General features: G+C 41.1%; 5 protein-coding genes across 17 annotated transcripts; 3 read left to right on the top strand and 2 right to left on the bottom strand.

Moving 5' to 3' along the window:
- Positions 1-4,864: 4,864 nt before the first annotated feature.
- Positions 4,865-35,238, bottom strand: LOC114547719 (myosin-16). The gene is made up of 19 exons (XM_028567059.1): positions 35,208-35,238; positions 28,154-28,212; positions 20,779-20,835; positions 15,760-15,846; positions 14,942-15,187; positions 14,700-14,817; positions 13,810-13,937; positions 13,470-13,666; positions 13,254-13,386; positions 12,960-13,176; positions 12,733-12,869; positions 12,501-12,604; positions 8,564-8,756; positions 8,281-8,484; positions 8,063-8,188; positions 7,804-7,974; positions 6,331-6,531; positions 5,888-6,034; positions 4,865-5,096 (listed from the first exon to the last, which is right to left on the bottom strand). The coding sequence occupies exons 1-19, from the start codon at positions 35,236-35,238 to the stop codon at positions 4,947-4,949; spliced, it is 2,706 nt and encodes a 901-aa protein (XP_028422860.1). The 3' UTR covers positions 4,865-4,946.
- Positions 35,239-52,682: 17,444 nt separating this feature from the next.
- slc16a3b (solute carrier family 16 member 3b) lies at positions 52,683-60,848 on the bottom strand. Its single transcript, XM_028567303.1, has 6 exons — positions 60,764-60,848; positions 56,758-57,013; positions 56,503-56,646; positions 55,190-55,797; positions 54,410-54,590; positions 52,683-53,944 (listed from the first exon to the last, which is right to left on the bottom strand). The coding sequence occupies exons 2-6, from the start codon at positions 56,978-56,980 to the stop codon at positions 53,622-53,624; spliced, it is 1,479 nt and encodes a 492-aa protein (XP_028423104.1). The 5' UTR covers positions 56,981-57,013; positions 60,764-60,848; the 3' UTR covers positions 52,683-53,621.
- On the top strand, positions 60,608-147,442 carry ccdc57 (coiled-coil domain containing 57). 8 transcript variants are annotated; one of them, XM_028567301.1, is made up of 19 exons: positions 60,608-61,115; positions 65,895-66,014; positions 83,419-83,541; positions 103,544-103,687; positions 108,415-108,454; positions 109,907-109,921; positions 111,022-111,123; positions 111,452-111,609; positions 111,793-111,867; positions 115,864-116,064; positions 116,289-116,451; positions 120,631-120,723; positions 131,957-132,239; positions 132,897-132,991; positions 133,315-133,549; positions 137,097-137,197; positions 139,431-139,553; positions 139,723-139,879; positions 146,427-147,442. In XM_028567301.1, the coding sequence occupies exons 1-19, from the start codon at positions 61,048-61,050 to the stop codon at positions 146,642-146,644; spliced, it is 2,514 nt and encodes an 837-aa protein (XP_028423102.1). In that variant the 5' UTR covers positions 60,608-61,047; the 3' UTR covers positions 146,645-147,442. The 8 variants fall into 8 exon arrangements, with proteins under 8 accessions (XP_028423102.1, XP_028423100.1, XP_028423097.1 ...); XM_028567299.1 differs by having other exon boundaries at positions 108,346-108,454; XM_028567296.1 differs by having other exon boundaries at positions 108,346-108,454; positions 109,811-109,921; positions 137,100-137,197.
- Positions 147,443-148,119: 677 nt separating this feature from the next.
- On the top strand, positions 148,120-254,404 carry fasn (fatty acid synthase). Of its 3 annotated transcripts, none has more exons than XM_028567291.1 (43): positions 148,120-148,196; positions 148,763-149,136; positions 163,631-163,766; positions 179,107-179,259; positions 179,528-179,701; positions 180,822-181,022; positions 181,525-181,647; positions 183,693-183,808; positions 183,979-184,113; positions 184,610-185,072; positions 189,768-189,955; positions 190,335-190,524; positions 197,966-198,060; positions 199,373-199,507; positions 200,007-200,210; positions 202,336-202,451; positions 202,866-203,041; positions 203,197-203,388; positions 203,507-203,587; positions 210,023-210,208; positions 210,374-210,553; positions 212,445-212,648; positions 219,636-219,952; positions 220,290-220,691; positions 220,962-221,126; positions 221,313-221,428; positions 222,864-222,997; positions 223,891-224,094; positions 224,271-224,421; positions 224,821-224,999; positions 225,309-225,428; positions 225,700-225,822; positions 227,937-228,160; positions 228,461-228,662; positions 231,044-231,195; positions 232,408-232,499; positions 232,607-233,001; positions 242,263-242,454; positions 242,613-242,840; positions 243,692-243,903; positions 244,272-244,370; positions 246,181-246,432; positions 251,921-254,404. In XM_028567291.1, exons 3-43 carry the CDS (start codon positions 163,640-163,642, stop codon positions 252,056-252,058), a joined length of 7,536 nt encoding a protein of 2,511 aa, XP_028423092.1. In that variant the 5' UTR covers positions 148,120-148,196; positions 148,763-149,136; positions 163,631-163,639; the 3' UTR covers positions 252,059-254,404. The 3 variants fall into 3 exon arrangements, with proteins under 3 accessions (XP_028423092.1, XP_028423095.1, XP_028423094.1); XM_028567294.1 differs by having other exon boundaries at positions 148,132-148,196; positions 148,928-149,136; XM_028567293.1 differs by lacking the exon at positions 148,120-148,196 and having other exon boundaries at positions 148,583-149,136.
- A 14,323-nt stretch (positions 254,405-268,727) lies between these two features.
- Positions 268,728-273,896, top strand: LOC114548438 (G2/M phase-specific E3 ubiquitin-protein ligase-like). 4 transcript variants are annotated; one of them, XM_028568398.1, is made up of 7 exons: positions 268,728-268,883; positions 269,098-269,408; positions 269,560-269,738; positions 269,830-270,002; positions 270,087-270,137; positions 270,474-270,686; positions 273,852-273,896. In XM_028568398.1, exons 2-6 carry the CDS (start codon positions 269,168-269,170, stop codon positions 270,616-270,618), a joined length of 789 nt encoding a protein of 262 aa, XP_028424199.1. In that variant the 5' UTR covers positions 268,728-268,883; positions 269,098-269,167; the 3' UTR covers positions 270,619-270,686; positions 273,852-273,896. The 4 variants fall into 4 exon arrangements, with proteins under 4 accessions (XP_028424199.1, XP_028424198.1, XP_028424200.1 ...); XM_028568397.1 differs by lacking the exon at positions 273,852-273,896 and adding an exon at positions 270,813-271,143; XM_028568399.1 differs by lacking the exons at positions 268,728-268,883; positions 270,087-270,137; positions 273,852-273,896 and adding an exon at positions 270,813-271,143.
- The last annotated feature ends 14,462 nt before the right edge of the window (positions 273,897-288,358 follow it).

Below are 288,358 nucleotides of genomic sequence, written 5' to 3'. Positions count from 1 at the left end.
TCCTCTCTTACTTTTTGTAAGAAATCGTCTTTCCGTCCGCTCTCTGTAGGTAATGAGGAGCTGCAGAGCTACAATCGTTTGTTCCTCCATTTCTGATTCAATGTCAGGACCTCAGGGCGATCTAAACACTGATTGGCTTTAACATCACACAAAGTTCAAATATTTCAACTCGTGCAAATTTTCGGCGTTGGCGCTAATTCTGCATCATTCTCGCAGCGCCAATCGTGTCATGTACATTTGCGTCTTTGCATTGACTTTGTGTGTACTCACGCCGACGAATTATGGCACACCCTTTTAACTGTGTTTACTCCAGCTGCTAGCTAACGGTAGGCTAACGTTAGCTGCTGTCGCGTGTAGTGTTAACTAGCGTCCCATGCGGCGATGTTTCAGTTCCCTCTAACGTCCGTTTTCGGAGCATCAGAGAGAAGCACAGGCATTTAAGTGGCACCTAAATAAGGCACCGAAATCCACATTGCTATTCGGTCCAGTAGATAACGGTCGTTAAGACACCGGTGCTGTATTAGCACCGGGTCTGTGCAGGCGCGATGGGTCGCGTACAAACCAATAGGGTGTCGGAATGGTATAGGTTTATGTGTGTGTGTGTGTTCTTTTGAACGATGACAAGCCGGAATGAAAACAAGCCGAACTGAAATAGGAGTAACAAGGCTATTTTTAAAATGTAAGGTGTGGAAAGTCCAGATAATTGCTTGAAAATGTAAGGAGTAGAAGTAAAAAGTCTGCTGTAAAATAATTACTCCAGTAAAGTATAGATACCCAAAATTTCGACTTAAGTAAGGTGTCACCTCTGCTAACAAGTCCCACCAAAAGTTAGCATCCTCCCTAGCTGGTGATTCATGAAGAAGCCATGGAAATAAAGAAACAACATTGTTTGTTTTGAAGGGTAGAGCTAGTTAACCCTAGTATAATAATTCAAAATGCAATTCAAATGGTATTTGATCTAATATAACTTTGGTTTGGATGCTTACTATAGAAATTCTTTTAACAATATGCTTCACTTTCATGAGAGAAGAGGATGACAAATAATCTGAGTTCAGCAAATGTAACACTATCGAACAGGTTTAGCTGGACTTTCGCTACCTTTCCAAAACATATAAAGAGCAGGACATGGCCACAAACGTTCCCTTTAATCTCTGAAATGGCCCCATCGGCCCCCAACCCAGTGGATGTTCAAGTCTTGAGCAGGTTTCTTTCTCATGTAACCTGTAAAATCAAATAATATAATTATCTAATGACATGCCCATTGTCTTTTGTAATTTTGCCAAGTTACTATTGAAGGTCATAAAGCAAACATTAGCTAGTACAGGCTAACATTTGCAGCCTACTTTAGAGCACATAAACCATTCATTACAATTTTGCTCTTTTGGGTTTTTGGTTCTTGAAAAAAGACTCCACCCTTCAAGGGGTTTTGATACTATTGTATTTGGTAGTATTGTTTTTTTTTAGTATATGCGTGTTTGCGAAACCCGAAGCTTGGCAGGCCTGCCCCACCTAGCTACGGTTGCTAAGCTTCATTGTTCTCCGCCGAGGTTTAGCAAACGTTTCTTTCTCTTGGGGCAGGGACACGTGTAATGTTTTAATACTTGATTTCCACCTGTGTTTTACTTCATTCCTAATAAGAATTAGGAATCAGCCAATTGCACTTTATACCCAAATGATTTTTAGAAGATATACTGTAAGTTACTGTTCATATGAAAAGTATTCTAAAGAGAACTTACCCATTTTATTACTAAAGTGTAAATACATGGGATGTGGGATTTGATTTGCAATGAAAGGAGGCTCTACTGCCTGAGACTTTTGGTACTGAAAATATATGGAACATACAGTGTTTTTATGCAATACAACAGCCCTCTTATGTTTTGAAAATATAAGTCAATTGCTTCAGTTGTATTCAGTGTCAGTGCTGCTGTCTGCCAAAGCTAAATGTTGAACAAAATGCTCTTTTACACCCATGTCTTGTCCAGTATTAGTGCTTAGTATTACTTCACTGAGAGAAGAGGACTCAGATGATTTTGTACATTAACAGCTAAAGGTTGACATTTTTCATCAATAAAAGCAAAATATGTATCTTATGTCATAACATGCTTCTCTCCGTGTTGGTTTTTGCTTTGTGTGTGATGTTTTTGTATGATTACAAAGTTGGAAAAGGCATATAGAATTGAAAAAAAAGAATTTTATTTCCTTAAAAAACACATTTTCATATTCAACAATAAAATGGTTTGACTAAGCCATGTTACAGATTTAGGCAGCGATAATAAAGATGTGGTTACAAGTTCAGACAAAGAGATATACTGGACTTCATCAGATTTGTTACAGTTTAGGGAAATAAAAAAAAAAAAAAGTCTTATTACCTAAAATAACTCATGTATTAATAGCATTGTGTTGCATATCTTCTTTGGTAATACTAAAGTATTATTTAGCATTATAAATAATGATTTGCTAAATAAATATAAGCCATTAGTTAATGAAGAGCTAATCATTTATGTTTGTCTTTTGTTGATACACCACAGCACACTACACAGTACTGTTGTACTTCAACAGTTAGAACCGGTGGAAAGGTTTTTATATATCTCTCTGGCAGGGAGGAAGTATTGGCTTAATACAGTATTTAGCACATAGACCTGTACATTATAGCTTGAAATGTTTAACATTGTGTTCTTCAGATTAGCACTATAAGGAATCAACAAAAGCTTGCCAGCCGAGACTTCTGGGCTTAACATGCTAGCCTAGTCTTGTATTTGTCTAGCCTCACTCTTCTGCTGTACTAGCTAGTAGAACGTGTTATAAAAGTTACTAGTTAGCAATTTAAATTTACAGAATATGGTGCTGTCTTTGTAAAATAGACCGTAAAAAATACCGGACGAAGCTTTAAGGTCTAAGGCCGGTTACACACTGTACGCGTCGCGCGAGCGTGTCAGCCGCGTGGCGCGTCAGTTTATATTTCGGCTCCCATGTTAACAGGTTAGAGCTTACACACTACCGGCGTGAGACGCGCCTGAGACGCGTGCCTGCTAGAAATAGAACCGACGCCTATTTTTCACGTGAGACGCGAGCGTGTTGGAAGCGTTTCCAGGCAAAATAGAATAGGAAAATATGTGTATATGTCATTTAGACACGAATGCACATTAATAAATGACATCTTGATGTTTGAAAGTCTAGGTTTTGACATCAATGTAGATATAAATGTAATACAAAATTTCAGAGAAAATATTTTCAAATATTGCACCTGTCATACAGAACGAAATATTCTGTAACATATTTTGCAGTCAATACTGCCGACGTTGTCTTGCTTTAATCAAATCAATAGGCTACATATAAATGATAGGATAGGCTACGATAACAACATAGTGTGTGTTCTGAGTGACGGTCCAACATCAGATAGGCTATATAGGCTCTTTACAGCTACACAAAGTTGTTATAAACAGATTTTTCAGAGTTTGAATCTGTCTGCACTATGTCCCGAGATCAGCCCTCCCTGTATCTAGCAGTAGGAGCAGCGCCGCGTCAGACACGCTTCTGGTGTGTAGGATGCAGAAAAATCCACGCAGCTGAGACGCAACAGAAACGCCACGCTCGCGCGACGCGTGCAGTGTGTAACCGGCCTTTAAGAAGTGAAGCCAAAGCTGAAGCTCCTTAAAGCTGCATTCTCTCTAACTTCCAGCAGGGGGAGACTCCAATGGCTCCTGTTTCTACAGAAGTCTGTGAGAAAATGAGTCTACTTCTCTCTTGATTTATTACCTTAGTAAACATTTTCATAATGAGTTTATGGTCTCAATCGCTACTTGTAAGTCTTCTTCAACACAATGTGATGTTCATTTAGTTAATGATGCTCCCATTTATTTTAAAATACACGATAAAGCAGGGGATGCTTTAGGACCTGTCAATCAGGAAAGAGGCTTAGCAATGCTAACCATGCTAACACTGGAATTAAAATAAACCTCAACATGTTTTTGGCTGATATGCATGTTTTTCATCTTAAACTTTTACCAACATTTAGGTTGCCTAGAAATGTCTTGTTTAGCGTTCACTAGCCAACTCCACTGGATGACTCACTTCAGAAGTTTTCCTCTTTATATTTAGCTTAGCGTTTAGCTTAGCACTTAGTCAGCATCTCCAACGCCACCCACTTGTCCAAATATGGTCAGATCTGATTTCAAAATACTAAGATGGCGACGGCCAAATGGCCAAGATCGAGGCTTCATAAGTCAGCAGTCCACAACCCAACGGTTGCTGCTACGTTGGCTATTATTACAGTCTCTGCTTCGTGCCCTCCCCCCAGACCCTAGCAGTTGGGAAACTTAACTAGCTTACAGATAAATTAAGGTTGCATTCACTGCAGTTTTAGATTTTCCATCATCTAGGGAAGCCGAGGCAGTATTGAATATATTGTTTCATTTTTGTGAGAAGAGACAACATTAAGTGGACAGTTTACCACAGTACACCATTTATAAATGGTGAATAGTTTATACTTCAGATTATATGGATTACTTCTTGTAATAAACACCTTTTGGTATTTTAGAACAAAATTACAGTACAGTTAACATATTCAATCAGTTTTTAACATACACATATAACATTATGAATCGTATAGTGTATACAAAAGTGTGTTGGAAGCTATGATCTTACAGACTGCAGTCCTTACAAAGAGAGGAAGGAATGAGTACATTATAGAAAAGTTCAATGGGAACGTAGAGTATACACACACACACAGGTGACACACATTGAAAGGTTTGTTAACGACCTGTATGTGTTGAGACATCTCAAACCATTCAATGTGTGTCACCTGTGTGTGTGTATACTCTACGTTCCCATTGAACTTTTCTATAATGTACTTGTTCCTTCCTCTCTTTGTCCAGTCAGATTGTGAATGCCGTAGCAGCTGGAGACATTTGGAGCTCTGACATTCTACCATTCTACCCGCTGGGTTTCTAATCCACCATGAGCTTCTTGAGCGAGTCGAGATACGCTGGGATGAGGGAGCTGACAGACTCGTCATCGTTGAGGATCTTCTCCCCTCTGCCCTCTGACCCCACGGAGCTGGGGGAGCAGACCAGGCCAGGGTATGGGGTACTGTAACCCTAGGGGAGCACACATGGCTCACATTCATATTTAGACAAAGCCCGCCACAATTACACATTGTTTTTAGCACTACCACAAAAGATTTTTAAGGAAAAAGTCAATCAAACTATTTTCCTAAAGTAGGAGTAATCACATGCAAACATTTCTGCACACAGACCGTAACAAGATGTATGAAAGGTAACACAGGCCATTACTGGCCTTTGATAATAGACACAACATTTATGTTTTAGGCATTACGGTAACACTTTATAATAACCATCACTAATAAATGGTAAACTTGGTTTAACTTGAGTTAATAGTAATTTTACTATGAACAAACAATGAAATTATAATTAATGATTACTATTTAATAATTTAATTAAATGTTGCATACATCAAAAAAATATATATTAATGATTACTAAATGATTTTAGGATGGTTATTATATAGCTGATGATTAGAATACATTGTTAATGGTTAAGAAATACTTTGTAAATCATCTATAAACATAATTTATCAGGGCAGAAATAATCAATAATAATATATTTTATACATCACTAAAAAAGATTTAATGACACCACTTATTAATCATTAGCTAATTATTAGCATTAGTTTGTGTATTTGTAACGGAGGGTGGGGGATCATAACCGTCATACAATATTATATTATCATAAAATTAGCATTAAATTCGAACTCTGAATAACAACAAAATCTAGTACACACCACATTTGTCAGAACACAATCCTAAAAACCCTTAACGCAGAGGACGCCTATCACCTGGCTGCTGCAGAAGGAAACAGGAAGTACTTACAGAGGAGTAGCCCTGTCCCAAGCTGCCTCTTCTCTTGGTCCTGATCTTGGTGAGTGCTGACTCAGCAATGTCCGCTCGCTCCTCAGCGTCATCCAGTTCATGGACCGTCTTCCTGTACTTCGCCAGGTTCAAGGTAGCTTGTTCCTCCTGCAATGACAGACAGAATATCAGCACAGTGACATGCACTGCAGGTCACATGTCAGGGCACGCAGAGCCCTATTTATTTTAGTTTTCCTGCTCTCCTGTGATTCCCCTCAAGCCCATCACCCCCACCCATCCATCCTACTATATCTCAGATTGATCACGTAGCCACACACACACACCCAACACAACCATCTGACTGTGTGATGTTTCTTGTTTGTGTTTTTTGCTGTTCTTTTAATGTTGTGTGTTCTGTCTTGCAATAAAAAGATAAAATAAAAAAAGGGCTCTGCGTGACGTACTGCCTCTTCCACTTGTCTCTTGTAGGCCCTCATCTTGTTCTGCAGCCTCTCCACCAGCTCCTGCATCCTCTGCTGGTTCTTCTGCTCCTCCTCGGACTCAAACAGCAGCTCCTTCATCCGACGCTCGTTCTTCCGCAGAGTCTTCACCGTCTCAGCGTGCCGCTTCTGCTCCGAGTCCAACTCCAGCTCCATCTCCTTCACCTGCACACAGACATGCAACAGTGACTTCACTCCAAGTTTTCAGCAAGTTTTCCAGCTGACCTAGTTGGTACTCAAAGGGTAAACTGTATTTACCAAAGTTGTAGTTAACCTGAAAGTGAGAACAACTGTAATGTTGCTAATAATCCCTCATTGCACAGGAAAACTGTGTCCTCAACTAAAGAAAGTACGCTTGATTACAAAGTCTGTAGTGTGTGAAGGACAGTTTTACTTGTACTATTTGCCTTTGCTGTCTCTCCTAAACTGTCTCATTGTCTCACGGCTCGTGTTTCTTGCCTCATCTGATCTATTTTGGTGATGTTTCTGCATTTCCGGATCCCAGCAATAACTAGGTAATTTTAACATAACATACAGTAGAGATGGCCAGAACTCAGTCTGCAAAAAAAAAAATTTTTCTGAATGGGGTTAGTGTGTTTAGGCTGCGGTGGAGGTTGCCACAGGGGGAACACGGAAAACAAATACAGCAGGCCTGCAGCAAAAAGTTGAGAACAATGGTTGGGTTTTAAAGGCGGTGTGAGAGTCCCGTACAGGAAACAGGAAACTTCACTGCCCCTGTCGCTGCCACAAGAAAGTTTATAAACATCAAACACAAGTTCTGAACTGCCCGGGAGTTTGTGGAACAGCTGACTGTTTCCTACGTCCCTCCATCTCTTTTCTTCCTCTGGGAAATGAAGCTGCCTTCAAGTGCGCTTGGAAACGGCCACATCTATAAATGACTTGGCAGAAAACAGGAACTGTGAAATATAAAGTCTACTTGTGCTACATTGGGGGGGGGGGTTAAAGAACACAAAATGACGTCACGCACATGGACCATTTCATTGACACTGCCACACCACAAGGGCGAAGATTACTGGATCGCTTTTTTTATCTGAATGGGCCTTAAGGACACAAAGAAAAGAGGGGGTCACTAGGGGTCCCAAAATTTGTGGCCTGGGGCCCCGAGCAGGTTAATCTGGCCCTGGAACATACTTTTTTCTTCCCAATGGATGTTGATGCTCAATATACTAGTTGTTTTCTCAAAATAAATTACAACAAGAAATTGTTGCTTTACAAGCGTTCCTTTTCCCACATTATTATATTGTTTGTGTACAAGTAGAAATGTTGGCCTAACAGTGGTGCTACAGGAAAGGTCAGAGGGGTCCAACACATCATCCTGTAGGAGTCATGAATATTCATCACAGCTTTCACAGTCAGTAGATGTCAAAATGTCTTGTCCAAAGTCCTAACACAGAGGACTGTCACGTGACTGCGTACCTTTCCCTCTAACTTCTGGATGATCTTCTTGCCTCCTTTCAGAGCCATCTGCTCGGCCTGGTCCAGCCTGCTGCTCATGTCTCTGACCTGAGCCTCCAGGCCTTTCTTCACTCTCTCCTGGTGGAGCGTGTGCTCCTGCTCTAGACGCAGCTCCTCCCCCACTCGCTCCAACTGAAACAAATACACCCACACACATTTCAATTAAACTCCAAATAACTGAACATGTGGCCAGTCTCTGCTGCCGTAATATGTGTTGTACCTCGCAGCTGGCCTTCTTGGCCTTGTCTGTGGATGCTCTCAGCTCTGCATGCAGCTCCTCGTGCTCCTGCTGCAGAGTCTGGAGATCCCCCTCCAGCTTCCTTCTCCCACTCACAGCCAACTGGAACTGAACACACAAGAGAAAAGATTGAGTAAGTCATTAGTCTACGGCAGTTAGAACTTTAGCTGCAGCCTCTGCAGGACCCCGTCAGTTATCACCTGGTTGTTGAGGTGGCTGTGCTTCTCGCTGGCCTCCTGCAGCTTCGTCTCACAGACCCGTCGGGCCCGCTCGGCGCTCTCCAGGGCTGCAAGGGTCTCCTCGACCTCGCTGACCAACAGCATGCAGCGTCGTTCCACGGCACCCTGGTCCTCCCTGCATTCCTCGTGGCTCCGGACCTCCTCCTCCAGCTGGGCCTGCAGCTCCTGGGACGGGGCAGTTATTCTGTCAGTAAGCCTCGGAGGACAGCAGAGTAAAAAAACACACTGTCTCCGGTGATCACACCTTAATCTGCTGCTGCATCTTCTTGCTGCTCTTGCTTAGCTCAGCATTGTTCTTGGTGAGCAGGTCCACCTGCAGCTCCAGCTCGCTAATGGCCGCCTCCAGTTTCTTCTTCAGCTTTAGCCCCTCTATTTTGCCTTTGACCTCCACATCCAGACTGGCCTGCAGGGTCTCCAGTGCCCTCTGGTGGCTTTTTCTGACAGAGGGGGGGAGGGATGGTTGTAAAGAAGAGGGTGAACTATGCATGTATCACTGCAGAGCCAGTCAGATGGGTTAAGTGGGACAGGCCTCACCTCCAAAGACAATCTACCATCACATTGTTGAAGGAATAAGGGGAGACAAAGGACAGGATGAATACAGTTAGAGTTAGAGAACTACAGAGCATTAGTGCCATAAGGTAATAATGATAGAGTACTTTCCAGGCAAGACACAAAATGGTTTCCAGAAGTAGGAAAGTAAGATAATGAGGCATACGCAGCAGTAAACCATGCAACCAATATTAAAGTCACAATTAGGATTTCTTTCAATCATTTTATGTACAGGGAGAAACATACAAGAAACAACTTATTAATTATTGAGCAGTAGAGGTGTTTAAAGATAAAATGTCAAATTTGGCAAAAAGCAAATATACATATTTTCCAAAATGTCATATTATTCCTTTAAGACAAGATTTCAAAGCAGAGACAGTTTTAGCTGACCTCATGCTAAGAGGTTTTAAAGTTGGACTCAGGAACACTAAATAGACTCAACGTTGTTAGGATATAAGGCATTCATAATCATCTCTGTGTTTCTACAATGACAGCATTGATCTTGGATTTTTTTTTATTGGAGATATTCCTCAGTTGATAATAACAGGATGTGTACAAGATACAGTTAGGGAAAAAAGTATTTGAACCCCTGCTGATTTTGTACATTTGCCCACAGACTATAATTTTAATGGTAGGTTCATTTGAACAGTGAGAAAAAATCCAGACAAAGGCATGTCAAACACGTTATAAATTGATTTGCATTTTAATAAAAGGAAATAAATATTTGACCCCTCTGCAAAACATGACTTAGTACTTGGTGGCCAAACCCTTGTTGGCAATCACAGAGGTCAGACATTACTTGTAGTTGGCCACCAGGTTTGCACACATCTCAGGAGGGATTTTGTCCCACTCCTCTTTGCAGATGTTCTCTAAGTCATTAAGGTTTCGAGGCTGACGTTTGGCAACTCAAACCTTCAACTCCCTCCACAGATTTTCTATGGGATTAAGGTCTGGAGACTGGCTAGGCCACTCCAGAACATTAATGGGCTTCTTTTTGAGCCACTCCTTTGTTGCCTTGGCTGTGTGTTTTGGGTCATTGTCATGCTGGAATACCCATCCACGACCCATTTTCAGTGCCCTGGTTTAGGGAAGGAGGTTGTCACCCAAGATTTGATGGTTTATTTAGAAGATTGTCCCTTTGATGCGGTGAAGTTGTCCTGTCTCCTTAGCAGAAAAACACCCCCAAAGCATAAGGTTTCCACCTCCATGTTTGACGGTGGGGATGGTGGTCTTGGGGTCACAGGCAGCATTCCTCCTCCTCCAAACACAGCAAGTTGAGTTGATACCAAAGAGCTTGATTTTGGTCTCATCTGACCACAACACTTTCACCCAGTTCTACTCTGAATCATTTATATGTTCATTGGCAAACTTCAGACAGGCATGTACATGTTGTGCTTTCTTGAGCAGAGGGAGCTTGCGGGCGCTGCAGGATTTCAGCCCTTCACGGCGTAGTGTAGTACCAATTGTTTTCTTGGTGACTATGGTGCCAGCTGCCTTGAGATCATTGACAAGATCCTCCCATGTAGTTCTGGACAGCCCTTTGGTCTTCACCATGGTGGAGAGTTTGGAATCTGATTGATTGCTTGCCTCTGTGGACAGGTGTCTTTTATACAGGTAACAAGCTGAGATCAGGAGCACTCTCTTTACGAGTCCTAATCTCAGCTTGTTACCTGTAGAAAAGACACCTGGGAGCCAGAAATCTTTCTGATTGAGAGGGGTCAAATACAGTGGGGGAAATAAGTATTTGACCCCTTGCGGATTTTGCAGGTTTGCCCACTTACAAAGAATGCAAAAATCTACAATTTTAATCATATGTACATTCTAACAGTGAAAGACAGAATCCCAAAGAAAATTCCAGAAAATCACATCATATGAATTTATTAAAATTGATAACCATCTGATGAGGAAAAACAAGTATTTGACCCCCTGGACAAACAGCAAGTATTCTGGCTCCTACAAGCCAGTTAGTCTTTCTTTAAGACACAGCCCCAATCCGAACCAATTATCTACATCAAATACACCTGCCTCACCTCGTTACCTGTATAAAAGACACCTGTCAACACCCAAACAACCAGCATCCAACATCACCACCATGGGCAAGACCAAAGAGCTTTTTACGGACATCAGGGACAAGATTGTTTATCTGCACAAGGCTGGGACGGGCTACAAGAGAATCGGAAAGCAACTTGGAGAGAAAAGATCAACTGTCGGTGCAGTTATCAGGAAATGGAAGAAGCACCACACCACCGCCAACCTCCCTCGGTCTGGGCTTCCACACAAGATCTTGCCTCGTGGGGTGTCCCTGATCATGCGAACGGTGAGAAATCATCCCAAAACCACAAAGGGGGAACTGATGAATCAACTGAAGGCAGCTGGGACCACAGTTACAAAAGAAACGGTTGGTAACACAACACGCCGTCATGGATTGAAATCCTGCAGCGCACGCAAGGTCCCCCTGCTCAAGAAGAAACATGTACAGGCCCGCATGAAGTTCGCCATTCACCACCTGGAGGACTCAGAAGAGGCCTGGAAGAAGGTGATGTGGTCAGATGAGACCAAAATAGAACTTTTTGGCCTCAACTCAACTCGTCGTGTTTGGAGGGCAAAGAACACAGAGTACAACCCAAAGAACACCATCCCCCACCGTCAAGCATGATGGTGGCAACATCATGCTTTGGGGGTGCTTTTCAGCCAAGGGGACGGGACAACTCCATCGTATTGAGGGGAGGATGGACGGGGCCATGTATCGTGGAATTCTGGACCGACATCTCCTTCCCTCAGTGAGAGAGCTGAAGATGGGTCGAGGATGGGTGTTTCAGCACGACAACGACCCTAAGCACACCGCCAAAGCAACAAAAGAGTGGCTGAAGAAGAAGCACATCAAGGTTCTGGAGTGGCCTAGCCAGTCTCCAGACCTGAATCCGATTGAAAATCTTTGGAGGGAGCTTAAAATTGAGTTGCCAGGCGACAACCTCGGAACCTGAATGATTTGGAGGCTGTCTGCAGGGAGGAGGGCCAACATTCCTGCCGAAATGTGCACAAACCTTGTCACCAACTATAAAAACCGTTTGACATCTGTGCTGGCCAATAATGGCTTTTCTACAAAATATTAACATGCTGTTTGTCCAGGGGGTCAAATACTTGTTTTTCCTCATCAGATGGTTATCAATTTTAATAAATTCATATGATGTGATTTTCTGGAATTTTCTTGGGATTCTGTCTTTCACTGTTAGAATGTACATATGATTAAAATTGTAGATTTTTGCATTCTTTGTAAGTGGGCAAACCTGCAAAATCAGCAAGGGGTCAAATACTTATTTCCCCCACTGTATGTATTTCTCTCATTGAAATGCAAATCAGTTTATAATGTTTTTGACATGCGTTTATCTGGATTTTTGTGTGGTTATTCTGTCTCTCACTGTTCAAATGAACCTACCATTAAAATTATAGACTGATAATTTCTTTGTCAGTGGGCAAACGTACAAAATGATTTTGTACGTTGGGGATCAAATACTTTCTTCCCTCACTGTATGCAATGATGTGTGTTAGAATTACAGGTATGTCTGCATAGCACTAGAAAGGCATGTGGAGGAAGATGATAAAAATGAAGGCTTGAAAGAAAGCTGAGCTACCTAGCAGCTTCCATCTCTTCCTCCTTCTCCTGAAGTCTGCGCTCCAGCTCCCCTCTAGCCTGAGACACATCCAGCTGCAGCCTCAGCACCTTGGTCTCCTCGGCCTGGGGGGGAGAAGCAGAGAAAGAAAGAAAGAAAGAAAGAAAGAAGAGTAAGCATGTAGCAGACACTGACACACAGCAGGAGCTGCAGATAGCCTGCTAACAGCTTACAGCTAACTGCAGCTCTGTACCTCCAAAGCTGCTTCCGACTCTTCTAGTGAGCCCTGTAGCTCTTCTTTCTCCATCTCAATCTTCTTCTTTGCCTTCTGAAGCTCATGGACACTTTTGCCTCCATCTGAGAGCTGCTCTGTGAGGTCCGCTACCTCCTCTGTCAGACAAAGACATTCATTCATGAAACCATGGTTACTATTCAACTATTCCTTCAAACCTGCAAGAGGCATGGAGTGTACTCTCCAACCCTGATAGGCCTTGTTGTCCCTGCGCAGGGCCTCAAGCTGCTCCACAGACTCTTCATGGGCCGACCTGACTTTGGAAAGCTCGCTGGCGTGTTGCCTGCCCTCCTTCTGGCAGCCTTCCACCTCCGCCACTAGCTCCTCACACTTGTGCTTGCAGTCTATGAGGTACTTCTCCAGTACGCGCTGCTTTTTATCCAGAGCCTGAGCACAGCTTCTGGCCTGGGACAGGGAACACATGCTCAAAGACACTCAGAAACAAATTCATTGCACTGCAGCACTCCCGTGTCCTCTCCTACCTTGTCCAGGTCCATGCAGAGTTCCTCCACCTCTCCCTGCAGCCTTTGTTTGCTTTTCTCCAGCGAGGAACATTTGGCCTGGGTGGCTTCTACAGCCTCCTCGGCCTCTTGAAGCCTGGTGGCCAGCTTCTTCCTGTGACACACATGTTATGGACCTTTAAGGTACATTCAGAGCGCAAAATGTGACGGATGACCGCTGGTATCAACACAACGAACCTGGTGTCCTCCAGCTCGTCGGCGTGCTGGATGGTGTCCGCCTCGTGTTTGCTCCTCCAGTGTGTCACCTCGCTGTTGAGTTTGGAGACAAGCCGATGCAGCTCCTGCTTGCTCTCCTGCTCCTCCTCCAGCTGCTCCCTTAGCGCCTCGCACTCCTGCTGCACCAAGCTCAGACTGCTGTTGACCGCCTGCTTACACTGGCCGCCACGTCACACAGACAGTTGGGAACGTTTTTTTAAATGTATTTGCATAGTGGATGTTTTATTTTTCAGACTTCCATTCTGAGTTCTACACACACACACACACACACACACACACACACACACACACACACACACACCTTGACCTCCTCGTCCAGTTGTTTCTTCACTTCTTCCAGCTGCGATGTGAGCAGAGTCTTGGAGCGGCTCAGCTGGCTGGCTCTGCTCTCTGCCTCTTCCATCTGTCGATTCACGTCTGCATTATCAGCTGACAGGACACACAGGAACACACAGGGACACACAGTGACACACGGGAGGACACAGGGACACTGATTATTATACAGTAGCTTACAGAAGGCGTACATATGCCAGCTTCTGTAGCCATACATAAATTAGGTAGCAAGGATGAAATGGAGCATCAATAGAAAGCAGCACTAATATCTGTGTCTGAGCTCTGTGGGTAATAAATTAACACATTTGCATGCAATTGTAAACAATGTAAAGTCATGTTCTTCTGTTAAAGGGGCACACCACTCATTTTATATTAGCCATTGAATGCAGTTGCCTTGCCTGATCTAGAAGAGCTAGAAAATACTGGGACACCCACTTGAATAATCTTGGTTTATACTTAGAGTTTTAAAGAATTGGGCAATGTAAACATGTTAACATGACACTATTGAGTTGCATTATGCGTAGTGTAGAGAACGGAGTATTGATTGTGACCCTTCTCTTTTACATCTGTCACTGCAAGTCAAAAAATAAATCTTGTTGTTCTTTAGAGGTGTCCTGGTTATGAAACTGTACGTGAATGTGTGATGATCTTAAAGCAACACTAAAGAACTTTTCCCGTTTTGGTCCCCCAAGCGGAATTGTCCATTACATTACCTTATGCAAGTTTTCCAGATCGGGTAACGGATCTGTAGTTCGAATGAACTGGACAAGTAGGGGGACCAAAGCGGAAAAAGTTCATGAGTGTTCCTTTAAGGGCAACTGAGGAGACGTGTCATGACATGTCAGAGGTGTGTAGCACCTGAGAGTCTGTTCCTGGCCACACTGAGCTCGACCTGGGCCCTCTGCAGGTCCTCGGCTTTCCTGTTGGCTTCTGACAGCTGCTCCTCCAGCTTCTTCATCTGGCTTTCTGAGGACGTCTGCAGCACACAGGTTACACTCACAAGTTAAACATGTTCAAAATTGTCAACCTCAAAACATGTGAGCTAATGTCCTGAGGGCTAACGTCCTGAGGGCTAACGTCCTGAGGGCTAACGTCCAGACCTTGGCTTTCTGCAGACTGTCCAGGGAAGCAGCCAGCTCGTCTACCTCCATCCTCAGGTTCTGCTTGTCCTTCTCCAGTTTGGCTCGGCTCCGCTGCAGAGCCTCACACTGCTCGCTCAGCTCTGCCATGGCATCACTGTGACGTTTCCTCAGAGACGCAGCCAGCGCTTCTGACTGGACAGAGGTCTCATCCAAGTCTCGCCTCAGGCGCTGCAGCTCAGCTTCTCGCTTCTTGTTCACCTCCATCTGTTATCACACACAGGCTGCATGTCAATATCTGTATTTCGACTTGTATCCTCCACAAATTGTAATGTATGTATTTCCTTTCTTTGGATTTGTAAATTCAACAGAAATGAATATTGCTAGCTTTTTGAAAACCAAAATGATGGTAATGCCCCAATTCCCTCACACACGCAAGCTGGACACATTTGACTAGATATTATTATAGGAATGGTCCATGGGCCCAGTCCAGACAGAAAGTCTTCACCAGCTTCACAGATTCAATAATTAATATAATGCACATATATATATGCTCATGTTATTTCTTGCTGAGAGATAAACTCTGTGTGGTACATATGAAGCTAGAGCCAGGAGACAGTTAGCTTAGCTTAGCATAAAGACCGCAAAGAGGTTCAAAGGTGCTGGTTAGTGGGTTTTGTACACTTTGTTAGCTGTTTCTCCCGTCTTAATTCTTTATGCTCAGCTGAGAATGCTATACATCTTGCTATCTAACTTTTTTGGGGAAAGCAAGCAGTGTATAATCCTAATTTGTGCAGTTTTAAAACCAGTAACGGTCCAAAGTGTGTCATGTAGTTTACCTGTGAGGCGGTCACGCCTCCTGCTTCCTCCAGCCGGTCAGTGAGATCCTCCAGCTCTCTGCTTAGATCTGCTCTCTGCTTTTCCACCTGCCAACAAACAGAGCAGTCACTCACATTTCATTAGGATTCTATATTACACCATTTTATTATAGCATTGTAATAAGTCCTTTCTGTCCTGGTTGATGAACAGCTCCACTGTATTAAAGCTCAGGCAGAAGACTTCCACTGTTCTGCCTTGCAGCAGGACAGGATATTCAGCCAGCAGGGGATCAGGATGATTGACAGCCTATACAGGGAAGTGAACTTTCACAGGTCAGAAGGATCCAATCAGAGCAATACGTCCAAGTCTTATCTGTGAACTCCTCTGACAGCTGCCTTCATTGACTTGTTTTACTAGTGGAGGCAGCTTCACAAGCTGTTAACACCACATGATATCACCTTATAAGGTTGTTATTGTTAACTATTCTAGCAAACAGTTTCCTACTCTACATGAAGCAGACACTATTATGAATGCATCTTTGTGTCCTTCTCTTTTTTAGCTGTTTTTTGTCTCTACCAGCTCCTGAGAAACATATGTCTCCTCAGTTCAGTTGCTGAATGCTCCACCAGCTAGCTGAGCAGATGAGAGCATTGAGAATGAAAAACTATGGCTGAAAGATGCCACAGCGCTCTTTCACAGTACACATGGGCAAATCCATTGTTAATATGAAAACAATAGTGCAGCTTTAAATATGTGCCATATTTTTGTATGCATATTATTAGCCTCACTTTAAGTGACTGTAACAATGTAACAATGTAGGCAAAGTTTCAATATTTCATAAATATAATAAATAAATAAATAAAAACTGAAAAATCAGCAGCGTCAAAGACATCTGGGTCACACGCAGAATCCACACTGGCTGACATAGTATCACACAGTATAATATTATGCAGAATAATAAAACGTGATGCATTCAAAAGAATTACAAACAAAGAACAAATAAAATATATTAAACTTCAGAAATGTTGAATGATAAACTCCCTTCTCACGCTCTGACATGGAGACAGTATATATCACAGCCACACCAGCAGTTCCAGCTCTTTAAAGACAGCATAGATGTTAGGACTGAGGTCCGTTTCAGAAAGCAGGTTTAGTGAAAACTCTGAGTTTGTTAACCCTGAGATGAGGGAAACTCTAGGTTTTTTGTTTCAGAAAGGGAGGTAAGAGGGGTAACTCCAGCCCGTTTCAGAAAGAGAGGTAACTTAACCTCAGAGTCAGTTACTATGGTAACTGAGCCTGTGAACCTAACCTGGTCAGGAGCAGGTTTTCTTCAATAAACCTTGAGTTTCTCTCAGTCTCCTCCCTCTGACACAGCACTCTTTCATTTCCTCATTCATTCATTCAGTCTGTATCAGGAGCATTTTAAGTGCAGTTTATCTGCATGAATAAAAAACAGGGTTTTGTCGACGATCCTGTTGATGAAGAACATTTTCAGAAACAGTTAAACATAGGCTACGTGGGAGATGATATTGAGGCCCAACTATAGATGCATTTTCATTTCCAGATACTAGCCTACCTGTTTGAGCGGTATTGTTTTTCTTCCCAGTCTATTAGTTATGTAGCCTACATAACCTTATCCGTTCTCCTATCACTAACGTCACCCATGCTCTTACATCCCAGTGTAATGGGAAAATTACATTTAAGCACAATTCCTTATATTTTTATGTTTAATTCGTACTTTACTTCTCTTACAAATGCTGAAAGAGTTTATCTCATTTCCCACATGCAGATTTTGATTCTAACTTTGTGAGACACCCAGTCTGGAACATTATGTGAGCACTGTTAGCCTGAACCGATAAAGGTACTGTACAAGGTCACCCTAAAACTATCTCTTGTTTTCCCATGCCAGTTAAGATGTAACGGAGGGGTGAAAGTCATACAGGGAGGAGGAGGTGAGATGACTCCAAGATGTCTCTTGTATTTCTCTGATTGTCTTCACGTGTATCAGATTTTCTGTCAAAATTGTAGCGTCATACTAAGCCAAGTGCGTGTGTGTTGTCACTCTGAAGATGCATAAAAGCCTGGTGTTTCTGTTCACTCATTTGAGAAACTGACTCCACACTGGGCTGCGGCCTTTTGTGAAATCATGTTGATCATATATTTGCAAATATATCTTTTTTAATAAAATACAAAAACCCAATTTGGTTTTAGTCTCAGTCTGTCTTATTTGTTTAAATTTACTAAACTCTGAAAACTCTTCCCCCTGCTGCAAAGGAAACTTCCACGACACCAGCACATTCTTTGTGTCACATTAAGTTTTTCTTTTTACAACATTGGTGATGCGGAGCATATAAGTAAAGCCACTATAGAAAAGGGCCATCAGAAGAATGTAACTCGCTCTGAAACTTTTTTTAAACGAGTTCACTGGACACAAACCAGTGAGCGTCATTAAAAAAAATTATTATAAATGTAAATTCTGTTTATGACATGGTGCTGCAACCTCAGAATGGGATTAGCTTACTTTTTTGCCCGCAGAATTGCACTTAAATGAAATTATAGGTGTAATACCATTCCAGTTTTCACCAGTAATATTATACCTGTGATTAAATATGAAATTAATATACTATATTGGAATTTACGCATTGACTCTAGCAGCAATTTTCTCCCACACCAATTACATGTTCAAACTTGCTGTATGTGGTGAATTGTTGTATCATGGCTCCATTCATGCTGCCTTTTTATAGTGGTTGTGCACACGCTTAACTCTGAGTGAACCTACTCTGAGTTGAGTGAACCAACTCAAATCAGCTGTTCTGGAACCAAAAACTTTGAGATTCTGACTGTGAAGAAAAACAGAAAAATTCAAAGTATCTTGTCTTAAAATATCACAGCCCAAAATGAATTAGTTTCCCATCTCAGGGTAAATCAACTCAGAGTTCAGGGTTAGACTCAGAGTTTGTTAAACCTCCTTCCTGAAACCTCAGGCCTCCCTGATAGCAGCAACCACCAATTGGCAATCTTCAAACAAACCATACTATGCTAGGAGAATCTCTCTGGCGATATGTAGTCAGACAGCTCTGCTGATTCTCAGAGCAACCTGGACATTGCTTCCCAACAAACTTTTCAAATAAAATGGCATTCATCTTTATCGAACAGGGGGGGAGCGAGGCATCGCAGTCACGCAAAAAAAACAACTATCTGCATCACCATACTCTTGTAGTAAGGTTATTTTTTTATTTTTTTTTTATTAATCTGTTTTAAAGGAGGCTTAATGACAACATTTCACTCTGGGGTGAATCCTCCCGATAGCGAACGGTTAGCAAACAGTTGGCTGTTTCATCAGTAGACAGAAAGCAACATTAGCAAGCAATCAGAGTTGTGTTAGTGTCTGCCTGATGAATGGCAGTCCAACATCGTCTCTCTCTTAGCTCTCCAGTAGCTTCTGAGGGAAAGGTCTGTCTCTTCGCTAACTAGATGCTCCACTTCACTTTATCCAAGCCTTCCCAGCTAGTTGCTAACTTTGTCTACTGTCTCCTGGCCAGATGCTTTAAAAGAGACTGTTGGCTTAGAATACTGTAGCTGCTGTTGAAAACCATGCTAAAGAGACTATCCAAAGAGTTCAGTTTCAGCTGAAAATTCAAAATAATGAGCAAAGAAGCTAAAGAAGCTCAGAAGAGCTGAGTGATCATTCTCTGTGGGATGTCACTGCTACGATCCTTGTCACATGGCTCATAGAATACTAGATGTATGCCCACTGCTCCTGATAGGGTGGGGATTCTCACTGCAGAGCAAACATGCTTGTGACAATGAAATAATTAAATTAAAGAATACATACTGTGTGTGTGTGTGTGTGTGTGTGTGTGTGTGTGTGTGTGTGTGTGTGTGTGTGTGTGTGTGTGTGTGTGTGTGTGTGTGTGTGTGTGTGTGTGTGTGTGTGTGTGAGCGGCTGATGCTATCTCCCCTGTGCAAGCCAAGCAGTCGAGTCTAACAACAGCGTGCCTGTCTGCAGCAGAGGTATGTTGTATTGAAGAAGCAGGGATAAGATAAAGACCTGCATGTCTCTGCCTGCCTTTTTCATTGCTCTGTGGCTCTGGAGACTCCTGGGGTGGGGGGAGACCCAGCTAGCACCATTAGGAATGCCACCCAGAGTGGGAAGAAGTGTGCAAAACACACCCTCGGGGCCCGCTGTCACTCTATTCAACACTCAGGCTGAAATATGTACCTTTGCATTTCTGCCTTCACCTATACTGTAACAGGGACACTGCAGGCAGGTCTTAAGAGGGGCAGATACATACACAGCGTTTTAAGAGCGTCTGGTTTGAAAACAACAAGCACTTAAAGCGCCCACCTTGGTAGATTAGCTTCATATGAACCAGGCATACTTTTATGGAACAGAAAGCGACATTTTGACAAACATTTGACTGGGAAACTTTACTGTGATGGAAAAAAATCCTGTTCTTCTGATTTGATTTGAGGAGCAAGGATGTGTGTGTGTGTGTGTGTGTGAATGTGTGTGTGTGACTGTGTGTGTATGTGTGTGTGTGTGGCATAGAGAATGAGTGAAAAAATGGCAGAGTTAAAGCGTAACTCTCGCCAAAATGCAACCTAGGGTCTTTTTGAGCATTGAGAACAATCCTCGAGTTGATGTGTAGAGCCCCTGGTGATACTTCGAGCAAAGTTTCATGTTGTGTTGAGCCTTCTTAGTGTTTTAAAAATAGTGATTTTGACATAGTAGTGCCCCTACCTTTCAAAAGGCCATTTGACCGAAAACAAGAATACAGTAAATCTTAAAAGTGGCATTTAAAACGCTTTAAAAGGATGTTGGGGTGCCCCCCCCCGCTCCGGTTTATTATCACAGGTGCAGATAGTTTGGGGTGACCTGAGTTGCAGCAGCAGCACATCGGCTGCCATCAGATCAGCAGTCTTTTTTTCTTTTTTCCTCTCTCTCCTGACTTACAGCAGAGCAGCTTGTCACTTCTCTGACAGACAGCTTGTGCTCTTTATTTCATTTAGCTTTTATAGCTTTTATAGCACCATACCTTGGCTCTGATGGCTCGCTCTGCTTCCAGCTCCTCCTCCAGCTCCTCAATGCGAGCCTACAGACAGAAAAAGCTGATGTTAAAATGGATTTCAGAGAAATGGTTGAATATGGTTTCTCAATGGCTGTAAGATTATGACAGAGAAGCAATGGGGTAGCACCTCTCAGATTGTTTGCTTTTTCAGGGCAGCACTTTTAGACAGCCTGCTTTCTCTGGGGATTCAGCACGCCTCTGGCTTTTTCCTCAAGTAGCAATTTAGAGCAAGAATGATCTGCATTGTGAGCCAAGGCTGGCTCTGCTGTATCCACTCAGAGAGACCAAAATGCATCATGCCATTTTCATGACATTCCAGGAATTTGTGTTATGTTTGTGCTTTCTCTTGGTTTCACAGAGCAGGCTGAAAGTCACAGATGTTTTTCTCAAGCAGCATCAGGCATTACATATTTTGAATGTTCTATGTGGTGTTGCTAACATGGCCACTCCTGTAAAAGATTCTGAAGCTCAGCGAGGGCCTACTGTATCCTAAAGCTGTTCCAATCAGCTACTAATGTGTTAATCACTGTTTATACACAATTAAAGATCTTTCACAGTCAGAGTTGTTGAAAAATACATCCATGCAACCCTCGTCATAGCATTATATAAAGCATGAATAAATATAATATGACAGATCATATTTCTGTAAATCAAATGAGAAAGCCATTATTTTCAAAAACCCAACAGAATATAAAGTAGTTAAATATAATCAGAATACAATACATAGTAACTAGGGCTGTCCTCGACTAAAGAAATTCTTAGTCGACTAACACTTATACAATTTTGTCGACTAATCGATTAGTTGATTTAATTGACAGAGCTGTGCGCTTTGAGAGGTGGTTAAGACTAGAAAAGCACAATATAAATGTAGTTAATTAACCATCTGTAAAACTGAGTTTCTCCACAATTAATCCTGCAAAAGCACCACTTTAAATCTTGTGTTTACCATAAATGTGCTTATAAGTTTCTTGGAAATGAGTAATTAAGCATGAATAAGCATAAATAATTACTAATCGACTAAAGAAATCTTAGTCGACTAAGACGAAAACGACCGATTAGTCGACTAATCGACTAATAGGTGGCAGCCCTTATAGTAACATAAAAAGCTGCTTAAACATTAGTAATGGTAAGAATAATGGAACATATTAGTACTCTGTAACTAACATGCAGGACTTTGACTTATATTGGAGTATATTTAGCAGTACTTTTACTTTAAAGTCATTGAAGTGAATACTGCAGTAGTCATCTGTTTAATGCTCCTAATATACTAACAGCCACAACTACAAGAATGATCTGAGATGAATATATCAGTACATTTCTGTTCCACTAATGGGGTGTCAAAGCTGCGGTTCGTACTGCTAATAAAAATGTACTGCTAGTGTCCCAACATGGGTGCATCCTTCCAAGTTGTGTCATGTTCTGCTCTATCTCCAGCGTCTATCAATGTCTCAGTGTCAGGAAGTGTGTCTGACATGGCATGTAGCCCAAAGCCACACAGCCATAACTCACTGATGTGGTGATCATGGCTTCACGGCTAACAAAGCTTCCAAACATGTTTAAATGAACATGTAATTGATTCATTATTGATGCACTTTGTCTAAATTTTCTCCAAAATTTCCCAAAAGTGTGTTCAGGCATGCCATAGCCTAATACTAAAAATAACACATAACTTCATACTTGATCCACAGTCATTTTAAAGAGAAAAACTAAAAAGGGAAATAAAAACTCACATGCCAGCGTAGGACCTCTGCAGAGAGAACAGCCATGGTGAGGCAGCAGCAGCCAACTGATTGACTGACTGATTGTCTCACACACACACACACACACACACACACACACACACACACACACACACACACACACACACACCCTTCAGCACTTCACTGTCCACACCCCCTTTTTCTGTCTCTCTCAGCTCCCACTCACAGATATGTTTCTTGTTAAATTCCTACTTTGCTAAGCCTTAAACCAGCCTCTAAATAAATACTGTGGCTCTAATACAATTGAGGAAAACATAGTATAAGAGTGTTAAGATGCCTGAGCCAGGCTGCATGGATAAACTACTTCTCTATGGTAGAAAGACATTGATTTTGTGCAGTTTTCTAAATGAAATGTATTCTAAATGATCACACCTATTGTCTCTACTGAGAAGCGCTCTTGGAGTCATGTAGGGAAATGAATAAATTAGCCCATCATTGCTGAGACTGGTTGCACGGTTCAATCTCCATAATTGTATGTGCTTAAGTTTTAGCTTTCTTTTTCCCCTGCACCCTGAAACCATAATAATTGTTCTTAAATTGCAATCAGATGTGGCCTCATGTCTCCTTGCTTTAGTCTGAGGGGATTTTCAGCAGTGTGGGCAGTTCTATCCTGTGAGATCCCCTCAGGTCAGTTAGAAGAGTTACAGGTACCGCCTCTGCACAGACACAGCGTTATAGACCCCCTGCTGACGTCAGTCTGTCCACACATGATCACATCATTGAGATGGCAGTGCTCAGCCTCCAAATGTTAAAGCCATGGCTGTTTGATTGGCTGGGTGCTGATGACAGATCCTGTTGACCAGGTCCAAGCCTGGATGACACAGGTCATCAGGGGTATTAAACATGACGTGACAGGTGCTCATTGTACAAGAGGGATAAAAACCTTTGAATGAGAAACATGTGACCCTGCAATATGATCTGGGTCCTTTTATATAGACTATATTATAGGAATTCAAGTTTTCAAAACTCTTTCAGGCAAACGGCAGGAAATATATCAATACGATACACTCCCTGATTTTTGACGGATCCCAGTGCTGTCGCCAAAGTTTCCTCCCAGCTCACGGTAACACTTTATAATAACCATAATTAATAGATGGTAAATTGATAGTTAATAGATAGTAATAATTCTTCCTTACTTTGTATCTCCTCCCCTGACCTCAACCCTATTGAGAACCTTTGGAGCAACCTCAAGCAAAAGATCTATGAGGTTGGGAGGCAGTTTCGTAAAACGGCCCATATTTGAGCTTTATATAGTTGATTTCTCGCTAAAAGAAGTCTCAGAAGTGAATTTAATAACAAAATAGCCCGATAAACAATGTATAACTTTGCAGTTTCTGAAATATGAGACCTGCTGTCGAGTCCCCCATGTGTTTTTATGTAGTTTGCTCAAACCAATCAGCACGTAGCTCATTCTGAATATTCATGAGCATACCATATTTGGAAGAAAAGCTCTTGTTCCAAATAGAGCCATATTCACAGGGTAGTTAAGGGCCTAATAAAATAGCATTTGGGCTATTTTCAGCCCAACCAATGTTACAGACCTTAAGGAACAGTGTAAAATACCCTATATAATCATTCTATCACACCTTTAACATGTAACTTGCACTGTTTTCAAACTGTGTTTGATTGAAATAGCTTTTGATTTCAGTAAATATGACCTCCTAATGCTGCTTTTTATTTTTTTTTAAAATACTGTTTTCATTGGGTGGTTTGTTCAATGAAATTCAACTTAACGGTTGGTGACTTAAAAGTTATACTGACTGTCATTTGCATTGACTATTTAGGAAGATCAGAGTAAAATATCATTTGCATTAATTTGGATCATGGTGTACACATATATATACAAATAAATATACATATAATATATATATATATATATATTTACATATATATATATATATATATATTTACACATATATATATATATATATATATACACACATATATACACATATATACACACATATACAGTATACACACATATGTATGTGTGTATATATATGTGTATACATATGTACAGTACAGGCCAAAAGTTTGGACACACCTTCTCATTCAATGCGTTTCCTTTATTTTCATGACTATTTACATTTTAGATTCTCACTGAAGGCATCAAAACTATGAATGAACACATGTGGAATTATGTACTTAACAAAAAAGTGTGAAATAACTGAAAACATGTCTTATATTTTAGATTCCTCAAAGTAGCCACCCTTTGCTTTTTTGATAGCGCTGCAAACCCTGGGTGTTCTCTCAATGAGCTTCATGAGGTAGTCACCTGTTCATGGTGACATGTACTGTATGGTGGCATGTACATTATAGAGGTTACTTTTCCAAAAAAGACTTAAAAGAGGAGGGAAGAGTAGTACATGTGTACTGACTCAGCAGAGACAACACCAAAGTCATCCCTGCTACATATACAGGATACATATTTAATAGTAATACAGAACGCCTGAGAGCTTTTCTGCATTTGAGTTGTCACCTGCCGCCTGAATTTAGTGTTTTCCTTTAAATAAATAAAGACATTTCTAACATAAGTTGGTGCAATAAAAATAACCAGAATGCAGGAAATTAAGTCGTTTACATTACATATATAACATACTGTGTATCACAAGATCATGTGATATGAAAATCACAAAAAAATCCATCCTGTCAGGCTTGTATTAGTGTTTGTGTCCTTACTGAACCAATCAGGGCCCGGGAAGGAGCTATGGCAGCTACAACCAAAAATGTGCTGTTCACTGAATAAATTGTCATCTCGTGTACAAAAGAAGAACAGAATGGATTTTGTTTACTGCAATACATGTTAATGTTAGTTTTGTGTTGTGTTTGAAGCTTGTGCTAATCCCAAATATTAAAAAAGTAATGAATGTAGATTTAACAAATCAGGTCATCCAAATTACAAACAATTAAAACATATTGACGCCGTGGATTATGCAAGACAAATGGAGCTGTTGAATATATTGCTGTGAGTAGCTGTTATGGTTTTGGTGTTTTGTCTTATTTTGATAGTCTGTTTTCTGTGTTGTATTTTGCTTGGTTTCCTGTTTTATTTTGAAGTCCCTGGTTTTCTGTCTTGTCTTGTCTATTTTACTTCCTGTCTTGTGTTTTCCCACCTTTTTTGATTGCTCTGCCCAGCCTAATGTGTTTCACCGGTTTCCCAGCCCTTGTGTCACCTGTCTTGTGTTATCTCATTACCCTCTGTATTTAGTTTTCGTGTTCCCCTTGTCCAGTGTCAGATCATTTTGTGTGTCTTGTAGCCAGCTTTGTATCCCAGTGTGTCTTTTCTCCAGTTTGTATTCCAGTTTTGTTTGTCTTCCGGTTCGTATCTGTTTTACTTGGACTTGTAGCCTGCTTGTTTCCTGGACTCTTTTGGTTTTTGTGCTTCTTTTTGAGTTAATTAAATCATCAAAACTATCCTCAGTTTCCGCCTCTGCGTTTTGGGTCCGCAATTCTCCAGCCATCCGTAACATAATGATCTGACCACTTGGACTCAGCAGAGAGGCGCCTTTTTCCGGTGGGTTCCCAGTTTTTTGTACGGTTTGCTTCTCTACACCTACCTGGACAATGGATCCTGCTCATACTACATCAGATGAACTTTATGAGTTGATTTGTGACCTGGTGGAACTAAATACGATGTAGTAATAATACGAGAAAGTCTGACAGTGATTGCCAGAAGGAGGCAATTCTGTCTTTTGCTTGTGTAAAGTTGTCAGAAAAGCCCTGGTTAGAGGACTCAATTCCTGCCTGGGATACACGCTTCATTTCCTTTCCACCTTATTCATCAGGGGTTTGTGCCAGCTACATCCACCAATGCTCCTCATCTCTCTCCCGGCCTAACCCTGTGCCAGCAAACACCCACCAGCCTGTCTGTTAGCTGTCAGCTACCCGTTCAGCAGACATCCACAACAACAAGCAGTTTTTCGAAGGGACTCGTGGAGGCCGAAGACGGAGGAAGGGACGACATGACCCTCAGCGCCATGTCCCTAATCAACCTCTCGTCGGACCTGAGCCCGAGCTGCCCAGCGGACTTGTTCCCGAGCTGCCCAGCGGACCTGTTCCCGAGCTGCCCAGTGTCCCTGAGTTGACCAGTGTCCCATCACTGCCCAGTGTCTCTGAGTTGACCAGTGTCCTAGCACTACCCAGTGTCCCAGCTCTGCCCAGTGTCGCAGCACTGCCCAGTGTCCCCAAGCTCTCTAGTGCCCCCGAGCTCTCTAGTGCCCCTGAGCTCTCTTGCGTCCCCGAGCTGGCTAGCAGCCTCTCAGAATCCCGGCTGGCTAGCAGCCTCTCAGAATCCCAGCTGGCTAGCAGCCTCTCCGAACCCGGCGGCTGGCTAGCAGCCTCTCCGAACCCGGCGGCTGGCTAGCAGCCTCTTAGATCCCTGGCTGTCTAGCAGCATCCCTGGTTTCCAGCTGGCTAGCAGCCTCACAGATCCCTGGCTGGCTAGCAGCCCTCCAGAACCTCGGCCGGCTAGCGGCCTCTCTGTACCCCGGCTGGCTAACGGCGTCCCTGGTTCCCGGCTGGCTAGCAGCCTCACAGATCCCTGGCTGGCTAGCAGCCCTCCAGAACCTTGGCCGGCTAGCGGCCGCCCAGAACCGCCGCTGACGTGCAGCCGCCCGGACCCGCCGCTGATGTGCAGCCACCCAGAATCGCCGCTAACGTGCAGCCTTCGAGAGCTAACGTCTCTTCAAGAGTCTGGGACTGACCTCCCAGAGTCTGCGTCGACCGCTCTCCACGGGTCTATGTCGACTGCTCTCACGAGTCTATGTCGACAGCTCTCCCAGAGTATTCACTTACGGGCCAATCAGTGACTTTGCCGGTCTCCGGCGTCCTAGAGACTGCCCCCTGTGTCACCTGTCTTGTGTTATCTCATTACCCTCTGTATTTAGTTTTGGTGTTCCCCTTGTCCAGTGTCAGATCATTTTGTGTGTCTTGTAGCCAGCTTTGTATCCCAGTGTGTCTTTTCTCCTGTTTGTATTCCAGTTTTGTTTGTCTTCCCGGTTCAGGTTAGAGTGTCTGTTTGTTTTACTTGGACTTTATTTTTGGATTTGCGTTTTTGCCTGCTTGTTTCCTGGACTCTTTTGGTTTTTGTGCTTCTTTTTGAGTTAATTAAATCATCAAAACTATCCTCAGTTTCCGCCTCTGCGTTTTGGGTCCGCAATTCTCCAGCCATCCGTAACAGTAGCAGCACAGGGCTGTTTTAATAAATCTGCGAGCCCCATTACACCTACTTCAAGCCAACTGCTTTACAGCACACTAGAGAGGCTTCTTCATTGAAGTTAGACAAAGCTATCTCTTTGATTCCACTCAGGTTTGTGGACATATTCATGTAACCTTTTACACCACAAGCAGACGTGAGTGACAGAAGAGAGGCTGTGCAGTCAGCTGGGCTGCCTGTCCACCTGCAGAAAAGCGCAAAACATCCAGGCACACAGAGAGGCACATATAATGGCCTCGTTGTGAGGTAGGGAGAATGCCAAAGCAACAGTAAATGGGGAAAAAATGCCTACCCTCAAAGACACCCGGATCACCTTTCAGCCCTTCAATCATAGACAAAGGGTCTCTTCATCTGTCCTCTTACAAACCTCTGGAGGATACTGTACATCAGGCTCCCAGAGGCATCGGCAGGGTGAAGAAGCAGCCCCTGAATTGTGACATCACTGTCTCTCGCTCACTCTCACTCCCAGGAGCCTTTTTTACTGGCTAGATTCTATCTGGAAGACACAATAAGAGTCACAGAAAAAGCCTCAGGACTAAATTCACTGTCTTTTCAGGTCTCTGTGCACATAAATAGTGGTCTGAAACCTGAAATAATGCTGTCCTAATCTGAATTGCATTATGTGCTTATTTCCTTTTTTAAAGTGATTGTATACAAAATCTAATCACATTTATGAATTATTTTCTTTCTAAATATTCTGTATTCAATTGTCATCAGTAACGTTGTTGTTTCATTCCATGTACTGTATATCAAAATGATTAATTGTATGGGTAATTTCCTTAATGTGCTGTATATGCTTTAGTAACATTATTTTGTTGTTGATCAATCATGTAACATAACATGAAGTCTGAGTTTGGAGCTGAATCAAACTGAGTGACAGACTTCATATTCTCTCCCAATATGGAGTGTTTGGGAAAAAAACACAGCACCTTAGCAACAAGGTGACTCACTTACTGTACAGAGAAAGAGGCTCATGCAAATATTGATGCCAAAGAGAACAAGTTTTAACTTCATATTGGAGATTGTGTTGTTCAGGGAGCAGTGTGTGTGTGTGTGTGTGTGTGTGTGTGTTGGTTCTTGTCTTTAGAGGATTGTTGCTTCAAGCTAAAGTACAGTAAATGATTCCATTTGCTCTCATATTACTGAGGGCAGATAGCAACATGCTTGGATGTTTTGGAGTGCCTGAGAATGTCTATGTTCGTATTTTTTCCTTATGATCACTGACTGAAGGGTATGGTTTTATCACTTCATGACATGACTACAAGTTACAGATAATTTCAACAAACTAACGAGAAGAAAAAAAGACATCCTGTTATGTAGCTCAGTAAACTGTACACTGTGTGCGCATGCTTTCAAAAACAATCTTTTATCATTAAATAGGAAAGAATATGAAAGAGAAAAGGGAGAAAAGAGAAAAAAGAGAAAAAAAAAGTCCAAAGCAATGCTAACAGCTTGGTGAGGCTTTAGTGGAACAGCAGTGTTTTGAGGTAAATGCTGACATCTACATGCTAACAGTACATTGACCACACTAACTGCTGACATTAACAGGTTAAATGTTTACATGGTCAATTTAGCAGCATTGAATGCTAATATTTGCAAATTATGATGATGGTGCTGCATAGACCAGATCAACAGAAATATATTGCCAGGATAATACTGACATTGGCTAGTTTTGATAGGGGGGTTGTAACCTAGTAGTCTGGAGTTTGATTCCCCAGTGAGGTGATTTTATTTTGGATTGGATAATTTGCGTGCACTTGCGCAAGTCAGGGCCTGCGAACGCGAAATGTTTTTGGCAGGGCGGTAGGGGAAGACTCATGAATATGCCTGCTCTGGTTGGGTTGGTTAGGTTTAGGCAAGAGGAGTGGGATTGGTTATGGTTAGGGTAAGAATGTCAGGGCGATAATATTCCAAAAAGGTGTAATACGTGAGTAGTATGGATAACTGTGTAAATATATGCCAAGGTACTGTAAATACACAGGGGTGCAAATAGCATACATTGATATTTGTACCAGACAGGGTATTAATAGAACACATTGCTCTGTGCACTGGCAGGGTACAAATAGCATTCATTTATAATTGCACCAGGGTACGAATAGCATACACTGCTAATTGTACCAGGGGTGCAAATAGCCTCACCCTATATTGAATTAACTTCAATCTACTATTAATAGTCAAAGTTTATGCTTGACATGCCTTTTCCCATTCTAGCTCCCATGTCTGAAAATCATCCATCCAGGCATTCTCTTGTAGTCTGAGGACTCTCTTGATGACTTAAGCAATTTACTCAATACTTTTGAGATTGTCCCTTTAGCATGGGGATTTGGTGTTACCAGTTCTTCAATACCATTTAAAGCAGGAGGTTGATATGATTGGTTCTTAGAATGAACAAAACTCTGTATTTGAAAATATTTAAACAAATGATTCCTAGGAATCTCAAAATGATCTTTCAGATAATCAAAAGGCATGAGGGTGTTGTCTTTAAAGGGATCTGAAATCTTCTGTAAACCAAGCTGTGCCCAAAGCTGAAAACCTGGGTCTGAATACCTGGTGTAACTCTTGCATTACCCCAGATGGGAGAAAAATGTGATATATCCCTTGGTTTTCCAACCATCTCTTGCTGTAATTGTGGTTTTAACAAATTGATTGATTGTATTCTGCTTAAGCATTTTAAGAGTGTTGGAGTATAGGTATCTGTCCAAAGATAGCCTTTTCGTCTTTTGTTCCTCTATCTGGACCCATAGTGGATTTGAAGGATTAGAGCAGTGGTTCTCAACCGGTGGGGCCCGCCCCCCTGGGGGGGCGCGGACACTCTCCCGGGGGGGCGCGAGTAGGCTACAGGATGGGAAAAAAAAAAAAAAAGATTTCAGAAAAAGAATTTCCCCCATGTTGAAATGCAAGTGGTTGGACTGTAACACACAAACAAATCATCCTCCTGGCGACTTTTTTGTCAAAAACTAATCTAGCGACTTTTACTGGTGTTATTGGAGACTTTTGTGGTGTTTGGAGACTCGAAAGCACGTATCACTCTGCAGCTACTGTGCTCAACGAGCAGTGGGTGTTGCCGTGAGCCCCTCCCCGACCAAAAGCACTCACAGGCGGTCAGTCTCTCAGTAGCCTCACGCAGCAGTCCCAGCCTGCAGCCGGACCAGAGAGGAGACACACACTCCTCATATAAACTCAGATTTTGCTCCTTGCAGACAGAGTGGATGCATTCACACAAAAACTTGACCTATGGCATGGCCGCATCAGTCGAGGGAACTGCGACATGGTACCCAGCCTTGCAGACTTTATTTTATTTATTTCAATCAGCGTCTGAGCACCTGTCAGCAATGAGGAAACAGCCACTGACCAAGTGGGAGTGAGAACGGGTCAAATTAATTTCCTTGTTTCTGTTATGAAGACGATCGTGTGTGTGACTCGAACATCTCACATTTACCAACAAAACATACAGCGAAAGACCATGCAAAACATTTCAGACCGTCCTGCCAACGTGTATACATTTTAACGTCAATGTACGCTGTAACGATTTTTCATTATATAGTGACTGAAGCAGCTGCTGTTTCAGTACTGAAATGGGCTGCTGCTCCATTTCCCCCGCGACTGACGCGCATGCGCACGCACACACGCACGCACGCGCGCACACACACACACCCAATAAGTACTTTATCAAACCGTATGAATGCGTGTGTGTGTGTGTGTGTGTATGTGTGTTTGTGTGTTTGGCCAGGATAGGACATTAACTAACAATGTGATCAACAAGCCACTGACAGTGACAGATATGTTCATATTTGATTCATTCAATAAATTATTATTTTTGTCTTAAATCCACCAGCCATTTTCCTATTATACCAACATTTGCAGCATCCTGAGCCTTTTAAAGTTCCCTAGGAAATCTCAGCCCAGAGTAATTAATTAATAGTACTAATTATTATTCTCCCCAAAAGTTTATTTTTTATTTTTAAAGAACTATAAAAAAAAATTGCAACTTTCTTTGCACCTTTCACTGTCTTCTGCAACTTCATTGCAACACACATACAAAAGACACCACAACTTTTATCGCAATTTTTAACAAAAGCTCCCGTGAAATCAGGCATTTTGGGCCGCAAAAATCTCAAAAAAAGGCTGTGAAATCCTGGAGGGACTGCCCTTGTGTGTTTTTGCATGTGTTATGGTCAACATTCACCAGTGTTTTTTTGTTGTGGTGCGCGTAGGCTACTCCTGATTTTGTCTGTCATCTCATCTCTTATATGCTGTGTCTCTATGATCCTATCCTGTCCTATTCATGGTAGCCTACTCATGGACATTGCGCCGTCATCACGTGCTGTAGTAGGGGGGGGGGCCCGCCTTGATAATCCTGCTTAGGGGCCCGGTGTTGGCTAGTTATGCCTCTGACTTCTTGCCCTCTTTCGTCATTCTGGGCAGCATTGATGCAGGAATACTCTGAACTCTGTGATGTCACCTAAAGATTCTCCTCAGTTTAGCGTCGGCATATTTGTGTGAGGCAGGATTCTCAGAAATGACTGCAATCAAAACGAAATACCGCAATCGTGCACAAATCGAGGATGATTTGAGGCTACGTTTATCAGACATTTCGCCAAGAAATTGGAGGGGGGGCCCAACTGCAATGGACCAGCTTTGGGGGGGCACAGCTTGCAAAAGGTTGAGAACCCCTGGATTAGAGAAACAAAAAAGTAGGGATCTAATTTGGGCTGCTCTGAAGTACCATAGTAGGTTGGGTAACTGCAAACCTCCCCTATCATAAGGTAGATATAATAAGGTTAAGCAAAGTCTTGGTCGTTTTTTATTCCAGATGAAATTTGTGAATGTTTTCATCATGGTAGAGAAAAAGGCTGGCGGAGGTGAAAGAGGAATTGACTGAAACAAATATAGAAATTTTGGGAGAATATTCATCTTAATGGCATTGATTCTGCCTATTAATGTATCTATTCAAAGTATCGTTTACTGGGGTGGTGGTCTGGTGGATGTGTTCCAGAGGACAGGTCATGCCTCTGCGGCAAAAAATTGTAAACTTAGCACAAAAAGTAAGTAAATTTGGTCTGGTAGATTATTTCTCTGTGGTAACAAAGCTTTTTGGCAATGAATCTTATACCGTTGAAAAGCCTGTTTAGTTCCCTTTCAAATGGTGCCCCATTTGTAAGGAACATGCTTTTGTGGGATGAGCAGCAGCGCTGAGTATGTGGGTTGCGCCCATGAAAAATTTGTCAAATCTTCTCTGCCATTGCCAAACAGCTTATTCTGCCATTGACTCGTTTGGTGGATTAGATGATTCTGCTTACGGCAGTTGGATCGTAGGGTCAAAGTCTGGAGAAGACGCAAAGAATGCTATGCTGATTTCTGCACTGATAGAGTAACACTTTTTGGTGGAGGCAGTGTGATGGTGTGGGGCGGCATCTCCCGCACTGGAAAAACAAGGCTTGTCATCATTGGAGGCAATCTCAATACAGAGAGATATAGAGATGAAATTCCGCAACCAGCGGCAATCCCATATCTCCACAGTCTGGGACCAAACTCTATCTTACAAGATGACAACGCTCGAAGGGAGGGGAGGGTTTATCAGAGACTACCTCCAGAATGTGGGAGCGGAGAGGATGGAATGGCCTTCCAGCAGTCCTGACCTCAACCCCATTGAACACTTGTGGGATCAGCTTGGGCGTGCTGTTCATGCCAGAGTGACCAACACAACCACGTTGGCTGACTTGCGGCAAATGCTGGATGAAGAATGGGATGCCATCCCACAACAGTGTGTGACCAGGCTGGTGACCAGCAAGAGAAGGAGGTGCCAGGCTGTTGTGGCTGTGTATGGTTCTTCCACACGCTACTGAGGCTCCTGTTTGTGAAATGAATAAATTGTTAAATTGCCAATAGGTCTTGTTTCTTCAAACTTCAATCATTCAATCCACCAAACACCAAACGAATCAATGGCAGAATAAGCTCAAATTTTTCATGGCCACAACCCACATACTCAGCGCTGCTGCTCATCCCACAAATGCATGTTCCTTACAAATGGGGCACCATTTGAAAGGGAACTAAACAGGCTTTCCAACGGTATAAGATTTATTGCCAAAAAGCATTGTTACCACAGAGAAATAATCTACCAAACACAAATTTCCTTACTTTTTTTGTGCAAAATTTAGTTTATTTCCCCTTCAAAAATAGGTAATTGAGCATTGAAGTGGTTACAGGGGCGGATTAGCCATCTGGCAATTCTGGCAAATGCCAGAAGGGCCGGACCATTTTTTTTAAAATGTGGTCCAGTCAGATTAGTTTTTTTAATATAGAAATAAATTGTCTGTACAGGCCGACAGCACATAGGACGGGTTTTTATCGCTTGCACGATTTCACTATGGGTATAATAATAATTATTATATTAATAATAATAAATATTAAGCATTTGGCCAGTCGGCAACGGCCGGCCTGGTCCTGTGATGGGCCGACCGACCCAATCAGAGGTTACTCAAATTGGGACGTTCAGTCAAAATCAAGCACGTCACCTTCAAACGGGATCTGTTTGCAGGGTTCAAGCTGTACCGGACCCTCCTGTTGATCATGCTGCTCTGGGGGACTGGCTGCTGATGGGCGCAGAGCTTTGGAGGAGCTCCGACTGCTGTCTGTCCGCGCGGCCGTCTGATGGCATCAGTATTAAATTGAGACAGTTTCATTACCGGTTAAAAACATCACGTTGTCGCGTTAAATACTAGTCTAATTCAGTGTTTTGGTACGGTTGGTTTTAACGCCTGATGCAAAGTGTAGGCCTATAGGAGTACACATGAAAACCCTGAACAAGCAGCATCGCTCTGCTCCGTCTTTCTGTTCTGCCCCATTCAAGTAAATGTAAATGGACTGTTTTTATATATGCCACCTGCTCATCACATAAACACTCACACACTTACACAACGGTGGCGCAGCATCAGGGGCAACTCGGGGTTCAGTGTCTTGCCCAAGGACACTTCGACATGGGACTGTAGAGTCCCATGTCGTGCAAGAGTTGTTGTATCCAGCCCATGTCCGAGATGTGAAAGCCCCCTTACTGGACTACTGAAAATAATAATATTCCATTATATTTTGTATAATGCTTTATGTGTTCCCCCAAAGGCCAATTCTGAGCAAAGAAAAACCCTGAAACCCTTTGTTTGTTTCCCGCCGTTTTTGATGCTTGTCTCCACCCTAATGTGATTCACCTGTGTGTAGTTGTCTTCCCATTCCCGTGTATATATACCACCCTTATTTCACTTTTTCCCTGCCAGATTGTTGTTACTTCTCGTGTCTCACTCTCCAGCGTTTCCTAGTTTTTGGTTTCCAGTGTTTCCAGATCTTTCGTTTGTATTTTTGACCACATCTTCAGCCTATTGGATTTGTACCGTTGCCTGGATTGTTTATTTATTAATAAACAAACGTACTTTCGTTGAGTCGAACATTTGAGTCCGACATTGTACCCCTGACCGTACAATCTGGCCAAGATGGACTCAGCCGACTCCGCTATGTATCCAGCAAAGACTGTTTTGGATTAACTTTGTGATCTTGTTTGTGACTTGGTGGAGCTGAAGTCCAGGTGGAGGGAGGCTAGCAGTGAGTACGTGAAGGAAGCTATTCTGTCATTAGCCCGTGAGAAAGTTTTGAGGAAACCGTGGTTAAAGGATTCTGTTCCTCCCTGGGCAATAAGTTTCATTTCCACTTTCACTCCTCCAACTGCTAATGGACTGAATTCATGTAAGCCAGTTAGCTCCACCAATGCTCATCTTCAGATCCCCAGACTATCTCAGTGCCAGCAAGCACCCACCAGCCTGCCTATTGCTCTGCCTGCTAGCATGTTGGCTACTGGTGCTTTTTTTCATCAACCAGCCTGCTCCTGTTTCTACATCTCCTAGTCGTGTCCCTCTTCAGCCTGAACGAGAGCCAGAAACTTTTGTGACCTTATTTCAGTATGCTGCTATGTGTGTTAAAAGGACTGAGGAGGCCAAAGCAGTCAGCCTTCTAGCTGGAGGGGAAAGGTCCAGCACAGCTACTAACCGCTCCCCTGAACTTCTGTCTGTCGACTCTACTGCTACCTGTTCTGCGGGAAACCCCTACAATAAGCAGCCTTTTGTAAGGACCCGCCTGGCTATATTCCCTAGAACTCGTGGAGGCCATAGACGGAGTAAGGGTCAACATGGCTTCCGATGCCATGTCCAGCGTCAACCTCTCTCCAGTCCAGAGTCCTCGCTTTCCAGCGACCCCAAGCCTGTGGTGTACAGCAGCCCCGAGTCCACAATGTGCAGGCTTCCAGAACTTCAGCGGACCCGTGTGGCTATATTTCCTGGGAACCGTGGAGGCCACAAGAGAGGACGTGGTCGAGATGGGTCCCGAGAGCCCGTGCTGTTCAACGGACCTGAGCCCGTGTTGTCCAGTGGACTGGAGCCCGTGTTGTCCAGTGGATCAGAGCACATGTTGTCCAGAGGACCTGAGCCCGTGCTGTCCAGCGGCCTAGAGCCCATGCTGTCCAGCTTCCCAGAGTCCAAGCTGATGTGCAGCCTTCCAGAACCTCCGCTGACGTGCAGCCTTCCAGAACCTCCGCTGATGTGCAGCCTTCCAGAACCTTCGCTGACGTCCAGCCGTCCAGGGTCTACATCGACTGACCTCCCAGGGTCTGCGTCGCTTACTGTTCTCCCAGAGTCTGCGTCACTGACTGTTCTCCCAGAGTCTGCGCTGACCAGTCTTCGAGAGCCTCAGCTGACAAGTCTCCCAGTGCCTTCGTTGACCGCAGCCCCTGTTGTCCTTTTGTCCTTCCTGTGCCCTTCTTGGGTTGTTTTGTGGTCATTCCTCCTCCGGACCCCCTCCGCCCTCCCTGGACTGCCCTGTTTTGGACGTGTTTTTGTTTTGAGGGCCGTCTGGTAGCGGTCCCTTGAGGGAGGGGTACTGTCACGTCCAGTTCCGCTCTTATTGTGTTTTTTGTTTGTTTCTTGGACTTCTTGTTTTATTTTGACATTGACTGTTTTGTCTTCATTCACTTCACTTGTCTTCCTGCCTTTGTTTGTTTCCTGTCATTTTTGATTGCTTGTCTGTCTGTCATGACTATTTACATTGTAGATTCTCACTGATGGCATCAAAACTATGAATGAACACATGTGGAATTATGTACTTAACAAAAAAGTGTGAAATAACATAATAATAGTAACCACCCTTTGCTCCGATTACTGCTTTGCACACTCTTGGCATTCTCTTGATGAGCATCAAGAGGTAGTCACCTGAAATGGTTTTCCAACAGTCTTGAAGGAGTTCCCAGAGATGCTCAGCCCTTCTTGGCCCTTTTGCCTTCACTCTGCGGTCCAGCTCACCCCAAACCATCTTGATTGGGTTCAGGTCCGGTGACTGTGGAGGCCAGGTCATCTGGCGTAGCACTCCATCACACTTGTTCTTGGTCAAATAGCCCTTACACAGCCTGGAGGTGTTTTTGGGGTCATTGTCCTGTTGAAAAATAAATGATGGTCCAACTAAACGCAAACCGGATGGGATGGCATGTCGCTGCAGGATACTGTGGTAGCCATGCTGGTTCAGTATGCCTTCAATTTTGCATAAATCCCCAACAGTGTAAGTAGCAAAGCACCCCCACACCATCACACCTCCTCCTCCATGTTTAACAGTGGGAACCAGGCATGTAGAATCCATCCGTTCACTTTTTCTTCGTCGCACAAAGACATGGCGGTTGGAACCAAAGATCTCAAATTTGGACTCATCAGACCAAAGCACAGATTTCCACTGGTCTCATGTCCATTCCTTGTGTTTCTTGGCCCAAACAAATATCTTCTGCTTGTTGCCTCTCCTTAGCAGTGGTTTCTTAGCAGCTACTCTCCTCTTAACAGTTGTTCTACAGTGGGCGAAATAAGTATTTGACCCCTTGCTGATTTTGCAGGTTTGCCCACTTACAAAGAATGCAAAAATCTACAATTTTAATCATATGTACATTCTAACAGAAAGACAGAATCCCAAAGAAAATTCCAGAAAATCACATCATATGAATTTATTAAAATTGATAACCATCTGATGAGGAAAAACAAGTATTTGACCCCCTGGACAAACAGCATGTTAATATTTTGTAGAAAAGCCATTATTGGCCAGCACAGATGTCAAACGGTTTTTATAGTTGGTGACAAGGTTTGTGCACATTTCGGCAGGGATGTTGGCCCACTCCTCCCTGCAGACAGCCTCCAAATCATTCAGGTTCGAGGTTGTCGCCTGGCAACTCAATTTCAAGCTCCCTCCAAAGATTTTCAATCGGATTCAGGTCTGGAGACTGGCTAGGCCACTCCAGAACCTTGATGTGCTTCTTCTTCAGCCACTCTTTTGTTGCTTTGGCGGTGTGCTTAGGGTCGTTGTCGTGCTGAAACACCCATCCTCGACCCATCTTCAGCTCTCTCACTGAGGGAAGGAGACGTCGTTCCAGAATTCCACGATACATGGCCCCGTCCATCCTCCCCTCAATACGATGGAGTTGTCCCGTCCCCTTGGCTGAAAAGCACCCCCAAAGCATGATGCTTGACGGTGGGGATGGTGTTCTTTGGGTTGTACTCGGTGTTCTTTGCCCTCCAAACACGACGAGTTGAGTTGAGGCCAAAAAGTTCTATTTTGGTCTCATCTGACCACATCACCTTCTTCCAGGCCTCTTCTGAGTCGTCCAGGTGGTGAATGGCGAACTTCATGCGGGCCTGTACATGTTTCTTCTTGAGCAGGGGGACCTTGCGTGCGCTGCAGGATTTCAATCCATGACGGCGTAGTGTGTTACCAACCGTTTCTTTTGTAACTGTGGTCCCAGCTGCCTTCAGTTGATTCATCAGTTCCCCCCCTTGTGGTTTTGGGATGATTCCTCACCGTTCACATAATTAGGGACACCCCACGAGGCAAGATCTTGTGTGGAGGCCCAGACCGAGGGAGGTTGGCGGTGGTGTGGTGCTTCTTCCATTTCCTGATAACTGCACCGACAGTTGATCTTTTCTCTCCAAGTTGCTTTCCGATTCTCTTGTAGCCCATCCCAGCCTTGTGCAGATCAACAATCTTGTCCCTGATGTCCGTAGAAAGCTCTTTGGTCTTGCCCATGGTGGTGATGTTAGATGCTGGTTGTTTGGGTGTTGACAGGTGTCTTTTATACAGGTAACGAGGTGAGGCAGGTGTATTTGATGTAGATAATTGGTTCGGATTGGGGCTGTGTCTTAAAGAAAGACTAACTGGCTTGTAGGAGCCAGAATACTTGCTGTTTGTCCAGGGGGTCAAATACTTGTTTTTCCTCATCAGATGGTTATCAATTTTAATAAATTCATATGATGTGATTTTCTGGAATTTTCTTTGGGATTCTGTCTTTCACTGTTAGAATGTACATATGATTACAATTGTAGATTTTTGCATTCTTTGTAAGTGGGCAAACCTGCAAAATCAGCAAGGGGTCAAATACTTATTTCCCCCACTGTAGAGATGTGTCTGCTGCTAGAACTCTGTGTGGCATTCATCTGGTCTCTAATCTGAGCTGCTGTTAACTTGCGATTTCTGAGGCTGGTGACTCGGATTAATTTATCCTCAGCAGCAGAGGTGACTCTTGGTCTTCCTTTCCTGGGCCGGTCCTCATGTGAACCAGTTTCGTTGTAGCGCTTGATGGTTTTTGCGACATCACTTGGGGACACATTCAAAGTTTTCGCAATTTTCCGGACTGACTGACCTTCATTTGTTAAAGTAATGATGGCCACTCGTTTCTCTTTACTTAGCTGATTAGTTCAACACAACTTCTGCACAACACAACTGATGGTCCCAATCCCATTAATAAGTGAAAAAATTCCACTAATTAACCCTGACAAGGCACACCTGTGAAGTGAAAACCATTTCAGGTGACTACCTCATGAAGCTCATTGAGCGAACACCAAGGGTTTGCAGCACTATCAAAAAAGCAAAGGATGGCTACTTTGAGGAATCTAAAATATAAGACATGTTTTCAGTTATTTCACACTTTTTTGTTAAGTACATAATTCCATATGTGTTCATTCATAGTTTTGATGCCTTGAGAATCTACCATGTAAATCGTCATGAAGATAAAGAAAACGCATTGAATAAGAAGGTGTGTCCAAACTTTTGGCCTGTACTGTCTGTGTGTGTATGTGTGTGTGTGTGTATATATATATATATATATATATATATATATATATATATATATATATATATATATATATATATATATATAACCCTAGAAATATTTTGCCTGACCCAGGGCCTCAAGTGCGTCCTCAATTCTGAGGGGGAATGCATCTCTGGTGCTACAAGAATTTAACCTCCTGTAATCAACACATATCCTCATCGACCCATTATTCTTTGTCACAACCACAATGGGAGAGGCATAAGGACTCTTGCTGGGGCGGATTACGTCAGATTCCTCCATATCCTTCAGAAGGTTACAAACATCCTGCCACTGGGAAGGTGGTAATTTCCGGTAAGGAAGGCGGAAAGGTTTGGGATCAATCAGGGGAATTTCATGTTGCACAGTGTTGTGAGAAAATGTCTGCATTCCTCTCCACCAGCTGCCTGAGTCGGACTCTTTGCTCCTCTTCCTCGACAGCCGCTTCACTGAGATCCACACAACCAGGTAGGGCGTGTCCAACTGGATTTGGGCGGACAACCTGGTCATGGCTTTGACACACTTCAGGCTCTGCACACTGTACATTTTGTTCCTCATCCGGCTGTTCATTACCTTGTGAGCGCTGATTGTCCCCATTCCACTGCAACACATCCTGCAAGAGGAATGCATCTGCCAGATGAACATGTGGCTTGATCAGTACTGGTCGTGCAGATAAGTTCATTACTCTGACGGGGACCCGGCCCTTTTTCACATAGGCGAGAACCCTGCCCACAACAAGGCCCTCCGGCAGAAGGGAACCTGCCTGGCTTTCGACAAGAGCAGTGTATGTCTTTTTTCTTGGACCCCCTGCCACTTTGCACATCACATTCACTTCCTTGCCTGCTGGCACGTGTAGTTTGCGTCCAGCATAGTATGCAGGGCCTACCCGACCATCATGACTCCCAAGCTCAGCGTCCCCCACCTCCAACAGGGCAGTGTACCATTCAGGGTGTTTCTCTTTTACCACAACAAGAAACTGCCGTCCGTATGTTGCTTCAAGGTGGGATCTGGAGGCACGTATAACATTGGTCCCCACTAGCAATGGAACTTCTGACCGGTACTCCGTTATAGGAACAAGTGCAGGCACATTGGTGAACTCTTTACCCAGAACTTTAAGGTTGATGTAGAGTGTGCCATATTGGGGTATAGCATGACCACCAGCTCCTTCTATTGGGATATTGGACCTCTGTAACTCATGTCTACACAGTTCAGGATGTGAGCGCCAGAACACCTCGGTGACAGTGGTTACTTGGGAGCAAGAGTCAATAAGTGCCCTACAGCTTGTGCCATTTACGTCCACCTGACCCTCATTTAAGGGCCCGACCAAAGGGTTGTAGGGCTCTCTTGGGGCTCTCTGTTCCTGCTTTTCCTGTTGGGGACCTTGATGTGTGCCCATGGTTGCCCCAGTAACCACAGGCCTTAGGAGTTTAAAGTCTGCCTGGCTGCTGCAGCATTTTCATTTGGCACACCAGCAGCAGAAGATCCAGGGGCATGCGTCAGTTCACTGTCCGGCAACACAGCTCTGCAAACCCTCGCTGCATGCCCAGGCTTGCCAACGGTAGCACACAAACGCTCACGTTACCTGTTCCTTGGCGAGACCTGGGGGGAGCTGGGACTGGAGTGGTGTTAAGCCTGGACTCCAATTGTGCAAGTCTTCTACCTTGTTCTTCCTGATTAAGAGCTATGTCTTTGACAAGGGCTGTCAGCTCAGAAAGCCCAGAGTTGTGCTTCCCTGTATCAGCTCTGTCGGTTGGTCCACTTTGAATTTTACCACCAACAACTTGGACCTGGCTTAACGCCTTCTTCTGTTTATGTTGAAGATTAAATCTCTTTGTTTCTCTGGCAAGGCTTCTGAGCTCAATTTGCAGTTCCCGGAAACTTAGTAGCCTTGGCTTCATGGGTGCAATTCTCCTATACACTTCCTCGTCTGTCAGCCCTCTCATGAACTGCCTAGCCAATTTAGCATCCCGATCTGGAAAAGGCTTGCCACCATTCTGAACCTCTTCCACATCTCTCAGTGTTGCTTTCAAGGCAATGGCATAGGAACATGCTGACTCCCCCGTGCATTGGCTCCTCTCATAAAAGTCAGCTAAGGGGTCCAGGGATCTCTGCATGTCACCATATTCGGCTCTCAGCTCTTCAAAAGCTCTAACAGGACTTTGTTCAGGTGGGGGGAGATTTAAGACTAGCCTCCTAGCTTCACCACTTGGGTGCCGCACAATGGTTGCAAAACTGAGATGTGATGGTAGCCCACCAACGTTAAGAAGATACTGCATATCTCGGATCCAGTCGTCACGGCACCAAAGATGTAAATGACTCTGCGTTGTGCATATTTAGGATGTTGGAGATACCAGGGCGCGTGGCAGGGACAGGAAAACAGGAGACCAAATGGTGGTTGAGACAAGCAAAACTCCTCTCATTTATTGAGCCTTTTGGGAAACAAAAGAGAATATCTCATACAACCAGTTAAGAACAACAATCTGTCCCATAATAAACCATAGTATAAAATAAACCTTAGCTGCCCCTCTTAGCATTAAGCACTACTCAGCTAGCTCCATGTGTCTGCTTAACATGAAGAACATAAATGCTGGATTAAGCTAGCTTGCCTCATACACACACTTAGCTAGCCACTAGCATTAGCTGTGGGTTTCTTAAACATTGGCTCACTGCCCACATATTCTGTTCAACCATCTACACAGTGCAACTTCAAACAGGTGTAATATACAAAATTGTTGCACCAAACAACTTATTTATGATTTAAATCAACGTTTCAATGTTAAAGTGCTCTGATACATGGCTTACCTTTTGGGAAACAAAAGAGAATATGACCTATGGTGGCCGCGGAGGGTCATAAAGACTCTGTGCTAGTCAAGCCAAACAGAAAAGGAGCACTCAAATTAAAACAAAGGCGCCATCTGCTGGCCAATACAGAACACTTCCTTACATACATATATATATATATATATATATATATATATATATATATATATATATATATATATATACACATATACACATATATATACACACACCTACCACCCTTGTTTCACTTGTTCCCTGCCAGATTGTTGTTAACTCCTCGTGTGTCTCACTCTCCAGCATTTCCTAGTGTTTGGTTTCCAGATATTTTGTTTGTATTTTCGACCATGTCTTCTGCCTATTGGATTTGTACCGTTGCCTGGATTGTTTATTTATTAATAAACAAACTTACCTTCTACTCCGAGTTGAGTCGAGCATTTGAGTCCGACATTGTACCTGTGCCAGTCTGGCTACAGTGCCAGGGCTGAAGTTTTGTAGTCTTTTGAGTAGTCTATTCTGATTCTTTCTTCCAGACACAATGTGCTACCCTACTTTTAACTACATTTAAAGAGCAGTAGTCCATGCTGATAGATATATCCCACCTGACAGAATGAGCTATCATACTTTTAACTACATTTATAAGAAAGCAGTCAATTTTGATATAAATCTCCTACCTGGCTGATTGAGCTACCGTACTTTTACAACATTTATAGAGGAAGCAGTCAATTTTGATATAAATCTCCTACCTGGCTGATTGAGCTACTGTACTTTTACCAACATTTATAGAGGAAGAAGTCCATGATAGATATTTCCTACCTGACAGAATGAGCTACCATACTTTTACCTACAAATACCCAATTCCAATGAAGATGGGATGTTGTTTAAAACGTAAATAAAAACAAAATATGACTTTTTTTTAAATCCTTTTCAATCTATTTTCAATTTAATACACTACAAAGACAAATATTCACTCATTTCAAAGTATGGCCTGCAACACATTCCGAAAAAGCTGGTACAGGGACAACAGTTGCCTAGTAACGGGGACGCTGGCGAGATTGACGCCGCTTTATCTGGCTTGTTTACTTTCAGTAATTTTACTCTTTTTTTGCAAATGCATTGATCATTTTCATACTCCTTTCATTAGCAAAGTTCAATATATATATATATATATATATATATATATATATATATATATATATATATATATATATATATACTGTATATATATATATATATATGGATGGATGGATGGATTTACCGGTTGTGCTCCCGCAAAGTTAAAATTTCAGACAAATACTCAGGGGCCAGACCATTTAAGGCCTTGAAAGCAAACAATAAAATATTAAAATCTATTCTAAAATGCACAGGGAGCCAATGTAGGGTGTAAAGAACGGGAGTGATGTGTGCACATCTAGATGTATTTGTTAAAAAGCGAGCAGCAGCATTTTGCCTTTTTTATGAATTGCCTTTTCTAGATCATGCCTGTTCTGGAAAGGCTTAACTTTAGCCAGGAGACGAAGCTGGAAAAAGCTCATTCTAACAACATTACTGATCTGCTTGTCAAATTTCATGCTGCAATCAAAAGTAAGTAAGTTTTTGACAGCTGACCTAGTGTAGGATGCCAGAGCTCCCAAATTCAAAGCTGGACCATTTTGCGTGCCTGAAGTACTGAAAATAATACACTCTGTTTTATCTTTATTCAAATTACCCATGGCATGGGTAACTTGCAAAGCTGTGAAGGCACCATTAATGCTGAAAGGTAAATACATGTTTTAGATCAACATATGCTGCCATCCAAGCAACGTCTTTTTCAGAGATCTCCGCTTATTTCAGCAAGACAATGCAAAGCCACATTCTGCATGTGGTGTTACAACAGCGTGGCTTCGTAGTAAAAGAGTGTGGGTACTAGACTGGCCTGCCTGCAGTCCAGACCTGTCTCCCATTGAAAATGTGTGGTGCCTTATAAAGTGCAAAATAAGACAACGGAGACTCCGGACTGTTGAGCTCCAAGTGTCCTGCTGCATGCACAACGTTTAAAGCCTCTCCTTGTTCAGGTTCAAACAGGGGGTTGAAATACTGCGTTTCTGCTACCAGCCATATTGGTTATTTTCACCGGCTACGAGAGAAACTCTCCCCGTCACCATTGTATCAACGAGCTGGAAAGCCACAACCAGTTCTGGAGTGGGCGTGTTGAGCAGCAGCTCAATTGGATTTAAAGCTACAGACACATAAACATCAGAATGGACTACTTCCTCTATAAATCTAGTTAAAGGGCCCATATTATAAAAAAAATCACTTTTTCTGGGATTTGGTGTTATTTTGTATCTCTGGTGCTTCCACACGCATACAAACTTTGAACAAAATCCATCCATGCTGTTTTGAGTGAGATACGGGTTTCTGAATGTGTCCTGCCTTCAGTCTGCGGGTCAGCTGGTCAAAATCTGCACGGCTTTCTACGTCACTAGCCAAAACGAGCTGGCTAACCGCAACCGTTAGCATGCTACCTTGTTCTCAATGGCAAAGCACTGCTACAACACACACAAGTTCACCACAATCTACAAAAGAACTACTTACATGTGCGCCCTCGTTTAGAAGTCTCCCAGCTAATCCTGCCTTGTAACTGACCGAAGTTGGAGAAAGCCTTTCTTTTACTGTCTATGGAGCAGTGTTGGGAGTAACGGCGTTTAAGTATAACAGCATTACTAACGGCGTTATTTTTTCAGTAACGGAGTAATCTAATTAATTACTTTTCCCATTGTTGCAATGCCGTTATCGTTACTGAGAATGTAAAGTGGCACGTTACTACAATTTGGTTGAATGAAGAGCGAGGTGTCAGGCTTTGGCTACACATCAGCTGCCTGGAGAGAGCAGGGGTGGGGATGATGACACCGTTGCAAATGCGATGATGATTGGCTGGGTGGGCGGATGCCCTGCTCATGCTGTCTCACTGCACACTCTGACTACCACTAAACACAAGACAGCGACAATGGCGACGAGCCAGGGAAATTCAAAGGTAGCGTTCTCGAACTGGAAGTACCAGCACTACTTCTCGCTCATTGAAATTAAAGGCAAGAATGTTTATGTAACATGCACGCTATCCAGGAAAAAAGACTTTATCCACGTCTGCCTCAAGCAACTCGAATCTTATGAAGCCCCTCACATCAACACATGCTAACACGACACTTGTTGCTGCTACTAACCCAACCCCAAGCCCAATTGCAGCTAGCGTGAGCTCCAGCGAAGGAGACAGAGCCACTCTGTTAAAACAAGCAATGCTCAATTTTTATTTCAGGTCAGCAATAGGTGACCAAGGCCGAGTTGAACACATTGATTGCAAGGTATGTTGTTGAAAACATGCTACCCCTGTCCACTGTGGAGCCTGAGTCATTAAGAGCTATCCTGGCTAAAATACCAATACGAGGAGGAGGGTACTGAATATTTAAGAGTTGGATAGTGTTCTGTTTATTGTGCAGTAGGCCTAATATACAGTTACAGAGATTTGCACTACTTAATGGCTAGATTTTCCTTTGTTTCTTTTTACCCAAGTTTACATTTGTGTGTCTTAATTTTGCACTTGAATTTTAGTTTCAATATTTATTTTTTATATGTTTTTATTTTGTATGCATATCATATGGCAGGCTGCAATCTATTGAGTTCAAATAAATACCAAATGTTCTAAAAAACTGTATATAGTGTTTTTATTCTTCAATCAATATTAATATATACATCTTTGACGTTAAAGATGTTGTAGAACGTAATAGCGTTATACTTTTTGGGAGAAGTAATTTGCAACTGTAACTAATTACTTTTTTTAAGTAAGATGACCAAAACTGCTATGGAGCTGGCTGACATGATCTACGATCTGAGCTACTGCGCATGTGCGAGTGCAATCAAAGATAGTACAGAAGAAAAGATGTCTCACTCTGTAGCTAAAACAGAGACCTGAACACAAGGTGAAAAGAGGAGCTGCAGCAGTGAGAGAGAGCTGTGCAGTACAACAAAAATATGGTGTTTTTTGAAAATTAAACTATGTAAACCTATTCTGGTACAACCTTAAAATACTATTATGAACGTGAAAATGAGCATAATATGGGCGCTGTAAAGTAGAGTAGCTCATTCTGTCAGGTGGTATGTATCTATCAGAATTGATTGGTACTATTGGTAGAATGGTGGTAATGGTACAAATCTCACTATCACTAATGTTATGCACATTCATATTTATTTATTATTATTTTCAAATTATAAAAAAGCCTGAAAGTCTGCAGTAAGAATGGAAGTACAAAGAGTAGATGATACACCCATTGGTGGAAACTGGCAGCTTTCAGAACGCTGCAGACCTAGATACTAAGTCATTTTTCTGATATATAATAACTCAAGGTTTGTCAAGAGTCTGGTTCATGTTGGTTTCTGGCACATTTATGAGCAGAAATTGTCTATGAGACACAGAGGAAAGAGTTTAAATGTGACAGTTATTTAAAGTTGGCCTCTCTGAGCTGCAAGGTTTTAAAGTTTAGATTAATAGTGAGAACATTTATTATGTTGAGATACTAATGCATTATTCTGAGATAATAAGTCATTATTTTGAAATAGTCAATATTTTGAGTTTGACAGTTTAAATGTGGTCAGCCCTATATCAGAGTCTTGTTTGTTTGCTTACTGTTTGCACACATTCATATAAAAAATATAACAATACAACATAAATTGCAACATATCTCTTTCATATATGAGAAAAAGTGTGTGCTGGAGAGGTCAGAAACCCGTGGGGGGCTTATTGCAAAACCTCACCAGGTCACTAGAACCTAATTTACAGGAAATATAATAAAAACAAAGACATAGGACATGAAATAAACTAAATATGGCGAAATTTGAATAAGAAAAAGAAGTACAGAAATAATTACAGTTGGGTAAAAATAAAATGATAATAAAAGGAGCAAAATATCAAGACAATGGCAAGGCAATTTGAATAATAAAAACCAAAGAAGAGTTAAAAAAGTTGATAAATAATTTAAATAGCTGCCAATCAGGAGGTTAGAAATCCACTGAGTACAATGTTCCTTTTAGTTTTCTTTGATATACAGGTAGGGAGGATGAGCTGCATGTGATGTATGTACCTAAATACAGAGGGGTTTAACAATGGAATCATTATTAAACCCCTCTGTATTTTATAAAGTGCTGCCCTCTGGTGGTATGAGAAGGAGGAATGTACAGCAGGCTTGATTGTCTCGTAGACAGTGACTGAATATTTGCACTATTATAAGCAAATTGTTGGAAATGGTCTGGTATAGTGTGGCCTTGATATTTGACCCTATAGATAAAAACATGTTTGCAGAATGTTTATGTTATAGATAGTTAGTATTTTAAGCTTAAAGAATAATAAAAAGGATGGATCCCTGAGCTTTGAATTTGTAGACATTCTAACGAATTGTTTGTGGAATATGTACTGGCCCATACAACATTACAATATGTAATATAAGGATAAATTAAACTATCATACAATGTCAATCGGCATGATCTATTAAGAAGTGGACTATTTTTCCTATAGATTACCACAGACTTTGATATTTTTTTGACAGATAATATGTTCTCTCCTATGGAATGCCATTTTATTAAATATTAAATATGAATAAATACATAAATACATTTGTAAATACATGGAAAAAAATATGACTTTGAGATACATCAGGAAATAAATAAATGAGGCAATAAATACATAAATAATAAAATAAATGTAAATATTCATATATAAATGAATCAATTGGTTAAATAAATATATTAAAAGGTTTTACTTTTACTTATTGCATGGTACTTTTATTTCATAAGTCAATGTTTATTTATTTCAAGAGAGTTGTATTTCCTAAATCCACAAGGTGAATGGGACTTCTTTGGGACTATTTATGTGGACGTTTCTGTCCTCATTCATCTCGTTTCCTTGTTGCACAGCCGCTGCAGTTGACACCTCTGTAAACACAATGTTATATAAAATAAAAAATAAATACAGAAACGTCCACATAAATAGTCCCAAAGAAGTCCCATTCACCTTGTCTCACTTCATCATCAACGGAAATGTTAAATTTAATGTGAATTAGAGCAGTCGATTGCCCGCTAACTCACTTAACTACGCCTCAACAGTAATTAAAACAGCAGCTGGGTTAATGAATTTGTCCACCTATAGCTAGCGATAGCACCAGCACCCCATAACAGCCCAACCCATACAATATACGGCTACTACCACAGCCCGTAAGGGGGGGTATAATGCGGCCTGTATTATAAATGTTTTTGCCCACCATAGCCTACTCTTTAGCTAAGTAAGTAAGTTAACTCACCTAAGGCCTTCTTCGGCCAATCTCCTCTGAATCGTGCTGGATGATAGCCTGACAAGCTAGACCCACATCAAGATGAGGGATAAACGGTTGTCTTTCAAATTCCCTCTGCACACAGAGGATAGCGCTACAACCAGGCAGAGCAACGAAGAAGGAAGAGAAGCTAGTCGATAGATTAAACTTTTGCCGTATCCGGTCGGCAAAACTCTGAAACCATCTTTCTTTTTTAAGAATGATTTCTGTGTGTGAACAGGTGCAGGTGTTTTGGAATAAAACAACATCAATAATATCTGATGTGATAGGATGTCGAATTCCTACTGACCCGATTGTTTTGTTACTTAATGATGACTCTAAATTACATCTGCTTGGGAGAGAGGAAGATTTGGCTAGCCGGCTCAACCGCAACCAAAATAATTATAGTTCAGCGCTGCGGTAACGTTGACGATGCGGTAACGTTAAGATGTCTTGGACTTGGACATCTTCCACACGAACACGGTGCTCAATCAGTCAAACAATTTAAAACTTTGTTGTCTTTGTATATTTCTTGAAGAGCAATTATCTGCCCTAGTATTTCCAAAAATTCTTCAGTATGTGCCAAAATAGTATCTGCTGATAAACCATGTTGATCAATTTGATTTGCTAATGATAGCATGCTATTTCGGAGCCCACCGATGTCTTCCATTATGTCTGCACTCTCACTTCGCCAGCCTTTTTTTGCTTTGTTCTGAATGTGAGAGACAGCCACGCTCCATGATTAGCATATAAGAACTGGAAATAGATAGAGAGGGAAATCAATAAATGTGGCATTAGGAAATGAAAGTCCACGGAAATAAATCAACCTGGATTTATGAAATAAAAGTACCGTGGAATAAGTAAAAGTAAAACCTTTAAATATATTTATTTAACTAATTGATTCATTTTTATGTGAAAATTTACATTTATTTAATTATTTATGTATTTATTGCCTCATTTATTTATTTCATGATATATTTCAAAGGCATATTTATTTTTTTATTCATGATCAGTGGTTCTTTACAGTGTATCATGGCAATAACCCAGTGGAAGATAAAGACAAGGAAGGGTTGTTTCTGGACACTGAAATTGAGATGCTAGTGGTGGAGGTGGAGGTTAGAAACCATATTGTTGGGTTGCCATACCAGCGGGGTCACAAACAAAAGATATTGCGAGTGGCAACATGTTGCTCCTGCGGCTAATGGGTTACACTCAAGCTGCTGGAAACCCGAGTGTTGCAGCTACCGCAGTGTCTCCATGTGCTCTGTACGCATGACAGCGGTCGAGTTCACTGCAGATTTTGAACACAAACTATATGAAAACTGAAATTGTACTTGGTGATATATGCACAGTATTAAAAGATATTATTACACAGCTTGGCGACGGTGTCATGCATTACATGGTCTTTCACCAGAAGGAATGCCCAATGTGCAGGGTTTGGAAAGTTCACTTTCTACATGAACTAGTTCAAAGTTCAGCTCAGATATATATATATATATATATATATATATATATATATATATATATATATATATATATGTATGTGTGTGTGTATGTGTGTATTTATACATATATATATATATATATATATATATATATATATATATATATATATATATATATATATGTATAAATACACATGTGTTTATGGGTAGTTGTTGGGGTATAATGTTTTTCACTGCTATTTGTTTTAAATTCCTCCTCCCACCAATAACTTTTTCTGTTTTAATTATCACCACCACCCTTGATGGCTCTCTTCAGTAAGTATATAGTAATTTGTATTAACTAAAAAAGTACATTGCATTTTTTAAAGGTGATCCTTAGCATTAACTTTGAAGGCTTTAGTGCTAGTTGAACCCATGAATACATACCAAAAATATGCTTTGGTATCTTGGGTGTAGGAAGTTTGGTATTCCTGTAGTGGAAGTTTCTTTTGCAGCAGGAGTGAATTTTAGAGAGTTAAAGAGTGAAACAAAATAAAGACAATTGCAAAAGTTAGGTTTTTGTATTTTATCAAAAAGAAGAACATAAATTTCACAACAGACAGCAGCCCAATGTGGAAAAGTTTCTTCAATGAGTGAACAGGAACACTGAGCTTAAATACATCTTCAGAGTGACAGCACACACACACACACACACACACACACACACACACTCGGCTTATCATGACTCTGCATTTCTCACAGGCAATCAATCTGATATACATGAAGTCAATCTAAAAACACAGGAGACATCTCGGAACCATTTCGCCTGTATGACTTTAACCCCCCCAGTTACATCTCAACTGGCATGGGAAAACTAGAGATAGTTTTAGGGTGACCTTGTAGCCCCTAACTGTTCAGACAAACACTGCTCACATTATGTTCCAGACAGTGATTCTCACTTAGTTAGAATCAGAATGTACATGTGGGAATGAGATAAACTCCCTTTCAGCATTGTGCGAAAAACTTAAACAGAAATAAGACAAAAATATAAAGAATCATGCTTAAATGTAAATTTGCCATTACATTCCCCTGTTAGCTGGCAAGGTGTTCTGTCTGTTCACCTCCAGGCTATGGTGTACTGTCCAGTGAGCCCTGTTCCCTTTCAAATGTTCTGAACAAAAGAAGTGTACTTTACAGTATGTAGGGGGCTAGGGCATCATCTGACATATTTTACTTGATGTCCATTCAATGGGGACGTATAAATGTTAAAATTTTTCATATTTGTATAATTTTGAAGCTGTGAATTACTTGTAATATTGATTATATGTTTGCTCATATGTAGGTATGGCTTCTAGGCTTGGTCCAGGAACTGGGCTCCCATAAATTAGTCTGCCCCCTTCAGAGCCGTGGAGTTATTACAGAAAGCAGTGCAGTGGGCAGAGATGTTGCACTGAATGTGAAAGACATTTTGCGTGACATGCTTTGTTGTCACAGCTATTGCCCTTAATGAACTGGCACCAATGTGTCAAACTGCAATATTGCCATGGGTACTGAAAATGCATTCTTGTCGATCCTTATTGAAATGATTCTTTGTTGAGAGGAAACTGAACTTTGTCCTTTAACACACTTCTCAAACACATCAGCTGTGTTTTGGTTTCTTACATTTTTTTAAATAACACAACTTGTCTGACACTAAAGGCTTTGAGGAATAACTCTGCCATAGATTTCTGTTGCAAGTTGTGCTTGCTCTCAGTGTAAAGCAAAAGATTGAACAGATACACGGAGGGCATAGAGTACATGGATAACAGCATCTGGCATCATACAGACACATTACACAGCAGATCCCAGTGTTATAGCATTAGGCAGGCAGACCATTACAGAGTAGTGATGTCAACAAAGGACATGTTTCATCAGCTGAGTTTACAACGACGATGCATTGCAGTGATCCTGACAATTCAAGTTTGTTCAAGTATTCTACAGAAAAATGGGTCTGACAGCAACTGGCTGAAGTCTCAAAAAGTAGCTCACAGCAGTCACAACAAAACAGACTTTTAAATTACAGCAATAAGTGAACAGCTACAGTATGAAACTCTGTCCATGTTGAGTGCCCTAAATATTAAATAGTTTACTTTACTAATTTTTAACCAATTTTCAAATGTGAGTTGTCGATCTGTTGATACATAAAATGCATTGTCATTCTTGATTATATTTTGACAATATATTCTTAACACAATGTCCACCTACTAGGTTTTTCCAGAGCTTTGCTGAGTGGTCATCACGTGACCTAAGCATTTCAATTCTGTCACTAAGTGTTCTTGGAGGGTGATTCTAACCCCTTTTATCTGTAACAACCAGGAGAATCACAGGGGACTCCCTTACCTGTCAGAACATCTAGGTAGACTGTTTTTTTAAGTCACAAGGAGTCAGCACTTAGCCTGCCACTTAATATCTCTGCTGGTACACCCTAAAGACAGGACATCCCTTGTTAAAGTAGATCACATGATGACAACCAAGCAAACCCCATCTGGTTACAAAGGCTGTGAGATTTGGTTGAAGGCTCAAGAAAAAGCCAGTAAGTGGATCTTAACTGGTGTTTTTTTATCAACGTATTTGTAATCATTAGGAAATGGAAAGTGGAATAGTCCTGAATGGTGAAAACTGAATGATTGTAAAAAATGGTGCTGAGTAAAGGTAAGCAAACTGGAATAAAATTTCTTTGTTCTAAAATGTATTGTGGGTCTGAGTTGACAGCAGTAAATAACACCTTATTTTATCCAGAAAAGCTGGTAATTGTTGACAGTAAAGTGAGACATTTTCATGCCCGAAGGGATAGTTGCATTTTAAACTAGAGGGTAACTTTTTAACTGATCAAACATAATGTACAGCCTCTGATCAAAATGTTGCATTAGAACAATTCAGACAAACCCAGTTCTTGCTCATGAATTGTATCCATTACATCAAACTGTGATTTTCATTATATATAACAGCCCTCTTTTCTTACCCTACTTTGTTCATCCTCCCTCACTTTCTGTGTGGCTACTATTTCTCTGTGTCACACATCATCCTCAGTCCTTTTTATATCCTTTTGGTGCACAGTTTCTTTTTTCTCAACACTAGTCTTTTTCTTCATCATAATGTGTCTTCTCCCCCATTCTCCCCCATCTCCTTAACCATAATCACCTCTTCCACTGCTTTCAAGGCATTGTCATTTCCATTCACTTTTTCCTTTGGGTCCTCTTCACCTTCATGATCTTCCTCGCTTTCCTTCCCAAAGTTCAGCCCCTCCTTCTCTGCATCAGTCACAGCCATTTCTATATTAACCTCTGGATCTTCCTTTTTCTTGCTAATGCAAAAGAAGTTACCTATGGCGATGACAAAGGCGGACAGTGTGACCTCACAGCCTGCCAACAGGAAGACGTACATGTACTGATGGGTGGCATCCAAGAGGCGACCTGGTGGAGAATACAAGAATATTAGCATGACTGTTACTGGTTTTCATCAAGCTGAACTCAATTAAGTGAAACACTTTTACTTGACCAGATACTACAAGGAGAATATTGAAAAGACTGAGAAGCAACGTCAGTAGTTTCAAAACTACATTGTTTTCTGGACTAGAACCTTTCTACTGTAACCACTGCATCCCCAGTTTAAATTTAGCTGGGGAACTTTGTTGCATCTACATATATCTCCATTTTTTGTCATCTCTCAATTATCACTATATAGTCATTAAATGGACAAAAAATAAAAAATCTTCTGGCAAAATGCAACAAGGTGTGGATGCTCTGGCACATTAAGTCTAGATGAGAATGAGTTTAAAGCTCCTTTTGTTCAAAATTGCCAAAAACTGAAAATGATGAGTCTTACTGTAAGCATAACACGGTCACAAACATTCACATGCATTCCTTCCATGCTCTGACCTGCTCCAGGAGGTCCCACTAGTACAGCAAAGGCTTCCATCAGCAACACCAGGCCTATGGCACTGGAGAACTTCTCTGTCCCTACAATAGACATGAGGACCTCGAACTGTAGCGCTCCCACCATGCCATACGAGATACCAAAGAAGATACAGAAGACCACCAGACCTCCATAGTTAGTTGCCTGCAAGTAGAGAAACCAGAGATTTCTGAATATGACAACTGGTTTATGGAGAAAATACAGGTGATAAAATAAGCCTTGTTGAACAGGAGAGACTAAAGGTACCAACATACAGTAACCTAGCCTAACTATACAATCAGTCTAATCTACAGTATTCATTTTTTTATGTTAATGAACTGACATCTATGGAACTTTTTTACCAGCCTGATTGTTATATACTGTACATAAGATGACAGAATCTCTTCATTTTTAATTCCATGTTGTTTCTCCTTTCCAATATTTTCCCCATTAAGAGCTGGACATTGGACATCTTTATCAGACTACAACGAGGACCACAATGGAAATAAGTTTGTAACTTTCTTGTGTTATCCTCGACAGTTCTGTTAAATGTGCAATTTCACTGTGATGGCATCTTGTTATGCATTTATTTCTGTTACTGTCTAATAAATCAAATTAAAAAAAAGAGCTAGGTCGGTCAAGTTCTTTGACCTGTAACAGCAACAGATGTGGTTTCTAGCTAATTTGTGCAGTAACTGCATATCATCTATACAGACACGTTCCTCTCAATTCTCCTTGTCATATAGAACTCAATGCATTGTTACCTGTGATCCTATAAGGTCAGTGCAGCCGTTGAAGATCATAGCAAAGCTGAACAGGTAGACAGTTCTGGGCCGTACCCACTTCATGCCTGCTATGAGTCCTGAGGCAGGCCGAGCAAACATATCAACAAATCCCAAGATGGTGAGCAGCAATGAAGACTTTGTGTCTTCATAGCCGAGGCCTTTAGCATAGCTGACCACAAACACAGGGGGCACAAACAAGCCCAGCACCATAATAGATGCTGCAACGGTATAGATGAGAAAACCTCTGTCCTTGAACACGCTGAAATCCAAAAGTTTTTTTTTTGGCTGGGGCTTTTTCTCTTCTGCAGCTGTGGGAGTGCTTTCTTCAAGATACTGCGGCTTCTTAGGGGGCAACAGGGGCCTCATGAGGGCACCACAAGCACAACAGTTGAGCAGAATGCCTCCTAGTATGAGGAACCCTCCCCTCCAGCCATACTGGTACTGGAGAATCTGTCCCAGTGGGGAGAGACAGCACAGTGCCACAGGGCTGCCCGCTGCTGCTAAGCCATTGGCTAAAGGACGTTTCTCACTAAAGTAGCGATTCAGCATTATCAGAGACGGCTGGAAGTTCAACGCCAGACCCAGACCTGAGGAGAGACATACAGGCAATGTTACAGAAATAATAAATTTTTGCAAAACACAATTTGCTATGTAAAGATAAAGTGGACCATGGCATCCTGAGCAGAGAATGAAACCAGACTCCCTATGTGTGTGTTGTAATCTGATCTTCTATGTTCTTTGTTTTTAAGCCAGTCCGGCCGCAACGGTATGTGAGTGCATGTGACTGCCTTATGCATTGGTATTTGGTATCTCTCAGAGTGCTCAGGTTCTTCTCCTGAAGAGCATGTCAGTTTGGATATTTCTTGTGCACCAATGATTTTGCCCAGATGATGGCACTAAAGGAAAGCCCAGGAGTAAAAAATATCCAGATTCGCCTCTGTGGAGCAAGAATATCCATAGCAAATTTGAATGGCCACTTGTCAAGATATGCTGCTGTGGACCACAGTCTTTGATTGTGACTGACAAAATAGTTACAGGGTTGAAAATACAAATGTTGCAAACTACTAGGACTACTATTACTACATTTAGTGTTAGGAACTGGTTGAAATTTAGGTACCTTGTTTATTGATATATTTTGTGAGGACTCATCAATATTGTTGCCGTGTATTAAATGAGCAATAAAAAAGAAGCAGCTAATCTGCATCTGATTTAACATAATGGATATGGATGATGCACGTGTTGTTATTAAATGTTTGTGTTTTCCAATATGTGCACGTATGTTGTGACTCTACCTGTAATAACTCCGATGCAGAGGTAGATGTGTATGATACTGGTGGCAAAGGAGGCCAGAATCATTCCCAGTGAGGCAAAGAGCCCTCCAACCATCATTACTGGTCGGCAGCCAAACCTGTTCACCAACACACTGCACAGAGGTCCTAAAAAAACCCAAATCAATACATAAGTACACAGTATAAATGTGAAGTATGGTATTTAGCATGTTGATGCTAACAGTTCATCACTATCACATGTGTATTATCCTTGTCTACCTGTGCCATACAGCATGGCAAGCAGTATTGATGAGATCCAGGCAGTGTCACTGTAGCCAACATCAAACTCTCGGATCAGCTCCTTGAAGAAGACACTGACAGCCTTAGGGAAAGCGTAGGAAAAGCCAGTAATGACGAAGCAGCCGGCCAACACTGCCCAACCCCAGCCACCATCTGGGGCCTTCACCCCAGGAGGTCCATCGTCAACCACTGCTCCTCCCATGATGCTCTCTAACTGCTATGTTGAGATCGGTGGCTGTAAACAAGTGGTAAAAACACACATGTATCCTTTTACTTGTTCTCATATAATTTCATATCATATCATATGGCTGTCAAATGTCCTGAAACATTACAAAAACTTAAGTTATTTTTTATTTTTATATATTTATTGTTTATTTATCAGGGACAGTACCTATAACATTATCGCAACCAAATGTAAGAGATGAAAGGTATTTTAGGACGTAAAGAATCTCAGAGTTATCTCTGATCAGGAAACATCCTTTAACGCCCACATAAAACAAACATAAAACATCCTGTCTCAAAACGATGAGGAATATATGGGAGATTCACACTACTCCCAATAGATCACCGTCCATTGTGCAGCAGCAACATAAACCAGAAGGAATCTGTAGTGCAGGGACAAGGGTGAGAGGTACCGCTATGCAAACATAAAGCACATGCTCATATAGAGACACAGAGACACAGAGATTAGTATGGCACCTTCTTTGAATTCCCATTGTCCAAACAACATCACCGAGACCTTCCATGACCCCAGTGTGACCCATGCAGCACTTTGTCAGGAGTGACAAGTATCAACACCCATACTAAAATAAGACCCTTGAATTCCGCCTGCTTACACACACACACACACACACACACACACACACACACACACACACACACACACACACACACACACACACACACACACACACGGTCAGTAAAAATAGAAGAGTGTCTTACATATATCTATAATGAATGCAACACTATGCCAAGAGATTAAACTCTTTACTACTAAACTATATTTATTTCTCTGTAGTTGTTGTATTTAAATCCTCTTGAAGATGCCAAAGTGATCTTGCTGTATATACCTACCTTTGTGTAACCAATCAGTAGGTATCGCAACTGAAGCAACAAGGACACAACAAGAACACAACAAAGAACTCTTGAAAACTTTACCATTACAAACACAGCAAACTGTTTTTACTGAAACAAACAACAAAGCCAGAGATACCACTATCATGAACCCAAGGGAGAAAATATTATTTTGTAAAGATCCAAATTTCTCCTAAACAGCAAGAAGTACAGAGCTGTTTACATTGTCAAATAGCAATTTTAGCTGCTTTAAGAAAAAGACTTAAAGTAGCTATAATAAATATTTGTAGAACTAGAAAAGTGCACTCAGGAGAGTGCAGATTTGTGATTTAGTGGAAAATAACATCGGGTATGGAGATGCCAGAGACCAAACATGTTTTGCTGCTGTAAAGTTGGGCATTTTAACATTGAGGTCTATAAGGATTGACTCGCTTTTTTTAAATACACAAAGCATAGTTAATTTTAAAGCACAGCACACAGGTACTGTAGTATCAGAAAAACACACTTCTACTCTACATTATAGTATAATAACATTATAGGCCTACTTTAAGTACAAGCCTTTTTGATGCTTAAATTGTGATAGAACTTAACTATAAATAAATTTGTATTAATACCATTATAATAGCACAATTTAAAAGTATGCCAAATACAGACAGGAAGTGCATTTGAAATAAATTTGAAATATAATAGAGGCATGCTAGAATAACAGTAATGAGTATGATAAAAGTGTGTCCCAAATACACTTCAACACTAATACCAAATGAACTCTAATGCTTTTTTAAAGTATATATTCAACACACTGGCGATATAATATTGTACATCAAGTGTATTTTAAATGCTCATAAATCATGATTTTCACTGGTATATTTCAGTAGGCTACACTTAAAGTTTGTGAAGGGTTGTGCCAATTTAGCATAACCACCACCACTTAAGTAAAGGCTACCCCCAAGGAGAAGCACAAAGTAGCCTACAGTAACAAACTAGTAGGACTTTCTTTACAAAGTATAAATGAAGTAGGCTATTAGGCTTATAGCTTTTAGTAAGGGTAAAATTAAATCTAACAGTCGATCTCTCTATCTCTCTCCGCAATTAATTAACATATGCTACATGATGCGTTATTATAGAACCTAAGTAACTGCTTGGCAAGTCCCGCCCTACGAAGCAGCTCTATGGCTCGATAGGTCGGGATTAGGCATTGACCTCGAGTGGTTAAATTTAGGATAGCCTGTTGGTCAGGGGATAGGACCTGAACAAATCGGATTACAGTATTACCTTGCGTAAGCGTGGACGCCTGGCCAATAGTAGTGTGTGAATGCTATTGAAGGGCGGGTCTTGCCTAGACAACATCGGCAGTATTGACGGCAAAATAGGCAATAGAATATTTCGTTCTGTATTGACAGGTGCAATATTTGAAAATCGATAATTATTTATTATTTTTAAAATTACATTTATCTGCATTTATATCAAAACCTAGAGACCTTCAAACATCAAATGTCATTTATGAAATGTATTTGTGTCAAAATGACATATAAACATCTTTTCCTATTATATTTTGAATGGAAACGCTTCCAACACGCTTGCGTGTTGCGTGAAAAATAGGCGTCGGTCCTATTTCTAGCATGCACGCGTTTTCGCCGCGCCTGAGACGTGCGTGTCACGCAGGCAGTGTGCAAGCTCTAATTGGGAGCCGAAATAAAAACGGACAAGCCACGCATCCAGTATGTGCCGGCCTGAGACTTGAGTGAAACGCGTATAAAAAGCTTGTGGTCGAGACACCGGGGCATACTGTACAACTGTCGTGGGTAAATAATTAGCTATAGATGTAAAAAGTGTTGTAATTAGTTTGCTACCAGATGCGCTATAGTCGCCTTCCACAGCATAGGCGTTTCTGTTTCACCGAGACTACTGTAGGCTACCAGTTAAACCGTCAAGGCAAACAGTAGAATAGGCATATGTCTACTATTAACTTCTTTAATTAAAAGGCCCATCCAAAAGTGACTTGATGAGCGGACTCATCCGTTTTACTTAAGATTTAGTAAGACTGAGAAGTGATGATGTCAGCCTCAGGTATGCAGCCGAGCGCACGTAGGCAGTCCGGGTACTTCTGCATCACATTCTGACTGTATCACCCAGGAAACGACGATTTAAACGCTCTCTGTAGGAAATAACTTCCGGATCTACGCTAACTTTTCTTTTTGGACTTTCTGGTCGCAGTTTGTCTTGTTAGTTGGTTAGATGGATGACAAAAGACTATTTCAGGATACTGTGTCGGTATTATTTTGCATTTATAGCCTAGCCTTTCTATCTCTCACAGAGCAGTTTCTGAAACGTGCACATACTGAGCGTATAGCCTACAAAATATATGTCAATTTTATTAAGCAACCATCACTCTGGTTGAGTAGCCTACAAGTCATAGATTTAGACTGAGTCAGCTTCCTTTTGGGGTGTTGTGTAGTGGATGAGGCTGCTCATTCTATTAACATGCGACAGACAAATGTGGATCACGGTGCGTACGGACAGACCCCGGTAGCCTACGTGAGGATGGAAGCGTAGTGATATTTCTGAACTGTGCATCCCCGGGCCAGATGCCTGATCTGAAAAGTTTTAGTTTGAATGACTATCAGGCGACATGAACAATAATAACATGTTATAACAACTTACACAGTCCAGAGGCTAAGCATATCTAACACAATTATAATAGGTAATGCAAATACTAATCGTTATAACGATTAGTATTTGCATTACCTATTATAAAAGGAGGATATATCCTCTTTTACTCGCCTGACATTCAGCCTTTATGTCCAGATCTGTTACTCTGGCGTTTCGCCACAGAGTATCGCATAACACAGGGAATATATACAACACGAACATAAACCATTGATTAAAAAACAAAAAACTTATCACACGATACCTGCTGATGCTGTCTCCCACCTTCAGAAGCGCTTCTACATTAACTGCGTGAGCGCGTTTCCGTCACTGGCTTTATCATACGGCGGCGTGCGGGAACTATTGTCTATCCTTGTAGCTGGGGAACAATTTGACAGACGTACCGTTGCCAAGGAAACTGTTTCCTTCACAAAGGAAAAGTTTTAGTTGACTAATTTGTCTCGTTAAATTATATTATTAGCTAACGTTAAATAGTCTTGTGTTTGAATGCTACATAGTGTTGACTGTGAAGTAGGCATTTGAAGACCTATGAGCCCATCATTTTGTAGATACCCGCTGAGTGCTACAAAAGCTAACGTTAAAGCTACTGTATTGTGGTAAGTTAAACATACTAAGTGTGTGTGTGTGTGTGTGTGTGTGTGTGTGTGTGTGTGTATGTGCGTTATTTGCACCTGTTATTTTGTGTAAACCAAACATTTTACCTAGAACTCGGATGCTTCGTTCTTTGCCAGATGACTTGCTAACATGATCACAACTTTACTGACCGAGACCTCAGACAATCCATTTTAATTTACTCAGAAAGGGTCACATCCTCCTGTTATTTGCTAATTGTTATTATGAGATTGAACCACAAACGTGTTTTGTGTGATCTTTTTTCATTCACTACTTAACTCACATTTAATATCCATTTTTATGGCAAATTGTTTAAATGGCATGATGTTTAAATGTCTGATCTGGAATGAGGGACTGCTTGATCACAAATATAGATTATAAATCATGTATATAAATTAAAACCGTTAAACCAATCCACTAACTTCATCATGATGTGACAAGTGTAAAAGTTTAGGTCCAAAATGTGATTTTTGGCTTCAAGTATTGTGTTTTTTTAAGGTACAAAGAGTTTTTAAAAACAACCACCCACAAGCTTTGATGCTTGGCGTGGTATAGGCACCGCCTTTTTAATGCCCGACGTGAAAGGGCCCATGAGGCTCCGGAAAAAGAAAGACAGAACAAAAAAATCATGCTTGACTTTGTGGTACTCCCGACTGTTGTGTGGGTGTGGGGAGCCCCGTCTTTATTGTCCAATGAATGAGTTGCTGATCTATGGTGGCAGTTTCGTCTTTTAAGTGGAAATTTGAAATAAATATGAAAGTGGAGTTAAAAAACGCAAAAATCAAAGAGCAATGGGAGTCACATCTATAGCAAAAATCAGAGCTAACTATATATTTCGAAGCTGCAAGCCCCGAGGTTGAGACAACCGAAAACCCTCCAGCAGCATTACCATTTGCTTCCACAGGTTATCTATCACAGTCAAACTACCAGATTTCATTTGCGTTCCTCTGGACTGCAGTGTTGGGGGGTATACAAAGGAAAACACTTTTTTTAGGTTGTTGGTTTGGGGCAGAAGGAGAGAGTGGTACTTTTTGTGTTTTTTGCAATTGGTTGCTTGTAAAGTTTAAGAAATGCACTTACTCTACTGCACTTATATTTATCGCTCTTGGAAGAGGCATATGCTAAATGCTCAGTCTTATTGCCATCTGAAAGACTGTAAATTTCGATGTAGTTTTGCGGGTTGCCATTTTTTTAATCTGGGTTAAGTGAATACAAAAGATATCGGGTCACTATTGGCGGTACATTCCAATCAATGGTCTGCATTGTTTTAACTTCATATTTTAGTATTGGCTCAATTAGCTCAACCGAGGTGGTAATCAAAGTTCCAAGTACTATCCATAACATTTGTTAATGGAAACGTGAATGTGTAACAAACTGAACTGAAATGCGTCATAAATGCCTCAAATGTGATTATCAGTTTGTATAGAATCAAATTACAAATTACTGGTATTTTAACATTTTCTCATACTAGTATTTTGTATTTTGATACATCTGATGATCAAGTATCAAGTATTGTAACAAGATACCTCTGATGTAGGTGGCTTGTAGTAGTAGTGGTAGTAGTAATCTATATCCTTGACGTTCCACTTCCAGGATTGTCCCGGTGCCGCAGGAAATTCCGCCGGATGCATGAATTTTCCATTTCCTACTGCTTTCTTTGTGTTGGAATTTTAAATTCAGTGAATTTATGAGGACTATTTTTGACAGCTCCTCAGATCTCTGCAGGGTAAATTGAGAGAGCTAGCTAGACTATCCGTCCAATCTGAGTTTTCTCTTGCACGACTATTTTGCAGCGGCTGTGTGCAGAGCTTAGTGCCGCCCATGACGATTCTGAGTGGTTTAAAGAAATGCCATTAAACCAGAGCATGTTTTCCTCTTATCCCCGAATGCTATGTGAAGTAGCCAGACCCTCCTCCACGGACATAAGTATTAACTATTAAATATCATAGCCATCCTGACGTGAGCGGATAACAAGTACATTGTGGTGTCCCAGAACAGTCCATCTGAACCTGAACCTGATTGCACAGTGCAGTATATAAACTATAGCACATCAAAGGAACAAAGAACTTGTTAATTTCAAAAGAAAAGCATGTATTTTGCGATCCTTCCCTCCCTAGTGGTAGGAAAATACCCAGCAACTGGTTTTCCACTTTTACTAGAATTGTCAAACATTGAGCGCATATGTAAACAACTTCCTCTGTCGGTTTCGTTAACCTATCAATTTACATCAAGTCATTAGACTGTCAGAGAGTGTGGCCCAGAGTTAGCACGTTTTCGAATCGTACATGGAAATCTAAAGGTAACCGAGATCTTCATCATTATAACTTAAATTACGATAAGGCACATTGTTAACTGAGATCTTGATTTGTATTATATAACTAATAGCAAGATCTTTGTAAAGCTCAACTCAAGCTGGAAAGTATAGTGTTGCTGTAATTCTAATAACTAAAATGATTAGTGCTGTCAATTAAATGCGTTATTAACAGCGTTAATGCCCATTTTAATGGCGTCAATTTTTTTATTGCCAGATTAACATTGTTTTTGGCCTAGCAAACTTTGTAGTTTTTTTTCACATGCTGTTGCAACAACTAGTAACATTAGAACAACTACAACACCATGCCGGATCTAGCTAGACTGGAAACAAAACAACAGGCACACACTTGTTTAGGCTTGCAAGCCGGCCAAAGAGTAGTAGGCTAACGTTACATTTTGAGTGGATGGCCAGTGCAAGACGCCGAAATGGATGCCAATAAGATTCTGAATGGAAAGTTTACTCTTAAAAAGTTGCCAAATGGTTCCATTGACAAGACCAAAGTGATCTGTGTGTTTTGTCATTGTGAACTGAGTTATAATTGCAGCACATCCAGTCTGAAATACCACTTGATGGCCAAGCACACAGCTGATGCAAATTCTCCGCCCCCTCGTCAAAGCCAGGCGACAAAAGCACAAAGCAAGCCAATCCACTTTTCCATGTTGATTAGAGCATTAAAATGAGAAAAAATAATGGGACAAAAAGAAATCAAGGGACATTTAGAATAGATAAAAATGTGCGATTAATTGCGAGTTAACTATGACATTAATGCGATTAAATATTGTAATCGTTTGACAACACAAAAATTATACCTCTGTGTAACCAGGTGCCTCTTCCCAAACGTGATATACCCACACAATCTTCATTTGATTGTATAATGTTCATTATTCATCTGAACAACACTAGTCTCTTCAATCCCTCTGATTTTATCACTGCAGATCCTGCAGAACTCTGTGAGCCTCTCTTTTAAGTCTGATTTGTGAGAAATTCTTTATTAGGAATAACCCCTTGAGATGTAGCATCTCGTTTTCAAGGGGGTCCTATGGTTCTGTGGAGGCTCCACAAAGAGCTTTTGCCATAGCCTACGTAAGTTTATACTTATGCGTTGATGTGTGCACACGTCGATCTCTTTAAGAGAATAGCAGGGCCGGCATGTGTGTGTTCCTGGGGAGTGTATGGTAGAGCGAGTACTGACTCTAGAGGCATCGTGAGAGAAACAAAAGCTGTGTTTCATTAGTGTTTCAACATGCCCTCCTTCAGTCCCCTAACGTAACAGCACCCGTCGCACGTAGGCAAAGTGGGGGATTGAAATGGAACCACTTTCAGCCAAAACTATAAGGATCGACCGCCACTGACAGCTACTGCTGTGTTATCTTATTTCCATTAATTATGGCATTCAATCCCCGTTTTTTTTGTTCATTCTATCTGTTTTTTCTTATTATACAGTAGGCCTATTTCTTGTATGAAAGGCGCTATACAAATATTTATAAAAAGTATTATTACTGCTTTTTGCACATACACACCTGCAGACTCATTTCAATGAGGCTTGGTAATCAGCTGCATGAGTTTCTGATTTAGAGAGTGTTTGGTCTGCATCATGATTTGTCATGTTAATGCTTAGGCTATAGCCAGCAAAAACTGAATTTCTTCCATGCATTTACAGATAATGTTGGAAAGAAATCACACAGACAATATGAAGTTTATATTATATATATGTATATATATGTATATATGTATATATATGTATGTGTGTGTATGTATATATATATATATATATATATATATATATATATATATATATATATATATATATATATATATATATATATATATATATATATATATATATGTGTGTGTGTGTGTATAACATATGTTATAATAGCCTTCATGTTTCAGTAAAATATCAAGCTAACAATGAGGAAACTAATAGTTCTTTCACCAAATGCATAACTGCAATGCATTTTGGGTGATATCCACCTCTAAGGTGACCATCTCTGCTCACATTGCTCCCTGAGCTCTCTGAGGGTCGATCTCACCAAGTTCACTTCAGTTTTTCAAACAAATGGAACAACACTTTTGATGGCGGTGGGGATTCCCCGAGGGCAAAGTGAACAAGGACATGTTGAAACCACTAATGAAAGGTAGATGTGCATCGTCGTGACGTGTAGTTACATTTTTTGAGAGGTGCACGCCAGGCTACGGCAGATATTTTCCGTGTCTCTACGTGCCTACGTACATACCAACGGCGTTGATTTAATGCAGAAGCATGAATTAGCCTTTACACTTTGGGTTGTGCTGTCAGATGTGTTGACACGTTTCCATGGCAAGTATCCAAATGTAAGTACTTGTACTTGATCTTAAAAAAAGTGGTCTTGATGCATCCCTAATTAGAATGAGTACTATGTGTTGCAATGCATGATGACCTATATTGTTGATGCTATGTGTATTCCAGTTCTACCATGCTGTCAGATGGGGACAGTGGACTTGGAGACCTTGAGACCCAGCTGGCTGCAAGAGTTCATAAACTGGAGGGTTCCCTTAAAAAGGCTCAGGAGGAGTACTCCTCCCTCAGGTACCTTGTCTACGTCCACCTCACATCAGGATAACAGTAAATGTGAAATTCCACTTTGCACTTCAGCTTTTAGCTGGAAATATTTTACTTTAGAATACTTTAGAAATGTAGGATTTGCCAATGGACCCCATTCTCTGACTTTCACAAGACACAAGGAAATACATGTAGCTGTTTGGTTTGTTGTCAGGTTGCAGCACAATTATTTTTACTTTCACTTATTTGTTGATTGTTGATTATTTCAGTTATTTGTGCATCTTTTAAATTGTGATACATCAAAAAATGTTGTCTATCACAATTTTCCAGAGCCTCAGGGAACATCTTCAAATTCAGTTTTTTTTATTTGACCATTCATTTGACCAACTCCCATTGAGAAGTGACTGCCTATTGTCCTACACCTGGAGACACAGAATGGGAGCGGAGAAATGTATTTAAACCCGTCTTTATTTGTCATTTGAGATACTCTTGATGAAGGTCCGGAGGGACCGAAACGTTAGTTTTTCTAAATAAAAGGTGATGCTATAGCAAGAGCAGAGTGCAGGTTTTTTCCATTGTTTCGTAGGCATTTTTATAATAAAGGCATAAAATAATTAAGAGTAATCGATTATCAAATGCATTTTCTGCCATTTAACCAACCCATTAGGCGTTGAAGTCCTAGTTTGCTGTCAAACATGGCCTAAGCCATGTTCAGGCTTCTGATTAATTATGTATGTATGTTGTGTCCACCATATGTCTGTGGAATGAGTCTTTGGGTGGATCGTGTTTGTTTCTTGAATTTGTCTAAAGCACACTGAGTTTAATTGCAATTGCATGTTAACAAATACAATTTCCTCACCTGCTTAAGTGTGAAAAATTTGATTAATCAAGTCTCCAGTAAACTGTTGTTGTAAATTTTTTTGTTCAGTATGTTTATTAAGTGTTTTACAAGTAGTATAATACAAAGGGACAAAGATTAGAAGTAAAAAGAATATGCCAAAATGAAAAGGAAAGGGGAAAGAAAAAGAGGAAGTATTACTCAAGACAATGAAATGTACTGTTGCATCACTGGTACTCTAAATTAAAACAGAATTTATCAAAGAAGAGGCGAGTGGTCTATTGTGAATCTCACAACTGTTCAAGGTCTCTGTCAAATTGAGCAAGATGGTGTAAGAATGGCTGCCAAATCTTGTAGATTTTTTTAAGATTGTCCATCATGCGATATTGGATTTTCTCCATATGTAACAGACAGAGGTAATTTCTGTTAGCCACGTCTTGAAGAGTGGCACTGCTTCTGACTTCCAAAGCCTTAAAATCGGTCTCTTTGCAATTAACATTCCATACATAATGGTGTGCTGACTATGAGTCAATAGAGACAGGGAGTAGCCAAATAGTGCCACCTCTGGCTCAGGCATGAACACACAGTTGTACATTTCAGAAAAATATCGGAATACTCCACACCAGAGGACATAAAATTTTGGACATGTCCAGAAGAGGTGGGTTAAGGAACTGTCAGCTGACTTACATCGATCACACAAAGGGGAAACAGTAGGATATATTCTATGTAGTTTAGTTTTTGAATAATGAAGTCTAAGCATGACCTTAAACTGGATTAAGTGATGTCTGACATTAATAGAACAATATTGGATTCTACTGAGGCTCTCCTCCCGAACAATATCATGAATCTGGAGACTAGGGCTGGGCGGTATGGAGAATATCAGATATCACGATATTTTTGACCAAATACTTCCATATCGAAATTGCGGCAATATTCTAGGGTTGACAATTGGTGCTTTAACAGCTAGTACAGTCTGGTAGGTTCAGAAAAGTACATCACTTTACTGTAATGCAGCCTTTAAAACCAGTAAAAGACAACACTTATGTCATATCATGATATTACGATATCCAAAATCTAAGACGATATCTAGTCTCATATCACGATATCGATATAATATCGATATATTGCCCAGCCCTACTGGAGACCCAATTCCTCTTCCTAAACTTTCTTCAAAGAGTGGGTGGCATAGTTCACCTGTTCAGAAAATACCTTGACAAAATCTGAGATCAAGTGTTTTGAATCCAGCGGGCCAAGCAAAAGACTATAAACCCTGCTTTCCTCAGGGAGGGATTCAAAATTAGGAAGGTTTTGGTGGACATAGTTCCTAACTTGTAGGTATCTAAAAAGTGTGTTGATGGGACAGAAAACTTTTAAAATCTTTTAAAACTACTATGCCTTTTAACCTCCAACTATAAAAAGGGGCTTCTAAGAGTGAACGGGGAAATTCATGTTTATGACACACTGGAGCGTAGATAAAGGTTCTAGGCAACTTGCAGCACTTCTTAATTTGCTGCTACACAATTAAAAACTATTTGGTTATTCACTAACATTTGAACTCTTAAAGGGGTTAAGCCAAGGAACAAAACCTATTTCCTCACCTACCTGTAATGCATGCAGATAGCTTTGGTTTATTTGCACCGGTTTTGTAATATGTGTCAAAGATATCTGCTTCCAACCCAACACAATGGAGGTCTGTGGATTATCAAGAGTAACCAGGACATTGTATCTGGAAAGACACACTGCTATTTTATGGTACTGAAATGTTTAAACGTCATTATTTGAATGCCGTCAGACCCAAACACTAAATTCTAACCACCTTCATTGTATTGGGGTGGAGGCAGAAATCTAAGAAATTTCACATATACAAACTTAATATCTGAATAGAAAGATACCTACCACATATAAAATAAGTCAAAGGTAAATAAGTGACATAACATGTTTCTTTAAATTTGAGTTAACCAACCCTTTTGAGTTAATCGGCTAGAATTAGAATCAGCTCTATTGGTATGTTTAAACATACAAGGAATTTACATTTACAAAAACAATTTAGAAAGGTGCTCAAGAAGACGGGAGGGATGGCGCAGTGGAGTTTGACACATGCAGTTTGACACATGCCTTTGGTGCAGGAGACCAGGGTTCAAATCCCACTGTGAAACATCAACCAATGTGTCCCTGAACAAGACACTTAACCCCTAGTCTCTCCAGAGGCTTGCGACTTCTGACATATATAGCAATTGTAAGTTGCTTTGGATAAAAGCGTCAGCTAAATGACATATAATGTAATGTGTTGTGATAAATATATTATCCCAGTGTGGTGTCTCTCTCTAAACACATATTTAAGGCTGTTTGACTCCCTGTGATAGATAGATAGATAGATAGATAGATAGATAGATAGATAGATTTTTATTTATCCCAAAACATTGGAAATAACGGTGTTGCAGCAGCAAAATATCAGGCACGCACCACACATACAGAGTATACATTAAATAATAGGAAACAATATACATGAAATAATAATTGAATACTACACAAGCGATATTTAAAATATATACAATTTGGAAATAAAATGTAAAACTGTTTCAATAGATATAGGTAAACTTAATGTGCAAGTTGGGGAGCAAAAATGTACAACTGTTTCACTAGTAATAATAGGATGTAGATAAACCTATTGTGCAAGGTTGTACAAGGTACATTCAGTGCAGGTGTGATGTATATTAGTCTTATCTCACACTCAATGATGAAGTGTTAAAAAGTTTAATTGCCTGTGGTAGGAATGATTTCCTGTAGTGGTCCGTGCAACATCGAAGCTGTCGGAGCCTCTTAAAGAAGGTGCTCCTCTGTTGGACCAGTGTGGGGTGGAGAGTGTGGTCGGGGTTATCCATAATAGATAACAGTTTGTTCAGATGTACATGGAGAATAACACAGATGTTCGTACAGATGAACCTGTTCTTCCCAGCCGACCGTGTTGAACTGAAAGAGCAGTGCGTGCAGTGGGCGCTTAGTTTTTTTATTTCTTTTTATATCCTTATTTTTGTATTGATTTTAAACAACCAACAGTCTTTCAACATATGTTTTTAAATACATCAAAAAGATATGCTTCTTGCCAACCTCCCAACAACCCACTCACAAACTTGAGCCATCTGTTAATAGAAAAAACAATAGTAATAGTATGTATATAAGCCTTTCAATCGCTATACATGAGGATAGTTCATTAATCCATAGGGTTATAGATGGACAACAAACACCTTTCCACTGTCTAGCAATAAGACGTTTTGCGTGTAGCAAGCAGAGGTTGACCAGTTTGTTTTCATATGTTCTAAAGGATAATGCCTCCGGGATGAGGCCAAGGATACAGATATCTAGGCGTACAGGAATTTCTTTCTGAATGATGTGGGAAATAAGCTCCATTATGCCATTCCAAAAATTTTTAATATGTTTACATGTACAGATACAATGAAACAAAGTTTCTCGGTCATACATTTTATACAAGTGTCCAGAATGTTAGGGTTAAATTTATGGAGTTTTTCAGGAGTTATATATGTTTTCATGAGCCAGTTATATTGAATTAACCTCAGTTTGTGCTTGACAACATGCCTTTTCCCATTCTAGCTCTGTAATGACTGTCTGAAAATCTTCCATCCAGGCCATTCTCTTATAGTCTGAGGACTCTCTTGATGACTTAAGCAATTTACTGTATACTTTTGAGATTGTCCCTCAGTTCTTCAATACCATATAAAGCAGGGGGTTGGTATGATTGGTTCTTAGAATGAACAAAAAAACTCTGTATTTGAAAATATTTAAACAAATGATTCCTAGGAATCTCAAAATGATCTTTCAGATATTCAAAAGGCACGAGGGTGTTGTCTTTAAAGAGATCTGAAATCCTCTGTAAACCAAACTGTGCCCAAACCTGGGTTGGAAGTACCTTATGTAAATCTTGCATTACCCCAGATAGGAGAAAAATGTGATATATCCCTTGCCTCTCCAACCATCTCTTGCGACTCATACCAAGCTGTAATTGTGGTTTTAACAAATGGAGTGTTGGAGTATAGGTATCTGTGTCCAAAGATAGCCCTTTCACCTTTTGTTCCTTTATCTGGACCCATGGCAGATTTAAAGGATTAGAAAACCAAAAAGCGAGGATCTAACTTGGGCTGCTCTGAAGTACCATAGTAGATTAGTAGAACTGTAAACCTCCCCTATCATAAGGTAGATATAATAAGGTTAAGCGAAGTCTTGGTCGTCTTTTATTCCAGATGAAGTTTGTGAATGTTTTCCTCATGGTAGAGAAAAAGGCTGGTGGGGGTGAAAGAGGAATTGATTGAAACAAATATAGACATTTTGGGAGAATGTTCATCTTAATGGCATTGATTCTGCCTATTACTGTGAGGGGGAGAGACATCCATCTAGTATCAAAGTATCATTCACATGTGAAACAATGGGGCATAGTTATGGGGACTATGTTTTTTATTTGAGGAGTGAGAATAATCCCCAAATATTAAAACCCAGTTTTAGATACTGTGAAAGGGTGTTGGATTACTGGATTATTTCTTTCTTTTTCATTGAGGAAGAGTATTGAACATTTGGATTGGTTGACCTTATATCCTGAGAATGTTCCAAAATGATTAATCATATTGATCAGAGTAGGAATTTTATTTTTTAGATCTGCAAGGTATAATAATATATCATCTGCAAATAATGAAATATGATGTTCTTGACCTGAAATATCAATTCCCTTTATCCCTGGATGATTATGTATGGCTATTGCCAGGGGTTCAATAGACCTCACGAATAGTAGGGGGGACAGTGGACAACCCTGCCACGTACCACTCGATAGATTAAAGGGTTCTGAAATGAAGTTGTTTGTAACAATTTGAGCTAATGGTTCACAATACAATAATTTTATCTATTGACAAAGTTTAGATCCACAGCCATATCGGCAGAGCATATCAAATAAAAAAGGCCATTCGACTCTGTCGAATGCCTTTTTGGCATCCAGAGACAGTATGCAGTTGTTTTTAGCATCTGTCTTTTTGTGGATGATATTCAAAGCTCGGCGTATATTATGAAAGGCCTGCCTGTTTTTTACAAATCCATTTTGGTCATTATGAATTACTGTTGGTAGATAAACTTCTAGTCTCAAAGCTAGTGATTCTGGCTAGTATTTTAGCATCAGTGTTAATCAAAGAGATCGGTCTATATGATTCACAATTGTGTTGGGGTTTATCTGGCTTTGGTAAGAGTGTAATTAAGGCCTTTCTTAGTGACAGGGGCAGAATTCCAGCTTCTAGAGATTCCTCAAACATTTCTAATAGAAGGCAAATTAATTTACCTTTTGAAAGCTTTATATATCTATGGGGAGACTATCTGGTCCAGCTGTTTTCCCATTTTATCTATAGCCTTCTGTAATTCCTCTATAGACAAAGGTGAATAAAATTTCTGTTTCACTTCATCTGAGAAGGCAGGTATTTGGAGACCATCTAAAAAGCTAGTTTGTTGGACGGTAACTCCAGGAGATTCTGATTTGTATAGTGATTTGAAGAAATGGGTAAAAGCTTCATTGATCTCCTGTGGATCCAACGAGAGAGTCCCTGAGATTTTTCACCCTGCTCATAGAATGTTTGTTTCAGGCAAAATAGGCTGTTTTCCGTTTTAGATAGTGATAGTTTGTTGTGTCATGCTCTAAGGAGGAGTAATTATTTTTGCTGTATGCGTGTCATCTTCATAGGTTTCTTTTTCTAGCTTCTTGATTTCTTCATCAAGTGATCTCAATTTTAAATTAACTTTATTGTTTATAGAGCTTGTATAGCTAATCATCTGTCCTCTAATGTAGGCTTTGAAAGCCTCCCATTTTACAGAAGCACTTGTTTCATTTGAATTTATATTGAAATATACAGTACAGGCCAAAAGTTTGGACACACCTTCTCATTCAATGTGTTTCTTTATTTTCATGACTATTTACATTGTAGATTCTCACTGAAGGCATCAAAACTATGAATGAACACATATGGAATTATGTACTTAACAAAAAAGTGTGAAATAACTGAAAACATGTCTTATATTTTAGATTCTTCAAAGTAGCCACCCTTTGCTTTTTTGATAACTCTGCAAACCCTTGGTGTCCTCTCAATGAGCTTCATGAGGTAGTCACCTGAAATGGTTTTCACTTCACAGGTGTGCTTTGTCAGGATTAATTAGTGACATTTTTTCCCTTATTAATAAAAAAGCAAAGGGTGGCTACTTTAAAGAATCTAAAATATAAGACATGTTTTCAGTTATTTCACACTTTTTTGTTAAGGACATAATTCCATATGTGTTCATTCATAGTTTTGATGCCTTCAGTGAGAATCTACAATGTAAATAGTCATGAAAATAAAAAGGAAACGCATTGAATCAGAAGGTGTGTCCAAACTTTTGGCCTGTACTGTACATCAATGTTAGTACCCACAAATTCTAAGAAGTTTGTATCACGTAACCATTTTGGATGTAACCTCCATCTATAAGGACCGCTAATGATCTTGGTCATGTCATATATAAGTGAAACAGGGCCATGATCACAATAGTCTCATACCTAATGTCATATATTTGTGGGAATAATTGATTTGAAACCAAGAAATAATCTATGCGGGAATATGAGTTTGATGATGGGGTAAAGCATGAGAATTCTGATTTGTTTGGATATTGTCTTCTCCATGGATCACACAAGTCTAATTCCTGCATAAAACTCTGTAATATTTTCCTACTTTGCACATGAGTGTTATCTATACTCTTGAGTCTATCAAGGTTGTATTGAAATCTCCTCCAATCAGGAGTTGGCCCGACATAGGAACTAAAAGTAAAAATAAGTTTAAGTGGGCTATCTGAATTTGGCCCATATGGATTTACAAGATTTATCTTCTTGTCAGTGAGTAGCCCTTGAATAATTAAATACCTGCCTGACATGTCAGATATGACATTCAGTACTTGAAATGGAACAGACTTGTGAATCAATGTTATTACTCTTGCATTGGATGCGTATGATGATGCAAATACCTGTCCAGCCCACCTTGTAATTTCTGTAGTTCACTAGATAGTAAATGTGTTTCTTGTAAGAATACAATAGTTGCTTTGAGTTGTTTTAAGTCTATGCATGACCTGTTTTACTTTAGATAATTTACCTAATTGTGACAAAAGTGACAAAATAACGCCAACATGTTCCTATTTACATGTTCCATCCATCCATCCATCTTCGTCCGCTTATCGGGTGTTGGGTCGCGGGGGGAGCAGCTCCAGCAGGGGACCCCAAACTTCCCTTTCCCGAGCAACATTAACCAGCTCCGACTGGGGGATCCCGAGGCGTTCCCAGGCCAAGTTGGAGATATAATCCCTCCACCTAGTCCTTTGAACATTGTCCACTCGGGTTCAATGCCCCCAGCCTCCACAGGGATGCACGAAAAGCTCCGCCAGAGGTGTGAGTTGAAAGTCTGTCGGACAGGGGCCTCCTCCAGACGTTCCCAATTTACCCGCACTACACGTTTGGGCTTACCAGGTCTGTCCAGAGTCCTCCCCCACCCCCTGACCCAACTCACCACCAGATGGTGATCGGTTGACAGCTCTGCCCCTCTCTTCACCCGAGTGTCCAAAACATACGGCCTCAGATCAGATGAAACGATTATGAAATCGATCATTGACCTTCGGCCTAGGGTGCTCTGGTACCAGGTACACTTATGAGCATCCCTATGTTCGAACATGGTGTTCGTTATACACAATCCATGACTAGCACAGAAGTCCAACAACAAACAACCACTCTGGTTTAGATCAGGGAGGCCGTTCCTCCCAATCACGCCTCTCCAGGTGTCTCCATCATTGCCCACGTGTGCGTTGAAGTCCCCCAGCAGAACAATGGAGTCCCCCACTGGAGCCCCATGCAGGACTCCAGTCAAGGTCTCCAAGAAGGCCGACTACTCCGAACTCTGTTTGGTGCATATGCACAAACAACAGTCAGAGTTTTCCCCCCCACAACCCGCAGGCGTAGGGAGGCGACCCTCTCGTCCACCGGGGTAAACTCCAACACAGCGGCGCTCAGCCGGGGGCTTGTGAGTATCCCCACACCCGCCCGGCGCCTCACACCCTGGGCAGCTCCGGAGAAGAAAAGAGTCCAACCCCTATCCAGGAGTATGGTTCCAGAACCAAGACTGTGCGTAGAGGTAAGCCCCACCAGATCTAACCGGTAGCGCTCCACCTCCCGCACCAGTTCCGGCTCCTTCCCCCACAGAGAGGTGACGTTCCACGTCCCCAGAGCCAGCGTCTGCTGCCTGGGTCTGGTCCGTCGAGGCCCCTGACCTTCACTGCCACCCATGTGGCATCGCACCCGACCCCAGCGGTTCCTCCCACAGGTGGTGGGCCCATGGGCTGGAGAGATGGGAGCCACGTAGCTTGTTCGGGCTGTGCCCGGCCGGGCTCCGTGGCAAACCCGGCCACCAGGCGCTCGCCGACGAGCCCGCCGTCTGGGCCTGGCTCCAGACGGGGGCCCCGGGCTTCCTCCGGGCAGGGTCACTCCATCTCTACCTCGTTTATTCATTGGGCGTTTTGAACCATTCTTTGTCTGGCCCCTCACCTGAGACCACTTTGCCTTGGGAGACCCTACCAGGAGCACAAAGCTCCAGACAACACAGCCCTCAGGTTTACAGAGACACACAAACCTCTCCACCACGATAAGGTGATGTTCACGGAGAATTTACATGTTGTGATTTGTATAGTCACAGCGTGTACAAAAAACAACGTAACATGAGACACAGCCATCTTCTAACAGTAAACAAACCGGGAACTATATTCTCAGACAGGCTTGCTGCGAGCATATCACTCCGCCCAAGTACTATATTCTTCCGCCTGAGAATATAGTTCCCGGTTTGTTTACAGTTAGAAGACGGCTGTGTCTCATGTTACGTTGTTTTTTGTACACGCTGTGACTCTATAAATCACAACATGTAAATAGGAATGTTGGAGTTATTTTGTCACTTATTCGGAGCAGTAGGATTGCTGGAACCATTCACCTGCATGTTCTGTGCTGGCCTAATGCCGCTGGAGCCGTCAGACAGCATTACAGCACGCACAGAGATGAGAAGGATATGTATCGACTTGTCTAACTCTGGGGGTTACGGTGAATAAGCTAAATTCCCAATAAGTTGGCGTGTTCCTTTAAGTGAGAGACCATACCCGTTGTAAAAGCAGACACTAACATAAGTTCAACAAGAAAAAACCTCCCCTGTCTTTTTCTCTTATAGGTAGAATAAATTCAATTAAAATGGTATTACTCCCAAAGTATATATACTATACCTTTTCCAATGTCTCCCCATTTTTCTCCCCAAATCCTTTTTTCAGGCCCTGGACTCTTTAATGATTAATTATATTTGGAATGGTAAACACCCTCGGTTACGGAAATCTTTTCTTCAAAGACCCAAACAAACAGGTGGAATGGCCCTGCCAAATTTCCAATACTATTACTGGGCTGCTAACATCTGCTCTTTAGTGTTTTGGGGGCATTTTCACCTTGACGACTCAGCCCCAGTCTGAGTAACAATGGAGTCCAGTGCTATTAGCCCACTGTCTCTATCTGCCCTCTTAAGCGCCGCACTCCCACTCTCTTCTGCTATCCCCGACAGTAATCCTGTGCTTAAGCATTCCCTTCGACTCTTGACCCAATTTAGGAGGAATTTTGGACTGCAGACTTTTTCACTCCTCAGCCCAATTGCAGCTAATTATTTGTTTGTTCCCTCAACGGTGGACGGTGCATTTAAGATCTGGCATAAAAAAGGCTTAATCTGCATTGGCAATTTATTTATTAATGATCTATTTGCTAGCTTTTCTCAATTGACAAATAACTTTGGTATCGTAAAGACTGATTTTTTTTATAGGCATTAGGCATTAGGCAGATTAGGCATTATATACAGATATATATGTGTTTCTTTCTGTTAACCCCACATTAAAAGGCACAATTTTGGTCTTTTATAACCTTATTTCAAAGTTGCATAGTCCCTCATTAACAGATATAAGAACCATGTGGGAACAGGATCTAGGCTCTGCCTTCACAGATCACATGTGGGATTCAGTCCTGGATTGGATACACTCTACCTCCATGTGCGCCCATCATGCTCTTGTGCAATTTAAAGTAGTACATCGCCTCCACATTTCTAAAACCAAACTAGCTTGTATGTTCCCTGCCGTCGACCCGATCTGTGATCGCTGCAAGAGCGCACCTGCGTCACTCTTTCACATGTTCTGGATCTGTCCCATCCTAACTGATTTCTGGACTTCAGTTTTTCAAACAATTTCTGAAGTACTTCACCATCAGATTGAGCCGAACCCTTTTACTGCCATTTTTGCCATTGCTCCCAATTTGGGTTTGCCTAAGGCAAAGCTGAAGGTATTGGCCTTCTCCTCCTTACTGGCTTGTAGGATTATCTTGCTCAAGTGGAAAGACCCTGCTCCTCCTTCCCACTCACACTGGATTAGAGACATTATGTCCTGTATGAATTTAGAGAAAATACGTTGCACTACCCAGGGATCTGAGGATACATTTTACAGAATATGGCGCCCCTTCTTGACATTTTTTGAGAAACCAACTGCAACAATTTCAGAGTAGCTATCCCCTTCCCCCCTTTTTTATATATATATGTTTTTTTATTTTTATTATTATTATTATTTTAAGGTGTTTATTTTTTTTGTCATTCTGTACCTTCTCAACCTTTTATGTTTTATGTATTCTAATTTAGACTATGTTTTAAACTATCTCTTGTGGTAATCCTTATGTTGGATTCCCATAGGGTACAGATTTGACCATTGGCAAATTATCAAAATATTTTTTATCAATATTACTAAAGTTATGAATATGGTTATTAATAACTGTATCAAATCGAGGCACCACCCTGCAAGTCAGGGACCAATAATCAAACTGTGGTACAGTCTCATTTCTGTGAAAATCCTTTAAAAGGAAATAAAGGAAGGGGTGATTTCGAGCACGGACCCGTTCAGCCAGCAATTATTACAACAAGTACACAAATAATCACAAGCAACTGCTAATTAAGTATAATAAGATTTATTAAAGTCACAATTATCAGTAGCTAATCAATAATCCTTCAATAATAAACTTATATACCTTTTTACAATATCACAACCAAAAACAAAGCAAAAACAAAGCAGCATGGACACCTCTGTGTCTGTGTGTGTGTGAGTGTGTGTGTGAGAGAGAGAGTGAAAGAGGAGGGGCGGTGTCGAAATGTAGTTCTAACACAAAACTACAAAATGGCTACTCCGTTGAGCTGCACATAACTATTTAGCCTCAAGAGGGCGGTAGTGATGCTGGGTGCACGAGGAGGGGCTGCTAGGCAACGCGCACGCTTAGCCCGTGTGGTAGTTACTGTGTTAGCTCTGTACAAACGTAAGCAGACCCCACGTGGTTAAACTAGCAGCGTTAGCTCGGGAGCTACGTGGCTAGCTTGTGTCCGTGTGGATATGTGTGTGTGTTAGTAAAAGAAGAAAGAAAAGAAGTGTAAAGAAAAGAAGCACTCTGATCTTAGTTATCGAAAATGACCAGTTTCCCTCAGCCCCTCAGGTCGGACCACACGTATAGTTAGGACAGACTGAGACTTTTGACTTACCGAGGGAAACGGCTACTATAACCACTCTAGTGGCTAACAGCTGATTTACCGCGATTGTCTCGCGGACAGTAACTAAACTCCGTGATAGGAGTGACTTAGCAGGTAGCGATTACAGTTATACCTAGCTACTTAACACAACATCAACAGTACCATGATCTATTGATACATTCACAGAAAACAAATTAATAATCATATATGGACCATTACATGATTACAATCAGATCACATTAATGGCAACACGCACTAGTTCTAACGTCTGCCCAGAACTGTGTAAAACCGTACTGTGGTTGTTTGTCAGTTAATCTCCTGCCAGAGGTTAACGATCCGTTTCGTCCAGAGCAGGGGACGAGACGTGATCCAGGTCGACAAGCAAGAAACAGAACGCCGTCCTTTTCTTGAATCCAGGCTGATTAAACCCGCTGCAGATGAGGGAATACTCGGCCAGTATTTCCTCGGATCCCCTTTGTATATCAGACAGATATAAAATTGTCCCAGCTCAACTCGACCAGCGAGGTGATGCTAGCTAGCTAGCCCGGACTAGTGCGCCTCCTGTCAGTAACTGGGTCACCGTGGAAAAGCAAAGAAGCACAAAAGCCGACAGCTTTTATCCTTCCTCTGCCTCCTAGTGGCGGGGTGGTGCATTCAAAGGCCCGACAGCCAATGGGAAAACTGCAACTTTGTCACAGGTGTGAAGCAGTTCTTTGTCTCACCAACAGTCTGCCTTGCCAGAGCCTGTCTATGGAGAGCCTGTTCACTCCCTATCTCACTCCCTATTAGCCCCATTGTACCAACCCGGAATTTTCCAGAGAGTGGAAGTTCTCCCCTTATTAGACATTCTCTGGCCTTGCCTAGCATGTGGTGAAGGTAGATTCTCCATCTTGGCGACTCTGCCTGTAGGAGTTTGGTGAAACTGGCTTTGGGATTCACATGTAGGCCAAGATCCTTTGTCTTGCCTTCCCTGTGTCTCTGCCGTCAGCTCAATCTGAGCCAAATCACTGTTTAACCAGCTTCTTGGTCCCCAACACTTAATACAGGTTTGTTTGTAAGTGGGTGGGAGGGTGGGATATGGGGGGCTATGTTCTGGTTAAAAAGGAAAAATATGCATATCCCATTGTACAGTAATTGTTTTTCGCAATTTTGTCATTCAATAAAGAAACCTTGAAAAAAACAAAAAAAACATTTTACATAATGAGGCTCTTGGACGCAATTAACCCGAATGAACCTGCTTCCCTTTTCCCTCTCCCCGCACGTAAAGGTACAACTGTGGACTCGACTTCTCCTTCTATAAGGAGCAAGTCTCTTACAAGCATAGGTTACTGCTGTTCGCTAACGTTACTGTCACTCCACTCCAAAACAACCCCTCTATGTATAATGGGTTATTTTTGACCCAACTCCTGGGTTAAAAAGGGACCAACTAATTTCTGAGTTATTTCAACCCAGAAAATTGGGTTACTCTTTTTGACCCAACTTCTGGATTAAATACTTGACCCAAATGTTGGGTTAAAATAACCCAACAGTGTAGTTAATATAACCCAACTTCTGGATTAAATACCTGACCCAAATGTTTGGTTAAAATAACCCAACATTGTAGTTAAAGTGATGGTTGGGAGTAATTTCACTCTAGGGTCCTTTGCACCATGACCTCGAGCCAAACACCCCCCCAGAAGCTTTTTTCACCTGGGTCAAACATTGGACAAGTTAGCGTTATCAGCTGAATAGCTTAGTGCAGGCGCTAATGGATCCAAGAGTGTCTCTTGTACATTACCCCACTAATAATGCCCGAAATGATACCAAACTTCTACACTAGTACAAAAAGGTTATGTATATGTATGTATGTATATATGTACTCAAATAAAACGATAGATTGTAAAGTTTGTTACTACACCATAAGTTTATGTAAATAACACTTGCCTGTTGGCTTCTCGTCTCTGCTGCTGCTGCTGTTACTACCGGGCAAGAAGGGTGCTTAGGGCCATCTACAAATTACAATACCGAAAAGAGATGCAACAAAAATATTTGTTAATTTAATGATTATATAAGGTAATGTCTCCAAACTTACCTCAATTATAACTTGTCTCCTGCTAGTTATACTACAGCACTTACTTTAAAAAATAAGTTAAATTAATAAATATTTTTGTTGCATCTCTTTTCGGTGTTGTAATTTGTAGACGTCCCTAAGCACTCGTCTTACAGCAGCAACAACAACAGCAGAGAGCAAAAGCCAGCAGGCAAGTGTTATTTACATAAACTTCTGGTGTACTTACAAACTTTACAATCCATCCTTTTATGAGGTCGAGGTCATGGTGCAAAGGACCCTAGGGTGAAATTACTCCCAATCATCACTTTAATATAACCCAACTTCTGGGTCAAAAGAACAACCCCATTTTCTGGGTTGGGTCAAAAATTGGGTCAAAAATAACTTAACTTGGGTTACTATGCCAGTATGCCTTTTTTCAGAAAATAAAACTTTGTTTTAGGGACTGTTCGTTATTTATTTAAGAGGAGTTTGGGGACCTTTACTCAAAATAGACCTGACCCTCCCTTCACCAGCAATACATTTTGGATGACCCTCCAAAATGATATGGGAGAAAAAAGGATGACCCTGCCCAACAATTTATTGTACTGGTTTGCATTTGGCAAAGACATACAGATGGACATTGTTTTTTTTTTTTACAGCCATGAAATGCGCAACTAAACCTCCGCAATCTCATCTGACGCATCAAACTCCTCTGTTATGTTGTGGTGGCCATTTCAGTAGATTTACTCACTAACATTGTTGTGGAAATATAATAAGCATGGAAACTAAATGCACACTTCCTGCATTACTTAAAATACTAAGTTACTCATCTAGTGTGCGGTGGTTTTTGGGATGAGTAGTTCCTTCCCTCTGAAATGACGATATGTACATACGTTGTATGCTTATGAGTCACGTACAGTCTGGTTAGCCCAAGGCATGGTCTAAAACTCTTTATGTACGGATTTTTCCAGACGTCAATGGGAGAAATGAATGGGATATTTACTTCCTGAACCCAAGGTCTCTCAGAGGAGGGGCGGTACTGTTGAACTCTATTCCAGAACAACTGCAGGCGGGTGGCGTTCTTCTTCTACGGGGGTAGAGAGGGAAGGAGGTGTTTCTTCTTCTGAATTTCTGGCAGACTGATGTGTATGTTATAGGGGCAAGGGTTTACTATATGAACTTATTTCTTAGTTAATATATCCATGTTTAGAGGGTGTGTCACTTTATTTCTCCTACAAATACTGGTGATACTGTTTTATTGGTCATATTATAAACTATGTTGACATGATAATATAATAACTCCATAAAAATACACACCTCCAACAAAAAATACATTATTTATATTTATATATATATATATATGTATGTGTGTGTGTGTGTGTGTGTGTGTGTGTGTGTGTGTGTGTGTGTGTATATATATATATATAGATAGAGAGAGAGAGAGAGACAACCCTATAACCCAGAACATGGGTTACTCTGAAAAATAACCCAGAAGCCCAAACAACCCAGGAATTGGGTCAAAATATTAGCCCTACAACCCAGAAAATGGTTATTCTCTGAAAAAATAACCCATAATTTTAACCCAACACAAATAACGCAGAAATTGGGTTGAAGAAATAACCCAGGAGTTTTTAGTGTGTAGGTATCCAAATCTGTACTCGATGCTCAGCGATTGTAGACGCTTCTTCGCCCTGTCAAACTGCTTTCGTTGTTTGCGCACCTCCGCAGAGAAGTCCAGAAAAAACATGACTTGTGATCTTGGTACTTTACCATTTTCATTTCTCTGGCAGCCCCTATTACTCGTTGTCGATCTTGAAAGTTCAGAAACTTCATGATTAGGACTCCGGGATATTTTTGTTCAGTTGCCGGCCTGTTTGGGAGTCTGCCAATTCGATGTGTACTCAATTGTAACTGGGCTTGCTAGCGATGCTCCAAACACTTCAAGGCAGCCATTCTTCCAGAAATCTGACAGCATTTATCCCCTCTGCCTTTTCAGGGAGGTTTACCAGACGTAGGTTGCATCGTCTATTTCTATTCTCCAAATCCTCTATTCTGGATTTGAGCAGCTCAGCTTGGTTCTCCGTAGTTTGCATAGTTTTTTGCATACCACTGGTGCTATCTTCTGTACTGCTAATTTGATGTTCAGCTTCAGAAAGCCTACCTCCACAGTCACAAATTTCAGTCTTAATGTCTTGTTTGGCGGACAGCACACCATCAAATTTGGAAGTGAAAACATTCTTCAAGTCTGAAATGGCTTTCATCACCTCGCCTTGCTCAGTAGCCATAGCTTAGCATACCAGCCTGTGTGCTAGACCATACCAACCTAGCACAATGTTAGCTCCTTCAGATGCTTCTCCCTTTTTGTCAGGATTATTTTTAGTTGTTGTCTTTAGAGTCGCCATTTACGTTATTTCCTCGTCTTAAATGCAATATAGTCAATCAATCATCATTTTGTTTTGGAGTTCTGAAACGGCTAAAAACAGGATTTAGGGCATTTTGTAGTGGCCTACTCGCTCGCCGCCATGTTGGCTCCACATGGGCGCTTAGTTACAAAAATGGGATCAACATACAATCTGCCTTTAGTTTACTTTTCTATATCCTCCTTTGTTTCCCTTGCATTCTTGCTGAATTTTACTCTTTAGTTTTCTATTTATTATTTTTATATATAGATATATATTTTTTTCTTTTTGTGTAACCCTTTGCAATTTGCATCTCTTGGAACTGCCTGCCATCCTGGGGGTGGGACTGGTTGGAGGGTGGGAGGAATTTGTGCCCGTTGATTGCTGCATAAACTGTGATGTTTATATATATTTTTTTAAATCACGGTGAAGGTGCAGCAGCAATTTGTCAGTGGTCCCTCCACTTTGGTAAATCTCATATTAATAACACAATATAATACAATAATAATAAAAAAATATATATATTTTTTTCATTTGTCAGAGAATGCTACCAGCAACTGAGGGAAGATTTCCAGTTCAACCTGGCCGTCCTGGATGAACGAGACAGAGAGTTGGAGAGATATGATGTCATAACTGCGAGAGCTCTGACTGTGGAGCATAACAGGTATAGTTCATCTGACCCTCTTCAATCCAAATTATTGTTGTGTCATGTGACATTACATTAAGATTACATTGAAATTATAAAATAGTGAAATATTTGTATGTGAAATATCAAAGCACAAAAAATGAAGAAAAAAAACAATTTAAAAGGGCAAATCCTTGAAATATTTTTTTATGTAATCATGCATGTACATTATGTGTGGGGGAGAAAAAGCCAGAGTTGTTGTCTTACATTGGATCAGGGCTACTACAATAGATCATGGGATAATTATCAATTATTCATTTCTTTAACATATACTTAAGTTAGCACCTTCCATTAAGTGGTGTCATTATGGGTGTATGTGGGAATATGGGTTTATGCAAAGAATTAAAAAAAGACTAGAAAATGCATTCCCTGCAGAAAATTCTTATGAATGCTGAAAAGCTAAAATGCACAACGCATTTAAGCCAAACTGAATTGCTGGCTTAAATGCGTAAAAAGTAGATGAAGTAGTGGGAATGGTTTTAATTGGTATGAATTTCATTGAAATGTTTAATAAAAACAATAATGTATGAAACAAAAGTGGAATATTTTAAGGTTTTCTGAAAAGCTGTCCCTACACTGAATTCCTGGCTTAAATGTGTAAGAAGGAGGTAAAGTTGTAGGAATTGTGGAAATGGGTCTAATTAATATAAATGTACTTAAAATAAAAACACCAATATTGTGTGGAGGTTGCAATAACAAAGCTGATGGTTCCCCACTGAAATACACATTATATACAGTATGCTTCTGTATTTTTGCTTGTGTTTCTTACTATGGCATGTGTCCTTGGATCATGTGACTTCAAATCAAGATTGACATGGATGAAATAGTATATAATATATAATAGCACATAAGGCATAACGCATGCATTACGTTGCACAATATGGCAAAGGGCAGGGGACATGCAGCTCATCATACGTTTCCCCAACGTATATGTGCCAATAAAAGAAAATAGAATTAAAGCTGCAAGCAGCGATGGACGGGCCCTCGCGCCTCTGCGTGCGTCAGGGTTACCGGTGGACGCCGCTCCTTGCGACTGTGCATTTGTGCGGCACTCAGACGCCACAAATCGTCAACAATGAAAAGGGAACTCCCCGCCGAGTTCAACGATACCTCACACAAGACTCTACGTCATACGGTTCATTAGCTGTGAAAAGGGGTGTGGCTAAAGCATAGGTGGTGGGTCAAACCATCACCAATTAAAAAGGAAGTCTCTGCTGAGTTCAATGATACCTCACACAAGACTCTACCTTAGTCTTGCCATAACATTAAAATGTATGAAAGGGGGAGTGGCTTGAACATAGGGGGCGGGCCAAACCATCACCAATGAAGAAGGAAGTCTGTGCTGAGTTCAATGTTACCTCACACAAGGGTGTACATCAAACGGGTCATTAGTTATAAAAGGGGGCGTGGCCTGAGTAAGTGGCCGTGGTTAAATTATAGGGGGCGGCTCAGTATCACATGTTGACCACACATTATAAGTTTCATGTAAATCGGATGATGTTTGTCATATAAGGCGCATTTCCTGTTGCCAGCGGGGGGCGCTATGACCAAAAGTAATTTTGGCCTGTAGGTGTCCTCAGGCCTGGACCCTTGTCAAGCATGAGAAATTTCGGGCAGATACGACAATGTACACTCAAGTTACAGCAATTTCTTTGTTCATCGCTAAACACTCAAAATGGCCACCATGCCACGCCCACACTGTCTGACGCAAAGTTTTTCTTTTAATAACTTTTCATCGTTAAGGTGTTGGGATGGTACAGACCAAGTTTGAAGTCCATCGGATGAAATCTCTAGGAGGAGTTCAATAAAGTATAGCACCTTGACTTTTAGGCCTACTTCCTGTTGCCGCTAGGGGGCGCTATGACTTTAAGTAAATATCGGCCTTTATTTGTCCTCAGGGTTGGACTCTTATGAATCCTGAAAAGTTTTGAGGTAATCGGACAATGTACACTCGAGTTACACCCACTTCCTGTTTCGGCGGCGAAACGCACAACTTTTCTCAAAGTGTGAGCAGAATCGCCTAATGTGAGAAGCCATAATTGTTTGTCTATCCAATGCTATTGATCACTATTATTAATAGAAATCATAATAACAATGATTAAATTATTATTAGTCGTAGTTGTATGAGTAGTACTATCGACTATGCAGGTCCGTGTCTTCCTGACTGGTTTAAACTTTACCAATGTGTTGCATTTTAAAAGCTTGTCACATTACCCTTTGTATCAAATGTTGATCTAGAAACTAAGGTCAAATACATGTAGTGGAGGAAAAAATGTAGAGTTGACTGACAAAGCAACATCAAATGAAATACAAAAATGTAAAAGTTCAATTAAAAATTCAACTTAAGTAGCCTACAGTACAGTAACAAAAGTAACAGTTTATATATATATATATATATATATATATATATATATATTAGGGGTGTGACGAGATGCTTACTCCACGAGACGAGACACATCACGAGATTGGGTTCACGAGAACGAGACGAGATTTTAAATTTTTTTTTAAAGAAATCCTCAATGATGAAATATATGAATGGAAAATAGTTTTTTTATTCAACTGAAAAATCACAAAATGCAAAACAATTTAGGTGCCTTTTGAAATCAACTATTAATGATGAATGTTATTTAACTTTTTTTTTACTATTTTAATGAATCATATGCAGTAAAGGACATGCAAACACTACAAAATGTTTTGTATAAAATCTACCAACTGGCTTCTGCCCTGTGAAATCTAACTCCTTTCCACAAATCGAACATAAAAAAATAAACTGTATAAATAAAATAAATGTGTAAACAACAGAAAATGTTTAAATGCAAACAGTAAGTGTATCAATAACCAAAGTACTGCTCTCTCAAAACTACAAGTGCAAACAGAAACAATTTTTTTCTATAAGATAAACTACACAGAACAGCCTAAGACATGGTCATGTTATTTTTCAAGAATATAAGCATGTCGACTATTTCTGGCAGCAGTTGAGACCTTTGGGCAGTAACTATGTCTCCTGCAGTAGAAAAAAAACACACTCACTTGGAACTGAGGTAGCAGGGATGGAAAGGTATGCTTTGGCAAGTGGAGACAGCAAAGGATATTTAGGAGTTGCGAAATCCGACATTTTCCACCACAGAAAATGGCCTCATATCAGCTGCAATGAAAACGCCTATGTCCCTCGTTATTGCCGTGGCTCTTGCACTTACGGTGGCAGAGATGCAAAGGCTTTTAGAGTTGTTTGGCCTTTTAATGTTTTCGTCGCCCGGTGCTGTAGTTGGTAGAGAGCTGTGGTGGTGCTGTAAGTGTTTTTGCATAGTGCTCGTGTTAGCCGCGGTATACGGCATTTTTTTTCTTACAATATTTACATATTGTGTTCGTCTTGTCTGTCACTCTTTCGCCGTTTATTATTTCCGCAGGAAAACCAAAATGTTTGCACACAAATGATTTAAAAGTGGCAGGGGGATCTTCAATAGTAATTTCACGCTCCATCACGCTGACATCACATCGCCTCACGAGACAACTTTTCACCTCGACGAGAAGTCTCGTCACGTTTTAATCTCGCGAGATCTCGTTTTACGAGATCTCGTCACACCCTTAATATATACACATACATATATATATATATATATATATATATATATATATATATATATATATATATATATATATATATATATATATACCTCTTTGTGGTTTTAGAATGAGCATACGGCGTAATAATCATCTTTTTACGGCTGCTAAGATTGACTATATACTTTCAAACAGTGGGACAGTATGGGCCTTTCTACATGTAAAGATTTTTTCCTAAATAACATCTTTCTCAGTTTCACTGACTTGGTCAGTAAATTCAACATCACTAAGTCCAGTTTTTTCAGATATCTTCAGGTTCGTCATTTCATTCGAACACACGTCTCATAATTTTCGCAATTGCCTGAGCACTCTGACCTGGAGGATATACTGCAGAACCCTCTAACCTTAAGAGGCCAAATCTCTAACATATAATTCAATTATGTTCAGTTCAGTTCAGTCACTTTATTATCCCAAATGGGAAACTTGTTATGCAGTCAGAAGTGAAGGATAAAAAGAAACACATTCAAGCCACATACAAATAGAGGCAACAATACAAGACATGAGTACAAAAAAGATTTCCTGTATGTAATACACACAACAGAATTTATCACCACTGGAACAATCTCTAAAAACAAAAAAAGTACTACATTACATGTGCAAATTAAGCTGAGTTATTAATGGGACAAAGGAGTTTTTACCCCTATTGGTCTTAAACCGAGGTACTCTAAATCTGCGACCTGATGGGAGTATTACAAACTCAGAGTGAAGGGGGTGGTTTGTGCAGTCTAATATAGGGCCTTGCGAAGAACTTGCTGGTCAAAGATAACCATCAAGGGGGACTGTGAAAAACCTATCACCTTACCAGCCACCTTTACAATATGGCTGAGGTGGTTTTTGTCCCTGATATTAAGGTTACCGTACCAAGCAATCATGGCAAACATAAGAACTGATTCAATAAAAGATTTATAAAATAAGGACATAATTTTCCTGTTTACATTAAGTGTTTAACTTCCTAAGGAAGTACAAACGTTGCTGTCCCTTCTTACAGACTGCATCACAATTCACAACAAACTTCAGGTTTTTATCAATGACGGTTCCCAGATACTTGTACTGTTCAACAAACTAAATTTCAGTTCCCTTAATGAAAGTCTTAGATGGTGGGAGGAATACTTTCCTAAAATCAATGACCATATCCTTGGTTTTTGTGGAGTTTAATTGGAGAAAGGCCTCATCACAACATTGGACAAACTCATCCACAACTGGCCCATGCTCAGTATTCTGTCCTCGCATGTACGACGTCTGATTTGTACAGCTAGACAGATAGTTAACAGCCATGAAGAGAAACTCCAGAAGTCTTGTTGAGGATTGATGTTTTGTCTTTTGTTCTCTTTTCTTCCTCAGTTTTATTTCTCAAGTTTTTTCTCCATTTAAATATGTAAGACTGAAAGAGTAAACAGAAAATAAAAATTACAAAAGTGTAACATCTGTTGTCTTTTTTACACAATCAAATATAAAGTTACCCAGTAACTCAATATGGTTAAACAGTAGGCTATTCTCTATGTCAACACTTTACTCAATGAATTACAGATGTTCTTACCGTATAGAAATTAAACAAACATCCTCAGTAACACCAAACTGTCTGCTAGACTGTTACATGTATAATCTATCTGAATCAACAGGTGTAAATAAATCAACTAATTAATCTGAGGCGAAGCGCCGAGGCTCATTGCTGAGCAGATAAATCAGTGAGTAAGAAAAACAAAAGGCTTCAATCTAGAGCATACGCGATGAAACTGATAGAGTCACAAACGTAATAACACACATTACTTAATGTAAACATATACATCATACAGAAACCACAATTCTGACGAGAAATTACTTACAGACAAAGATTAGACCAAACTCTGTAATGACGTAGACTCTTCGGTGATTTCAGCGCTGTTGCTCGGCTCGAACACTAGGTCCGTCACTAAAACAGGTCCGACTAGGAAACAAACTCAGATTTTTTACGGAGCAGGATAATGATGACCGTATCATCAGCAAACTTCAGAATGTGCTTGTTCTCATGCTGGCTTCTACAGTCATTGGTGTAAAGAATGTACAGCAATGGGGACCCTGAAGAGAACCAGTGGAAGAGGAGCGCTGTTCTGACAGAAAGCCATTAACCCTAACCCTCTGAGATCTACATGTTAAAGAATCTACAATCCAGCCAACAAAATTTACATCAAAATTAAAATAGGTACACAGTTTCCAAGCTAAAATATGTGATTGAATAGTATTAAAAGCTGATGAAAAATCCATAAATAAAAGTCTGGCATGAGTGCCAGGACCTTCCAGGTGCTTATACAAAAAGTTAAGTAAAGTGATTGAGGCATCTTCTACCCCCATCCCTGCCCTATATGCAAACTGCATGGGGTCTAAAGCCTCCTCCACCATAGTTATCAGTTCCCTTTTCACCAGCCTTTCAAATGACTTCATGACCAGTGAAGTCAATGCCACTGGTCTGAGGTCATTTAGCACCTTAGGGGTTCCGCTTTTAGCCACCGGAACAACAATGGACTCCTTCCATAACGTTGGGACCCTTCGCTGCTCCAGAGATATCCTAAATATATTACAGAACACATCACAAAGCTGTTCTGAACTAACCTGACTCCGCCAGATGGATTGCTTCACATTTGCTCGGCATATCCATCTGGAAACTTTCCGTTGGATTTTGGGAAGGGGCGGAAATACTGGTTAGCTGATTGGATGAACCATCTGTTTATCACCTATGTTGGTGATAGATGGGCCAAATCAACCAATCAGATCCACGAAGCGTATGAAAATACAACCACAAGCCCGCCCCTGCTGCTGCAGGCAAAGCATAGCTCGTTAGCTCAGCATGCAAGCAACATGTCGGTAAAGGAGATTTGCCGTTTGTGTAACGAGAATTTAGGAATAAAAGGCACCATTTCAGGTTCCCGGACCATATTCCAAAAGAAGGATCCAAGAGAAAAAAAGCATTAGCGAGCGGCTAACAGAATTAGGGCTACCGCTGTCTGAAAATACTGGTTAGCTGATTGGATAAACCATCTGTCTATCACCACCTAACCCACCTCAAAACCAACGCTGATTGGCCCGGTCGTTTGGCTAACGGCTCCAAATTTTCTCTGCCTCAAGATGCCAGACTGATCTGCGAGTGGAAAACTGGAGCTCGCGAGATCAGGACGGTCTCACGAGGCTAGTTCTGAACAGTGCTTTAGCAATCTTCCTGTAATAGAATCAGGCCCCATGCTCTTATTGATGATATGAAGTCATGAGTCTCAAATCTCCCTTTACAGTATATCCATGGATCCTATCAAAGCAAAATGGGAAGAAGAGTTAGGGACAAATACATAAGATGCTATATGGGACAGAGCTCTAAGCTGGGTGAATGTGACCTCTTCTTGTGCACGTTTGAATTTGATTCAGTTTAAAGTTCTTCACCGTATGCACTACAGTAAGGTTAAACTGGCCAAAATATACTCTGACATGGATGACATCTGTGAAAGATGTAGAATGGACAGAGCAGATTTACTTCACATGTTTTGGTCATGTTCCAGGTTGAGAGAGTTCTGGGCTTCAATATTTAAGGTCTTAAATGAAGCCTTTGATTTAGATCTACAACCTAGCCCTACAATGGCCGTGTTTGGGGTAAAAGGGGGTGATATTGTAATGTCCAATGGGAAGGAAAGTGTTGTTGCTTTTGTCACCTTAATAGCATGACGGAGAATACTACAAAAACATCTACACCACCAAAAGCCTCCACATGGCTTTCTGATATTATGATGTTTCTAAAAATAGAAAAAATCTAATACTTTCTTAGAGGATCAACCAGAACATTTTACAACAACTGGGACCCCTTTACTGGCTACACATCCCTCTTAATAACTGCTAAGATTTGTAAAGCACACTGATTACACTATTTGCTATCATGAGTAATAGAAGAAAGGTGTTTTTATTTTTTGATTCTTTAGCTGTCCTTTCCTCAGCACAAGGGTTTGTTGTGGGTGGGATGGGGTTAATTGAAAGATGTCTTGTTATAATTGACATTGTAATGTTGCACTGCATTTTGTATATTCTCTAAAGCAATAAAAATAAATAATAATAATAATAATAATAATAATAAAATATGAATCACCAACCGTTTACTTCATTTCATTAGTTTAAAGGCAGTGGCCATGCAGCCATGGCATGATCGAAAAACCAGTTGAAAATTAATCTTCAATTCTCTTCAAAAAAGAGTTAGGGTAAGTGGTCCTGTTCATTGATGATGGAAGACACGGACCTGCATAGTCGATAGTACTACTCATACAACTACGACTAATAATTATGTAATCATTGTTATTATGATTTCTATTAATAATAGTGATCAATAGCATTGGATAGACAAACGATTATGGCTTCTCACATTAGGTGACTCTGCTCACGCTTTGAGAAACGTGAAAAGTTGCATTAAAAATAAACACTCCACAGATCACTCAACTGGTCCAAACAACAGAACAGATCACAGAGGAGGTGGTCAGGACCAGTAATTTTAGTGCCCTTTGTGCCAGTAAGAAGCTGGTCATGACCGCTGTGTCTCTAGCGCCCCTAGTGGTTGTGACCACTGGTCCGTGCCAGAGACCAGCTGGTCCTGACCACACGGATATCCATTATCAATAATAATAATAATAATCATAATATATATGATATAGTGTATTTTATAGACAAAAGATTGTGATCTCTGACATTTATCCAGCTAACAGTGCTGCCAAAACGAAAGGAAAGGGGAGAAAATACTAAAGCCGCTTCACAAACCACAGGGACCACAGGGAAGACCACTGAGGAGCTGGTCGCGACCAGTGTCTCTAGCGCCCCTAGTGGTTGTGACCACTGGTCCATGCCGGACAAAGATATATACGTGCCAGAGACCAGCTGGTCCTGACCACACGGATTTCCATTATCAATAATAATAATAACAATAATAATCATAATATATCTGATATAGTGTATTTTATAGACAAAATATTGTGATCGTTGACATTTATCCAGCTAACAGTGCTGCCAAAACGACAGGAAAGGGCAGAAAATACTAAAGCCGCTTCACAGACCACAGGGACCAGAGGGAAGACCACTGAGGAGCTGGTCGCGACCAGTGTATCTAGCGCCCCTAGTGGCAGTAACCACTGGTCCCTGTCAGAGACCATGGTCCTGGGACAGACCACAGAATTGGCTACAACCCCTGCTGTAAATTCCTGGACTATTTAAAAAGGAAGAACATACAGTACAGGCCAAAAGTTTGGACACACCTTCTCATTCAATGCGTTTCTTTTATTTTCATGACTATTTACATTGTAGATTCTCACTGAAGGCATCAAAACTATGAATGAACACATATGGAATTATATACTTAACAAAAAAGTGCGAAATAACTGAAAACATGTCTTATATTCTAGTTTCTTCAAAGTAGCCACCCTTTGCTCTGATTGCTGTTTGGCACACTCTTGGCATTCTCTTGATGAGCTTCAAGAGGTAATCACCTGAAATGGTTTCCCAACAGTCTTGAAGGAGTTCCCAGAGATGCTTAGCACTTGTTGGCCCTTTTGCCTTCGCTCTGCGGTCCAGCTCACCCAAAACCAATCTCGATTGGGTTCAGGTCCGGTGACTGTGGAGGCCAGGTCATCTGGCGCAGCACTCCATCATTCTTCTTCTTGGTCAAATAGCCCTTACACAGCCTGGAGGTGTGTTTGGGGTCATTGTCCTGTTGAAAAATAAATGAAAAAATGAAAAATAAATGATGGTCCAACTAAAGGCATGTAGAATCCATCCGTTCACCTTTTCTGCGTCGCACAAAGACACGGCGGTTGGAACCAAAGATCTCAAATTTGGAATCATCAGACCAACAAATCTCTTCTGCTTGTTGCCTCTCCTCAGCAGTGGTTTCCTAGCAGCTACTTGACCATGAAGGCCTGATTTGCCGTCTCCTCTTAACAGTTGTTCTAGAGATGTGTTTGCTGCTAGAACTCTGTGTGGCATTCATCTGGTCTCTAATCTGAGCTGCTGTTAACTTGTGATTTCTGAGGCTGGTGACTCGGATGAACTTATCCTCAGCAGCACAGGTGACTCTTGGTCTTCCTTTCCTGGGGCGGTCCTCATGTGAGCCAGTTTTGTTGTATTGCTTGATGGTTTTTGCAACTGCACTTGGGGACACATTCAAAGTTTTCGCAATTTTCCAGACTGACTGACCTTCATTTGTTAAAGTAATGATGGCCACTCGTTTCTCTTTACTTAGCTGATTGGTTCTTGCCATAATATGAATTCTAACAGTTGTCCAATAGGGCTGTCGGCTGTGTATCAACCTGACTTCTGCACAACACAACTGATGGTCCCAACCCCATTAATAAGGGAAAAACTTCCACTAATTAACCCTGAATAGGCACACCTGTGAAGTGAAAACCATTTCAGGTGACTACCTCATGAAGCTCATTGAGAGAACACCAAGGGTTTGCAGTGCTATCAAAAAAGCAAAGGGTGGCTACTTTGAGGAATCTAAAATATAAGACATGTTTTCGGTTATTTCACACTTTTTTGTTAAGTACATAATTCCATATGTGTTCATTCATAGTTTTGATGCCTTCAGTGAGAATCTACAATGTAAATAGTCATGAAAATAAATAAAAAGCATTGAATGAGAAGGTGTGTCCAAACTTTTGTCCTGTACTGTAGATGTGGCACCTATACAAGAGTCACATTTATGTAAAAGAGATGTAAATCGTATACAAAATAAATACTTCAAGGTTGCTGCCTTATCTAGTGACGACACCAAAACCAATGGCTCCATTGTGTTGCTGTCTCAGAAAAGCGCACTCACCGTAGACAAAAGTAATGTACCACGATAAGGAGTAGGGAAAATAGCCTTAGTTTCGGTATATGCACCGTCTACATATGATGAAAGTTTTTTCCCGCCCCTAACTAATGAATTGCTTTTTCTAAATGCATATTCACTAATCATAGGGGGAGACATGAATGCAGTATTAGATTTAAATCAGAATAGATCAGGGGTCAATCACACAAAAGCCCAAAAACATATATCAAACATGTTTAGAGCAGTTGTGGAATCCCTCTATTTTACAGATATATGGAGGATGCACAACCCCACTAGCAAGGATTACACCTTCTTTTCCATATATCACCTTACCCACTCCCACATTGATTATATTTTGTGCTCCATTGAGCTCAAGGCAATGTTCCACACAATAACAATAGAACCAGCAATTCTGTCTGATCACAATGCGCTGATAACCACATTCCATTGTGATATGTTAGGACAAAGATTTAAATTTAATAATTTCCTTCTCCAGAACACAGCTTTTGATGCAGAATTTAGGGCCAAACTGGCTGAGTTTATATCAATCAATACTGACTCAGTTTCTGACCCTGCATTTAGCTGGCTGGCAACTAAAGGATTTATTAGAGATTTCACATCTTTCTTCGTGGTCAACTTGAAGAGGAAAAGAGAGGACATGATTGCGGAGTTGGAAGAATGCTGTAAATCTTTTAGAGCAGTCTCTTAAGACTTGTTTTTCTAAATCTACACGTACTCTTCTAGTCACACAGAGAGAGCTAAATTATCTGCTAAGAAGGAGGGCTGAATTCATAATGCACAGAGTGAGGCTAAATTATTATTTCAATGGCTGTAAACCAAGCAAATTGCTTGCTCTGAAATTAAAACAAAGCAAGACCGAGGTATCTCAACAAATCCTAAGGATATCAGCTGCACTTTTCAATCATCCTATTCAAAGTTATGAGTCCTCCTGCAACCTAGATCTGAAACAGTGCCAGAAGTTCCTAAAGCAACTAAACCTGCCTTGTCTTGACCCAGAAGAGGCAGAAAACTGGGTCAACCAATAATGTTAGAGGAATCAGCATTAAAAAAGGGAAAACGCTAGGGTTGGAGGGAATTCCATCAGAACTTCTTCTACAGTATTTTGACATATTAGGACCTACCATTTTACAAGCTGTAACTTCAGCCATAGAGAAGGGTACTTTCCACCAACAAACCAACACTGTGCTAATCTCCGTTATACCCAAAAAGGGCAAAGATCTTACGGATTGCTCAAATTTCAGGCCCATCAGCCTCATCCGGACTGATATTAAGCCATCATTAAGTCTTGGCTTTCCGCCTAGAGTGCTTTATCGAGAAGCTAGTCCACCCCGACCAATCAGGTTTTATACCAAAACGTCATGGCTTGCATTCTCAGCAGTTTCCCATCGAGCGGGACTCGCGACAGCGATGTCCGCTTTCCCCCATGCTGTTTGCCATCTCTTTTGAACCGTTAGCCCAAGCTATAAGGCAAAAGTAATGTCCAGATTAAATCCAATAGCAGCTCAATATCGTTTTTTGCAGAGGATATTTTGTTGTACATGCTGTACGGAGCAACGGTGCCCCTGCAAAATAGCCTCGCGAAGGAACTTGTTTTGGTGGAACATGTGTACGTTTAAAAGTTGTTTCAGCCGCATTAGTTTGCAGCCTTAAGGCCTTTTCACAAGGTTAGCCTCGTAAATCACTTTCTTTTTTATATAATCTTTTTTTTTTCAAAGATTATTTTTTGGGGGCTTTTCCCTTGTATGCTAGCCTATGGCCCTATTATCACCAACACATTGACCAACTTTAAACAGGTGGAGGAGCAACTACACTACACCAATAAGTGTCATTTGAACACCCCAATATGGTTCAATACTGTCTGGTAACAAACCCTTTGCTTGATTTATACTTTAGACCAGCTATTCAATGAGAAAGGTATGTTGAGTTTTGAAGACCTGAGAGCTAGTTTTGAGGTCCCCAGGACATCCTTCTACTTTTATCTGCACTTAAGATCAGCCCTAAAATGTTATGGAGTATGAAAAGGAGGTTTGAGAGGGATGGGTAGATGGCTGGCTTGAGACCAGTGGAGGTGTTGGTAAGAATAGTACAGTCCAGTCACTTTTAATTCCAGAATTTCTTTCTTTTTTCTAGTAATATCAAGGTAACAGGTATGTGTGTGTGTGTGTGTGTGTGTGTGTGTGTGTGTGGTCTCTAAGGGGGAAAAGGATATGGGATACAATTAGCTTCACAATGCCACAATACAAGGCCACAATTAATTTGAATGACAATCAAACAATACATAAGTTACCCGCCCTGTTATTAATAGTTATTAATACACTAACAATGAATATAAATAATCAAATGCACATTTATTACACAGGCGAAGTATTGCTACTCTCTGCTCGGGGCTTCTCAGATGTTGCAAGCATATCACTCCACCCAAGTAGCAGAAGTAGCACTGCTTCGCCTTTCTGAGAATATAGTTTCCAGTTTATATACGGTTAGAAGATGGCTGTGTCTCTTGTTATTTGTACACGCTGTGACCATACAAATCACAACATGTAAATAGGAACATGTTGGCGTTATTCAACCCGGTCTCACGGCAGTTCGTGTAAATGTCCACGTTATTCTTAATCTATTGATTACGTTTTTCTCGTTTTTTACGTGTAAATGTCACGTTATTTTCTCGGGGAAAGGACGCCGGGAGGCGGCCGAAAAGGTCGCTCCATAAGCCAGGAGGCGCCCGCGAGGCTGCCCGCTGGGGACCCGCTGGATGATGCGGCCGAAAAGGACGTTCCATAAGCCGGGAGGCGCCCGTGAGACGGCCCGCAAGGCGGCCTGCTTGTTGGAACCTGTTACCTCCAGGATCTGTGTTAGGCTAAGCTACCTGTGGGGCCGTCGGACAGAGTTATAACATGCACGGAGATGAGAAGGGTATATGTGGACTTATCTAACTCTTGAGGTTACGGTGAATAAGCTAAAGTCCCAATAAGTCGGCATATTCCTTTAAAGATGAAAAATTATTAAAAGAAAAACTTTTCGTCATAGGGCATGGCCGTGGCGGGGCGGCTATTTTCGCCATTGAAACAGGAAGTGGGTGTAACTTGAGTGTACATTGTCCAATTGGCTCGAAACTTTTCAGGATTCACAAGAGTCCAACCCTGACGGCATCTAAAGGCAGATATTTACTCAGTCATAGCGCCCCCTAGTGGCAACAGGAAGTAGGCCTAAAAGTCAAGGTACTATGCTTAAACCAACTCCTCCTAGAGATTTCATCAGATCAACTTCAAATTTGGTCTGTGTCATCTAAAGACTTTACCGATGAAAACGCATTAAAAGAAAAATTTGCGTCAAATGGTGTGGGCGTGGTGTAGCGGCCATTTTGAGCATTTATCAATGAACAAAGAAGTGTTTGTAACTTTAGTGTACATTGTCCAATTTGGCCAAAATATCTCACAGTTGACAAGTGTCCAGGCCTGAGGACATTTATAGGCCAAAATTGACCCTCCCCCGCTGGCAACAGGAAATCAGCCTTATATGACAAACATCATCCGATTTACATAACTTATAATGTGTGGTCTACATGTGATACTGAGCCGCCCCCTATACTTTAACCACAGCCACATACCCCATAACATTTGAACCGTTTAAGTACCTTGTGTGAGGTATCATTGAACTCAGCAGAGAGTTCCTTCTTCATTGTTGATGGTTTGGCCCACCTCCTATGCTTAAACCACGCCCCCTTTCATAACTGGTGACCCATTTAAGGTAGAGTGTTATGTGAGGTATCAATGAACTCAGCAGATACTTCCTTTTTTATTGGTAAAGGTTTGCCCCTACCCCTATGCTTTGGCCACGCCCCCTTTCACAGCTAATGAACTGTATGACGTAGAGTCTTGTATGAGGTATCATTGAACTCAGCAGGGAGTACCCTCTTCATTGGGGATGATTTGCAGTGTCTGAGTGGCGCGCAAATGCACGGTCGCAAGGAGCGGCGTCCGCCAGTAACCCCGACTTGCGCATAGGCGCGAGGGCCCGTCCAACGCTGCTTGCAACTTTAATTACAGCGGCGAAGGCCCTATTGAAACTGAAGGAATTATTTTCCCGTCAAATGAATTGCCTTTTTGAGGGGCTTAACATATTCAAAAACTCACCAGTCTGGTGAAAATGTACGTATTTTAAGAGTTTCGGGAATAAGCGCGCAAAAATGGCTTGCTAGCGCCCCCTAGAAAGTTAAAAAAATTGAGCCCCCGCAGTACATTTAACGTAGACTCACGAAACTTGGTACACATATGTAACATGTCAAGATGTACAATAAACATCATTAGAGCCATACCCTAAACCCAACAGGAAGTCCGCCATTTTGAATTGAAAGTTCAAAATTTGTGTGATTTTGGCCATTTCCACATGTCGTACTTTAACAAACTCCTCCTAGAGATTTCATCCGATCAACTTCAAATTTGGTCTGTACCATCTGTCGGTACACGATCCGTTCTGCCTGCACGATCCGTTCTGCACATGCGCAAGATATTACTGTTTTACGACCTGCACAATCTGTTCCACGCTAGCCTATGGCTAGCCTCCAACAGGAAGCTAACGTTAGTTTAGCTAACAGCTAATTTGGCTAACCGCTAGCTGACAGCTAGATTCAGTCTTAAAATGACGTTAAGTCAAACTTAATGGGAAAAGCAGGCTACAGCTACATTAAGACTTTACAGAAATAACAATAAAGACAAGTGTTGAGTGATTGGATTTTAAATGAGCACAAGTAAAGTAGAACTGACGTAACAGCTGTTATATATGTTAACGTTTATTTTTACGTTTTATTTTGAGGGTCTTTTAAAGTTATTACATGCTGTCTCAGCTAGCGGTTAGCCGAATTAGCTGTTAGCTAAACTAACGTTAGCTTGGCTGTCGACCGGAAGCGTAACTAACGTTAGCTTGGCTGTCGACCGGAAGCGTGGAACAGATCGTGCAGTGTCGTAAATCCTCGTACAACAGCGCATGCGCGAACATTATGCGCATGTGCAGAACGGATCGCGCATGTGCAGAACAGATCGTGCAGGCAGAACGGATCGTGTACCGACACCATCTTAAGATGTTAAAGATGAAAAGTTGTTAAAAGAAAAACTTTTCGTCATAGGGCGTGGCTGTGGCAGGGCAGCCATTTTGTGTGTTTCGCTGCCGAAACAGGAAGTGGGTGTAACTCGAGTGTACATTGTCCAACTGGCTCGAAACTTTTCAGGAATCATAAGACTCCAACCCTGAGGACAAATAAAGGCCGATATTTACTTAAAGTTATAGCGCCCCCTAGTGGCAACAGGAAGTAGGCCTAAAAGTCAAGGTGCTATAGTTTAACAAACTCCTCCTACAGATTTCATCCGACGGACTTCAAATTGGGTCTGTATCATCTCAACACCTTAAAGATGAAAAGTTATTAAAAGAAAAACTTTTCGTCAGATGGTGTGGGCGTGGTGTGGCGGCCATTTTGAGTGTTTAGCGATGAACAAAGAAGTTGCTGTAACTTGAGTGTAAGTTGTCGTATCTGCCCGAAATTTCTCAAGATTGACAAGGGTCCAGGCCTGAGGACACCTACAGGCCAAAATTGACTTTTGGTCATAGCGCCCCCCGCTGGCAACAGGAAATGCGCCTTATATGACAAACATCCGATTTACATGAAACTTATAATGTGGGGTCTACATGTGATTGTATAAATCACTAAACTCAGCACAGAGTTCCTTTTTAAATGGTAATGGTTTGACCCGCCCCCTAAGCTTTAGTCATGCCCCCTTTCATAACATTTGAACCAATTAAGGTAGACCCTTGTGTGAGGTATCATTGAACTCAGCAGAGACTTCCTTCTTCATTGGTGATGGTTTGGCTTGCCCCCTATGTTTAAGCCACGCCCCCTTTCATAAATGCTGATTCATCTAAGGAAGAGTCTTGTGTGAGGTATCATTGAATTCAGCAGAGAGTTCCTTTTTCATTGGTGATGGTTTGGCCCGCCCCCTATTATAACTAATGACCCGTTTGATGTAGACCCTTGTGTGAGGTGTCATTGAACTCGGCAGGGAGTTCCTTTTTAATTGGTGATGGTTTGACCCGCCCCCTATGTTTTAGCCACGTCCCTTTACACAGCTAATGAACCGTATGACGTAGAGTCTTGAGTGAGGTATCGGTGAACTCGGCAGGGAGTTCCCTTTTCATTGGTGCCGCGCAAATGCACGGTCGCAAGGAGCGGCATCCGCAGGTAACCTCGATGCGCGCAGAGGCGCGAGGGCCCGTCCATCGCTGCTCGCAGCTTTAATTCAATTTGTGTTTCTTTTTTTTGTAAATTTTATTTTCACTTTTTCTATACAATTGTGCAACAGTGCTGCCATGTACATAAATACACAAATACACAGCACAATATACATTACCTACACAAACGTCTTCTACCACTCCCCACCCTCCCCAGTCCCCATGCATCCTCATCACCTATCCGTACAAGTATACATTTGGAGTAAAGTGAGCCTACATTTCGCCGCCCATAAACAAAAAGACAAGGTAGGGTATATCCTACATACAGACAAAATGCTACATAAAGAAGCATAAGAAGAGGAAAAAATAAATAAAATTAAAAACACATATACAAAATGAAAAAGTTAAAAATAAAAATAAAAGATAAAAAAAAAATGGACGGGCCCTCCCGCCTTGGCGCGCGTCGGGGTTACCGGCGGACGCCGCTCCTTGCGACCGTACATTTGCGCGGTATTCAGACACCGCAAATCATCAGCAATGAAAAGGGAACTCCCCGCCGAATTCAACGATACCTCACAGAAGACTCTGCGTCATACGGTTCATTAGCTATAAAAAGTGGCGTGGCTAAAGCATAGGGGGCGGGTCAAACCATCACCAATTAAAAAGGAACTCTCTGCTGAGTTCTATGACACCTCACACAAGGGTCTACATCAAACGGTTCAAATGTTATGAAAGGGGGCGTGGCTTAAGCATGGGGGGTGGGCCAAACCATCACCAATGAAGAAGGAACTCTCTGCTTAGTTCAATGACACCTCACACAACACTCTACCTTAAACGGTTCGAATATTATGAAAGGGCGCGTGGCCTGAGTAAGTGGGCGTGGCCATATTATAGGGGGCGGCTCAGTATCACATGTAGACCACACATTCTGAGTTTCATGCAAATCGGATGATGTCATATAATGCGCATTTAATGTTTCCAGCGGGGGGCGCTATTACCAAAAAGCAATTTTGGCCTTTAGGTGTCCTCAGGCCTGGACCCTTGTCAATCGTGAGAAATTTTGGGCAGATACGACAACGTACACTCAAGTTACAACAACTTCTTCGTTCCTCGCTAAACACTCAAAATAGCCGCCACGCCACACCCACACCGTCTGACAAAAAGTTTTTCTTTTAATAACTTTTCATCGTTAAGGTGTTGGGACGGGACAGACCAAGTTTGAAGTCCATCGGATGAAATCTCTAGGAGGAGTTTGTTAAAGTATAGCACCTTGACTTTTAGGAAACACACAAAATGAAAGATCCCCAGGTAGAATAGAATTCTCTCACGTTCCCTCTGAGTGAGTATTTAATCTTTTCTAACTTTAAATGATACATGACATCTTTAAGCCACCTGGTGTGGGATGCAGATTTTGGGCCTTTCCAATTCAGCAAGATAAGACGTTGGGCTAATAAAGTTGTAAATGTCACCACTGTGTGAGATTTTTCTGACCACCGGGAATGGGAGTCAACAGGCTTGGTCCCAAATAGGGCCGTGACTGGATGGATTTCAATAGCAATTTCAAAGAAACATGCACCAGTCTTAGAATTTTGTTCCATTCATCATCTGAGAAGCTGGAGCCCAGGTCCTCCTCCCACAATGCTCTTATGTTAGCTACTGTCTGTGTGTTTATGCTGCTTATGAAGGTGTAAATGAGGGAGATGGCGCCTCTATGTGGCATTGCTAGGGCCAGTAATTCATCCAGTGGTGTTGGTGTTGCCAAATGGGGAAAAGCTTGATAATTATGCTGAACAAAATGTCTTAATTGAAGATAGCGGAAATGGTCAGAGGCCTTAAGGTTAAATTTTTCTGAGGGCTGATTGAAAGAGGCAAATACCCCATCTATGTAAAGGTCTTGTATGTAGCAGATGCCATTAGAATGCCAAGCTCTGAAAGCTAGGTCAAGCTTTGAGGGTGTAAACAAGTGATTATGCAGTAGTGGTGCCATGAAGGAGATGCCGTGTAAGTTAAAATGTTTCCTGAATTGAGCCCAAATCCTGAGAGAATGAATTACAACTGGATTGTTAATCTTCATCTTTTTAGCAGAGTTCGGGTGTGCAGTGGCAAGGGAGTAGGCTGGAGTGAAATTGTTTTCCATCCTAACCCAGCTTGGCTTCTTGATCCTGGGATGTTTACCAGCCCAAATGAATTTAGATATGGCCTTATCCAGCCCTTTGAATTTGTTCAAGGGAATAGAAATTGGAATATTTTGGAATAGATAGAGAAAGCGGGGAACAATGTTCATTTTGACTAGGTTAATACGCCTCACCATAGACATAGGGGTAATCCTCCACATCTCCATGTCTTGCTTGCATTTCTCAATCAAGGGGCAGAAGTTGCTTTTAAATAATTGGTTATATGAGCGAGTGACTGTGATACCCAGATATTTAAATTGTGACGACACAGCCTTGAATGGTAAATTTGGTGTCTGCTTTTTAAGAGTTGCATTGTTGACAGGGAACAGTTTGCTCTTTTCCAGGTTAAGTTTATAGCCAGAGAGTTTTCCAAACTGTTCCAGAATGTCGACAATGGCTGTTACAGATACGTCTGGGTCTGTTATAAAAAGCAGAATATCATCAGCATAGGCTGAAATTTTGTGAGATAGCCCCTCTCTAATAATACCCTTAAAAGTCATATAGCTCCGAAATGCCATGGCCAAAGGTTCAAGGAAAATATCAAAAAGCAGGGGTGAGAGAGGGCATCCTTGTCTGGTTCCTCTTTGAAGAGGGAAATATTCAGACGTTACATCGTTGGTGCGTACTGAGGCCAGAGGGTTAAAGTATAATAATTTTACCCAGGATATAAAATTTGAGCCGAATCCGAATTTGTTTTAATGTTTCAAAAAGAAAAACCCACTCCACCCTATCAAATGCCTTCTCTGCGTCTAGTGACAAGACCAGTTTAGGTGCCTCCACAGTTTCCCTAGTAAAAATGATGTCAAAGAGCCTGCGGGTGTGAGAGGAGGAGTGTCTACCCCGAATGAATCCAGTTTGATCCGGTGATATGAGAGAGGGGAGGATCCTCTCAAGACGCCTAGCAAGACCCTTGGCGATAATGTTATAATCTACGTTAAGGAGGGAAACTGGTCTATAAGATCCAATTTGTGTTTCTTTGTTCTGTGCGCCATCTTACGTTATCTGTCACATATTGTGGAGATTGTTTTGTTTTGTATGTCTGAAGGTGCTAATAAAAAATAAAAAAATTTATCACCAAAAAAAAAAGATAGGGCCCAGTCTCAATCGGCTACTACTGAATCATCATTCTAATAATTTGCAGGCAGGGGGAGCTGAACCAGCTGCATATGCAGGTTAACAGGCTGGAGAAGCAGAGAGCCAGAGAGACTGAGAAGAGGCAGGAGGAGCTCAGTAAAAATCAGCACAATGCCGCTCACCACAGGCGGCAGCTGGATGAGCTCAAGCGGTGAGTCAGGGGAAGGAAACAGGGGAGAGTAAGAAACACAAAACATAAAAAAACAATTACTGCTTTGATTAGTGTTGCACTTACTACCATCATAACATGCACGATAAAGGGAGTCTTGTGGTGGTGAAAGAAGTGTAAGAGTAAGTGCCTGATCAGACAGACAGGGCGCGTTTTAGCAGCCCCAGGCTGTTTTCAATGAGAGCATGCGGTTTGCTCACTGCTGTTATGTTGCTGAGGGCCTCCGTTTAATACATTAACTCAAAGCGGAAATGACTGTCGGTGAGAGGAATCACTCTTATTAGCTCTTCAGTATAGCTTCAGATTTGTATCATATGGTAATGGATATCTCAAGACTGAACTTTTACCTTACTTAAAGGAGAATTCCGGTCAATTTCAACCCGTAGCTTTGTTGTTTGTAAATCAGGACTACTGTCAGTAGCGAGAAAAACTAAAACAAACGGTGCCGCCTACACCGAGTTATCCTCCTGCTAGATTTTGCACCCAACAGTCTTAAACAAGGCTTAAACAGGACAAGTTTTAAACGTGTTTTTAGCCTCTAAACGTGTTCGAAATGCCATTACTAGTGCTTAGCCATGTGCAGTTATTCCTTACGAGGGAACACAGTGAATTTGACGGCAGTAGATGTGACAGAAAGGCATAAAAGTTGTGTTAATCCTTACCGCTGTTTATGTACTGCTTTCCGGTCAAGTCCTCAATAATCGAGTGCCGATCTCATACAATCCAATAATCCAAAATTTATTTTTTCAACAAAAAAAAGATTTGCAGAGGTCCTGTCCATAGTAATGAGCATGTATCAACGGGCTGTAACCTGACACCGCAGTGAAGCAGAGCTGACCTACAGTTCAAGAGTTCAGGAGCTCATTTGCATAGGTAACCTAGCAACGGCGGAGCCTGCCTGTCGGCAGAAACAGGGAGGAGCTCACAGAGCTGACAAAATCTCCCCGCTGCGGAGGTTGTAGACGGTGAAAGCTCAAGCTCAAATATCTCTTCATTTGGTTGCCGTAATTTTGGAAAGGCACAAACTCGAAGCATTTTCTGATATTAGTCATGATCTAACTCCAAGCTCCGTCTGTCAGCTCTGTGAGCTCCTCCCTGCTTCTGCCGACAGGCAGGCTCCGCCGTTGCTAGGTTACCTATGCAAAAGAGCTTCTGGAGCCGGTTGCACCAACAGGGCTTTACTAAGCCTGGTCCTAACTGCTAAGTAAGTCTTAGTTAAGACCAGTCTTTAGAGTTGACATAACGTCTGTTGCACCAACCAAACTTAAGCCTAGGCTTAACTACGCCTGGTCTTAGCGTTGCGCGTTCATGTGTTGTTGACCAGCAGCGTGCGTTGCTAGGTTACGCTGTAAACTATCTTCCGCTGTTTTGTTAACTTGTAACGTTGGCCGTATCAATGGAGGAGCAAAGAAAAAGAAAAGAAAATTTCACTGACATTGAGTTACGAAAATTAATAGAGCTGTACAGTCAGCACAGACACACACTGACTGCCAAGCAATCAAATACAATAACAAACAAGAAAAAACAAACAACATGGAGACAAATAACAGAGGCGATTAACGATTGCTCTGACTCTGGCTGCCTTCGGACAGAAAGCAATGTAAGAAAAAAGTGGAAAGACCTCCTGAGCAAAGCAAAAAAAAGATTTGTCTGCAAAAAAAACACCACCCGACCGGCGGGGGTCCTCCCCCAAAAACTTCCGTGTACAGTACCATAATTGTGGATATCTTTGGAGAGGATTCCATGGCTTTTATTGGTTTGGTCGGTGCGGAAAGAAACTGCTGCCAGAGATGGATGTTGATCACTCAAGCGAGAGTGTGATTTGTGAAGGTGTGTATATATATTAGAGTAGCCTAGAATAAGAGTTTTAGTAGTTGTCTTATAACAATAGGCCTATGACAGATTATCTGTATTTTTTAGACTCGATGGAGGACCCAGTCACTCCACAAAGTTCTCACGAACACAGCAGCGGTGCACCGCCGGTGAAACGGATGAGGAGGCTGGGTAATCTTCAGCAGACACTTCTTGAGAAGGAAATTGTTAGAGTGGAGACTGAAACAAAAAAATTACAGACCGAGCAGGAAAAGTTGGAACTTGAAAAACAAAAAATATTGTTAGAAATCAAGTTGCTCCAACAACAGATAAACAGGTCATCTATTTCTGAAGAGGATGGGTGGTCTTTTGTAATTCTGTAAATAAGCCTAATGGCAAATTGTGTACAATGAATCAATGACAAATAAAAAAAATTAAAAGTTTAAAAGTTTATTATAGACCTACTGGACTTTCTTTGTGGCTTATTTGTATGGTTTACAAGCTGCAGATAATTGGCAGAATTATTTTTAACATTTATAAAGCATTAATAATGCGTGTACGGACTAGTCGTCCACCGACATCTTCATGCCCTGCATGGTCCACAGGGTCGACACCTTCCTCCGGCACCGGCTGATGGTTTGCCTAGGAAGAGGGATCCTCTTGGTGACACAGATGTTGTGGAGGACAGTGCACGCTGCTATTACGGTGTAGACTCGCTCAGGGTGCATCCGCATCTCTCCATGAAGACAATGAAACCTAGAAAAAATAGTCAATGATTACTGTAAAACCTAAATGTGTCACTTTTTTACTATTAATAAATGAGCAAAACTTGGCCACTAAATATTTAATATTACATTTCTTTTTATTATTTTGACGATTGCCATATTCGTAGTGAACGCGCATATAGAGAGAAATGCACATAATGGATTACATAATCAGAGAGTAGCCTATGTCTTTTCGTTTTGAATTATATTGCTATATTTGGTTCTTATTTATTAAATACAGGCAATTGGTTTATGAAAAATTGATTAAAATTAAGATACAATTTATCCAAAACGAAATTCACTTTAATTCACTGTTCACTTTTCATCTAATATAATATTTTAACAAATATGAAGCAACTGCTAGCCGCCCATGTTTATAGTTTTCAGTAATCTAGTGACAGCACTACATCAGCACCATGGATAGGGGAACAGACACTGCGGAAAGGTTTTTACCTGCGCTTGAGGACTCCGATGCACCGCTCAACGAGTGACCTAGTGGTGGTGTGGATGGTGTTATACCGTTGTTCTTGCTCAGTCCTCGGAGCAATTATAGGCGTCATCAGCCAGTGTTTCAGTGGGTATCCACTGTCGCAGAGAAGCAGCCCGTTTACTCTCCCAGCCTCGAAATCCTGGTATAACGCACTCTCTGCGTGCGTCATGGGTAGATCCAGGCCATCTCGCCACCAAATTAAAGATTTTATAATTGGCGTCACAAGCAATCTGCAAATTGATTGAATGGTATCCCTTGCGGTTGACATACAGATACTCATGCCCAGATGGTGCCTGGATCCGGACGTGAGTCCCATCGATGCAGCCCACAATACCAGGAATGCCAGAGGCCCGGCGGAATCGGTGTTTCATCACCGCTGACTCGGCCTCAGTGGGGAGGTGAGCAGATCGCGGAAGGCGACGGCTCAGTGCCAGTAACACTCTGCGGATGGCCCGACATGCGGTGGATTTGTGGACATTAATCATATCTCCAACGGTGTTTTGAAACGCACCATTTGCATAAAAACGTAGCGCTATTAACAACTGTAATGCTGGTGTCAATGCTGCGTTGTGGTTCGATACATACTGTAAGTCGGGTGACAGCTCTTCAACAAGTTTATATATATCCCTCCGACAGAATCGAAACTTCTCTATCAGCTCCTCATCATTCTTCTGTCCCTAATAACTCTCTCCCGTCTAAAAGCCCGCTCATTGTAAAATCTGTGTATAAGGCGTGCCATGTCTATACTGTCTTTAGTTATGTGGTTACGAAGTGGTTACTATAGAAACATTATCTATCGGATAACGGCTATTAACGCTATTATATGCCTAGATTTTGAATTTACGCCTGCTACTGACTAGGTGTAAGATTTACGCCCGGTCTTAGCGAGAAGAGGACTTAAGCCTGGACGGTGCAACTGTCGTAACTTTTAGGTCGGACTTAGAATGCTGAGTTAAGACCTACTTACCTTAAGACCAGGCGTAAGCCCTGTTGGTGCAACCGGCTCCTGAACTCTTGAACTGTAGGTCAGCTCTGCTTCACTGCGGTGTCAGGTTACAGCCTGTTGATACATGCTCATTACTATGGACAGGACCTTGGCAAATCGTTTTTTTGTGGAAAAAATACATTTTGGATTATTGGATTATATGAGATCGGCACTCGATTGTTGAGGACTTGACCAGAAAGCAGTACATAAACAGAGGTAAGGATTAACACAACTTTTATGCCTTTCTGTCACATCTACTGCCGTCAAATTCGCTGTGTTCCCTTGTAAGGAATAACTGCACATGGCTAAGCACTAGTAATGGCATTTCGAACACGTTTAGAGGCTAAAAACATGTATAAAACTTGTCCTGTTTAAGCCTTGTTTAAGACTGTTGCGTGCAAAATCTAGCAGGAGGATAACTCGGTGTAGGCGGCACCGTTTGTTTTCGTTTTTCTCGCTACTGACAGTAGTCCTGATTTCCAAACAACAGAGCTACGGGTTGAAATTGACCGGAATTCTCCTTTAATAAATGACATGGTAATGTAACTCCTTGTGTGTCTGTGCATGTCTTTTTGTGGCTGGATGGTAGCTCTATGGCTGGTGAAATTCAAAAGCAAAAGGAGGAGTATGAGAGGATGAAATGGGATTTGCATTGCAGGATACAAGAGTTGGAAGGAGAGCTTACCCTACAAAGACAGGTAAACACACACTTTCATCTCTCTAAAGGTCTAAAAACTGTTTTTGGCCAATGTCTTTATATAATGTGGACCATAATGTAGTTCATTACTGTGAATAAATCTATACCCTAGGCTTGGGCCGGTGTAAAAAATGTCAAACAGGAACAGATTGCTATACCGAATTTTACAACCACTTTCACGTATCTCAGCCGCTCCAGAGTTAGAATGATGATCAAGCCCATAATGAGAATGTTGCATGATGAGTCCACATGCTGGTGGTAATTCACCTCTATGTAATGACTTTTTTTTTTACCTGCAGTGAGGTTATAAAAACCTATTTGGTTTAGGTGTTTACACTTTGCTTGTCTTTTTCAGCTAACCTCTTTCATTGCTTGAAAATCCCAAATGTTTCCATATGGGCGCAGTTTTAGTTTTCTTTGAGAGTAACTCTGCCACGTATCATCTCGTCACCCCAAACTCATGAACCTTCTAGTAAACAAACACACCGTTCCCTCTCCAACCACTACAGAAATATGATCTGGTCCATGTTCATGACAGACACACCTGTGATCCTCAACAGTTTTATTTCAGAACGCAACAGAAAGCTCCCCTGTGCTTTAGCTTTAGAAATGCTCGGGGAAATGTAGCTTGTGTTGACACTGCCACATTACTTGTCAATAAAGCTAAGATCCTGAAAAGCTATTCAATTAATTAAACAGCACAGGTCATAGCCAGTTTAACCGGTTAGCATAAAATCAAATCTGTTTTTGCCGGTGAAGCCAGAAATCGACCCAGCTTTACTCTAAACAGTAATATACTCTACGTCTTGTGTTACAACCCAACATAGTTTGCTCTGTACAGTGAAGAGACATCCAGTCCACAAGACTAAAATAACTGGTAGAGCAGCCAGACATTCAGAGGGGATCAGCAGCAGACCTTTAGGATGAACCCAGACAAAAGAGCTCTGAATCTCTGACTGGTGTCTGTAACACTAAATTGGCAGGCTTGTGTTATGTTTGTGTTTCTACATATCTGTCTGTCAGGTAAAATGAGCAGGTGACAAATAGAAGATGCTGGATCTTGTAGACTAGTTTGGCTCCAGGAAGGGGATGTGCTGTTTATCTAATGCTCATCATATAACAACGTAAAAGATTAATTATTACCCTCCCCTTACTGTATCCAAAATAAAGATAGGTGCACAGGAATACTGGAAGGGACAAAAAAATGACTTATTGTCTATATTTTCTTTTAATTGTACTGTATTTACTAGTTGGTTCTAATGAGTTCATTTTAACATCATGTTGTAGCAAAAATAAAATGTGCAAAAGTTGTCTAATGACAATAAAAATCTTTCTGCAACACTGGATTCTGTACCAGATTCCAATAAATCCCCTCACCTCTGTACATCATCATCTCCCTCCTCCTCCTCATCCTCCTCATCCTACTCACTCTTCTCTTCCTTGCTCTCTTCAGCTGGCCCTGATGCAGGTAGATGCATGTATTTTTATTTAACTATTGTGGTTTAGATATTGTGGGTATTTTATGTTTTGCTGTATTGTTTTTTGTCTTGTCTTTATGTGTGTCTGCTGGCTGTACAAATAATTGCCCCTTGGGGACAATAAAGTTACCTTGACCTTGACCTTGACCTTGACCTTGAAACGTCGGAAGAGCAGGTCCCTTGTGATGGACAGGGCGACAGCGACCACCCACAAGCTCCCAGCCATGTCCAAATAAAGGCGATTCAGGGAGGGGTTGGCGCGCTAGATACAGAAAGTAGTTAGTAGGGAGGCAGTGTTGCCATAGGCTGTCTGGATCTGTGTTACCGGTTAATTTCTTTTGCAGTCAGCCATACCCAGGGCTTAAAGTATTCTGACACCGTGCTGGATCTCCGGCGTGCGGCCATGATGAAAAAAATAAAATAAAATTGGGAGCTTTCATGCGGTTTATTATTTTCGAGTCAACCTGTTCAGATGGAGTGCACACATGTTTACATTGTAAGGTTAAATATTCATTTTTCAGCAGTATTTTTTGTTTATGTGCCAAGTTAGAAGGGGGTTTTAGGTTTGTGTGTCATTTTTTTTGCCCAAGCCAAAGTATATATGTCCCCTTTTGTTTCATTCAGTTAGCTTAGTTTGGTCAGTTCACATTCTGTCTGCTGTTGCTATTTTGGGTATATTTATATTTTGTTGACCTCTTTTATAGGCCTAGATATAAAGTTCTTGGTTTATATATTATATTATAGTATTATAATATATATTTATATTTATATATGGCAACACTGTGCAGTATCAACCAACACTCTGTCCGCCACTATCTGTCATTGCTTGCAAAATGTTGGAAGATGTTTGTTAATTCTAGAGAGCAGTGATCTCTTCTTGATTTGTGCTGTTAAGTAATTCATGTTTACACTGTATACAGTAGCAACCAAGCAGAGTTTGAATAGAAACCACACAATACAAAGTGGAGGCTCGTAGGGATGAAAGCTGCTTAGTTATGTTATGTTGAGTTAAAGTAACTACGCCTATATCCCATAATAAATGCAAAAGTGGTAAAATGTATACACAAGATCTCTTCACTCTGGTTAACAGGAGATGACCGCAGCATTTGACAGTGAGCTCAGACAGCGGGAACATGAGTTCAATTTGAAATTGGATGAGGTGCACGCTGTGATGCTGTCTTATGATATCAAGGTGAGAAGAGTAAAAGAATGGTGTTTATTTGTAAACAGGATGTGCTTTACTAAAGTAATTTGTCAATTTATGTTGTCTATAAATACTAGGTTTGTTGCGTAAGGTGGACAAAAAACAAGACATACTGTATATAAACAACATATATTGTATGCAAATTTGTTCTGTTATTTGCCTTAAAAGTTCAATTCATTTAAAAAAAGAAATCTAAATATTATTGCAGCCGATTTACGTGTTTGGTTTTCTTGTTGACCTCTAATCTTCCCATGGCTAGTCCTTCACATGTAAAGTTGTCGTCATCATTTTTTGCTGTGTGTGTGTCCTTGTCTAGGTGGTGCTGCTGTCTAAAGAGATTGAAGTTCACAGCCAAGCTCAGCATCAGAACACAGAGGTTCTCAAAGCTTCTAATGAGTTCTGTCAGCAGATACAAACCCAGCTACAACACAAAGAACTCGAGATTAAAGACCTCACTGCTGTCAAGGACTACAAGTGTGTGTGTGTGTGTGTGTGTGTGTGTGTGTGTGTGTGTGTGTGTGTGTGTGTGTGTGTGTGTGTGTGTTTGTGTGTTGTGTTGTGTTGTCTGTGTGTGTGGGTGGGGGGGTGTTGTGTTGTCTGTGTGTGTGTGTGTGTGTGTGTGCGTTTTTAAGATTTTGTGACTATCTTCTGTCTAAGGTTAGAGGAGCTTGAGGACGAGCTGAAATGTATCAAGACCAAATTGAAGAAAGAAGAGGATGACCACATTAAGAAGTGAGTCATTAATAACACATTTAGGCAGTTAGAGCCAGCTGCTGGTCTAGGCAGCTACTGCAGGAGCGCATGTGGCCTGAGGGGAGAGAGAGAGAGAGAGAGAAAGAGATAGAGAGAAAGAAAAAACACATCTAAAAATTTGCACATAAAAAAGAAACAGTTAAGAGGCCTATGACTGGACCAATAGTGTAATTTACAACTGTTTGTAGAATATGTTCACTTCTGAACATAGGATTTGACTCAGCTCACCAGTTTTCCAGCTTTTTGGGTGTTGATGGCAACAAAAACAACAATAGGAGGGAGCACGTATCGGCGAAGGAAAAAGAAAAAATATTGGGGAGGACAAACAGGCTGAGAACCCCGAAAGTACACCTTCCACACCAGCCCAAGGAACTTTGAAAGAAGGAAGGGTCATTACATCATTAGAATTTTGCATTGGTTGGTAAAGTCAGTGAGGTGAGCATGGCAATTCACACTATAACCTGTCATATCTGTGGTTTTCACCATTGACTGAAAAATGCTTTAACAAAAGTAAAAAAAATAATGTATTGGTCTCCATATGGCTCTGTCCAGCAGCTGCATATAGCTCAACTCAAGCATCTGTTTGGTCCAAGATAGTTCCTAGCTACATCATGATATATGACCAAATGGGGCAAGTGCAAGCTATTGCTACCCAGACTGCAATTGTAACCAGATCAATATATACATTGCTACATTGCATCCCAGATGCACAAATATCGTCAAATCCGTCAAAAAAACTGGATCTGATAATCTATTATGAATGATAATCTTAAATAAATTATCTTAAAGCGAGGTTCAGATCCTAACAAGACATGGGAGACTGTGGTGTTGGGAATTAGGAAGGCACTTAGCAATTATCAGACATTTTATCAATATATATATATTAGGGCTGTCAAAATTAACGCGTTCATTTTTTAATATTTAAATCGTTAAAAAAAAATTAACGAAATTAACGCAGCTCTGTTTGTTTACTTCATGTGGCGGCTGAGGAACATAATACGCCTCCATAACAGCAGGCGGCGCTACTCTGTATTGTTGCCCAAGTAATGAAAACCGGCAGCTGATTGGACGAACGCGTCACATGTGTTTGTTTTCTCCGGAAATCCAAAGCCAGTCATGGCGGCCGTTCAGAATACGATCTCATATTGTACTAAAATAGTTCACTGAAACATGTTTCTGAAAACATTTTAAGCGAGAAATAGGCCGTGCAGTTGCTGAATCTGTCTTCATTTCAGCTCAACAAAGGTCAGTTTAGAAGATTTTTGTCAGATTTTGAGAGACTCTAGTCACCTCATCCTGCTCGCCATTTCCGGGTGAGTCCCGACTGCCCTGCCGGCGACTGAACATAGGCTTGTTGGAGATGAACTGCGCCTCGCCTGTAAAGTAGACGAGAGCAGGTGACAGCAGCCGGGGACGGTGACAAAAATCTGCTCTCAAGTCAGACAGTTTCTAGCCGTTTACAGCAGCCTTCAGCAGGACTAAGCCAAATTGTTGCTGCTGTTGTTCTGAAAGATATTAAACATTCTGAACTTAGCAGAACCTTTCCTTGTTTGTTTTTTTCTTCATATTTGCAAAGTTAAGTGATTTAGCATTTAAATATCCATTATTATAAGCTTCAGTCTCAATTTAAAAAACGATTAATCGCGATTAATTACAGCAAATTGTGCAATTAATTAGTTAATTTTTTTTAATGGATTGACCGCCCTAATATATATATATATATTATTTTAATTTTTTATTGAAGATTTTCCATGACAAAGAAATAAACAAAGAAAGAGATACACAGCACAAATACATTACATAACTACAAATTAGTGACAGGACAAACATGAAATACAAGAGAGGGAGGGGGTGGGGAATTACAGTGTTTAGAATATTCTCAAGCGGAAAGGGATATGCTGGGGCCAAGACTGTAGTACCAGGTCCAGCAAATACATTTTTATAATTACGAAGGGGGAGGGTGGGTTGTGAGTCAAGGAATGACCTTATTGTGGCCCATAATCCATTCCCATCCCCATCTGGATAAACCAATAAGGACGCTGCTTTTTCTATACTTATAAGGTTCAGGATCTCCTCAAGCCAATTATACATGTCAAAACAGTTAGCCTTCCTGACTTTCCAGTTCATAAGGATTGATTGTTTAGTTACAAGGCATGCTAGTGTGATAATATTTTGCACTGTTTTACAATTAAAGCCTTGGAGCTCGGTACCCAACATCAATATTATCAATATAGTTATGAATACGTGTATTCATAAGTATCAAATTAACAATAAAACGGGGCACCACCCTGGAATTAGGGGCCAATAACTGAACTGTGAATACAGTCTCAACCGTAGTGTTCTCTCAAAAATACAGATATTAATTAATTTGATTAATGTATCTCATATTTATAAAGTGAACAGTGAAGTAGTGAAATTCAAGCGCTGACCTGTACAACCAGCTATTACTAGAACACATACAAATAATTACAGACAACTGCTTATAAAGTATAATGGAATTGATTCAACTTCAGCTATATTGATTAATAATCAATAAACATCTACTATCTTGCTACAACTACAACAAAGGCCAAACAAGCAAACATGTTTGGCCATGTTTGGCAATACTTCCTTTTAGCCATGGCCATGATCTGTCCCTACCCAAAAAGCTTGACTAAACTTAACCAGAACTTAACCATAGAAGTGGCACATTGAAAGAAAATGCTCATATGAGTTGTTTATGCAACATATGGTCAACTTGGCACAGATAAATAACCTTTGGTGTTTATTTAGCTACAAAGAAGGAAAATTACTCACTACATACATAAAAAAGAGGGAATTGGCTTTTACTATTACTGCAGTTAGATGTAATTCTGGAGATGTTTTCATAAGCATACAGCATACAGCATGTGTAACCTTTTGATATTAATGAATGTCCGTTACATTCAAGCCATTGCCAAATTAGTTGATACAAAGATGATTAAGACTATCAGCTCCACAAAACTATCTCGTCCGGCGACTTTCGCGCGCTGAAACTTGAGTGAAGATAATTACCTCTTCTGATGAGTCGATCATGTTTTTTTAATCCCAAGTGTTCCTCTGGGCTACTAGCAACTGTGTGGAGGAGGGGTGGGGGTGGTGCGCGATCACAGAAGCCTTGTATCATGTAGACACACCGACAGTGTTGTTGTCATTACTTAGAATTCCTCATGGGGGCAACACAAACTATACAATATAGCTTTACCAATTTTTTAAAGAATTTTACACTGATTTCTATAGCTCATTATCTAACTCTACTGATTAATTATTAATGATTGAATGCTATCTCTCCAGAGTGCATCATATTTCACCTTTTGCTTAATAATTTCCACGCAAAATCTGAGTTTACCGGTACCAGAACAGTGCAAGCCGCACACAGCTGTCTCTCTCTGTCAATCCTGTACGCGAGTGAGCAGTGACTTTTATCAATTTACCAAAGATGATTAACTTATGTTCAGTATTTAATGGTGCACTTTTTGGCACAGCTGCCTGAAGGAAACCCATTTTATTCTCCAACTGATCTACCTAAATGACTCTGCTCGAAAGTGGAAAAAAGTCAGTTTAATCTCTAATTATAAGATTGACCTCTAATTCGCTCTTGTAATATCCACTGTTATGCCTGTTTGACCTTTTTGCTGCTGACCTTTCAAGGCACAACCATGAAAGGAGCTAGCTAAAAGCAATGATGACGTATACCTGGACTCCGCTTTGCCGGAGTGCCGGCACTATGTTCTGCGCCTGCCTCGTGGTTTTACCTCTGATCATGTGTAGGCAACTTTAAGCTCCTTAGCAGCCTAGCAAAGCTGGTGACTGTGCCTCATTCTCTTATTCAGCTACATAACAGTGGTAATAACTACTCCTGTCACCTTGTGTATGAAAGCTTTCCGCTGTGCCTACCTGTATCATGGGTCCTCTAAATGTTTTCTAGTGTCTAACTGTATGGCTGTTTCTGGCCAGATATGAAGATGTGGCCCGGGCTCTAAAGAAGTGTGATGCTCAGCTGGAGGCTCAGTGTCAGACCCACATAAAGCAGCTGCAGAATGCTGAGAAACGCATTGTCAAATTACAGGGGAATGTGAAAGTTCTGGCTGCACAGGTATGCTGCATACAGAAAAATCATCAGGAGGCATTGAAAAAGAAAGATGAGACAATCCAGAGGTGAGACAAACATTGATGAAAAAAGACTTATAATTTATCATTTAACTTAATATAAATATGTGTGTACTGCATGTGGCTGCATTCAGTGTGTACATACACCAGCAGCTGTGAACTGCTATATAAAAAGTTGACCAGCGGGGGTGTGTGTGTGTGTGTGTGTGTGTGTGTGTGTGTGTGTGTGTGTGTGTGTGTGTGTGTGTGTGTGTGTGTGTTTTATCTACCAGGTACAAGGAACAACTGAGTGCTGGTTTAAAGAGAGAAAGGGCCTTAGAACAGATGCAAGTCCAGGTTGAACTGGAGTGCCAGAGAAGATGTGAGGACATGAAGGCCCAACACTACTTTGCTAATGAGCAGCTAATCCAAGACCTGACCCAGGCCAGAGACCAGGTATGCCCCCCCTGTACAGTGTGTGGATTTACTGATCAGTGGCGATTTCTTTAAGACTGCAAGGGAAGCTCAGCTTCCCCTAAAATGTCTAAAATTTAAATGGTCAGAAATGTACTATTGTGTTAACATTTTATTGACTAAAATGCGTTAGAATACGTTCATCTCGAAGACGAGTTGGTTCAGAATTGGCTGACTTGATTTCCTTCTCATACATTCCAGTAGCGTCTCAGTGCATTTCCCCGTTGAAGCCTAGCGTCCGTTGACTTCAATGGGGCTGCTTTGAGCAGTTTTTTTCAGTGCTTCGAAACTAGACGGTCATTGGATAAATGCTGTGATTATGTCCCGCCCACGGACGCTCAGCGTCTCTGGGGGTCAATGGAGCAGTGGGCTGGCCTGCACGCTGGGCTTCTGCGTGATGATTGGAGGACTGTATCTCCTTTTGATTGACAGCAATTTTGTACTATAAAAAGTCGCCGAAGCTGTTCAACTTCAAGCAGAGCTCAGCTCAGTCCCATCGCGGATTTTACAAGTCTAGTTGAAAGACGAACTGCTGCAACCTGTTTCTTGGTATTTGCCTGGCGAAATTGACGCCAATTTTCATCATACATTTCATACAATTATAAACCACATTCCTTGTTTCAGTTTAACCTAATTCCTACATTTCCTCCTTCGAGTTTAATATCGTTTTGTTAGATCGTTTGTTCATTCATTCATTCATACAGTAGGCTAGGCTAGTGTTGTAGGGGTGAACTAGCTAGCTAGCAAACTGCACACGATGGCAGACAATGCTAATATTGTCGACCTGATTTTGGCGAAGCCATTTGAAAGTATTCCTTATGAGGAGAAACTTAGAATTAAACAGCAGGGTTGGATCAACACTTAGGATTGATTTAGTGCAAAAGACAGATCAAAGTAACAGGTCTGTTCAGCTCTCCTGGTATGACAAAGTTAGATGGCTGTGCTGTGACAAAGAAAATGTACTGCTGGCCATTCCTCTTGATGAAACCTTCCCATGGATATTATAAATTCTTATGATAATTACATTATTATTTGTTATTATTATATAATTAAATTATTGCATTACTATATATGTATATATATATATATATATATATATATATATATATATATATATATATATATATATATATACACATATTATAATATTAACATAAATAAATTGACAATTTGTTTGATGTAGGCCAAAAATGAGCTTCCCCTCTTTGAATGACCAGCAGCCGCCACTGTTACTGATGCATAGTAAAATTCAACTAATATGGGTTTTTGTGGATGCATATTGTCTCTGTATATTTTTGATACTGCTGTTGCTTCAGTATCTGTATAAAGGGCCAGACTTACAAAGACCTTTCTTTCTTTCACAGTTCTTTTTATTTAATTTTACAATGTACATACATTTACTAAATACCCTCTCCCTCTACTGTCACTCGATATATTAAGATGGTTCTAGTTGATAGAGGAATGTACAACATGGTATAGACTACTACTTTCTACGTCACTAGCCAAAACGAAGAGGCTAACCGTAGCTAACATAGCTCGTTCTCAATGGCAAAACACTAAAACAGAGACCTGAACACAGGAAGAAAAGAGGAGCTGCAGCAATGTGCAGTACAACAAAAAATATGGTGTTTTTTGAAAATTAAACCATGTAAACCTATTCTGGTACAACCTCAAAATACAATTATGAACCTGAAAATGAGCATAATATGGGCGCTTTAAGGAGAAGCAGCACCTCCATTCCTGGAAGTTCAAGAATCATACCTAGGTGTGTACATTTATTTCCATACTAGTGTGGAGGGTTTATCAAAAAAGTAAAAAAAAAAAAAAAAAAAAAAAAAGTATTTTTGTATTTCGTTTGAGAACCCTGGAGCATACATCAGATTTTTTTCAGGCTTCAGGTTAGACAACATATCCCTTATCCAGTGGGGAGACTGAGGCAGGGATTGAACCGGAGCTCGGTTCTCTAACCTTTAGGCCACCACTCCCCTTTAAAGTATCAGGCACTGTGCCAGAAGGGTAGTAAAGGCACTAACTATATGACCCCCTGCAAGTAACCGCATCCTTTCTGCAATACATCAAAACAGTGACAGAAGCGGTTCTGGATCAATTTCCTTCCAATACCCCTCTAAGTAGGGACGGAGCCAAAACATGAGTCAGTGTTGCTTTCAGATTCAATAAGACTTTTGCAACTGTTTTTCAGGAAACATACTGTAGCAAAACATGCACAAATGTGACACATCCTGGGAGAGCTGCCACCAGGACAACAGTTGAATGAAATGTTAAAAAAAGCCACAAAGAGGAGCATGTGACCGGCAGCCACTATGGTTGCAATACACTGAGCTCCTATACTCGTCTCCGTATTTCATTAAATAACCAGGTCTACCGCAAACATGGGAGGCCTGGCCCTCCCCAACCTTAAAGTGTACCACAGAGCCTTTCAGCTACGGGCCCTCAGAGTATGGATGGACCCCTCATCCACAGTCCCATGAAGAGAAATAGAGCAAAACCTCCCTGGAAGTCTAAGACTGCAAGACCTTGCCTTCACAGGTGTGTGTCCAAAAAAGTGTATGCTAGCCTATGGCCCTATTATCAACAACACAGTGACCAATTTTAAGCAGGTGGAGGAGCAACTACGCTACACCAATAAGTGGCATTTGAAGACCCTAATTTGGCACAACATACACTTAATGTCTGGTAACAAACCTTTTGTTTATAACCAATGGAGTGACGGAGGTATTTATACTCTAGACCAGTTATTCAATGATGAAGCTATGTTAAGTTTTGAAGACCTGAGAGCTAGCTTTGAGGTCCTTAGGACATCCTTCTTCCTTTATCTTTGCTTAAGATCAACCCTAAAATCTTATGGAGTACCATGGGGGAACAGTCTTGAGATGCACCCAATCATTAAATGGCTTGTTAATTCTCCTGTGAGAGGATTAGTGTCCAGGATTTATGCTAAACTGATGTAAGTATCCAAAGGAGAACTCCCAATAATAAAGAAATGGGAGCAAGAGCTGAGCTCGCAGGGGAACGTAATTAATTGGGAGACAGTTTGGGACAATATTTCCCACTGTTCCAAGAACCCAAATCACCAGCAGATCCACTTCAACATATGCCATAGGACATATTGGACACCTCAGAAGAGATACGTCTCTAAAGCCATTCCTACTCCCTATTGCATGTTCTGCCAACCTGAACAAACTGGAACTTTCCTGCACATGTTCTGGGAGTGTGAACAGGTGCATGAGTTTTGGAATAAAACAACATCAATAATCATCAATTATACATGCTTTGTATAAAACAGTGGTTGGCGTATTTTCTGGACATAGTTATGCTTGAGCTCTCTACAGCAAGGATTAACAAAGCCAAATCATTGACTATAGATCTATGGAAAAATGCAGCAGCACATATATCAGTCCTAATGACCTCAGCATTACAAGAATTAGAGAGTGACTAGGCAAGGTGTGATCTCTGTTTTTGTTTTTGCTTATTTGTTTGTTTTTGTTTTCCTCGAGGGTGGAGGGTGAGAGAGGGTTTCTGATTTTGTTCAATTGTGTTTGTATGTTCAAAAATATAAAAATAATAAAAAATTGATCTTAAAAAAAAAAAAGCCACAAAAGCTGTGGATTAATCCTAGTTTAGCAAGCAACGTGAACAGGAGTTTTGAGAAAATGCAAAAGAACAGTTTCTCATTATGATGTGGACCTGTTTTAATCAGTAAAAGGAAGATTTAATTAATGTATGACTTTGTGCATGAAAAAGCATTAATTCATTCATGTAGTACTTCATGAACTATCAGTAATGTACAAGGATTAATAGTATCTCATGCATGACTTAATGCAGGAACAATACATTAATTAATGCATCAATTAAGGTATTTCAATCATCATGATTTCTGATTCTTCAAAAAACTGACCAGTCACAACAGTGTACATACTGTATATTCTGAAAAATTGTAGTGTTGTAATCATTGTTAAATAAACATTACTTCTTCATGTTTGTGGCCCTTCAAATAAAGTGATGACCTGGTCCATCTTTAACATTAATAAATAAGATATGATTAATGTGAGCTGGGTCAGGGTCCTGAGTCGCTATGCTTGTTTGATGCTGTACTACTCTATAATGATACGAATGCTAAAGTTTAATGTTGGTCTTTATCAGGCTAAAGCCGAGCTAAAGGAGAAAGAACAAGGTCTGCAGGACTTGACTGTCTTAATACGTTCTGTTAAAACAGAGAGAGACCAGGCAGTACAGGTAAGAATACATCCACCTTACACTATGCAGACTAATAGATCCATTAAAAGGTGCTAACATGTTAACCAAGTCAAATAAAATAAATCAAATGTTTCACCTAGCAGACAAGGGTGCTGGCCTGATGAAAATGGAATCAGCTATACTGATCATTAATCCTCAACATTTAGTGTGTCTTTACAAAAATAGATTGTGTGGTGAACTGACAGACAGGCATGTTCTTGTTTTCACACCTGAGACACAAACACACAGAATCTCTGACCATGTATTGCACCGATTCCAGTCACAGAATGAGTAGGACTTGTACAGAAATTAACAGAAATTGTATGCCAGGATAAATCCCCCTGAGATGTATGAAAAGACATCCTTAGATTAGACACAATCAAACAAACAATGATCAATTTCTAAATAGTGAGAGAAACAGGGACAGCATTAAAACATATGCGATCTGTTTAAGATGAGAAAACGGCAAAAAAATATGATAGAAACCAGATATGTTCTTTTAGTTTAGATCTTTTTAGGTAGATTAGATATTGTCTTTTACTCTGCTATAATAATTTTGTGATATTATCATAATACTTATTTTTGTCAAGTATGAAAAACTGAGGAGGACATGCTGTTGGATGCTGTCCTCCTCTCTTACTCTTTCTTCAATGCCTAACAAATCTATCTCTTTCTCTCCCTGACCCTGTCTTTCTGCTTGAGCAGCACTCGTTGAAGCCTGAAAATATTGTAAAAAAATTAATAACATAACTAATTACACTGGTCGGACTGTTCAGCTCTGTTTCAGACTGATACCTCCGGTTCAGGCCGGTCCTCATCCTCAACACGTGCCTTTTTCAGTTGCGGAAAATACTTTTTAATACTCATCTGGATTGAAGCAGCAAACATTCAGTGTAAGAGTAGAAAAATGACATAACATTATTTATAATAAGTTTATTTGATTCACAGCTGCTACATATGTGTTTGATCTCGATAACCCAACTGCATTTTACCACAAACTTGCACTAGTTAACTTTCTAAAGCAGGTGCAATCGTTTGTTTGCTAAGAGTCAGGTCGGGACTCCAACATTAACACACTGACAACATTGTATTCAGAATATAAAATATTTTTATAGCTTTGTAATTACTAAACGATTAAAATATTTAATTGCGATTAATCGCATTAATGTCATATTTAACTCGCAATTAATCACACATTTTTATCTATTCTAAATGTCCCTTGATTTCTTTTTGTCCCATTATTTTTTCTCATTTTAATGCTCTTATCAACATGGAAAAGTGGATCAGCTTGCTTTGTGCAAATACCGTAGTGTTCAATTTCACACTAACATCCATGTGCTTCTGTCTGAAGTCATCCATTGTCACCTGGCTTTGACGAGGGGGCGGAGAATTGGCATCAGCTGTGTGCTTGGCCATCAAGTGTTATTCTAGACTGGACGTGCTGTGATGATAGCTCATTCACGACAAAACACACAGATCACTTTGGTCTTGTCAATGGAACCATTTGGCAACTTTTTAAAAGTAAACTTTCCATTCAGAATCTTACTGGCATCCATTTCGACGTCTCACACTCGCCATCCACTCAAAACGTAACGTTAGCCTATACTCTTTGGCCGGCTCGCAAGCCCAAACAAGTGTGTGCAGCGGGCCTGTTGTTTTGTTTCCGGTCTAGCTAGATTCGGTGTGGTGTTGTAGTTTTTTCAAAAATTACTAGTTGTTGCAACAGAATGTGAAAAAAAACTACAAAGTTTGCTAGGCCAAAAAGAACGTTAATCTTGCAATAAAAAAATGTACGCCGTTAAAATGGGTTTGCGTTATACACCGTTAATAACGCGTTTAACTGACAACACTAGTAATTACAAAAAATGATTTCAGTTTGATTTTACGTGAACCAATACTCGGTAGTACTGACATGATTTGGTCGGTACCGGTAAAAGTACCGGGTTCGGTAAACAACCCTACCAGCCATCTTCTCTCGTTTTCGTGTGTGTGTGTGTGTGTGTGTGTGTGTAGCCTGTAGGAGGAGGGCAGGGAAAGAAAAAAAATCAATAACGAAACGTAGTATGTGGCAGCCGGTGTTGATTGTGTGGCGCACCGCCACAAATTAGTCTATGTGTGGGAAACACTGAATATTCTCATTCTGAGATTTCAACATCCACATTTGCTGTCAAGCAAGGCAGACTGAAACAGGAGAAAACACAGATCACATGACATCACAGAGATCAATCTAGAACACCAGGAAATAGAATTACACAGGGAGCCAGGATCTACAACTGTACCACGCGAGTACACTGGACAATCTGGCAACAAGTGGATCACAGAGCCGGCCTTAAGTACTGCTGGGGATGATTAGGGAATAAGCTTCACCTGGCACAGCCTGCAAAATTATCCATGCCCACAACTTACAGACACAGAGCAGGAGGGAGAAACATCAGGGATCACAAACAGGGAAACAAACAACGCACACAAACAGGGAGAGGGAGGGGCTGCCATGATGGCATCATGACATAAATGGCCAAACCCACTCTTCTCTGCTGCCGTATATTTGAATGCTTCCACAGCCACTGCTAGGTTTGCTCAGAACTAGGGCTGAAACGATTCCTTGAGTAACTCGAATAATTTGATTACTAAAAATCCTTGATGCAAAAGGATTTGCCTCAAAACTTTGTTTAATCAATGTTGCCAACGTTGTATTGCTCACAGTGTTTCCGCACAGATGATTATTACTGTCACACACCGGGCTGACGCTGCTGGCGACACATGCCATGAAGACTGACGGCAGCTTAAATAGTGAGGGGCTAAGAGAAGAGAGCTGGAGAAAACGACAAAGTGTCCATAGCTTGGAATCAGTTCAAACGTAATTAAAACGAAAACTAGCTTACCACATTAATAGCACAACTTCAATGCTTAAGCATCTCAACAGAAAACATTGATTCTACCTTAATCCTCCATTCCACAAAGCAGACCCAACAAAAGTAAATCACAGAGTTGTATGGACGATGAAACTACCAAACACAACAACTACCAAAAACAAATACAAGAAAATACATAGTGGGGCGCCCGGATAGCTCAGTTTGCTGCATGTCGTTCCCCCCCCCCTCCTTTTTCCCCTTTCATTTCTTCAGCTGTCCTGTCAATAAAGGCCTAAAAATGCCCCAAAAATAATCTTTAAAAAAGAAAATACGTAGTGGTGACCACAATTTGATATAAAGAGTCGACTTGTTGACTATCCCTTCAGAAAAACAGCTGATTGTTGCGCACCATTTTCTCTCACTCGCTGTCTTCATGGAGAAACAATTGATCAACAATCTACTAGCATAAGTGTAACAGAGCTGTGTGACATTGTAATCAAATATATAAATGGAAATAGGTTTAGTATAACTAATATTTACATATAGGCCTATATACAGATCAGTCTCAGGTTGAAACTAGTAGTTCTGAAAGTTAAGTTGCACAACATAAGGTAATGTTTATGTATGTTTAATGTATACCTTAGTTTGAGGTTGGTATTGCATTTCAGAAAATGTTTTCTTTAAAAACAATGTAGTATGGCACTTAAATGCACTTAATGTTTAGTTTTTTGAGACATGATATTGTAAGAAATGTAGGCAATAACAATGTTGCTTTTTCCAAAAATTAAACCAAACTATTGTATATTATTGTTCTTCAATAAAACAAAAGTATTTCTTATCCGATTACTCGATTAATCGATGGAATAATCGGTAGAATACTCAAGTTGCATACTGATGTTTGACAAACAAAGAAAGCAGGTGGTAAAATCAAGCTTTATGAAGCTCTGGCTCTGGGCACATTTTGTTCCATTCTTGCCTCCTTACACTGGCTGCCACTTAGCTACAGAGTTGGTTGTAAAATCCTCTTTGTGTTCAAAGAGTTAAATGGTTTGGCCCCCTTTCATATTGCGGAACACCTGTCCCCATATCACACTGTCAGAGATCTGAGATCGTTTGACGAAAGACTTCTGTCTGTCCAGAGATCCAGGACAAAATATGGGACAGGGCTTTCTTTATTGTTGCCCCAAAACTGCCTCCCATCATCAGATTGGCAGGAGGCATAATTAAATCAACATTTTTAAAAATCAATTATGTTTTCAGGTTGTACATATAAACACGATATCTCAGAAGAACTTATACGCTAATTATGACAACATTTCTCACAAATGTCTAATATGATAAAACGATAAAGTGATGACGTTTTATATTCAAAAGGTCGAGTCAACTTCTTGTTAACATCATCATTTTCTGCAAAACACTTCTCTGACCACTATTCTACTGCATAACTCAGGAAAGAAGGGGAGATTGTGACCATAATCACATTTGGTCAGATACTGAATTGGTGACACTACTCTTGGGTGCCCACCTTAAAACTGTGGTGATTGTATAGATCTTCTGTGCTGCTGGGTTAAAGATATGTGTGAAGCGTCCTTTTTTTGTTGTTGCCAAAAACACAAATACACTTAATACCTTTTATTAAATTGCTTCAAAGTCTTCACTACATACATTATACAAGTCTTGAAAGACATGGATGTCAACTTGACTGGTTAGTGGAGGCATACAATCACAAGGCAGTTATTCTATTTTGGCCTTTGGCCTTTTCCTCAAGCATCCTGAGAGGTATGATGGCCTTTCAGTCTGGCTCAGTGCCTCCAAAAATACCAACCTCTGTGGGGTCCACTGGTACCAAAAGGAAAAACATATCAAGTTCTTGCCCTTATAAACCAAAAGTTACGAATGTAACTACGGTTCTATGAATCCCGAATGACTACCAGAGGCGGTGCTTAAAGCACTGAATATTCCCTTTGCGCATGCGCAGTTTGATTATGTATACCAACAATGTTACTTGTGAACCCTGGATGACCCAGGAGAGACTATATCTTCCAGTGTCATCAGGGGATTTGGGATTCATAGAACCGTATTTATATTGGTAACTTTTGTTCTATTTCATCCCTGCTGACCGCCAGAGGCAGTGCTTCAAGCACTGAATGACTTATACCAGCAGAGTCACGAGGAATCCTGAATACCCACCTCATTGAGGAGAATCAGGAGACCCTGGATGGAGGACCACCCCCAGTAGATGAGCAATGGCAACATTGACCCTGTAAAACCTGGAGAATGTGCCCGGCAATGCCCACGATGTAGCGGCACATATGTCCTCTAGGGGTACACCTCTCAGGGCAGCCCACGAAGTGGAAACACTCCTAGTAGAGTGGCACCTCACGCCAGATGGCAGGGGGCGGTTACTCACCCCATACGCATAGCTAATAACATTCACAATCCAGTGGGAGAGGCATTGTTTGGAGATAGCGCAAGCTTTATTCGGCCACTATAGCAGAAGAACAGCTGTTCTGACCGCCGAATGCCCACGGCTCTCAAGGCCCAGACTGGGCACAACATTTCCGGCTCGATCCCTCCATCACCAGGCAGGGGGCTGAACCGGGAGAGTCTTAGAGGTTGGTCGAGGTGTAAATGGGACAGCACTTTTGGCAGGAATGCAGTGTTCGGCTACAACGTGACCCCCGAACCGTCTGGGTTCCACCTCACACATGAGGCACTCACGGAGCGTGTAGCTCACGGACACGTTTTGCCGTGGTAATGGCCAGCAGCCAATGCGGTCTTAACCGACACCCATTTCAGCCCTGCCTGTTGCAAGGGCTCAAAGGGAGGCTGGCACTATGGGGAGTCAAACTCTGTTGTTCCTTTTCCTTAGGGGGGTTTGGAGGTTGCATCCCCCTAAAGCCCCAAGATCCCCAACATGGGACCTGCCCCTGATGCCACTTGTGACATCACCCAGATAATAGCTCCCTGAGATCAGAACCTGCCTACAGCCTCAAAGGTTCTGAGTTCAAGCACCTGGTATTGCAAGATGATCATACACATATCTAATCAGGCATTGTGCTGTGGACAACCGCCCTGCATATTTTTTGTGTCTGCATTAACACACCTGATTCTGATTAACAATCAGTCCAGTTCCAGTTAAAGGTACAATTTGTAACATTTCTGCATTAAAATGTCTAAAAACGACCATACCTATGTTATATATATTTTAAATGTGTTGTAGCAAACCAGGGGAAACAGGCCAGCCAATCCGGCCCAGGCGGCGGGTTCATAGTATACAGTGTACTTACACTATCCCAAAATGTTTCCGTCAAATGTCAAACCCAGAGAAATCTTGTTATTTTATTTCTGACACGGGATGTTTCTTTTAGTCGCCTGTCAGTGGCGTCAATAACCTTTCACCCTCTAGTTACTCGTAACTTCAGTCAAAACACGTGAACCCAGATGATACATTCGAGAGTAATTGTGAATCATATGTCACAGAAAAAAATACTCGTAACCCAAAGGCATCATTTTGTGATTAATAACATGCCACTTTGCAACACAGTAATGCAGCAGAGATCTTATTTATTGATACATATCACTATCGATCCAGCTTAACGTTACTACAATGTGCTGGTTGACAAGTAGCTAACGTTAATGCTAATGCTTGGTGGTTAACATTATAGTAACCCTATACAATATTGTGATAAGTGGATAAAAGCAGCACTGGGCTAACCCATGGATGAGTTCACCAGTAACGTTAACCACATAGACGACTAATCTAATGCTAATTCAGCCAGCTAGCACACCCCGGTCTGTCTGCCTCACTCCCCCGGTGCAAAGAGACTTAATTCGCGATGAGAGCGAATTAAGCTCCGGGACATGGAGCTGGCTAGTTACCGTTAGCCCCCAGCCAGCCACTGTCATTACAGCAATCCGTAAACGGTGCCGGGTGCTAACGACGCTAACGGCAGTTTAATGAAGCGTCGGGAAACAGACTATATCAGACCCATGCACCCGAGTCACAACAGCGGCCATCCATAATGTTAGCTACGTCTCCGTTAGCGCTACCGATGTTCGTGTCGAAAATCTCCTCCCTGCCGAATTTCTCCCCCCTTTGCGTGTAGCTGTCTTTACAGTTAATTACAGTAGCTCAATTAACCAGACAAAAAGATGGGTTAAGCACCAAAACAAATAGTTAATATTACAGAAAAGTGAAGGGGGAGATCATTCCGGGCAGCTGAGAGCTGCTGCACAACGGCCATCGAACATCCTTGCCGTCCTGGAGATTCCCCCGGCAATCCCCACCCACACCTGTCTCTCAGCCTCGTTGAGTAGCTAGCTAGCGTTACAACAAACCCCATCCGCCCGGTGTTGAAACCATCCAAAAGGTGACATTGACATGTGAAATATTTTGTCATATTGTGGTTTTAGCTGATGGCTAATGTTAGCTTGCTGGCTCACTAGCTAACTGGTCAGCTACCAATAAAAATCAAATCAAGAAAAAACTTAATTATGTTGAAGAAACTGCAGCTATTTTATTAGAATGACATGAATAAACGTTACTAAACGTAACGTGAATAAACTTGAATGGGTAAACTCGTCTGTGAACAGACTCATTCTAATCAGCGATGGTGTTTAACAATAAATATTACTCACATAATTCCACGCAACTTCCCAATGTCATCAAAAGTCCGGGTTTACCATCCATTGTTTTGGTATATATATAGCCCAAATAGCTAGAGGAGTCATCACCTGGATAATAACTTGATCAATGTTTGCCTTTGGACCTGAAGATTAGGGGCCCTATCTTGCACTCAGCACAATTGACTTTGTACACCGACGCATGTATCGTTCCTATTTTGCACCCGACGCACAGTGGACTTTTCCCTCCACAGATGCACGTCGGTAAATTAGGGAATGTATTTGCGGCGTGTTCAGGCGCAAACGTTCCCCAGTGCTACTTTGCAGTTTCAGGAAACAATTCTGACACAGACCAGGAAAAACTAGTCTAAAGTTAGTGGCACTAGTCTAAAGTCAGTGGCGCGTTATTCAGATGCTATTTTAGGGGCACATGCTTGGCCATAATGTAGCATGTGCATAACGCGCATACACTTTGCTTCTCTCATCTACACGTACACAGCACTTCTTTTTTCTTCTTCACTTTTGCAAACCATACATAATTACAAGGAAAAATATTACTGAAAATGCGCTTCAGGTGTTTGAATAGGTCAGGAGGCACTTTACAATACAGTCCTCAAAAAGTCGCAGCATTCTTTGTGGCTTGTTGTGTTTTACACAACATTTCCATGAATTATGGATGTGTTGATGACATGACGTGATGTTGAACTACTACAAACTAGTGGCAATGTGCTCCTGGTGGAGCGGGTGGACGGAGATGGAGTGGGGGGAGGAGGAAGGGGCACAACGGGAGCAGGTGGTGCGTTTGGAGGCCCACGCGCCATGGCTGCAGCAATCCTCTCCAGACTTGAGGAGATGCGCCCAAGAGGCAACATCGCCACCTGGTCAAGACGGGCATTTATTACTTTGCCGCATCCCGGACAGCTCCCGCTGGCGTGCACCAGGCAAATCTGCCGTCGTAATAGCAGTCCACCATGGAACAAGCGTACCTGCTCTTAAAGGGAATGTGAGATGACGCTCTGATTGGTTTATTGCACGTTACGCCCAAACCACACCTAGCTACTTCAGACCAACCCATTTTAGATTTGCGTCGGGCGCAAGAGTCATTTAGGGCCCGAGATCCGCCCACAAAGCTACTTGCGTTTCACGTTTGATACTTGCGTTTCAGATTGTTAAAATAGGGCCCTGCGAGTTCAAAGCTTAAGGTGATAGAATGCAAAACCGAGTTTACCAGTCGCTCCAGGATATTTTTATGTTTGTTGCAATGAAGTTGTGGGAGACAGTGAAAGTTGCAAAAAAAGTTTAGATTTTAGTTTAGAGTTCTTTAAAAATAAAAAGGAAACTTGTTTCAGGGAAAATAAAACTACGAGTTTTGCTAGTAACCTTACCAAAAAGGCAAATTAATATATTAATAGAACACATGGTGAATTACAACCATTAGCTATATCCATTATTACAGCTACAGGACCTCGGGAGAACAGTCATGTGAGCGGGCGCAGTCCCGCGGGTCTGCTTGCATCATTATGTACGTTCTTCATACCTAATTTAACAACTAGATTCGGCTACTAGTGGATATTAAAATTTTTAAAAACGTGACATTTTAAACAAGGACCCTTTAAGTGTTCGGGCTGGTAAGTTGATATACCCCCAAAAAAATTATCCGCTGAAATATAGAAGTTTCTTTCTCCATGCAAAGTCTGTGTGAAAAGTCTTTCTCGGCCATGGGGTGCAGTACCACCGTTATCCGCTAAACCCATGGTGGCTTTTAGACAATTGCTATGTTTCCATCGACCCGTTTTTATCCAAATTAAGTGATATCGAATGAAAAATGCCTTATGGAAACAGTAAAATCCGATAGAATTTCATGAATATTGACTCAAAGAAAATACGCTCGGTCTCATCGGATTTTCTCTTGATCGATATACGGCTTATGCGATAAACGCTGATGGAAACGTTATTTGCCGAATAAATAATGAATTGCAATTAAGTTTTAGGTCATTTTATGGTTGCAACCCGCAATAAAACGAAGAAGAAGAAGTTTCAGTTCATTTCCGCCCAGTATTTCCGCTCTGTTTGCACACATGACAGGTGTCAACAAAAACGACAAACGAGGAGACAAGATACTTTTTTAATTTAATTTACCAGAAAAATATAACAGCTATTTTAGATAGCAAAATCTAAGAAAATCAAAGAATCTAAGAAACACCATCATTTATCAGGAGCACGCGAAGGAAATGACCAACAAAGGTTATGACAAGGACATTCTAAAAACGCTTAACGTGAAAAAGCTTAACGGGGTTTAATGTATCTAAACAACGATCAATCATCACCAGATGTATCATGGTCATATCTTGTCATGAACACTTAAGCCTGTCAAAAAAACTAAATCGAAATCCAACGATTATAGAAGTTATCTCACGTTGTTTTCTTCATCATTGGCCATATGGCGAAGAAAAAACTTAACGTGGTTATAATGTACCAAAACAATGATCAATCATCACCAAATTTCTCTCTCATATTACCCATCATAACCACGGAAAACTGTCAAATAATCTAACCCAATGTCCAATTATTTTGGACGTTATCTGACATAAAGCGTTTCTGCTTCAAGGCAGAGGAGCGGCTGGGGGTTGACTCTCCACGGTTCTCATTGGCTTTATAAGTCCTAATGTGAAAAAGCTTAACGTGGTTTAATGTACCTAAACAACGATCAATCATCACCAAAAAAATCCTCTTCTATATGCTCATCATAACCACTTAAAACGGTCAAATCTAACCCAATGTCCAAATATTATGGACGTTATCTGACACATTAACGTGAGATAACTTTTATAATCGTTGGATTTCGATTTAGTTTTTTTGACAGGCTTAAGTGTTCATGACAAGATATGACCATGATACATTTGGTGATGATTGATCGTTGTTAATAGATAAACCACGTTAAGCTTTTTCACGTTAAGCGTTTTAGAATGTCCCTTACGACAACACGTGGGACGTCCTGAGGAGTAAATGGAAGGCGCTCAAACAGTGATACACGGCTCAAAAGAGAGAGTTGTCTCGCAGCGGTGCCGGAGGGAAAATATAAGGCAAGTTCCACCTTTTTGATGAGCTGGATCAGATCCTCAGCCAAAGGCCCATCGGAGCTTATAGCTTGGCTTCTAATATTAACAACAACAACAACAACAACAACAACAACAACTGTCTAGCAAAACTTTGTTTGCGCGAGGGCCCATCCAACGCTGCTTGCAGCTTTAATTTTGTTTGATTTCGAATATGTACAGAACAGAAAAGCAGACAAGATATAAAAACAAAACAAATCAATATAAACAAATAAGACAATAAATTAATAATAACAACTTGTGAATACTTGACAATCTGTTTCCAAATCTGAAAAGGAAGTATACATTTATTTAATCCCACCCTAAAATCTACCCGCTTAACAATAATAATAATAATAATAATAATAATAATAATGATAATTATGAAACTGAAACTAAAACAAACCCCAGAAAACACATAATGAAAATCAACCCCCTTCTTTCTCCCTGTAACCTGTGAAAACCATGTCCTTATACCCAATTTTAAACTGCAGACTGTTCCATAGCTTTACTTCAGAAACTGAAATGCAGAAACTTTATCTACAGCTTCACATGGACTGTATGGTGACATTACATTGGCATGTGAAGACTCTTATCTGCTGAGCTTCTCATTCTTAGGACACATTTCCATTTCACATTAAACTATTTATCTACCCACAGGGTCTCACACCAAAGGTTGATTCTCTGGCATCAGAAGAGATCCATTGTCTACAGCAGCAGAACAGCATCCTGCGGGCTGTGGTTACACAGATGAGGAAGGAGATGGAGGATCTCATTCATCTCCTACCCAATTCCCAGACCCAGCTACATGCCTCTTCTCCTCAGCCAGTTCAGCATCCAGAAGTGCCTCCCACCACCTCTGTCACTCCTACAGCTAACACTCAGATGGCCACTGGACCAGCTGCCCAATCCACTGACATCTCTATCAACATCAGCCCAGCAGGTGAGGACAGCACTCTTTTACACAAACATGGTTGATGATTTCCATCATTCAGCAAATTTTATTATATATATTGTGATGTCATGAGAGGTTTTTCTTTTCAGCAGGCGGGGTATAGGGCAGAGACCAGCCAAAACATGGTTGTAGGCAAACAGAGGTTTTATTTTAAAGCAGTCTTTTCAGAAAATAGTCCAAAGAAAAACAGTAACTCCAACTCAAAAACTTACTGGCAGTAAAACTACATGGTTTAGCAAAGTCCTGGTAGCTTAGGTTCTTTCCCCATGAACTCTGCTTCCCTTCTCTCTGCATCTGCTCTCTATTGTCTTCTCCCAGTGCATGAGCACCTGCTGTAATCAAAGGGCTGAGGCATTTGCACCTCCCTGTGCGGTGCATTCTGGGACCTGTAGTTTGGGTGGCGGCCGTTTTGTCACAGGGTAGCCACTCCTGTAGAGGAAAATAGCGTCCCTCTACCACACGTCCCCTTGTGATGCCACAATATATATATATATATATACATAAAATAGTTTCACCTAATGGCTGACATCTTTATTTCAGTTGGAATGTTATTTGTATTAGTTAGATTTATTTCAAAAAAGGCATTTGTGGTTAAACTTTGCCTTCATTTGTCTTTTAACTCCTATATGTGATATGGGTCCTCAGGTGGTCTGTGCCGGGGGAAACGTGCCATAACCTCTGTTATGGCGAAGCAGGAGTCTAGGGGGGCAGAGTCTGCTCTCGCCAACCTAAAGGAACAGGTGCGGAAAGAAATCAGTAAACTAGTTGAATTTGTGCCTGTCAGTGTTGTCCAGGCAAATGCCTGGACCAGTGATGTGGAGTTAAAGCTACTGACCCTTTAGTGCTGACCCGTGACTGTGGAACAGTTTTCCACGAACACACAAATGTGAAAAGTGGGCAAGACAGTTCCATTTCATTGTAACTCAGTATAACATTGCCCCTGCAAAATGGTAGCTTATTAAAGGGTCAATTCACTAGTCAATTATGTAAGATGATAAGAAGATATTGCATAAGCTGCTGCAGCAACCTAGTTCCTTCAAGTTTCTTCTTATTTTCCTTCCAGAGTGCACTGGTGCGACAGCTGCAAGAGGAGAACCTGTATTTGCGGCGGCAACAGGCCTCAGGTTTCATATCTGGTGGTTTGTTTAGAGTGTGGGGTGCTAAAAGCAACCCTCTTTTCCTGCATACCAGGCTAAAGCAGGCAGCATCCTGTATCGCCCGTCTGAGCAGAGAGAAACAGCAGCTGATAGAAATGGGCAACCGCCTTCGTGCCCAGATCACCACTGCTGGACTACAGGGTACAATAACAGACACACACAAACACACACGCACACACACACATCATTAAAGAGCAGACAGTGCTATGCACACCATGTGAAATTAAAAGGACAATATAAATAGGTATAGTCACTGACCATAACTGATCTTTTGGGTTTATGGGGCTGTTGATCACTAACAATTGGCCAGTTAAGATCTGTGGTCTTAAAAACTCACAGAAAGGCAGAGTTACCGATAAGCTTTAATTTAAACAATTGATGTTTACAGATCCGGTTTAAATTAGCTTGAGCTGAATAACTTTGAAACTTTAGACTTCCAGACTTGGCAGGAATGCGTTGTGCTCCAATTATTCTAGTCAGACTGAAACCCAGCAGCAACCCATCATTACTGACATACTGAGCTTTTAGGCCAGAGCAAGATGCAAAATACATATGATTTCAAATACATTAATATATCATAGATTGACATGGGCTGTGGAATTGAATTACTCAATATCAGAGGTGTCAAGTAACTAAGTACAAATACTTTGTTACCTTACTTAAGTAGAAATTTTGGGTATCTATACTTTACTGTAGTTATTATTTTACAGGAGACTTTTTACTTCTACTTCTTACATTTTCCCGAAATTATCTGTACTTTCTACTCCTTACCTTTTAAAAATATCCTTCTTACTCCTATTTCAGTTCGGCTTGTTTTCATTCTGGCTTGTCATCGTTAAAAAAAAACCACAAAAAACAAAAACCTATCCAGATAAATCGCGCCATCCGGATAGAGTGAATTTGATTGTGGTTGGATGAGAAGTATATACATATACCATTCCGACACCCTATTGGTTTGTACGCGTTACATCGCACCTGCACATGACACAAATCACGTCACACTCCAGCAAGGAAATAGCAGACCTACTGTATGTAGCCTAGTACAAAGATGTCTGTGGCAGAGACTCAAGAGAACTCAAGCAAAATGTCCCAACCTAGCACCGGCAATTTTCTTGTCAAGTTTTGTTATCGTACATCCGTTGCCCTCACAGATTCCTGCAGCTAAGCTTGGATGTACATTTACATTCCAATAAAGGGTATTGATAACATGCCTCTGAAGTTTGACTTTTTGCACCATTACAATACTTATAGGCAACTAGTCATCATATTTTCCGCTCCATGAAACACATGTTAATGCTCAGTAGTACACATATATGGTTCTTTAATGTATTTGCATTGTACTAAAATGCGTTCATTTTCAATGGACATAAATGCGGCTGAAACAGGTGCATCCCAAACTTTTCAACATTAACATTTTAATATAACATTATAGTCATTATGGCCTTTAGAAAATGTTATCATTGTCGTAAGTAAATAACTAATAATGCCCAAAATGAGACCAAACTTCTACACTAGTACAAATAGGTTATGCACTCATAAAACGATGGATTGGAAAGTACACCAGAAGTTTATGTAAATAACACTTGCCTGTTGGCTTCTGCTCTCTGCTGCTGCTGCTACCGCAGTAAGAAAAGTGCTTGGGGACGTCTACAAATTACAACACAGAAAAGAGATACAACAAAAATATTTATTAATTTAACTTTTTTAAGTAAATGCTGTAGCATAACTAGCAGGAGACAAGTTATAATTGAGGTAAGTTTGGAGACATTACCTTATTTAATCATTAAGTTAATAAATATTTTTGTTGTATCTCTTTTCGGTGTTGTAATTTGTAGACGTCCCTAAGCACTTGTCTTATTGGGGTAGCAGTATCAGCAGCAACAGCAGAGAGCAGAAGCCAACAGGCAAGTGTTATTTACATAAACTTCTGGCGTACTTACAAACTTTCCAATCCATCGTTTTATGAGTGCATAAAAGTGCATTTGTACTAGTGTAGAAGTTTGGTATCATTTCGGGCATTATTAGTGGGGTAACTTACGAGACACAAACCTGGATCCATTAGCCCCTGCGCTAAGCTATTCAGCTGATAACGCTAACTCTCCCAATGTTCGACCCAGGTGAAAAACGCTTCTGGGGGGTTGTTTGGCTCGAGATCATGGTGCAAAGGACCCTAGGGTGAAATTACTCCGAATCATCACTTTAATGGTCCCCTAAATAATAATAATCTGAAGTCTCTTTCCCGAAATTCAGCATTGGTGCAGAATTACAGCCACTAGAGCCACTCCCACAATGAGCTTTCCTTAGTATGTGCCATTTCTGTGTCTGTAGCTATTGAGGAGGAGAGAGGGGGGGGCAAGGTGAAGGGTGGGGGTGTGGCCTTGACCAACTGCCACTTTGCTTGTTTGAAAGCCATGATGTCTCTCTCTCATGGGTGGGCCAAATTCTCTGGGCGGGCAAAGCAGAGAAAGGGGAGGTAACCTTGCTCCTTATGACCTTATAAGGAGCAGATTCCAGATCGGCCCATCTGAGCTTTCATTTCCTCAAAGGCAGAGCAGGATACCCAGGGCTCGGTTTACACCTATCGCCATTTCTAGCCACTGGCGGACCATAGGCAGGCTGGGGGAACTCATATTAATGTTAATGAAAAGTGAAATGTTCATGCCATGGGACCTTTAAATAGTAAAACACAAGTCCAAGTCTTTGCTTTATTTTTTTAGGTAGCACTTTACATTACAACACAATAATAATATGGTATCTGGCAGGCCTTTTAACATGGGACCAAATGAAAAGATGCATGCCATGCTCACGTCTATTGTGAACGTGGCTTAAGGCATTTATTATAGAAATGCACACATTACACAGCATATTTTTTAATGATGGTAATAAAGATTCCTTTGTTTTTTTTTAAATACCCCAGGATACAGTATTTTCATATTGCTGCCGAACCCTACTTTCAACATGTTGCCTTCCATCTAGTGGCTTTGCACACTGCAACTAAAGATCTTTGCTTTATAGAAAAAACTAAAAGTTGTATTTAATATACCTGATAACTACTGTGAGCTAATGAACCACTAGTGCTGTGGCTGTTAGCATAAAGGTTCAAGGTTTTATATTAATCTCCTTACTTTGAATATTAATTGAGAAGCTAGCCTAATTTACAGTGAATACTGAATGAGAAAATGCGTCCTGCTTTTAGAATTAATAATAATATGGTTGTAGAGTCTTTTAACAAGGCCTACAATGCAATGCAGTGATGCAAAGGGAAAACTTACATTTTGTAATAATTTATTACAAAATGCTGAAAAAAGTTATTACATATTGTGTTCAGGTTTTTTATTACAAAATGAATATATAAAACTTTGCAGCTGTATAGGACTTTAGCTGTATTTAGAATTTGAATTTTATTATAGTAAAGGCTGACCAAATCAGATTCCAATCGAATGAGTGTTGCCATCCAGGAAAAAAAATCTGCAAAGGATACACCTGTCGTTTCTTGCTCCAAGAACCATTGGGAGCCTCCTCTCACCTTGATTCTTCCCTTCTAAGGGATTTGAACCTGCTCGATGAGGGCGGATCTCGATTAATTTCTGTGTCAGCAGCCATAGGATGGAGGAGCTAGGACAGTAGGAAGCATATTTAGCAGAACGGAAAGCAACCACAGTCCTCCAGATACATGTGTGTCTTACAGAAGCAGTGGAGCCAGAGAGGGACACCTCCATGGAGAAACAAGAAGACCAACATGATCGTCTGTTTGCTTTGGAACAGCTGCAGTACCAACTCACCACACAGGTATCTGCTCAGTATTCAAGAGTCTCTTTAAATCTCTCATCAATAAAATACTCCTTTCTTCCTGTTACTTCAAAAACTTTTCTATATAACACAGATTGGCACTTATATCTTTTATTTTTTGGGCTTTTTATGGCCTTTAATCAACAAGGGGAGAAAGGAAGGGACGACATGCAGCAAAGGGCCGGATTCAAACCTTGGCTGCTGCCAAGGACTCAGCCTACATGGGACACACACTCTACTGGGGGAGCTAGAGGTCGCCCCCTGGCACTTATATCTTACATGTGTCACCCTCACATTGTACCTCGTCAGATTCACTAAGTGCCTGAGTGGTATTAGCAAGATGAGAATCTTGTTCGCCCTTGTTGTTTCCCATTTTGATGTCGTAATTTGAGTTCAGGATGCAAATACTGCAGCACCTGATGGTGGCCTGTAATGACTCTCAGTGCTCGGATTTCCTCTTACAGTGTAAACATGCAGGTTAAAGGAACACGCCGACTTATTGGGAATTTAGCTTATTCACTGTAACCCCCAGAGTAAGACAAGTCGATACATACCCTTCTTATCTTCGTGCGTGCTGTAATGCTGTCTGACGGTTCCATCATTAGCTTAGCCCAGCACAGATCCTGCAGGTAACTGGTTCCAACTAGCCTACTGCTCCCAATTGTGACAAAAGTGACAAAATAACGCCAACATGTTTCTATTTACATGTGGTGATTTATAGAGTCACAGCGTGTACAAAAAACAACGTAACATGAGACACTGCCATCTTCTAACAGTAAACAAACCGGGAACTATGTTAAGAGGCACAAAGGCACTCTTTATCCTATGCCCCCATAACTGCCGTTTTAGCCGAGTGGGAGCTCTCGGCATTAGCTGCAGCAGCTCCGTGTTGCTAGCACCGATTTGGCTCGTTTTTTTTTGCTATCGGCAGTACTCCTATATATATAGCAATCAAGATTAACGGAAAACTTGCCCGGAGTTCTCCTTTAAGGCCGGGACACCCAGGGCCGAAAATTGGCCGTTTGGCGAGGTCAGTGACTCGAATCTGTTCGGTGTGTCCCGTGCCGTCGTCAGTCTGGGGGGCTGTTGGCGTTCATTTTGGCCGACCTGACATGTTCAGTCAAAGGCAGGGCAGTCGGGACTCACCCGAAAATGGCAAGAGGAATGAGCGTGCCTAGAGTCTCTCAAAATCTGATGAAAATCTTTTAAACTGACCGTTGTTGAGCTGAAATGAAGACAGATTCAGCAACTGCATGGCCTATTTCTCGCTTAAAAAGTTTTCAGAAACATGTTTCAGTGAACTATTTTAGTACAATATGAGATCGTATTCTGAACGAGTCGCCATGACAGTCTGGCTTTGAATTTCCAGAGAAAACAAGCCCATGTGACCTGTTCATCCAATCAGCTGCCGGTTTTCATTTCTTGGGCAACAATACAGAGTAGCGCCGCCTGCTGCTATGGAGACGTATTACGTTTCTCAAGTCGGTGTCGCCTCTGTGTGTCCCGAGGCAGTTTTTTGGACCTCGGGGACCCGACTGATCATCTTGACTGGCTTTTCTGTCGACGGTCGGCCGTCTGGCTGGTGTGTCCCGGCTATTAGATGACTTGGAAACTCTTAACTGAATGAGAATGGTTTCAATGTGTAGATATATTTTGTTTGGTGCACATCCAAAAAGTTTAACCCTTCAACACATTCATTCACTTTCAATTTCCGCAAATTTGTTTTTGTTTCTGACATGCTAAAGCTATTGCTTGGTGAACAGCTAGGCACTGTCATCAATGTGAGGTTATCAGGCAACCAGCAGGGATGCTGCACAGAATGTCTGATCTTATGAACTGCTGTTCATCAAAACAGTTATAGTACATGACTTCCCCCAACACTACAATGTGTAATTTTTATGTTTCAGTTTATGTACTAGTTGAACAAATGGAATACAACGTGATTATTTGTAAGCTTAAGTGTTGGTGTTGGGAGGTGTATTTCTGACAGAGCCAGGCTAGCTGCTTCCCCCTGCTTCCGGTCTTTATGCTAATACAGATATGAAATTGATATCCAGAATCACACAACACCACTTTATGATCAGAACAGGTAGGTGTTACTCTACACCATTTCCAAAACCACAGATAGCCACTAAGAGAAGTGCCTCAGAGTAATAATGATCCTGGTGTTGAGTACTTCTCTCTGCTACCTCCAGAGAGCACTGTGGGTCAACTAATGTATTTGTGCCTTCAGGAGCTGCAGTACGCATTGAGGCAGAGGGCTTGCACTTTGGCTGGAACCACCAACAGATGTCCTGCCACAGAAGGAGCTGCCAACCCTTGGTCCCAGGGGCACAAACCAACAGACAGGCCTGAGGTAACAGCAGAGCAAATATTGCATTAATTGATAAGCAATAACAATCCAGTTGCCCAGTTTACTTAATACAATTACTCACATTTAGGTATCTCTATGATTCCAGACTTCACACAATCTGAAAGTAAAACATCTTAAAATAAACTTACTCTCCTGCTCTCTTCTTCTCCAGAGTTCCAAGAACAAAGAGAACACAATCAGCCAGTCACAGAGCTCGATAGACGTGTGGCTGCAGCCCCACTCAGGTCTGTCTAGGTCTCGGTTGTCATCAGAGGAGTCACTGTGGGAGATACTGGACCATGGATTCAGTCCATCTATTATCTCAGAAGGTAACCACACCAGAATAACTAGGACTTGCCTACTACTAGATTTTTCTGCTGACTGATACATTTTCTTTTCATATTGCTAAAATATTTAATCAATATTAAATAGGTTTTACTTCTCGTATGTATACAAATCGCAGATTTAGAGTTTCCTGGTATCCCCTATCAGATCAGATGGGGATATCCTCCCAGGGTCTCTCAGCTAAAAGTTTAAAATAATTCTTCAAAAATGTATTTTACTAAAACATTTGCTCTAACTGAAAAGTTCAATTCATCCTTGACTGTCAGGTAAAGTTTCTGGACCGTTTATCAGCAAAGTGAGATCAAATGCTCACATGCAGTTTAAGTGTTTCAGGGATGATTAAGGCCAACAGCGTGTGCTTAAAGGTCCATTGTGTAGGAATTTCTTCCATCTAGCGTTGAGATCATATATCGCAATCAACTCTCTCGCACCACGCAGTTCAAAGTACATATTACAGCTACAGTAGACTTCATGCTTCAAAAAGCCGGTCTCTTGCTCTTTTCAATATCCTTTTTCTTTTTCTGGGCGAAGAAGAAGACTCCTGTTCCTGAAATTTGAATACGTGTGGTCTTCCATGTTTCTTTTTTCAAACTTGCCAGGGCAAGTATGTGAACGGGCAACACAGATTTTGATAATGAACAACTAAACACGTTACACACTGGACCTTTAAGCATTAACACCTAAATATCTTGTCTCTAGCAGTTTCTTTTTTTTTTTATGTCTTTAATTATTTATTTAACAGCGGCGGAAGCCTTGATGTGAAAACTGCACTAACGCGGGTCCTGTTAAATTATGACAGCTACTTTATATCGGACAATAGGGTTATTGGCTCTGAATTTCATGAATTTACTGTGACCCCAGGTGAAACAAGAAACTAACGTTAGCGAACGCTGTGACCCCTCGGCCTCCCCGCTGCTGGAGACGTTGTAATCCCCCGACACACTGTAGTAACGTTACTGTTTAAAACGGTTTCCAGGTTAGTGGGGGTGCATACCCTCAAAAATGTGATGTGAGATGTGTTATGTATCTGGAATTGTTCATTAGCTGTGTGTGATATCTGTAAAGCAGAATGGACTCACAGTAGTAACATTAGGCTCACAACAGCCTAACAGATTTTATTCTGATCCAAATACTTTTTCTGTGTTAGTGTAAGAAATATGATGCTTTTGAGAAACAATTGCAAATAAAACAAACTTCTAGTGGAAACACTGAACCTATCATTTTTTATTTAGTTTGAATCATGCTGGCTTCATCTATTCAGTAAAATATATAAAACAGTGGTGGTATTGATAAATCCTGCAGGTTTAACCATCAAACCTATAAAGCCTCACAAGCATGAATATACATTAAATATTTTTTTATTACAACATTAAATATGTCAAGTTAGTACATTTTTATGAAGAAAATTTCCAACAAAAGAGAGTGATGGCTGGAGTCTGGAAATGTTTTTAAGATGAAAAAAGGCGGATTTGGTGATAGATTTTATGTGAGTATGGAAAGAGACCAGAATCTGCGAGTTCTTATTCTTCAAGTCTGATGTGTCAACATGGGTGGGTGGACATGTGGATTCAGCCTTTTTCTTTTCCTGCATGTTTGGGGACCCCACAGACGATGGAGCTAAAAAGCTGCATATTTCTCTTCACAGAATCACAAAGAATCTTTACCGATCCTGAAATACATTAAATCCTTATGTAATTGTAATATTGTGTAAAAAAGAGATTTAATAAGTGTGTCAGCATTCAGTAATTCATCAAACAAGTGGGCGTAGATCTGATATGATAGGATGTTGAATTCCTACTGACCCAATTGTTTTGTTACTTAATGATGACTCTAAATTACATCTGCTTGGGAAACAAAAGAAAGTTTGGTTAGCTGGCTCAACCGCAACCAAGAAAATGATAGCTCAGCGCTGGTTTCCCCCCCAGTCGCTTTGTATAAAACTGTGGTTAGCGTATTTTCTGGACATAGTTATGCTTGAGCTCTCTACAGCAAGGATTAACAACGCCAAATCACCTACTATAGACCTATGGAAAGGTGCAGCAGCACAGGTATCCGTCCTAATGACCTCAGCATCACAAGAAGTAGAGAAGGGCGACTAGGCAAGGTGTGATTTCTGTTTTTGTTTATTTGTTTGTTTTTCTTTCTTTTCCTCGAGACAGCGGAGGGTGGGGGGTGGGAGAGGGGGGTTGTTCTTGTTCAAGTGTGTTTGTCTGTTCTGTTGTTATTGTTTAAAATAAAAAACTAAATAAAAAATTGATCTTAAAAAAAGTGTTAGGGTAAGTACGTCCACAGAATATCACTTTGTCAAAATACCCAACCACTCCATTCAGTATGAACATTGTTGCAGAGGTTGGATCAGTGATAGACAGATGGAGGGAGGGTTGTTGCCCAATTTGTGACCGTAGTCTCTGTCAGCTCTCCAGGGAACAGTTTCTCAAACATAGCAGCTGCCAGATCAGGCTCAGACAAAGTGATCAACATCATACCATCTAATAATTGTGAAACTAGACAATCCTGGCACAAAGTTTAAGTACACTTATGGTAACTGCACTGACTGGGTCAAAGAGTTTATTACAGATATAATCTCCCTAATGCAGTTAGACGTTAAGATTATTTCAAACATTTTGGCCAATTGATTAAAATAAGTCATTGCTTCTTTAATTCATCCTAATCAGGTGGGGTTTATTAACGGACCTAGCTCGTCAGATAATATCAGGCGTCTCATTAATATTGCATGGTCTGTAGCTGACAGACAATCCCCAATAGAAGCCATTTCCCTTGATGCCGAAAATACGTTTGATATGGTGCAATATACATTTTGGAAATGTATGGGTTTGGCAGCATTTTTATGAAGTGGATTAAGGTGCTGGATAAGCACCCAGAGGCTGCGTTAAATTCTGAATATTTTGCTCTTGAATGGGGAATGAGACAGAGTTCACCTCTGTCTTCTTGTTGTTTTGTTTAGCCATAGAGCATTTGGCATTTGTCATAAGGGGGAGACTAACTTCCCAGGTTTTATGGTAGGAGGTTTAGTGCACAATCTTATGCTCTATGCAGATGATATATTACTTTTTGTGTCCGAACCTAGCAGATCAATACTGTGTATACTCGGGATCATTGACTCTTTATCAAACTTTTCAGGTTATAGCGTAAATTGGTCCAAGTCAGAACTGTTACCTTTAACAGCTCAGTGCCCTGTTACAGCCTTCCAATCAGGTGCATTTCAGTGGCCCAAGCAAGGTATCGTATATGTGAGTATCTTATTCCCTCCACAGTTAAAGACCTAGTTAAAGTTAATATGGATCCATAATTTGATTAAAAAATCTCTTGTGATGTTAATAGATAGGCGACTCTTAATCTCTCAATGTTATAAAAGCGGTTTGTGTTTATAAGCTGAATTACCTTATCCAATCTCTTCCTCTGGAGGTTGCCCTGTCATATTTTAAATGGTTTGAGAGGATAACAAGGATATTTATAGTACAGGCCAAAAGTTTGGACACACCTTCTCATTCAATGCGTTTTCTTTATTTTCATGACTATTTACATTGTAGATTCTCACTGAAGGCATCAAAACTATGAATGAACGCATATGGAATTATGTACTTAACAAAAAAGTGTGAAATAACTGAAAACATGTTTTATATTTTAGATTCCTCAAAGTAGCCACCCTTTGCTTTTTTGATAGTGCTGCAAACCCTTGGTGTTCTCTCAATGAACTTCATGAGGTAGTCACCTGAAATGGTTTTCACTTCACAGGTGTGCCTTGTCAGGGTTAATTAGTGGAATTTTCCACTTATTAATGGGGTTGGGACCATCAGTTGTGTTGTGCAGAAGTCAGGTTGATACACAGCCGACAGCCCTATTGGACAACTGTTAGAATTCATATTATGGCAAGAACCAATCAGCTAAGTAAAGAGAAACAAGTGGCCATCATTACTTTAACAAATGAAGGTCAGTCAGTCCGGAAAATTGCGAAAACGTTGAATGTGTCCCCAAGTGCAGTCGCAAAAACCATCAAGCGCTACAAAGAAACTGGCTTACATGAGGACCGCCCCAGGAAAGGAAGACCAAGAGTCACCTTTGCTGCTGAGGATAAGTTCATCCGAGTCACCAGCCTCAGAAATCGCAAGTTAACAGCAGCTCAGATTAGAGACCAGATGAATGCCACAAAGAGTTCTAGCAGCAGACACATCTCTAGAACAACTGTTAAGAGGAGAGTAGCTGCTAGGAAACCACTGCTAAGGAGAGGCAACAAGCAGAAGAGATTTGTTTGGGCCAAGAAACACAAGGAATGGACATTAGACCAATGGAAATCTGTGCTTTGGTCTGATGAGTCCAAATTTGAGATCTTTGGTTCCAACCGCCGTGTCTTTGTGCGACGCAGAGAAGGTGAATGTATGGATTCTACATGCCTGGTTCCCACCATGAATCATGGAGGAGGAGGTGTGATGGTGTGGGGTTGCTTTGCTGGTGACACTGTTGGGGATTTATTCAAAATTGAAGGCATACTGAACCAGCATGGCTACCACAGCATACTGCAGTGACATGCCATCCCATCCGGTTTGCATTTAGATGGACCATCATTTAATTTTCAACAGGACAATGACCCCAAACACACCTCCAGGCTGCGTAAGGGCTATTTGACCAAGAAGGAGAGTGATGGAGTGCTGCGCCAGATGACCTGGCCTCCACAGTCACCGGACCTGAACCCAATCGAGATGGTTTGGGGTGAGCTGGACCACAGAGCAAAGGCAAAAGGGCCAACAAGTGCTAAGCATCTCTAGGAACTCCTTCAAGACTGTTGGAAAACCATTTCAGGTGACTACCTCTTGAAGCTCATCAAGAGAATGCCAAGAGTGTGCAAAGCAGTAATCAGAGCAAAGGGTGGCTACTTTGAGGAATCTAAAATTTAAGACATGTTTTCAGTTATTTCACACTTTTTTGTTAAGTACATAATTCCATATGTGTTCATTCATAGTTTTGATGCCTTCAGTGAGAATCTACAATGTAAATAGTCATGAAAATAAAGGAAATGCATTGAATGAGAAGGTGTGTCCAAACTTTTGGCCTGTACTGTATATGGAATAGAAAGGAAAAAAAACGATGATGCATTTTAATAAATTACAAAGACCGATTGATAGAGGAGGTTTGGGTCTACCAAAGATGTTGTATTATTACTATGCCTTTAACATAAGCATCTGGCCCACTGGTCACTTCCACCTGAGAGAGCCCCACACTGGTATTGTATTGAGCTATCTTTTATTGCACCATTATTGCCCTTACGAAGACTTTCTGTTGAACTGTATGGTGAGGCAAAAACACATCAGATAATCTCTCACTTAAAAGTCGTTTGGACCAAAGTGGCCCGGCTGTTTGTACTGGATCTTTATCTAAATACTTCATCAAGTATCCAAAGTGACGTATTGATAGATCTCCCCTTTTTTGGAGGGATTAGTTGGAAAAGGGAATTGTCACACTGGGGGATATTTATCTTGTTGACAAATTGAAATTCTTTGAGTATGTGATGTAGTAATTCGGAATCCTTAGGTCTCTATTTGCAACTTTGCCATCTGTTAGTGGGGATTTTGGATCCAGTGCTTAAACCCAGAAGGCACCAGAATGCTTAGATAAGGTGTTCTTGAAATATGGAAAAGGTCATGAGGCTTCTGGGTAATATAAAAAGACATGGGAAAGGGATCTGAGTATTACACTGGATGATGAGGAGTGGGACAGAATCTGTAGGAATATTAAAACTATGTCATGGATGGGAGGGTGTGCCTCATTCAGTTCAAGATTATGTATTGCTTCTATTGCAGGGACCCAGGTTCCATTCAGCCCAAGATTATTTGTTTTGGGAGATGGGTCAATTCTAAACGGGATAGATAAGCACATAAGAAGCTGGGTCCAAACTAGTTAGGATGGAGAAATAAAGGGGTGCCGTTAAACCAGAAGTGGGCTTTGGAGATGGCTGGAGTGGCGGCGTTTGAAAAAAGTCATATAAACGGTTTGCCAGATTGGATGTCTATAGTAGTATATGGGAAAAGAACCTGAACTTTCTGGAGGGCTCCTAAGAAGCTTTGTGCTGGGGAGAAACGTGTATGATGGTCTTATGGTGTTTTCATTTATGTTTATGTGGTTTATTTGTTACTATTTTGTTATATGGTCTATATCTTTTGTCTGGGTGGGTGGTGATGACGAAAGGTTTTTTTGTGTTGTCAAACACAAAAAAATACACATAGGGACAGACAACAGGGTTTATGTGCTAGATTTGTTTATTAAGGTAAGCATAGCAGTTAATGATAAAATATCTAGTGATGTTAAAGTATTTACATCCACATCTGCACGTAAAACTAATAACTTGTTCCTTGGCCCGTGACCTGATTTCCGGCCAACTTTCATTGAAATTTGCTAACTCCTCACTCAGACACCTACAAATTGTAACCTTAACTTGGTTAAAGATACCAGCAGTAAATTACATTGTGTCATCTGTAACAGCCATTCAAATTGAATCTCTCTTGTCTTCACCTAAAGGTGAGGGTGAGCTGAGCAGGAGGGAGGTGACTGAGTCTGGTGGGGATGGAGTCCAGATGATGTTGCATGGAATCGGTGCTATCTTCCATAGCCAGCCCCCAGCCGAGGTCCAGCAGAGAAGGAACCCCTCTAAAACACTGTCAAACACTACCAAGACCAGCAGACCTGGATCCACTGGCAGGATCTGCAAGATCAGAAACTACAATGTTAAAGACTAACACATTATAGTATGTATATATAGTACAATAAGTCAGTTTGTTGGTCCGGGGGAGTCCTACTTAGTATTGTATACTTTTTATAAATATTTATAAAAAATATATAAATATTTATAAAAACAGAATAACATTTTCTGTGGGTCTGGAGGAGCCTTGTCAAGTCTGAGAAAATAACCATGATTATTTCATAGTGGTCATCAGGATTATCTCTAAAGCACAAACTACTAGACAAATGCACTCTAAATCAAGAATTGCCTCAAATACCAAAACATAATGTTCTTAAATACATTTCAGAATAAAACTTATGGTAAGAACATATTTTTAATATTTTACTGCTTCTTCCAAAAGCAGAGTTCATGTGTCTGAGCAGTTAAGGGACCACAATTAAAATAGACCTATAGGCTTCAAGTGTATGATTGTGTATGATCCTCAATATTTTAATGTATTGTTAAAAGCCCTTCTGTATGTTTTATTGTATTGTAGTAAACCCACCTTTTTTGTTTTGTTTTCCCAAAATAAAACAGTTCCAAGATGTGTAAGTCAAATAATTTGTTAATCGATTGAACTCAATTGCTATACATTCAAAAATGGGACAGCGACCCATCAGGGAAAAGGAGCTAATGTCTGCCCCAAAGTCAAATAAAGTTGCTGATGGGGTCTCCCTGTGGTTTATAGTTAAAGCACCCACCAAGAACTGCAATGTCACACTGGGGACCTTTGTTGTATGTCATCCCCAATCTCTCTTTACCCAAAGTGAGGGTTAAAAAGGAGAGTGATATTGGGCTATATAAATAAAATTGACTTGACTCCCCTACACATTTTCTGTCATCTCTCTGCTGTCAACTATGCAATAAAGACATAACACCCAAAAAAAATAACTGAAAACACCAAGTTGTTGATAATCATCACTGTAGGTATTACGAATATAAACAGAAATATAATATATTGTCATTATAAAATGCATTCATTTATGCTGTTCCAAGTAAAAGGCCATCTCCATACATGTTAAAGCTTTGTCATGTCTCAGAAACCAGATTCCTCTTATGGTGACTCTTCTCATAAAGATATAGTGCAGCTGTGCACTCCACTGGGATTTTGCACATATGAGCTATCAAGTTTGAAATTAGACTACTTAATTTCTGCAAAAGAACCAATTTGTATCTTTCACTATTGATCACAGGGTTACTGCCTTAAAGCTTATCAATGCTGCCACAGTAGGTCAGTAGGAATAAAAATCTTTCTTTTGAACATCATGCTACTCGAAATGATGAACTCTTGTAACCCCAAGAAGTCAGACGAGCTTTCCTGGCTACGTCATCACTTGGGTCCCGCCTTTTAATCACCCTATCTCCAAACAGCACGCTCCACTCTATTGTGATTGGATGAAGCTTCACACCCCTGCTCCGTGATTGGCCTATTCACAAGTCATCCAGAATACTTAGATGTGTGTACTAACTTGTGCAGACGCCGGTCTCTATCACGTTCAATGTTAAGTTATGAAATGTTAAATTAAACATGAACTTGACAGAGGTTCACAACCTAGCATGCTTTGAGGGTAAGAGGAAAAGGCAGATAACTTTTAAGAGTGTATATCTATTTTCTAGGCCTAAAGTGGTCAAATTTATTAAAGTAAGAAAATATTCATAACTAAACAGGTCACAACCCAAATACTATAATATAAAACGGTGTGATATGCTGTGTAGTTAAACTTTGGCTTTATTCTAATGCTTTTGGTGATCGACTTTTCCTCTAGGACAACATAGAATTAAATTAAATTAAATCTCGACAACTATTAGATGGATTGCATGACATTTTGTACAGACAGTCATGTTGCTCCATACCATTTGTGACTCGAGATGCCTGTCTTCAAGTCAGATGTTTTCCAAATAAAGCCCCATTAGTAGCCTACGCAAGTTCCACAAACATTATATAACGGTTAAAGCGTCAGTAAATAAAAGGTAAATAATAATAGCCTGTAAAGCTGCTCAGTTTAATGGCTTGATATATGTCATTAGTGTAAACAATTAGCTGTTGTCAAATGTGGCGAACAGTAAGTGCGTATGGCCACACTTTCCTATTTCATCTTTATGGCGAATTAACAATTCTTGTGTCATTTTGTAGTCTGATGCAGCTGTCGCCTGCAGTCTGGTGTTTCGGCGGAGCTTGGGGTAGTCGGAGAAGAGAATCAATTTGAACTTCAGTAACCCCGACTCATTATGTTTCTTTCTCTCTCTCTGTGACTACGGGGGCGTTCAACGAATTGCTCCATCACTGGCTGGATCTAAGAGCCCTGCCTCTTTTCTCATTGGACTGTGCAGCCAAGCCAAGCTGTCAGCCCATGTGGCGTGGCCAGGCAGAATGTGAGACATTTAAATCCATCAGAAAAAAAGATTCAAAGAAGCAGAGGCTTAGTTAACCGTATAGACAGTGAAACGACAGAGACAGCCATTCCTCCCTACAGTTACAGTAAGAGGAACACCATCTGGGCAACACAGGTAAGCTAATTTCGCTAACGATTATTAGCTGCAGTATACGGATGCTATCGGCGTCACTGCCAGTATGCGTGACTTTACTTTTTGTTGTATTGAGACAGAACAATAGCAGGCTAAACTAAAAAATACGCCTGTTTGCTTTGTCATTGCTTTTTTTAACAGCTTTGTAAGAAAATAGTAACGGTATGATTTGAAATGTTTTCTTGTTGTCTTATTCCAAAGTAACGTTACGCTTGTATTCGACACTATCACCATGCAGCTTTTATTTAAATTAATTCTAATTCTAAAATGGTTCGTCTTTGTCCTCTTGATGGAGATAATCAATGTTGGTGTATCATATTCAAACCAAAATTAAAAGTGAATCTACAGCAGTTCTCACAGTTACTTATTCTCAAAATGGCATATTATGTGATCGAAATCATTGCTGATGTTAAATGCCACTTTAAATGGCCAAAACAACAAAGATTGGTGCATGTTTCTTAACACTGGCATCCTATTGTTGTATTTTTATTGAAATACTGATGACGTTGCTTTGCTTCCGGCATTTTGTCACAGGAGGTAGATACTGATGATAAACCATACCCAAGAGGAAGGCCTTTGTTCAGCCCAGTACTGTACAAACTGAAGTGCCAGGGGAACTGAAAAATGAATGACAGAATAATTCCAGATTGTGAACTCACCGTGTCCTTCCTCTGATTTAAAGGTGGCTTTACGTGTGTCACTGTAGGTCATGGCTGCTGGATGAGAACAAACCAAATGAAGGCCATTGTATTGAGATTAGAAAGTATCAGAAATGTCCTCTTGTATAAGAGTGTCTCTTGCGACAACATGGTTGAGTTAAAAAAAATAATTAATGATGACATAAAAACCAGAATAAATTCAGTGTAGTTTGCTTGTATACTTTTACATGTGGTTGAGGAATTTGCTGTGTGTGTGTGTGTATATATATCTTAACTTGTAGATGAGACATTCTTCTGATGTCAGGTAGAGCAATGATTTGAGTGATGTGTTTGCATTGTTGTCTTTGCTTCTATGTAATCAAGGAACAAGTTTGTCTTCTATACTTAGAGGAAGAGGATACTTGCCTGCAGAGTAATGATAGAGTTTTGGTTTATTCTCAATTGTGTATCTACCTTCAGGCTCTTTCAATCAGGCTGTGTGGCAAGTCAGGTCTTGTTGTGGGGTGCTGCTGGATGAGCTAAGCAGTTTATTATTCAGAATTTTAGGGCTGAAAGAAATGCAATAAGGAATAACTGTAGAAGACAATTTAGACACTAATCTTTGTACAATATAATTTGGAATGATGTTCATGACAGCATGAGGCTGCAGTGGGGCAGACACCGTTCATAGAGTGCTGAGTAACTGTACAGTATGAATGCAGCCTAGCTTGCAGCTAGCGGAAAGTCTTTAGTCATGTGCAGGTTGTTAGTGTGTGATGTGGGTCAGGTAAAGCTAGATATTGAACTGAAGGTGCTACATTAGGTCTAATCCCAGGCCAGTGTATCCTGGAATCCAAATCCCTTAAGGTACAGAGCCAAAGAAAGGGCCAGGACAGCATGTCATACTGTTACTAGTCTTGCATTGCCAGACCTATCTCCACAGCGCTGTGGAGTAAGGTCTACACATTAGTGATAGACCAATTATCAGCCATGGCCGATTATCGGGCCGTTTTTTGGCAGTTTGCACATGATCTGTATCAGCGTTTTATTTGCCTGATAGCTGATAAAGTTAACCAATTAAAAAGTGCACTACTTTGGCTTGGCTACAGGTCTGTGTCTGTCCCTCTGCTTTGGTTTCACTCACCACTGAGTCTGACTAATGTTCCGTCCATAACAGTGACTGTCTTTTACTGGGTATTATGTTGAAAGTTTATCATTTATTAAATAATTGCTTAAAGCATTTAAACAAAGTTTGGTGTTCATTTTGATAAAATATCGGTTTTATAAACTACTAATAATCAGCCCTGAAAAACCAGTATCTGTCGATCCTTACTACACATACATGCTAGGATAGTAGAAAAAATGCTCTGGGTTTTTTGCATTTCTTTCTTGTCTTTGAACAAAGTTTATTTAGGTTTTTGTTACAATAATTTGACATTTAAAGTGACTATATGTACAAGTTTCTGAAACTGTATTTTTCCATCTGATGATCATAAATGACCTGTAACAGCAAATGAGACTGACAGTGAAAAGAACGCTATTTCTTTTATATAGTTTTTAATAATGCCTTTGCTGGGTCCGATTTTTCCCGCAAAGTCGCAAAATGATTTACAGCCGATAGATGGTGCTACAGTCACACATTCTGACAGGTCACAGATTTCTTTGTAACACCGGAAAAGCCTGTGTTAGCATATCCAGCCAGGTAAAACGTAGCAGTAGATTTCTTTATATAGGCCTAATTGTATTTTAATTTTATTTTAAAAGTTATCTGCTGTAGTTATGGCTAATACTGGGGCAGGGCCATGAAAGAAAGAAAGAAAGGAAAGAAATTAAACGAAAAACAACTAAAAGGGAAAGTGACAGACAACGGGCGAGTCAATCTCGGTTAGGCTTTCAACAGATGGAGACAATTACGGGATGGTAACAATTCAAAATTGACCCTAAATTGTCCGTCAGATATGTAATGTGTATTTCATTCATTAAATAACTTTACAATGCGCGATGTGGTTGTACGTCAATAGCCATCATTAAATTACGTCCCCCTTCCATTTAGCATGGACGTTTTATTTCATCTACTCCGTGTTTGTGTTGGCCTACTAGTTTCTTTTCCCTTGTCCATCTGTAGGTATGTAAAGTGTCCTTGGGTTTTATGAAGTGCACTATATTAATCTAAGTTATTACATTGGTTGCTCCAACAATCTCTTAATGCTTTGGCTCGTAACCCAGTGACCGTGATAATGTTCCCCTGTTTAGCTCATGAGACATCCAAAGTAGGCTAAGTTACCGTATGCAACACTTGAAATGCATCAATGCATCTGTAATGTATTATCTTATTGTAAATGAATGATTTTCTGTCTGAGCAAAACATTTGTAACTATATGACCTGCTCGTAACGCTCACTTGGTAATATACATAGACTGTAGTCTATGGTAATCTACATTGGGGGGTAAAAAACCGTAAAGAAAGATCTTCACGATAGCAGGTGTGCTAAAAACACTTTCGCTGTTGTCCAAAGGGGCTGCTAGAATCAACTCAAACTGAAAGTTACATATAGCTACTTTTAATTTTGATGACACATTGGACTTATATTTACATTATATTATATATATAATCTTTTAAACCAACTCCTCAAAAGAGGTAGTCTGTCACAAGACCAAGCTCAATCTTTTAAGATTGAACATTAGTCTGGGGAGTCTGCTTTGTATTTTCTACTGCACAAGAGGCGTGATCAACGGGCAAAGTTCAGATGACTCTGTACGCAATAGGATAGTCCCAATCAGACCAACGATCCGGGTGACGTACTTTGCAGAGCAAGTTAGAGCAAAAGCCGGTTGGTAGTGTAAAAAAACAAACAAAAAAAACAAGCCGGTCGGTAATAAGGCAAACACATCCTTATTTTGTAGGAATTCTTCCAGGGCAAGTTTCTGTTGCGTTTTCAGAGAAAACTTGCCTTCGAAATCATTTAAAACAGCAGTGACAGCGGCATCAACAGGTTGCTGCGCTTCAGTGGCCGTCATGTTGAATGTAAACAAAAAGCTACTTGCCTTCGCTTCTCTATTGTCATTGTGTTAAACCCGCGAATAGCGTGTCAGGTGGATAAGCCAGTTTGTGATTGGTTCCCGCAATTTGTAACGGAAGCCGGATAGATAAATGTACAGGTTTCCAGCCTGAGCTGCAGGGCGAAATCAAATCGCCGGCAGATTGGGCTACAAAAGAGGCAAATGAGCAAATAATTGACATGCTTTTACAGTTTCTTTTCGATTGGTAACATGGATTGCTTAAAACTGGCATCACATTGTCAAAACTGTTCGTGAAACAGAAGTCTGTGGACCAAACTGTGAATATATTTAATTGCCACCTGTTGCTGATTGGCTGGAATAATGTTTTGTGGCTCTTGCGCATCTTTGTTTGTTTTTCCATTTACACAGCCAGGGGCCCGTTTCAGGAAGGAGGTTTAACAAACTCTGAGTCTAACCCTGATCTGTGAGTTGATTTACCCTGATTTGTGTCGGTTTAATCAACTCAGTAGGTTCACTCAGAGTTTAGTGCCTGCACCACTACTATAAAAAAGCAACATGAATGGAGCCGTGATACTACGATACTATGATCCTCTAGAACTGGAAATGCTCATGCGCACATGAGTTTGAACATATATTTTGTAAAAAAGCAACACAGCAGTTGTTGCAAAAGATCAAGAGAGGGAGAAAATTGCTGCTCAAGTCAATGTGTAAATTCCAATATAGTGTATTAATTTCCTATTTAATCACAAGTATATTACTGGAACGGTATTGAACCTATAATCTATTTTATTTAGGTGCAATCCTGCTGGCGTCAAGAAAAAAGGACATGCTATGTTCGAGGAAAAAACATTTTGATTCTGCGTAACGGAGTTAATAAACCAACCCTGTTTTTTTTATTCATGCAGATGACAAAACTGCGCTAAAATGCGTCTGATACTGAATGAATGAATGAATGAATGAATGAATGAATGAATGAATGAAGAAATTAAAGAGCGCTGTTTCAGAGAGGAGCTGAGAGAAACTCGAGGTTTATTGAAGAAAACCTGCTCCCGACCAGGTTAGGTTCACAGACTCCGTTACCATAGTAACTGACTCTGAAGTTAAGTTAGCTCTCTTTCTGAAACAGGCTAGAGTTACCCCTCTTACTCAGGTTTGATTTACCTCCCTTTCTGAAATGGAAAACTCAGTTTCCCTCATCTCAGAATTAACAAACTCAAGAGTTTTCACTAAACCTGCTTTCTGAAATGGGCCTCAGGGCTGTGTGAAAATAGAGCGCTAGGTGACCATGAAGAGATATTCGCTGAATTTGACAAAAGAATTATTAGATTAACATTGTTCACTATACCTTTTTTTTTTTTTTTTTTTTTGTAATATTCAAAACAGAATTAAATTTTGTTCATTTCAGTAGTAAACATTTTGAAATATTTAGTCAATCTTAGCAGAATACTTACAATAAAATGAAGTCATAATCATTCCAAACAGCAGATTTCAGGTGAAAGAGAAGACCTAAGATGTGATGTTGATGAGAACTGACAAATGCAGAAGAGGATAGAAGGACTAGAATCCTCACAGTACTGTACAATATGAGTGATTATACTATAGCCTACATGTTGTTTTTCTTGTGATTTATTATTGCATCTCTGGATTTCAGGAATTGCTGCACAATTAGTGCACAATTAGGAAAATATGCAATGACGAATATGGCAATAATGATATAACTTGCAATTAATAAACAGATATTAAAGTGTATTCAGTTCTGCATTTCTGCTGCTTTCAGTATTCTGCTAAAATACAACAAATTGCTTGTTGCTGATAGTAAGTTAGTTAAAATCGCCTTAATATATGCGTAGGAAAAAACAATCGCGATCATTCCTTCACTCATCGATATACGATCTGATCGCCAATCGGCCAAAAAGAGGGACATCGGGCGGAATTTCCGGCAGCACTGGACCAATCCTGGAAGTGGAACGTATACTGTGACCACCCTGCTTCTATTTGGGCTCACAGTCTGATTTTCATGGCCAGAATTTGTTACATTTGCATAGAAGAAAGGAAATAATAAAACCATTATATCCCTACTACAACATTATCATGCACTGTGCATGCGTGCTTGTATGCATGTAAGTACGTGAGGCTTCTGTATACCAATAATCTGTGAAAACATTACAGCTATATGTTTAGCAAACCTGTTCACAATCCCAGACCATGTGCAGGAAAGTTCCAGTTTGTTCAGGTTGACAGAACGTGCAATAGAGAGTACGAATGCCTTTAGAGACGTATTTCTTCTGAGGTGTCCAGTATGTCCTATGACATATGTTGAAGTGGATCTGCTGATGATTTGGGTTCTTGCAACAGTAGGAAATGCCCCAAACTGTCTCCCAATTAATCACGTTCCCCTCCGGGCTCAGCTCTTGCTCCCATTTCTTTACTATTGGGAGTTCTCCTACGGATGCTTGCATCAATTTAGCATAAATCCTGGACACTAATCCTCTCGCAGGAAAATCAAAAAGCCATTTAATGATTGGGTGGGTCTCAAGACTGTTCCCCCATGGTACTCCATAACATTTTAGGGCTGACCTTAAGCGACTATAAATGAAAAAATGATGTCCTAGGGATCTCAAAGCTAGTTCTCAGGTCCTCAAAACTCAGCATACCTTCCCCATTGAATAACTGGTCTAGAGTATAAATACCTCCACTCCACTGTTTGTTACCAGACATTGGCCCACATTTATCAACCTAACGTAGAAACAAGCGCAGATATGAGCGCAGAAATCCTCTTGCTACAGGCTTCACGTGTGATTCATGAAACGTTCGTATCACACCAATCAGAGCATAAGACTGGTCGTACATTGATAAATGCAGCGGCTAGAAACGATCGTAATTTAAATATCACGCCCCAATATATTCTTGGTTTTGAAGCCTCGCCCCTACAATTTACGACATGGCGTAAGACGTAATCCGGCTAAGAAGCAGCACTTTTCAGAAGTGGAGATTGAAACTCTGATATCTCAGGTTCATTTGCACTAACGCGTGTACCATTTGGCAGCCTGAAAACTGGTATTAAAGGCTGTAAAAAGAATGCGGAATGGAAAGAGATCACTGATGCGGTCAACATTGTTGCCGTAGTAAATCGGACTCCAGCTGAAGTTTATATAATTTATACACCCTTGACATAAGTATGCCATAGTCCAGCAACAGCTGTGAAGGAGAGCGCGTGTCCTCCGCCCCCCCGTGCTGGACCACCACCACCCTGACCCTGTCTCCTGACAGCAGAGGGGCTGGAAAAACAAGCCAAAATAACTCGGTCAATGGCAGAAATAAATTGTTCACTTGTGGCCATTAATGACACTTTAAAAGAGAAACGAAAACCTGAAGAATAAATAAAAATGTTGTGCATCGTCATGTTTCCTGTATTGAAAATCATTGCCAAACGTAACATTGTACCTTTTTAAAAGCGAGGAATAATATCCTGTCTCCTTTGTATAGCCCCCAGTTGGGGCTGTGCTGGACACTGCTCTCTGGGCATTGGGTCATCTGGCTTCATCACTACATTTATTATTTATATTTCCCCACTGGGGATCAATAAACAATAAACAGTATAATTATTATTTATGGCACCCTGTTGAGGGTTTCCCGCAGAAAATTAGTTAGTTATGGTGGTAGGGTTGCCATCTGACCGGGGGGGGGGGGTCTGTAGTACAGACTCTGTACTACACACTACACTAAATATTACATTTCAAAATAACAGTTGCAATGTGCAATTTTAAGCTCATTAAACTATTTTAAAAAAAAGCGCTATAACAATTTTACTGGCATTGCTCCCATTATTCTCCCTGACAGGTGCTCTTCCACTTTGCCTGACAACTCTTCTCCAAAACAAACCGCGCTGAGATAACAGAGCTCAGCCCATAGCTTCACTCACTCAAGCAGATAGTATGCGTGAAATAAAAATAGGAAACGTAATTTCACTGTGTGTAGTGTTAACTACGTTAACTAACCATGTATTGTGAACCGCATGTAATGATAAAAAAAAAAAAAAACAGACAACAGCTGTGTCTCAAAACTGGGCAAAAGCTGCGACATTGAGAATCCACGCGCGAGAGGTGATGGATATTTCCAGTCACTTCGTCATGTATTCACTTTGTTGAAACAAGAGAAGAAAGCCTCACTGATGTAAAGAACAGGACAGAGAAACATATATAAATGCTCTCTGCCTGCCGTATGCCAACGCTCCGGTAAGTCCACTCACCCCGTCTCTGCCCGGGCATGCCCCAGCTGCCACACATTTGTTGACAAACTCCAACGTGCACGCGACCTGCCTTTAATCAGTCCGATGGAGTGCTCCACCGTTATGAGGTCAAAAGGAGCAAGGTTACCTCCCCTTTCTCTGCTTTGCCCGCTCAGAGAATTTGGCCCACCTATGAGAGAGAGACATCATGGCTTTCAAACGAGCAAAGTGGCAGTTGGTCAAGGCCACACCCACACCCTCCACCTTGCCCCCCCTCTTTCCTCCTCAATAGCTACAGACACAGAAATGACACATACTAAGGAAAGCTCATTGTGGGACTGGCTCTAGTGGCTGTAATTCTGCACCAAAGCTGAATTTCGGGAAAGAGACTTCAGATACAGTATTAGGGGACCACTAAGGTCTATATGAAAGCATCCAAAGAGCACCATGTCATGGGACCTTTAAACAATCTCCGGACAAAAAAAACTCACAATGTTACAACTATTGCAATAATATTGAAAAATAAAACTTATTGAGCTTTAATTTTATTGTTTATGGTTTAGCTCAAACACCCCTTACTTATTCAAAAGAGTGGAACAAGATCCCTACTATTATTAGTGTATTAGTTTAAGTCAGTTTAAATAAAAAAAGTAGGCCTATGCACTGGCGTGTCCTTATTAGTGTTATGTGGAATTATCATTTCTAAATTATTGTAGTGCACTGTATTATGCCAACAACAGATGGACATTAGCAATTAAAATTATAAAGGTTGGTGTCTCCCCTTTAGTTTAAATAACATGCCATAGCATGTTACCACTTTATGTACAATGTGAAACTCAACTTCTAATCGGAGAAAATACTGGCATTAGCATTGTTGTGAAAAGATAGTATTTCAACTTAGCATGTTTCCTTAATATCTGATGGGGTCATTTTTGGATTTATTACAGTAAATATATTACATATTTGACCTTTTAAGTTAGAGCCCTCCAAATAATTAAAGTAACCTCTTATTATCTCTTGTTACATCATGTCATTGGGACACAGACTGTTCACCTTGCTGGTGTTTCAATCCATATATGCACTTGAAACAATGACATCCAATCCATGTTACTCACAGAAAACAGGTTCCAAGTAAAATTAGGTACCTGTACACTAGCCTGGTTACTGTAAATCTGCACATGCAGGAAGTCAGTAATTCGATTTCTCCCCTAATCCAGACCTCATTTTGAAAGCATGGCTTTCTAATGTTAACTGTATAAGTGACAAAAGATTCTGCTTATTTTTATTTATTTATTTTGGTTTGGTGTCTGACTAGACTGAGGGGGCTTGCACACCTGCCTTATTTAGTTTGGTTGAATAGTTTTCCCCCTTGGTGCGGTTCGTTTGGGCAGGTGTGAATACAGCAATTGCACTCCGGTACGCACCAAAAGTGGACCAAAACAAGCGTACCGTAGCGTACCTGCTTGATGAGGTGGTCTCGGTACGCTTTCAATCCAACTCTGGAGCGGTTTGTTTGTGGTGAGAATGTGATCCGGCCTCCAACTGCACCAACTATGTGTACTCTGCAAGTCTGAACTTAATGTCGGCGCGAAGTCTCGGTTTGGATTTTTCTAGGTCTGAAACGAAACCGAACCAAGGGTAAATTGCAAGTTCGAAAGTTTACAAACTCAACTGATTCTGACCAGAGCAAACAAACGATAGGTGTGAAAAGGCCCTGACAGCGCAGTGAGAGGGCAGGCAGACGGAGCACACATGTCAAGCAGTGGAAACCTACTTCTTTAGACTTTCAAAGGCTACTTTGTGTTAAATTTAGTCAGAGTTTGGATGAAATAGTTTTAAAGGATACTTAAAATAGTAGTGGCATTGTTCATATTTATATTTGTCGTCATATTTGTCAGAAGAAGCAAAAGCGTTGCATCTTAAAGGGGTGATAGAATGGTTATATACGGTATTTCACACTGTTTCTTAAGGTCTCCTAATAGGGTATGTAACATTGGTTGGTCTGAAAATGTCTCTTTTTGCTGTTTTTTTGGCCCTAATGCTACCCTCATAAATGGGACTGGACTGAAACAAGAGCTTTTCTGCCTTTATATGGTCTGCTCATGAATATTTAGATGAGCTGCACGCTGATTGGTTGAGCTTGGCACATACACACACACACACACACACACACGTTCCCCTCTATGCCCCCCGCCATGGCCGCCACCACACACTCACACACACATACACACGCACGCACGCACACACACACACAAACCCTTTTTTTCCTCAGTGGCAACTTTACTGTCTGTTAGCGTTCCAAACTACAGACGTGTCCAGCCATGCCCGCTATGCCGCTGGCTTAAAACTTGATTTCTGCCACGAGTCCCTGACACATAAACTCATCAACTAATCTTACTTTACAAAGCACCAGATACAGAGTTTTGTTACAGTGTATTCATCCTCCTGTATGTCGCGCACACACACCTATGCTTTCGGCACCTTTCCCTGAGGATCCATGTTGGAAAAAAAAGTTTACGTACCGTGAACCGCCGTCGGCGGGCAGCTCCTGCACACCGCCCATTGCGAGTCCACTGCGCCACTGATTTAAATCCACATGTCCCACTCAGTTGTCCGATATCTACTCCCTTTCTCTTGGCCAGTATTCCGTATCTCCTGAGAGAGCTCCAGCCAGCGTGCAGCGGGGTCTGACAGTCAAGGCAGAAAGCCAGCAATCCGGTCAGGCACTGCACCGCTGCCACGGCAAACTGTGGAGCTCCTGAACTCCGAAACAGTCGTCCTAAATTTGCAATTAACCATACATTTTTGTAAAACGGCCCATATTTGAGCTTTTAAATAGTTGATTTCTCGCATAAAAAAGTCTCAGAAGTAAATTTAGTAATGTAACAGCAGATGAACAATGTATAAAATTTCTGAGATTTGCGCAAACGAGATTTAGAAGACTAAAGTGACCTCAGATTAGTTTGTGGCCTATGTAAATTTTGGGGCGTTACAAAGATAGAAGGTAGATCCAAATGAGAAGGAGTTGAGAAGTTGACGTCAACTTTTAGCTTTGTTCAGATTCACCCATTTTCAGAGGCAGTTTCAAATTGTGAGATTTGCCGAGGAAAGGGGTGTCAATGGGATTTTGAGGTTCTATGTATGTTCTATTTACCCTCCAAACTGTTGTTATTCAACTATGACAGGGTAAAATCGGTTTTGCATTCTATCACCCCTTTTAGCCCAGTTCAGACCAAAGATTTGCAACGAGACAAGGTGAAACTTGCAACTACTTGCAACTCTCTTGTCTGCAACGTTCTAAAACCTGCCAGTTCACACCAATGCGACGAGACCGTGTATCCTCTCCATAGCAATTCCTCTTTGTACTTCCGTTCTAAATTCCAAATTTCTGGCTTTTTGTAGCTGGATATCATTTGTTGTGTCTAAATATGAATGTGGATAAGGTTAGCGATAGTGAGTTACAGTTGCATTTCTAGTGATGAATCAACAAAAACGTTTTTATTTCTCTGATTTACGGCTTTGTTCTAGATGCTACCACGTAATTCTCTAGCTCGCTCGACCACATTACCTTGCTTGCGTTTATTTAGAAGGAATATTCAAATGTCATTTTTGGTCAATTTTAACAGCCCTTTCGTGTATTGGATTGATGAGATGAAGATGAAAAATTAGAAAAGCCTTCTATGCGTGCCCTCTAAACACCTTACTAAAGTCCCTGATATACTGCAGAGCTGCAACTGTGCTGTCGGTGCATACAGTCTGCACATGTACGTTGGCAAAAACATTCATGGGGATCCAGACCATGTGGGCTCAGGTAGTGTGCTGAACATCGCTGGAGCGTGTACAATATGAAGGAAGGGGTCTGAGAATGATGGCAGGACAGCTGCAATGAGGTAGTGACATGCTTTAATTTAGAGTGACTATGTCTCAAGCTGCTAGCCCATTGGTTCATGGCCTGGCCTAGAAACAAGGAACAAAGACACACACACACACACACACACACACACACACACACACACACACACACACACACACACACACACACACATACAAATTATAATATGGATGTACTCACTCATGTACACAGAATAGCCCATCAGCAGACTACATTGTCTGCTGTAAATTGCTCTTTCATGCATGCTTAGAGGAACTCATTCCCAAACCTGCCAGTCAACGCCAACACAATTACATATGCTTCAATACAGAAACGTGTAGTGTGAATTCATACTATTGAATTTCTGCCACAGGGATCTTTTTTGAAATTTCATTTTGCTATTCCACGTTTCTTTTCTTAGTTACGGCTGAGCGTATTATTTGTACAGTATATCAGTGAGTGTTGCACTGATGACAAGTGACTGCCAGTTGTGCATGCATTTACTGAACCAGCTACCCTCAATATCAGCTGACTGGACCGCCAACCTCATGCGTTTAGAAATTCAATTTTTAATTTCTAAGGATTTCTTTAAATTCCAAGAGAATTTTTCAATGCAAATCAGAAAGTAGATTTTTAAAAATCCTATTATTTAAAAAAAACGTTTTTTGTTTTTCAATACACACTTCCATCCTACAAAGTATGGTATTCCAGAAAGGAGCACAGAAAAAAGCTTTAGCTATTGGTCAAAGCTTTTCTTCAGTTAAACTAAACTGTGTAGTTTAGTGTGATTTCGACAATGTTGCATTTGAAAAAATGGTCTCAGACATAATTAAACCAAAAAACCTTTATACTAAAGAGTGCATTTCAAGCAGGGCCAATTCATACAAAACTGTACACACTTCCTGTCTCCTAGAAGGGTGTAGCCTCGTTTGAACGTGTAATGAATGTCTGTGGATGGATGAAAAGTTATATTTGAATAATTTATGAATATGTTTTTTTGCTAACATTAGATATTTGCACAGCTAAAAGTAATATTTAGCATCACGGCGATTAGTTTTGTTAGGGTGTTCGCGAACGTTAGCTGACGTTAGCTTCTCTGTTGCCAGATCTCGCAAGAGATTGGTCCTGAGACAGAAACAGGTATCAAACAATTTTCTCCTGATGTGTTGGTCTGAAAAATGCCATTTTAGTGTCAGAATGTTATGGAGATATGTGACTTGTGAGAAATGGGTCCAATATATACTTTGGTGACTATGGGGCAAAATAATTGCTCATAATCTGTGTTCATGTTCACTTCTCCCATTGGAATCAATACACTTCCTGCCGCTAGTCTCCCAAAGAGGCATGGCAGTGGCGGAGCCCACGTGACACCGATACAGGAAACTACTCCGAGTTGGGGCATCTCGGTTCTAAACCATCTCTGAATTAAAAACTATCTAGACATTGTTTGCGCAGAAAGTGGCAACATAATTTGTGTTGGTGTTAAGCTCAAGATTATTCAGATTATAACACCTGGGGCCTGTTTTACAACAGTGATTTGCAAGCCGTGCAAATCTGTGGCAAATAATGGCATAATGCTCATAGACTAAAACTGGTCATGCTTCACAAATTAATCTGGGTCACAAATTGCAAATAAATGTGTGTCTCCTACAGGGCTCTCAATGCCCATGCACATTTTGAAAGTATTGTTTATTTTAAATGAGAGGAAATTATCTGAAGGTTATTTATTTCTACCATGCTGGATAGTGGAATATTTGGTTTGATTATTGTTTCAAGGATGTACACGGATGGCAGAATTTATTCCAAATAATGGCTAGAAAAGAGGGGCTGCAAAGGTTAAACCAGTGTTGATCTCTAGTATAAAAAATCATGCCAAGTTGAATTGAGGACTCATTTCCACCTGACTGGATCAGCTGATTGACTACGTTCATCACAGTGTGTATACATTAGGCTAGTTCGAGATGAGCCAGATCTGTGCAGAATCGATCACCGGCAATCGCCACCCAATGCATGCCGGTTAGATTTGTGTCCGACTTGATCCCGACTTGCTCTGACGTCATGCACACGTGGGCAACGATAACCTCACGAGATCAAGGCGGCCACAGTTTTTAGAGCCAGGCACCGCAGTTGCTGGGAAACGCCGGCCTCTCAGCTGATTTAACCACTGATTGGTTCAGAATCGACTTAACATGATGACGTTTTATATAAACTTTTTATTGATTTTGATTTGGAGGGATTTTAACTGCTATTTGTCTGATTTAAAGGCTTATTCTGTACAAACCACATGTTGTGTGGCTGATAGTTACGTTTAGAAGTCAGAGAGACTAAATCCGTTGAGGTTACGGATCATCTACAGTGTGTTGTTAATTAAAATCAGCAACATTTCGCATGTAGAGCATTTTAACAGCTATTCTGTCATAATAAAAACAACTGGAGACTGTGTAGGAGCGGATATATAGGTCTGATAACATTTTATTAAATCGGAATCTGACCACAGTGTTTCTGTCACTTCCTGTTCAGCCTGAAGGCTGCTGGATTCGGCTGGAAACTGTCCGACTTGACAGCAGATTTTTGTCACCGCCCCCGGCTGCTCCCGCCTGCTCTCGTCCACTTTACAGGCTAGTCGCAGTTCATCTCAAACGAGCCTAACCTGTACCACTCTTATTTTTTTCTCTCTCTCTCTCTCTCTCTCTCTCTCTCTCTCTCTCTGTGTTCACAGTAATTCAGCATGGATGAGATAGTCATAGCAGGGATATCGGGCCGTTTGCCCGAGTCCAACAACCTGGAGGAATTCTGGGAAAACCTCATCAATGGTTTGGACATGGTGACGGAGGACAACCGGCGGTGGACACCAGGTGAGACCCCTCATAAAGCTAGAATATAGATTTTCAGTGACATGACTTGTCTCACGATACCAAAAATCTAGTAATCGGTACTGGCAACCCAAAAGTACACGATACTCTGTAGTGCTGGGTGGTATACTGTTGTATAACTGGTATACCGGTCTTAATTTCCCGAATTATATGAATTTTTCACATACCGTTACATATACATGTGCCCAAGAGAGTAGAACTTTATTCTTTTTTTTTTTAAATTGACTAAAACGGTTTTGGAATAAACAAGGTAGAGATGGAGTGACGACCCTGCCCGGAGGAAGCCCGGGGCCCCCGTCTGGAGCCAGGCCCAGACGGCGGGGTCGTCGGCGAGCGCCTGGTGGCCGGGTTTGCCACGGAGCCCGGCCGGGCACAGCCCGAACAAGCTACGTGGCTCCCATCTCTCCAGCCCATGGGCCCACCACCTGTGGGAGGAACTGCTGGGGTCGGGTGCGCTGCCACATGGGTGGCAGTGAAGGTCAGGGGCCTCAATGGACCAGACCCGGGCAGCAGACGCTGGCTCTGGGGATGTGGAACGTCACCTCTCTGTGGGGGAAGGAGCCGGAACTGGTGCGGGAGGTGGAGCGCTACCGGTTAGATCTGGTGGGGCTTACCTCTACACACAGTCTCGGTTCTGGAACCGTACTCCTGGATAGGGGTTGGACTCTTTTCTTCTCCGGAGTTGCCCAGGGTGTGAGGCGCCGGGCGGGTGTGGGGATACTCCCAAGCCCCCGGCTGAGCGCCGCTACGTTGGAGTTTACCCCGGTGGACGAGAGGGTCGCCTCCCTACGCCTGCGGGTTGTGGGGGGGAAAACTCTGACTGTTGTTTGTGCATATGCACCAAACAGGAGTTTGGAGTATTCGGCCTTCTTGGAGACCTTGACTGGAGTCCTGCATGGGGCTCCAGTGGGGGACTCCATTGTTCTGCTGGGGGACTTCAACGCGCACGTGGGCAATGATGGAGACATTTGGAGAGGCGTGATTGGGAGGAACGGCCTCCCTGATCTAAACCAGCGTGGTTGTTTGTTGTTGGACTTCTGTGCTAGTCATGGATTGTCTATAACGAACACCATGTTCGAACATAGGGATGCTCATAAGTGTACCTGGTACCAGAGCACCCTAGGCCGAAGGTCAATGATCGATTTTATAATCGTTTCATCTGATCTGAGGCCGTATGTTTTGGACACTCGGGTGAAGAGAGGGGCAGAGCTGTCAACCGATCACCATCTGGTGGTGAGTTGGGTCAGGGGGTGGGGGAAGACTCTGGACAGACCTGGTAAGCCCAAACGTGTAGATTGTATGTATCTATGTTCCCAATGTAAATTGGGAACGTCTGGAGGAGGCCCCTGTCCAACAGACTTTCAACTCACACCTCCGGCGGAGCTTTTTGTGCATCCCTGTGGAGGCTGGGGGCATTGAACCCGAGTGGACAATGTTCAAAGTTTCCATTGCTGAAGCTGCGGCGAGGAGCTGTGGTCTTAGGGTCTTAGGTGCCTCAAGGGGCGGTAACCCACGAACACCGTGGTGGACACCAGTGGTCAGGGAAGCCGTCCGACTGAAGGAGTCTTTCCGGAATATGTTATCCCAGAGGACTCTGGAGGCAGTTGCAGGGTACCGAAGGGCTGCAGCCTCTGCCGTGAAAGAGGCAAAGCAGCGGGTGTGGGAGAAGTTTGGAGAAGACATGGAGAAGGACTTTTGGTCGGCACCAAAGTGCTTCTGGAAAACTGTTCGCCACCTCAGGAGGGGAAGGGGAACCATCCAAGCTGTGTACAGTAAGGATGGGACACTGTTGACCTCAACTGAGGAGGTAATAGGGCGGTGGAAGGAGCACTTTGAGGAACTCCTGAATCCGACTAATACGCCCTCTATGTTGGAGGCAGAGCTGGAGGATAACTGGGGATTGTCGTCGATTTCCCAGGCGGAAGTCACTGATGTAGTCAAACAACTCCACAGTGGCAAAGCCCCGGGGATTGATGAGATCCGTCCAGAAATGCTCAAGGCTCTGGGTGTGGAGGGGCTGTCCTGGTTGACACGACTCTTCAACATTGCGTGGAAGTCTGGAACAGTGCCAAAGGAGTTGCAGACTGGGGTGGTGGTTCCCCTTTTTAAAAAGGGGGACCAGAGGGTGTGTGCCAATTACAGGGGTATGACACTTCTCAGCCTCCCTGGTAAAGTCTACTCCAAGGTGCTGGAAAGGAGGGTTCGGCCGATACCTCGGGTTGAGGAGGAACAATGCGGATTCCGTCCTGGTCGTGGAACAATGGACCAGCTCTTCAATCTCGCAAGGATCCTGGAGGGAGCCTGGGAGTATGCCCAACCGGTCTACATGTGTTTTGTGGATTTGGAGAAGGCGTATGACCGGGTCCCCTGGGAGATACTGTGGGAGGTGCTGCGGGAGTATGGGGTGAGGGGGTCTCTACTCAGGGCCATCCAATCTCTGTACGACCAAAGTGAGAGCTGTGTCCGGCTTCTCGGCAGTAAGTTGGACTCGTTTCAGGTGAGGGTTGGCCTCCGCCAGGGCTGCGCTTTGTCACCAATCCTGTTTGTAATATTTATGGACAGGATATTGAGGCGCAGTCGGGGTGGGAAGGGGTTGCAGTTCGGTGGGCTGGGGATCTTATCGCTGCTCTTTGCAGATGATGTGGTCCTGATGGCATCATCGGTCTGTGACCTTCAGCACTCACTGGATCGGTTCGCAGCCGAGTGTGAAGCCGTTGGGATGAGGATCAGCACCTCTAAATCGGAGGCCATGGTTCTCAGCAGGAAACCGATGGAATGCCTTCTCCAGGTAGGGAATGAGTCCTTACCCCAAGTGAAGGAGTTCAAGTACCTTGGGGTTTTGTTCGCGAGTGAGGGGACAATGGAGCGGGAGATTGGTCGGAGAATCGGCGCAGCGGGTGCGGTATTACATTCAATCTATCGCACTGCCAGGACGAAAAGAGAGCTGAGCCAGAAGGCAAAGCTCTCGATCTACCGGTCAGTTTTCGTTCCTACCCTCACCTATGGTCATGAAGGCTGGGTCATGACCGAAAGAACGAGATCCAGGGTACAAGCGGCCAAAATGGGTTTCCTCAGGAGGGTGGCTGGCGTCTCCCTTAGAGATAGGGTGAGAAGCTCAGTCATCCGTGAGGAGCTCGGAGTAGAGCCGCTGCTCCTTTGCGTCGAAAGGAGCCAGTTGAGGTGGTTCGGGCATCTGGTAAGGATGCCCCCTGGGCGCCTCCCTAGGGAGGTGTTCCAGGCACGTCCAGCTGGGAGGAGGCCTCGGGGAAGACCCAGGACTAGGTGGAGGGATTATATCTCCAACCTGGCCTGGGAACGCCTCGGGATCCCCCAGTCGGAGCTGGTTAATGTTGCTGACATATATATAAGCTAAAACAGCGTAGCAGCCACGAGCATGCTGGAAAAAAAACTAAAGAGTTCGACCAATCACACCGTCGGGTCACTTCCTCTAATGTCAAGCGGGGATATCGCTTATATATAGACGTGTTTCCTGTTTACAAACATTACAGGGTGCGTGCGCATACCAGGGGCAGAAAGCCAGATTGGTGTGCTGGTCCGATAATGCACACGCATTTTTGTCTCAGTGCACATTGTCTTAGTCCCTTCATTTCGTCATGGCATTTATATAACACATACTCTATGGTCTTACAAAGCAAACGTTTTTGACCGATTCAAATTTAATCATTTTTTGGGAGCTGGAGAGTTCTCGTTATGAGAAGCTAGCTATAGCTCTGTTTGCCATTCATTCCAATGGGGAAACCTCGCGGCTAGACTTTCGACATACATTGCATATATTTACACTTTGAATTTCGTCATGGTATTTATATAACACATACTCTATGGTCTTACAAAGCTAACGTTTTTGACCGATTACAATTTAATCATTTGTTGTGAGCTGGAGAGCTCTCGTTATGAGAAGCTAGCTATAGCTCTGTTTGCCATTCATTCCAATGGGGAAACATCGCTGCTAGAATTTCGACATGCATTCCGGTGGCGTATTCCTTTAAGCTTTCCTTATTGTTTGTATATAACTGCTGACTCAATAAAACATGCTTTTAGTTGGATCTGTTTGTCGGTCTTTAATTTTGCAGTGTTACTGTGATATATATGTATGGCTATAATTATCATTTTAGGCTAATGTAATAGCCCGTGTTAGCAGCAGGGTTACTCCTGAGTGTACCCTTATGGTTAGTTTATACCTTAAAATAATATGTTAGTTTCAAAACATCACTGCAGTTTGATTGTTTTTAGCAGCAGAGGTTGATTGTGGGCGAGAGGACCATAACACTGTCTTGGTTAGCTCGCCGAAGCTCTACTGCCACTGTCTCGGCAACGTTAGCTAATGTAGGCTAACTATAGCCAGTTAGCTTTGTATGTAACGTAACAAAAACCCACCCATCTCTCGCTTAATATTTCATTCAATAAAGTTATGTACAAAAGGAGCACTAACGCCACAGGTCCTATGTTGGCAACGTGAACGCAGATATAGTAAACTCCGAAGGCAGTCGTAATATTTACCTAGTAGGCTAGGCTAACACTGTTGCGCTAACGTTAGCAAAACATCGGCGTAGCTTTAGCTAGCTGTCTAAACTTGTCTCGAGTCCGGACCTTTTAATGGTCTATGGTCCGGACTCGAGTACCACAACCCTGACAGGTAGATATCACGGAGCTGAACAACCACAAGCTGCAACTTTTCTGATTGATACAATGGGAGCCTGACTCTTGCATATGAACCCAATCAACCCCTCTTATGGCTTGAAGCCATAACCTCCGCCGGTTTTTGGCGAAAGCATGCTTCCCCCTATGTATATTAAACATCAGGCACCCATCACTGGCTCTGTTTGTACAATTAACTACGCAACAACTCCTTGAAATTTTGACTTACGCTATGCCTCTACTAGCTATCTACACAAAACACGTCTTCTTTCTGCCCCCCGGTTGCGTGCGCAAGCAGTGATGACGTTGCAGAGAAACTCATGTATATGTCAATGGGATATCGGCTACTAGTGTTATTCATTCCTCCCTCATTCCCGTTTAGTTTGGTTGGTTTCTCCCATATATCTATGGTTTTCCCCAAGAGAGGACTGTGCTTTCAAAGGTAAACGGATTTGATGTAGAAAGGTGAAATGAATTAATTTACGTAGCCTACCTGTCAACTTTGGAGAAATATTATTTATTTCATTATTAATAAAACCTTGCATTTATAAAGTCTTGGATTTCGTTACAAAGGTCTTATATATTGTTTTGCCTTTCCTATGATTAAGTTCATACCGTAACAAAATTAACTGTTACTAATGTAGGCTAACGGAGGACTGAGACACAAAGTAAACACGCCTCTCTGACAGGTACCGGGGGGTTAGTGGTTAAACTGAGCGGAGGATGTGCGGAATGTGTCGTTTTCTGTCGGACCTTGGCTGGCCGCTCGGCGCTAACAGGCTAACGGCTTATTAGCTAGCCAAACACCGAGCGGTAACGTCTGCAAAGATTGGCTCTGTGAGCGCATCAATCTGCCCGGTGTGCGTAACAAACAGAGCGAGCAGCCGCCGGACTCTTAACATCTGTTGATCAGTGCAGGATTTCACTGTGAGTGGACTGTTTAGAGACTATGTGACCGGCAGGTAACGTTAAAGGTTAGCTACTACTGTAGCAGAACTGCAAGGAAACGCTGAACTGAGCTGTGTGTTTTCAGTGTTACAGTGCTGCAGGTATTCATGCACGACTGTTGTTGGTGATCTCCAGAGGTGGAAGACTTACTCACATCATGTATTGCAGTAAAAGTAGAAAAAACAGTGTTGTAGAGTTACAAATTACTAATAATGTCCTGCATTCAACATCTTCCCTATGTAATAGTACGAAAGTATTATCAAAATATACTTAAAGTACCAAAAGTAATTATGCAGTGTAATTTATTTTATTGGATTATATTATATTATGATCCAATTAATTGTATTAAATATACCGATAATTTAAATAAAATGTTTTATAGTAGTAGCCTACTTGAACATAATTATTTTCTAGGGTTTAAAATATATACAGGTTTGACATTTAATGGCACATTTTTTCCGTGTGCGTGCCGCCGTGTTCATGAACCAGAACTTCGACAATAAATCAGTAAGTTGCTACTCAAAAAAGTTTTTCAAGGTTGGCAGGTCTGCAACCGCTAAACTATGCAGCATCTTGTAAGTAAACAAAACTAATTCTGCTTTTAAGAGATGCCTAGCATACCGCAGAAAAACACGATTAACTGTTTGATACTGCGGCTGGATTGGAATCTCGAGAGTCTCAATAAGATAGCCATTTCACCCTATTGAAGGCCTTTTAGGGGTCCAAGGCCAAGAATGCAGTATTGGGAGCATCTTTCTGACAATGCAAGATGTTCATTACTCTCCTAACGTTATGTTACTGTTACTACTATTACGAGGACGTCAGATGGCCGATGTTTTGCAGCAGCAGAAGATCTCCGATCTGCCCAGAATTATCTCCCCTTCACTTTTTTTGTCGTTTTGGTGCCTAACCCCTCTTTTCTCGGGTTAATTTAGCTAACCGTAAAGACAGCTAAACGCGAAGGGAGGAGAAATTCGGCAGGTAGGAGACGTAACGTTACGGATGGCCGCTGTTCTGACTCTGGTGCCTGGGTCTGATATGGTCTGTTTCCCATCAGTTCATTAAACTGCTGTAAGCGTTGTTAGCGCTGGAATTAAATGCTGGCCAGGTTTGGATTGCTATAATAATAGCGGCTGGCTGCTAGCTGGCTGGGGGCTAACTTTAACTATATGTCCCGGGGCTGTTGTCAGCTGTCATCCCGACTGAAGTCTCTTAGCGCTGCGGAAGTGAGGCAAACAGACCGGGGTGTGCTAGCTGGCTAAGTTAGCAATAGATTTGTCTTTTGACAAGGGACGTTCATCAGTAATGTTAGCTGTATAGATATACAGCTAACGTTACTGATGAAGTTATTCGTGGGTTAGCCCAGTTCTTTTAACCGTTGTCAAAATAATCATACTAAAAATAGCTTTATGAGCGTGTTGAACGATGTCGTAACCTTAAAATGTTACCCACCTAGCATTAGCTTCTTCTCAACCAGCACATTGTAGCAGCCTAAGATTAAAGCTATAGTTCGTAGTCACCCCCATGAGGAATTCTAAGTAATGACAACAACACTGTCGGCGGGTCCACATGATACAGCCTTCCGTGATACAGCATGCACCCCCACCCCTCCTCCACGCAGTTGCTAGTAGCCAAAGAGAACACAGAGGATTAAAAAAACATGATAGACTCTTCAGAAAAGGTAATTATCTTCACTTGAATCAATAAATATCAATAAATAAGGTCTCTGCTGTGTTACTGTGTCGCAAAGTGGCATGTAATCAATGAAAACATTATGCCATGTGCAGTGTTTCCCACAGATTAGAAAGAATTTGTTGGCGGGGCAGGGCGGTGTCGCCCCGTGTCAGCGCTGTTGGATGCTGTCCTCCTACTTCAATGCCTAACGAATCTATCTCTTTCTCTCCCTGACCCTGTCTTTCACTGGTTGAAGCCTGAAAATATTGTAAACAAATTAATAACATAACTAATAACACTGGTCAGACTGGAGGGTTGTCGAGGTCAAAACACTATATGTAGCAGCTGTGAATCAAATAAACTTATTATAAATAATGTTATGTCATTTTTTTATTCTAACACTGAATGTTTGCTGCTTCAATCCAGAGGAGTATTAAACAGTATTTTCCGCGACTGAAAAAGGCACATGTCTGGTCTGGATGAGGACCAGCCTGAACTGGAGGTATCAGTGAAATAAAGCTTTCCTACCAGTGTAATTAGTTAATGTTATTAATTTGTTTACAATATTTTCAGGCTTCAACCAGTGCTCAAGCAGAAAGACGGGGGTCAGGGAGAGAAAGAGATAGATTTGTTAGGCATTGAAGAAAGAGTAGGACTGAGGAGGACACACTGTTGGATGCTGTCCTCCTCCACACACACACACACACACACGGTCTGACATGGGGCAACCCCCACAAATTGCTTTCTAATCTGTGGGAAACACTGGATACATTTATCCAGGTTATCAAGGAATTGATTTTGTTCATTTAGATTTAGACATTCACTGGAGTATATTTTCATAAAAGCTTTTGAATGCAATCTTTATATCTACGGGGTCACTGATAGTATCGTCACTAATAGTATTATTTATCGTTCTCTAAAACGTTGATTGCCCTCTCTGATTCCTGTTGCTGTATACGCCATGCTAAAAGTCTACCTGACTTCTCCCGTTGGTCGTAATATGACTGCTTAAAGGTCCAGTGTGTAACGTGTTTAGTTGTTCATTATCAAATTCTGTGTTACCCATTCACAAACTTGTCTTTTTCATGAATATTTACCATCAATTCCAAGTATTCCTTTTGGCTTCAAATTTTACATTTGCATTCGTATGAACTGGGGTAGACGCTCCATATTCATGCGCCATCTTGAAATACGTTACCAGTAAGGGACATACAGGACATACTGCTCAGCCTTTCGTGTTTTCGCTGTCAAATGATAAACTTACAGGTGCTGCTAATGGGTATCATAGCTTCCCGGCCCCGGCAAGTTTGAAGAAGGAAACATGGAGGACAACACGTATTCAAAATCCAAATTTCAGGAACAGGAGTCTTCTTCTTTATATTACGCAGGTGTTTATGGGTGTGTAACTACTCACTGCAGGATGTGGCAGTACTCCATATGATAACTGAGTTTTTTTCACTGTGTCACCTAGATGGTTATTTTAGCAGGTGGAGTTGTTTTTCAACTATTGACTTAAAACAATCTTACAGACGCTCTGTGCAAAAACAAATGTTGAATGTTGAAATAAGTTCAACTTTTTTCCTTGACTATCCTTGCATTTTTTTCCTGAAGCCGGTAGTTATGGCACCTCTGCTTTCTCGCTTGACTGGCCTCATTAAAATGAATGAGGAGGCTGTGTTCACTTTCAGTGAGTGCTAGTTGGTCACCCATCCTAACTAACACATTTTGTAAGAAGGCACAAATAAAACACCGATCCGCATTAAGCAGCTTCACTTCCCAAAAGTTGTTCCACGCCACCCTTAATTTACTTTCATATTGTACATCTTTGCCCACTTTTAATGACTTGTCTTTTTTTTTCCTTGTCTCTGCTTTGCTACTCTTTCCAATCCTCCCTCTTTTTCCTCTCTTTGAATAAAAGACCCATCCGTCAGTGCCTGGCAACCATCCTGAGCACACATTCATGTGCTGAAAGAGTTGGACTAGGCCAGCTGATGCTGCTGAGACCACACATCAGGCATCATGGGAGAGTAGGGACAATAGAAAGGGGAAATGGAGAAAGTAACCAGAGGTTCATTGCTTGAGGTGTGTGTGTGTGTGTGTGTGTGTGTGTGTGTGTGTGTGTGTGTGTGTGTGTTTTCTGGTGCCTTCGGGGTTTAAATAACTGGATCCAAAAATCCCCAGCAACATAAGTTGAAAAATTGAGACGTAGGGATTCCAAATTGCTGTACCACATCCTTAAGGGAGTTCCATATGCCACCGAGATATAGCTCCCCCAGTTTGAAAATTCCGTTTTCCAAATAATTCCTCCAAAAAAGGGGTGATCTACCAGTACATAACTTTGGATTTCGCCAAACACTTGATGAGGAATTTAGATATAGATCCAGTTAAACAGCTGGGCCACTTTGGTCCAAACAGCATTTAACTGAGAAATTATCGGATGTGTTTTTGCCTCACCATACAGTTTAACCGACGGGCTTTGTAAGGGCGATAATGGGGCAAGAACAGATTGCTCAATACAATACCATGGTGGGGCATTCTCAGTAGCAAGTGACCAGTGGGCCAGATGCCTTAAAGGTCCCATGGCATGAATATTTCAGGTTTTTTAACATTAATATGCATTCCCCCAGCCTGCCTATGGTGCCCCAGTGGCTAGAAATGGCGATAGGTGTAAACCGAGCTCTAGGTATCCTGCTCTGCCTTTGAGAAAATGAAAGCGCAGATGGGCCAATCTGGAATCTTGCTCCTTATGAGGTCATAAGGAGCAAGATTACCACCCCTTTCTCTGCTTTGCCCGCCCAGAGAATTTGAGAGAGAGACATCATGGCTTTCAAACGAGCAAAGTGGCAGTTGGTCAAAGCCACACACCCACTCTCCACCCAGTTTTATTATTTTGTTATATAATGGATCAAATTAACTTTAACTAAGTCTTTTAACTGGGGAGGGAATAAGATAGGGAAGATAGCCACAATACAATACCTTGCTTTGGCCACTGAAATGCACCTGATCGGAAGGCGGGACTAGGGCACTGAGCTGTTAAAAGTAACTCTTCTGACTTGGACCAGTTTAACCTCGAAAATTTCAGGAGAGTCAATGATCCCGAGTAGACAGGGTATTGATCTGCTAGGTTCGGACACAGAAAGTGATATATCATCCACTTATACCATGGTCTGGGTGAATACTCGATTCTGATTGGCTGCAGGGTGTCCATTAAAAAGTGTTATACCATGGTCTGGGTGAATACTCGATTCTGATTGGCTGCAGGGTGTCCATTAAAAAGTGATATAGGACACCTACTAAAGGAGTTCGGTGAAACTGACTGTTTACTGTTCTAAATGAATGCGCTAGATTAAATCAATAAGGAAATGTGGACTGTGCCAACTGTACACAATGTTATTGACTTTGGATCTTGCTAGCATAGCGTTAGCTTTCTGGCTCGTAGCTAAACTGAAGGGTTCTATCAGCTGAGCGACTATATAAATATCTCCGGTTGCTAAGGGAGGCAAGTCGTATCTAAGGTTCTTCCTAATTCCTGGTGGAGAGAACAACGTTTGCATTGCATAAGAACCTGGTGGATGGGAATGATTGTTCCAGGTATTAGTCAAACCGTCAGGCGTAACCAGGGAAACAGAGTTATTGTTTGGATAAACTTTAGATTTCGATTGTAAAACTAATTAAAATATGAACTAATGTTTTAAAAATATGTTATTTGGCAAGTGACCATGGTATAAGCGGGTTAATGCCCTTCGAGGTGTCCATTGTCAGGTATTAATGGACTTCGGCGAGGCAAGTTGCGCCCCCAAATAATCAGGGTCTGATCAGGATGAACTAGAGAAGTAAAAGCCTTATCTTATCGATTTGCTATATTTTTTGAAATAATCTTAATGTCTAACTGCATTAGGGAAATTGGGCTGTAATTCTTACAGTCTCTTGGGTCTTTTATCTTTCTTAGGAACCAAAGTTATCAAAGCCTGCCTAAATGTCGGTGGCAGTGTGCCCTTCTCTTTTTTTTTTTTGTTTAAAGAGCTTTATTAAGTTTTTACAAATTACAATTTATACATTTAAACATACAGTAGGCTACCTAACAAATATAAACCATACAAGAATTACAAGAAATATAATACAAAATGTGCAAACCAAGCTAAAATGTAAAGTGCCTAGAGCCTCTCATAAAGTGCATAGATATTTATAGTGCTGAAGTCTTTTTTATAAAGTGCATATAGTCTTTATAAAGTGCATATAGAGTCTTTTTATAAAGTGCTGTAGTTCACAGGTTAAAAGTGTCCCATGGAAGGAGCCGTTTTCTGTCCAGAGCTTTTCTTCTCCTGAGCTCAGCAAGCACTTGTTTGCACACATCGTCACTATTTATGATTGTTTGTTGAATAACCATACAGCATCTGGTTTTCCACAACTTGATGCATACAATACATATGATTATTTGTAAAAGTTCTTTTTGTTTCTCTGGTAGAGTCTCAACAACAATACAGTACATGACAGATTTATATGAAAGTACAAAATTAACACCATACACTTTTAATTTGTCCCAGACTTCTTTTGCCCTGTAGCAATCCATCAATAGATGCTGTTGTTGTCAATTTTAAGATTTACATATTCATACATAAAATCACCGTAGATAAGGTTGTACTCTGGACCTTGTCTGGCTCTCCCTCTCCTTTTCCTCCACTTGGAGCGATCACCGACCCAGAGAGCATTCCTCGAGATGGCTGCTGACATGTTTTTAATAAATGCTATGTACAATTTAATTCTCATATCTATTGCCCCTAGCCCCCCATATTCTTTACTTTTATACATTATTTCTCTTTTTGTTACTTCCCTAGTTGTGCCCCAGACCAAGTTTACACACTGTTTATTTAATTTCATTATCATTTTATTAGATGGAGGAAAGATATTGGCTAAAAACAGGAGTTTGGATAAGATGAAAGTTTTAACAATGTTGACTCTTAATTTATAATTGGTGTTTTTATTTTCCCATTTTTTAACTTCTTCTTTAACTTCACATAGTTTATTTTCCCAGTTTTTTTCGCTACAGTCTTGATTACAAATAGTCAGGCCCAAGATTTTAATTTCATCCTTTACTTTTATGTTGATATCACGTTTGTTACTTTCAACTCCGATCCAAACTCCCTCTGTCTTATCATGATTTAATTTAGCTCCTGAAGCCAGTTCATATAAGTTTAGGTGATTAGTTAAGACATCCATCTCCATCTGATTTTTAATAACAATAGTGACATCATCTGCGTAGGCCATGGCAGTGATTTTGGGTGCAAGGCCAACCCGAGTACCAGATATAAGACTATCTGTATTAATAGTTTTAATAAGGGGGCTGATGGCCAGGACATATAGAGCAGCACTAAGAGGACAGCCCTGTTTCACGCCTCTCTCTACATTAAAAGATTCTGTTAAAACACCATTTACATTAATACACACACTAGACTTAACATACAGACATCTGATCAAATGGATAAAACTTTCAGGGAAGCCATAAGACTTCATCACAGCCCATAAATAGTCTCTAGAGATATAATCAAAGGCCTTCTTTTGATCCAGCCCGATTATATAAAAGTCTTTTTTATCAGGTTTATTTATCATTTCTCTCAATATACAAAGGTTATCCCACATCAAACGGCCTTTAATGGCACACGTTTGTTCTTTTTCTATAATTTCATCTAATATATTATTTAATCTATTCATAATTACTTTAGCTAATATTTTATAATCAGTATTCATTATGGTCAGATGTCTGTAGCTATTTATGTCGTTTTCATCCCCTTTCTTATATAATAAACACATTACACCCTGATAAAAGGATTCCCCCATACAGCCACTGTTCACACCTTTGTTATACATCTCTGTAAGGACGTTTGTTACATCATCGATATTTAACTGATAAAACTCTGTAGACAGGCCATCAGGGCCGGGGCTTTTACCAACGTTTAGTTGTTTGATGGCTTGTATCACTTCATCCTTTCTTATGTTTCCCACAAGTTCCGTAAAGCTCAGTGAGCTGTATGAGGGAAGCCCATCTAATAAAATATCTGCACAACCACTATCTATTTCTATATTTTTATATGCTTCTGTACATAGTTCTCTGATCACTTGCCTTTTCTGCCCTTCTCCAGTGCCTCTCTATATACCTCTAACAGAAGTGGAGCCAGTTTAGTTGCAAAACTCTTTAAAAAATTCTGCTGTGAAGTAGAGCTGGGCAATATATCGATATTGTGATATGAGACTAGAAATCGTCTTAGATTTTGGATATCGTAATATGGCATAAGTGTTGTCTTTTCCTGGTTTTAAAGGCTGCATTACAGTAAAGTGATGTCATTTTCTGAACTTACCAGACTGTTGTAACTGTTCTATTATTTGACTTTACCCACTTAGTCATTATATCCACATTACTGATGATTATTTATCACAAATCTCATTGTGTAAATATTTTGTCAAAGCACCAATAGTCAACACTACAATATCGTTGCGGTATCGATATCGAGGTATTTGGTCAAAAATATTGTGATATTTGATTTTCTCCATATCGCCCAGCCCTACTGTGAAGCCATCTGGCCCTGGGGCCTTACCCACAGGCAGGGCCCCCGTTATATCTTTAATTTTCTCTATAGTCAAATCTGCATCAAGGATTTCTCTTTGCTCTTCTATCGGTTTGAGAAGCCCTAATGGCTCTATGAAGGAACAGATTTCTTCATCAGTAAGGTAGATAATGACCTATAGATATCCATGTAAAATTATTGTAAACTCTTGTTAATATCTACAGTTGCTGTAAAAACATCTCCAGAATTGGATCTAACAGTAGAAATAGTGGAAGCTGATTCCCTCTCTGATGTATCTAACAATTAATTTTTCCTAGTCTTTCTCCTGATTCAAAATCAATTCAAATAATTTATCAGCTTTTAAAATTTGGATCATGCAACAAGGCAGACATACTTGTTTAATTTGGGAAATTGTAAATTGTAAAGATTAACAAAGAATTTGTTAACAGCATTTACTATCTAACTGGGATGTTTTGGGAACGATTTAGCTATGGACAAAATACACACGGCGATACACTGATAAGGGAAAATTATGTTTAATCATGTATCTATCTAATATGAATTACTTAAGTTACTGAATTTGTATATTTGTTTAGTTCATTGCATTTTATTTAATATTGTACAGTACAGGCCAAAAGTTTGGACACACCTTCTCATTGAATATGTTTCCTTTTTATTTTCATAACTATTGACATTGGAGATTCTCACTGAAGGCATCAAAACTATGAATGAACACATATGGAATTATGTACTTAACAAAAAAGTGTGAAATAACTGAAAACATGTCTTATATTTTAGATTCTTCAAAGTAGCCACCCTTTGCTTTTTTATTAATAAGGGAAAAAATTCCACTAATTAACCCTGACAAGGCACACCTGTAAAGTGAAAACCATTTCAGGGGACTACCTCATGAAGCTCATTGAGAGAACACCAAGGGTTTGCAGAGTTATCAAAAAAAGCAAAGGGTGGCTACTTTGAAGAATCTAAAATATAAGACATGTTTTCAGTTATTTCACACTTTTTTGTTAAGTACATAATTCCATATGTGTTCATTCATAGTTTTGATGCCTTCAGTGAGAATCTACAAAATAAATAGTCATGAAAATAAAGAAACACATTGAATGAGAAGGTGTGTCCAAACTTTTGGCCTGTACTGTATGTGGCGTTTTCTTTTGCGGGGTGCAACCAGAGCTTGGTGCGCCCAAGACAATTGTGATTGGATTAAAGAAATTCAAACAACCCAGAGAGTTTTGGTCTCTCCTAACCTGGAATTTATGTGCGGAGGAGCCAGACCTTTCTCCACAGCGCTGTGGAGTTCTGTCAATGCGAGACAATGTGCAACTTAGTCTGGCTCAACGAATGTACGTTGCATCCTCATGTGTTACACAAACTCTGCACTCTCTGTACTCTGCAATGTGCACACAACAACTTCTGTCACAGGAATTTGGAAAAATTTACTTTTTTCTTCTTTTGCTCTTTTCTAGGTCTGTACGGTCTTCCAAAGAGGAATGGTAAATTGAAGGACATCAGCCACTTTGATGCGGCATTCTTCGGAGTCCACCCCAAACAGGCCAACACCATGGACCCCCAGCTCCGTCTCATGCTGGAGATTGCCTACGAGTCTATCGTAGATGCAGGTGAGAAAAATGGCAAGCTTCAAAAAAGCTTCAGTACTGAATATCAATCGACAGTTATATAAGTGAAAGTAAGTAGGAAAGTTGGGAAAGCAATACAGTAAAAGTTGCTGGACTGAAGTGTGACTGATTTGCCTTTTGTGTTTTCTCTGTTAACTTTTTTCAAGTCTGTGAGTCTGTTATTTTAAAAAAGAGCTAATTATCTGAGTGAGGATACCTGATGGAATACTGACTGAATGGTTTAAAAAAACAATAAAATGTTATGATGCAGGACTGAACCCAGCCACACTGCGTGGCAGTAAAACTGGCGTCTACATCGGAGTTAGTGGCTCGGAGGCTGGCGAAGCGTTTAGCAAAGATCCAGAGGAGCTCCTGGGCTACAGCATGACTGGCTGCCAGCGTGCCATGTTGGCCAACAGACTCTCCTACTTCTTTGACTTCAGCGGTATGCACACACAGCCAGCTTTAATATCAGTTTCATTATTTGGCCAAACTCTGAGATGGAGTCCCGTTATTTTGAGTGGATGATGCTCATCCAGCACATGTCAAATAAGCCCTATCTCTTCCTTGTTTGCTTCCATGTTGTGCATTAATATTTTCTTCTCATCCCAGACTTAACACTGACATTACATCATACACATGAAAAATTGCATTAAGGTGTCTCTTAACTGTTGGACTACTTTATATCTGGTATTCTCCTTGTGTCAGTTGTTTTTCATTTGTGGGCCTAGAACTGATCTAAACCATGGCAATAATTTGTCTGTCAGTATAGCAGTGGTTGCTCTGCATTAGTGCACATCTGGATCCAATGCTGCTACCATGTGGCCTGATATCTTTCAGCTTAGAGCTCCTGTAATGCAAGCCATTACAAAGTTTTCATTCATCCTAGGTTTAAGCTGATCTGTCAGCCTCCCTTTCCAGTCATCACCGAATTTAGTACATAACGCATTTGATTTTTTTCACATGCCATATTGCTGTCCTGTAATTGATTGCCAAAGTCTTTTCCCACAAACTGTCATAACTCTTTTACCACATTGTGCATTGCCAAAGTATTTTCCAACAAACTGTCATAACTCATTAACACATTGTGTTGTTCGAACCAATGATAGATACACATATACATGGACATATAGTTACAGTTACAGATCCTACATTTGATGGTTTTTAGCCTTTTTGTGGAACTACAGGAACTTAATAAGTTTGGATGAACATAACTTACTGGTCATTGGTTCGTCTCACTTTTGTACAATTTTGTACAAATAATCATCTGCATGGCTGCAAAAATTCCACCACATTTTTTGCTCTGTCTGTCTAACTAAGTGTGTTTTCAATCAGACCTGGAAGTAGATGCAGATTTATATATTCAAAACCTTTGCTGATTTAGACTATTGTTCAGCTTTTGCAGAGACATACTGTACCCTGTTCAGTGCTGGTGCTTACTAATTTGAAGTCATTGTAATTAAGTCAACTTGAGCCCTTTCACATTTTGAATGCCCTCATGTACTCTTCAATATCCTTTTCTGCATATGTGGTTTCTAGCTCTAATCCACCCTCCTCTTCTCTAGGCCCCAGCACTGCCATCGACACAGCCTGCTCTTCTAGCTTGCTGGCTTTAGAAAACGCCTTCCAAAGCATTCGCCAGGGCCACTGTGATGCTGCTTTGGTGGGAGGGGTCAACCTGCTGCTCAAGCCAAATACCTCGGTGCAGTTTATGAAACTGGGCATGCTCAGTCCTGAGGGGACCTGCAAGTCCTTTGACTCATCAGGTAACAGAAAGTTGGCAGGGGACAGTTCTCTTATTTTCCCTTGTTTACTGTCATCTCGCCACCATCTATTGCTATCTAATACAGACATTAAATACCTTCAGGCAGGAGTCCTCACAGTACTTGCTGTACTGGACCTCGACTAGCTGGCTGATTATTGTTTATTATAATTTAAAATAAATAAAAGTATTATTAAACATACATTATTTGTGTATAAAACTGACAAAAATAAATAGCATTTTCTGCTTTTTGGCACTACAAGAAAGAATTCTGCTTTAGCCTTTGAAGTATTGTACAGCACTTTTAAGCAAATTTCTATATAAGCAGCAGTGTTCTCATTAGCACATCATTTATCTTGAAGCTTGTTTCTCTTTCATCATTATTTGCTTATAAGCTTATTCATATTGATTTAACTGTGTATTATTTACACTTGTTGATACACTCTGTGTTCGTGTGTGTGTGTATACCAATATAACGTTTTTATTTTTGTCATTTTCATGGCCAGGAAATGGATACTGCCGTTCTGAGGCAGCAGTGGCAGTGCTGCTGACCAAGCGGTCTGTGGCTAAAAGGGTCTATGCCACAGTGGTCAATGCTGGCAACAACACAGATGGATACAAAGAGCAGGGTGAGGAGGCACACACAGCCTATTAACTCCAAACTCATGCAGTGACACTGCATCCAGTATAAGTTTTTCAATGAACCTCTAATGATAATCAAGTAAGATGGCAGATGATAGGGGTGTCAGGAGTTCGATTTTAAATCGAAAATTGATCGAAATGAGCTTTTGATTTTCACTATCGAAACATTTTGCTTTTCCTGTGAGTTATGAGATATGTAAACAAACAACTAAGGTAAATCCTGTGGGCACTGACAGGACTTCATGGTGCTTTAAGGTACACATTGTTAAACTAATGGTGCATTCATTTGCTCCCAGAAATGTTGCAAAGTACCATTATGCTATCTAGTAGCTTTCAGGATGAACAATTTTTATTTATTTTTTAAACAACATACAAAACATACAACAACAAAACTCCTGGACCTTATCACAGGACCATTGGACATGAAGTAATTGGCCGTCCTCTGTCTTACATTTCCAACAATTTGGTGTCTTTCAGACCAATTCTAAACAGTCTGGAGGGAGTCCAATAGAAGCGATGCATAATCTTGAACTGAATGAGCCGCACCCTCCCATCACGTGACATAGTTTTAATATTCCTACAGATTCTGTCCCACTCCTCATCATCCAGTGTAATATTCAGATCCCTTTCCCATGTCTTCTTCAGAGCTGACCAGGCTCCATCCCCTAGGTTCTGCATAAGCATAGAATAATACCCAGCAGCCTCATGACCTTTTCCATATTTCAACACCTTATCTAAACATTGTGGTGCCTTCGGTGCTGAAGGACTGGATCCAAAAAGTCCCACCAACAGATGGCAAAGTTGCAAATATCTGAAAAAAATGTAGACGTAGGGATTCCAAATTGCCGTACCACATCCTCAAAGGATTTTAATATGCCACCAAGATACAGATTCACCGGTGAGACAATTCCCTTTTCCAACCAGTCCCTCCAAAAAATGGGAGATCTACCAATACATACTGTAACTATTATGGTTATGGTTTTCTTTGGTTTCCTCAGGTGCAATCATTCACAAGGGGTGGCTCAGCTGCTTTGACCTACTGTTTGCAATAAGGGATTATTACCAACATTTCAGGTGCACTCAAGATGGGGTTTACCCCCATATTAGTCTGCCTCAATGGATGTACATTGCTGGGATAAAGCCTGATATCCAGTGGTCTCTCGCACGCTGGATGTCCACCCCCTCCCGTATATCCGCTTTCTATTTTGCAAGGGAAGTAGCTGCATACAGGGCTTAGCCACAGTACGGTTGAGATTTTTTTTTTTTTAAATACAAACAAGCCAGAGTGTTACCAGAGTGTTTTTTTTTTTTTAAAGGTCCCATGGCATGATAATTTCACTTTATGAGGTTTTTTAACATTAATATGAGTTCTATGAGGTTTTCTAACATTAATGAGTTCCCCTAGCCTGCCTACTGTATGTAATGGTCCCCCAGTGGCTAGAAATGACGATAGGTGTAAACCAAGCCCTGGGTATCCTGCTCTGCCTTTTGAGAAAATGAAAGTTCAGATGGTCCGATGGTTACCTGCCCTTTCTCGGCTTTGCCCACCCAGAGAATGTGGCCCACCCATGAGAAAGAGAGAGACATCATGGCTTGCAAACAAGCAAAGTGGCAGTTGGTCAAGGCCACACACCCACCCTCCACCTTGCCCCCCCCATCTCTCCTCCTCTATAGCATTTAAAGCTACAGACACAGAAATGGCACGTCCTGAGGAAAGCTCATTGTGGGACTTGCTCCAGTGGTTGTAATTCTGCACCAAGGCTGAATTTCGGGAAAGAGACTTCAGATACAGGCTTCAGATATAGGCCTATATATAAGGCCTATATAAAAGCATCCAAAAGGCAGCATGTCATAGGACCTTTAACATCACGGTAAAGGGTTTATTGGGTTACATCTCAGAAACGGCAATCAAAAAATGAAATGCCAACTTGTGAATGTCTGTGATGTGAATGTGTGAGAACAGTAGCAGTTACCCAGCAGTTACGGTATGGTGTAGCATACTTGTCCTGACACATTCCTCTTGGTCCCTCAGGTGTAACGTTTCCTTCAGGTGAGATGCAGCAAAGGCTGGTTCGTTCTCTTTACCAGGAGGCAAATATAACTCCTGAGCAGGTGGAATACATTGAAGCCCACGGCACGGGAACAAAGGTCAGTGCAGTCTAGTCTAGTTTCTTAATCACACTTTTAGCTTTCAGTGGTCTTGGCATAACAAGACAGATAATTGATTAGAAAATGAAAAAGTGACCTTTTCACACACCCTTCTAATGTTACTTACAAGAAGGGTTTACCTTTGTAGCATCTCTGCTCTCTATGTGCAGGTTGGTGACCCACAGGAAGTAAATGGCATTGTCAGCGTGTTCTGTCAATCAAAGCGAGAGCCTCTGCTCATTGGCTCCACCAAGTCCAACATGGGCCATCCCGAACCGGCTTCTGGTCTGGCTGCCCTGGCTAAGGTGAGTGTCAGCACTCCAGTTATTGGCTGCTCAGAAGATTCAAAACGGCAACATCCTTTTTACATTTTAGTTTTAAGTGCAAGTTCTTATTGATTTGTTCAGACCACGTCTGGATCAAAGTGTTGTCTAATTTGTATCCCATTTGCTCACCTGCTTTATGCAAAAGTGTTCAATTCATTATCCATGCACTTTCACTCATACCAAATGAGTGAAAGTTGAAAATATAAGGACTGAAACAGCTGGTCTGATTATTTTTTCTATTTTTTTTTAAGAGAGGAATTTACCAATTTTTACAATGTAAAATTGGGTCATTCGCAATGTTACATTCAGTTTATTAAGCTAATTTATTTTCTAAAGAAAGGAAACTGGGCATCTTCGACACCAAATCAACTAAAGATTGATAACGAGCTATTTTAGTTATTTCAGCCTTACTAAAACTCTGCTCTGTATCTTGTCTGTTTTTACTTTATTGGTTGTTTTTCCATCCTACACGTAGGTGTTGCTTTCTTTGGAGCGAGGATTTTGGGCTCCCAACCTGCACTTCAACTCTCCTAACCCTGACATTCCAGCCTTGACCGATGGTCGGATTCAAGTTGTTGACCGGCCTATTCCCATCCGAGGCGGCATTGTAGGCATCAACTCCTTTGGATTTGGAGGTTCAAATGTTCACGTGATCCTTCGTCCAGCTGAGAAACCAGCATACGCGAATGCATTGCCCAGGACAGTTCCAAGGGTGCTTCAGGCCTGTGGTCGTACAGAGGCCGCCGTAAAGGCCATGCTTCAAAAGGGGAAGGAACACACTGCAGATGACAGCTTCCTGTCTTTGCTGAATGAGGTGTCAGGTGTTCCTACTGCCAGCATGCCCTACCGAGGCTTTGCTTTGATTGGCTCTCAGAGTGACGTCATGGAGGTGCAGCAGGTGCAGGCCACTGCCAGGCCACTCTGGTACATCTGTTCAGGTGAGTCACCAAATGAAAAGGTGGATGAAATACAGATTTAAATGTACAACATGTAACTTTCTGCCGCTATGAGTCTCTCAACCAAAACAATGGATTGTAAACAGACTTTTGATGACGTTGGGAAGTTGCATGGAATTATGGGAGTTTTTATTGTTAAAGGGGTGATAGAATGATTATATAGGGTATTTCACACTGTTCCTTAAGGTCTCCTAATGGGGTATGTAACATTGGTTTGGCTGAAAATGGCCTGGTTGATATTTTATTGGCCCTTATGCATCCCTGTGTTTTGGCAATATTTGTAACAAGAGCTTTTCTTCCAAATATGGTATGCTCATGAATATTTAGATGAGCTGCGCACTGATTGTTTGAGCGAATCCCTATACACACACATTACAGACGCGACAGAATATCATATTCCAGACACTGCAATGTTTCGTTAACAAATTCACTTTTTTTTATGCGAGAAATCAACTATATAAAGCTCAAATATGGGCCTTTTTACGAAAATTGATGGCTAATTGCAAATTTGGTAAGATGTGTCGGACTTTAGGAGCTCCACACAGTCTGACGAGAAAGCGGCAGCTTGCTGGGCTCCATACCCAGGGCAAAGTCACCCTTTGTGGATTACTGCACTACTGGGGCTCCAAGGCCGGCTGCCGGCATAACTATAATATATTTACAGTTTGAATTTTGTCACAACACTTATATCACAGCTACCCCAAGGTCTTACAAAGCTAACAGTCCGATTTGAATTTAAGGCATTTTTATGAACGTGAGGAGTCTTGTTAGGAGGAGCATCTAGCTAGCTATGTGTCCCATTCAATACAATGGGAAAATATTGCGGCTAGCTAGCTACACTTTTGGCATAACTATAGTATATTTACAGTTTGAATTTTGTCACGCCACTTATGTAACATCTACCCCAAAGTCTTATAAAGCTAACAATGGTGTCAGATTTCAATTTAATGAATTTTTGTGAACACTAGGGCTTTCGTTAGCTGCGACTGTCCCTTCAATCCTATGTGTACAGATTGCGGCTAGTTAGCTTCATTTTCGGCGTAATTAGAGTATATTTACAGTTTGAATTTTGGCACGCCACTTATATAACCTCTACCCCAAGGTCTTATAAAGCTAACAATGGTGTCCGATTTCAATTTTATAAATTTTTGTGAATTTCAGAAGAAGGAGGCTAGCTAGCTCTCATTGATAGAGCTCCATCCAGCCGCAGACTCTATCAATGAGACTCGCGGACAAGAGGCGTTTATTTCACCGATCGTTTGTTTAAATAACTCAACACATTATAATTACACACATTATAAGATTAACTGGAACCTGTGGTAAGAGATTGCTGGCGTAACAAGCTCGCTGACCGCGCTCTCACTCACACACACCCAGGGGCATAGCTCAAAATTCTGGGTAATGTAGAAAGGCATTTTCTATGGGCCCCTCCCTGCATCCTAATCCAGCTATTAATTCTAGCATCTTTTTTGGCCCTCCTCACATGAGGGCCCTGGGTACTCAGTCCCCTTTTCCCCCCCAGTCCGACACCCCTGCACACACCGGCCATTTAGCAGGAAGAGGGGAGCTGCAGGCCCTGGAGCTCTGTCCAGGCAGCGGCATTTGGTAGTCCATTCACCCAAAAAACAGTGACTTTGCGCGGGGATGGAGTGCCGTGGGCTGCCAGTCGTGACGGAGCTCAATCTACCTCACAGCAGGCCGGAGCCTGTGAAGGAAGGCAGGCCAGGCAGCAACACAGGCAGCACCAGCCGCTGAACTCCGACATACAGTCGGACAAATTTTGCAATTAGACATCAATTTTCGTAAAACGGCCCATATTTGACCTCTACATAGTTGATTTCTCGCATAAAAAAGTCTGAGAGACGGGTGTGGGTGGGGATTGCCGGGGGAATCTCTAGGACAGCGAGGACGTTTGATGGCCGTTGTGAAGAAGCAGAACATCTCCAAGCTGCCCAGAATGATCTCCCCCTTCACTTTTCTGTAATCTTAACTATTCATTTTGGTGCTTAACCCACCTTTTGTTGGGTTGATTTAGCTAACTGTAAAGACAGCTAAACGTGAAGGGGGGAGAAATTCGGTAGGGAGGAGATTTTCAGCACGAACACCAGTAGCGCTAACGGAGACATAGCTAAGGTTATGGATGGCTGCTGTTGTGACACCGCGGTAAAGTTGGTTTTATATTGGACATTGGATATTCGACACATTCGAAAAATCTATTATGCGGCCTGCCATTTAGGACCTATTCATGTCAAAATACTTCTGATGAACTCTGCTAACCCCCCTCCACATAACACAAAGCTTCTTTTTTTTTTTTAAAAACATTCTTTGACTTTTAAAATATTTTTTAATATTAAAAATGATATAAATTTATTAGGCAGCTTGACACGCACGTCAGTCGCGGGGGTAACTGAGCAGCCGCCCAGCCCGCTGCAGAGAGCCGACAGGATTGAAACATGAGAAGCTTTCAGCGACTTTACATTGAAAAAACGATGCAGCTTACATTGATGTTCAAATGAATACAGGTTGGCAGGACGGTCTGAAATGTTTTGCACGGTCTTTCGCTGTACGTTTTGTTGGTACATGTGAGATGTTCGAGTCACACACATGTCTCGTCTTCAAAAACAAGGAAATGAAACATGTTATGTCATCCCGTTCTCACTTCCGCTTGGTCATTGGTTGTGATTGGTTGAATTCGCCGGAAACTTCGGTTATTGGTGAGTAAAATATATTTATAAAATGAAAGGTGTTTTTTTTTTTTTTTTTTTTTTTTTTTTTTTTAAAAAGCTTTGTGTTATGTGTAGGGGGTTTAGCTGAGTTCATCAAAAGTATTTTGACATTAATAGGTCAAAAGGTCAAGCCGCATAATAGATTTATAGCATTTCTTTTACATTAAAAAATATTTTAAAAATCAAAGGATGTTGTTTTTGAAAAAATAAGCTTTGTGTTATGTGTAGGGGAGTTAGCTGTGTTCATCAGATGTATTATGACATGAATAGGTCAAAATGGCAAGCCGAATAATAGATTTATAGCATTGTTTTACATTAAAAAATATTTAAAAAATCAAAGGATGTTTTTTTTTTTTAAAAGAAGCTTTGTGTTATGTGCAGGGGGGTTAGCTGAGTTCACCAAAAGTGGTTTGACATGAATAGGTCAAAAGGTCAAGCCACATAATAGATTTATAGCATTGTTTTACATAAAAAGATATTTAAAAAAGCAAAGGATGTTTTTTTTGAAAAAAGAAGCTTTGTGTTATGTGTAGGGGGGTTAGCTGAGTTCATCAGAATTATATGGACATGAATAAGTCAAAATGGCAAGCCACGTAATTGATTTTTCGAATGTGTCGAATATCCAATGTCCAATATAAAACCAACTTTACCATGGTTGTTGTGACTGTTTCCCGACGCTTCATTAAACTGCCGTTAGCATCTTTAGCACCCGGCACTGGAGTTAAGTGCTGGCTGGGTACGGATTGCTGTAATGTTAGTGGCTGGCTGCTAGCTGGATCGGAGCTAATGGTAACTAGCTATTGCTACATGTACCAGGGCTGCTGTCAACTCTCATCCCGAATAAAGTCTCTTTACGCTGGGGGAGTGAGGCAGACAAGCCGGGGTGTGCTACTGGCTAAATTAGCATTAGATTAGTCGTCTATCTAGAGTTAGCCTAGAGGCTAACGTTAACGTTACTGGTGAACTCATTCGTGGGTTAGCCCAGTGCTGCTTTTATCTGTGGTCAAAACAATCATACTACAAATAACTTTATGAGTGTGTTGAACAATGTTGTAACCCTATAATGTTATCCACCAAGCATTAGCATTAACGTTAGCTAGCTACTTGTCAACCAGCACATTGTAGTAACGTTAAGCTGGATCGATATTGATCAGTAAATAATATCTCTGCTGTATTACTGTGTTGCAAAGTGGCATGTAATTAATCACATGATGCCTTGTGGCAGAAAAAGCAGTATTATGATTACGAGTATTCTTTTCTGTGAGGTATGATTTACAGTTACTCTCGAACGTATCATGTGGGTGCCAATGTTTTGACGGAAGTTCCGAGTAACGGTAAAGGTGGAAAGTTACATGATGCCACTGACAGGCGACTAAAGCAAACTTCCCATGTCAGAAATAAAATAATAGATTTATCTGGGTTTGACATTTGGTGGAAACATTTAGGGTAGTGTACACAACTCAAAAAAATATATAACATACGTCTGGTCGTTTTTTTAGACATTTTAATGCAGAAATGTTACATATCGTACCTTAGAGCAAGATGACTATTTTTAGTAGACATAACTTGCAATGAAAAAAGTTAACCGTTCAGTTATTTTTTTTTCAATTATTAGTTCAATTATCTATCTATTATTTGTGGACATTACTGTCTGGACACAGTTTTTTGGAAAGAGCTCTTGTGTAATTTTTCCATACTCTGTGTAACACAAATTAAATTCCCTTCACGTTCATTGTATGTGGGGAAAGCTTAAACATTTCTGTAGAACTGAGTAGAATTAATTGTCTGTGCCTTTTTAGAATTTTTTTGGCATATTCAATTTTATCTTTATCGTGTTTATTCCTGCTCAAACAATAACTGGGACAATGGGACTGTTGAAATATTCAAATCTCCTCAGACAAATTCATTTCAGTAAATGGATTAGGTGTGTGACTGTTTATTGTATTAATAGGTATGGGAACACAGTGGGCAGGTATGGGCCGCAGTTTAATGCAGCTGCCAGACTTCAGAGAGTCCATCCTGCGATCAGATGCAGCACTGAAGGACACCGGCCTGGTTGTGTCTCGCCTACTCATGGACGCAGATGATGCCACTTTTGAAGACACCGTTCATGCTTTCGTTGGCCTCGCAGCCATACAGGTAGTGTGGAGAGGGTTAGATGTGGGAACCCTGGCAAATTGGTCTCATTTTGATATAAACTACAGGGTAGACTCCTCACACAAAGTGCTGATATAAATATTTGTCTTGTATTTAGATATGTTATTTTATGTAGTTTACCAAAGTTACAGATTTGGAATCTTAAAAACCTCCACAGGTACCTCTGAGCTTACTGATATGCTGCTACATCCCAAATATGATCTCTCAAGGGGTTGTTGATGATGTTAATGAATAACTTTAGACACACAAATTTGAAAATACCCTAACATCGGCAACCACAAGAGCACCACCATCGGCAACCAACAATTTTAGCTTTATTGTATCCAGCTAAAATGTATGTGTGTTCTGTGGCTCGTTACAGATAGCTGAGATCGACCTTCTCACTAAGCTGGGTCTGCATCCTGATGGCATTGTAGGACACTCAGTGGGAGAGCTGGCCTGTGGCTACGCTGACGGCTCCCTCAGCCACAGTGAGGCCATCTTGGCTGCTTACTGGAGAGGCCGCTGCATCAAGGAGGCCAACCTTCCTCCAGGAGGCATGGCTGCAGTCGGTAAGTGCAGTGATTCTGTACCACATTTCAACAGCTGATTTCATGAAATATGCACACTGTCTTCTTAGTCTAAGTACTGTATGACCACTGTTTGTCTGTGAGTATTAGTAATAATAGTATTATACAATCCATTTGGAGGAACCAGTCAGGATTTAAAAATTATATATTTAAGCTTGAGTACATCTTCAGAAATTGAAAAAAAAGAAGTTCTTAATGGCCTGGGAACAAGGGTTTAATAGTTTTACATTTCTATGATGACTTTATTTTTACCTTTAAGTTTTTAACTCTTGTGTTGTCTTCCCGTCGACCATGCACTTGTTATGGTCTGTTTTGCCTGTTTATATTCAATTCAATTTTATTTATAGTATCAAATCATAACATAGGTTATCTCGAGACACTTTACAGATAGAGTAGGTCTAGACCACACTCTATAATTTACAAAGTCCCAACAATTACAGTAATTCCCTCAAGAGCAAGCAGTGCGACAGTGGCGAGGAAAAACTCCTCCTTGGGAAGAAACCTCGGACAGACCCAGGCTCTTGGTAGGCGGTGTCTGACGGGCCGGTTGGGGGTGTGATGAACAGTGGCAATAATAGTCACATTAATAATGGAACAGTGACTGGATGTAGCGGGAAGCTGCAGGGTTCAGCAGGAAATAGCATGACATTGCAGGGCACCGCTGAGCTCAGCAGGGAGTGCAGCAGGACCACGGCGACAGCTGGAACCAGGATCTTGGTGCCAATGTTCTCCAAGGAAATACGCTGGGGGAAAAAACATAAGGACTCCGGGGAGTAAACTCCCCAGAAGCTAGGATTAGTAACAAGCATTTCTGGGACGGGATACACACAAATAGTAATAGTAATAGAAAGGGACAGGAGAGAGCAGCTCAGTGTGTCAAAGGAAGGAAGTCCCCCGGCAGTCTAGAACTATAACAGCGTAACTATAACAGCGTAACTAAGAGAGACAGGTCATAAGGAGAGGTAGCTTTTTCGGGCTTAGAACTCTCCCCCTGCCGGATCGGGCTTGGCTGGCCTGCTTCCCTCTACTTTGTTATGTATTATTAATCTAACAATTATGAAGAGAAGCAGGTGGGCCAGTTAGGTGAACACTGCAACTCCTCACTCCCTAACTATAAGCTTTATCAAATAGAAGAGTTTTAAGTTCATTCTTGAAAGCGATAACAGTTTCTGTCCCCCAAACCCAGATCGGGAGCTGGTTCCATAGGAGAGGAGCCTGATAACTGAAGGCTCTGGCTCCCATTCTACTTTTAGAGACTCTAGGTACCACCAGTAACTCTGCATTCTGGGAGTGCAGTGCTCTAGTGGGACAATAGGGTATTAGGAGCTATTCTAGATATGATGGTGCTAGACCATTTAGAGCTTTGTAGGTCAAGAGAAGGATTTTAAACTCAATCCTGGATTCAACAGGAAGCCAGTGCAGGGAAGCTAATACAGGAGAAATATGTTCTCTTTTCTTAGTTCTTGTGAGAACACGCGCTGCAGCATTCTGGATCAGCTGGAGAGTCTTAAGGGACTTATTTGAGCAACCTGACAGTAGGGAATTACAATAGTCCAGCCTGGACGTAACAAATGCATGGACTAGTTTTTCAGCGTCGTTTTGACACAGGAAATTCTTAATTTTGGCAATGTTACGAAGATGAAAAAAGGCTGTTCTTGAGGTTTGTTTTAGATTGGCATTAAAGAATATATCCTGATCAAAAGTAACTCTTAAATTTCTGACAGTAGTGCTGGAGGCCAGGGCAATACCATCCAGAGCAGCTATGTCTTTAGATAATGAGGTTCTGAGGTGTTTAGGTCCCAGTACAATAACTTCAGTTTTGTTAGGGTTTAACATTAGAAAATTATAGGTCATCCAGGATTTTATATCTTTAATGCACGCTTGAAATTTAGCTAGCTGACTGGTTTCGTCTGGTTTGATTGACAAGTATAATTGGGTGTCATCCGCATAACAGTGAAAGTTAATTGAGTGTTTCCTAATAATATTGCCTAGAGGAAGCATATATAAGGAGAATAGAATTGGTCCAAGCACTGAGCCTTGAGGAACCCCATGGCTAACTTTAGCGTACTTGGAGGATTTATCATTAACATTAACAAATTGAGATCGATCAGAGAAATAGGACTTAAACCAGCTTAGAGCAATTCCTTTAATGCCAACCAAGTGTTCCAATCTCTGTAACAGGATTTAATGGTCAATAGTGTCAAATGCAGCATTAATTTCTAGTAAAACAAGAATGGAGACAAGTCCTTTGTCTGCAGCAGTTAAAAGGTCGTTAGTAATTTTCACCAGTGCCATCTCTGTGCTATGATGCTTTCTAAATCCTGATTGAAAGTCATCAAATAAACTATTGCTATGTAGAAAATCACATAACTGATTAGCAACCACCTTCTCAAGGATCTTGGAGAGAAAGGGAAGGTTAGATATAGGTCTATAGTTTGCTAAGACCTCAGGATCGAGGGTGGGTTTTTTCAGAAGAGGTTTTATCACAGCTACTTTAAATGACTGTGGTACATAACCTGTTAATAAGGACATATTGATCATATCTAGTAATGAAGTGTTTACCACGGGTAACGCTTCTTTGAGTAATCTCGTTGGGATGGGGTCTAAGAGACAGGTAGATGGCTTAGCTGAGCATATTTTTAACATTAATTGTTGAAGGTCTATAGGATAAAAGCAGTCTAAGTATATGTCGAGACTAGTCGTTATTTCTAGCGACTCTGCGTTTAAAGGTGAACCAAAAGGTGATGAATTTTATCTCTAATTGTTATAATTTTATCATTAAAGTAGCTCATAAAGTCATCACTACTCAGAGCTAGAGGAATAGATGGCTCAGTAGAGCTGTGGCTATCTGTCAGCCTGGCTACAGTGCTGAAAAGAAACCTTGGGTTGTTCTTGTTTTCTTCTGTTAGTGATGAGTAATAGTCTGATCTGGCCTTTCTTAGGGCCTTCCTATAGGTTTTGAGACTTTCTTGCCAATCCAAACGGGATTCTTCCACTTTTGTGGAACGCCACTTACATTCGAGGTTTTGCGAGATTTGTTTTAATTTGCGAGTTTGGGAGTTATACCAAGGTGCTAATTTCCTTTGCTTCATCATCTTCTTTTTCAGGGGAGCAACGGAGTCTAAGGTCGTCCGTAGGCAAGTCGTAGCACTGTCTACAAATGTATCAATTTGAGAGGGACTGAGGTTAACATAGAGGTCCTCTGTTATGTTAAGGCATGACATAGAGTCGAATGCTGTTGGAATATCTTCTTTAAATTTAGCTATAGCACTGTCAGATAGGCATCTGGTGTAGAAGCTTTTATCTAATTTAATATAGTCAGGTAAGTAAGAATTTGAAAGTGATTAAAGAATGATCTGTTAATACCGAATTCTGCGGAAATATTATTAAATCCTCAATTTCAATACCATATACCAGCACAAGGTCGAGGGTGTGGTTAAAACAGTGCGTCGCCTTGTGCACACTCTGACTGAAACCGATTGAATCCAATAATGAGTTGAAAGCAGTACTAAGGCTATCATTGTCAACGTCCACATGGATATTAAAATCACCTACAATAAGTACTTGGTCTGATTTAAGGACTAAACATGATAAAAACAGAATACGGACCTGGAGCCCTGTAAATAACAACAAATATAATTGGTTGTAATGTTTTCCATTTTGGATGTTGAAGATTAAGAACAAGACTTTCAAAGGAGTTATAATTTAATTTAGGTTTAGGAGTAATTAACAGGCTTGCATCAAAGATGGCTGCAACTCCCCCTCCTCGGCCTAAGCCTCTAGGAGTTTGAGTATTAATATGACTGGGAGGAGTGGCTTCATTTAGACTAACATAGTCTTCATGGCCCAGCCAGGTTTCAGTAAGACAAAATAAATCCGTGTTATTTTCTGATATCAACTCGTTTACCAATAATGCTTTAGAAGACAGAGATCTAATATTTAATAGTCCACATCTAATTTTCCTATTTTTTTCTATCGTTGCAGTTGTTTTAATTCCAATTAGGTTGTTAAGTATAGCGCATCTTTTGTTTACCTTTGATTTAACCGATCTGAGTCGGGGAACAGACACCGTGCTTATTAGACTATGAGTGGGTGACTGCTCCAACGGAAGCACAGGGGGGCGCGTAGTACTGCACCCCTGATTACTAATATCAAACTTGGGTTGTCATGGTTTATGTCTGATAAACTCGGTCAGATTTTTTGATATGAGAGCGGCTCCGTCCCAGGTGGGATGAACGCCCCCCAGTTATTCACATAGCCCACATCATTAGCTGGGCACCACCCCGACAACCAGCGGTGGAAGGATGACGTACGGCTGTACATTTCATCATTGGTCAGGTTTGGCAGGGGTCCAGAGAAAACAACTGAGTCCGACATTGTCTTTGCGTATGCACAAAGTGACTCAACATTCAATTTAGTGATCTCTGATTTACGACCATTACCCCCTACGTGAAGTATGATCTTACTGTATTTACGGTTCTTTTTAGCCAGCAGCTCTAGATGGGTTTCTATATCGCCCGCTCTAGCCCCGGGGACACACATGACCGTAGGTACTGTAGCAGCTGGGGCCGCCGGCTTCACATATCGCAGTATAGAGCTCCCAATAACCAGAATTGGCTTCTCAGTGGGTGTATCACTGAGTAGGGAGAAACTGTTAAAGAGGCGAAGACGCTCCGGTTTAGAGCGACCGTCATCATGTGCACTCCCTGGTCTAGATCTAACGCTACGCTTCCCTCGGACAGTCACCCACTCGCCCGGCTGCTCCGGGTCTGACGGGGGACAGCTAGCAGAAGTTAAAGAAGCTACAGAAGCTACAGTATGGTGGTCCGCATTAACTACATGGTGCTGGCTAGCTACGGAAGCATACGATTCTGATTCCATGGTGCGGAGCCGTGACTCAAATTCACTAAGCCTTGCCTCCAGAGCAGCGAATATATTACATTTATTACATGTATCGTTATCACTAAAGGACGCAGAGGAATAGCTATACATTTGACACACGGAGCAAGAAAGAGCAGGAGAGGGAGAGGAATTAGCCATTGCTAATGGCTAAGCTAAAGTAGCTAACAGCGTTTTAACAATTGTAAATTGAGCGAGTCAGTCACTGTAAGTGAAGCTAAGTATAAGTGCTTGAGTAAAACAATTGTAATTCAAATGCAATCCAGGCAAATAGCCGCTAATTTAAACAGTAAAGCAGAGTTCAGTAAGTTTTTGCCGGAGCAGCAAACTACTACTTTTTGGAATACATGGTCAATAAACATCATGTATATAAAATTATACCAAATTCTTTAGTTTAAAACCCTCTGAGGTGTAAGCCATTTTTTTGCATATTTGGTTCGCCTGGTTTCCTTGTGTAATAATGCTTGTATAATCTCAACCCTGTGAGAACAATAATGACCACTCCTTTTGGCTTTTGAAAAGTGTTCTTCTAGGTGTTTAGAATAAGAGGAAACAAATATAAACTCTGTATCTAACAAAAATATAAAACTATTTAGGTTTCTTTCCCAGAAAAGTCCATACGCTTTTATCCCAAAATGTTAGTTGTGTCATTTGTAATTCGTTTTCTGCCTGCCAACAGACAACAGTAGACCAAATCCTACTCATTTCAGCCTCCAGGCCTGCAGGGGTCCTCCTAGCCAGTTTTATGTGTCTATTTCCCCAATGCACATACACTGAATCAGCCTGTTCTCATGAACCATTCGTTCAAAAAGCTACGAAAACTTAAGCACTGTAATTTGTAAGCATTCCACGTATTTTTTTGCTGCATGCACCACATTGACAGACGATGTATAACGCGGCTGGCTGCGTCAGGAGGTGGTCGGGGAGGATGGGTGGGATGGATGGGCCAGATTAATAAACTTCTAGAAGGGCTACAAAGACACCAAAAAAAAAGCTTCAGCTAACCGCTAAAAACAAGACGTGAGCCTGGGTTAAAATCGGAAATTTGTGATTTGATTTTTGAATTCATAATTAGGATTTATTTGTTACAAAGACGCTGTAATTCCGTGATGGATTAAAAAAAGCTTCTGGATGGGCTACAATTGTCAGAGGACCTTGTTGAAACGGCAGACTTTTCTGCTTCTAAACTAAAAAAAAGTCTCTACACTGTATTGATCTGGAGATATTAAATATGAAAACATATGAAACATGTTTGTATCGCCGGCAATACAGCTGACCTAAGGGTTAAAACCCCCAGAAATTAAAAATTATTTTAACTAATAGTTAAGATCCGAGGAACCTATGTTGATGGATATCCATCCATCCATCCATCTTCTTCCGCTTATCCGGTGTCGGGTCGCGGGGGGAGCAGCTCCAGCAGGGGACCCAAACTTCCCTTTCCCAAGCAACATTAACCAGCTCTGACTGGGGGATCCCGAGGCGTTCCCAGGCCAGGTTGGAGATATAATCCCTCCACCTATGTTGATGGATAATCACAGATAATTCCATTCATGTATGGCACCATCCAATTTATTTTTGAGCAATTTTATTTATTAACATTTAATCACTAAAAAAGAAGGTTATATATTCCAGGCTGAATATTGTCAATTTTTAAAAAAACATTTTACTCATCATTTATTTAGGAGGCTCACTGGACTCAGTTTTGTGTGGCTTCATGCAGACTTGTAACTAGTAATAAGCCAAATTGAGCATACTTTAAATTGCACATTAGGACACCATGTTTTGCTAATACTACACTACCACAATTTAATGTGTTGCATTTGATAGATGTGACTTTACACTTGTCAATTATGTGCAAAATCTTAATTTACTGCTTACTGTAGACTAATCTACTGAGTGTCTTTTATATAAGGAGCAGTGAACAAACAAGTGATTTTGGTCTGATGAGACTAAAACTAAAACATACCTCTTCCACAGCAGCATTTTGATGTGTCAAACTAACAACACTGCACTGCACCAATTGCCAAATGGTCCATTTGGCAATTGGTGCAGTGTTGTAAGTTGTTCCAAATGTCTGTTGTAAAAAAGGTCTATGAATTTCATTATTTTGGGAACGATAAAGAAAAAAAGAGTGCTTTGCACCAGTAAGGCTATATAAGGCTATATACATTTTTGCAATACTGGGAAGAATGGATTGTGTTTGTGACTTTGAGTAATTACTGATCTCTTACTGTATGAACTGGCATGTATTTCCATCAGTTAACTATTTGTATGAATGCATAAGTGACCAACTGTTGGTTCTTCTATGTTTTGGTGTATTTTTATGCTTTAAAAAAAGTATAAAAGAATCACTTCTACTCTAATCACTTCAAGAAAGAACAGGGCATGGAAGTTCTCATCTGTGTATTTTCCTTAAACAGGTCAAGTAAACCTAAATTACAGATGTGCAAAATAATATAATAGTCTGTTTTTATGGATTTATTTATTTTGCATATATTTTACTTTTGTGCTTGCTGTGTTTCAGGGTTAACCTGGGAGGAGTGTATGGCTCAATGTCCTAAGGGAGTGGTCCCAGCCTGCCACAATGCTGAGGACACCGTCACCATCTCTGGTCCTCAGGTCAAACATTCTATTAGACTTTGTTGTTTGTAGAGAACCTGAACCAAACTCTGATAACACTGAACTTGCTTTATGCCTAGATTAAAGTCTTAATTTCCATTTGCTCACATTTTTGTGTATAAATAAAGGGTAACACTTTATTTGAAGGGGTGTTTATAAGACTGACATGACACGGTCCTTATTATGACATGAAATGTGTCATGAACATGACCGATTTTAATGCAAAGTTAGCGTTGTCCGAGATGTCTTTGTTATGTTTCCGGGTTTAGCTGACTATAGTTAGCAACAAGTCCAAAACTCAATAAATCACCTCGGTACTCAAACTGGTCTTATAACTTTTAAGACATCTGAATGACAAGTCCAAATGGTTCCGCTTTACTTGAGGTCAAGGATGTTATTCATTACACCGTCATATAAGCATTTGATGATGAAATCAAACTTCATGACCGGTTCAAATTATTTCACTTTACTTGAGGTCAAGGAAAAATATTCATGACACAGTTATAATGCTCTCGACAGCCAATGTAAACAACCTCTTAATGACAGTTTAACTTAATGTTAACACATAAAGTTAAATAGTTTATTAAAGTTTGATAATTGGGCCTGTTATGACACATTTATGACAGGTTATGTTGTCTAGGTTAATGTCAAGTTGTCATAACACACTAACTTTACTTTTTGTCACATAATTTTTTCTCATTTTAATGCCTTATCAACATGGAAAAGTGGTTTGGCTTGCTTTGTGCTTTTGTCACCTGGCTTTGACGAGGGGGCGGAGAATTCGCATGAGCTGTGTGCTTGGCCATCAAGTGGTATTTCAGACTGGACATGCTGCAATGATAGCTCAGTTCACAACAACAAAACACACAGATCACTTTGGTCTTGTCAATGGAACCATTTAATTTGGCAACTTTTTAAGAGTAAACTTTCCATTCAGAATCTTATTGGCATCCATTTCGGCGTCTCGTGCTCGCCATCCACTAAAACCGTAGCGTTAGCCTACTACTCTTTGGCCGGCTCGCAAGCCCAAACAAGTGTGTGCGGCGTGCCTGTTGTTTTGTTTCCGGTTAAGCTAGATCCGGTGTGGTGTTGTAGTTTTTCTAACGTTACTAGTTGTTGCAACAGCATGTAAAAAAAGTTTGCTAGCCAAAAATAACTAATCTCGCGATAAAAAAATGTATTAATATTTGTTAATAACGTGTTTAACTGACAGCATAGTAAGTATTGATACATTGACTTTTGCCAATCTAGGTTTTTCCAAGTGCAGGGTCTTGTGTCTTGACAGGTGTGGTGTGTGTGTGTGTTTCATTAGGAAGCAATCGGTACATTTGTGTCCGAGTTAAAAGAGCAGGGAGTGTTTGCAAAGGAGGTGCGCAGCGCTGGTGTCGCTTTCCACTCGTACTACATGGCCTCCATTGCTCCAACCCTGCTGGCTGCCCTAAAAAAGGTACGTAGCTCTGCTATGTTTCAACAGTACTAGTGCAGTGCCCGTTGAAAACGTGCCTGTTCAGAATGGGCCAATATTGCAGTTTTTTCCAGAACCATTCTATCTATAACAACCCTTCTTATATGCAACCCAACTGTAAACTACTGACTTACTGTATACTTCTACTTCACTAGGACAACATTGTGCTACTGCATTTACCTTATAGAGAAATGTTACTGGTTATGTTGCTGTTCAGATTTTACAAAATATCACAATTAAAATATGATGCATTAATTAAACTATCCAGCATTATATAAAGCTCCACCTTGAACACGTTAAGTAAACGAACAGTAAAAGTCAAAAGTTTGCATGATTTGTCATTCACTTGAATGGGAATGGGGTATTTGAATACTAATAAATAATATAAAATGTCAAAATGTTGCATGATTTCTCATTCACTTGAATAGGAATGGGGTATTTGAATACTAATAAATAATATAAAGTGTCATTTTGTTTATAGGTGATCAAGGAGCCACGGCAGCGTTCCCCCCGCTGGGTAAGCACCAGCATCCCTCAATCTGAGTGGGACTCTCCTCTGGCTCTGTACAGCTCGGCTGATTATCATGTCAACAACCTGGTGAGCCCTGTGCTGTTCCACGAGGGCCTCAGTCTGGTGCCTGAAAACGCTGTGGTGGTAGAGATAGCGCCTCATGCTCTGCTGCAGGTACGCACAGCAAGTTCTTCATAGACCACACATTTTGACAGCTTCTTCTATCTGTTAGATGTGAACTACAGGCGTCAAATGACACAACATGGGTGGTGTGTCATGATTTTTGACACACAAAGGGCCTGTTTTGACCTGGTTTTATCATCTGTCCTGGGTGATCCGATCACAAGTGGACAGAGTTTTTACCTGGCAGTAGAATGTGTCTCCAAATCAGTGACCACTTGTGATTAGATCTCACTTCCCCCTGCTCTGTGTGCAAATAATGTACATGTACATCATTTCCGTTTGCAACATAGGCTGGTTGTGTGCGAGTGGGTCTATAAATATCAGTTGTTAATCTCAAATAAATCATAAATTAGAAACATGCAATAACTAATGGAAAAAGCGCTGTCCACAGTCTCTGTGTGCTGACATAAGGATGTCTTTTGACCAGGACCTCTGCAGGAAAAAATACTCTGTGTTCAGCTCTCAGTACGTATGTAGCTTCTAACTCAGTCTCTGTGGTTTGAAGTTTGGTTTCTATAGTTTCTATTTTGCTTTATTTTATGTTTCATGTCTGCCTATAGGAGTCATGATACTGTCAAGTTACTGCTGATGAAGACCCATCATTTCCTGATTTTTGCGGCTTTGTAATAATATAAAATAATAGGGGACTTTTATTATGGAGAATTTAAAGGAAATTAAGCCTTTTCACAGATGCTCCTTTGACCACTCAGGCCCGCTGGCTTACTCCGTGGAGATAGGCCTAACAATGCAAGACTAATAAATAACAAAATGAGAAGTTGCTACGTAAGAGCAGGAATGTCCGTAGTAATATCCTGCATATTAGTGAAATCTGAGACGTTTAGTAAAACTAAAAATAAGGATATTGTATACCAGTTGGCATCCTTCTCCAGGCAATCGCAGAAAACAGAGCTCCAGAAAGCCGGGGATATACGAACAGGCAGCACGGAAATAAAAACAGCGCCACATCAGCCACAATATGATAGCATCCAAAACACACAATTCACTGTCTGTGGTTTCTGTGACATAAGAAATACTTTCCGCTACCACTTGAGTAGGTGGTCTTAAATGTGGCCCATGACATACCCATACACACTGCTATAAGAATGTGGCCACATGTGGCACAGACCACCTTCGAATGTGGTCTTAATTCCTCAATACCAATTTAAACCAGATCAAAACAGGCCCATACACACTGTATCATCAATGAAGCAAACAACATTGTTTGAACCCTTGACTGGCTGCTCAAAAAGTCATTTATTAATCCTGTTGTTATATTAGTTTAATGAAGCAGAAAACTCTCTGTTTATACTAATTTACTTAAATTGGTAGTTGGAGGTAGAATAAGGGTCAACTGTGTGTATTGCATGGTTGGGTTGCATTTCGGCAAATAAAGTAAAAGTAAAATGTTGTAAAAAATGTAGTTAATTATTTTTCTTTTAATTTCATTCTGTAGCAAAATTGTACTCATTAAATTTGCATTAAAGCTATAGTGCGTAGTTTCCATCTCCCCCATGAGAAACAACACTGTTGGCCCGTCCACATGATAAAAGCCTTATGTGATCGCGCACACGCCCCACCCCTCCCCCACGCAGTTGCTCATACCCACCATGGTAGCCACGGAGGACACAGAGGATTTAAAAAATAAGATGATGGACTCTTCAGAAGAAGTAATTATCTTCACTCAAGTTCCTGCACGCGAAAGTCACCGGACAACACAATCTTCTGAACATTTAACGGTGTTTTAAGCCCCCAACGTCTCCTTCCAGGCAGTCCTTCCTGGAAGGCACTAGGATTAGGCTATGGTTATGGTTTGGGTTAAGGTTAGGGTAAGGTGTATAGTCTTGATTACCTTTTGTAGCAACTCATTTGGCAATGGCTTGAATGTAACAGACGTTCATTAATATTAAAAAGTTACGCACTAAAGCTTTACATGTTTAAAACTAAAATCTAAGTTAATATTTGCCCATTATTTAGTAGAATATAACAAGCTGAAAGTAGGATAAAAATGCTCTGCCTCTCTAAACTCCTGAACCTCAATGACCGCTATTAAAACTGATCCTGCATTGCCTGGGAGGGAAAGAAAAATAAACATTTTCCATACATGTTTTCTGCACAGGCCATCCTGAAGCGCAGTTTGAAGTCCACATGTTCCATCCTCCCCTTGATGAAGAGAGGCCACACCAACAACCTTGAGTTCTTCCTCTCAAACATTGGCAAAATCTACATGAGCGGGTCAGTAAATGCCTCATTCTCTCTGCATTTAGTAACTTTTGGTGCATTGGTGTAGTTGGGGGGACCTGTTGCTCTAAATGGGCTTTGCAGTGAACCCTGTTGAATGCTTCTCCTCGGAGTACTCTTGGAAGCAGCTTCAGATACTTTCAGGTACTCTTAAATGTAGCCGGTGTTATGTCTGCACCAATCGCGGACTGCCGTATTTCTAGCTCCACTTTTTAGTATCAGATCAGTGTGCTAGGTACCTCAACAGAGGTGAAAAGAAAAAACAGGATGGAATGGAACAGATCTATTGGTACCATCCCTAACTTTTGACAGTGGAAACGCACGAATAACCTAATTTATGTGTTAGGAAATTACCAGACTGCTTGGTGAAAACGAAGCTTTAGAATTATTTTTTATGCACCTCTTTAGCATCAACGTGGATGGTAACAGCCTCTGCCCAGTGGTGAAGTATCCTGTGCCTGTTGGTACCCCTCTCATCTCCCCTTTGGTACAGTGGGACCATGCCCAGACCTGGGATGTCCCCAAGGTAGAGGATTTTTCCTATGGCTCAGGAGGATCCAATTCTGCATTTGTCTATAACATCGGTAAGAAATGGACATCCAAAATAAAAAGCAGTTCTTCTTCTGCCTTCTTGTGTAATATAAAAAAAAAAAAAAGAAAGAAAAGTCAAACTATGCATTCTTATTGTATTTGCTCACTTGGTGTGCTCTGTGTCCAACTCTTCTTTGACCAACAACAGACATAAACCCAGAGTCTACAGACTACTACCTAATTGGACACTGCATTGATGGGCGTGTCCTATACCCAGCGACGGGTTACTTGGTGCTGGCCTGGCGTACCTTGGTGAGAAGTCTGGGGGTTGTAATGGAAAGCACACCTGTAATCTTTGAAGACATCACAATCCACAGGGCCACCATCCTGCCAAAAACTGGTGAGAGCAGAGTAGAGCAGCAGGGGTTTGAGTATGTGGGGTTATTCTTTTATTGTTATAGACTGATCAGCCTCTCATTGCCTCTCTGTCTTCTCTTTTCCCTTTCTGTTCCTCTCAGGCTCTGTCCAGTTAAAGGTACATCTCATGCCTGCCACCAACAAGTTTGAAGTTTCAGAGAATGGAAACCTGGCTGTCAGTGGTAGGTAGTTTTTGTACATACAGTGTTTTTGACGGTGCAAATAAACAGGGCAGTCTCTGGACATGGTGGTTCCAGTCCCAGAAATTCACAGGCAACCCTGGGAGGACTGTTGTTTTTATTATTTGGACATGAAAAAGTCTCCTAGAATGTCTTGTGCACTGATGAAAAAAAATGTATAGTCTCTCCCATATAATATGAAAAAAACAGGCCTTTTTTTCATATTCAGAGAACAGTTGTTGTCATTTCCAAGGCAGCAGCGCCAGTGTAGCCTACCAGTGTTGCTTTCAGCCCAGGCTAAAATTACTTTGGAAACCTATACTATTATACTATACTATTGATAATGCTTGGGGGGAATTTTATTTCATAATGTCACATTTATTTATTACCCTCTCTCCCTGCCTCCCTCTGACTCTCTGTCTCTACCCGCCGGAGACAACTTCGCCCAAAGAGACTCTAACCAGCTGAGGAAATAGTATTTCAGTTCACGGCTGTAACTTTACCATTACGCCACTGTTACCAATCCCAGCAAACTTTCTGTTGCCGCTTGCTGATCTGGCAGAGAGTCACCGGTTGTTCGGGATCAGATCATGGGGATCAGACCTCCAGGGCTGGATCTAATATTCTAATATTAGCTGCTGCAGCTAGCTAGCTAGCAGCTAGCCACCAGCCCTGTGACCTCGGTCCCCGCGGTTTGCTCCCCGGTGCTGACTGACTCTGGTCCGTCTGCAGAGCTGGCGTTACCAGATCTAGCTGAGCTGGGAATTTGCCGCGCTCGTGAATTATTCATATTTTCTTTTCTTTGCAGATAGTGATATGCTATGATGCACTGATGCCAGGCAGGCTTGCTAGTTGCTTTTAGTTGGAGTCTGTGAGATAACAAAACTTCCTTTGAATATAACGTGCAAATAAATAGACGGAAATAAATAAAAGTCCCCTGAAATAAATAAAAGTAAAACATGCATTTAGGCTATTGAACTATAATGACTAATGCCTGTTTTCATATGTATTGTCTCATTTATGTATTTCATGATCGATTTCATAGCCATATTTATGTAAAGGGGGGCAAAAAAACTGATGATCAGTCGCTCAGGAAGTTACAGGCTACAGTTTCCCTCAACTGCAGCCGGGACATTCTAAAACGCTTAAAGGTCCAATATGTAATATTTGTACTGTAATAAATCCAAAAATGATACCAATGCCTCATCAGATATTACGGAAACATGTTAAACTGAAATACTATCTTTTCTGACAACAATGCTAATGTCAGTATTTTTTCTTTTTGAAATTTACATTCCGTGACGGAATTTATGTTTATGTTTTGATCTGTGTGTTGTTATCAACGGCCAGGTTTGACAGGCAGGCCGGGTTGCCAGATATACCTGTAAAAACGTAAACCCAGCACGCTACAGCTGTAACGGTAGTACAGCCATGAAAGCAGCAAACAAACGAACAGGATCAACGGATATAGATTTCTACATGACATAAAAAAAGAAAACATTATGTTTCTAATAGTTGCGTGACCAGAGACGTAACAACCCCCTGGTAAATATTGGAGATGTATTTGAAAGATGGAGACAGCTTAGATCCCAAAAGGACGCAGAGTTGGCTTATTTTCTCCTGAACAGGTAAGCATTAGCTTCGGGCTAATTTATCACAGCTACTAGGGATGGGCATTTTTTGTCATGTCAACATTTGTGTACTCACATTGAATTATATAGCTAGAGTACCCGAGTTGGTTACTCGCAAAAACAATTGAGACACAGCGGTTCAGCCGAAAAAGTGTGTCTGTCAGTTGGTTACAGAGCTCAGCGTGAGCACGGGCTTTTATGACTGTCAATATAGCCAGCATCTACCGTTGGCTACTCGGCTGTGCTGTGGAGTAATGTCTGGCTATGTGAGAAAAGCGTCTAGCAACATTGTTGTGAATGCTGCGGTCTCAGCCTGGCAACCCCCGTGAACTTCGAGTCTGGGCAGGAGGGGGCGGGGGAGACGACTCTCCAGTATTTTGAATTGGTAGTGCAGTAACAATTTTAACCGCTAGCTGCCAGTATTACATACAATATTACATATTGCACCTTTTTAATGTGAAAAAGCTTAACGTGAAAAAGCTTAATGTGGTTTAATGTACCTAAACAATGATCAATCAGATATCAGTTAGTTATCAGTCAGCTGACGTCCATAATAATTTGACTTTGGGTTAGATTTTTTTGACAGTTTTCAGTGGTTATAAGGAGCAATATGAGAGAGAAATTTGGTAATCATTGATCATTGTTTAGGTACATTAAACCACGTTAGCTTTTTCCTCGCCATAGGCACCAATGAAGAAGAAAACGTTAATGTGAGATAACTTCTATAATCGTTGGATTTCGGTTTAGTTTTTTTGACAGGCTTAAGTGTTCATGACAAGATATGGCCATGAGAAATATATTGATGGTTAAGCATTTTTTTTCACGTTAAGCCACCGTGTCCCTTTCAGCCTGGGTTAAAGCAAATATGGTAGTGTATGTTTTGGTCATTCGATTTTCATTTAATGAAATACACAAATGAAGCAATACATATAAACATATGCATTAAGGTTTCCAAAGTAAGTTTAGCCTGGGCTGAAAGCATCACTGGTAGACAACACTGGTGCTGTTGCCTTGGAAATGACGTCTCTTATATGAAAATGAAAATCAAAGCAAATTTAAAATTTCTCCCATCCCCTTTTGACCATGAAAAGGAAAAAAAAAACTTTTATTTCTATTTCAAATTTTGTATTTTAAAACGAAAATCAAATAACCATTCATTTTTTGTTTTTTAATACCTATTTATGAAATGAAAATCGAATGAACGAAAAAGGACATTCACAATTAGTTCTTGCCCTTGTATTCCAGCCACGATAATAACACTTCCAAAAATGTTTTTATTAAATGACAGAAACATTAAATATGAACCTCAAAATGTGAAATGGAAAAGCTTAAATAGAAATACTTAAATTAAAATCTCAAATGGAAAAAAATAAGTAATTTTGCACTTAATCATTTTAAGTTTTATCCTTTTAATTTTACATTTGGTAATTGCCTTTTGACATTTTAAGATTCACCATTTAATATTTCTATTTAACATTAAGGCTTTTCATTTTGAAGTGACACTTGTCAATTCAAATGAGGAGGCGTGGGCCAACGGTTGGTGGGAGGGTTGAGAGACTTCCAGCTGACAGCGGGGTCTCTGGCTTCACTGGCCTCAAGTGGTCTCAAGTCCGACAATTTTCGTCTGTTATTTCACCACTAAATTCACTTCTGAGACTTTTTTATGCGCGAAATCAACTATGTAGAGTTTGAAAATGGGAAGTTTAAAAAAAATGTATGGCCAATTGCACATTTGCTCTGCTATATTGTCGGACTCTCCAGTCTGACGTGAGAGACCAGTCAGCTGGAAGTCTCTCGGGTGACCAGACGTCCCAAAAAATTTGGGACAGTCCCGAAAACCAAGCAAATGTCCCGAATACCGAATCCTGCCCTAATTGTCCCGAGAATTAGAGCAAAGTCTCAAGAGCAGACTCTCGAGTAGTAGCCGGGAGAGTTTAACTACATCTCCCTCCAGCTACACAGATATCTAACCCTGTGTTCAGTACTCTCAGACATGCCGTGACCCAACCGTTTCTACAGTCAATATCTAAAGCAGCTGGGTGCTCTCCTGCTGCAGTCCAGTAGTCAACGTGTTTGTTTTGTTTGTTTCATAATGTATTAATAATAATAATAATTGTATTTTTAGGTTTACATGACAGACAGTTGAATTCTTGAATAAAAATGAATCATTTTGGTGCGGAGTTTTGATATTCATGTCACCAAAAAAGAAAAGGTCTTCAGCCTTGATTTAAAAGAACTGAGAGTTGCAGCGGACCCACAATTAGGTGTGGATCATAAAAAGCAAAAAAAATAAATGTAAACAACTCTCCCGAAGAGAAACGGGTATCTCTCTCTCCTGTGTGTGTGTGTGTGTGTGTGTGTGTGTGTGTGTGTGTGTGTGTGTGTGTGTGTGTGTGTGTGTGTGTGTGTGTGTGTGTGTGTGTGTGTGTGTGTGTGTGTGTGTGTGTGTGTGTGTGTGTGTGTGTGTGTGTGTGTGTGTGTGTGTGTGTGTGTGTGTGTGTGTGTGTGTGTGTGTGTGTGAACCGCAGGTTCCAGTTAATCATATGATGGACATGTGTTGTGATATTTAAATAAACGATCTGTCAAAGGCAAAATAAAAGCCTCTTATTTACGAGACCGGTCTGAGAGACCTCCAGCTTACAGCAGCATGACTGGCTGAGCAACACTTTATGGAGCTTCTCAACTCCGTTAACTTTGAAGCAAATTGTCAATTCGGCAACGATTTTCGCAAGACAGCCTATAGTGAAATAGCGGACGGAAATTGTCGGACTTGAGACCCTCCAGTCTAATGTGACAAGCCAGCTGGTTGCGGCCGGCATTGCCTACTCGCCAGTCGGCCAGTGAAGCCAGAGACCCCGCTGTCAGCCTGAAGTCTCTCAACCCTCCCACCAGCCGTTGGGCCACGCCTCCTCATTTGAATTGACAAGTGTCACTTCAAAATGAAAAGCCTTAATGTTAAATAGAATTTGTGAATCTTAAAATGTCAAAAGTTAATTACAAAATGTAAAATTCAAAAGATAAAACTTATTAAGTACAAATTATTTCTTTTTTTCTATTTGAGATTTTAATTTAAGTATTTCTATTTAAGCTTTTCCATTTCACATTTTGAGTTTCATATTTGATGTTTCTGTCATTCAATAAAATATTTCAAAGATTTCAGTTTAAGCATTTATGTTTAAGCTTTGCATTTTAAATTTGACTTTTAAAGTCTTTTGTGGGCATTCAACCCATGGCTTCTGTTTTAAGTTTGGCAGGATACAGGATTCGGGAATCTCACCTCTCACTCATGAAGCTTTTTCTTACACTCTGGAGAAGTCTGGAAATAGCATTATGTTGTTACTTTGGCAGGATAATTTGCCCTTGCCCCTTGCCTCCTGCAACACCAGGTCCCGGTCCGATGATCTTAGGAATCTCATCAGAAAGGTCCTGGGTCTGCCTCCTGCCTGGGGCTGCTGGCCGGCGGTTTTGTGTGCACGCTCAATCTCAATCTCTCCCTTAGTCTCCAGTAACTCCCAAATCAGCTCCTCCAAAAGCTTCACCGTTTCTCCTACTTTCTTACCCTCAGGGATGCCCACAAAACGGACATTATTGCATCGGAATCGATTTTTAATAATCTTAAATTTTTTCCCAAAGCATATCCAATTCTCTCTTGTAAGCGGCAGGATACAGGTCTCTCCCTCTCGGCTGCATCTAAACTCTCCACGTGTCTCTCAACCTCACTCATCCTGGTGACCAGGCCAGAGAGAATTTTTGACTACCATCAAAAAAATTTTGCTTTGAATTTCCTTCAGACCTTTTCTCTAGGGCTGCGGATATTTTACAATTATGTCACCAGCGACATGTCGTTAGCCTGTTCCTTTTCTGCCACAGTCCCAGCACCAGCGCCATTTTGACCCTTTCCAGCCATGCCTCCACCACGGTGCATATGCTGCTTAATATCTTCACCACCCGCCAAGTTTTTAGATTTTTGGCATCCGGATTTTTCTCGTTCCGGCGGAGCACAAATATCTCTTGTCAGAATCTTGAAAAGGATAAATGCAGCAGTCCACTATACGGAACTTGTCCTTCATCCAACTAGTTTGCCATTAGGTCACGTGATACCTCATCTAATGCAGTTTTACAGTTTTTCTCTATCATATAATTTGTTTTATCGTTTATTGCTGATGCTGAATTGCCTTTAGCCTACAAATGTAACTTAAAGTTACCTTTTGTAAAGAATTGGTGTGTTTAAACTTCACCTGTGGAAACTTTCACTGGCTAGGGGGCAACTCAGTCGCTCCAGTCTTTATCGCGATGAAGGGCTACCGCAGTTGCACTACGAACGCCGTTCTGCACATTTGATGCAGCGACGTAGCTAAGTATTTGAGGGCCAGGGGCCTAAGATTACATTTAAAATGATTCCCTTTTGGTAAATGTATTGTTTATTTCAATGCTTTAAGAAGCTAGTGGCGGTTTGCTTTTACAAGTACAATTTTAAGAACACCAAGTTAAGGGGGGCAGCTGGGAAGGCAAGGCTCTAGAGTTGGGGGGGAGGGGACAGCTGCCCTCCTTTGCTCCCTTCTCCCCTGCCCCTACTTGTCCCTCAACTACTCTGATCTATATGGTCATACATAAGTGGGAAACTGTAGTTCTAAACTCATTAGCATCAGGTGTAGTATATAAGCTGCAGTGGGTTCTAAGATTAATTCAAGTTTCCGCAATGGAAACGTGTGAGGCAGCTAGATAGACCAGAGAAAATAAAAAATTCTAGAAAATTGTCTTCCCACAAATCTTTGCCATCTGATCGTGTTCCACATGTAATTTTCAGGTAAGGTCAGCATTCTGGAGGATGCAGCCCTTGATTCATTCCGTAGTCAGATAAGTCAGCAAGCTGCCAACAATGATGGTGACCCCAAAATGAAGCTCACAGCCCATGATATCTACAAAGAGCTCCGACTGCGTGGCTATGACTATGGAAAGACATTCCAAGGCATCTTGGAGTCCAACAATGCAGGTGTGTGTGTGTGTGTGTGTGTGTGTGTGTGTGTGTGTGTGTGTGATCACTGTACTGTGTTGATACTAATAATAATAATTAAAAAAAAAAGTAATTCTCTGGTGTAATATATATTTTTTGCTGATTGGCTACTGTCTACTGGCTACTGTGATTGGCCCTTTTCAGGAAACAGTGGGAAACTTGAGTGGACAGGAAACTGGGTGACCTTTCTGGACACCATGCTGCAGATGATTGTGGCCGGGCTTATAGGTCGTAGTCTGCGTTTGCCCACTAGGATCCGCTCAGTGTGTGTTGATCCAGCTGTCCATCTGGAGAAGGTCTGCAACTACACTGATGGAAAGCAAGGTTCAATTCAATTTTATTTATAATATCAAATCATAACAAGCGTTATCTCAAGACACTTTACAGATAGATTAGGTCTAAACCACACTCTATAATTTACAAAGACCCAACAATTCCAGTAATTCCAGTATGTGTATCTGCACACAAATCTACCCTGACACATGTTCCTGTTTCATCATATGTATGCACCCCCGGTACGAATAGCCTAGGCCACACAGCTGAGCTATTCACACCCTGTGACGTAACAATAAAAACACGTTGCTCGCAAGCACCAAAATCATGGCCGACATTCATCTTCCTTGACAGCAGAAACTGGCATATTAAGAAAGTTGTGTCTCTAAAGTTTATAACAATTGAATTTCTAGCGGAAAATGGATACTACAGTTGCGCTTTCTTCAGTGAAAGCATAGAACTGTTAGTTTGTTAGTTAGTACCTATTTTTTGTATACAGTATGGTTACCTAGCAACCGTGGCTTAAAGACACCAAGTGGTCAACGGTTGTACTACATTCCACAAGAACTGCTAGAGGAGTGCTATGGCTTGATTCCCCAGTGAAGAGATCTTGTTTCTTTCATTTTTGATTGGATAATTTGCATTCCATTGCGCAAGTCAGGGCCCGTCCCCCAGGTCGAGATCCACGCAAGTGTATCAACGTCTCTCTGAAGTGTGCGAAATATTGGACACTGCAACGATTTTATTTAGGCCACAGAACAATATAATGTGTAAAACATGAGTTGTATGGATCACTGTGTGTAAATAGAGGGTAGCCTACGCCAGGGCACAAACATCATCCACTTCTAATTAATACACTGGTACAAATAGCATACATTGATAATCATACCCTGTAACAACAAACTGCGCATGCCCAGAAAACTGGCGGACAGACGCTTTTATCCAAAGTGACATACATATACAAACACTTAGTGTGTTCAGCATGTTGTAACTCATATAAAGGTGATGTCAACAATAAGAAGCTTCAATTTTGTGATTGCTATATGACTTGTTATGCATGTCTCTGCGCAGCTGTAGCCGGCTCCTCTACAGAAAACAACCCTTGGAACTAGCCTGCCTTTGACCACGCATTAGCCTAATAGTAGCCCATACATGGCGATACAGCTGTTAAACTGTTAAAAACAAAATTACTGTACAGCTGGTAAATAAACCCTTGCACTTTGATAAGCATCAGAACAGGAAAAGTGTGAGATTTTAAATCTGTGTTTTACAATGCTTCTTTAACCTGTTGAGGAGTACAGTCACAAATATGTGATCAGCTGCTGCTGGGCCGCTGAGAGTACGGTCACAAATATGTGTTTAGAACATAAGCGCAGTATTATGTCATAAGGAAATATTTAGATAGATTTCCACTTTTTTTTTTTAAATGACATTGTGTGATCAATACGTACAGGGGTGCAAATAGCATACATTGATATTTGTACCAGACAGGGTGCACCGGGGTACGAATAGCATTCACTTCTAATTGCACCAGGGTACGAATAGCATACACTGCTAATTGTACCAGGGGTGCAAATAGCCTCACCCATATATAAATCACCCAGCCTTAAAGCACAGGCCACATAAAAATGAATGCTGACACTAATTCAGCTGTTTTAGAAATGATGATAAACAGAAACATGTCTAAGGATGAAAGAAATAAAAAAAAACACTACCGTTTTACAGTAAAAGCAGATTGACTATATCTATGTAAAGAATTTCTCTTTGAGACCGATTCTAGCAGCACACATATTGGTACTGTATACACAGAAAGGTTCACGACCCCAAAAATAATTTTAAAACACCCGTTTCTTCCTTGTGTGTACAGATTGTTTATGTTGGATCTGATAACCTTCTGTAAGTCCTGAACTCCAAATTGAACTTTTCTCTCTCATTTCCGTAGCCATGGATGTCCACGTAAATCACTGCCTAGACAACATTGTTGCTGGTGGAGTCCAGATCTGCGGTCTGCACGCCACTGTGGCCCCCCGTCGACAACAGCAGCAGAGTCCCCCCACCCTAGAGGAGTTTGTGTTTGTTCCCTATGTGGACACAGAGTGCCTGGCATCCAATGGGAAACTTGCTCAACAGCTGAGGCTCTGTAAAGGTACAATAGATAAACCTGTCTTTGTGGCTGTATCACTTTTCATAACTTCAGTTGACAGCTATAATTTTGGATCATATTCTTTTTTATGATACATTTTTTATTTCTTTTTTCATTTTAAAGAACAATAGAACAGACAAACACACTTGAACCAGAACAACCACCCTCTCCCACCCCCCACCCTCCGCGGTCTTGAGAAAAAGAAAGCAAAAACAAACAAATAAACAAAAACAAAAACATAAATCACACCTTACCTAGTCGCTCTCCTCTACTTCCTGCGATGCTGAGGTCATTAGGATTGATACCTCCAGGGAGGGGCAGCCAGGGGGGAGGGGCAGCCAGCGTTGAGCTATTATTTTCTTGGTTACGATTGAGCCGGCTAACCAGACTTTCTTTTGTCTCCCAGCAGATGTAATTTAGAGTCAAGTAACAAAACAATCTGGTCAGTAGGAATTCAACATCCTATCACATCAGATATTATTGATGTTGTTTTATTCCAAAACTGATGCACCTGTTCACACTCCCAGACCATGTGCAGGAAAGTTCTAGTTTGTTCAGGTTGACAGACAATGTCCCTGTGCAATAGGGAGTAGGAATGCCTTTTTAGAGACGTATCTCTTCTGAGGTGTCCAATATGTCCGGTGACATATGTTGAAGTGGATCTGCTGATGATTTGGGTTCTTGGAACAGTGGGAAATGTTGTCCCAAACTGTCTCCCAATTAATTACGTTCCCCGGGCTCACCTCTTGCTCCCATTTCTTTACTATTAGGAGTTCTCCTACGGATGCTTGCATTAATTTAGCATAAATCCTGGACACTAAACCTCTTGCAGGAAAATCAACAAGCCATTTAATGATTGGGTGGGTTTCAAGACTGTTCCCCCATGGTACTCATAACATTTTAGGGCTGACCTTAAGCGAAGATAAAGGAAAAAGGAAGTCCTAGGGATCTCAACGCTAGTTCTCAGGTCCTCAAAACTCAAAATACCTTCCCCATTGAATAACTGGTCTAGAGTTTAAATACCTCTGTCACTCCACTGGTTAAAAGACACAGAAATTAAGTGCATGTTGTGCTAAATTGGGGTGCTCAAATGCCACTTATTTGTGTAGTGTAGTTACCCCTACACCTGTTCAAAGTTGGTCAATGTGTTGGTGATAATAGGGCCATAGGCTAGCATACACCTTTTTTGGACACACCCCAAGGCGAGGTCTTGCAGTCTTAGACTTCCAGTGAGGTTTTGCTCTATTTCTCTCCATGGAACTGTAGAGGAGGGGTCTATCCACACTCTGAGGGCCCGTAGCTGAAAGGCTCTATGGTACACTTTAAGGTTGGGGAGGGCCATGCCTCCCGTGTTCATGGTACGTTGCAAAGTAGAGTATTTTAGCCTAGGTTGTTTACTATTCCAAATATACTGCCAGATTACGGCATCAAGTTTCTTCCAGAAGTTTATTGGCGGGGGTAAGGGGATCATTGTACTTAAGAAGTTCATACGAGGGACTATGTTCATTTTTTAGAGATCGCAAATAGCATGGGAGAACGCGGGCATCCTGTCTCGAGCCCCGTGTGATGGTGAATGGCTGTGAATGCAGGCCATTGGTTGAGACTATGGCCGTGGGATTTGCATATAAAGTACGTACCATGTCAATAAATTTGGCTCCCAAACCAAGCTTCTCCATTACTTGCCACAAGTAGTTCCATTCTAGGCGGTCAAAAGCCTTTCTCGCATCCAGTGATAAAATCGCTGCTGTTGTTGGGCGGTTTTTGGCTTCTTCTATTACATGAAGTAATTTGCGTATATTGTCTGCAGCTTGATGCTTTGGTATAAACGCTGATTGGTCAGGGTGGACTAGCTTCCTGATGAAGCGTTGTAGACGTAGTGCCAAGGCATTGGAATTAAGCTCAATATCAGTCCTAATGAGGCTGATTGGCCTGTAATTCAAGCACTCCGTCGTTGCCCTTTTTGTGTATGACCAAAATTAGTGCAGTGTTGGTTTGTTTTGTAAAATGATTTGTGACTAAAAGAGTATGTGTAGATTTAGAAAAACAAGTCTTAAGAGATTGCTCTAACGATTTACAACGTTCTTCCAACTTCGCAATCCTTGCCTCTCTCTTTTTCTTCAAATTTGCTGCAAAGGAAGATGTGAAATCTCTAATAAATCCTTTAGTGGCTTGCGAGATATACACCAGGTCTGAAACTGAGCCAGTATTGATTGATGTGAACTCCGCTAGTTTGCCTTCAAATTCTGTATTAAAAGCTGTGTTTTGGAGAAGGGAATTATTTAATTGCTACCTTCTAGATTTTTCTCCTAACATATCACAATGGAATGTGGTTATCAGTGCATTGTGGTCAGACAGGATTGCTGGTTCCATTGCTATTGTGTGGAACATTGCCTTAAGTTCACTGGAGCACAAAAAATAATGCGGGAGTGGGTGAGGTGACGTGTGGAAAAAAAGGTGTAATCTTTGCTAGGAAGATCGTGGGATTCCATCCTGATTTAAATCTAGTACCGCATTCATGTCTTCCCCTATAGTTAATGAGCATTCATTGAGAGAAAGCAATTCATTGGTCAGGCGTGGGAAAAAGCTTTCATCATATGTAGCCGGTGCATATACTGAGACGAAGGCTATTTTCCTACTCCTTATCATAATACATATAAATGATATCCTGCCTGAAGAGTCTTTACTACTTTTGTCTATGGTGAGTGTGCTTCTCCGTGACAGCAAAACAATGGAGCCCTTGGTTCTGGTGTCGTCAATAGATTTGAAAATATTTATTTTGTACACGATTTACATCTCTTTTACACAAATGTGATTCTTGAATAAGCGCCACGTCTGTTCTTCCTTCTTAAATAGTCCAGGAATTTAGCTCGTTTGATCAGCCCATTTATCCCCCTGATGTTAACAGAAAGCATTGAATCTTTGAAACTAATTCCGAACCATCTATTAAGTTCTGAAATAAGCTGTATGAAATCAAATCAGCCATGTAGGAGTAATAGACATACAGTGCATACGGAAAGTAGTCACAGCGCTTCACTTTTTCCACATTTCATTATGTTACAGCCTTATTCCAAAATAGATTAAATTACTTTTTTTCGTCAAAATTCTACACACAATGCCACATAATTTTTTAAATGTTTGCAAATTTATTAGAAATAAAGAACGAAAATATAATATCTACATAAGTATTCACAGCCTTTAATCAATACTTTGTTGTGGCACCTTTGGCAGCAATTACAGCCTCAAGTCTTTTGGAATATGAAGCCACAAGCTTGGCACCCCTCTCTTTGGCCAGTTTCGCCCATTCCTCTTTACAGAACGTCTCGAGCTCCATCAGGTTGGATGGGGAGCGTCGGTGCACAGCCATTTTTAGATCCTTTCAGAGATTTTCAATGGGATTCAAGGCTGGGCTCTGGCTGGGTTACTCTAGGACATTTACAGAGTTGTCCTGAAGCCACTCCTTCGATATGTTGGCTGTGTGCTTCGGGTCATTGTCCTGTTGAAAATGAACCGTCGTCCCAGTCTGAGGTCAAAAGCGCTCTGGAGCAGGTTTTCTTCCAGGATCTCTCTGTACATTGCTGCATTCATCTTTCCTTCAATCCTGACTAGTCTCCCAGTTCCTGCCGCTGAAAAACATCCCCACAGCATGATGCTGCCACCACCATGCTTCACTGTAGGGATGGTATTGGCCAGGTGATGAGCGGTGCCTGGTGTCCTCTAAACATAACGCTTGGCATTCACGCCAAAAAGTTCAATCTTTGTCTCATCAGACCAGAGAATTTAGTTTCTCATGGTCTGAGAGTCTTTCAGGTGCCTTTTGGCAAACTCCAGGCGGGCTGCCATGTGCCTTTTACTAAGGAGTGGCTTCTGTCTGGCCACTCTACCATACAGGCCTAATTGGTGGAGTGCTGCAACAATGGTCGTCCTCCTGGAAGGTTCTTCTCTCTCCACATAGGAACCCTGGAGCTCTGTCAGAGTGACCATTGGGTTATTGGTCACCTCCCTAACTAAAGCCCTTCTCCCCTGATCACTCAGTTTAGAGGGACGGCCAGCTCTAGGAAGAGTCCTGGTGGTTTCCAAACTTCTTCCATTTACGGATGATGGAGGCCACTGTTCTCAATGGGACCTTTAAAGCAGCAGAAATTTTTCTGTACCCTTCCCCAGGTCTGTACATTGAGACAATCCTGTCTCGGAGGTCTACAGACAATTCCTTCGACTTCATGCTTGTTTTGTGGTCTGACATGCACTGTTAACTGTGGGCCCTTATGTAGACAGGTGTGGGCCTTTCCAAATCATGTCCAGTCAACTGAATTTACCACAGTTGGACTCTAGTTAAGCTGTAGAAACATCTCAAGGATGATCAGTGGAAACAGATTGCACCTGAGCTCAATTTTGACCTTGATCGCAAACGCTATGAATACTTATGTACAAGTGATTTCTTCATTTTTTTATTTTTAATAAATTTGCAAAAATCTCAAACAAACTTTTTTTAAGTTGTCATTATGGGGTATTATGTGTAGAATTTTGAAGAAAAAAATTAATTTAATCCATTTTGGAATAAGGCTATAACATAACAAAATGTTGAAAAAGTGAAGCGCTGTGAATACTTTCTGTATGCACTGTAGATTATAAAATGTAGTCTAATCAGATGCTCCTTATAACTCGGCTCCAAAGCTCATACACTATAATTTCGGCCAGCTATTACGCTCTGAAATAGACTATGTGGGAAACAAACCATGTAAGAGTAGATTATAGATTATAAGATAAGTGTTGTCATGCTTTCAGCCTCATCAAACATCCCTCCAAAGTCAGTACATGCAGTGTCCTCGATTAAACTTGCACAGTTTTCCAGATGCACCAATCCACAGTCCTCGGGTCCGTCCGCTCAGCTTCCCGCACCGGAGGCCTGCACGCCGCCCTCCAGGCCTGTTAACAGCTCCCGGTCTGGTCGCAAAGAGCTCAGCGTGAGCGTCACGTCTCCTTCCTTCATCTCCAAATCTCAACAGAACTTGTCCGCCTCCTCGGGTGCAGTGAATGCGAGCGTTCTCCCACCGTGGATTACTCTCAAAGTTGCCAGATAAATAAGAAAGTTTGGGATGCCTTTAGCATGCAGCTTATTCTGCGCTCGTATAAATCCCTGGCGCCATTGTACGGTGAAAGTGCTGTAGTCAGGCTTAAAGCGCAGCATTGCGTTGGAATCGCAAATCGGACCTTCCTGTTGTACTTTCCTCGCCCCCTGAATAATTGCTTGGCGGTCTTGATATCTTAGACACCTGAGAATCAGCGTGCATATTGCTGTCCCCTTGCCGTAGATTCTATGTGCTCTGTCAATTTCGATGGTAGCCCTGTTCTGTAGGGATGGAATCCACTTTGGCAACTGTTTTTGCAAAAATCCAATTGGGTCGTCTTTTTCGCTACCCTCTTTCAGCCCAATGACTCAGATGTTATTTCTTCTTGACCTATCTTCCGGTTCAGCCAACTTCAACTCAAATTTCCTCTGGTCATCAATGCAGGCTTTCACCGTGTTTCTCATCTGTCTGCTGTCCTTCTGGGCCTCGTCTAGTCACTGAAATAGATATCTTACTGTAGTTCCCTGCCTCTCCAGCTCTGCCCTGATGTGTTGAAGCGAGGTGTCATTTTCTGCCAACGCTTCCTTCTCTGCGATGCGTACCACTGATTGAAGCCCGCTTTGTTGCTTTTCCAGGACCCTGGCCATGGCCTCCTCCATAGGTATGTCCGCGTTGCATCCGAAACCTCGCTAGCCGACGCCATATTAGCAGAGTTGGCAGAATTCTTTGCTCGGTTAAACGGCAGCGGGGTCTGCTTTATCGTGGTTATCGTGGTAACAAATCAAAGGATTGGCGTTGAATGAAAAATAATAGACCTGGTTTTTAATAAAAATACGGAGATGGGGCGGAGAGCTCATCTTCGAGCAGCCATGCGGTTCGTCGGTCACGTGATCTCCATTTTGGATCATATTTAAAGCTGTTCAAAATAAATATTTAATGCACACCTTTGACTGAGTAAAACACTTACATAAACATATCTGTGAGTGTATTACAGTGAACATACATGTATATACTCTGTTGAGGAGACTTGATTCTGAGTGGCTGGAGAGTGTGTAGTATTTCCAGATTCCAACTCTGCTTAGGTGTAGCATCCTTTTTAGCATTCTACATTAGTGCTCATAGTTCTGGTTTTAGGTGTTACAAGGCAACAGTTTCTCCTACTTGTTGTAATGTTTTACCAAACTTGATAAAGAGAGTGTGAAGTAGTAATAAAGGCTAAGGGCCCTGCACTTCAGTTACAAGAATTGCATACAAATGAAAAATATTGCAGCTTGAGTGCTTTGTGTGAACTGTTCAAAGACGTGAGCAGAGAGGCTCGCCGATGCATTCCAGATATCTAGCATGCTAAATAACTGGACCTGTCTGCGAGCTACTGCCAATGGAAGTGCAAGACATGGGTTGAGGGGAAACCTGGGCGAGGAGTGGACTGTAACAATAGGGACTTAACTGTATGTGTTGCATTTGTAACACAGACCAAAATTGTTGTTGCACCTAGAGGAAATTTTATGAACACATTGCAACGACAACACCCCCATAACACTTAATTTCTTTTTTCCTTTTTTTTTATCGCAGTAAATCAGTGCACCAACAACTTGGAGCGCTTGTTTCTGTTCTTGTGCACGGTATTACATAATTTCCTGTGTCCATTCTATTTAAATGACACTGCTTTTTATCATTAATGAATAGGGGGGAAAAAGACTATTTAGACTTTTCTATATATTTAACACTTTTGAGTTGAAATCACTAAAAGGCAAGCTCTTTTTGTACATAAAAAAACTTCTTTTACAGTTATTTCCGATTCATTCAAATCCTACAATCTACAAAATGGTTACAATTATTCAACTCAATTATCAGCCCATTTTGTTGCTTGTATCATCTGCCCTCACATGTCCCTCTAAGTATTTGTCCCACTCTCTCCATCTAGGTTTAATCTGTAGACTGCAGCAAAAGTTGGCCCCCCATGGTGTCAAGCTCTCCATCCCCGGCTTACAAGGGGAGTCAGACGGCTCTCTTCCCAGCCCCGAGCCCTCTGAGCCCTCCCTGGTGCGGCTGCTGGCCCTGCTCTGTGGCCTGGAGCTTAACGGGAACCTTCGATCTGAGCTAGAACAGACTGTGGAGAAGGAGAGGGCATGTCTGCTGCAGGACGGCCTGCTGCAGGGCCTGCTAGACAACCATGCCCTCAGACACTGCCTGGACACCACCATAGAAAACCTCATGCCCGGCAAGATCAAAGTCCTGGAGGTAAGACTGAAAACTATGTAAAAATTTGAATTTCATTCAAATGCAGAATGGCTAAATTATCCTATTGTCTCAGATTATATACATTACCGGTACATTACATAACATTTAGCTGATGCTTTTATCCAAAGCGACTTACAATTGCTATGTATATCAGAGGTTGAACGCCTCTGGAGCAACTAGTGGTTAAGTGTCTTGCTCAGGGACACATTGGTTGATGTATCGCAGTGGGATTCGAACCCCGGTCTCCTGCACCAAAGGCATGTATTATATCCACTGCGCCATCACCACCCCAATATATACATTTGTTAACCCTCTTCACCTCTCTTACCCCTATCAGGCTCTCTCCAACGATGGTCAGCTCTTTTCTCGTGTGGTAGCGCTCCTTAACATCCAACCCATGCTGCGTGTGGACTACACTGCCACGGCGGCCAACCTAGACCTTCTGACCCCCCACCAGGCTACCCTGGAGGAGCTGGCAGTTGCCTCAGCTCAGTGGGACCCCTTAATGTCCCCAGTTCCTGGAGGTGTAGTAGGAGGGGCAGACCTTGTGGTGTGTAACCATGCCTGGGGCCCTCTAACGACGGACCCTGGACTTCTTTTGGCAAATCTGGCTTCTGGAGCCAAACAAGGGGGGTTTGTTCTCCTCCACACACTGCTGAAGGGAGAGACTCTGGGAGAAACAGTTGCCTTCCTCTCTAGCACTGCTCAGAGCAGCTGCCAGCAAGGACTGCTCACACAGGTTAGTGGAGACAGTGCCCACTACTTTTTTTTTACCCTGCCAAACACTTCCTTTTTGTGTATCTTATAGACATCACAATGATGGGGCATCCCACAATAAAAATAGCAGTTTGATAGAATCATTATTCTGTCAATCTGTATGATTTTAAAACCCCCAGAGCTGGAAGATCAAAGAAATAATTTCTTATTTAGCTGCTGAGATTCTAAAATCACATTGAATATCTGAGCAGAAGGTGATGTTTTGCAAATATTATCTCCCTCTTTTTACCAGGCTGAGTGGGAGAGGGTGTTCTCTGAGGCATCCCTCAGCCTGGTGGCTGTAAGGAAGTCTTTTTATGGCTCAGCCCTTTTTCTGTGCCGCTGTGGGTCTCCAAGCAAACAGCCCATTTTCCTACCTGTGCACAGCACCAACTACAAGTGGGTGGAAACACTCAAGGTAGGTTCTATATTCGTCTGTGCCTGGCATTGGGCAAACGGTGTCCCCAAATACCATTTTGCATTCACTAAGTCAGAATGACTTAAAAGGGAAAGTTTTTATCATAATGAATACATGGAAAACATGACCTCTTTGGTCATCATTTACAAATGTGACATTACTCATAACTGTGTGTTCTATGCTCAGGCGATTATGTTAGAGTCATCAGACTCTCCAGTGTGGTTGACTGCGTCTCATGCCCACTGTGGCATTGTGGGAATGGTCAACTGTCTACGGCAGGAGCCAGGTGGTAACCGAATACGGTAGGACCTATTGTCAACCATACAAATTGCAAGTTTTGTCACAGTACCAGAATTTTACCCTTAACACAATAAACTGTAAGTTTATAAACAAATCTCATATCTATATACACATGCAGTCACAAAACTAAAGCTGCACAATTGATCTAATTGCCTTGCAATTGCGATGTCAAACAAATTGTGAGATTTAAGTTAACAAAAAGGTGTGCTATGTGCATGACACTCTAGTCTCTGTGTGTACTGTAGTCTCCACGTTGTAACCGTTGTTACCGACAGTATTAACAACAAATGAAGCCACCGACACTTAAGAAGCTTGGGCCCCTATTCCTATTTTGCACCCGACGTACAGAGGACTTTTCCCTCCACAGACACACGTCGGTAAATTAGGGAATGTATTTGCGCTTCCGGGGGCGATTCAGCGAAAAGAGGAGACGTGTTCAGGCGCAAACGTTCCCAGTTGCTATTTTGCAGTTTCAGAAAACAATTCCGCCACAGACCAGGAAAAACCTGGTCTAGAGTCAGTGGCGCTAGTCTAAAGTCAGTGGCGCGTTATCAGATTCTATTTTAGGGGCGCATGCTTGGCCATAATGTAGCGTGTGCACAACGCGCATACACTTTTCTTCTCTCATCTACACAGACGCAGCAGTTCCCATTTTTGCAAACCATACATAATTACAAGGAAAAATATTACTGAAAATGCGCTTCAGGTGTTCGGATAGGTCAGGAGGCACTTTACAGTACACTCCTCAAACAAAGCTTGCCTTACACAGCTGCTACACTAAGTCCGACACCGCTCACCGGTTGCTCTACACGCTTGCTTCACCACTCAGACACAGATGTAACTCACTTTTGCACCTGCCATTCTCGCTTTCACTAATGCCTGCTCCTCTGAATTACGCTACCCCACGAATGTATTAAACGCTACCCTTGTAACAATGATATGACCATACTTGAGTATCCAAATTGTAGAGAAATACACATTTGAAAAAAAAAATTTTTCCTTTGATAATCAAGTAGAGCGTGCGCCCTATATAGTAGGCCTTACCGCAGTGGCCCTGGTTCGGCTTGGATTCTCTGCCCTTTGCTGCATGTTGTCCCGTCGTCCCCACAAAAGCCCCAAAAAATATCTTAAAAAAACACTACATATGTAGTATAACTACATTTCTCACATGTATTATTAGAACTAGGAAGCAGGGAGAGAGAAGGTTAAACTGGTAAAACTTTAGCCCCAACTTCGCCTGTGATAATTATTAGGAATGCAGCTTTGAGAAGTAAATGTTAGTGTATACTTATGTATTAAACATCACAGACATCACATAATTCTTACACCATTCATTTTGTAAGCTTCTTGTATGTAGGTATTGTCTACCCTATTTTTCCATGTTGTATTGGGTCATTGTGATGGTTTTTGTACTGTGTTCCCTTTTTATGTTACCAGCTGTGCTTTTGTGTCCAATCTAAACGAGTCTTCAGCAACACCGAGCCTCCAGCCGGTGCTGGAAGGGGATCTGGTTATGAACGTGTTCAGAGACGGACACTGGGGTGTCTTCAGGCACCAGCTCATCACTCAGGGTACCAAAATATTAAATTGACACTTATTCTGGTTCTAGTTAGATTGTTATGGTTCTGATATTGTTGTCCACCACAACTATTATATTTGAGTTATTTTGATTACAGATGTATTGTCGTAACAGTACAACAGTGGTAGCAAACCACTTTATTTTTTATGAAGCAAGACATGACATTTTTTTTTTTTAAATAATTCATCTTTTAAGGGGAAGCAGCATAGTTCACCTTCAAACTACAACAGAAAACAGGTCAGGGAAAAAAAATGTCCTGCCTTTTTTTTTGTTTGGTGACAACCAATTACTATTTTAGGAGTGTTAGTGGCGGGATAGCAGCTGTGTTTTTATTTTAGAATTTGTTTCTTCATATTAACATTTTAGGTTGTCACATCCCTATGTCCGCTCAACACTAGTTGTACATACAATTGTCACGCTACATGGGGCATACAGTAATTGTTGCAGCTTTAGCTGCACATATACTACTGTGCCTAATATATTTACTGTGCCTAATGCATTGTAAAATAAACTGTGGCAGTTGTCAGACCATGGACAATCTAAATGTTAAGAAATACATTTCTTTGATTATAGACAAAGATTCATGTATGTATTTTATTCTGTTTAGACGTTGTGATCTTTGACATCCCTTAAAGACATGTTAGAATAACACTATTTTAACTGTAATTCAAAAACTCTAACTGGTTTCTCACTGATATTTGGTGGAGATTTTAGAAAGTGTTGGTAGTAACAATGCCACTTAAACCATAATTAGTCAAAACAAATGGATTGACAGATGGAATTCATCCAGATTACTTTAATGCATATAACTCCCATTCAGAATGTTTGATATACCCATGGCTTATAGTTCCATTGAAGCATTTGTCTGTATTTTGTGGTTGTCAGATCTAAATGAAGAATTGACAGAGCAGGCCTACGTTAATGTGTTGACTCGAGGTGACCTCTCTTCTCTGCGCTGGATTGCCTCCCCACTCTGCCACTTTATGACCAGCAACCTCAACGTGCAACTGTGTCATGTCTACTACAGTTCACTCAACTTCAGAGATATAATGCTGGCCACTGGAAAATTGCCTCCAGATGCTATTCCAGGTACAGTGTGTAGAAGACGCAAGATATCATGCATTCAAACTTTGTTTTTATAACCATAGTAACCCCAGCATCTTGTAGGTTACTATTGTTATACTAAACAAAATGTCAACAGCGGACCAATTGTCAGCACCCACAATTGGACAACTTACTTCTCCTGTTGATCATATATCTTGTAGGTGACCTAGCTCTTCAGCAGTGCATGTTGGGTATGGAATTTTCTGGTTGTGACACCAGTGGTCAGCGTGTGATGGGGCTGCTGCCTGCCAGAGGCCTGGCAACAAGTGTCGATGCTGACAAACGGTTCCTCTGGGATGTTCCCTCCAGCTGGTCAGTGTCACATTTAAATTGTTTGTGTTACAAACAAGAAACAGTGAACAGTGTAAATGTACAGTCAGTGTAGTCACACTACAGACTGCAAGTAGCAGTATGAGCCTGAGATCTGATTTGGAATTGTTGTCCAGTACCTGTCTACGGTAGCTGCTCTGTAGAAGCACCCTGTCTGAGGAGAAGGTAGATGGGACTTTAACATCTGAAATCCTATTAGATAATTGTTGAAAGCTCAAGTGTATTTATGATCATCATGGTGTAAACAAGGTACTCTCCTCTTTGTGCTCTTATTATAAAATTAAGTTTCTAAATGGGTGCTCTGACAACAGCATACATTATAGTTACATCATACTATATAATAACAAATAATTACCCTGTTGCACCTGTGTGTGTGTACAGGACACTGGAGCAGGCAGCATCAGTGCCAGTGGTCTATGCCACAGCCTACTACTCTCTGGTGGTGCGTGGCAGGCTCCGTCCCAGAGAGACGGTTCTCATCCACTCAGGGTCAGGGGGTGTCGGACAGGCTGCCATCGCCATAGCACTCAGCAAGAAATGTAAAGTCTTCACTACAGTCGGTAAGTATTTAACACTCACATAACACACTGTGAGTGTCATTGTGACAGAAAATGAGCTCTGATATGATTTCTTATTGACTGTCGTATGTTATACCAGTTGAAAAAATTGCACCAAAATCCACCACCAATGGAAGTTTTTTTTTTTTTTCTCATAATAGAAAAGTTTTTTTTTCCTTCTCATATTATGATCATGTAGAAATTATTGTGAGATTAGTGCATTATGAGTTACTAAGTCATAATTATAATTATGAGATGGTATCTCATAAAAAAACTCTTTTTAACCCTAACCTCTGTGTGTGGTATCACTAGGCTCAACTGAGAAGCGGGCCTACCTGCTGGAGAGGTTCCCTCAGCTCTCATCAGAGTCCTTTGCTAACTCCAGAGACACCTCTTTTGAACAGCACATCCTGCTCCACACAGAGGGCAAAGGTCAGACACCTCTTTCTGTATTAAGGAATTGTAGTCAACATACCAATGTCAACAAATAGAATTTCTAAAATGAAAGCCACCCCTGACAAACAACAGCTTTACAGTGTTTTTAACTTAGTAAAAAGTGTGTGTGTGTGTGTGTGTGTGTGTGTGTGTGTGTGTGTGTGTGTGTGTGTGTGTGTGTGTGTGTGTGTGTGTGTGTGTGTGTGTGTGTGTGTGTGTGTGTGTGTGTGTGTGTGTGTGTGTGTGTGTGTGTGTGTTTCTTTTTCAGGTGTGGATGTGGTTCTGAATTCTCTGGCTGAGGAAAAACTGCAGGCTAGTATTCGCTGCCTAGCCAGACATGGACGATTCCTGGAGATTGGCAAATATGACCTGTCCAACAACTCTCCACTGGGTCAGTAGGTCACACACACTCATTCTTATAGTAATAGTGCAAGTGTCACTTACGCTTTTAATTTTAGATATAACCTTACAAATATTTAAAAGTACCCTTACAAATATAATAGCAGAGAAGTTTCTGGATGAAATATTGCTGTTATTTCAGTTTCTCATAACATTTGCTCATTGTGATCATTGACAGTTATTTAAATGGGTGATATTAAAGAGTAACTTAACATAATTAACTTAATAAACTTGTTTTAGTTAGTACATTAAATGTACAGCCACTTTCATATTCTGTCAATTAATTCTGGTCCCATCTATAGTGTTTCTGGTAACAGCAGTTTTTTGGCTGAGTTATTCTATACTCTAGACCAGAGGTTTTTAAACTGGAGGAAGAGTGGAAGGGGAGGCCTGGTGATAGAGATGTGATATTGCTTGCGGTGAAAGAGCAAGAACATGCCAGTATTAATAATAAAAGGGGAGGTTTATAGTTATTGTAGTTTGGCCTTCTCATCAACATGGTCAACAGTTGGAGCAGCAGCGGCTGTAACATACAGCCCATCATAGGCAGACTGGCAATCTGGCAGTTCTGGCGAATGCCAGAAGGAACGATGCACTCTGGCCGATTTGGGCCGCTGGAAAAAAGGAAAAAATGCGGCAACACTGGCATATCACACTAGCCTACAAAATAGATGGGCTGGCCAACTTTGTGTGTGTGGGGGGAGAGGCTGGATAATTAATCATAACCCACACCATACTGTAGTTTAGGTGGCGAGCGGTAGCGGCCCCTCCCTAGGTGGATGGGCACAGACAGTTCAGAGGTGATGATTGAAATATCAAGCATAGCCTACGTTAAAACCACTGCCAAAACAATGCGAAAACCAGTAAGAAGAGAAAGGAGGTGCAGAAATATTAAGGTAAAAAGAGAAAAGACCATGAGGCTGGTGCAGCTAAATGTGAGAAGTTAACAAATGTTTTTTGTCCACTAAAGCAACTTATAGCAGCAGTAAATTAACGAATTTAGCCATGGCTTGCAGCAGCAGCAATCCAGCTACTGACCTATGACTGAGTCATAACACACAGACATGATACACATATTTTAAGGTTCAGTATAAAATGTCAGAGTAGAGCCCGACTGATAAAGGATTTTTAAGGCCGATATTGATACAAACATTTGGTGATTTTAAAAATCCGATATTCTGATATATCGGCCGATATATATTTTAAATAAAAATCCAGAAACTTGTAACAAAATATAAACAGATTTTCCTAACATTAGTTATTTGTAGTTATTTATGAGTCTTCACTAAAATAATATGATAATGCAGTTTAAAATAAACGTGTTTGTTTCATTGTCACAAAACAACAGAGGAACATCAAAATATATTAAAGTTCTTATAGATGAAATTTATAAAAATACAAACTTAAGATATGAAACTTAAAGGGTTAAACACGAGTGTTGCCAACAGGGACGCTGTAGAGTGCCCTCTGGTGGACAAAGTATGCAACGCCAACACTGGTTGAAGGGTTTTCCGTCCGTCATTTATCGGCCATTATAAATGCTGATACCGATAGTTTGGAAAATGCCTAATATCGATAATATCGGCCCACCGATATATCGGTTGGGCTCTATGTCAGAGAATATTATTTTCAATCTCCATCGCAACCTTCATAAATCCACTTGGTTTGGTCTGACCAAACTTATTGTATTTCCCCTTTATTTTTTCAGGCAAATCATTAAGAACAGGTTCTTATTTGCGATGGGGACTTGACAAGTGGCACAGCCACTTAGAGGAAGGGAAGGAGGGCTAGGGTGTAATTAGGGTTGTTACTAGTCTACTAGCCGCAGAAGGTTCCGCCGGATGTCCATCATTTTCTGCCGGATGTCCCTCACCTTCTGCTTTCTTTGTGTTGGCATTCTAAACTCCGGTCGATTTATGAGAACTATAGTTAAAATGTGCCTTGAAAGTGCGCTTGTGTCAGATTCATTGTGCTCAGCATAATCTGAAAACTACTAGTTAATTTCATACCAAGACACATTTTATGTTGCAAATGACTGCAGCAGATTGTCCAAGGTCGGGTTCATGGTCAGCACTGAACAATGTTATGTTGTTGTGATCTCTCCAGGTATGGCTCTGTTCCTGAAGAATGTGGCATTCCATGGCATTCTGCTGGATGCTCTCTTTGAAGAGGGCAACCAGGAGTGGGAGGAAGTGTCCAAGCTGCTGAAGGAAGGCATTATGGGAGGTGTAGTTCAGCCTCTAAAGACCACAGTGTTTGAGAGGGACCAAGTGGAAGAAGCATTCAGATACATGGCTCAGGGCAAGCACATTGGCAAGGTCCTCCTGCAGGTCAGTTTCACATCTGACCTTCCTCAGCCTTTGCTATTAGTGTAAGGGGACTATAGATTGTTAATAATAGACCAACCTGTCATGATGTAGTAGAAAGAGAACACTGAAAAATGGAATCACTCAAGTGTCTACTAAAAAATTAATTAATGGTAAAATGAAAACGGAATAATCCTGGAAGATGTTTCTGTTACTACCTGCAACCTCAGTTTCTTATTAAGTTAACATAATTATTATGTGACCATAACTGGAAAATACTACACTACGCTATATATCTTCTTACTGGTTCTTCTCTTCATACAGGTCCGTTGTGAGGAGAGGGGTTCAGCAGTTCAAACTGCTTCCCCTTTGTCTTTTCGGGCTATCTGTCGCACCTTCTGTCTCCCCTCCCACTCATACATCATCACTGGTGGACTGGGGGGCTTTGGTCTAGAGCTTGCTCAGTGGCTGACAGAGAGAGGTGCCAGCAAACTGGTGCTGACCTCCAGATCAGGCATTAGGAACGGTAAGGGACAATGATACAAAGCTGCAGCAGGTGCTACTCAGTTAAACACTGGACTAAAAGTAATGATTTTTTTTGCCAGTATTTTCTCCTTCAAAAATTTCCGTTCCGGGAAGGTATGTCTGTTTTTATTTTGGCCTGTGTGGCCTGTCAACTACCCATTTTGACACCCAAGTTGCCAAACATGAAACGCAAAAACAACGGGCTGCACCAAACAAACTGGATTAACAGAGATAGATCAATTCTCCCCGACCTATAAAAATACATCTTTCTTAACAGTTGCATGACCAGAGACATGGTAAAACAAGTAAATATTGGAGATGGATTTAAAAGATGGCAACAGCTTTAAGCCCAAAAGGACGCATAGTTGGCTAATTTCCTCCTAAAACAAGCACTGAGCTTCACTAATTCATCACTGCTACTAGTAGGGATGGGCTTTTTCAGTCATTTCAACATCCATGTGCTTGCATTAAATTATATACAGTACTTGAGTTAGTTACTCGCAAAAATAAATTGAGACACAGCCGGTGAAGTGCAGTGACGATAAGCAGAGAAAGGGTGGCTGTCAGTCGGGCACAAAGCTCCGCAAAGTTGCTGCCTTTTTAGCAGTTGTTGTTGCTACGTTTAGCCTATAAAAAGGTAATTGTCAGCCGGGTACAGTGCTCTGCGAGAGCATGTGCTTTAATAACTGTTAATATAGCAGCATCTAGCAAATCTGCTGTGCTGTGGAGTCATGTCTGACATAGGGCGAACATTCATATTGTGGGACTTTGGATTTAGCGTTCGCAACCTGGCAACCCCCCATGAAACTTCGCCGCTGGGAGAGCTTGCTCGCTAGCTAGCTAGTGCTGTTCCACAACACATGTAACGTCATCTTACCTGATGTTTTATTCATAGACTTAGCATGTTAAATGAATAAATTCCATGTAACATTAACTGTTACAGTTTCGACTGTAGCAGCGACGTTAGTGATCTTAACGTTAGCCTATATTCAGCGATGTGCTATATCACACAGGAATCTACTCGCAGAGCAAAATGAAGAATTACTGGTCCCTAGAGGCTCACAATTTTTTTCACCAGTGGCTTTGTGGCAGTGGTTTTACATTACAAAATATCAGGGAGCGATATTATTTTGTTGTGATGTGAAGCCATCTTGAAGGGTTACTGAAAAGCCCCATCAGACCTGAGTTTAATTTTTTTAAACCTGCATCAAGAAAACACCAATCTTGATCTGATCTTAAGTATTAAAACTTGAGATCAGGATTTCTTTTTAACTTATTTGAGACGCAAAGCGCCACACAGCAACTTTTCGGCATTGTACCAAGCAAAAAAACAATCATAAATATGACAAAGAGTAAAGATCAACCTCTAACAAGGTATGTGCCCCCCCCACAAGATGCAACTGACCATATTGTTGATGTAACTGTTTTATACTAATAGGAGAAAATATACTATAGGAGAAAATATCAAATTAATTCAATGAGAAGTTACATAAAAGAGTGTGAAGTATCTTAAGCTTAGTGAAAAGTCACACTTAACCTGTCAGATAAATTCCTGTAAGAATATTTTTAGAGGGCCTTAAAAATTAACGCAAGTGAACTAGTGTTTCAATTTAGTTTTTTTGTAATGAGTCAGTGCTTCTGCTTAAATTGAAAGTAAATGAACTGACATAACAGAGTTTACTGAAATTGTATTTGTATATGATTTCATGGGACATATATTAAATTGATTGATGCAATAATCAAAGTTCTAATTGTTATTTTGTATGCACACAAAAATGGAAGCCACCAAAAACAGTAAACACAAATTTAACAGTGTAGGAGACACATTTCCCTTTATTTTTAGATTGACAGAACAAGGAAAGTATGACTTCTTTGTGCTAATGCTACTGTAATTGATCTATGAAGAGTTCTGGTAAACCCTAAAGAGGTTCATGATATCAATTCACACAGCTCATTAGTTTTAATTACCTCCACTTTTCAGTTTTGTTACCATTGGCTTTGCAAATACTGCCACTGGTTTGTCTGCCAGCACATACCAGCGTACCACACCACCATCCAACTACAGAGACAAAGGTGTCTTTCACCTGCAGTAAGGAGCTTCACCTAGAGGGCATAGCATACAGAAGGTTTAAGGATCACTTGGCTGTTTTTAACCAATGAAATTGTCCTGTGTCTGTGGGCTGTACAGAATGGGTAAAACTTCCTTAAGATATTTGATAGGGATAGCCACAAATGCAAACATTAATATCTTAGAATTGGCTGTACTGTACACAATACATCTGAAGCTTTGCTCTGGGATCATAAATGATACAAACTGTGTACTCTGTGACAGTAATTTTGTTTGCACTGCTCTAACTAGTTTTACTTTGTAATTGTTGCTAGGTTACCAGGCAAAGCGAGTGCGTGAATGGCAGAGTCAAGATGTGGAGGTGCTTGTGTCGACCAATGATGTCAGCACGCTCGATGGAACAGAGCGACTCCTTGCTGAAGCCTGCACATTGGGCCCAGTGGGTGGGGTCTTCCACCTGGCCATGGTAACATACCAAGCCACCTCATCATCTGTCCCCCTCACCCCCTAATTTGGGTCTGTCGGCCCACCACTTTGGTGACTGACTGAAATATCTCAGCAACTATTGGATCGACATTATTTGTGCATTCATTCATGGTCATCGGAAAAACCTCATGAAACATAATGACTTTGGTGATCCCCTGACCTTACCTCTAGTAACAACATGAGATTGGCATTGTAAGCCTTTAGTGAAATGTCTTAAAGGAACACGCCAACTTATTGGGAATTTAGCTTATTCACCGTAACCCCCAGAGTAAGACAAGTCGATACATACCCTTCTCATCTCCGTGCGTGCTGTAACGCTGCCTGACGGTTCCAGCATTAGCTTAGCCTAGCATAGGCTGCTCCGAATTGTGACAAAAGTAACAAAATAACGCCAACATGTTCCTATTTACATGTTGTGATTTGTATAGTCACAGCGTGTACAAAAAACAAGGTAACATGAGACACAGCCATCTTCTAACAAACAAACCGGGAACTATATTCTCAGACAGGCTTGCTTGCATATCACTCCGCCCAAGTACTATATTCTTCCACCTAAGAATATAGTTCCTGGTTTGTTTACGGTTAGAAGACAGCTGTGTCTCATGTTACGTTGTTTTTTGTACACGCTGTCACTCTATAAATCACAACATGTAAATAGGAACATGTTGGCGTTATTTTGTCACTTATTCGGAGCAGTAGGATTACTGGAACCATTCACCTGCATGTTCTGTGATGGGCTGATGCCGCTGGAGCCGTCAGACAGCATTACAGCACGCACGGAGATGAGAAGGGTATGTATCGACTTGTCTAACTCTGGGGGTTACGGTGAATAACCTAAATTCACAATAAGTCGGCGTGTTCCTTTAGCTAGAATAAAAAAATGTGTTCAGACATTCATTCACTCAAAGTAGTGAGTCCATGACTGTACCTATGAACAGCCTCACAGAGCCACTAGTGTGGCTATAAACTTTTGTTTATAAAAATGTGTTTGTCACCTTACAGAATTATTAGTATGTTAAGCTACTGATATGGTACGGTAATTTGACACCTTAGTTCTTTACTGTGATTATTATTAATTTTATGCTCTACTGTCGAATCCATACTTAAGTTAACTGCTTCTCCATTTAAATTTGTAGTAATTCCACTTTGATCTTAACTTTTGTAAGCGTTTCGTATGTCATTATCTCATCAGGTGTTGAAAGATGGCATGTTGGAAAATCTGACTCCTCAACTCTTCCTTGATGTTAACAAACCTAAATATGATGGAACCATAAACCTGGACAAGTAAGACACCCATAATAATCCATCTGTTTAAATCATGGAACTTTAATTAAGTACTGCTATTCACTTCTCTCCAGATCTTAATGCACTAACTTACATCCCCTCTCCAGAGTGACAAGAAAGTTGTGTCCAGACCTCAGGCATTTCGTGGCCTTCTCCTCGGTCAGCTGCGGCCGTGGCAATGCTGGCCAAAGTAACTATGGTTACGCCAACTCAGCCATGGAGCGTGTGTGTGAAAAGCGCCGCTACGATGGCTTACCTGGACTGGCAGTCCAGTGGGGTGCCATTGGCGACGTGGGCGTGGTGCTGGAGACCATGGGTGGCAATGACGCAGTGATTGGTGGTACCCTACCACAGCGCATCACATCCTGCCTGGAGGTGCTCGACCTCTTCCTATGCCAGCAGCAGCCAGTGATGTCTAGCTTTGTACTGGCGGAGAGGACGGCAGTAAAGAGCGAGGCAGGAAGCCAGAGAGACTTGGTGGACGCTGTAGCTCACATTCTTGGTAAGGTCCTATATTTAAAAAAAAAAAAAAAACTTTTATGTTTTATAGTTTTATGTCATAAATTTGGGCAAATGTAGGGTCAGTGGTAGGGTCTATAATGTGATCCCTTATTATTAAATGTTGATCTGTAAATTCGGGAAAGGGAAGTTTGGGGTCCCCTGCTGGAGCTGCTCCCCCCGCGACCCGACACCGGATAAGCGGACGAAGATGGATGGATGGATGGATCTGTAAATTTCTGTAGTAGTCCCAGTAATATTTGTTCTTAAAGTGTACCATATCATATGACATGGTTAAGATATGTTTGAGTTTGAGAATATGACCGGAATATAGTCTGAATATATATATAAGCTGAATATTTGATTCTGCTGGCAAAATATACACAAGGCGGTAAGGGTGTGAAGAGATGCCCAGCTCACGAGACGAAACACGAGATTGGGTTCACAAGATCGAGACGAGATTTTAACACTATTTTAAAGAAAACATCAATGAAAAAAATAAGACTGAAAAATAGTTCTTTATTCAATCAAAAGTCACAAAATGAAAAACGAGCACTGAAAGGTTTTGCCACAAACTCAAATGACTGGCTTCTCGGGGGATCACGTGACCGACGACCGCAATGGCAGCCCAGCTCCTCACCCACCTCCGTATTTTCATTGAAAAACCAGGTCTATTCCTTATTCTTCGACGTCAGTCGTTTTTATTTGTTAACACAGTGACTCAGTGGAATGCCAGCAGGAGCATAAAAGCAGGTCTCGTTGCCGTTTACCCCGACACAGAGTTACCAACAGGGCGGCGGCGGCTAACACGGCTACTGATGCCAGCGCGGACCTACACATGGAAAACATGATGGCAAAGGTCTTGGAAAAACAACGCAGCGAGGGAAGTGTTAGCAGAAATTGATACCTCACTGCAACACATCAGGACAGCGCTTGAAAGACAGGAAGCTACGGTACGGGAGCTGGTGCAATAACTGGACAAGACGCCGGGAGACAATAGGCAGATGAGAAACACGGTGAATGCTTGTGTTGAGGACCAGAAGAAATTTGAGCTTAAGCTAGCCGAAATGGAGGACAGATCACGACCCAACAATGTACGCATCACTGGACTAAAAGAGGGCAGCGAAAAAGATGACCCAGTTGGGTTCCTGCAAAATCAGTGGATCCCCTTCTTACAAAATATGGCTATCATCGAGATTGACAGAGCGCACAGAATCTACGGCAAAGTTACGACACGTACTCTGATTTTCAGGTGTTTGAGATATCAGGACAGCTAAGCAATCCTTCAGGGGGGCGAGACAAGCACAGAAGAAAGGTCTGATTCGTGATTGCGAAGCAACACTACGCTTTAAGCCTGACTACAGTGAATTCACTGTCCAGCGGCGCCAAGAATTTGTAGGAGCACAGCTAAAGGCGTCAAACACTTCCTTATTTATCCGGCCACACTGACAGTAACTCATGGAGGGAGAGTGCTCACCTTCACTACAGCCAAGAATGCAGACGTTTTCTGTCGGGAGCTGGACGGGGAGGATGGCGCAACATCCACATGGGCTGCACTATCTGGAGTACTGTACAAGTTTGACTCGAGAACAATGTATGTAAGTTTTGGAGGCAAGCTTTAAAGGAACATTTAATTAGGCTGGAAAACCTGATGAATGCGGACTATTCATCTTATAATCTATGTTTATTACTCCTACTAGGCTGGTGTGTTTTTCGCATAGCCTATTTTAGAAGTTAATAGCTGGTTGAGACCTAGTTCTAAGGTTTTTGTAACATTTTTCATGTTTAACATAACAGTTCACTAGACCTGTTTCAATTAACATGTGACTTTAGTTTTGAGCTGGAGTTGTGCGTGAGCTGTGTTTGATGCGCCACGTATCTTACAGACAGGGGAGGGGGTCTGTGGTCTCAGAGGGTTAGGGGATTTATTTTATTTTTTATGTTTTTACCACAATTTGCTTAGAGCTAAATGTGTAAATTTTGAAGATGGCTGAGCTCTCAATCCTTTAAGTTAACATCAGGGGGCTGAAGAGGCCGATCAAACAAGCTAAATTCCTGGACTATTTAAGAAGGAAGAACATAGATGTGGCGCTTATACAAGAGTCACATTTACATAAAAGAGATGTAAATCGTCTACAAAATAAATACTTCAAGGTTGCTGCCTCATCTAGTGATGACACCAAAACCAAGGACATTGTGTTGCTGCCGCGGAAATGCGCACTCACCATAGACAAAAATCGTAAAGACCTATCAGGCAGGATATCTTATATATGTACTACAATAAGGAGTAGGAAAATGGCTTTTGTTTTGGTATATACACCGTCTACATATGATGAAAGCTCTTTCCCGCGCCTAACCAATGAATTGCTTTCTCTCAATGAATATTCACTAATTATAGAGTGAGACATGAATGCAGTGCTGGATCAGGATAGATCAGGGGTCAATCACACCAAAGCCCAAAAAAATGTATCGGACATGTTTTTAAAGCAGTTGTGGAATCTCACCATCTTACAGATATATGAAGGATGCACAACCCTACTAGCAAGGATTACACCTTCTTTTCCACACATCACCTCACCCACTCCCGCATTGATTTTATGTTGTGCTCCAGAGAGCTTAAGGCAATGTTCCACACGATAGCAATAGAACCAGCAATTCTGTCTCATCACAATGCGCTGATAACCACATTCCATTGTGATATGTTAGGAGAAAGATCTAGGAGGTGGCAATTTAATAACTCCCTTCTCCAGAACACAGCCTTTGATGCAGAATTTAGAGCCAGACTGGCTGAGTTTATATCAATCAACACCGACTCAGTTTCTGACCCTGCACATGCCTGGCAGGCAACTAAAGGATTTATTAGAGATTTCACATCTCCCTTAGCGGTCAACTTAAAGAGAAAAAGAGAGGCAAGGATTGCGGAGTTAGAACGCTGTAAATCTCTAGAGCAGTCTCTTAAAGGAACACACCAACTTATTGGGACTTTAGCTTATTCACAGTAACCCCCAGAGTTAGATAAGTCCATATCCCTTCTCATATCCGTGCACGTTGTAGCTCTTTCCGACGGCTCCACCGGTAAATTAGCCTAGCACGGATCATGAAGGTAATTGGTTCCAACTAGCCTACTGCTCCGAATAAGTGACAAAATAACGCCAACATGTTCCTATTTACATGTTGTGATTTGTATAGTCACAGCGTGTACAAATAACAAGGTCACAGCTATCTTCTAACCATATATAAACTGGGAACTATAGCACAGAGCTATAAACCAAGCAAATTGCTTGCTCTGAAACTAAAACAAAGGGAATTCACAGCTACTATCAACAGCATCCGCACAGACCGAGGTATCTCAACAAATCCCAAGGATATCAGTGCCACTTTTCAATCCTTCTATTCAAAGTTGTATGAGTCCTCCTGCAACTCAGATCGGCCACAGTGCCAGGAGTTCCTAAAAGAACTAAATATGTCTCTTCTTGACTCAGAGGAGACAGAAGAACTGGGTCAACCTAGAACATTAGAAGAACTTCAGCATTAAAAACAGTTAAAAAAGGGAAAACTTCTTCAACAGTATTTTGACATAGTAGGACCTACCATCTTACAAGCTTTAACCGAGGTTCCACCAACAAACCAACACTGCGCTAATTTCTGTCATGCCCAAAAAGGGCAAAGATCTTACGGATTGCTCAAATTTCAGGCCCATCAGCCTCATCGGGACTGATATTAAGCTTTATTCCAAAGTCTTGGCTCTCTGCCTAGAGTGCTTTATTGAGAAGCTAGTCCACCCCGACCGAACCAAAAACCAAAAACCTTCCAACAACGGCAGCAGCTACAGCGAGCTATCCAGGACAACTATGAAACTATATTAAGTAGTGTTCAAAGGGATCTGGCCAATTGGTCTGCGCTGCCGGAATCGCTACGGTCCAGGATTGCTGTTGTTAAAGTGAACATAGTTCCTTGTGTGAATTTCTTAAGTACAATTTTACCCCCACCAATACATTTCTGGAAGAAACGTGATACCTTAATTTGGCAGTATATTTGGAATAATAAACAACCTAGGCTAAAATACTCTACCCTATAACGTACCACAAACACGGGAGGCCTGTCCCTCCCCAACTTCAAAATATGTCATAGAGCCTTTCAGCTACGGGCCCTCAGAGTGTGGTTGGACCCCTCATCTACAGTTCCATGGGCAAAACCTCACTGAAAGTCTAAGACTGCAAGTCCTTGCCTTTGCAGGTGTGTGTCCAAAAAAAGTGTATGCTAGCCTATGGCCCTATTATCACCAACACAATGACCAACTTTAAACAGGGGGAGGAGCAACTATGCTGCACCAATAAGTGGCATTTGATTATGGCACAATGCACACTTAATGTCTGGTAACAAACCCTTTGCTTGTAACCAGTGGAGTGACAGAGGTATTTATACTTTAGACCAGCTATTCAATGAGAAAGGTACGTTGAGTTTTCAAGACCTGAGTGACAGTTTGCAAACGGGACTAAACTCTCCATTCTAGTTCACTAGCGAGCTGAACTGAACTTTCAGACGTGTTTCAGACATGTTTCTATTCAGAGAGCGGGAGCTCTGGGCAAGCACTGAATAATTTGGTGAACCGAGATTTAGATTTGATGAATCTTTTTAATTTTTTTTTTTTAAGTGAACCTAATCTAGTGATTCAGTACACTGAAAAGAATGTTTCCCATCACTACTGCTTGCTAACAAGCTTCTGGATCTCCTGGTTGTAGATCTCAATTAGCTCTCCTTCTTCAGTCTGCGCTCGGTTCTCCGGAGCCATGGTAACAAGGTATGGGCTGGGGATAATAACTGTAGACTCTTGGGTGCTCTGAGCAGACCTCACCTCTGGGGCTAGATCTGTGAGCACTGACTGGTGGCTCTCACAAGCGGCCGTTGATCCCCAAGAATCCACCTTCGGTTTGCGTTGGAGCTGCCTTCCTTATAGCCTGGGATACAAACTCCAGGTGACGTCGCCCATCAAGAGTCCCACACTCCGCCTCATCTAACGCACTCTTGCCAATCAATATGACCCATTAGGGTATAGTACAGGCCAAAGGTTTGGATACACCTTCTCATTCAATGCGTTTCCTTTATTTTCGTGACTATTTACATTGTAGATTCTCACTGAAGGCATCAAAACTATGAATGAACACATGGAATTATTAACAAAAAAGTGTGAAATAACTGAAAACATGTCTTATTTTTTAGATTCCTCAAAGTAGCCACCCTTTGCTTGCTTTGATTACTGCTTTGCACACTCTTGGCACTCTCTTGATGAGCTTCAAGAGGTAGTCACCTGAAATGGTGTGTTTGGGGTCATTGTCAAAATAAATGATGGTCCAACTAAACGCAAACTGGATGGGATGGCATGTCGCTGCAGGATGCTGTGGTAGCCATGCTGGTTCAGTACGCCTTCAATTTTGAATAAATCCCCAACAGTGTCATCAGCAAAGCACCCCCACACCATCACACCTCCTCCTCCATGCTTCACGGTGGGAACCAGGCATGTAGAATCCATCTTTTCTGCATCGCACAAAGACACGGCGTTTGGAACCAAAGATCTCAAATTTTGACTCATCAGACCAAAGCACAGATTTTCACTGGTCCATTCCTTGTGTTTCTTGGCCCAAACAAATCTCTTCTGCTTGTTGCCTCTCCTTAGCAGTGGTTTCCTAGCAGCTACTTGACCATGAAGGCCTGATTCACGCAGTCTCCTCTTAACAGTTGTTCTAGAGATGTGTCTGCTGCTAGAACTCTGTGTGGCATTCATCTCTAATCTGAGCTGCTGTTAACTTGCGATTTCTGAGGCTGGTGACTCGGATAAACTTATCCTCAGCAGCAGAGGTGACTGTTGGTCTTCCTTTCCTCATGTGAGCCAGTTTCGTTGTAGCGCTTGATGGTTTTTGCAACTGCACTTGGGGACACATTCAAAGTTTTCGCAATTTTCTGGACTGACTGACTGACCTTCATTTGTTAAAGTAATGATGGCCACTTGTTTCTCTTTACTTAGCTGTTTGGTTCTTGCCATAATATGAATTCTAACAGTTGTCCAATAGGGCTGTCGGCTGAGTATCAACCTGACTTCTGCTCAACACAACTGATGGGCCCAACCCCATTAATAAGGGAAAAAAATCCACTAATTAACCCTGACAAGGCACACCTGTGAAGTGAAAACCATTTCAGGTGACTACTTCATGAAGCTCATTGAGAGAACACCAAGGGTTTGCAGCGCTATCAAAAAAGCAAAGGGTGGCTACTTTGAGGAATCTAAAATATAAGACATGTTTTCAGTTATTTCACACTTTTTTGTTAAGTACATAATTCCATATGTGTTCATTCATAGTTTTGATGCCTTCAGTGAGAATCTACAATGTAAATAGTCATGAAAATTAATGAAACTCATTGAATGAGAAGGTGTGTCCAAACTTTTGGCCTGTACTGTACATCTTATACCACCCGGGCCAAAGTGCTGGTACAGGACTTGTGGAAAACCAAACAAGGCTGGGATGACCCCATCACTCCGTCCGAACTGGCTGATCAGTGGCTGGAGTGGGAACATGAACTGTCTGACCTCCCAAGCATCAGACTGCCTCGCTGTTATGTGCCCCTTTTGTGCAGACCAGTCAGGTGTATACCGAGAGCTTTGTGTCTTCTGTGATTCCGCGGAACGGGCCTATGGCGCTGTGGCTTACTTGCGTGTCCATTACAACAGAAATCACATTCATGTGGCTTTCATCATGGCCCGCCCAACAGTGTCACCGAAGAGACAGTTGTCAATACCCCGACTCGAACTGAGTGCTGCCTTATTAGGGGCGTAGTTAGCCACCACCTTGAGGTCTGAACTTACCTTGTCATTGGCCCGAACCATCCTTTGGAGTGACTCCACAATGGTACTGACCTGGTTGAAATCTGAGTTGTGCCACTACAAGGTCTTTGTCGGCACCCGGATCGCAGAAATCCAGGAACTCACAGACTCTGATGACTGTAAATATGTTGACAAAAAATAGAGGTCTGTTGTCCTTCTGCGCCTTGTCTAGTCGTTGTCTTACTGTAGTTCCCTGCCTCTCCAGCTCTGTCATGATGTGTTGAAGCGAGGTGTCAATTTCTGCTAACGCCTCCTTCACTGCGATGCGGACCACTAATTGAAGCCCACTTTGTTGCCTTTCCAGAACCCTGGCCATGGCCTCCTCCATACGTTTGTCCGCGTTACCTTCCGAAACATCGCTAGCCGTCGCCATGCTAGCCGAGTTAGCAGAATTCTTTGCTCTGTTAAACTGCAGCAGGGTCTGCTTTTTCGCTCCTGCAGGGATTCCACAAAGTTACCGTGGTAACAAATGAAAGGATTGACTTCAAATAAAAAAAGAATAGACCTGGCTTTTAATGATAATGCGGAGATGGGGCAAAGAGCCTCAGCCCTGAGCAGCCATGCGAGTCGTCAGTCACGTGATCTCTTCTGTGGTTATTTTTAAACAGTCTGATGCTAGTTACACACATTGTAACCTGCCGATCCTGATGCAGTGAGAAATTGTGACTTGACAGTAAATGGACTGTAAATGGACTGTATTTATTTAGCACTTTTCTAGTCTTAACAAGTACTCAAAGTGCTTTTACATAGTACAGAAACCATTTACCATTCACGCACATTCATACGCTGTGGCTGAGGCTACCATATAAAGGTGCCACCTGTCCATCAGATTAACATTCACACACATTGAGATTGATAAACCTTGCAGAGTGAAGCAATGTGGTTCCTTGACAAAAAAACTCAACAAAAGTTTTTTTCTTGTAATTGTGGCTTAAATCTCAGGGAATTTGTTTTGCCTTGCAAATTTTGTCTTTATAATTAAAGAGAATTTCCAAGTTTTTTTTTTTCTTGTAATTTAGTAGAAAACACAGCAAGTTACACAGTATATTTCTTATTACCATTGACCAACTACCAGTGCTTAAAGTACTGTCAGAAAATACTGCCAGTATACTTAACACGTTTATGTGGTGTAAAACCTAGCCTGCTTACCAACGCCTATGGAGGGAGGATGTTATGTCAACTTCAAAAGGCTGAACTCTTAAGTCCCATGGCATGAAAATTTCACTTTATGAGGTTTTTTAGAAATGGCGATAGGTGTAAACTGAGCCCTGTGTATCCTGCTCCGCCTTTGAGAAAATGAAAGATGGGCCAATCTGGAATGTTCCCTTCATGTCGTCATAAGGGGAAAAGTTACCTCACCTTTCTCTGCTTTGCCCGCCGCCCACAGCTGCCCAGAGAATTTGGCACGCCCATGAGAAAATATAGCTACAACCGTGGCCACAAGCTGGTCAAGACCACACCCCCACCCTCCACCTTGCCCCACCTCTCTCCTCCAATAGCATTTAAAGCTACAGACAGAAATGGCACGTCCTAAAGAAAGCTCATTGTGGGACTGGCTCTAGTGGCTGTACCAAGGCTGAAAGAGACTTCAGATACAGTATTAGGGGACCATTAAGTCCTATATAAAAGCATCCAAAAAGCAGCATGTCATAGCACCTTTAATATGTGTTAGACCTTGTTTTATTTGCTATTGAGTTATCCGGGTTAAATAAAGTACTACATTACTTATTTATGTGCACAAAAAAGTGTTACCTTTCTGGGATCCATATTAAACCACAATGTATTTCTAAAGCCACAAGTTAACCTCAATTTTAATTTTATTGAACGTTTTCTGGAAGAGAACTATGTAATATAGTACTAATTAACTTGTAAAGGGAGGGGGAAAAGGGATATTTGAGTTAGTCGAGTTCAAGTTATAAGCAATTGTTGATTTCCAGGGGAATTAAGAACTGCTCAATTTAAAAGCAAGTAAATATTCTTAACTACTCATTTGTATTGCAAAAATAGCATGTTGAGCTATATGCTTTCCTGCCAATCCTACATTTTTCAACTGCAGTTGACCTGTTGTTTACTGACTAAAAGACCATTTTAGTTACACTAACATTACTCACATTAATTGGAATTAACTGACCAAATTGTGTACCAATTTAACACTGTCTCTTTTCCATATTTAGTACCACATTACAAAGTTCTTACGTAGAAATTATAAAACACTGTTTTTTTGAAGATTACAATAACTTACGGTAAAAGAAAAGGTTCCAGATCATTCATTTGTTTTACATCACTCATGGAGCGAGGCATTCTTTTTGTCTGCTTTCTTTTTTATTTCTTGAGCTAAATTTAATCAGGCAAAGCTAGCAGAACTTTCACTGTGCCCTTCACCCTCAGGTGTGCGGGATTTGAACAGCGTGAACGCTGATGCCTCCTTGGCTGACCTGGGCCTGGACTCCTTGATGGGTGTTGAGGTTCGCCAAACTCTGGAGCGCGACTACGACATTGTCATGACCATGAGGGAGATTCGCCAGATCACCATTAACAAGCTGCGAGAGCTGGCCAGTAGCAAGCCAGGCGGATCAAATGGTATTAACAGCTGCTCTTAAATCAGCAGAAAAAAAGATTTATTGATAAAGATCAGTCTAAATCCAGTTCTTTGTAAGATGTGGCTTCATGAAACCTGCAGATACACTCAGAACAGAAAGAATGAGTTTTTCTTGTCTTTGCTACTTCCAACTATCCAGAATCTCACCACACTACAGCTAAGAGAGATGCTGTTCGCTCTTTGTTGGAGTCTGATCTGACCCAGTTATTAGTCAACCCTAACGGCCCCACTGTGACGCCACTCAACAAGGTTCAGAGCCAGGAGAGGCCACTGTTTCTGGTCCATCCCATTGAGGGCTCCATTGCAGCCTTTAAGACGCTCGCTTTCAAGCTTAGCATGCCTTGCTATGGCCTGCAGTGCACAAAAGGTATTGTTTGTTAACAAACACACTCAATTAGGCTCATACAAGGCAAAAAAAGAAAATAACACCCAGCATATTACTGCACTAATAAGGCTAGGCCACCCTTTGTCTTCAGAACAACTTGAATTGCTAATGATAAGTCCAGAATATTACAATTTGAGACTGAGTAACAGATGGTTGACTTAAGTCTTTGACTGGTCATTACAGATTATATAATGATAATGATGATATTAACAATTATTCAGTTATTTTTTCCCCACTCAGAATCATCTGCTTATTTCTTTGGGAATGTTTACTGATGTTCTAACCAACCACCACCTTTTTGGCCTAATGTTTATTATTTAGATATTTATATTAGAGATGTTCCGATACCAGTATCGGTATCGGCTCTGATACTGCCTAAAACGCTGGTATCAGTATCGGGAAGTACTGGAGTTTATGCACCGATCCGATACCACGTAATAAAGCCCTAAAGAAAATCTACGTTAAAGTAGATTATTTATGTTCTTTTTCCGTTATAACTGACTGTCAAACTGGACAATAAAAGAAAGTTCTGTGGCGTTCATCGTTTGTGTTTGTTCATGTTTCACAAAGATAGAAATAATATCACATCAATACAGAGATAGTAGTATACAGCTGTTAAAACATAATAAAATATATGACACACTGGTATTGGATCGGTACTCTGTATCGGGCGATACACAAGTTCAGGTATCGGAATCGGGAAGCAAAAAATGGTATCGGGCCATCTCTAATTTATATATGAATATACGAGGATTTAAAGCTCTGACTGTTTACATTGAACTGATCCAACAGTGTCCAACCAATCTCATCTTAGTTCATCCCCTCTCCCCCAGCTGCTCCTCTGGACAGCATCCAGTCCCTGGCAGCCTACTATGTGAACTGTATCAGACAGGTTCAGCCAGACGGGCCTTATCGAATCGCTGGCTACTCCTTTGGTGCCTGTGTGGCATTTGAAATGTGCTCTCAGCTTCAGACCCAGAATTGGCCTGTGGAGTACCTCTTTCTGTTTGATGGATCACACTCCTATGTGGCAGCATACACGCAGGTCAGAGAAAAGAGGTCATACACACACAATTTTCAGTTTAATGACGTGCAAGGTTCCAAACATTTTTGAAAGGTGCATTCTACAAAGATTGTGATTTTTCTTATTTCTGTGGAGATGCCTGTTATTATCAGGGAAACATATTAACTATTCATTCATGTATTTCACACTTTAATTGCATTAGATATTTTTACACAGTCTAACATGAGTGGGATCATAAGAAAAGTGTGATCAATATGATCTGATGTTTTAATACAGAGCATAAATTAAAAGATTAATATGTGCATTTAATGATGTAGTTTGGGGACAACTTGAGGTTTACAGTAACTGTAGGTTTGTTATGTCAAGTTAACTCAGTATTTGGTTTCCAGAGCTACAGAGCCAAGTTGACACCAGGCAAAGAGTCTGAGGCTGAAACTGAAGCCCTGTGTGCCTTCATCCAGCAGTTCACTGGCATCGCGTACAACAAGGTATACAGCCACACGTGTGTGTGCGCACACACATAGACACTCACCAAAGATTTTCATCAGTCAGAACATTCAAGCGAGTCTCGGGTGCTTAAATCGGAGACTGATCTGACCCAACCCTAACGGCCCCACTGTGACGCCACTCAATAAGGTTCAGGAAGGTTCTTTACTTTAATTCTGTGAGTTAGTGAACGTGTTGAAGTTTAAGGAATAGCACGAAGCGCAAGGCAATATTTCTTTTTTTGCAAGGAGGAACCAAGGGTTAAATTGTTTTTTCCTACCCAGTTTAACATTCCCTCACTCACTTAAAACCTGCAACATCTGATTTTTCCAAAACACTTGATGTTGTTGATATTAACACATAGAGTAACAACACAGGGAGGACTCAATGCTCTAGATTAGATTTTTGGTTAATAACAAGCAATTAGTTGAATTCTCCACAGTGTCATTTTCCCCTCACTGATTATTGTGCTATTACTCTTTCTATTTCGCCTAATGAAAGTAAACTACAACCTAGGATGATCCACTGGAAATTCAACAGTAATTTATTAAAAGCATTTCATTTTGTAACAGGATATCTTAAATAGTGAGGTTAAATCACAAGGATACTTATCCACTACAAATAATGGGAGTGGTTTAAAAATATTAAATTCATTTAAATTATGAGAATAATCTTGAACTATCAGTGCCAGATAATTGATGAAACATCATAGACCTGTCAATCTTTCCCTATAATACCATTCAAATTTCTTTTTTTAATATTTGAATAATAATCAAATATTTTATGTTCAAATGCAGCCTGTTATTAATATTTACTACACTATGGTGGCTTATGCATTGTCAATGCCACTTTAAGCATGTGGTACGTTCTGTGTGTAGAGGGACTTCACTTATAGTGATAGTGGTAGAGGGACTTCTAACATTAGCCTGGCCTTGAAGGGGGTGGTGATGTGTGGGTGGGGGTGGTGACGTGTGGGTGGTGATGGCGCAGTGGATGTCACATGCCTTTGGTGTGGGAGACCCGGGTTCAATTCCCACTGCGATACATCAACCAATGTGTCCCTGAGCAAGACCCTTAACCCCTACTTACTTACTCCAGAGGCGTGCGACCTCTGACCTATATAGCAATTGTAAATCGCTTTGGATAAAAGCGTCAGCTAAATGACATGCAATGAAGGGGATCTATGTCCATTGCACATTGCACGCAACTTTGTTTACATTAATTTTCCACCACAAGCACACAGCGACAAACAACAGAGAACTCTGTAATGAAACATTATTATTGCTCACTCCCGCTAACTTATTGTTCATAAGAACAAAATTAACACAACATTAATACAAAAACCATATTTGAAAAGCAGCGTAGCCTACAGTGACTGTAGAGTGGCAGTTAAATGTCCATGCGGCTCTCTAAATCTGAGAAAGTAATTCATTTAGGCGGGTGGAGGGTGTATGATTTTAAGACTACACGCTGATTCGATGAAGAGCCGACGCACGCATCAGTAATAGATTGTGTATATAGTATGTTTGTGTGCATATAATACTGTATATATTTGTATAGTTCTTTCATACGGACATTTGTTGTGTTTTACTCTAAAATACCCTAGTGTGAAGTGTGTATTTTTATATATAGCCTATACTGTGTATGTATTATAAATGTGCGCGTTAAATACAACAAGTAAAAATGTTTATCACATTATACACAACCTGGGAATTGGGAAAGGCCATATATAGTACTTTACTAATATAGTAAATTCCTATAGCAGTTTCCATCTCTTTCAATCTCTTCTAATTTGCCCCTCTTGTTCTGCAGCTTCTGGAGACTCTTCTCCCACTGTCAGACCTGGGGGCCCGTGTCAACACTGCAGTGGACCTAATCACCTCCAGCCACAAGAACATCAGCCGAGACTTGCTGCACTTTGCAGCCACCACCTTCTACTACAAGCTGAAGGCTGCTGATGGCTATGTGCCTGTGACAAAATACCATGGCAATGTGACACTACTGCGTGCCAAAACCAGCAGTGAATACGAACAAAACTTGGGAGCTGACTACAAGCTCAGCGAGGTAACAGCCATAAATACACTCACACACATTTAAATCATTTTCAAGATTATTTTTAAAAGTGGACTAAGATTCCTTATTTAAGCTTACCTTAATTCATATTGGAGATGATAAAATTTCAAGGATGTGGAACAAATGAATAAGAAAATATAGTTTTAACCTTTTTGTTTTGCTGCCTTAAGCCTCTTTCACACATGAAGGCTATAGACTAGGTTTGCAATGACTTTACTCTAAGCTAAACGCTAAAGAGGGAAAGTTGCAGATTTTCAACCATTCAGAAGCGAGTCACCCAGTGGAGATTTACCGGCGGGTAACCCGGGACTTCCGGGTACTGCCGCCATTTTGTTCGAGGTTTGTTCTTGTTAAAAGGAAGTTTTTTCTCGGCACTGTCGCAACAAAGACTTGCTCTTGGGTGGAATTGTTGCATCTCTGTAAATTAATAGATAGACTTACTCTATCTGTAAAGTGCCCTGAGTAACTTCTGTTATGATTTGACATAAATAAAATTGTATTGAATTTATTGAACTGAATTTGCAGGTTTGGCAAGACATTTTTGGGCAACCAAAATGTACCAATTAACTTTGATGAAGTGAAAACACACAGGCCCTCATTTATCAACCTAACGTAGAAACCAGCACAGATATGAGCGCAGAAATCATCTTACGACAGGCTTCACGTGTGATTCATGAAACGGTCGTATCGCACCAATCAGAGCGTAAGACTGGTCGTCCATTGATAAATGCAGCGGCTGGAAACTATTGTAATTTAAATATATTCTCAGTCTTGAGGCCTCGCCCCTACAATTTACGACATGGCGAGACGTAACCCGGCTAAGAAGCGGCACTTTTCAGAGGTGGAGATTGAAACCCTGATGTCTCAGGTTCATTTGCACTAACGCGTGTACTATTTGGCAGCCTGAAAACTGGTATTAAAGGCTGTAGAAAGAATGTGGAATGGAAAGAGATCACTGATGCTGTCAACAGTGTTGCCGTAGTAAATCGGACTGCAGCTGAAGTTTATTTAATTTATACATCCTTGACACATGTATGCTATAGTCCTAATAGTAATATACAGGCATATTGCAATCTCTTAGGCCTAAACAATGGAGCTCAGCTAATGAGCTCAGCCAATGAGTGTTTATATAAATATAGGTACACCATGTACCTAACACATTAGCTGAGTTTATGCAGTATCTTTTATTTGTTGTATTGTTTTTTTTTCATGAATCAGAGCCAGGCAACAGCTGTGAGCGAGAGCGCGTGTGGTCCGCACCCCGTGCTGGACCACCACCTCGACCCTGTCTCCTGACAGCAAAGGGGCTGGAAAAACAAGCCGAAATATGTCGGTCAATGGCAGACATAAATTATTCACTATGGTCATTAACGACACTTTAAAAGAGAAACGAAAACCAGAAGAATAAATATAAATATTGTCATGTTTCCTGTACTGAGTATCATTGCCAAACATAACCCTATACCTTTTAAAAGCGAGGAATAATATTCTGTCTCCTTCGTAGTTGGGGCTGTTCTGGACACTGCTCTCTGGGCATCGGGTCATCTGGCTCCATCGCTACATTTTCTACCTGTTTTCCTGCGAGATGTTGTGCAGAACCCCACAGGCTAAAACAATGTTGCAGACTTTTTCTGTCGTGTATTTTCTGATGTTTTATATCAGAAAATATGAAACGTAGAAATAAGCGGTGAAAATGTAAAGAAGAAATATTTTACAATTTAAAACGTTGGAAAAAGCAAAAACAAACAGCGTCAAAAATGTAGGAAAAAGGTTGACGGGAAGACAGCATTAAAAACAGTTAAAAAATGGAAAACACGTGGTTGGATGGAATTCCATCAGAACTTCTTCTACAATACTGTTACATATTAGGACCTATCATTTTACAAACTTGAACCTCGGCCATAGAGATGGGCACTTTTCATGAACAAACACCGCACTAATTGCTGTCATACCCCAAAAGGGCAAAGATCTTACGCAGTGCTCAAACTAAAGGCCCATCAGCCTCATCGAGACTGATATTAAGCTCTATTCCAAAGTCTTGGCACTCCGCCTAAAACGCTTTATTGAGAAGCTAGTCCACCACGACCAATCAGGTTTTATACCAAAACGTCACGCTGCAGACAACGTACGCAGATTGTTTCATGTAATAGAAGAAGCCAAAAACCTTCCAACAATGGCAGCAGTTTTATCAGTGGACGCAAACCCTACGGCCATAGTCTCAACCAATAGCCTGCACTCACAGCCATTCACCATCGTACGGGGCTCGAGACAGGATGCCTGCTTTCTCCCATGCTATTTGCAACCTCTCTTGAACCCTCCTTAGCCCAAGCCATAAGGCAACATAAAATATATAATGTCCAGATTAAATCCAATAATAACTCAATATTGTTATTTGCAGATGATATTTTGCTGTACATCTCTGACCTTGAGGACTCTGTTCCAAAAATTCTTAAGATCTTTAACGAATTTGGCTCAGTCTCCGGCTATAAAATCAAATGGAATAAATCTAATCTTCTGTTGAACAACAGGTGACATCAGCTATTAGTGATACAATACCAACCCAAAGCAAAATTACATATTTGGGCATCACCATTCATGCATCGCTACAGTGAGTTGTCCAGGACAACTATGGAACTAAGTAGTGTTCAAAGGGATCTGGCCAATCGGACTGCGCTGCTGGCATCGCTACGGTCCAGGATTGCTGTTGTTAAAATTAACATAGTTCCTTGTGTGAATTTCTTAAGTAACCCTTACCCCCACCAATACATTTCTGGAAGAATACCCCAGTATGGCACAATGCACACCTAATGTCTTGTAACAAACCGTTTACTTGTAACCAGTGGAGTGACAGAGGTATTTATACCTTAGACTAGCTATTCAATGAGTGAAGTTTTAAGATTAACTTTTTATTATTTTTGTATTTTTTTTAACATACAGAACAGACAAATACAACTGAACAAGAACAAAAACCCTCTCCCACCCCCACCCTCTGCGGTCTTGAGGAGAACAAAAACAAACAAACAAAAACAAAACCAGAAATCACACCTTGCCTAGTCAGTCTCCTCTAATTCTTGTGATGCTCAGGTCTTTAGGACTGATACTTGTGCTGCTGCGTTTTTCCATAGGTTGATGATTTGGCTTTGTTAATCCTTGCTGTAGAGAGCTCCAGCATAACTATGTCCAGAAAACATGCCAACCACTGTTTTATACAAAGCGTGTGTGGGGGGGGAGCCAGGGCTGAGCTATTATTTTCTTGGTCGCAGTTAGCTAGCCAAATTTTCTTCTGTCTCCCAAGTAGCAGACCTACCAACATGTATACATTTTTTGTACTTCGCACGCATTTTGACCCTTAAGTACGCTTGTACGATTCGCTGTTCTCTAGGTACGCATGTTGTTGCATCTCGCATTTCGCCTGTTTCAGTTTCTATGCAATCTACATCTATGGCATTGATTCTGCCGCTGAGCCACAGTGTGTAAGTTGAGTGAAAAGCTTTCAGCCAATCAAAGCGCTGCATTTTAAGCCTCCTTTTTTCTTTCCTGACATGTGGAAAGAAATGTGTAATCTTGCTAGTAGGATTGTGCATCCTCCATATATCTCTAAGATGGTGGGATTTCACAACTGCATTGAACATGTCCGATATGTGTTTTTGGGCTTTCGTGTGGCTGACCCCTGATGTATCCTGATTTAAATCTAGTACCGCATTCATGTCTCCCCCTATAATTAATGAATATTTATTGAGAGAGAGCAATTCATTGGTTAGGCGCGGGAAAAATCTTTCATCATATGTAGCCAGTGTGTATAGTGAAACGAAGGCTATTTTCTTACTCCTTATCGTAGTACATATATAGGATATCCTGCCTGAAGAGTCTTTACTACTTTTGTCCACGGTGAGTGTGCATCTTTGTGACAGCAACACACTGGAGCCCTTGGTTTTGGTGTTGTCACTAGATGAAGCAGCAACTCTGAAATATTTATTTTGTAGACGAGTTACATCTCTTTTACGTAAATGCGATTCTTGAATAAGCACCACATCTATGTTCTTCCTACTTAAATAGTCCAAGAATTTGGCTCGTTTGATTGGTCCATTTAGCTCCCTGATGTTAAGAGAAAGGATTGAAAGTTCAGCCATCTTCAGAATTTACACGTATATACTGTATGTCTCGAGTACCCTACCGGAATTCACTGATAAATTTGTAGCAAAGGGTGAGCAGTTAGATCTAAGCACAGTGTGGTGAAGACACAAAAAATAAAATAAATCCCCTAGCCAACCGAGACCGCAGACCCCCTTCCCTCTCATCAAACGCAGCTCGCACAAAAACTCAGGTCAAAACTGCCCCTCCTGTCTAAAGTCACAGGTTAACGGAAACAGGTCTAATGCTTTCTTAAAAAAAACTTAAAACTAAATCCCAACCATCTATTAAGTTCTGAAATAAACTATAAAAAACAAATCAGCCATGTAGGAGTAGTAGACATAGATTATAAAATTCAGTCTAATCAAATGCTCCTTATAACTTGGCTCCCAAGCTCATACATTATAGTTTCGACCAGCTATTACGCTCTGAAATAGACTGTGTGGGAAACAAACCATGCAAGAGTAGTAAATATAGATATTGATAAGTGTTTATTATGTTCTTACAGTCCAATCAAATATTTCTCCCCAGCTTGACTCACAAACTCACCCACCACGTTCCAACCAGCGACCAGTTTCTGGAATAGGCTGTGTAAATTGAGCAGTCTGCATCTGTCATGTTTTCAGTCTCATCAAACATTCCTTTAAAGTCAGGTCGCCAAACTTACATGCAATGTCCTCTGTTAAGCTTGCACAGTGTTCCAAATACGCCAATCCACAGTTGTCGGGTCCGCCCGCTCAGCTTCCCGCCTCGGAAAAGGTCCCCATGCCATCCTCCGGGCCCAATGACCGCTCCTGGTTCTGTTGCGAAGCGCCCACCAGTCCTTCATATCCAAATCCCGACTGAGCCTGTCCGCTTCCTCAGGTGCAGTGAATGTGAGCGTTCTACCTCCGTGGTTTACTCAGAGTTGCCGGATAAATAAGAAAGTTTGGGACCTTTTAGCATGCAGCTTGCGCTACAAAGTCCAAGTCTCACATTAGCACCAGTTCGTCCCATGAGAGCCGAGGCTTTATCTGTGTCACTCTGGAGAAGTCTGGAAATCAGTAGTGTGCGATACTGCAAAATTTGGTTCCGCTCCGATACCAAGTAAATACAGGGCCAGTATCGCTGATACCAATACGATACCGATACTTTTTAATAATTAAGGTGGATTTATCATCAAATTGCTAAATCTGAATAAATCTTCATGACCTTTTAAGTGTTTTTGTGATTTTTCTTTGGATTATCAATAAGTTAAAACCGAGGACATAGTTTTCATATGCCATAGGGCAACCCTCATAAAATCTTTGAATCTCTGTCTACTTACATGTTCAAGTTCAATCTGTCTGACTGGCGTGTCTTTCTTCAGGTATGTGATGGCAAGGTGTCAGTTCACATCATCGAGGGAGACCACCGCACTTTCCTGGAAGGAGAGGGAGTAGAGGCCATCAGCAGCATCATCCATAGCTCACTGGCTGAGCCACGAGTTACAGCAAGGGAGGGCTAGACATGCCCAACCCAAACGACACCCTCCACCTTCACACTAATTCCACAACATTCCCAAAATGGGTCTCTTTCTCCAATTAGTTCAAGTTTAACTTTGTTATATCCAGTGAGAATAATACCCAGCATGTTTACGTTCTGTGCCATTTTGCTCCTAAAATCCTAAATGCACCTTACTACTCCTTTTCAAATCGTATTGGTCAATTCAAGCAATGGACACTCTTCCTAACCTATCAGAGCTCTTAGCTGGTATCTTCTTATTTGGTAAAAAAAAAATGTGCTTTCAGATTTTCTAAGTTATGTCTCACAATGTACCATGTTTCTTTCAGCCTTTTAATTCAGTAAGGATAGCCATTTTAAGCAATTTCGTTAATCAATAGTCAGCTTTATGGTGGTCGTTGACTAATCATTATTCATTCTTAGTATTTACGTGGGCTATGTTCATAACACAATCAAAGAAAATTAGGTTTTAAGAAAGTGTATTAATAAATATAAGTAAAATCTCTATATTACACAAAACAAAATATTTCATCACTTAAAACTTGTGCATGCTCCCGCTCCATCTGTCAACAACACTCGTAAATTCTTACTGGTTTTATTTAGGAAATTAGCCAATTGTATCCACTGCAATGAAGTCTGGTGAGTTGTGAGCACAGTCTGTGCAGCTAGTCCAGCTACTAAACCATCTGCTCAGGTATAACCAGTATCCCAGGGAAGTAAGAATACTGTTGAGCCAACTTTGCCAGCCCAGGAAGTCTTTGATTTGGATAAATGGGTTTTACATCCAGAGGAGTAGTAACATTAGCATTGTAGCTGCAGCTGTGCTCTCTGTTTTAGTTGACTGGATAGCTAGCTGACCTTAAGACTGTCAGGTAACATTGACTCAGTTTGGCTCTGGAGACTGAGCACACAAAGGCAAGCTTAACTCAATCTGTTCAAACTGAAAATATTAAATAGTAAAGGTACTTTATTTGTCACATACACGTACATGTCGCGAAATTCATTCTCTGCATTTAACCCATCCCTCAAGGGAGCAGTGAAAGTGAAAAAAGAGCATCACCAAGTGGGTACAATACAATAAAACCGGTATAGTTTAGATAGAATATGCTCAAGAAAGTCCAGTTTAAACAATAGAGACATGGCTCATGTATAGTTTCTCTCTCACTGTATCACAAACCTGTTAAACTGTCATGGTAAAATTACTTCTGACATGTTGCAAAACTTGACCAGATATTATTAGTATTAGATTTTTTTCTTCTATTTTATTTGTTTATTTTGTTAAAAAATAATTTTGTTTACTTATTTTTGTTTTTGTTGTTGTTCCATCATGTTTTGCCTTGAAGCAAAGCAGAAACTCTGTTGTTCTGAGCCACCCAAAAACCAAAACTCACTGAAATTACGGAAAGCTAAACAAATTATTGTGATTAATGTAGTGCAGACAGCTAATATTTTATAATTAAGAGTAATTTAACTGAATGACTTCTATAGACCATCTTATAAAACCGTTTTGACAGATCAGATACTTTCAAATTCAGTCTATTCACAAGTTTTTTTTTTATTTCAGTGTAAAGAATTATCGATACCCAAAAAATACCCTTATGCACTGATACTAATTAAATATAATTATGAATGTTTGTAACCAACAGTTCATTTTTTTTATCCTGCAGTACTTCAAATACAATTTGTAGAAACCAAGATGTTGCATTTACCAGACAAATTCAAAAGAAACTGTTCTTGAAATAATCAATCAATCTGATTAAATGAAAGGGTCAATCCAGGTCAATTTTTCCCAGCTGAAAAAACTTTATTCAACATTATTGAGTTTATTGGTTCCTCTGCAACAAATGATTGACTTCTGTGTGACAAGGTGTTGTTCTGACAGCGAAAACAGTTACAGTTTTTGATAGAACCATAGTGATGCACTGAAAAGGTTTGATATGTTACTAAATGTTGCATCCTTTCCCAAATCAGCATTTGGTTGTGAATAACTACTAAGTATACTACTATTCTATATGGACAAAACTGACCTGAACAGGATTTTTGCTGAAAGGCTCTATCCTCTCACAGCTGTCTCTGGCTCCTATGACCCTCCTTAATTTCATGACCAAGCAGGCAAGCAGTCCAGTCCCACTATAGCAGTAACATATAACCGCCAACCTGATCTCTGAGACCTCTAATCTGGTCTATGAAGGGTCTGGTGACTTCAGGCAAATGTGATTGATTGCAGTGAAATGGAATGACAGTACATGCTCATCTCTTATATTGTAATAATAGAAATACATGTTATTTCTATGATTGTAATATTTCCAGTATGTATTGTTATGATTAATAAAGGCCTGTCACTTCATAACTTTTGTGTTTTTCCATTAATTTAAGATGTAAAAGATAGAAATACCCATGATGTATGAATGTCTTGCTTTCTGTTTGGGAAATCTACAAGCCTTAGTTTTCACAGTATACATACTTTTGTATACTGTGAAAACAGCTTAGTAAGCAGGGCTTAAAGTATTCCGGCACCATTCCGGATCTCCGGCATGCGGGCGTGATGAAAAAAATAAAATAAAATTGGGAGCTTTCATGCAGTTTATTATTTTCGAGTCAATTGATTTCACCTACATCATATGAGAGGAACGCAGCTCTAACTGACGCAGGGCTAAAAGTACTCGGGCCTGGTGCCCGATTTCTGGCGTATGACAAAGTAAATAAATTAAAAAGTCCATATGGGATTTGTTTTTAATGTGCTGGATTTAGCCAATCATCGAACTTCCACCTACCTATGAAACAAGTTCTAGCCAATCAGATGCAAAGTAGAGCGGGTCTTTGCCGAATAGCGAGAGTGCGGAGTGGTCTCCGTGGTAACGCGGCTAAAAACAATGGAGGCAAAGTTTATCAAACTTGGAGCATGTAGATACAGCTCTAGTTGAGAAAGGAGTTAAAAACATGGCCTGGGCATGCATAGAGGACAAGAGGAAAAGGGTGGAGACTGGAAGCCGTTATTAGCACTTGGTGTCTCAAATTGAGGGAGCCGGGTGCTTGCTTCTGCAGCGCATGTTCAAGGAAGATACTTTATGGCAGCAGCGGTAAGAAGGAGCTTGCTAGTCATTAGATGTGTTGAATATAAAAAAGGTAAAAAATCATGCTTATGTTTTGAAAACAATGTACTTTTGGTTTTATGTAGCCTGCAGCTAAATCTAATCAAATAACAATACTGATTAGCATTTGTCTGGCTCACACCATCTTTAGCTTCTAAAGAATCATCAGGTCATGACCTTAACCTTATGCTAAATGACAGATATGATCATATCTGTCATTTAGCATTGGAGGAGACTCATTGTCCCCTCAGGAAAGGTAACTGTTGTCTCTGCTTTTTGGGGAGCCATCCTCTGTTGGGCCAGACTTGATTAGAACAAAGGAAGTGCATATCTCTGTAAAGTTGAATAGAATCACTACCATGATAAACAACCTTGATCTGGGAACTGGAGTAAACCTGAAATCAGAGGTGTGTCTTTAACCTGGGACAGTTTCCATTTAAGGAAACACCCACAATTCCAAAGGAATATAATTCTGATCCTGAGAAAGATTCAGGACTGCGGATCTGTGACCCGACAAGGGAAGCAGGTTCTGCAGTCCACTGTTTACCGTGTATTGGTTTGTCATGTCACAAAACTGCAGAACTGTGATCCTCACAAGGGGAAGCATGTCTTGCAGTCCACTGCTGGCAGTGTTTCATGTTTTATGTTTGATTGTTTTTGTCATGTCATTTTCATCGTGTTGTTCATTAAACCATTTGCTTAACTTTCAATTTGACCCAGGCCTCTCCTTCCTCCTCAGAAATCAAACGAACACGTCTTTTAGAATTTCTTAACAGATGCTAGTCACAAAGCTTCGGTCCGTGCACTCTGTCATACGAGTACGTTACCGGCAACGACGGCTACTGCTACCGCTGCGCCTTCACTGACCGACTGTGTTTGTGATACAAACAATACGTGTGTGCACGTTCATAGTGGAACACGATTAGTCATTAACATGGCCACTGTCTAAAAGTTATCTGAAGCCCAAACTGCCTTGACAAAGGAGTTTGGGTTTGGAATCAGCATGGCAGGTATTTAAACATAACGGTCTTGTCCCAGAGTTTAAACGTCTAGCTATATGAAACGTTTTTAATAAATGTACATGACAACCAATATCAACATGGACAACATCATGAATGTACTAATTCACTTTTTTGATGATGACCTGGCCAAAGTAACAACACATCTAGAAAGTTTAGTTTTCACAATGATTCATTGTAGAATTATGATATTATATTATACATATATTATATATGTAAATCTACATTGACTCTCTATTACAGTTTTTTTCGATTGCTAAACAACAGTGGGCATAACTGGAGTCACATGTGCAAAACGCTAACTATAGTCTGCACAGACTGTAGTTTACGCCCCAACATTTACATAGGCTACACAACTGACCTGAGATTAGGTAGTCTTCTGAATCTAGGTCGCGCAGATCTCTGCTATTCCATTACAAAATTCACTTCTGAAACTTTTTTATGCGAGAAATCAACTATGTAAAAAATATGGGCCGTTTTATGAAAATTGATGGCTAATTGCAAATTTTGTCCAACTGTGACTTTGAATTAGAGTGGGAGAATGTCGCCCAGGGGGGTGATGACACAGCTGTTGAGGATGAGATCCACATATATCTCAACCTTAAGCCTAGCAAGGACAAGGACGATCGAGATTTGCTGGGTTGGTGGAGTCAACACGCAAAGACCATTCCTTTGTTATGGAACGCCAAAAAGCTCACATTACGTCACTTTCCTACCTGTTTTGAACGGTCAGGACGTCGTCTTTTACGTCGTCTAATGACAAAACGCCGTAAAAAACGCCGTGGAATGCTCATCTAACGCCGCTTTTTACGTGGCTCAGTACGCGTTATTAATCCAACCCAGCACAAGTATGAACAAAGCTTGGTGGATTTGGGAGAGATTTTTTTTGTACAGTTTATTTTTCTATTAGTTTGGCAATCGGTAAACTAAAATTGTAGGCAGATAAACTGTATTGTGTTATCTTTGAATAGGTTATCATTTGTGAAAGGTTTGCTGCAGATATAATTATATAAAGGGGACTGATATTGTCCTAACTCGCTCTTGGTAAAATAAGTGCACCAACCTCCAATAATTAAAACCACGGACTTTCACCTAGCAAAATGAATGAGCTAGTTTTGATTGATATCCCTGTATTGTAGCTACATATTAAGTAAATAACGTCTGTGTTTCCCCCTACTTTTATTAATAGAACCAATACAACCATCCAGTTGATTTGAAGAGCCACAATCCAAACATAATGCAAGATATCCACTAGGGGGCACTCACACTATAGAAATTTGTTTTTAACAGGCTTTAAAGACTTGAAGTGTATACATCCATACCAACTATTGATGTAACAAGTCCACCAACATGCTTAGGCCTACTTCCTACATTATTAGGTAAAAGGAGATAACAGTACAAGTAAGTGGCCTAATGATAATAACGTAAATAGGGAAATTGTAGGCTTTCAACTGGGAGTAGCCTATATTGGTGTGTGCAACTGACTGTTCAGCAAATGCACAACTTGTGTGTAAGCTTTCATTCAGCAGGTCTTGGTTTGGATGAAGCAGCACAGACGATTGGACCACTGGAGGCAGAACAGCAAGTCTGTTCCTACACGATGCACCTTGAAACCTGGTCTGGTAGAACTTCTCCACAAAGAGCAAATCTGATTAGGTTTTCAGCCACCTTCATGACATTGTGGATGGACTTCCTGGCCTGTGGAAAGGCATAGCCCTACCACAGCTAGGTTTTCAGCTACTTTCTACACATAAGAAAGAAGTCCAGATGTTATCTTTTTAGATTTAGCTAGAAACCAAAGATTAGGTGATTTTATAAGAATGTTTAATGCAAATGGGGATGCTTTTGTGATTTAATCCTAAAGCATATTAAAGTAATAAACTACATCTGAGTTGTTGTTCCTCCTTTCATTAGCCTAATCAAACCTCTACGTGGCACTCACTTAAATAAGTAGGCATACATAGTTTATTTTAGCTACAAAAGTTAGATAAATAGCATCAGAATATAAATCACGACACACTTCAATTTGTTTATCATGCTAGTTAAAATAAATAAGATTTCAAATCAGATATTCAGATATTTTATTGGTGTAAACAATCCAATGCCTACTGCCCATTAAATGAACACTTTTTGTTCTACCTCACATCTTCCCAAAACCAAGAGACCCTTTCAGGGCAAGGAACATAAGTCTTCTGAACTCCTCTTCTTCTGTAACCCCTCTCGGGAGGAAAAGGCAAAGGCTACATGTTGATGAATAAGGAATGCGGCAGCTCCCATACTCCTGATTATAGAAGTCAAGCTGGCATTTCTGCAGGAACCCAAGAGGGGGGATAGAATCGGCCCCTGTCAAACACCAGCAACTCCTCGAAGGAAATATCCATCTCCTCTTCTGCTGAGACACAGTAAAATCAAATGGCTGTTAAAAAGGAACTAATTATAGTTGTATGCAAGAACTTCAGAACGTAAATTTAGTATTCAGGGGTGTCCAAGGTGTGTGTGTGTGTGTGTGTGGGATCCATACATAGCAATTTTTGAGAGCCATTTATCTATCAAGATCCTAATTCTTCCAATGGTAGCAAAAACAAAAACAGTCATAGCATCAAAAATATTCAGTTGTACTTCTTACAAACAGCTAGTGTCACACACCTTGAATGGACATCAGGCAGCACTCCCACTGGAAGACCGTCTCCTCCTCCGGTTCTCTGTGGTTGCTGGCCTGTGGAAGATAGTAATGCAAGTTATAAAAATAAGTAATGTGTTATTCTTTTAAAACCTACATTTTCAAGCTTCATCTTCAACTCCTCTTCCTGGAAAATATCCAGGTCAAAGGAGGTCATCTCAGGCTTCTGGCTACACATGAGCAGAAATAAGTCTGGGTTCATGCATCGGACACCTGGTCCATTGTGCATAATGGACCAGGCCACCAGCTTTCCCGCAGTGTAAAACTTGTTTTGTGCCAACGCCCGCTGGTCATAGCTGAAAAGCAGCCGCCCTGGTCTTCCTTGGAAAATGCCCATCTTTTCCTGCAATTCAATCATGAGGAGTCTGTAAAAAAAAAAGAGACAAAACATCTTATATATGGTCTTTAAAATAATGGCACATCTGAAAAGGTACCACTGTTCCCATGACCTTTTAAGCAGGATGCATACAATTTTGAATTAACCTGAAATACTCTCTCCTTGGACCTCCATAGTCCTCTGCCATCTCCCCAACGAACTCGATATATGGCAGTTTATGCCAGGCAAAATAGCTCCTGCTTAGAGCAACACATGCACTCTGAAGAATGTTTTTGCGCCTGGCAATGACTGTGATACTGCGACTGAGGTCTAGATGGTCATTTTGAAAGTCTTTCAAAATGTCAGCCAGACATTTGACATCCTGAGAACACAGAAAACAAAACAATGACCACACATGTATAATCAGGCCATATAGAGTATACACATTTCTAAAAAATAAATCCTATATTTGCATACATTGGGGCTGTTGCACCTGACTGGAGACTGGAGAACAGAGAGGATTTCAACTTCTGATTCAGAGGAGTCCATGTAGAAGTCTTCCCTATGTCACACAGATGATACAATATGATGATTAGGAAAGGCAGTTCAAATATTGGGGTCAGCCAACAGCACACAAACTGTTTTCAGTAAATTCACATTCAAAGCTTATCCTGAAAAAGAAAAAAAAAAAAAAAAAAAAGAAAGTGGCCATGAATATTTCAACAAACCAATAGCCAAACAAACCTCATATCCTCAGGATTATGGCTACCAGTGGCGACTGCAGAATGGACTAGCGGTCCTGTGGCCTGGGTGAAAGTGGCAGCTGGAGCCTGGACTGGCGGTCCTGTGGACTGGGTGACAGTAGCAGCTGGAGCCTGGACTGGCGGTCCTGTGGACTGGGTGACAGTAGCAGCTGGAGCCTGGACCAGCCAGATGAAAGTGGTCAGTTAGCAAGACTTCAAACGTGTATTGAGGATATAAAATCCTGGATGACCCACAATTTCCTGATGTTAAACTCAGACAAAGGGAAGTTATTGTGATAGGACCAACGCACCGCCGAACTTCGTTTTCGAAAGATATAGTTACTCTGGATGGTATTACCTTGGCCTCTAGCACTGCTGTCAGAAATCTAGGAGTTATTTTTGATCAGGATATATCCTTCAACGCCCACTTAAAACAAACCTCAAGAATAGCCTTTTTCCATCTTCGTAACATTGCCAAAATTAGGAATATCCTGTCTCAAAACGATGCTGAAAAACTAGTCCATGCATTCGTTACTTCTAGACTAGATTACTGCAATTCCTTATTATCAGGTTGCCCAAATAAGTCCATTAAGACTCTCCAACTGATCCAGAATTCTGCAGCACGTGTTCTGACGAGAACTAAGAGAAGAGATCATATTTCTCCTGTATTAGCTTCTCTGCATTGGCTTCCAGTTAAATATAGGATCGAATTTAAAATCCTCCTCCTGACTTACAAAGCTCTAAATGGTCAAGCACCATCATACTTAGAAGAGCTCATAGTACCTTATTGTCCCACTAGAGCACTGCGCTCCCAGAATGCGGGGCTACTTATGGTTCCTAGAGTCTCTGGAAGTAGACTGGGGGCCAGGGCCTTCAGCTATCAGGCCCCAGTATTGTGGAACCAGCTCCCAGTCGGGGTTCGAGGAGCAGACACCGTCACCATATTTAAGAGTAAACTGAAAACTCTTCTCTTTGATAAAGCTTATAGTTAAGGAGTGAGGAGTTGCAGCGTCCACCTAACCCGGCCCACTGCTTCTCCTCGTAGTCATCAGTTTCATATACTGTACAATTAATAATCTAGCGAGAGTAGAGGGAGGCAGGCCAGTACAGCCCGATCCGGTTGGGGAGAGTTCTAGCCCGACCAGGCACCTCTCTTTAACCTGCCTCTCTTAAGTTATGCTATTACAATTCTAGACTGCCGGGGAGGCTGTTCCTCCCTAAGACACACTGAGCTGCTCTCTCATCTCTACTTGTTACTTTTGTATGCATCCTGTCCCAGAAATGCTTGTTACTAATCTAGCTCTGGAGAGTTTACTCCCCGGAGTCCTTATGTTTCTTCTTCGCAGAGCTATGCTCTGCGATTCTCTGCATTTCCCGGCCGCATCCTGCTGCGTCCTGCTGCATCCGCAGCATCCACCCGTGCTCTGCAGCGCCACGTCACATCCCGCAACGCCCTGCTGTGATGTTCATATGCACAGAGTAGTCAGGATCCGGTATAGGAGACTGCACTACTCAGTATGACACGATGTGCCCTGCTATGACATGAACTTCCACGATAACCTTCGAAGTCACTGTGACTTCTAATGTGACTGTTATCACCACTGTTCATCACGCCCCCAACCGGCCCGTCAGACACCGCCTACCAAGAGTCTGGGTCTGTCGAGGTTTCTTCCTTACCACTTGTCGCAATAGCCACTGCTAATGCTTGCTCTTGAGGGAATTACTGTAATTGTTGGGGTTTTGGAATTTATAGAGTGTGGTCTAGACCTACTCTATCTGTAAAGTGTCTCGAGATAACTTTTGTTATGATTTGATACTATAAATAAAATTGAATTGAATTGAATTGAATTGGACTGGCGGTCCTGTGGACTGGGTGACAGTAGCAGCTGGAGCCTGGACTGGCGGTCCTGTGGCCTGGGTGAAAGTGGCAGCTGGAGCCTGGACTGCCGGTCCTGTGGACTGGGTGACAGTAGCAGCTGGAGCCTGGACTTAAGGTGGAATATTTTCTCGCTCTAGATGACTATGTACAGAATCTGCTCTTAAATGATTCACAATTACATAAATATAACTGTGAGATCCACCTGATCCGAAATTATTTTCGCTTAAATATGTAAATGCAGTCAACCCTTAAGTATGGTACTGAAAATCTTCACACACATATTTGCCTACCTGTGGCCGAATGTACAGGTTTGACCGGCGCAAGGCATTATTCCGATGTATTTCACTGGGGCACATAGTGTTCAAGTTCAGAGGAATGACCAGTCTTTGGCCACTGACTCTGCATAACTGAAAACTTTGCTGAGCATGCAAATCAGGAAAAGTGTCCCTCAGGACTTGAAGGAATTCATCTTGCTCTAAATCCAGGGGTACAACGACCCGGTGAGGTTCAGTGGCATCTGACAAAGCATCAAACAAAAGCATTACCTTTGTCAATAGCCCATTCATTGCAAGCTGCTAAATGCATTTCAGTAATAGCTGCATGTTGTTGCTTTGTACCTAGTGACACGTGCAAAGACAATTAAGTGGAATATCAAATGAGTTCAGTGATGTGGGAATAACTTATTCAACTAACACATACAGTGGGTAGATAAAGTGAAGAACACATGCATAAAAGGGTAAGCTGAAAAAATTGAGACCAAAATGTCATGGTAACAGCAGGATAGACTTACCCATACGTGAAGTGATCCTCTGAATGGAATTCTTCAAAAGGGATACTTTAAAAGTAATTTGTCGCCTTGCTCTGCACCTTTGTCGACGACGTAGGGGTCCACTGCTCTCAGAATTTCGAAACATCTGTAATCTGCAATTCATTGCATTACTTAATTTGGTTTCTTTGAAATAGTTATTTACATTGAAAACATTTTTATCCAATTTTAAAATGTAACATCAAATGTTGAAACATTTTCACACAAACTAGTATAAACTAGTTTGGGTTAAAACAGTTTCAAGCACAGGCCAGGAAGTCCATCCACAATGTCATGAAGGTGGCTGAAAACCTAATCAGATTTGCTCTTTGTGGAGAAGTTCTACCAGACCAGGTTTCAAGGTGCATCGTGTAGGAACAAACTTGCTATTCTGCCTCCAGTGGTCCAATCATCTGTGCTGCTTCATCCAAACCAAGACCTGCTAAATGAAAGCTTACACACAAGTTGTGCATTTGCTGAACAGTCTGTTGCACACACCAATATAGGCTACTCCCAGTTGAAAGCCTACAATTTCACAATTTACGTTATTATCATTAGGCCACTTACTTGTACTGTTATCTCCTTTTACCTAATAATGTAGGAAGTAGGCCTAAGCATGTTGGTGGACTTGTTACATCAATAGTTGGTATGGATGTATACACTTCAAGTCTTTAAAGCCTGTTAAAAACAAATTTCTATAGTGTGAGTGCCCCCTAGTGGATATCTTGCATTATGTTTGGATTGTGGCTCTTCAGATCAACTGGATGGTTGTATTGGTTCTATTAATAAAAGTAGGGGGAAACACAGACGTTATTTACTTAATATGTAGCTACAATACAGGGATATCAATCAAAACTAGCTCATTCATTTTGCTAGGTGAAAGTCCGTGGTTTTAATTATTGGAGGTTGGTGCACTTATTTTACCAAGAGCAAGTTAGGACAATATCAGTCCCCTTTATATAATTATATCTGCAGCAAACCTTTCACAAATGATAACCTATTCAAAGATAACACAATACAGTTTATCTGCCTACAATTTTAGTTTACCGATTGCCAAACTAATAGAAAAATAAACTGTACAAAAAAAATCTCTCCCAAATCCACCAAGCTTTGTTCATACTTGTGCTGGGTTGGATTAATGTGATCTGTTGTTGTTCTTTACTGATTACTGAGGTAGGAAAATGACGTAATGTGAGCTTTTTGGCGTTCCATACTTTGTTGTCAAGACTCGCCCGTCATGTGTTGAGCATACCTGCAAGCAGCAGCAGCAGCAAACACGTTTTCAGCACAGCAGGGAGGATGCTGGAGGAGAGGACATCTCTGAAGCCTTCAACAGTGGATGCTGTTCTTTTTCTTCACAGCACTCATGAATAAACTGAATGATGACCACTGTATGTAGCAGCTGTATGTATCTACACACACAGTTCAACTGATTTTTATTTATTTTATTAATTTTATTTAACATTAGCCAGTTGGCGAAGAGTTATTTTTTGTATATATATATATATATGTATATATTTTGTTTTGAACATTGTTCTTCAGTTCAGTTATTGAAAAGCAAAGAAAGGTAGGCCGTTTATTTACTTATTTTTGCGGTTTGATCCCGTAGGACTATATTCTCCCTTCATGTTTATGCTTCTGTGTAATGGACAGTTTGTCCAATATTTTTGGGCATGATGTTTCAGGCCCATAATAAAAGTTTACCTCTTAGTAGCGTGTGACGAGCTTAGAGGTGTTGTTGGTCTCGGGTCGTGTCAGGTTCAGGCTGAAAAAATTGCAGGCGTTGTCGAGCTGGGACTATGGAACGCCAACGAGGTCAAAAATACGTGAATTCTAACACGTCAACACGTTGTTAACACGTTGTCAACACGTTTTCAACACGTTGTCAACGCGTTAACAACGCGTTGACAACACGTCATCAACGCGACAACCTTTTCACGCGTTGTTGATGTGTTTATGACGTGTTAACGACGCGTGAACGACGCGTTAACGACGCGTTAATTTCACGTGATTTTGAGCCCTTTGGCCACTTTGACCAGTTTGAACGTGTGAGAGTCATAAGTTCCCAGTGGCTCCTGAGCAGTTGGGTTAAACCATTTCTGTAAGCCTGGGTGGGTTTCCACACACTATTTAACATGATAAGGAACCTCTTATTTCTTTGAGATTTTCTTCCTTTACTGTGCTTATAAAAATAAAACATTTGGGTTGCAGTTTTATAACTTTATTAGTTATTACTAACATTAGTTATTAAATTATAAATTATTTTTATCAGGATAAAATTGCCTCATTTTGCTCCACTATAGTGGGCATTCTAGCTTTAACACCATCAAACTTTAATTTAATATCATTAAAACCATTAACATCTTTTTAGGGAAATAGTTACTGCAATGGTACTCACTCAATACTATAATGAATATCTGTATTTGTAAAACATGAACTTTACTCTTTGAGCATTTTAATTTAATATATGACCAGCAGGGGGCATACTCTTAGTCCTGATGAAATAGTAAAATACAGGTTGATAAGAATGCCCAGATTTAATCTCGGTGCTTGGGGTGGGAAGCCCTGTTAACATAATTTTATATTCCTCTTTTGACTATATATATATATATATATATATATATATATATATATATATATATATGGTTTATACACATTTACCCTTTTATAACAAGAAAGCACATGGTGAATACTGCTGAAGCTGCACAATGCTTAACAAGCTACTTTATTAACGAAAATATTTTTATTTGTATCTGGCTCTACATCAAAACACCCAGACCATCAAGACCATCATGAGAAAGGTGTTTTTATTTCGTACCATTACAATTTTTCTAAATCCCAATCACTCATCAACTTTACAATCTAATCAAAAAAAACCATTAGAATGAATAACCAGAGTTCAATCAACAAAAATGCATCATTATACCCTTCATAAACATAACTTTTATTGCAGGGATATAGGTGTTCATGTTGTTAGGTTGAGATTCTGTAAATGCCAAGAGTGAAAGTAACACCGACAGCATTCCCATATGCCATACAGGGCCACGGGATTTTATAACATTCACAACCATAAAAATACTATCACTATCACTCATATTTCTTGCAGCTTCTATGGCTAATACTTCTGTCTTTCGATCATATTCACCACCATAATAACTATTATTATTCATATTTATATCACCTTAATTGCCATTGTTTCTACTATTCATATCACTCTGGTATATTATCTGCCATAAAATTATTATTATTATTATTATTATTATTATTGTAATAACATTCATTCATTGTTTCATTCATTCATTTAAAATATTCAACTGTCTGTGATTTGTTAGTGTGAGTCTTGAGTAGTTGGCAGTGGAATCACATCAGTCCCAGCCTTTTTATATGGTCAGTAAGCCATTTTAAGTCTCTCACATTGCTAAACCAGAATAAAAAACGGTCAGAAATCCAGCCATACAATTAATTCTGGTTGATATTAAGTGTATAATAGACTACTCAGTAAAAATCCAGGTTACTTGTTGGTGAGATCATTGTGGAGCACCTGTAATGCACAGTTGAAAACATACATGTCCCTTATTTTCTGCATGACTATTTCCAGGCCGACATAAATTATGTGTGTGGTTCTAGAAAGAAACATTAATACAAAAAAAATGTGTATCTTCTGTTTACGTAAATGTTATAATGTGTTTTCAACCACGGAGTGTCTATTTACACCCGGGTGAAACTAGCCTTTGCCCCGCGATCTGGCTATTTACACTTGACCCCTCATCGATTCTCAAAGGTCTTTAGAAGGGTATACATTTCATTAAAATGGGTAAATAACACCTGTGTACCAAATTATGTCTGATGAGGGCCTAATCTCTGAACAAAAAGAGGTCTGTTTAGGTTTTAACAACCCCCATTATTAGTGATAATGTTGTGCCTGCTGATTATAGCCCTGTTTAATGGGGCCTGCAGCTAAATTTAATCAAGTAACTACACTAATCAGCATTTGACTGCCTCTCCCAAAACCTAGCTTCTAAAGAATTGATCAGGTCATGTCTGACATTTAGCATATGAAGAAGACTCATTGTCCCCACAGGAAAGGTAACTATTGTTTCTGGTTTTGGGGAGCCAAATGACTCATGACTTTTTGGGATCATTTATTGTGTTATGGACAAAAGCTTTTTGCCCATTGTCTTAAGGACTTTGGAAAACACAGATGACAAAGGAAATTTCTCCTCCATGAGAAATTAATGGACAAATCAAGGACAAACTATCAATAATATGGCTTTTCGCAAGGCAGTGTGTTGGCATGTCAGTAATTTTATTCATAGGTGAAAGCAGCCTCCAGATTTCTGCTGATAAAGCCATTCAGCCTGATGACTACATCTGATCAAGGAGATCAAGGGGTCCAGGTCCAGGTGGAGAGATTCATGCAAGGTGCTGCTGGACACCAGCGCTGCAGTGGAGTGGGAGAGATGCATCACAAGGATCCATGTGACGCACTTCAACTTTAGCCCAGCAGAGTGCCTACAGGAACCCAGTCCGGGTTCAGATGCCGACGGAGAGAACCAGCGGTGCTGACTTCTGCTGACTTCCTGCGTGGTTTCCCGAAAGCGCAAGGAGACTGGATCCCACCCCCTGACCCTGGAGTCCCTGCCGACACACCAAAAAGCTAAGGATGGCTTTTTCCTACAGGATGTAACGCTTGAATGCCAGCACAGTGAGATGGACACCAACGCCAACAAGGGGAGTGAGGAGAATTGGGTCAGCAGTAAATCCACAAGGAGACCCTGGGCTCCCCTCTGATTTCAACGGTTAAAGGGCCAGAATGCTCAGGAGGATAAGAGCATTTTTTACAGCAGCTGCAGCCAAGTTAGGCGCGCAAATGTGACGTCAAGAGTGCGCCATAGCCTGCTAACGTTTTTGGTGACGTTGCCGCCTGTGCTGGGTGCATGAGAATGAACCAGCAGCGATCTGAGATTTTGTCCCAAATTTTCAGATTGGACAAGACTGAACAAAGAACTTTTTTCCCCAGTCTGCATCTTTCACTACAGAATGGAAAATGATGAAGACTGTTTCCTTGTGCTCACTCCATCTGAACTGACAGCATATATTGAAGTGTGTGTATCAGTTTTTTAGCTCCTTTGAGATTAAGATCAAACCTAATGCATTTTTTCCTTGAGCCAGATAAAATATATTTTCTGCCATAGAATAGATTTCAGCCCACCTGATTGCATTACAGATGTGAGACAAGTTATTCCTTGTGCAGTATTTGAAGTGCAGTGTGGAAACTTGAATTTGGTTTTGTTTTCTTTGATTTCTAAGATGTTTTCCTTTCCATTGTCTTTACCTGGTCAACAGCTTTAATATCTTCTGATTTAATTAAGTGTTTCTGTTTTTGTTTCAAATGGAATGCAAGTCACTAATCACTGAGTAAAACCAGCAAAACATATTTTGTTAAGAGAAAATAACCTTCTTGATACAAGATATGGAGTCAGATAAGATGAGGTCAGAGATGAAAAATAATTTCTTGTACAAATCAAACACATTTTGCTAATGTCTACATTTTTGTTCTATGTTTATATAATGACATTGTTTTCATTAACATTCATAGTGTTTTCACACCAAAGGTGTGAAAAATGAGGGATTGTTGAAGTTAAAAAGTTAAAACCCGGCTTATGTTTTGAAAACAATGTTTAATGGGGCCTGCAGCTAAATTTAATCAAGTAACTATGAAGAAGACTCATTGTCCCCACAGGAAAGGTAACTATTGTTTCTGGTTTTGGGGAGCCACTCCCTGCAGGGCCAGACGTGATTAGAACAAAGGAAATGCAAACTCTGTAAACTTGAACAGAATCGGCACTACCATGTGAAACGACCTTTGACTGTGACCTGGGGTAAACCTAAAATCAGAGGTGTGTCTTTAATCAGAGACCCACAATTCCACAGGAATATAATTCGGAAACTGAGGTGATTTCGGCACTTCAATTTGTGACCCCGACAGGGGAAGCACGTTGAAGTCCGCTGTTTACAGCGTATTGTTTGTCATGTCACATGACTGTTCTTCTGTAACTCCGCAAGGAGAAGCATGAGATCAGTCCGCTGTCAGCTGCAGTGTTTTATGTTTTATTACTATTTAATTTAAACTTCATTATGTAATGGTAATTGAGATTACTCAGGTTTGAATTTTTGTTCTTTGCCAGCACATTCTGGTTCCCGAAGAAGATAATAGTCCTCAAAACAGCTCATCCGTGCCCTTGGATACAACTGCTGGCTTCCCGAACTTGAGTCATGTCAATGACACTAACAAGTAAGTGGTAGTTTCCTACTTTACTATTAATAGATAATTTACTGCGTCTTAAATGAGCCAGGGCCAGCAGGCCAATAGAGTGTATCATACAGATTAAATATAATATGGTAATGCAACGGTTTTGGATGTTGCAAAACCCCACCTGCAAAATGGTTCTGTCAGCCTTCACTGCTCATGGATGACATAACTGGTTACTGTTGTGTTTTTGTTCCAGATCAGATCTGAAAACCTTACTCACCACTCTAGCATCAAAGGTCTGGATTGGAGAGACTCCCAGCTGTAATATGATAAATGTATGCAGAGAAAACCTAATGGATGGTGCCATCCGAGCCTTTGCAAGGAGGAGTTTCAATCCAGAAGCCAAATTAAGTGTCATATTTATGGATGACTTCATGCAAGCAGAGGGTTCAGTGGACAAGGGGGGCCCTACACGGGGGTTTTTCCGACTGCTTATGATAGCTCTCAGAGACAGCACCCTATTTACAGGGCCACAGAACAGTAAGAACCTGTCCCTGGACAGCCATGGTTAGTACCCACACGGCACTTGTCTAACTCGTCTAACATATTGATATTTCTGCATTTGTTGACATTTTAGTTTGTAAACACCTTATCCTGCAGATATTTGCCAACTGTTTTCCACTGGAATATCTCTTGTTCAACATTTCCATGTTTTCAGCGTTACGCAGAGGTCTCTACAGAACATATGGAGTGATGATTGCTGTTGCACTGGTGCATGGAGGAGTGTTGCCTTCTTGTTTTTCCGAGAGGCTCTACCAAAACCTTTGCTCTACACCTACATCACCACCCACTCTCGAAGAAGTAGCCGATCAGGATTTGCAGTTGAAACTCAAAAAGGTATGTCAATTTTGTCGTTTTATTTTTATTTTTTTACAATTGAAGTATCTCAAAGGCCTGCTTCTACTAATGAACTGTCGATGTCTTAAAGATCAGTGAGGCAGTTGATATTACAGCAGCTAGAGCTGCCATTGAGGAAGCTGCAGAGAGCCTGTCCTTGTTGGGGTCCCTGAGGCATATCACCACTATGGAGGGAAGGGACCAGTTGGTTCAGGCTGCCACAAGTTTCTATGTGGAAGGAAGGACAGAGGAAGCCTTGCAACAGTGAGTATTTGAGTAGTCTCACAGTTAATCTGTAATGGTATCTATAAATTGTTAATTTTAAATCCTTAATTTTGTTCATGAAAGTGCTACAGCGGTTGGACCAGATTTTACTTATTTTTTGATAAAAATGCTTGGGTGAGCTGGAAAATATTTATTGATGAAAAACAAACCTTCATGGTGCCATATACTGTTTAATATAGTGCACTTGCTTCTGTTTAATTGGGGTCAAAGTTTGACTGTTCACAATGTGTTGGGCCTGTCTTTGTTAAGGATACTTAACTGGGTAATGACTATCAATTGTGTGGCACTCCTGATTCACTTCACCTATCGCAATTGCTTAGTTATCATAACTTTGGTGTGTTGGGCTAACGTGCTTTTCTCTGAGCATGCTTTCTTATAAATCACTTGTTTTTGTTTTCTATTTGTATCTATTGATAAATCTATCTCCTTCATTTTAGTTGTTCTTTACAGACTTGCTGAAGGACTAAACACAATTGGTCTCCTGGACCTGATGAAAATTCACCCCAGCATCTTCAAGGATGTTTTCTTCATCAGAGAGGCCTTTAAAGGCTACAGACTTGATCTCCCTGTTCAAAGCAATGCTGTCCCATCCTGAAAGCAACCAGTGGCGAAAAGAGAAGAGAGTGGAAGGGTACTGGAGAGACTTCCTACTTGATATTGAAGGTAAATGAATGATTCACTGACAATTGTGCTGAGTATTTTGAGATTTAATTTGAGCTACTCTGACTTTTGCTGACATAATCCTGCATTATCAGCTGTTAATTATTGTATTACCGTACAATTTTACAGATGGTGTGTTTGAGATCACAATGGAACAAATCCTGGTGTTTGCCTCTGGAGCTGACAGAGTGCCAGCTCTTGGTTTTTCCCCTCACCCAACTCTGACTTTCATTCATGAGACAGGGCGGAAGTACCCTGAAGCCAACACCTGCCTTGTAAATTTGAAACTGCCTATCCATGACACTTACGCACAATTCACAAAGTTCATGTGTGAGGGAATTATTCAAGCTCCCACTTTTGGTCTGGCTTAAAGTCACTGACAGCTAGGGCTGCCACCTCTTAGTCGATTAGTCCACTAATCTGTCGTTTTGGTCTTAGTCGACTAAGATTTCTTTAGTCTATTAGTCATTTTTTATGCTTATTCATGCTTAATTACTAATTTCCAAGAAACTTTTGAGCACATTTATGGTAAACACGAGATTTAAAGTGGTGCTTTTGCAGGATTAATTGTGGAGAAACTCAGTTTTACAGATGGTTAAATAACTACATTTATATTGTGCTTTTCTAGTCTTAACCAACTCTCAAAGCGCACAGCTCTGTCAATTAAATCAACTAATCGATTAGTCGACAAAATCGTATAAGTGTTAGTCAACTAATTATTTCTTTAGTCGAGGACAGCCCTACTGACAGCTAATTTAGTAATGACAATTCACAAAGTTCATGTCCATGTTCAAGCTCCCACTTTGGTCTGGCTTGAAGTCACGGACATAATTTAATAATGTCTGTGTTTGGTTATTAAATGACTGAATATGATTTTTAACCTGTTGCCTGTTTTCTTTCTGATAGTATTTCATGTGTAAGCAACCAAAGACTCACTATAGTAGGACATTAGGAAATTACCCACATGGTCAAGCTTTATCTGGTGTGCACATCAACCTGATTGTTTCTGGAACTCTCCTAATTATAAATTTAGGTTGTCTATTTGATGACCTAACTCACAATGTGAAAGATCTCTTAATTAAAAATAGCTGTATTTACATGTTTTAGATAATTTGAGCAGTGCTGTTTGAAAGTCAATCTCCTATAATTAACTGCTGGACAGATCAGAGTATGAGAACTTGAGTTTTTTTTCCCCCAATGATTATAAAAATGTTCTTTTGAGCAGCAAGGTTTGTGCTACTATGCTTGAGTCTGCCTGATACAGCTCTATTTTAATTTGGCCAGTAGGTGGTGGTGTGTTTCAAGTTGCTGTGAGTTGACATTGCAATTCTACAGGCTTCCGTAGGATCTGGATGGGGTCTTAGAAAAACAATAGATGTGAGCGGCAGGTTAGGGGATTGGTCAAGGGATAGGACCTTATAGACGCTTGGCCAATAAGTGTGTGTGTGTGTGTGTGTGTGTGTGAATGCTATTGAAGGGCGGGTCTTGGCATGGCCATAGCATAGACAGTATATAAGTGGGATTTGAATTATCGCGAGCGGGATACAAAGATCCAAGGAACGAAGGTCATGGCTCTTTCAACTTTTCTAGCTCATTGTAAAGCTACATATGCTGAAAGTTCCAGACTTTTCCTCACGGATAATGTTTCCAGTGATGTCCTGCGACCAGTACTTATAAGGTAATACTACTTTACGTTTGACTCCAAATGAATAAATTCATGCTATTGGCAGGCTAACAAAGGTTGTTGGACCTGGTATTGTAGCAAATTCTAAATATTCCGGCAGAGCACATTTAATACTAAAGTCATTAATCACGAATTACATTTGTACATGTTTGAAATAACGCAACAGCTATAGGATTAGCAGTTGTGCAAACTCGGCTGTTACACCTGGAATTGTAGCAGGCTGAAGTTAGCATTGGGGATGAATTGAATTTACGGTCTTTTGAGGATTTTCACAAACGCTGACTTTAAACATACACGTATTGAATGTCATTGCAGTTTGCAGGTAAGCTGGTGATGTTAGGTTAGAGCGGGAAGTTTAGGGACTGTACGTTGGTAACCCTGTGTTCTGTTTAAAATGTGTTTATGAGCGGTTCACTGCATCAACCGTGTTGAGTAGCCAGTTAGCAGCTAATGTAAGTTTACGGCCGCCATGTTGTAGTACGAGCGCGGGGCAGAAACCTTGACAATGAGCTGCTCATATTAATATTCTGTGTACTGTTTTTGGCAGTTTATGGTTTAAGAAAATTGTGTAGTAGTTAGGTAGTTATTTTGATTACATCAGACAATGATAATCCATGTGTACGATACCACAATCTAAATATGCTGTGTATAAAATTGTCAATGTAACTCCTATTCTTGCATTTAAAAAAAAAAATTAAATGTGTAGCAACAGTGTCATCATTCTGCACCCCGCTACAATTACAGTAAATCCCACGAAATTGAGTGCCAGCTAAATTATTCCCTAACTGGGCCAACCCCCTTATTAAAAACATATGTCATGTTCCTACGTGCTTAGGTTTACTTTAACTTTACTGATAATATTTTTAAATAAGGATTTGCAGCGCATCTGTAGAGGTGAGTTTTTGTGACTGATCAGTAACCTAGCTTTGGTGGTGATATAGTTGGGTTTGAGTACGGGGAGGCGGCCAGTCTGAACTGATCGCTTGCATGTATCATTAGTCAACGGGTCATGAACACAAAACTTGTGTTGGACAAAATTGTGCGAAATTGACATTACAAGGACAGCTGGCTTGTAACAGGAGCAGTTCTGGTAGTAATAATAGAGGGAGAAACGGCAGCAAGTTAGTCCCAATGATCCTGGGCTTTAAAGCAACTTTTTCAGATGTTTATTAGTAGTTTTAATCTACAGGTCACCTGCATCCACTGCAAGATCGCTAGCACCCACTCTCGGTCACTTTACAGCTGACACAAATTGGTGATAAATGTGCAAACCAGCCATGTAGAGATGTGAGGCACGTGTACAATGTATAGGTGCTTGCAACGAGAGAGTTTGAGGTTATACTCAGTCATGCTCCACACAATTGTGTTAAAGTGAATGTAAAGATTGTAAAATGCCACATTCTTTATTTGGATGGGAAAGCAACATTTAAATGTAATTAAGATTAGTTTGTCAGAAATGTCACATTTTGTTGTTAATTCCTTAGACTGGAGACCCTTGAGAGGAGCATCAGATGGGCAAGAGGGAGGATTCTCCGATTGGATGATGCAGATGAACTCCTTCCATTAGTGACCGGTTTTATTCAACTAGTGCAAACAGCTTTGTCAACTCAAGATGAAAGTATTTTCTTCGATTCATACAGTTGGCTATTTCTCTTTTCAGTCAGTCATACTATGTATGTACAAGTAAATGCAATTGAAAGTGCTTTTCCTTGCAAGGAATAATTCACAAAAAAAATGCATGAGACGAATAAAAGAAAATGAAATATCTCAGCTGCTACTTTAAAAAGGAAAAATATGAATACATTCCAGGATTATTAAACCTCTAGTTGGATCTTATTTTTGAGAAGTAAGTTGAGGTTGAAGTGGACAGGACCGTTATAATTCCTGCTAGAGATTACATCATGCGTTATGTCAAGGCTTTCAAGTTTCAAGACACTTAAAGGTGAACTTGTTTTCAACATGCTTAACTGATGTTCAGGAGGTAGATTTGACCAATATAAATGAGTGTGAAAGTGCCTGCGATTGTACAGGAGTTCAGAGAGGTGTATTAAACCGTGACTCTGCTTCTTGATCCCAACTCTGGGTTGTCATGGTTTAAGACCGCTAAAAAAACTCGGCCAGGTTCTTAAATATGAGAGCGGCTCCATCCAAAGTGGGATGAATACCATCTCTCTTAATAAGACCAGGTTTTCACCAGAAAGACTGCCAATTATCCATTAAGTTAAGCAGTCTCTTGTAACGTGTGTGAGATCCACAGGTAGTACTTAATCTCAAACTGATACACATTGTGTTCAGAATAATGGCAGTTTGTTTAAAAAAAGAAAAGTGAATAATGCTCAAAATCCTTACAATAGCTTTTAATTCCATAATAGCAATGCATTGGGAACACTGCATATTCAATTCCAAATCAAAAAATGACCAAAATTGATCAAGTTTGTGTTATACCTCTGTAGGCTGTTCAAAAAAATAGCAGTATTTGCATTTTTCTTTACAACTCAAACATTTACTGTATAAACTGAAACATGTCACTGCACTAATATTTAGTTGCATAACCATTATTTCTGAGAACTGCTTCACATCTGTGTTGCATGGAGTCGACCAACTTCTGGCACCTGTGAACCGTTATTCCAGCCCTAACATCAATCTTGTTCATCTGGAACCAAGACTTTGCTCGCTTACTGGTGTGTTTTGGGTCATCGTCTTGTTGAAAGACCCATTTCAAAGGCATTTCCTGTTCACCATAAGGCAACATGACCTCTTCAAGTATTTTGATGTATTGAAACTGATCCATGATCCCTGGTATGCGATAAATAGTCCCAAAACCACAGTTTGAGAAACATCCCCATAACATGATTTTTGCACCACCATGTTTTACTGTCTTCACAGTACTGTGTCTTGAATTCAGTGCATGGGGGTTGTCGGACAAACTGTTGGCCCTTAGACCCAAAAAACAAAAATAAACAAGCCCTTCTTTAATGTCACCTACTGTACCCTTCTTTTTTCTTTTCTTTTTTTACTTTCTTAAAAAGTATCGGTTCAGGCACCGTTAATTATGTATGCGATTAATTTCAATTAATTAATCAGAGTATGTAATTAATTCGATTACATTTTTTTAATCGATTGACAGCCCTAAAAAAATATCATTGCTACCAAAAAATGTGATTTTTATGTTAGTGATGTTGGACCGCTATTATTTTGAACACAACTGTAAATCCTGCCACTGTCCAATTGGCAAACACCAAACTCTACTGCATCCCTTACCATAATCATCTCTGATTATCAATTTCTTGAAATTAGGAATTATGAGGTCGAGATTTTATCTTATTATATTATTATTATATTTTATCTTATTTTCATCTGTTTAACCAGTTTAAAAAAATTTACTGGAACACCTGCCGTTACGTTGGTGATATTCCTGGAGCCAGACTATCCGTAGGAGATATCAGTATTCATTAAGGCTAAATATTCTTCATATAACATAGATAATCTAGAAATTGAAAAGTACCTACGCACAGAAATATTCACATGTATAAAACCGGTCGTACGCCAGGTCCTGAGCACCTTTCCTTTATACATCACAATCAACGTGAAATTGAGAATGAGTGACTGACCCCGCCTTGCCTCCTCCCATAAATGAATATGGAAATTACTATAAATGCGTCCCCGACGTCAATCATTGTCCAATCACAACGGGTTATCCCGCTGCAGACGGAAAAAAAAAAACTTCACTGACTTGACGTGGAGGTGCTGATCGCAGAGGTGGAGGCGAGAAATTTTTTTTCCGTTAGGAGGTTTGTCATCTTGGATAAGCAATAAAAGAAAATGCCCAGAATGGCAAATGGTGACCGGGCGGTGAATGCACCGAACCATGGCAGAATAAAAGAAAATAAAGTTTAATGTCGAAGTGGAAAGCAAGAGAATAGTGGCAGCGCCACACCAGTTACAGAACAACAGTGTCAGTGTCAGTCCAAATTATGCATAATAAGCAGTTTGAACTCACTGATGTAATGCCAGTGAAACTGAGTCCAGCGCGAGGGAGACCTGACTCAGAGGAGATGTCTGGCGGCCACGGCAGGTGACAGTGCGCACGGATCCTCTGTGCCACGCATGGATGAAATAATGAAATGGTAAATAGGATGGATCCGTGCGTCCCGCCTCCTGTGCGACTTGGATGTCTGAGCCTCAGCAACTAAAGACTCTAGAAATTGCATTACATTACATTACATTTTCTGTGTATAAGATATTTCATCTATGGGAAATACAGAGGATGACTGAAAGTATTTTCTAAGTGGATTTATCAATCTTTTTCCATCCTCATGTTTAACAGAGATTAAGTAGCCTGCAAATTAAACAGTTGTGTGAAAGATGTGAAACATTATCCACATAAATGATCAAACTTTTATCTCCATAAAAGTTTGATCATTTATGTGGATAATGTTTCACATCTATCAGCGGACATAATTTTTTTTTTTCATAGACAACATTACAGACTTATGCCAGTAACTGTAGTGGAAACTTTATTTCGTAATGTTTAGTGATTTTTGGCACTTTTCAGTTACAGAGCCAGAAAAGACTTTGCGGACGGCCCGCACATTCTCACGTCAAGTAAATTTTTTATACATCACAAAGGGCCCGTGAAAACCAGCGTACGCAAGCTTTTCGTGCGTACGCAACGTTTATACATGAGGCCCCAGGTCAATACATATAACCATCCCATATCCATGCACCTCCACAACTCCACCTGTATGGACTGTAATGAAATATCTGCCTAATCATGAGAGCACTATCAATCCTGTCTGCTGTTGGTTTAAATTAGCCTTTAGAAAACATGGACTGTCTCAGTGTGATCTTTGGGATAGTGGCTGACATTCATGCGTATTAGTTCATATATATCTTGTCATTAAATCTCTTTTTGCAACATTAGGTACCTCTGGATATCAAACCCCATTGGTCCGGACAGGTGATTTTGGACGATCCAGCTACCTGATCACAGAAGAACACCTGAGATTCCTGCTCTCATGTGGATTTGTAATTACACAAATTGCTGAAATCTCCGTGAACCATCACCTTATCGTGGTGGAGAGGTTTGTGTGTCTCTGTGAACCTGAGGGCTGTGTTGTCTGGAGCTTTGTGCTCCTGGTAGGGTCTCCCAAGGCAAAGTGGTCTCAGGTGAGGGGCCAGACAAAGAATGGTTCAAAAACCCTATGGAAAAACAAGGTAGAGATGGAGTGACCCTGCCCGGAGGAAGCCCGGGGCCCCCGTCTGGAGCCAGGCCAAGACGGCGGGCTCGTCAGCGAGCACCTGGTGGCCGGGTTTGCCACGGAGCCCGGCCGGGCACAGCCCGAACAAGCTACGTGGCTCCCATCTCTCCAGCCCATGGGCCCACCACCTGTGGGAGGAACCGCTGGGGTCGGGTGCGATGCCACATGGGTGGCAGTGAAGGTCAGGGGCCTCGACGGACCAGACCCGGGCAGCAGACGCTGGCTCTGGGGACGTGGAACGTCACCTCTCTGTGGGGGAAGGAGCCGGAACTGGTGCGGGAGGTGGAGCGCTACCGGTTAGATCTGGTGGGCCTTACCTCTACGCACAGTCTTGGTTCTGGAACCATACTCCTGGATAGGGGTTGGACTCTTTTCTTCTCCGGAGTTGCCCAGGGTGTGAGGCGCCGGGCGGGTGTGGGGATACTCACAAGCCCCCGGCTGAACGCCGCTGTGTTGGAGTTTACCCCGGTGGACGAGAGGGTCGCCTCCCTACGCCTGACTGTTGTTTGTGCATATGCACCAAACAGGAGTTCGGAGTATTCGGCCTTCTTGGAGACCTTGACTGGAGTCCTGCATGGGGCTCCAGTGGGGGACTCCATTGTTCTGCTGGGGGACTTCAACGCACACGTGGGCAATGATGGAGACACCTGGAGAGGCGTGATTGGGAGAAACGGCCTCCCTGATCTAAACCAGAGTGGTTGTTTGTTGTTGGACTTCTGTGCTAGGCATGGATTGTCTATAACGAACACCATGTTCGAACATAGGGATGCTCATAAGTGTACCTGGTACCAGAGCACCCTAGGCCGAAGGTCAATGATCGATTTTATAATCGTTTCATCTGATCTGAGGCCGTATGTTTTGGACACTTGGGTGAAGAGAGGGGCAGAGCTGTCAACCAATCACCATCTGGTGGTGAGTTGGGTCAGGGGGTGGGGGAAGACTCTGGACAGACCTGGTAAGCCCAAACGTGTAGTGCGGGTAAATTGGGAACGTCTGGAGGAGGCCCCTGTCCGACAGACTTTCAACTCACACCTCCGGCGGAGCTTTTCGTGCATCCCTGTGGAGCTGGGGGCATTGAACCCGAGTGGACAATGTTCAAAGTTTCCATTGCTGAAGCTGCGGCGAGGAGCTGTGGTCTTAGGGTCTTAGGTGCCTCAAGGGGCGGTAACCCACGAACACCGTGGTGGACACCGGTGGTCAGGGAAGCCGTCCGACTGAAGAAGGAGTCTTTCCGGGATATGTTATCCCGGAGGTCTCCGGAGGCAGTTGCAGGGTACCAAAGGGCCCGAAGGGCTGCAGCCTCTGCCATGAAAGAGGCAAAGCAGCGGGTGTGGGAGAAGTTTGGAGAAGACATGGAGAAGGACTTTCGGTCGGCACCAAAGTGCTTCTGGAAAACTGTTCGCCACCTCAGGAGGGGAGGCGGGGAACCATCCAAGCTGTGTACAGTAAGGATGGGACACTGTTGACCTCAACTGAGGAGGTAATAGGGCGGTGGAAGGAGCACTTTGAGGAACTCCTGAATCCGACTAATACGCCCTCTATGTTAGAGGCAGAGCTGGAGGATAACGGGGGATTGTCGTCGATTTCCCGGGCGGAAGTCACTGATGTAGTCAAACAACTCAACAGTGGCAAAGCCCCGGGGATTGATGAGATCCGTCCAGAAATGCTCAAGGCTCTGGGTGTGGAGGGGCTGTCCTGGTTGACACGCCTCTTCAACATTGCGTGGAAGTCTGGGACGGTGCCAAAGGAGTGGCAGACTGGGGTGGTGGTTCCCCTTTTAAAAAGGGGGACCAGAGGGTGTGTGCCAATTACAGGGGTATCACACTTCTCAGCCTCCCTGGTAAAGTCAACTCCAAGGTGCTGGAAAGGAGGGTTCGGCCGATAGTCGAACCTCGGGTTGAGGAGGAACAATGCGGATTCCGTCATGGTCGTGGAACAACAACGGACCAGCTCTTCACTCGCAAGAATCCTGGAGGGAGCCTGGGAGTATGCCCAACCGGTCTACATGTGTTTTGTGGATTTGGAGAAGGCGTATGACCGGGTCCCCCGGGAGATACTGTGGGAGGTGCTGCGGGAGTATGGGGTGAGGGGGTCTCTAGTCAGGGCCATCCAATCTCTGTACAACCAAAGCGAGAGCTGTGTCCGGGTTCTCGGTAGTAAGTCGGACTCGTTTCAGGTGAGGGTTGGCCTCCGCCAGGGCTGCGCTTTGTCACCAATCCTGTTTGTAATATTTATGGACAGGATATCGAGGCGTAGTCGAGGTGGGGAGGGGTTGCAGTTTGGTGGGCTGGGGATCTCATCGCTGCTCTTTGCAGATGATGGCATCATCGGCCTGCGACCTTCAGCACTCACTGGATCGGTTCGCAACCGAGTGTGAAGTGGTTGGGATGAGGATCAGCACCTCTAAATCTGGGGCCATGGTTCTCAGCAGGAAACCGATGGAATGCCTTCTCCAGGTAGGGAATGAGTCCTTACCCCAAGTGAAGGATTTCAAGTACCTTGGGGTTTTGTTCGCGAGTGAGGGGACAATGGAGCGGGAGATTGGTCGGAGAATCGGCGCAGCGGGTGCGGTATTACATTCAATCTATCGCACTGCCAGACGAAAAGAGAGCTGAGCCAGAAGGCAAAGCTCTCGATCTACCGGTCAGTTTTCGTTCCTACCCTCACCTATGGTCATGAAGGCTGGGTCATGACCGAAAGAACGAGATCCAGGGTACAAGCGGCCGAAATGGGTTTCCTCAGGAGGGTGGCTGGCGTCTCCCTTAGAGATAGGGTGAGAAGCTTAGTCATCCGTGAGGAGCTCGGAGTAGAGCCGCTGCTCCTTTGCGTCGAAAGGAGCCAGTTGAGGTGGTTCGGGCATCTGGTAAGGATGCCCCCTGGGCGCCTCCCTAGGGAGGTGTTCCAGGCACGTCCAGCTGGCAGGAGGCCTCAGGGAAGACCCAGGACTAGGTGGAGGGATTATATCTCCAACCTGGCCTGGGAACGCCTCGGGATCCCCCAGTCGGAGCTGGTTAATGTTGCTCGGGAAAGGGAAGTTTGGGGTCCCCTGCTGGAGCTGCTCCCCCCGCGACCCGACACCGGATAAGCGGACGAAGATGGATGGATGGATGGAAATTGCTGAAATCCTGGATGTATCAGTCAGTACAGTTAAACGGAGATTGAGGTATAAATGACAATTGCAAGGCATACAAACAATATATTTTCCTGTAATTGCAGAGCTATTGTTTTAAATGTTTAAATATTGTTCTGTGTTTGTCAGTTTATTCACTTGCGTTGCTTGACGGTGAAACATTTTTCCCAAGGAGTGCATGCTCCTAAACTGAAAAATTAGAGAGAGAGACACAAGTGTGTCTTCCTCTGTGATACATACACACATACATACAAGACAAAAAGACTGATTAAAACAAAAAATGTAGCGAAGTTAATGGGAATTACTGAATAATGTTTGGTTATACGCACACATGCTCCTAAATACATTTTACAGTACACTATTGAGCCCTGGCTTTATTTTTTTTATTTTTTATTTTTATTTTTTTGCTATAAATTCTGTGAAATAGGTATAAACCCACTCATTTCAATATGGTATTTGTCGTCTGAAGGTCAAAGTAAACTGGAATAAGCAAAAGTTAAATGATTTAATGTTATGTTTACAGGTAAGACATTCCATTTATGTGAGTTGGTCATTCTATGAATTAAAGCCAATGGCCATATTCTTTACATTCAAAACCAAGAGTTAGGCTTAGTTTATTGTAGAAGAAAGAAAGTTTCTTGACGATAACCCATTTAATTAAATTTTCAAGGTGTAATTTATTACTAAAGTTATTATTATTATTGCTGTTATCTGTACAGTTTTTTTAACATGATCACTTTCAGGGAAATGCAGATACACTTTGCCTGAAATGTCTTCTTCTCTCTCCTAGGTTGTTCAACTTGTCCTCTTTTATGAGGTATGAATGCCTTTCTGATGCAGAACTTGATGAAGTGGTTCGGCAGTTGGTTGGAGAAAATGAAGAGATGGGAGCTAATGCTGTTGGGGCCAGACTATCTTCTATGGGTGTTCGAGTGCAGAGAAGGAGAGACACAGATCGTTGTCTCACAGATTGCACCGGAGAACCTACAGTGTTGCAGGTCCCAACTCGCTGTGGCACATTGATGGGAACCACAAGCTCATCAGGTAGGCTGATAATAAATACATTTCAGTGAAACTAAACATTCAACCAACTGGATAATTTACAGGGTTCTACAGTGCAAGCTTTTCACTCACTTTTGTGAGGGAATATGCTGCATGCAAATGTAAAAAATAATTGCCCATACTGGTGTGAGGGACTTATGGATCCGATTAACTATGATGACAATGTTATTCATTCTAATGGTGTTTTTTTGATTAGATTGTAAAGTTGATGAGTGATTGGGATTTAGAAAAATTGTAATGGTACGAAATAAAAACACCTTTCTCATGATGGTCTTGATGGTCCGGGTGTTTTGATGTAGAGCCAGATACAAATAAAAATATTTTCGTTAATAAAGTAGCTTGTTAAGCATTGTGCAGCTTCAGCAGTATTCACCATGTATATATATATATATATATAGTCAAAAGAGGAATATAAAATTATGTTAACAGGGCTTCCCACCCCAAGCACCGAGATTAAATCTGGGCATTCTTATCAACCTGTATTTTACTATTTCATCAGGACTAAGAGTATGCCCCCTGCTGGTCATATATTAAATTAAAATGCTCAAAGAGTAAAGTTCATGTTTTACAAATACAGATATTCATTATAGTATTGAGTGAGTACCATTGCAGTAACTATTTCCCTAAAAAGATGTTAATGTTTTTAATGATATTAAATTAAAGTTTGATGGTGTTAAAGCTAGAATGCCCACTATAGTGGAGCAAAATGAGGCAATTTTATCCTGATAAAAATAATTTATAATTTAATAACTAATGTTAGTAATAACTAATAAAGTTATAAAACTGCAACCCAAATTTTTATTTTTATAAGCACAGTAAAGGAAGAAAATCTCAAAGACATAAGAGGTTCCTTATCATGTTAAATAGTGTGTGGAAACCCACCCAGGCTTACAGAAATGGTTTAACCCAACTGCTCAGAAGCCACTGGGAACTTATGACTCTCACACATTCAAACTGGTCAAAGTGGCCAAAGGGCTCAAAATCACGTGAAATTAACGCGTCGTTAACGCGTCGTTTACACGTCAACAATGCGTGAAAAGGTTGTCGTGTTGACGACGTGTTGTCGTGTTGACGACGTGTTGTCGTGTTGACGACGTGTTGTCGTGTTGACGACGTGTTGTCAACGCGTTGACAACGTATTAGAATTCACGTATTTTTGACCTCGTTGGCGTTCCATAGAGGTCAGGGTTCCACCGTGCAGGGTTCTACTCCAGCAACCCTGCACCCTGCTCCAGCAACCCTGCTCCAGCAACACCCCAGTCTCGGCAGGGCTCTGGGAAGAGAAGGAAGAAACAGGGGGATGAGTTTGACATGTCCCGTACACTACCGCTGTTTCTTTATACGTTTTCACTTACCTTCCTGTGTTCCACATGTTTTCCACATCAGCTGCACTCATGTCACGGGGCGGAGGTGGATGTTTTTATTTCGAGCATGCTTTTATTGGATTTGCTGTGTTTTATTGTTTGCTGTGGTTTTTATCTTCTTTTTATTGCATGCTTTTATTTTGAAATGTGTGTTTTTAATGTTTACTTCCGCCATCGGACATGCAGTAATCAGGGTAAGGATTTACACCTGGGAGCCAGAGAATGGACTGGCTGTTGGATATAAAAAAAGGACAGAATAGCAGCAGAACAGACATCCAAGAAGACGTGGAGATACGACAGAACACTCGGAATGAGCGGCGAAGCAGATGGGAGATTAGAGATAGACACAAAGGGAAACAACCTTAGAGCGGCCTGAAGCTACAGTGAAGCAACCCAAACACCCGAATGCTAGCAGAGAAAGTGGGAGAGTGTGGAACTCTCTCTTACCCTTCCGCGTAAGTCCCGTTTTGAGGTGGGGATAAACGTGATGAAGTGATAAGTTGCTGAGGACGTGTTACTGGCCGGAGTTTTTTCTGTTGCAGGTTATACCCGAAGAAGGCCGCACAAGGAGAGGAAACCGGTTGCAAGCAGAACCCTGTGGACTTTGTAAAGTCAAGACTCCCGTTCTGTTTGGACTGTTTTAATTGATTTTTAGTTAGTTGGTTTTAGTTTTTTTTTAATTCCCTTTTTTAGTACATTTTATTGTTTTTTATCCTTGTTAAAATAAATGTGGTTCCTTCACTTCTTGTTTTATTCATTGTTTTGTATGCACCATTTTTACTGCCCTCCCCCGGAACAAAGAACCTGTTTTTAATCTTATATCTGTTGTAATTTTAAAGAGGTCCTAGGCCAACATAGGTGGCGTTGTCAGCCCTTTTTACCCCTATATTTATATTGTATAATTTTTTATATATTGGATATTTTAGCTTGAACGTTTGCCTCAATTGCCTGATTATGTAATATGTACATTTAGATTACAATTTCTACAAAATACATTGTTGACATCACAATCTAATAATATCCAATAATACATTACAGTTTAACAGTGCTGTTCAAAATCCTACAATACATAATGACAATGTGAATGACGCTGTTAAATCAGTACATGCACTTCATACAAATCAAATAGAACACTTACCTTAAGGAGAAAGCCTCATCCCCCACAAACACATGAGGCCTGGGCCCCAGGTGTTCAGCATCAGGGATGAGGGCATAAACTGGGTCTTCACCCAGCTTATCTCCTCGCAAGGTTGAAGGCCTTGACACACACAAGGCAGAAACTGCAAGGGTGCCTCCATCACTGTTTCGCCCAAAGGCTCCAACATCCAAGGCCTCTCTTTCTGTCTCCCGGAGTGGTGTGCATGTGCTGACCCGACCTTCCTACTTTGAGTAGAGTAAAACCACATGTATCTGCCATCTAATTTATTATTTTATTAATCTGCCCTTGCTATTTTAATTGGAATTCTTTTAAACTTTTTGTAATAAAACCAAACTTATTTTTGTATGATATTTGCCTCCTGTTAATTGTTCTTGTTAGGGGAAAACTTGTGTACTGAGCTTCGAACAGCTTCTTGCACCATGTAAAACCTTGTTGCCATCACTAAAAAAGCTTTGCAGACATTTCCTACAACAAAATCTTATAAAGAAGTCTATATGTCTGGCTTCTTGTGGCGAGAAACTGTCTTGAATCAGCCTAAGGGGTTGTATTCGCTAAAACAACCGCCTCGCTCTAAATTATCCTGCTTATTACATGGATACTTACCAAATAAATCAATAATTTGACACTAAATATTGATTTAAATAAGATTGTATTACTCCTTCTAAAGAAAATAGTCCGTTCCATCTCTATGGTTGATCGCAGGATCATAGCAATATAGCAACTCAGCCTAGCCTACTTATAATTAACAGCTTCTTTTTTCAAAAAAAAAAAATCCTTAAATTTTTTAAATATAATTTTTTTTTAGGGTCAGGCCACATAATAGATTTATGGCATTTTTTTACGTTAAAACATATTAAAAGAAATTAAAGGATGTTTTTAAAAAAAAAAAAAAAAGCTTTGTGCAATGTGTAGGGGGGTTAGTTGAGTTCACCAAAAGTGGTTTGACCTGAATAGGTCAAAAGGTCAGGCCGCATAATAGATTTAAAGCATTTCTTTACATTAAAAAATATTAAAAAAAATTAAAGGATGTTTTTAAAAAAAAAAAAAAAAAAGCTTTGTGCAATGTGTAGGGGGGTTAGTTGAGTTCACCAAAAGTGGTTTGAAATGAATAGGTCAAAAGGTCAGGCCGCATAATAGATTTTTCGAATGTGTCGAATATCCAACGTCCAATATAAAACCAACTTTACCAAGGTTGGATTGCGTGCCCCCCTGCCCTGCCCTGAAGTTGGATTCATGACGTGGTTCTTAAACAGAATTGTTAACACTGGTGTTCTTAGGATTGATTGATTATTTTCGTAATTGAAAACCAGTTGTTCCTAATTAGCATAAGAAAACATCCCGCAAATTCCCATATAAGGACATGACACTTCCTGTGCACCTCCTGGTAAGGGCCCGTTCACATTGTACGAGTCATGCACTTGCTGCTAGGTTGTCTTATTCCCAAACGTTCCCAACTATATTTGTTGTGCTCGCTGCCGGGCTCAGTGCAAATTTAGGTCATAGACTACATGCGCCAATATTTGAATGGATGTCACGTCTTGCGTCCGGTGTTTACATCAGATGCTACAGTAGGCTACATGCCACATTGTGTAGGATACACAGAAGTGATTTGGTGGAGACTGTTTCTGTCTTTGAAACAAAAGAGCCTTGGCACTTGCCCTGGTTGTGAGGAGAATACGGAGGAAGGCACCCGCAGCAGCAAGAAGGGTGTGGGTGCATGAGACCCTCAGGTCCAGAGAGCAGTTGGGGGAATTCCGGCTGATGAAGGAGCTCCGCTTTCACCGTGACTGGTTCCAGTGGTACTTTCAGCTCAACAGGGAGCAATTTGACTGTTTGCTGAGCCCTACGATTTCCCGGATGCGAACAACATTCCGAAAGCCCATTTCTCCAATGGAGCGTCTGGCAATTTGTCTGAGGTGAGGTAGCTACATGGCAATATCTGTCATCTGTAGCAACATTAGCATCAGCTGAGTGATAACGTATGCATGAATGGAATGTTGTTGCCAAGGTTCGCTTGTTTAGTAGGCCTTTGCTAGCTTGTGGTGACTACATTTCTGTCTGTTACTAATTGTCGCGTAATAAGCTAGCTTTGATAATAAAGATTATTAATGATGGACTGTAGAACAGACGGATAAAGGACACATTGCATTGTTGTGCCTGCGTTACATCTTCCAACTTGAATGATGAACTAATGTCCTGTAGCACTACCTACAACTAGCATAGCTAGCTAATTCTAGCACTTATCACCTGACTATAACTAACTGACACTTCACTTTATAGAAATAGCACTAACTTGTACTTATCATACTCTACCTTGATTTTTCCCTTGTTGGGAGTCACTGGATGAAAGGCATCAGCCAAATGTAATGTAATTTCAGATACTGGCCACGGTGACTCCAGTAGTTACCGGGTGGGCATCTCCACTGTGGCAGACATTGTGCCAGAGGTGTGTGGAGCCATTTGGGATAGCCTGGTAGAGGAATTCGTGCCTGTTCCAACAGCTGCCCATTGGAAGGAGATCGCCCAGAGCTTCTGGGAAATGTGGCAGTTCCCCAACTGTGTAGGGGCGATAGATGGGAAGCATGTGGTCATTCAGGCACCACCTCATTCTGGCTCGCAGTATTTCAATTATAAGGGAACCTTCTCCATTCTCCAGCCCAGCACCGACAAGGACATGCACTACACACTTATTTCTACACGATTCACTACAAATATCATGCAAGATTCACTACAAAATATCATGCAAGTCACTACAAAATCTACAATGTCGAGGCTACACACACCGCAACAGAGTGTCACCCAGTGCAGTCTCAGAACAGTGAGACAGTAGGAGGTATGGGGAATGACCCGTAGAACGATGAGTGGAGGCGTTGTATGCCCACACCAGCTGAGAGATGTATTTTGGCAACACTCGCTTCTTCTCAGGGGGAAGAGATCTGAGCAGGTGTCCTGTTAAACCTCTCACACTGGCCGTTTCCTTGTGGGTGGTATGGTGTGGTCCTGGATTTCTGAATCCCGTATAGTTGGCAGAGTTGCTGGATAAGGGCACTCTCAAAATTTCTCCCCTGGTCAGAGTGTATCCTTTTGGGCACCCCGAACCGGTGCAGTTGTGACCGCTGTTCCTTGTTTGGGGCCTTTCCTTCTCTCCAGAAAACAAGGAAAACTTTTAGAGTTGCGTCAGTTCTCTGCAGGGTTGCCAGTTCAGCCCCAGATCGACTTGGGAAAGCTGCAATTTGCTGCTGTGTCACCACCTCAGATTCCTCTGGATCATGCTGGATGGCTGGAGGGCTCCTAGTCTGCTGGTCAGGCTCCTCACATTCTGCCTGGCCACTGTACTGCCGGGAGAGAGAGTCAGCATTACCATTGTTCCTTCCAGGTCGCAAGTTGGGCTGCCCATCGTTGTTCAGTGGCACCCAGCTTGAGGTTCTGAAAATGACTTAGAGGGTTATTGTCTGTGTATACAGTGCACTTGCTGCCTAGCAGATATTCTCTGAATTTCTCAGATATCGCCCATTTAAGTGCGAGGAACTCCAGCTTCATTGAGCTATAATTCTCCATGTTGCGTGCAGAACCCCTCAATGAACGGCTGGAATAGGCAACTGGCTTTAGCTTGCCCTGCTGTTCTTGTGAAAGGACTGCCCCCAACCCCTGATGGCTAGGATCAACCTCCAAGACAAAAGGCTTGGTGAAGTCAGCAAAGGCCAAGATGGGTGCACTTGTAAGCATTGTCTTAAGGCCACTGAAGCTTTGCTCACATTCCTCAGTCCACATACTGGTCAGTACTGCGCTGGCCTTGTTCTAGCTTGTTTGGCTACTTTAATTACATCAGCCACAAGTTGGTGCGAACCATTTTACGAAGCGTTGGTAATAGCTACAGAAACCAAGGAATGACCTGACTTCTGTGACATCTGTGGTGGCAAATTTTATTTTAACCATTTGTTTAATGATATTGACCATTTGTTTAAAGATTGTTTTAAACCTCCACATAATCCTGTTCCTTCCTGTAGACTTAAAG

This window comes from Perca flavescens, chromosome 21 (genome assembly GCF_004354835.1).
Source record: "Perca flavescens isolate YP-PL-M2 chromosome 21, PFLA_1.0, whole genome shotgun sequence".
Lineage (NCBI taxonomy): Eukaryota > Metazoa > Chordata > Actinopteri > Perciformes > Percidae > Perca > Perca flavescens.
Note: the sequence above shows the minus strand (reverse complement) of the source record. Positions and strands in the feature narration are given on the sequence as shown.

Bases quoted from the DNA above. Each gene is read 5' to 3' on its own strand.
- ccdc57 (XM_028567295.1), top strand. From the start codon at position 61,048: ATGAGCCCATCATTTTGTAGATACCCGCTGAGTGCTACAAAAGCTAAC. The intron at 111,610-111,792 runs GTGTGTGTGTGT...CTTCTGTCTAAG, and splicing joins ACTGCTGTCAAGGACTACAA to GTTAGAGGAGCTTGAGGACG. The intron at 116,452-120,630 runs GTATGCCCCCCC...GGTCTTTATCAG, and splicing joins TGACCCAGGCCAGAGACCAG to GCTAAAGCCGAGCTAAAGGA.
- LOC114547719 (XM_028567059.1), bottom strand. From the start codon at position 35,238: ATGTCGGACTCAAATGTTCGACTCAACGAAA. The intron at 15,188-15,759 runs GTAAACTACATG...GTGTGATAACAG, and splicing joins GAGGCGTGACCGCCTCACAG to ATGGAGGTGAACAAGAAGCG. The intron at 6,532-7,803 runs GTACGCAGTCAC...GTCTGTGTGCAG, and splicing joins TCCAGAAGTTAGAGGGAAAG to GTGAAGGAGATGGAGCTGGA.
- LOC114548438 (XM_028568398.1), top strand. From the start codon at position 269,168: ATGATAAATGTATGCAGAGAAAACCTAATGGATGGTGCCATCCGAGCC. The intron at 270,003-270,086 runs GTGAGTATTTGA...TGTTCATGAAAG, and splicing joins ACAGAGGAAGCCTTGCAACA to TGCTACAGCGGTTGGACCAG. The intron at 270,138-270,473 runs GTGAGCTGGAAA...TGTTCTTTACAG, and splicing joins TTTTTGATAAAAATGCTTGG to ACTTGCTGAAGGACTAAACA.
- slc16a3b (XM_028567303.1), bottom strand. From the start codon at position 56,980: ATGGGAGGAGCAGTGGTTGACGATGGACCTCCTGGGGTGAAGGCCCCA. The intron at 56,647-56,757 runs GTAGACAAGGAT...GGGTTTTTTTAG, and splicing joins TGCCATGCTGTATGGCACAG to GACCTCTGTGCAGTGTGTTG. The intron at 54,591-55,189 runs GTAACAATGCAT...CTCTACTTGCAG, and splicing joins CTGACCTTATAGGATCACAG to GCAACTAACTATGGAGGTCT.
- fasn (XM_028567291.1), top strand. From the start codon at position 163,640: ATGGATGAGATAGTCATAGCAGGGATATCGGGCCGTTTGCCCGAGTCC. The intron at 190,525-197,965 runs GTAAGTGCAGTG...GCTGTGTTTCAG, and splicing joins AGGAGGCATGGCTGCAGTCG to GGTTAACCTGGGAGGAGTGT. The intron at 210,554-212,444 runs GTTCAATTCAAT...TCATTTCCGTAG, and splicing joins CTACACTGATGGAAAGCAAG to CCATGGATGTCCACGTAAAT.